General features: G+C 48.1%; 16 protein-coding genes across 47 annotated transcripts; 6 read left to right on the top strand and 10 right to left on the bottom strand.

The window, feature by feature from the left end:
- The first annotated feature begins 1458 nt into the window (after positions 1-1458).
- On the top strand, positions 1459-9871 carry SP7 (Sp7 transcription factor). Of its 2 annotated transcripts, XM_019724462.2 has the most exons (3): positions 1459-1739; positions 2227-2254; positions 6956-9871. In XM_019724462.2, the coding sequence occupies exons 2-3, from the start codon at positions 2234-2236 to the stop codon at positions 8228-8230; spliced, it is 1296 nt and encodes a 431-aa protein (XP_019580021.1). In that variant the 5' UTR covers positions 1459-1739; positions 2227-2233; the 3' UTR covers positions 8231-9871. The 2 variants fall into 2 exon arrangements, with proteins under 2 accessions (XP_019580021.1, XP_074181732.1); XM_074325631.1 differs by lacking the exon at positions 2227-2254.
- Positions 9872-13236: 3365 nt separating this feature from the next.
- AAAS (aladin WD repeat nucleoporin) lies at positions 13237-24634 on the top strand. Of its 2 annotated transcripts, none has more exons than XM_019724463.2 (16): positions 13237-13894; positions 14521-14648; positions 15779-15834; positions 16150-16241; positions 16428-16474; positions 16733-16831; positions 17133-17276; positions 22188-22308; positions 22791-22915; positions 23102-23162; positions 23294-23384; positions 23584-23677; positions 23760-23827; positions 23975-24056; positions 24170-24254; positions 24381-24634. In XM_019724463.2, the coding sequence occupies exons 1-16, from the start codon at positions 13772-13774 to the stop codon at positions 24606-24608; spliced, it is 1644 nt and encodes a 547-aa protein (XP_019580022.1). In that variant the 5' UTR covers positions 13237-13771; the 3' UTR covers positions 24609-24634. The 2 variants fall into 2 exon arrangements, with proteins under 2 accessions (XP_019580022.1, XP_019580023.1); XM_019724464.2 differs by lacking the exon at positions 13237-13894 and adding an exon at positions 13917-14004.
- MYG1 (MYG1 exonuclease) lies at positions 19778-30850 on the bottom strand. 4 transcript variants are annotated; one of them, XM_019724467.2, is made up of 8 exons: positions 30579-30850; positions 30305-30417; positions 28666-28698; positions 27798-27957; positions 25840-25992; positions 25582-25704; positions 25281-25462; positions 19778-22393 (listed from the first exon to the last, which is right to left on the bottom strand). In XM_019724467.2, exons 1-8 carry the CDS (start codon positions 30795-30797, stop codon positions 22336-22338), a joined length of 1041 nt encoding a protein of 346 aa, XP_019580026.2. In that variant the 5' UTR covers positions 30798-30850; the 3' UTR covers positions 19778-22335. The 4 variants fall into 4 exon arrangements, with proteins under 4 accessions (XP_019580026.2, XP_074181733.1, XP_019580024.2 ...); XM_019724465.2 differs by lacking the exon at positions 19778-22393 and adding an exon at positions 24933-25153; XM_074325632.1 differs by lacking the exon at positions 28666-28698 and having other exon boundaries at positions 30579-30849.
- A 216-nt stretch (positions 30851-31066) lies between these two features.
- On the bottom strand, positions 31067-34021 carry PFDN5 (prefoldin subunit 5). The gene is made up of 6 exons (XM_019724468.2): positions 33873-34021; positions 33585-33687; positions 33249-33280; positions 32245-32319; positions 32024-32129; positions 31067-31240 (listed from the first exon to the last, which is right to left on the bottom strand). The coding sequence occupies exons 1-6, from the start codon at positions 33942-33944 to the stop codon at positions 31167-31169; spliced, it is 462 nt and encodes a 153-aa protein (XP_019580027.1). The 5' UTR covers positions 33945-34021; the 3' UTR covers positions 31067-31166.
- Positions 34022-34698: 677 nt separating this feature from the next.
- ESPL1 (extra spindle pole bodies like 1, separase) lies at positions 34699-53975 on the bottom strand. 2 transcript variants are annotated; one of them, XM_019724470.2, is made up of 31 exons: positions 53845-53975; positions 53394-53486; positions 52159-53217; positions 51766-51870; positions 51478-51598; positions 49507-49643; positions 48290-48483; positions 47740-47979; positions 47425-47569; positions 47176-47314; positions 46845-46984; positions 45730-45864; positions 44327-44446; positions 43672-43843; positions 43148-43276; positions 42869-43025; positions 42252-42361; positions 40252-41246; positions 39488-39830; positions 39133-39294; positions 38534-38747; positions 38244-38434; positions 37586-37713; positions 37327-37449; positions 36688-36843; positions 36407-36577; positions 36177-36281; positions 35904-36019; positions 35665-35748; positions 35338-35502; positions 34699-35064 (listed from the first exon to the last, which is right to left on the bottom strand). In XM_019724470.2, exons 2-31 carry the CDS (start codon positions 53472-53474, stop codon positions 34863-34865), a joined length of 6339 nt encoding a protein of 2112 aa, XP_019580029.2. In that variant the 5' UTR covers positions 53475-53486; positions 53845-53975; the 3' UTR covers positions 34699-34862. The 2 variants fall into 2 exon arrangements, with proteins under 2 accessions (XP_019580029.2, XP_074181734.1); XM_074325633.1 differs by lacking the exon at positions 53845-53975 and adding an exon at positions 53709-53750.
- Positions 53976-59096: 5121 nt separating this feature from the next.
- On the bottom strand, positions 59097-62247 carry MFSD5 (major facilitator superfamily domain containing 5). 2 transcript variants are annotated; one of them, XM_019724472.2, is made up of 3 exons: positions 61915-62247; positions 61293-61669; positions 59097-60710 (listed from the first exon to the last, which is right to left on the bottom strand). In XM_019724472.2, the coding sequence occupies exon 3, from the start codon at positions 60690-60692 to the stop codon at positions 59340-59342; it is 1353 nt and encodes a 450-aa protein (XP_019580031.1). In that variant the 5' UTR covers positions 60693-60710; positions 61293-61669; positions 61915-62247; the 3' UTR covers positions 59097-59339. The 2 variants fall into 2 exon arrangements, with proteins under 2 accessions (XP_019580031.1, XP_019580032.1); XM_019724473.2 differs by lacking the exons at positions 61293-61669; positions 61915-62247 and adding an exon at positions 61079-61224.
- A 4118-nt stretch (positions 62248-66365) lies between these two features.
- Positions 66366-66971, bottom strand: LOC141568651 (uncharacterized). Its single transcript, XM_074319095.1, has one exon. The coding sequence runs from the start codon at positions 66969-66971 to the stop codon at positions 66456-66458; it is 516 nt and encodes a 171-aa protein (XP_074175196.1). The 3' UTR covers positions 66366-66455.
- A 6914-nt stretch (positions 66972-73885) lies between these two features.
- Positions 73886-94453, top strand: RARG (retinoic acid receptor gamma). 6 transcript variants are annotated; one of them, XM_019724483.2, is made up of 10 exons: positions 73886-74205; positions 74947-75014; positions 78346-78686; positions 89519-89667; positions 89893-90034; positions 90695-90855; positions 91041-91217; positions 91599-91803; positions 92260-92418; positions 93162-94453. In XM_019724483.2, the coding sequence occupies exons 3-10, from the start codon at positions 78503-78505 to the stop codon at positions 93359-93361; spliced, it is 1377 nt and encodes a 458-aa protein (XP_019580042.1). In that variant the 5' UTR covers positions 73886-74205; positions 74947-75014; positions 78346-78502; the 3' UTR covers positions 93362-94453. The 6 variants fall into 6 exon arrangements, with proteins under 6 accessions (XP_019580042.1, XP_019580043.1, XP_074181737.1 ...); XM_019724484.2 differs by having other exon boundaries at positions 73932-74205; positions 74950-75014; XM_074325635.1 differs by lacking the exons at positions 73886-74205; positions 74947-75014; positions 78346-78686 and adding an exon at positions 84981-85347.
- A 944-nt stretch (positions 94454-95397) lies between these two features.
- On the top strand, positions 95398-109222 carry ITGB7 (integrin subunit beta 7). Of its 2 annotated transcripts, XM_074325634.1 has the most exons (16): positions 95608-95625; positions 96565-96628; positions 100930-101133; positions 102740-102941; positions 103033-103203; positions 103838-104079; positions 104430-104588; positions 104876-104971; positions 105130-105219; positions 106203-106349; positions 106627-106820; positions 107151-107374; positions 107604-107823; positions 107949-108157; positions 108486-108646; positions 108908-109222. In XM_074325634.1, the coding sequence occupies exons 3-16, from the start codon at positions 100933-100935 to the stop codon at positions 108986-108988; spliced, it is 2397 nt and encodes a 798-aa protein (XP_074181735.1). In that variant the 5' UTR covers positions 95608-95625; positions 96565-96628; positions 100930-100932; the 3' UTR covers positions 108989-109222. The 2 variants fall into 2 exon arrangements, with proteins under 2 accessions (XP_019580034.1, XP_074181735.1); XM_019724475.2 differs by lacking the exons at positions 95608-95625; positions 96565-96628 and adding an exon at positions 95398-95546.
- Positions 109223-109666: 444 nt separating this feature from the next.
- ZNF740 (zinc finger protein 740) lies at positions 109667-119113 on the bottom strand. Its single transcript, XM_019724486.2, has 7 exons — positions 118976-119113; positions 117816-118128; positions 115301-115450; positions 114876-114965; positions 114309-114432; positions 113914-114032; positions 109667-112953 (listed from the first exon to the last, which is right to left on the bottom strand). Exons 2-7 carry the CDS (start codon positions 117822-117824, stop codon positions 112864-112866), a joined length of 582 nt encoding a protein of 193 aa, XP_019580045.1. The 5' UTR covers positions 117825-118128; positions 118976-119113; the 3' UTR covers positions 109667-112863.
- On the top strand, positions 118949-144119 carry CSAD (cysteine sulfinic acid decarboxylase). 6 transcript variants are annotated; one of them, XM_074325640.1, is made up of 15 exons: positions 118949-119081; positions 131494-131630; positions 131878-132004; positions 132083-132173; positions 132527-132633; positions 133074-133189; positions 133621-133700; positions 133996-134050; positions 140240-140356; positions 140433-140497; positions 140796-140877; positions 141308-141507; positions 141664-141715; positions 141858-141947; positions 143317-144119. In XM_074325640.1, exons 2-15 carry the CDS (start codon positions 131505-131507, stop codon positions 143488-143490), a joined length of 1482 nt encoding a protein of 493 aa, XP_074181741.1. In that variant the 5' UTR covers positions 118949-119081; positions 131494-131504; the 3' UTR covers positions 143491-144119. The 6 variants fall into 6 exon arrangements, with proteins under 6 accessions (XP_074181741.1, XP_074181743.1, XP_019580041.1 ...); XM_019724482.2 differs by lacking the exon at positions 118949-119081 and adding an exon at positions 131145-131382; XM_074325638.1 differs by lacking the exon at positions 118949-119081 and adding an exon at positions 131145-131360.
- Positions 144120-157551: 13432 nt separating this feature from the next.
- SOAT2 (sterol O-acyltransferase 2) lies at positions 157552-167876 on the bottom strand. Of its 2 annotated transcripts, XM_074325643.1 has the most exons (16): positions 167123-167876; positions 166683-166922; positions 166155-166210; positions 165517-165641; positions 165108-165167; positions 164667-164774; positions 162948-163224; positions 162522-162591; positions 161853-161937; positions 161331-161376; positions 160988-161117; positions 159988-160085; positions 159492-159590; positions 158845-158980; positions 158191-158336; positions 157552-157987 (listed from the first exon to the last, which is right to left on the bottom strand). In XM_074325643.1, exons 2-16 carry the CDS (start codon positions 166753-166755, stop codon positions 157937-157939), a joined length of 1560 nt encoding a protein of 519 aa, XP_074181744.1. In that variant the 5' UTR covers positions 166756-166922; positions 167123-167876; the 3' UTR covers positions 157552-157936. The 2 variants fall into 2 exon arrangements, with proteins under 2 accessions (XP_074181744.1, XP_019579930.2); XM_019724371.2 differs by lacking the exon at positions 167123-167876 and having other exon boundaries at positions 166683-167104.
- Positions 167877-168002: 126 nt separating this feature from the next.
- IGFBP6 (insulin like growth factor binding protein 6) lies at positions 168003-172399 on the bottom strand. 2 transcript variants are annotated; one of them, XM_074325644.1, is made up of 5 exons: positions 171969-172399; positions 170510-170620; positions 169181-169320; positions 168876-168995; positions 168003-168331 (listed from the first exon to the last, which is right to left on the bottom strand). In XM_074325644.1, the coding sequence occupies exons 1-5, from the start codon at positions 172297-172299 to the stop codon at positions 168209-168211; spliced, it is 825 nt and encodes a 274-aa protein (XP_074181745.1). In that variant the 5' UTR covers positions 172300-172399; the 3' UTR covers positions 168003-168208. The 2 variants fall into 2 exon arrangements, with proteins under 2 accessions (XP_074181745.1, XP_019580047.2); XM_019724488.2 differs by lacking the exon at positions 170510-170620 and having other exon boundaries at positions 171969-172387.
- A 10301-nt stretch (positions 172400-182700) lies between these two features.
- SPRYD3 (SPRY domain containing 3) lies at positions 182701-197774 on the top strand. Of its 5 annotated transcripts, XR_012493960.1 has the most exons (13): positions 182701-182836; positions 184287-184433; positions 185444-185519; positions 185980-186104; positions 186425-186560; positions 187420-187605; positions 194436-194585; positions 195029-195086; positions 195689-195808; positions 195895-196067; positions 196401-196594; positions 197082-197190; positions 197567-197774. XR_012493960.1 is itself a non-coding variant. In XM_019724491.2 (11 exons), exons 1-11 carry the CDS (start codon positions 182760-182762, stop codon positions 196533-196535), a joined length of 1383 nt encoding a protein of 460 aa, XP_019580050.1. In that variant the 5' UTR covers positions 182701-182759; the 3' UTR covers positions 196536-197774. The 5 variants fall into 5 exon arrangements, 2 of the variants coding, with proteins under 2 accessions (XP_019580050.1, XP_019580051.1); XR_012493959.1 differs by having other exon boundaries at positions 196401-197190; XR_002136739.2 differs by having other exon boundaries at positions 197082-197774.
- A 222-nt stretch (positions 197775-197996) lies between these two features.
- On the bottom strand, positions 197997-214231 carry TNS2 (tensin 2). Of its 5 annotated transcripts, none has more exons than XM_074325646.1 (29): positions 214051-214231; positions 209391-209499; positions 208889-208926; positions 207987-208025; positions 207643-207681; positions 207430-207479; positions 207027-207198; positions 206684-206734; positions 206254-206376; positions 206106-206170; positions 205188-205271; positions 204564-204676; positions 204417-204477; positions 204077-204152; positions 203702-203831; positions 203547-203612; positions 203360-203473; positions 201971-203182; positions 201682-201832; positions 200985-201574; positions 200771-200860; positions 200320-200445; positions 200034-200126; positions 199843-199920; positions 199644-199721; positions 199069-199237; positions 198911-198979; positions 198755-198784; positions 197997-198623 (listed from the first exon to the last, which is right to left on the bottom strand). In XM_074325646.1, the coding sequence occupies exons 1-29, from the start codon at positions 214123-214125 to the stop codon at positions 198485-198487; spliced, it is 4230 nt and encodes a 1409-aa protein (XP_074181747.1). In that variant the 5' UTR covers positions 214126-214231; the 3' UTR covers positions 197997-198484. The 5 variants fall into 5 exon arrangements, with proteins under 5 accessions (XP_074181747.1, XP_074181746.1, XP_019580048.1 ...); XM_074325645.1 differs by lacking the exon at positions 214051-214231 and adding an exon at positions 212197-212258; XM_019724489.2 differs by lacking the exon at positions 214051-214231 and adding an exon at positions 211205-211586.
- Positions 214232-218132: 3901 nt separating this feature from the next.
- EIF4B (eukaryotic translation initiation factor 4B) lies at positions 218133-245986 on the bottom strand. Of its 4 annotated transcripts, none has more exons than XM_019724497.2 (15): positions 245769-245986; positions 237413-237550; positions 235760-235968; positions 234271-234387; positions 232213-232267; positions 231426-231560; positions 227412-227549; positions 227133-227306; positions 224126-224354; positions 223125-223222; positions 222211-222424; positions 221649-221704; positions 220966-221071; positions 220611-220683; positions 218133-220240 (listed from the first exon to the last, which is right to left on the bottom strand). In XM_019724497.2, exons 1-15 carry the CDS (start codon positions 245779-245781, stop codon positions 220160-220162), a joined length of 1836 nt encoding a protein of 611 aa, XP_019580056.1. In that variant the 5' UTR covers positions 245782-245986; the 3' UTR covers positions 218133-220159. The 4 variants fall into 4 exon arrangements, with proteins under 4 accessions (XP_019580056.1, XP_019580054.1, XP_019580053.1 ...); XM_019724495.2 differs by having other exon boundaries at positions 220966-221074; XM_019724494.2 differs by having other exon boundaries at positions 223110-223222.
- Between the last annotated feature and the right edge of the window lie 30576 nt (positions 245987-276562).

Consider the following 276562-nt stretch of genomic DNA (forward strand, 5'->3'; position numbering starts at 1 on the left):
TCGGACCGTTTCATTTGCTCTGTGTGTCTCGGGGTCTTTCTGGCCTGTCTGTGTTTCTTCTTTTGCTTCTTTTCCTTTGTCTGCCAGTCATCCTGGTTCCCTAACCCCCTCCCCCAAAATGTGACCCACAGGTTTCCATGGGGGAAACCAAATCTTGGGGCTGGAATCCAGAACTCCTGGGTCCTGCCCTGAACTTTGATCCTGCCTGCTGGTTAAGCTTCATTAACCCTCCCTGGACTTCCATCAGCTCCTTACCCCTCCCCACTTTTTCCTTGGAGAGCTGGGAGAGCAAAAGGAGCAAGGAAGTGGGCACTCAGAAAGAGAAAGTGAGGGGACTGTGTTGGGAGTTGGGGGGGTGGGAAGGAAAGGACAGGGCTCCATTCCTTTAATGGGCAGGGCTGGCAGAGGGGAGAAGGGTGTGTTGGGGAATAACTTGTAAAACAACCCCAGCTGGCTGGGCCCCTCTGAGGGAGAGATGCTGGTTCTACCACTTGGCTGCCCAGTCCTTTCTCTCCCACAAATTTACCTTAAGACCCAGGTTTCAGTTAATAGACTTTTTGGTTTCCCTCTCCCAACCTAGTTGACCTTCCTTTTCTTCTTCCCCATTTTGATGAGAAGTCAAAGTTGGGAAGTCCTGCTCAAGCTCTAACTTCAATTCTTCCTGCTGCAGAGGGAAATTGATGCATGGCAATGAGAAAGGGGACCAGGAGCCCCCTCCCAGGAAAACACGCTCACTCATGAGAACTATCTATCAAAGGATGGAGATTTGATGAGTGGCCAAGAAAGGCCTGGGGAGGGTAATTGGCAAGAAGTGATGAAAGCTAGGGCATAGCTTTTGGGGGGCTTAATCCAAAGGGGTTGGATGAGTTGACCCAATGACCTGCCTTAAATTTTCTCAGAATCAGAAGATCCAGGTTCTGCCCCACAGAGTGAAGTAGGCCTAGGTGCCTCTTCCTAGGAGTGAAACTGAGGCATTGGGAGGAAGACTGAGGAACCCCCAAGCCTGTGCCAACCCCTCCCTCACTCTCGGTTGCTTCCTCCAGGCCTTGCTCTAGAACCTACTTCAATGACCCTAAAAGCTTGGGCAGCAGGACCCTTCACCCCAGAACACACTCTTCCTCCTGTTTTTCATGACACACATGTACACGTGCACACACACGCACATACACACTGCTCTTCTGATCAGGAGGTGGGTGACTGGAGAAGCAAGCATCTCTGGTCAACTTGGTGTGCATGTGGTCTGTGTGCCTCCAGCCATGTCACTGAGCTCATTTGTGTGTGAGTTTGTCTGCATTCATTCATGACAGTGGCTGTGTCCACAGCTCTGTGTGTGTACATGTGCATGTATCATCCTGTGTTTGTCCATGAGTATGTATGTCAGTGTGTTCCAGTCTCTCTGTGTGAGTGTCGTCCCCAATCCCCCATCCCCCCCCTGGATCTCTAATTAGTGGTTTGGGGTTTGTTCCTTTTCCCTCCTGTTCCTTCCCTCAGCGGCAGCAGCGGCGGCAGCCTCAGCAGCAGCAGGAGCTGCAGCAGCAGAAGCAGCAGCAGCCGAGCAGAAGCCAGAAGTCTGGAGTCAGTAGGATTGTAGGATCGGAGCCCGAGTGGGAACAGGAGTGCAGCTGGCCTAGGAGAAGCACCGAGCCATCCCAGGACTCTCAGGCCACCTCCTGCCTGCACTCCCACTGCCAGACCTCCAGAGAGGAGAGACCCAGGACACACAGCCCCAGATCCCCAAGGTATCTGATACTGGGGAGCTCTGGGAGGGGTGCCCACAGATGCCCATGGGATTGCTGAGGGCGGGGTGTGGGACACCTGGGCCCACCTACCCTCAGATCTTCCCCTCAGCTCCCCCCAGGATGTGCTGACAACTTGCCCATGTCCTTATCCCCCTTCTCCTTCCACCCCTTCCCTGGGAGCCCTGTTTCTCTTCTCCCGCCCAGATCCCTTCTTTGGGGAGCTCAGCAAATGGAGCAGGAAATTTGGACCCTCTGCCTCCCTCTCTCGCCCTGCTCATTGGATCCGGAGGCTTCTCCGCTGGGAAAGCTGTAATTAGAGGGTGGATCCCTACAGACAGAGAGCAGCCCCCCCCACCCCCCACCCCCCAGTCCCTTCTAACTTTAGATCTCTTCTCTCCCATTCTCCCATTCTCCCTCCCTCTCCCTCTCCCTCTCCCTACGGCTCGGCTCTCTCCATCTGCCTGGCTCCTTGGGACCTGGTCCCCAGCCTCAGGATGGCGTCCTCCCTGCTTGAGGTAACTGCCCCCTCCTCCCCCCAGGATACCAGCCGCAATCTTAATGGTTCTAATCCCTGCCTGTCCCCCACCTCCCAACTCACACAGACAGTTGCTGTGGTGCTTGTCACTTTCAGGGGACTCTCAGATGAAGAGAGAGGAGTAGGGTCACAGGAGGAGGGGAGCAAAGGGCAGGAGAAAGGGGGAGGGGATCAGAGAGCAGTCCAAGGAGTAGGATGGAAAAGGGATGGAGAAAGGAGCAAGTGGAGGGGGGAGTGGAAAGAAGTGTGGGAGATAGCTAAGCTGGTGGCACACAGGAGGAGAGAGAGAAGGTGATAGGACTAGTTGAGTGGGCACAAAGCGGAAATTGGGTACAGCTCCTAGGGGCTCTTGTCTCCTGGAACTCTTAGCCTGACCTGCATCTTGTCTGGTTTGTAGGTGGGGAGGGGGCTGGGCCTCTAGGCTGGTGTGTGCAGGAGAGGAGGTGGGCTATGAGAAAAGGGAGAAGGGCAGTCCTGTGCATGTGTGGGGGCGTTGACCAGAGGAACTGGGCCCCGGCCTGAGAGGGAACCAAGGAGGAGGGCCAGGGTCTGAGGCCGCCTGCCCGGCTCACAAATATTTAGCTTTCAGCCAAAGACAAACTCAGCTCTATTTTGGGAGTGGGAGGCTCCAGGGCGGACTAGGCCACTTCCCCTCCAGGCTCGGACCCCAGCATCCCTTGCCTCTGGCACTGGGGATGGAGGGTACTAGGGTACCATGGGGTCAGGGTTTGGGGTCTTGAGAAATCTGACTCTACCAGGTCTTCTGGGGTACTCATGGCACATAGTTGGAAGGGGGACTCACAGCTACTCAGAGCCTGTTTGAACATTCTGAATTCTCCCTGCTTCTGGGTCTCTGACTGTTTCTCTGTCACCATCTCTGTCATGCTTTCTAAGTCCGCCCATAGGAATTTGGCCAGAGAGCCCTCCCTCAGTCAACCCCCTTCAGTAGCCTTGAACCTTCCATATTCTCGGGCCCCTCAGGAGCCCCTGTCTCTGTTCCCAGTGCCTTAGCCCAGGTCCCAGGGGTGATGGGCCAAACAGGAAGTCCACACATTCAGCCTGTAGGAGAGGTGTGTGTGAGATGGAGTGGGAGCTTAATGCCTGTGTTCATTGGCCTGAGTGTAAGTGTTAGAAAGTAAACCAGTGTCTGCATGCATGGCTGGCTTTGTGAGAGCACAGGTATATGTGTGTGTACAAGCTGGGACATCTGCGTGTCTGTTAGTCCACGTGAGGATTGGTGTATATGTGTCAGGCTGGGAGATACTGAATTTGTGACTGAGTTTCAGCAAATGACATGCGAGCCAATGGGATGGACACCCTGTCCCTTGTCACTGCTCTGTTCTCAGTCAGGGGTCCCCAGGTGTTGGGCTCTACCCCTGCTGCAATGATGGCAGACTGCTCACCCTGCCATCTCCCCACTAGACTCTATATTGAGCCATCATTGAAACCCTGTGTTTGGTCTTAAGGAAGCTGGAGGACTAAGGTGCATGGAAATCCTGGGTCCACCCAAGGCAGGGGCAGTGTCAGTAGGTGTGGGCATCATGCCAAAGTTGCCAGCGTGGCATTGGTGCCTGGGGGAAGGGCTGACCCAAAGGCCTGCTGGAAAGACACAGGACTGGCATAGCACTTGGCAGGAGGAGTGTGTCGTGAAAACTGGGCCTCCATGTCCCTCATTTCCTGTGAGCTAGAGATGCCCCAACATAAAAGGCATTCCAGTCCCTCTGTCTCTTTCACCAAGTTTTGGGCACCTGGGCCCTTAACCTTCCCTCTGCCAGCCACCACCACCAGGAAGCCCTCCACCTCGTATGGGTGGGCTCTTTGGCAGTGGGAGGAACTTGGGGTTCAAGAGAGGGAAGCAGCTGCTGCTTGATGGGAGGCTCTCACCTGGGCTGAGTGAAATGCAGGGGAATAGGGAGGAGGGAGAAATGGGGGTGGGGGCGAGGTGGGGGATGAAGAATCGGAAGTTGGGAGAGAACTAAGCAACTTGGGAGGAGGCTGAAGAAGTGAAGAACTGGAAACTGGGACCTTGGGTACTCAGAACTGATGGTCAGTTGGCCCTCAGGAGTGCAGCGAGCAGTCCAGTGGGAGGTCAGCTGGGCCCAGTGAGCAACCTGGAGAGAGGGGCTCCCTTCCCGGGCTGCACATCTGGGTGACAGAGCTGGGACAGCTCCTCACATTGTTCCTTCTCCAGAGGCTTCCCCTTTGATACTTTAAGCCTGCCTTTTTGTTGTTTTTAGCAGATGGTGGGTAGAGGTAGGAGGAAAAACAACTGGAAGGTGGGACTCCTGGGTCCCCAGGAAGGTAATGCATTTAATTAGGTATGGGAGCTCATATTTAGAACCCTTCATCAGGACCCTCTCCCTAGTTCTCAAGCACAAGCAGCAAGAGAAGGAAACTGAGGCTGTGGTGAAACTTAGCCAGGGGCCCAGCTCTCTTGGCCTCTAGAACATTCTGAGAGGGCCTGGTGCTTTACTCCTTTCCTCTGCTCTCAGAGGCCCTGGGGGCCTCCGCTCCTCAGGGCTGGGGTCTCCTGTTGGCCTAGGGCTGCTTGCCTTCTTTCACCCCTCCTTTCCTCCCCACAGCTGGGTGGGGTCCCTAGGCTTGGCTGAGGCCCCTGTGGCCACAGTGTGAGGGCCGGGCGGGGGGGACGGCGTCGGCGTTTTTAAAAATAAACCGACCGCAGGGAAACCAACGGAGCCGGGCCGGGCTGGGCAGAGGGGGAGGGGGTGGTCAGGGGGAGAAGGCTGGAGGAGTGGCCTGGTCTGGGGGTTTTCTGGGGCCCAGCCCTGTGGTGGTTTTCTTAGGTAGGAAATCTGCCTTCTTCGTCGTCCTCCTCCTCCTTCCCCCACCCTTTTCTCTTCCTCCTTTCTTTTCCTCTGTTTTCCTTTGCCTTCTTAGCCTGGTCTCTTTCTATCACCTCTCTTTGTTTATACTGCTTTCCTCTCATTCGCTCCCTTTTGTTTTACCTTTCTGCTCTTTTGGGTCCCTGCCCATTTCTGCCCCCTAATGCCAGTTTCCCCTCTGTTCCCCTTCCCCCATCCTTGGAGGCTTTTATGTCAGTTCTTGACTTTGTGCTGGGTGCTTTGCTCCCGTGTCTCTGGGTCTCTGCTTCTCCCCTTCACACGCCATGTTTCTACCTCTCCTTTCTGCTGGGATTGGGCTCCTGCCCTAACAGCTACCCTGCTCTAGCCCACCCTCAGTTTGGGAAAGACCAGAGTTTTTCCCATGGCCAGATTTGAGAAAGCTTTTGGTGGCTCAGATTTGGGCGTCCATGTCCATGGGGTCAACAGGACCTCAGGACCTGAGTAATTGGGCGGGGGGATGAGGGGGCGGCGGCAGTTTGCACCTGGGGAGCAGTGCAGGCGTGGTGACTGCATACGCCCCTCACTGCAGACCTACTTGGGGACTGTTACCATACCCACATGCTAGGAGCTAGCACACAGGCCTGGGAACGCTGAGTTCTTGGGGTCTTTTACCAGGAAGGCACCAGGTATATCAGCTTTTGAGGACCCCAGTCAGGGAACTGTCCAGGGTCAGCTTTTGAGGACATCTTTTTTGGTGGGATTCTCAGTAATGGATGCATGGGATTCTGGAGCGCATCTCCTCCCGGAATGTGCCGAGGCTGACTCAGGGAGGGGTATCAGGAGCTCCCCAGTGATGGTGATCTCAATGGGTCTGGCCTGGTAGTAGCAGCAGGCTGGGCACTAAGGGCATTCTGTGTTTCTAGAAGACCTCCATGCTCTGCATTTACATATCTTCCTTCACGTGCTGTGTTGGAATGGTGAAGAGAGACCAGCTACATGGGCTACGTGTTAGGGGACATTGAGGCATGCAGGGGTGTGGCTGTGAGCCAGTATCTTAGCTACCCCAATTCCTGAGGACTTCAGGTTCTTCCAGCTCTCCAAAAGGGGTACCAGCTGGCTCCACAAAGCAGGAGGTGCCCAGTGCCCGCTTGAAAGACATTCTTGCCTCAGCCACAGTCCTGGCTTGGCTACAGCCCTGTTCCCTCTCAATGTCCCAGTGTCTCCACAGTCGCTTCCTCTTGCTCCTCAGCCCCAGAGTCCCTGCCAAGAGATTCCTTACCAGGGACATAAGGACGAGGCCTCAGGGAGACCAGGCCACTGCTTTAGCCAGGAGATGAAGCGGAGACAGGAAGTGGAATATGGGGTAACGCTGGGGAAATCTGGAATGAGGGCAACTACAGTCCCCTAATATTTCTCCTTCCCATGCTGCTCTTTGAGCCTCTGCTTTCCTCTGCAAGTCCCTCACCATGGCCTCTGCTATGAACCCACTCCCAGGAGTCAGCGTTCCTAATTCTTACCTCATCCAGGTGCTGACTCTATCCCTAGCTCTTCTCACAGTTATTTAAGAGATTTTCTCCTGTTCCTTGGAGGCCCTTGCACACCCAGCTACTCCACAGTGAACTGTACTTCCTGCCTCCTGGGTTGGGGTGCTAGGCTGTAGTCTTGGGCCTCTGCTCTCCTTTCACAATGCCATCTGAGCTTTGCCCTGGGACCGTCCTCACCGGCCCCCCTCTTACCTCTAATTCCCCGTTCTCTTCAGTTCTTTCCTGACCCTTCTGGTCTCTTCTCCATGTCTCTAGGTCGCAGTTCTAAAGTTTGCCCTTCCCTCTGCATTCTCCTCCTCTCCCCTAAGCAGTGTTCCTTCCCTCTCTTCCCAGGAGGAAGCTCACTATGGCTCCAGTCCCCTGGCCATGCTGACAGCAGCGTGCAGCAAATTTGGTGGCTCCAGCCCTCTGCGGGACTCAACGACACTGGGCAAAGCAGGCACAAAGAAGCCATACTCTGTGGGCAGTGATCTTTCATCCCCCAAAACCATGGGGGATGCCTACCCAGCCCCCTTTTCAAGCACCAATGGGCTCCTCTCACCTGCAGGCAGTCCACCAGCACCCACCTCGGGCTATGCCAATGACTACCCTCCCTTTTCTCACTCATTCCCTGGGCCCACAGGCACCCAGGATCCTGGGCTACTAGTGCCCAAGGGGCACAGCTCTTCTGACTGCCTGCCCAGTGTCTACACTTCTCTGGACATGGCACACCCCTACGGCTCCTGGTACAAGGCAGGCATCCATGCAGGCATCTCACCAGGCCCAGGCAATGCTCCTACACCTTGGTGGGACATGCACCCTGGGGGCAACTGGCTAGGTGGTGGGCAGGGCCAGGGTGATGGGCTGCAAGGGACACTGCCCACAGGCCCTGCTCAGCCTCCATTGAACCCCCAGCTACCCACCTACCCATCTGACTTTGCCCCCCTTAATCCAGCCCCCTACCCAGCTCCCCACCTCCTGCAACCAGGGCCCCAGCATGTCTTACCCCAAGATGTCTATAAACCCAAGGCAGTGGGCAATAGTGGGCAGCTGGAGGGGAGTGGTGGAGCCAAACCCCCTCGGGGTGCAGGCACAGGGGGCAGTGGTGGATATGGGGGCAGTGGAGCAGGGCGCTCTTCCTGTGACTGCCCCAACTGCCAGGAGCTAGAGCGCCTGGGGGCAGCAGCAGCTGGGCTGCGGAAGAAGCCCATCCACAGCTGCCACATCCCTGGCTGCGGCAAGGTGTATGGCAAGGCCTCACACCTGAAGGCCCACTTGCGCTGGCACACGGGTGAGAGGCCCTTCGTCTGCAACTGGCTCTTCTGCGGCAAGAGGTTCACCCGTTCTGACGAGTTGGAACGCCACGTGCGCACTCACACCCGGGAGAAAAAGTTCACCTGCCTGCTCTGCTCCAAGCGCTTTACCAGGAGTGACCACCTGAGCAAACACCAACGCACCCATGGCGAGCCAGGCCCAGGCCCCCCACCCAGTGGCCCCAAGGAGCTGGGGGAGGGTCGCAGCACTGGGGAAGAGGAGGCCAGTCAGACGCCCCGACCTTCAGCCTCTCCAGCACCCCCAGAGAAAGCTCCTGAAGGCAGCCCGGAGCAGAGCAACCTGCTGGAGATCTGAGCTGGATGGAGGGTTCCAGCCCCAGGGCTGCTTGCCAGCCTCTCCTGGCTCTGTGGACCACTGCTTGCCCCTCACTGCCTTTGCCCCATGCATGCTGCCCTTTGGGGCTCTCATTCATCTCTCCCCTGGCCACTCTGGGCCTGGGTATCTTCCTGCATGCCCCCTCAAGCTCACCGTTTCCCTTTGCCATGAGCCCATTCCGCAAACTCATCTTAGGCCCTCACCTTGTACCTGATTTCTGCACTCTGGCTTCCTAAACTCTTCCTCGTCCCTGCTCACAGCTTCTCTCTCCTCTGCTTTTACCACCACAACCCTCTTTCTTTTCATTTGGGCTCCCAACATTTTATTTCTCCATCTCACTAAGACTTTGATATGCATCTTTTCTGCTTCCCAAGCTTATTTACCACTATCCCTTAGTTTCCAGGCTTCAGTCTTCCCAACTTCTTATTCCATTGCTTTCCATGACTCAGAGCATTCTTTTTACAAACACAATGATGATGATGATGATAATTTATTGCCCCCTGGTGGCCTCTTCATTAGGGACCATATTTAGGGGGATTGGGGTTAGTGACCTGGCAGGGAGCAGGGTGCCAAAAGGGGGGCAGACCAGTGGGGATCTGATCCCAAAGATGGGGTGACCCCCAGGGTCAGGGAGGCTGCCCCCAGCCTTGTATATTTAACCCCTATGTTCCAAGAGAAATGAATAGTAATAATAATAATTCTATTTATCTAAGTTATGATGACAGGTCAGGTAGAGTGAGCTGGGGAGGGAAGGAGGTCCATTTTTGTTATGGAAATTTTAGACAAGTGCATTTCTGTATAGAAAAAGTGTTACTGGAGATCTTAACAGAATTTCTATACCAGGGTCTCAGTTAATGGGGTTTCTCTTTTAATGGAATCTCTGCTAATAGGGTTGGTTAGCTAGATCTCTGTTAGAGGGTTTATGGGGTCTCTCTCAGTTAGGGGATCCCTAATATTCCCACCCCCAGCCAGAAGCTGTGAAACCTCAAGTCCTATGGAGGGGAGGACTGGAATGTACCCCAGCTCCCTCGACCCCAGAACAGGTTCTTCCACTGCCCCCCCACACACACACCATGACCCCATCAGGCTAATCCGTTGTTGCCATGGTTATGGAGAGCTTGCCATATTAGGCTCTTTGGGGAAGCCCACCTAACAGGACAATGATTTGGAGGTGCCTCTCCTGAAGAATAGGTGGGGAAGGCTCTAGGATCAGATTCAAATAAATCAAGTATTTATTGAGTGCCTATTCTGGGCAAGGCACTGCGCAAGGCTGGTGCCTATAAGCCATGAGAAAGAATTTATAGAGCTAGGAGGACCGAGGTCCCCAAGCTGATTTGGGTGCATACACAGGCCCCCAACCTGGGACTTCCGATGCTCCCAACTCCACCTCCAGTGACTTTTAAAGCCGCTTCGTGCCTTTGAATGCCTTTCCTGTGACTTTGGATCCTCCTTTTCCGTCTCCTGCTCCCTCGAGGCCTCAAGTTAAAGGGTTAAAGCCGCTGGGGCTTGGGGAGAGGGTAATATTATGGAAGGAAAGGGATCATGCCCTCATGGAGTCTTTTTTTTTTAATTTAATAAATAAAAGTTCGATTTTAAATTCTGTCCTGGTGAGAAAATGGGAAGAGGAAGGGAGAAGGGTGAGCCACAGGGATTTTCATTGGCAAACTGGAGACTCCCCAGGAGCATGCCCGTTTGCACATTATGTCCGCGGTAGAATACTTCCTGGGCCAGGCCCTCCAGCGGAGTTCAGTTTTCGACCGCGTAGAGCTCTCTGCAGAGTTGGGAAGACAGGTTTCTTCCCTGGCTTTCTCCGATTCCGCACCAACGGACCCTAGCGGACCAGGGCGGAGCGTCGGCCCCGCGGACGCAGCGCAGACTACTCCGCGGCCCTAACCCCGGCGAGGGGCGGCCCCCCGCGGGCGGCCCCAGCCTGGCACGTAACCCGCCCCCTGCCCGGGCCTGCAATCAGTCGTGCCCGCCACGGAGTTAGCGGAGGAACAAAAGCCACTCTGTGGCGGCCATCCCCTAGCCACAATAGGGCTTTGTGCGGCCCCTGCCCCCTAGAGCTCCCCCGCTGGGCTGAGGGGGCGCACCAGCCCCCCCCGCCCACACGCACCGGCCTGGGCCCAACTGCCGGCGGCGCCTCGGCCCACGGTCCCCCTCGCGGGCTCGGGAGCGGCGCTGCGGCGCCAGAGCCGCGAAAAGGGGGCGGCGGGTCCGAGGCGGCGAGCCGCGCGGACTCGGGGAGCTAGCCCCCTCCCCACTCTGCCGCCCTTCCGCCCCCGGCCAGGTGCGAAATCTCCTGCCCTCCGGCTGGGCGCGGCTTCAAAGGAGCTTTGAAGAAATCCGCATTCCGAGGACAGCTCCACTGGGCTGAGGGCAATGGCGGGAGGCGGACTTGGGCAAGGGGGTTGGGGCGGCTGAGGGCGGGGGACGCCTGGGAGCTGGCCTGCGAGAGGAGGCGGCCCCGAGTGGACCCCAGCTTCCCGCCCCCTCGGCAGGCTCCTCAGGACCCCCCAAGGTCTGGCCCTCTCGCCTCCCGGCCTCCGCCTGTCCGGTGCCAGCTCCCGCCCGCCGCAGCTCCGCGGTCCTCCCCTTCCCGGCCCCTCGGCTCCTTTCATCTTCTCTAGACTCCGCTTGGGGTTTTGCTGGTTTCTGGGAGATAAAAACCGCCTCAAATAGCGGCGGCGCGTCGCCAGAACAAACAGGGCCCGGCGGGCAATGTGCGCCTGGTTACCGTTCTCTGCCGCCTAGTTACCGTCCCCTGCCAGGGCGCCCGGTAAGGGGCGGCGGGCCGAGCTCCAGGCACCCAAGTTCCGGTGATGGTTCCCACCTCCCAGAGTGGGGGGCGGCCCATCTTAGAAGTCTCGGGCAGCGGCTCCGGCGCTGCCTCGGTTTCCCGCCCAGGTCATAAGGAGGAGCCAGTGGAGACCGCCCGCTAAGCGCTCCGAGCACTTAGGCCGGTGGGTCACGATCGCCGTGTCGCCGGGGCCGTCGCGCCCCCTGGTGAAGTTAGTAGAGAGTGCGCTAGGCCTGGACTTCAGCCTCCCCAAAATCTGCAAATTGTGAAAACCGTTCAACGAACGTTAAATAAGCAGTATGGGGGAGGTGGTGGCAGAATGTGAATACACATAGCACTGTTCCTCCTCTCCAGTTCACGTTACAGAGTAAGAGGTAAGCACCCACCCAATAATTATAACACAACCTGTTGATGATAATCAAGCTTCATCAAATGGAGGTAGAAGCTGCAGGCGCAACCCTAGTGATTTCTTGGAAATGTCTGGAGTTGGATGGTGTCATAACTTGTGCTCTTCACCCATCTTTCAGTCACAGACTCCCTCTTTTACTTCAAACCTGTCCTGCTTCCCCCCCTTTTTAAAAATGAATTCCTTGACTTTATTTTTATTTTGCCCCCTTCTTCCACCTCCCCCCCCTCCAGTTCAAGCTGGGTTGTTTCTCAGTCTAGTTGTGTAGGACACAGCTCCCTGGCCCATGCTGGTGTTATGAGCCTTGCACTCTCCCTGGCTGAGGCAGTCGGCTGCTCATAGCAGCTCTCCCTGGCTGCCGGCCGTTCACACTGGCCGCTGGCCACTCATGCTTGCCATCGGCCTGTCATGGCAGCACACAGTAGCCCATAGCAGCCCAGCTCCAGCAAGAGCTTTTGTTCTTAGCTGTAGAGGGCGCAGATCACTGGCCCAAGTGGGAATCGAACCGGCAACCTCAGCTGAGCCACTAAGTTGGCCCCTGCTTCCCCTTCTCAAGGAGAGCTTTCACAGCCAGTTTCCCCAAAAGAGTTTTTACATTATGCTGTTTAAGCCTCCTGTGATTTCCCAAGTGACAGCAAATTAAAAGGGTGTCATACTACTATAGTCTTGCTGGTGGCTGGGTTGGAGACACAGGAAGTAGGAACCACACGACCTGAAACCTGCCATCCACTTCTCTGCCAACCAACCCCACTTGCTAGCTGCAATCCGCCCTGCTAACTGCAATCAGTGCTTGCTAGCTTAGCCACCATCTTCTTGCTAGCCCCCAACTGCTGCTAGGGTAGCCACAGCAGTTATATTAGCGGCCAATGGCTCAGTGGGTACAGCTGACGGCCAACTAGCCACAGCTGATGGCCATCCAATCACAGTTGATGACCATTTACTACCCCAGTGAACATCTTTCCACGCGAGGATGAGGACGAGAGCCTGGAAACTGCACTCCTGATTCTGTCCCCACAGGGGGCTACTTAAAGTGTGGTCTGTGCAGTATCACCTGGGGGCTTTTTGGAAATTCAGCTTCAGAGCTCCACCCAGAATCTGTTTCAGCAAGATACTCAGGTGAGTCCTATTGCAATTAACATTCTGGAGCTTCTGACCAGGGAATAACTCTCTTGGGGAGAACTTTTCATGTAGGAGAGAGGGGCAGATACAAAATCCAAGAATGCTAAACTACGATGCCCCCTAGATTCTCCCATGAGACTAGCAGCTCTTGGGAGTGGGTACTATGCCTTACATATTTCTCTGTCCAGAGGGCATGGTAAATGAATGAACCAATGCCCAAGGTCACCTAGTTTGTGGCAGTTATGGCTAATCATTTCTGATATCTGTTTAGCACTTACAATTTATTAAATGGCTTCTTTTCCATTTTGAATGGGAAACAACCACGTGAAATAATTAGGACACTGCAAATGAGGAGGCTCAAAGAATTCAATGATTTTTCCAGTCACACAGATGTAAGCAGAGGAGCACCCATTCTGCATTGAACTCCAGTTCTAGTCCCATCCCTGGGAGTTAGAATAAAATCAACTTCATTTTTACTCCTATGTCAGAATGCCTGTTTTGGTATTTTGAGGTGAAATTTCTCTGTGCTTCACTCTTATGATGATATAACATGGGGGGTTGTTGTAAAGATTATACAAGTGCTCATCATAATAAGTGCTCAGGAAATGTTAGTTTTCCAACTTCCCACTTTTCCTTCCAGGATGCCTAAACCTGTGGGCCCTAGGTTCCGGCCGTGGCAGCACTCTCGCTCCCAAGGTCTCCTCGGACTTTCCTCCTCCCGGAGGCTTTCCAGCCAGCTGCCGGTGACACAATCTCTATTTTTCTCGGGGCGATCCACAGTCCTGGGAAGGTTTAGGTACCTCCCTGAACATGGCTTTATTTTGGGCTTTCCGAGCGCTCAGAGAGTGGGAGACTGCTGGGGAATTCGGAACTGAGAAAAACATCAGTCTCACCGGAAAAAAACCCAAAAAAAACAAAAACCACTTCGACTCTTAATTAGGGGGTTGGCCCTGCGGACGTGTCCACGCCGCTCCCCCTCCAGCCGCTAGGTGGTGCGCGAGGAAGCTCCGGAAGTCTGTCCCGGGACTGCGCACGCATCCTTCTCCGTTATCGTTCCCTTCACTTCCGTTGAGCGTTGCATCCCCGCTTGTCCCAGGCGGCTACCCGTACGCATCCGAATCTAGCCCGGGAACTAAGAGTCAGAGGAGCGGGATTCGCGAGTTTGCTGATTCCGGACGTCCTGGGGACCGGCAAGATGTGCTCCCTGGGGTTGTTCCCTCCGCCGCCGCCTAGGGGTCAAGTCACCCTATACGAGCACAATAACGAGCTGGTGACAGGCAACACCTATGAGAGTCCGCCTCCTGACTTCCGGGGCCAGGTGACCTGGGCGAGAAGGGAGGGGACCCACAGGGATGGGGCGGAGTCAGGGAGAACCGGGGACCCAAGGCAGCGTGATGGGGGCGGGGTCGCGGTCCCCACACTAGACTGGTAACCGCCTGGCTCGGGCTGGAGGAGAATAGGGCTGGGATTGGAGGATGAGGGATGCTGAAGAGCTGTGGGGCAGGCCTAGAGGGTGTGGAGAGAATGAAGACGAATCTAGGCGATGTGAGGGTGTAGGAGAATTACTGAAAAGTTGGGGACCGTACCTGGAAAAACTGGGAAAGCACAACTTAGAGCGCATTTTTCCGTGGTGTTGCTGGGAAGGAAAAGGAAGGAAACTGACGTTTATTGAACTTTGCTATGTAAGGAGGCTCTGAGTCAAGTGTTCCATCAATGTTGTAAGATTAAGTAATTACAGCAACCCTATCAAATATTGTAGTTTTACAGATAAGGGAACTAAGACCTGTTTCTCAGTCTCACAAGTGTTCTATTTGTGGAAATGGGAAACAGGTCCCTGGAGCCTCTTACCCTTAGCCTAGCCATGGATTGGAGATGGCAGGGAGTTCGGCAGAGATCTGGGGAAGAGACCGACTCACTGTCATACCTCTCATTTCTGGGCTATAGTGGATCAATCTTCCTATCCTAAATCTGACGAAGGATCCCCTGAAGACCCCTGGGAGGCTGGACCATGGCACAAGAACTGCTTTCATCCATCATCGGGAGCAAGTGTGGAAGAGATGCATCAATATTTGGTGAGACATGGCAAACGGTCTCCTGGACCATGGTCTGCAGATCCTGGAGCAAATGAGATCACTACGCCTCTGCCTCAGGCTGCCAGGCTCTCTAGCTCAGAGCTGTATGTCGTTCAATATATCAAATTATCAGTTCTTATGGTGGAACTCAAGGCTACACAACACTATTGCCATTGTTAGTTGCAGGGGGCGCAGCCCACCTTCCCTTGTGGGAGTCAAGGAGTTGAACTGGCAACCTTGTGGTTGAGAGCCTACTGGGCCATGTGGGAATTGAACCGGCAGCCTTCGTAGTTAGGAGCATGGAGCTCCAACTGCCTGAGCCACCGGGCCGGCCCATATATATTAAATTATAGTTGACATACAATATTATTCAGCTTCAGCTTCAGGTGTACAGTGCAGTGGTCAAGCATCTACACCGTCCATCAAGCGGTCTCCCTAATAAGACATGTGTCCATCTGATACCCTACAAAATCTTTACATTATTGATTATATTCCCCAAACTGTCTTTTATATCCTCATGTCAATATTGTAGTTACCAATTTATGCTGTCTAATCCCTTCCCCTTCTCCCTCATCCCCACCCCCCCTCCCATCTAGCAACCATCAGTTTTTCCTCTATATCTCTGAGACTATTTCTGTTTACTTTGCTCATTTATTCAGTTCTATAGATTCCACATGTAAGTGAGATCATATGATATTTGTCTTTCTCTGACTGGCTTATTTCACTTAGCATAATGTTCTCTAAGTTCTTTTCTCTATTCTTGTACCCCTCAAATCTGCAGCCAGACTAATCTTTCTAAAATGCCAATGTGGTAAGTTTATTCTCCTGCTTAAAAACGTTCCCTGGCTTTCCATTCACTGTCTTAGGGCAAGTCTTTACTCCTTGGCCTGCTCACAAAGTTCTGAAGGACCTCTGAGCCTTAGTTGCCTCGTAGTTAAAAGAGGCAGAATGCCCATTTTAGTGTGATAATAAATGAAAGAACAATATACAAAGTTCATGGCACGTTGTTGCCACTCATTTAATGTGAGCGCTCTTATTTTTAATACATGTTTATTAACTGACTTAATGAAACTTACAGAGGGGAGACTGAAGGGATCAGAGTAATTTGAGTCACAGTTTTCTCTCATCAGGCGTGACATGGGCCTGTTTGGGGTGCTGAATGAAATTGCAAACTCGGAGGAGGAGGGTGAGTATTTTCCACTCTAGTCTTTTCTACTTTTGCAGTTGGCATCTCCCCTCCATAATCTCCCTAACTCATCCCAATCACCTGTTGGCCCAGCCCCTTTCCCTTTCGCCCTATTTTCCCTGGCCCAGTTGTCTAGTTGGTACCATTTTCACTTCTCCCCTTTACCTACCCCACATACCCTAGAGTGGGTGTCCAGAGCACTTTTTGGGTGGAAGGACTTGGGGAGTACTCGTCCTTGCTCCTCCTTCACCTAAGAGGGTGCCCAGTGAGAGCCCTGTGAATGGTTTAATCAGAGTTACTTCCTCAACCCCACAGTGTTTGAATGGGTGAAAACGGCGTCCAGCTGGGCCCTGGCACTCTGTCGATGGGCCTCCTCCCTCCATGGGTCCCTGTTCCCCCATCTGTCTGTAAGTTTGGCTTTCTCCCCTGGCCCTCTCCACTATGGCCCCCCTCTCCATTTCCTATCCTTTAAGGGCAGGGTGGAGTGGGAAGACTGTAGAGTGGGAGTGGTCCAGCTCCATTGTGGGAACACTGAGGGGATAAGCTCCCTTTGCCCCAGTGCGGTGTATCCCCTATCCACTTTGATGTTACAGCTCAGGAGTGAAGATCTGATTGCTGAATTTGCCCAAGTCACAAATTGGTGAGTGTACAAGCTCTGGGACTTTTGTGGGAAGAAGTCCTGAACCTTGAAACTTCTTTAGGTGAGAGGGCAGTCAAGACAGATACTCCTTCCACTCCTTTCCTGAGTGCTGCCACGTCCTCACTCCTACATTCCAAAAAAAGAAATGCTAGAAAAAGTGGAAAACAATAATGTTCTCACATGGGAGGGAATCTGAGCTTCTAGGCTGGGGTATGGGTAGGTGCAGGTTCAGATTCTTCATGCTTACTCCTGCCCCAGGTCCAGCTGCTGCTTGCGGGTCTTTGCGTGGCACCCCCATACCAACAAGTTTGCAGTGGCCCTGCTAGATGACTCAGTCCGTGTATATAATGCCAACAGGTATGTGGGGCCTACTGGGCAGGCTCTGACTCTTCAGTCTCCATAGGCTAGTCTCCCCTTCCCTCTCCAGCCTTGGTCCCAGGGGAGTCCTGCAGTTCCTGGGCCTGGTCCACAGGGCTCCTTCCAGAACTGGATGTGTCCTCTATCCAGATCTAACCTTTATGCTACCCTTTTGTCCCACAATACCCCTGGGCCGTGGATGATCAGCTTTCTGGTCTGTGGATTTGCTTTTCAACTGTACTTAGGTACCCTGAACCTCAGCGTCCCTGCTTTGCCTCCATCCCCTACCCTTTCTCTGTAGCACTATAGTCCCCTCTCTGAAGCACCGGCTGCAGCGAAATGTGGCAGCTCTGGCCTGGAAGCCTCTCAGCGCCTCTGTCTTGGCTGTGGCCTGCCAGAGCTGCATTCTCATCTGGACCCTGGACCCCACCTCCTTGTCTACCAGGTGAGTCCCAGCAGCCTCTGTCTTACCTGTGGCCATGCTAGGGGTGGTTAGGAGGTTTGGAAGGAGTTCTTTGTCTTCACAGCACTTCCTATGGGAGAAGCAGACCTAAGGTCAAGGTGGAGGTGCTGAGAATAATCTAGAGAAAGGAACAGACTAGGGGCTTAACGGAAGGCAGGAAGGGAATTAATATGGCTATAAGTTGAAACCAATGAAAGTGGAGAAAGAATCTTTAGGAAAACTAATTACATATAACACTGGAAACTGGTTCTTTAAATTATAAATGAAAACCTTTTAGCCAGCCTTATTAAGGTAAAAGAGAAAATCAAAGCACACTACTTTCAGAATGGGAAAAGAGAGAGAACCACAAATGTGGAAGAAAATAGAATAAATATTAGAGAATACTATATACAAGTTTAGACCAACAAATTTGAAAATCTAAAGGAAGTGTTTAATTTTCTAGCAAAATATAAGTTACCAAAGTGGGCTGTAGAAGAAATTAAAAGGGATGAGCTCTACCAGTAAAAAGGATGCCAGGCTGATAAGATTTTATGAGAGTTCTATCTAATTGTCAAAGAAAAGATAATCTTCATATTATTTGAACTAATTCAGATCATAGAAAAAATTGAAAAGCCTCCTGATTTATTTATTTCCTTTTAATACATTTTATTTTTGCATAATTTTAGATTTTTAGAAAAGTTGCAAAGGTAGTCGTTTTAGTATATAAGCCTTCATCAGTTCCCCCATTTTTAACATCTATATTACCATATTAAATTTGTCAAAACTGGGGCCGGCCTGGTGGCACAGGTGGTTGGAGCTCCATGCTCCTAACTCCGAAGGCTGCCAGTTCGGTTCCCACATGAGCCAGTGGGCTCTCAACCACAAGGTTGCCTGTTCGACTCCTCGAGTCCCACAAGGGATGGTGGACTCCGCCCCCTGCAACTAAGATTGAACAGGGCACCTTGAGCTGAGCTATCTCCCGGATGGCTCAGTTGGTTGGAGCGCGTCCTCTCAATCACAAGGTTGCCGGTTCGACTCCTGCAAGGGATGGTGGGCTGTGTCCCCTGCAGCTAACAATGGTAACTGGACCTGGAGCTGAGCTGCACCCCCCACAACTAAGACTGAAAGGACAACAACTTGACTTGGAAAAAAGGCCTGGAAGTACACACTATTCCCCAATAAAGTCCTATTCCCCTTCCCCAATAAAATCTAAAAAAAAAAAACACTTTATAAAAAAAAAAAAAAATTTTTTTTGTCAAAACTAAGAAATTGGCATTTGTACAGTGTTATTAACTGAACTCTAGACTTTGTTCAGATTCCACCATTTTTTTCATTAATGTCCAGGATCCATCCTGATTTATTATTTTAATTTTAATTTTTAAAAAATTTTATTGGGGAATATTGGGGAACAGTGTGTTTCTCCAGGGCCCATCAGCTCCAAGTCAAGTCGCTGTCCTAAAGTCGGGTTGTGGAGGGCGCTGCTAGGCTCCAAGTCCAGTCACTGTTTTCAATCTTTAGTTGCAGGGGGCGCAGCCCACCATCCCATGTGGGAATTGAACTGATAACCTTGTTAAGAACTCACGCTCTAACCAAATGAGCCATCCGGCCACCCTTCCAGCAGCTCAGAGGCAGCTTGTTGTCTTCAGTCTAGTTGTGGAGGGCGCAGCTCACTAGCCCATGTGGGAATCGAATGTTGTTCAGAGCTTGCGTTCTAACTAACTGAGCCATCTGGCCGCCCCTTGATTTATTTTTATAAAACTAATGTAACCCAAAAACCTAAACCTGACAATAGTTAGTACAAGAAAGTAAATATTTGAGCATAGATTAAAAAATCCTAAATACATTATGCTAAGTGAAATAAGTCAATCGGAGAAAGACAAATACCATTTGATCTCACTTACATGTGGAATCTATAGAACTGAATAAATGAGCAAAGTAAACAGAAATAGTCTCAGAGGAAAAACTGACGGTTGCTAAAAGGTAGGGGGGTGGAGATGAGGGAGAAGGGGAAAGGATTAGACAGCATAAATTGGTAATGACAGTATTGCCACGAGGATATAAAAGACAATTTGGGGAATATCAATAATGTTGTAAAGATTTTGTAGGGTGTCAGATGGGCACATTTCTTATTAGGGAGATGACTTCATGGGCAATGTAGATAACCTGACCACTGCACTGTACACCTGAAGCTGAAGCTGAATAATATTGTATGTCAACTATAACTTAATATATATATAGTCACAGGATATGGAGTACAGCATAGGAAATAGAGTCAATGGAATTATAATAGATATATACGATGTCAGAGGGGCAATAGATTGGGGGAGGCTAGTTATCACTTTGTGAGAGGTAATATGTCTAACTACTGCATTGTTTTGTACACCTGAAACTAATAAAAAAAAAAATCCTAAATAAAGCATTAGCAAATAGAGTCCAAAAGTATATTCAGAAATTTTAACCAAGTAGGATTTTCCAGAAATTAAAGACTATTCATCATTAGGAAATCTATTCACATGATTTATTACATTAGCAAGTTAATGGAGATAAATGCTTATATCAATAAATGTCCTTCTCAGAAAGCAGACATTCCATTTGAAAACACAAACTAAAATTGGAATACAAAGAGACAACCTAAACATAAGAGTATTGACTCAAACTCAGTGGCTACCATATTAAACTGAAATACAAAATACTAAAGGTATTTCCAGTAATCTTAAGATAAAGACAGAATTATTGTCATCATTATTAATCAACATTATTTTTGGAGGTTCTATTGAGTACAGTAAGACAAGAAAAAGAAATGTAAAGTCTTGAAAAAGAAAATTATTAATATTTGAAGATGGTATACTAGATAACACAGGAGAGTCAACAAAAAAAGGTGTTTAAAAAAAAACTTTTCTTTAAAACTTTTATTTTAAGTGTGCTTTTCCAGGAGCCATCAGTTCCAAGTCAAGTAGCTGTTTCAATCTAGTTGTGGAGGGCACAGCTCACACTGGCCCATGCAGGGATCGAACCGGCAACCCTGGTGTTAGAGCATCGCACTCTAATCAACTGAGCTAACCGGCCACCCCTAAAAAAAGCTATTTGATCTAATAAGAAATTTAAATGTACTAAGGTGACTGGATCCAAGGCACTGAAAATGTAACAGCTTTTCTTTCCTAGTAATCAGTTGAGACATTGAAATGGAAAAAATATACTATTTATAATAGATAATTACTAAATTACGGGGAGTAAATTGTTAAATTTATTTAATCTATTAAATAGCTGAAGAAAGTTGTTGAAGAGTAGTAAACAAGAATTGAATAAATGGAGACAAGCTATATCCCTGGATAGGAAAATTTAATCATAAAGATGTCAAATTAAGTGTATTTCCAGTTAGAATTCTGCTGGGTTTTGTTTTTGTGAAATGGACAAGGTTATATTTAGAGTTTTTATGAAACAATGTGGAAGAATTACCAAGACAAAAAGTTTGAAAAGGAAGAATACTGAGAGATTTGCACTACCAGGTATTAAAATATTTTATGAAGTTACAGTAATAGTAAGTTATGACAGCTATTGGCATAATAACAGACAAACATCAATGTAGCAGAATAACATTCAGGAACAGATCTAAGAATATATGGAGATTTAATACGATAATGTGGCTTTTCACTGCAATGAAGAAGTTTAGGTTTCTTTTTTTAGTGGTGTTGGGATAATTGGCGATCCATTTAGAAAATCATAGTCCTTCACACTTTATATACAAATAAATACCAAGCAGACAAAAGAATAAATGTAAAAATAAAAGGACTAGAAGAAAATATAGAATATTTTTTTGCCCATTCAGAATATTATTAAAATTAAGATATTTTATAATATCCAGTACTAGCAAGAGTAGGAAAGCGGGTGCTTTTATACACAGTTGGTGAGGGTATATTGTGGTACAAACTTCTCAGAAAATAATTTGTTGGCGTATTTATTTGTTAAAGGTGCAGCCTCTTTTACCTCCAATTCCAGTTTAACATTCTATTCTACACAAATAACATGAGTACATAATATAGAGAATATGTTTTGCAGCACTGTTTGTAATAAAAAAAATTACACACAACTGAAATGTCCATTTGTGGAGGCATTACTAAATCAATTATAGTTATCTATTCAGTGAAGCCACTGAAAAAAAGATAGGTCTCTATGAACTGACCTGAAAAGATAAGTATGATTTACTCTAAAGTTAAAGTTGTAGATTGGTGGCCTAAGACCTCATTGAAGCTAAATGTGGTTAGTTAGGTGGAAAAAGGAGAGGATGGCACTAATTCAGGCAGTAGCCTGTACCTGTCAGGCCATGTATGTAGCTTGGGAGCTGCAAAGCTAAGACACAGTGGTGCCCTCAGGTAGTTCCCAGCCTAGTGATGGAGGCCAACCCACAGGCAGCATCTTTTTGACAAGCAGAAAAGAATGAGGGAGCAGAAAAGGGAGACTAATTCTGACAAGGAAAGGCAGAAAGACAGGTTTTGGAGCACAGGCTGAGTTCTGGGGAGTGGCAGATGACTGGAAAGCGAAGAGATTAGACCCTTGAGGTGACATCATGGATTACCCCAGGCCCCAGGTACGATGGTCCCATGGGGAGAGAGCTGTCACCTAGGGCAGAGCATGACATCTCCCCAGCTCAACACCTTCTAGCTTTACTGGTCAGGAGTTTTTGTCTCCTTGAGGCCCAGTGAAAGCTTACTCCCTTTCACCCATTTTCCTCTATGAACCTACAGGTGGTGACACTGCCCTTCTTTATTTTTTAACTTCCATGATCCTTATTCATTTTCCCTAACCTGGATTTGAGCTCCAAGGGACCACTGGGATTTGGAAGTTTTAGTGGGAGGCAAGGAAATAGAATCATGGGGCTTTCTTCTTCTGACTCCATATCCTGTTTCCCCTTGGTAGACCCTCTTCTGGCTGTGCACAAGTACTGTCTCACCCTGGGCACACACCTGTCACCAGCTTGGCCTGGGCCCCCAGTGGGGGGCGGCTGCTCTCAGCTTCACCTGTGGATGCTGCTGTCCTGGTGAGTTGGTCCCCACCCTTTTTTCGGTCATTTCAGCCACCTCTCAGATTGAGGAAAGAGCATTCTTGGTCTGGTGGAAAATAACCTGTGGAAAAGAGAGGGATAATTGTCCATTCAGTCTTAAACTTACCCAGGGAAGGAGCCACTGACAGATTTAAAATTCTGCCCACTGTAATTGTAAACATACAACCTATTTCCTCCAGTTTTAACAATCCTTTTCCTACTTCCTCCCTTTCTGGTTCTTTGTATCTTAAAAAAAGAGAGTCCCCTAATATTTGGTGATGGAAAGAGAACCGACTCTGGGTGGTGAACACACAATGTGAGATATAGATACTGTATTACAGAATTGTACACCTGAAATCTATGTAACTTTACTAACAATTGTTACCCCAATAAACTTTAATTAAAAAAAGGAGACCCCTGTGACATGATAGGGGTGCTTGAGTTTCCTCCGTCTCACTCTCTTGCCCCCATTCTCCTAGGTATGGGATATCTCAACAGAGACCTGTGTTCCCCTTCCCTGGTTTCGGGGAGGTGGGGTCACCAACCTGCTCTGGTCCCCGGATGGCAGCAAAGTCCTGGCTACCACTCCCTCAGCTGTATTTCGGTGAGTGGGAGGAGGACAGAGGGAGAGCAAGAACGACCTGAGAAAGGCACTTCGCTTCTGGAATTTCCAGAAGGCAGAACCTTCTGTTCCCATTCCCATTCTTTGACCTGACATGGGCTGACAGAGGGAGGGAAATCCAGATTTTGGAAGCTGGAGGTACTAAGCTGTGATCTGCCTTTGGTGCAGAGTCTGGGAGGCCCAGCTGTGGACTTGCGAGAGGTGGCCTACGCTATCAGGGAGATGTCAGGTAACTCACAGGAGCTGGGGAGGAGGTGGTCCCCTGGCCCCCCAAGCTTGTCTTCCCACCACCTCTATTTCTTTTCCTTGTACATTCTCCTATAGACCCCCTTTTCCCTGCCTTTTGCTTCCTGACTCCAGACTGGCTGCTGGAGCCCAGATGGAAAGCGACTGCTGTTCACTGTATTGGGAGAGCCACTGATTTACTCCTTGTCATTCCCAGAACATGGTGGTAAGTTAGGGACAACACTTCAGGATGCAGAATATCGGGTAGTCAGAGGGAGGCAGGAACCCTCTGAACATGCTGCTATGAAGGATAAAGGGAAGTAAAGCAGTTTGGGAGATTTGAAAGGTGTTTATGCCTGTGATGGAGAGGAGGCAGGGGACCAGGGAGAGGCCCATTTCTTAAGAGCTGCTGCCCTGATCCACAGGTGAGGGAAAGGGGCGCGTTGGAGGTGCAAAATCAGCAACGATTGTGGCAGATCTGTCTGAGACAACAATACAGACACCACAGGGAGAGGAAAGGTGAGTGGGTGAGGGAGAGGCAGTGAAAGGAAGGTGGGAGGGGCCATGCTGAGCCCTCCCAACCTACTGTTCTGACTCCTAGACTTGGGGGAGAGGCTCACTCCATGGTTTGGGACCCCAGCGGGGAGCGGCTGGCTGTGCTCATGAAAGGTAAGAGGTGGGGAGGAAGGCCTTTGCTCAGGCCACAGCCATCTATTCCCATTCATTGTGTCCATGCTCTGGCTGAAGTTCTTCTCCGCCCTGCCCTGGGATTCGGCCTCCAGAGGTCCTTCCTGTCCCTGAATCCATTTCTTCTAGGAAATCCACGGGTCCAGGATGGTAAGCCAGTTGTCCTCCTTTTCCGCACTCGAAACAGCCCCGTGTTTGAATTACTTCCTTGGTAAGTGCTGGGCAGGCCATTGGGTCTGGGCTCCTCACCAGCCTTCGCACACCAAATCCACACCCCACTACACCTGCCTCTGGTTGCCTGCTTACCCTTTCTTCTTTCCCTAGTGGTATTATCCAGGGGGAGCCAGGAGCCCAGGCCCAGCTCATCACTTTCCATCCTTCCTTCAACAAAGGGGCTCTGCTCAGTGTGGTGAGTAGGCCAGGCTGCTGGGGTTTGGGGAGTGGGGTGGAGGAGCTCAAGTCCTCGGCTGCTAGTGCCTCTGCATTAGGGCCTTCTCTGATCCCCGTCTGATTGGCTTTTCCTTCCCCTCTGCAGTGCTGGTCCACAGGCCGAATTGCCCACATCCCTTTATACTTCGTCAACGTCCAGTTTCCACGTTTTAGCCCAGTGCTTGGCCGAACCCAAGAGCCCCTCGTTGGGGGCGTAGGTTGTATTCATGATCTGCCCCTCTTTACTGAGACATCCCCAACCTCTGCTCCTTGGGACCCTTTGCCAGGGCCACCATCTGCTCGGCCCCACTCCCCTCACTCCCACTTCCAATAATAATAAATTTCATTATTTGTCTTCCAGTTAATTATGAAAGACTGTTTTCAAGGGAGTTGCATTGGGGTGTAGTGAAGAAGAAAAAAGGCATGGGCTTTGGGTTAAGATCTTGGTTCTGTCCCTTTTTAGCCACTTTTTGTGAATTTCGCCAAGTTATTACCCTTAGGAACGGGATGGTTTTCAAATGATTAGGAAAGCAAAGCTGAGAAAATACCAACAGGCCTGAAGGTCTAGTATAGGCGCTGGCACATAATAAATGTTTTTCTCCCAAGTTTCAGCAAGTTCCAACAATGGTGCAGGGCATTAAGTGTGGCAAAGACTTGGTCAGTTTGAGATGCAAAAAGTTTTATTTGACAAGGGGATTTGTGGGAGACGTAGGTGCTGGGCGCTGGGCCAAGGTAGCACGAGCCAGGCTCAAGGCACCCTCTCGGGTGCAGTGCCCACCAATGAAGCCACTGGCATGGACAAAGACGCAGCCAGGAATCCCACTGACCCGGTCCAGCGCCTCATCCCGAAGACCCCGCCATGGCTCTGGCAGGGGCAGCCTACAAATGAGTAGAAAGAGGGAGTTGATGGGAGCAAATGCAGGCCTTGAAGTACTGCGAGAGGGAGCAGAGCAGAGGCCAAGGCCACCTGATAGGGCTGCAACAGGGCGGTCCCCCAGGGCCTCACCTGCTCTGGAATGAATGGAGCTCCTTGGGCACACACTGTACTCGCCACTGTCCAGCCTGGTCAGTGTAGATAACAAAGATGATGGTCGCCGGTGGTGACAGTCCAGATTCCAGCTGGTAGAGGTGCTCCTTCCAGGGGCATCCACCTTTTGCCAGTTCTATTATCTCCCCACTTGGGTCTACCTGAAAGCAAGGCGGGGCATGGCTGGAAGGTTTAGGGTGGAAGCAGGAGCCCCTGTTGACCAGCAGCCTGCCAGCAGTCACTAATCCCTGAGCCACAATGCCTCCTCCCAGGCCTGTACCTGGAATCGCTGGGCCAGGGCTTCTTCTACCAAAGTCCGGGCTGGTAGCCAGCTGTGCTGGTAGAAGTCTAGTCTCTGCAGAAACTCCTCTCGAACCAGATCCATTGCGCGTTTGAACCCAGCCTGGGAATCATTGGAAGCAGAACAATGGTGCTGGCCCAAACTTTTGACTTTGCTAGGATCTGAGGGGGTAACCACTCCCATTTCCTCCCGAGGTTCCTATACGCCACACGGTCTCTTCCCCTGCGGCCTCCTTACCTCTGTATCTTGGTCAGGCTGGTTCCAGGTGGGATTAAGCCGGGCAACTCGGGCACTCAGCGTAGTGGTCAGTGCATATCGAGGTTCTCCCTCCTCCCACTGGGAGATCCCATTGTCCACTGCATCCACTTCCTCCACGAAGTTCTCATACATCTGAGGCAGCAGCAGGAAAAATGCTGGAGGGTACCTACCATTTGCATAGTTTTACAGGTTTCACACACACTCTTTCATTTAATTTTCACAATAGCCCTGTGAGGATCTCAGTATCAACTGGATGAGGAAAGCAGAAATTAGTGAGTACTTAAGGTCAGAGAGCTAATACCATGTTTCCCCAAAAATACAACCTAGCTGGACAATCAGCTGTAATGCGTCTTTTGGAGCAAAAATTAATATAAGACTGGTATTATATTAATTATGTTATACTATATTATACCCAGTCTTATGTTACACCCGGTATTATGTTTATTATAGTGACCCAGTCTTATATTAAAATAAGACCAGGTCTTATATGAATTTTTGCTCCAAAAGATGCATTAGAGCTGATTGTCTGGCTAGGTCTTATTTTTCAGGGAAACACGGCAGTGAGTGGCAGGGCTGGAACTCAGATCATCTGATTTCTAATCCAGTGTTCACTCTATTACACACAAAGCCCGAGCCAAGGCCAGCATGTATGGGGTGGGGGCTGCTGACTTCTGAACAAGATTTCAAATTCCACGAGGGGCGCTGTGAGAGTGGATCCCTAGGCTGAGGGAGGGCAAATCGCCACAGGGGCTGAGTGGGCTATTCAGTGACCAGTTAATGAAGTCAAGGCGGGTCTAGCCAAGTGCACTAGTCACGTGGGAGGGAAGGGGAGCTGGTTAGAATCAAGCACGCGTGTGATCCCAGAGAAACCCACCATGTGCCATGTGGCATCGGTAGTTGCTGCGTCTCCTGAGCCTAGAGAGATGGCAGGACAATGGCTCAAGAGTTTGGGGGCAGAAATGATATAGGATATCAGTGTTTAATGCAAAATTGCCACACAAAATAGGCCTCCATATCAACACCTCTGTGGTATGTAAACAAAGTGCTACTCTCAGGGCGGCCGAGAAAGAAACTCCTGTGCTCAGCACCTCTCGGTCTGGACCCCAACGTGATACTCAGTTAAAACTTGGGTGTAATTTAGTTCAATTGCTTAGAAACCCCTCAGCAGAGGGAAAACTGACCCAGGCAGGCTACAACCTTAGAATTCCAAAAGCTCCAACTGAACCACTCACATTTCTTCACTTTTTTGGATCATGGTAATGCTGTGTCATCGGGACACAAGACAGGTAAAGCTGAGATAAAGAAGGGACCTCAACAGCCTATCTGCAAAAAATAAAGCTGACTGAATCTTAAGTGTGACTTGTGAACTTGACAGGAGGAGGGTCAAGAAGGGGTCCTCAGAGTCACTGTTTGATCCAACACGCACGCCAGGGCCACTAGCCCTGTTCCTTCTCCAACAGCAGGAGCCTGCTGTGAGTTGCTTTCAGGGGATGCTGGTGGGACCTAAAGATATTTTCACAGCCAGACCCTTCCCCACAGAGCTTCCCAACTCGTGTGTATCTGGTGAATTCTAATGGTGCCCTCCCACTTCAGGGCATCCAGAACCTCCGAACCATATGCTTCCAAACATAAGCAGCCTCCTCTATTACCAAGTTGTTGAACAATCATTTTTTAGAGTGTCAGGTCAAGAAAAATACTGGGAAGCACTGCTTTATGGTTTTCAAAGCCCTTCCCCATAAGTTATCTCATCCACTTCTCGCCACCATCCCAGGATGGAGGCAGGAGATTAATAAGGTGAGCCTGAGGAAGATGGTGGTAGGCTAGCTATGGGCCAGGAACCCTAACCTGAGGCCTAGTCCTGAGTGCGGCGTGAACACAACTCCCAGCAGGCCTGGCAGAGATGCATGTATGAGGCATCCCTGTCCTTGTGTCCCCACCTTGTCATAGAGGGTGCCCACCATGCTGTCCTCTTCATTAGTGCCCAGCAACTGGGCCAGCAGCTTGTGCCCGAAGTGCAGATAGATGAGTCCCGCACTGCTCAGCTTGGTCTGCCACGGCTTTCCAGGGGACAGGGAGCTCATGGTCTCTGTGAACGACCTGAGGAGCACAGGGAGGTGGCACTGAGTCGGGGTTGCCCTAGTTAACCCACAGCGTGCGTGCACGTGCAGGCACAAGTGTGTGTGTGTGTGGGGGAAGACGGGAATATTGCAGGAGTTGGGAAGAGAAAGCCCAGCTGGGGAGGCTTTGGCTTTTCCTCAGGGGGCAACACGGACCTCGGCTTGGAGTCTCCATGCAGTCATCTGACAATGGTTAACTCAATGCTCACTGCATGCCAGGCTTTGTGTTTAGACATTGGGGATAAAAAAACAAGTAAGATACTGTTCAAGTTCATCTACTAGAGGCAGACAGACACACAAACAACCAAGCGAATACTCTAGCTAGGTTATAAACAGAAAAGGGGTGAGGAAGGGTTCAGGAGGAGAGCTTGCAGGTCATTCCTGAAAGATGAATTAGTGGGTGAAGGGGAAACGGTATTGCAGGTAGAGGGAACAACATGTACAATGGCTAAGAGACAGGTCTCTTCATGGAATTGCAAGAAAGGCAGCTTGGGTGTAAGGGTTGAGTAGCAAAAGAAAGTGGAAGGGTAAGCAGGGGCCAAATCACGGCAGGCCTTGCATGCCATACTTTGGACTTTGGACTTCATCTGCAGGTAATGGGAGCCACTGAAAGACTTTTAAGCAGGCAAGTGAATGTTAGAAAAAGTATTATGCCAGCCAGCATGGAGAACAGATGCAAGGAGAATACCTGTAGTGGTCCAGGTAAGCGAGAAAGGCAGGACTTTGCATAGTAACGGGATAGAGAACAGGGAAAAGTTATGACAGTTGTTAGGGAAGTAGAAATTATAGCTGTAATTTCTAAATGCCAGTCCATCAGAATCATCTAGGGAGCTTATTTTTTGTTGTAATGATCTTTAGTGTTAAAGACTGAGTAAATACAAAAATAATTATAAAATATTCATAAGGTATATATAGAGAGACTCATAACAAAAACTCCCCCAGATAAGGTTCAAACAGAAGCAAAACCAAATAAATTGTTGCTGGCAACAGACGTGCTAAACTATACACAACAAGGGTATGATGAACACAAAATTCAGAATATTGCTTACTTCTGGGGGAGGCGCGCAAGGGGGTAGGATAGGGAAGAAGCACACGGACAGGTGCAGATGCAAAGGTAACGGTAATGTTATAGATCTTAGGTAGGGACATTGGTTCATCGGTGTTCATTTTATGTTTTATACTCCAGAAATGTTCGGCCAGCAACCCGAGTTTGGTTTTGAGGTCACTGGTGCCCTTTCCATGAGCATTTCCAGTGGAGAGATTGGGAGAGAACCAGCTGAATGAATGAACGAACGAATGTATAGTATGAATTGAAGGGATGTGGAGCTAGGGTCAGCTCTTCTTTTAAAGACTGACTGAGAAATCAGGGTGAGAGATTAGGTTGTAAATACCTAGAGGGTTCTCTCCCAACATCATTTATGAAAATAACATGTACACTGAAACAAGAGAGAGGGAGGAAAATACTTAGACTTCAAACAAAATAATTTATCTTCGTAATCCCTTAGAGATAACCACTGTAAACAATGAGGTATACATGAGGGAGAGTTTTGTTTTTATTTATTCCTTTGTTTTTAAGATGCGAGATGCCTGAGCGGAGTTTTAAGCTGCCAGCAAGAAGTAGAAACACTGGTGGGAGACTTGTGAAGTCCAAGAGGAGAAAGTAATAGATTGGAAAGGGGGCAAACAGAAGGGAACAGTGTTTCCTGAACTGGAAGGAGGGAGCTGAGGATGTTTGAGAGTGGCAAACAGGACACACATGTAGGAAAAACTAAATTTCCTTGGAAAAGAGGCAGGGTGACTCACTGAGGGATTTTGATGAAGTAGGGACATGAGGAGGAGAAAAGAATTGGAATGGCAGTGTGGATAATGGGCTACCCTTGGAAGAGACAGATTTCCCAAGGGAAGAGTGTAAATAAAGTAGAAGACCATACACACCAACTATCACCAACCACCACAATCACGCGGGCACAGCAGTCTGAAACGGGGCAGCAAAGGCACATGAATGGATTAATCCCAGCTGGGGTATTAATTGGCCTGATGATGGTGCTGGTGGGAGAAAAGTCTGATTGAGCCAAGGAAGGAGATGAGCCTTAAGGAGCCTAAGGACTGACTGGGAGCCAAAGGCGCCCGGGCAGATTCGGGCCTCAGGGAGGTCCAAGGACAGGTAGATGGGTGCAGAGCAGGTGGAGAGCTATAAGGATGGAAGGCTGTAGCCTCAGGGGACACAAGAGTACTTTCAAGGATGAGGCAGTCCCTTCGCTGACACGGACGGCTGAACTGGAGCACTGAGAAAACCTGACGTGAAGAAAAGGTATCTGCGAACCCACCTCTGGTGATGGTCATATCGGTGTCTCTGAGGGTCGTATTCGCCACCCACATCTACCACGATGTCGCAAGTCGCTAGTGTTTTGGGGTCCCGGGTCCGTACAATCTCTGCATCCTGCAGAGGAACACAGGAGGTGAGGGGGCTGCCAAGAGCAGCGGGGGTTAATGTTAGGTTTCCACGGGAGCCGGGGAGGGTTGAGTGCTCAGGCCGCCCGAGCTACCCCAGGGACCCGGTTAGGAAAGGCGGGCAGCCCCAGCGTTTTCGGCAGGCTGTACCCGGTACTGCGGCAGGAGACGCAGCAATGCGCACGCCAGGGCCTCGTCGCAGTGGAAGGTGCCGTTGTGCGTTCCGATTCGGGGCGGAGCCATGAAGCGGCTGCGGGGTCGCTTGGAGGGCGGCGCGGACCCCGGGTTCGGGTTCAGCATGCGAGGCCGGACCTGGTGGAGTGGCGGAGGCAGCAGCGATAGGAGACCGCGTAGAACCCGGCGGTCCATGCAGCTTCCCCCGCGCGCAGGCGGGGGCACCGACCCGGAAAGGGAAGCGGCTGAAAAGCCCCACTTCCGCTTAGCGGCCGTTCCCACAGCAATCGGCCCCGCCGGTGTGCAGGGTACGCAGCGCCGGCTTTCTCTCCCGCTCCTCCAGGGGTGCGAATGGAGCCTCCAAAATAAGCACTGCCTCGGGCTCTGGGGACAGGCACATCCCCTCGATCACTGCCCTCCCAGCTCTTCCCCAGTCCCTGGCTTAATGCAAGAAAAGACCAACATTTCTGCCCAGCTGGAACATTTATTAGCATTAAACACAAAACCCTTCTCTTCCCCCCAAAAAAGTCCCAGGTCCCTCTGCTCCATTTCTGAAACAAGCTCTCAGGCTTTGGCGGCCTGAGTCACTCCGAGGGCTGTGAGCTGCTGAATCTTCTGGCTCATCATCTCCATGACAGCTGTGGGGGAAAAAAGACCCTGGTTAGGTGCTAAAGGGGAGAATCCAGAGTTAAAGAAAAATGACAGCGAAGGTTTAAGGACAGGCAGACGACCAGCTACAGTTAATAAAACTTTGAACAGTGATCCACTGTGGGGGACACACACACACATTTAGAGTCTACAATGTGTCAGTAAATATGACAACTACTGGGATATAAAAATGAACAAAATACAGTATTAAATGAATCAGACATAACCAGAAAATAACGTGGGAAACATTTTTGCCTTTAGGACAATGGTTGTCAATCCTGACTGGAAAGAATCACCTGGGGAGTTTTTGGTGTTTTTTTTTTAAAAAAACTGAACCCTGGAAACCCTGCCTACCCACAACCCCACCACCACTACCCAGCTTGATTTAGTTGGTTTGGAGTGGGCCCAGGCTTTTTAAACTCCTTGGGTAATTCTAATGTACAGCCAGGATTGCAACTGCTAGCACTTAGGGCTATATTTATTTCTTGTGTGTTCATTTACATGGATCTCCTCCCTCATTTCATCCCCATGAAATAGGAACTCGGCAAGAACACACACATGAATTCCTTCCTCTAAGTTTCTCAAGCACCCAACCCAACAATCTACAAATAGTGGGTATGTAATGCACAGAATCTAGAGAACAACACATCAAGACACCAAAGAGAAAGACATGGTTTTAATCCAGCAAAGGGGACACCCCCATGGTTCACAATGCAATTCATGTTGTCTATCATGAAGGTAGAAAGGGTCAAGAGGTGCCCATACCAGCTTACCCTGTTTCATGGCATGCTTCTCCTGCAGAGCTGGCTGGATTTTCTCCATTTGCTTGGTGAGAAAGTCTATCTTCCTCTTGAAGAAGTCCTTGGCATCCTCAGCTGTCTAAAAGGTCAGAGGGGATGAGGGGCTAACAGGACACCCCATGCTGCATTCTAAATCTTCCCCTAAACTCCCTTTCCCTGCTTAGAGGGGCATCCACATGCTTCCTTCCACTCACCTTCTCTACATAGTAGCCAGTTCCCACATCGATGAGCACGTGTCCCACATCATGTAGCTTCCCAGGGACATACATCTGAGAAGCAAGGATTAAGGAAAAACTTGCCCAGCATGAGTCATGATTCCTTATCAGCAAGCCTGCTGGGCCTCCTAAGAACCTCTTTTTCTAAAAAGCTGCAAGGCACAGGGACTGAATAATCTGGAGGCCTTAGAACAATACCTATAAACTCCAAATGGGGAGACAGAGAAGTTGGTTCCTTATGGAGAAAACGACATACACTGAACTACTCTCTTGCCCTGATCCCATCCCCCACCCTCCAAGCAGTTTTTACAATTCTTCCCATTAGTCCCTCCAGAATGACTACAGTATTTTCCTACTGCTGTAGAGTAGTAAAAGTGAAAAGCCGGTCTCACTTCCCCTCAACACCCCCAACCATGAACTAGTTAATTCCTGATGGATTTAATGTTCATTAGTTAGCCAATCCCTACTACACTGCTATTTCTGTGTTTCTGTTTTAGCTTGTCAGTTCTCAGACTGCAGGTGCCGTACTGTCATAACTTGATCATTCAAGTAAAACAATCAACAGGTAGCCACAATTCAGGCTTCTTAGTAACAACAGTTTAGGAATTAAGAGCCACAATTAAGCTGAATTGAGGATTAATAAATACAGACAACTCCCTTGTTCCTATATTCTACACTTCTATTGCTTATGTCTTCTAAGTTATTAGTAAAAGTGTAAACTACCAGTTTTATCTTCATGTTAGATTATATCCTCAAACAGCAAAGGGAAATAATCACACCTCAATTCTACATGCTCTTTGGTGCTCACAAGGCATTAACTGCATGTTGGCCCCAGGTTATACATAAATAGGAGAGCTGGGCATATAGTAAGTGTTCTCAGAATCATGGGGCCACTCTGGAGTCATCAAAACTACCCGCCCTTTTTTGCGGAGCAGGGGTGAGGGAGAAAGGAAAGGGCAGGGTAGTTCCTGTAGAAAGGATACAGAACTCGTCAGGGGGACGAGTAATTCTTTTCCTGTGAAAACAATTAAGACAAACATCTGGGGAAGGTTGGCAGCTCCAACGTTAAGACGTTGAAGGGAGTTCCCATATGGCACAGCGCAGATAGTATGAAAAGAACAGAAACGGGCGGCAGGAGCAGAGGAATGTCCCGTACATTCCAATTCTGGGCAGGTAACATGCAAAGGGCTCACGTAGCAGTACATAATACGTAATGCATTGTTTGCTGGTCTCACATAAGGAAGACTGGATTAAGAGGCGGGACGAGAGAAGCAGGCTCACCACATCCCCCAGGTTGCCTCCGCGCGCCTACCCCATACCCTCGTTGTGCTTGTTCAGCACGTTCAGACAGTCCTTGGCTTCCACATACTTGGTCTGTACCACCTTGAGCTGGGCAATGGACGTAGACAAGAATTCCACTTCCTACAGAGTTCAGGAAAGAGGGTCAGTGCAGGGGCTGGAGGGAGGGGGGGCACCGCCAGAGAAGGGGTGGGGGTTTCGCAGGGGAAGGGAAGCCTTCCAAAGTGGGGAGGAATGGGGGGGAGGGCGTACGCGAGGACAGGAGGGATGTGAGGCGGGAAAGGAGTGTCTCTGGGGCCCGTCCCCACCTGGTCCAGCTGGTTCTTGAGCATTTCCAGCTGCGGTAGATTCAGCTCGGTGATGTTAACCGACTGCGCCATATTGGGAAGGACTCAGAAAGCGGAAGCCGGCTCCGCGAGCGACGCTCTAGCTGTCCCCCTGCGCATCTCGATGGCTGTGCCAGGAGGCTTCGCTGCGCCAAACATCTCTATGATCCTCCGTCCCGAAGGGAAGAACTGGAATCTCTGAGACTCGCCTTGGATTAGAGAAGATAGCTGCACGTTCTTTTTATAAAACATCCCAAACTCCTGCCTTTAAGGAACTTAAAAATCTTAAAAGTACTCAGGCTATAACCACAATATTGCAGAGCAATGCTTGCTACTCCACGTGGGCGGTAGGTATAAACCCAGTGACTGACAGGCAAGGAAGATGCCTGTGAAGTTCTTGGGTCAAGGGGAGTAAGTAGCATAGGGAAAGTGGTGCTTTGGGAAGATGAAGCAGGAGAGTCTGTTGAAGAGAACAATAAGGAGGCAAGTTATAAACCAAGTACAGCACGAGGTTTATTAATAAATACAATGTTTCACCGTGTGCTAGATGTGAGGGCTACATGAATGTGTCAAGTGCTTATTGTTAAGTGCTTCTGAGATTAACAATTTAATTGGGGAGCGAAAAGTCACACATAAGCAGCAGACCACAGAATCTGAGGCCAAACCAGGCCCAGCTTTGTCCTGTGGTTTCATCTTTCTTCCCAATACTCTCAGACTTGAACTGCAAACTTGAACTACCACATAGTGGGGGGAGAGGGGAGAGGCAAGTCATATTCAAATGTTTTCAGATGAACTACACAAAACAAGGTTTAAGTAATATATCTTTATTATATTAAAGTTAAATTAAAAGAGAATGTTTCATATAAAACACTGGGGGAAATCACTTAAAATATTTATCCTAAGGGTTAAATCTAAGTAGGGGAGGTAGAACAGTCATACGGCTTCTATCAGCAATAGGACAGCTCCAAGGAGTCACCGCAGGGAGACAGGCAAGCCATAGGCTACAGGTGCAGCCCCAATAAGATACTTGAGTCGGGGAGCCTGGCGAGCCTGGTTGACATAGTAGAGAAGGGGGGCTCCTGGGCCTGCTCCAAGCCAGCTCTGCAGCAGTGCCTCTGTGTAGCGGTCGATGTCACGGTCAGTCACATCCCAGAGGTTACCTAGAAAAAGGGGACTGGGAAAAAAGAAGGAAGAAGTACAAAGGGCTCTAAGACAATATATAGGAAAACACGATTGATGGTGGTGGTGGGTGAGTAGAGGACTGAGTCAATGAGGAAGTCCCGTGGCCCACAGTTGTAGGAGGAGGAGAGAAGACGGCAAAAAGGCCCAGGCATGTCAGGGAACTAGAATGGGAGGAAGGTGGGGCACATGGGGAAGGATTTAGGGTTCAGACTTGGAAAGAACCTGGGGTTGGGACCTAGGATGGGCCTTGCCCCTCGAGACTCACCAGCCAGCCATGATATACTTGAGCACGATGCCAGCGCCCTCCAGGTTTCCATGCACAGCTAGGGCTGCACTGCTGCAGCCAAACAGCAGGGCCACCGCCCGGCAGCTCAGCCTCAGGACAGCCTGCCCATCCAGAAAGCGGGCACCAGCCCCATGCCCTGCATAGCTAAGGCAGAAGAAGGTGAGATGAGTCTGACCGAGCTGTACTAGGCCTCTGCTATGTCTCCAAAGGCACCCTGAGTCAGCCAGGAGCTTTAAGCCCCAAAGCAAACCAAAGTGATACCTCTGGGACTGCCCCTACCCCCACCTCCCGGCCCTAAGCACTCACATATATAAGTCATGCTCCGTCAGGGCCGCCTGCACCTGTTCTGGGCTTGGCACCTCCCCAATCACCCCTTTCCAGCCAGCTTCACTGCAGGGAAAAAGTAGTAAGAATAAGGGTCATGTAGTAAGAAAGAGGGCGGGAGAAGGTGGGCTACAACATCTGATTCTAGAGAAAAGGACATGTTGCCCCTATACATTGTCTCTACCCTTCCCCACCCGCTTTCTTACTCTTATCCTCCTGACCTGCTAAAATTGGCTCGAAATTGCTCCTCTGTGCTTGAAAGGTTATTGTGAGGGTTTAGAACGTAGAAGGTACTGCGTGGATCCACCCCTTGGCTCAGCACTGACGAGGCCCCAGACTGAGGAGGAGACACTGGCGATCAGGATCCTGGTCCGGCCAGAGGCCCAAGCTCCAACAAACTGCAAGCCCCATCCCACGGCTCATCCATTTCTAGGACACTCTCCTGTCTTCCCCCAATCGCCAATCATCCCCAGTCCCCACTCCTTGAATCCCACCTCTTTGGTGATGGCGTAGCTGAGTAGGAAGCGAAAGGAGGGCAGCCGAGTGACAGACAGTGCCCGGAGGCTGGGCATGCTCTCCCATGGCAGCTTCTGCAGGTCCTGGGCAAAAAGCACTCAGAGGTTTCAGTCCCGAGCCAGGTATATGCAGAAGTGAGAAGGGGCATGGGGATGAGTTGGTGCCCACTGCCCACCAGACGCTGCCCCTCTGCCTCCTAGCTCCTTACCTTGTCCAGCACTAAGACAAGGTGCCTATTGCTTGGTACTTTCTGCCCCTGTAGACGTCCTATTGCCTCACTCAGGAGCTCTTGGGCTCGCTCTGGCCGGGCAGGGCACAGCCCATAGGCCAGGGCCTGAATGTCCTGAGGGGTGAGGGTGCTGGCACCACTGAGCATGACCTATAGGGGAACAGTGGTCAGTGAGTGCCATAGCTCCCCCATTGCCACTCACAATGGCAGGTGGGAAAGAATTGTCTAGCTTCTTCCCCTTCCCTGATTTCTCAACTCACTTTCAGCAGAGTGGGGTCAGGATATTTCCAGCCACATTCCTGCAGCAACTCTTGTAGGTGGGTGGCCTCCTGGGAGGGGCCAGGGTCCTCACTGGATGGCAGCAACAGCCCCCTCCAGCAGCCCAACACATGCTTCTCTAGGGAAGTGATGAGGACCTGAGTGAAGAACAGAACCTTCGGTCAGAGAGGAAGCTGAGTTTCTCTCCCCACAGACACCAACATTTTAGAGATGAGGAAATGGGTTTTCCAGTAAATAGGTTTGCCATAAAAGCCAAGAAGTGGAAACATTTTTCATTTGCTGAGACCCTGGGGGAGTGTAGGTAAGATGATTTGTTACATATCACTATGTTTTAGCAACTGTGAACAGGTGGGCAATGAAAGGTAAAGCCAGGAAGCTGATACTTGGGCTTAAATCCTTTTTCTTGTATGTACCTTGAAACATTCCATTGCCATAACTTCAAGTTTTGGGCTCTTGTTTAAAGTCCTTCCCAAGTAACAGAATTTTTTATTTAGGTCTCCACTTCCAGAAAGGACTTGAGGTAGCTCAGCACTGACCTCGCACCCTTCAGAGAAGCCCCCAGGCACGCACAGGTCATTCCTAGGGTAGGCATGACCCCACCCCACCCTGGGAGCACACACCTCCATCCGGCGGTCCAGTTCTAGCCGCCCTGTCCACCATTCTCGCTTGTCAGTACAGCTGCTGTTCTCTTTCTGTTCCTTCTGGATGGCATCAAACTCTTTGAGGGCTGAACTCAGAGGAAGCTTTGGGAGATGGGGTTGTGAGATTTCTACCTGCTCACGTGAGCCCCGTCTCTCTGTCCCGCCACCACAGAAATGTGAGCAGCTTGACCAGAGGCCTACCCTAGCCCGACTTTGCTCCCTAGACCCGGAGACCTACCTTGCTCTGGGCAGTGGGGATGTGCACAGTGACCGGGGGATTCTCTTTTTCCAGCCGGGTCAGCAGGAGGGTGTCACCCACGGTTCCAGGCTGGAGGGTGGCCAAGGCCAACACACACACAGTCACTCCTGACACACAGAACAAACCCAGAATCATTTCAGCTGTTACAAGGAATGCCCTTCCATCTTCTGTACTCAATCCCTATCTCTCACTCACGACAACTCTAAGAAGCCTTTCCTGCTCACTGGATTTCAAGGTGTTGTCACTTGCCCTAACAGCTCCCTGGGGATGCAGACCATGTCTTGTACTTCTTTGTGTCACTCACAGAAATGAACAAAGGGCGCTGCACGGAAGGAAGCACTCAAATCATGTGTCTCACGTTAGCGGAGGGAGACCCCGGGCACCTGAACTTATCCCTAAAGAAAGACATTGAATTTGCTGGTAACTCAAAGTTGAGTTTTAAAAAAAAGACTAGATTTAGGGTGTGTCGGTTTGGTGAGAATCAAAAAATGACTAATCAATGAAAAGGTAGGACATGTCTTTTCCTAAGGATCACAAATCTATGTGTGCTAACTAGTACCTTAAACACCTTCACCCAACTCTTCAGTAAGAAGATGAATAAAAGGCCAGGAGAACCAGCCAAAGCCAGCCGCCATACCCCTGGGGATCAGAGCCAGGCGCTCCCGGAAACTCTCCTTCTCGGGCTGGGGGAAATGGCCAGACCCTGATGTCCTGAAGGAAAAGAGGCGCTGGATGCGGGTCAGGGGGACATCTCCAGGCCTCGGCTGGAGGCTCAGCCCCTGGAGCTGGTCTGCTATTTCGAGCGATCCTTGGTTCTTCTGGGCCTTGCTGCAGGCAACACAAGAAGGGGTGAGTTCTCCCTCCTTCAAAGTTTGGACCCTCCATCCAGTCTGCCCAGGACAAACCTTAGGGATGGTGGGCACTCACCTTAGCTGCCTGTGGAGGTGGGTGAGCAGCTGGTGGCGACAGGTGATGGAGACAGACTCAGCGATGAGGCAGGCAGTGGCATAGGGATCCTGCTGGCCCAGACACAAGGCCAGGAAGCGGCAGAGGTGAGCATAGAGCCCGCTAGGAGGGCAGTGACTGACCCCACGGAAAGCAATGCTCAGTGAGTCATAGATGGAATCCAGGGTAGAGACACCTAGAGAAAGGTTAAGATACTTGGCTATAGATGAATCCCCCATTTTCTAGCTGACAGGAACTTGCCAAGAAGGCATCCCTATCTCATCTCCCACTTGGAAAGTAGCAGCTACCATTTACGAAGGGCAATGTGCCAAGTAGGGTGCTGTGCACCTTACATGCACCAATTTGCTGTCCTCCCCACACCCCACTTTACAGTTAAGTCAATAGAAGCTCAGAGAGAGGTTGAGTGACTTGCACATAGGTAGTAGAGTGCTGGAATTCAAACCCAGGTTCAAAGGCTGCGGATCTAGGTGGGGATCTAAAGCCAGAACCAAGACAGACCCGAAAAGCATTGGGATCAAGAGACCCAGAGGCGCAGCCCCCTCCAGGTGACCAGACCTCACCAATGGGTACCGGGGCGGAGGGGCGCTGCAGCCGAGGACGGAGACCCTGGTCTCGCTCTTTATCTGGGCGCAAGATGGGCAGCTCCTCTTTGCTGGAATCCCGTCTCAACACCTCACATTCTCCTATGGCTGCATCAGGCCCTGGAGCTGCTGTCTTCCCACCTGGGGAGAGAAGATGACTTTTCTATGGAGCAACCTCCTTCTGCCATCCCTTGTTCTCCCTGCCGTATCCAGTCCAGAGCCAGCAAGAGAACTTTCTGTACTGTCTTTGGCACCAGTTATTTCTTGTGCTTTGGTCCCAGGGCAGCCCCCTGAAAACATATATACCTTCTGCCTCCCACCCCTGCCCTTATACCTGAGGTTAACTCTTCCCCGTCAGAGCCCCTGAGGATCTCAAAGCTCATTTCCATCTGGTTGTCAGTCAGCTCCTCCTCAGGGATGGTCCTCATAATCTCGGGGCCTAGCTCCTCACGATGCCCGGACACCACCTTCTTGGGCCTCCGGCTCCTGCCGCTGAGGCCCGAGTGCCCAGGGGCACCGCCTGGGGCAGTCACTGCATCAGTCTTCAAGCTTGGGCCCTTCCTAGCCTGGCCCCGGCCTCGGCCCCGGCCCCGGGAAGCAGCGCCCCGTCTCTTGGCGCCCTCTGCCAGCCGTGCCTCAACTGGGTCTTCCAAGTCACTGTCATCACTGAAGTTCACCTGGGATGGGTGGAAAAGGGAGAAGGGCCAAGGGGCCTTCAGTGACATCATCCGACAGCAGGTGGCGCTGTGGAGGCACCAACACAGAAGCCTTTGGGGAAGATTTAAGAACCTCCCACACATACTGCCACACTCAACCAGGGGCAGTGACTCCTGAGTGCGGAAGGAGGGAGAGAAGGGACCAGAAGATAAGGAGGGATAAAAGGGGAAAGGAAGCGTAGTTAGGGAAAGTGCCTTCTGTCTGAAACAAAGGTAGACTTGGAAGCAGGTCTTGCTGTGGAAGATGCAGGGATCCTGCAGGGTAACAGGAGAGCTAAAGGTCCTGTCAGTCCCTGGGAAGCTGCTCCACAGACACCTGCTCGCGGAACTCTTCTCCAGGACCACCCAACACCAGCACCACCCAGACACAGTCCCACCTCACCTTCAGGCGGGTCTGGATCCTCTGTTGTACTTTAGGGGCCTTGGGAATCTCAGGCTTGCTCTTTGTAGGGGAGACTTCCTCAAACACGGTGAAAGTGACACAAGGGCTGGCCTGCCTAAGCCGGCCTGGGGGCTTAGGTGTACAGGGTGGTCCTCCACCTTCCAGACCTTTCAGACCTTTCAGAGAGGAATTATGGAGGGGCAGGGTAGCAGAGACCGCTTGCTGGCGCCCTCGTCCAGGTTTTTGGTTCCGAAGCTTAGAGGACTCTGAGCCTGGGCGGGGCTTTACTGATGGTGGCTGCCAGCCCCAGGAGTTTGCAAAAAGCTGCGTAGTGCAGCAGCTGAGGCCAGCTAGCTTTGCAAGGGCCTGAATCAAGAGTAGGCTGGCACGCCAGGGCTCCAGGTGGGGTATCCGTGCTGCCACAAACTTCAACCCTGACTTCAGGACTTTCTCCAGGCTCTTGTTTGATGGCTGGCTCAGCCCCTCCTGTGCCAGCTGTGTATATGCCTGAGCCAAGATCTCATCGAAGAGGCTCGGGATGGGGGAGGTGGTCGCCTTGTGATTCAGGGAAACCTGTAGAGCTTGGGTGAGGCGCTCAGTGGCTGCAGGGCAACCCTTCAGGACAACCTGCAGCAGATCCAGACTCTGGGCCTGATGACCCATGGCTAGTCTCACCCGTGCTGTGACCAACACCCAGCGTAGACAGACTGCCGAGAGGACAGGGCTAGCACAGAGCGAGCAGTCACAGGTGGGCAAATGGGTCAGGAAGCCAGGGCTGGGCTGGGGCTTTGTTTTCAGGATTGGGGAGGAGTTAGTAGCAGGTGCTATGGGACCAGGCTCCTTGGACAGAGTGGCCACCAGTTCCAGAGCAGGGCCTCTTATGAAGAGCTCCTCTTCTGGGAGTTCTGGAGGACAGGGGACCCAGGCCTGCTGCTTCCCCTTCTGCAAGTGGACCTTCTTCACAGAGTCTGGGTGCTGGGCTAGTCCAGAAAACTCTGAGGAGAGAGCAGAAGAAGAATTACAAAACTGGGGGCAGCCGGATGGCTCAGGCAGTTAGAGTGCTGTGCTCCTAATGCCGAGGTCACCAGTTCGATTCCCACATGGGCCAGAGAGCTGCGCCCTCCACAACTAGACTGAGAACAACGGCTTGAATCGGAGTTGGGGGTGGGGGTCGGGGGGGAAAAAAGGAATTACAAAACTGGGAGAAATGATACCAAGAGTTTCCTGAGCTACCCCAGGGCCCAACTCCCTAATATAAGTGTAATTTACTTACTAGTCACTCATATATATTACGGTACTAACACACTACATATTAGTGGCTTATTTTTTCAACAAAATCCCTAATGTGTTCTTCCCTTCCAACAATGGACCAACACAGCCCCCAAAGCCCCCATATCTGCAGCTCAGAAGGATGCATGCCTGGCTCAGGACAGCAGGCCAGTACCAGGAGGACCAAGTGTTAATCCTGGCTTCTGCCCGACTAGCCCTGTGATTCTGGCCCAAAACAGTGAATTTCTCAACCTTCTCATTTTACAAATGGAAAAAATAAATAAATCTACGTTCCCACTTAACTTCCCAAGGTTTTATGTGGGTCAAATGAAATACCAGAGGTAAAAATGGTTGATAAGAAAAAATGCACCATAAATAAAGTATTTTATTCTGCGCTTAAGCCTCCTGAGGACACTACATTTGTGTTGTCCAATACAAGAGCCACTAGTAGCCACATGTGGCTACTGAACATGTGAAATGTGGCGAGTGACTGAGGAACTGAATTTTAAATTTTGTTTAAATTAAATTTAAATAGCCAAAATGTATTAGCACTGAAAACTAGAACCAGGTAGGGTTAGTTCTGGACAGGCTATCTGAAGGAGACATCAATGGTCTGATTGAAGTAAAGGGAGCTTTGCCCTGGAATCAGAAGTAGAGAACCAAACCTTGCCATATAAAGTATATGTGTCACTCTCACCACTGCACATGGGCATGGGGGCACGGCTGCTCACCTGTGCAAGACTCGAGCAAGAACAGAACCTGCCGCAGGTCCGATTGACAGAGGTCAATGTCATTGCGTGCCAGCTCCAGCTCCCCCTTCAGCACCAGGAACAGGGCACACCTGGTGGGGAGAGGAGATGACAAATAATTAGTGGAATCATTTGTTTTCTTGGAGAGTCTTTTTGCCCCTTTTCCAGACAGAGCCATCTGTCTTTCCCAGCCTCCAAAAGGCTTTTACTTCCTAAAGTTGACTTCACTGCTCCCTGGAGAAAACCCTCTATACTGCTGACTCAAACCCACTCATCCTTGTGCATAAGGAAAGGATTTCCCAAACTGCGTTCCTCAAAAAAAAGGGCCCTGTGGGCAAAGAGATTTAAGGAAACAAATCTCCTTTTTACAGATTTACAATGTGTATTAACATATTGGAGGACATGAGAAGTCCTATAGGAAATAAAAATGTCTAACATTGTTTAACTCAGCACTTCCCACTTATTTAGCCATGGAATACATTCTTCCACTAACCCCTCCAAACATAACATGTTAACCTGTGGAATAATTTGGGAGCCCGTGGTCAAGGGCACAGGCACTCACATTCCAGAATCAGTACCTTCTTGGGCCCTGTACTCACTGGCGAGGTATCTGTAGCTTCGTTGTAAGTTTCAGGGCCTCCAAGCAAAAGGCCTTGGCTTCGCTCACACTACCCAGGCGGCCCAGGCGGGAGACCAGCTTCTCTGAGCAGCTCAGCACCTCTGTCAGCACCTGCCATTTTTGTACTAGATTTTCACCTGTAGCAAAGGAGAGAGAACAGACCATCATTGCTCGTAGCCTGGATCCTCTGGAGACAAAACTGCCAGCCCCACCATCTAGCCTGTTTATTCCCACAGGGTCTTCCTCTCCTCAGACTCACCATAGTCTAGAAACGGTGTCTCCACGGCTGTTTTATGAATCGAGAGCACATCGCTGCCCATGAGCAGGAGGATGATGCTTCGGAGGAGCTTATGGGAGTCGATGAGGGCTATCTCAGGTGTCTGCCAGCCTGTGCAGGTGAGGGAGGGCAGGACAAGAAGAGAGATGATGTGGCCAGAATATCCACCACCTTCAACTACTAAGATAACAAATACAAAGCTGCTGCCACTCTTTTCCTTCTGCACCTAAGGCAGACAGAACCAATCAATCACAGAACTCTTTCCCCCTGAGAACACACTGGGTCTCCAAATCCTTGTTGGGATAGTATTCCAGGCAGTCACTAGACAATCGATTAGCATCAGTGGATGAACTGAAAATCATCTGCTATCCTGGGCCTACTCTGTGCAGCTTCTAGGTAGGCTCATTCAGGCAGTTGGACAGCAGAAGGGACAAAGGCTGACAAGAGCTGATAGTGGACAAACCGCACATATCAACCCAGGAAGGCCATCCACCTTATGCTTTCACCTTGGGCACAGAGCTGCTCCCACAGGGAGGCTGAGAGGATGTCTGATGAGAGGCTGAGATAGACTGCCACCAGCTGCAGGGCCTGGACACGCAGCAAGTACCAGGCCTTGGATGACCTCTGGAGAGCAGGGTCCCGAAGCACAGACAGCAACAGAGAGGCACCCTCCGTCACCTGGAAGAGCGAGGGGGCCAGAGCAGAGCAGTGAGGTCATAGGCTATTCAGAGTGCGAGGGGCCCCTGGAGATCATCTGGCCCAATGCCCTGCTTTTAACAATGATAAAAGCTGTAGAGAAAACTAGAACAGAGAGGGCACAAGACTTGGCCAAGTCACTCAGCTATTTTGTGAGAAAACTCAGGGCTTTTGATCCCACTGGATTTCCAGTCTAAGGCTCCAGGGTTGTCCCAGTTTCTATTCAGGGAGACTTTCCCCTTTGCCCCTCAGGAAACTAGAAAACAATGAAAAGGAAAGTATCTCTACTAGAGGAACACTGGTGAACAATTCATTGGAGGGCAAGGCTAGGAAATAGCACTGCTTCTCAGAGTCAGGAATATTCTTCTTAGCTCCAAGGAAATCTCAGAAGCCAGACAAATATCTAGAAAATCCTAAAATCCTTCCAATACCTAGGATCTTTGGGTATAAGAAAGTGAGAAATACCTTGTGAAAAGCATAGTAGAGCTGACTTCTCAGTAGGTCACAGGTCAAGGAAAGGAGCAGGTATACGTCAGTAGTATGATCCAGAAACTTCAGACTTGATTCTGCCTCTTCCAGGTATAACTAAGGGAGCAATCAGGGGGGGGTGTGAGCCTGAGGTGAAGAGAGACATTAAAGCATTCACAAGTAAAATGCTGACCACATCCAATTAAATATTATTTCAAATATTATAATCTGCACAGGAGTTATTCACTCACTCACTAAAATGTTCATCGAGTACCTTTCAGTTAAACACTATGCTAGAAAGACAAAGCTGAATAAGGAGTAAGCAGGACCTTTTAACCAATATCTTGCAATGCAGTGGGGATGCAGGCATACCTGTGTAATCATGATACAATGTCATTAGTGCTATGGGGACACAGAGAAAGTGGTTGAGTCTGCCCTTGAAGAAGAGGACATAAAAAATGCTTTATGGAGGGAACCATTGATCTTGAAAAGATCACTGATCTTAGCCTTGACAGGTTTACTGAATGAAAAAAAGGGCGGGGGTGAGAAAGGGTGTATTGAGGCTGGAGGAACTAACACAACCAAAGACAGAGATGCACAATAAAAGGACTATCAAGTAACTGGGACAGATTGGCATAAGGTTCATGGTGGGGAGTGACAAGAAAAAGTGTGAACTAGAATAATATTGAAGCTATGCAGAGTAATATTGAATGTCAACTATAATTAAATATTGTGTGTACACATATATATTCACGGCATGTAAACAACGCATAGGGAATATAGTCAATGGTATAGTAACAGCTATGTACGATGTCAGAGGGGTAATAGACTTGGAGGCGGTTATCACATTGTGAGGGGTATAAATGTCTAATCATTATGTTGTTTTGTGATCTGAAATTAATATAAAAAATATTTTTTTTAAATAAAAGGATGCAATACAAAGTAAAGGGTCTGGACAGTATCCCTCAGGAAATGGAGAAGCCAATGAAATCCTTTAAGCAGGCAAAAGATAAGATTAGATCTATGCCTAAAAAGACCACGCTAAGACGAAATGGAGAAACAGGAAGGAAGGAGACCAGCTAGGAGACATCATAATAGTCCTAAAGTGAGCAAAGAAGCATCAACTAGGGCAATAGAAATGGGTGGGAAATACAGGATTAGCAGCATATGACTGGAGAAGAATCTCAGACTTCACAAACAACTGATTTTGCAATGAGAAGGAGAAAGACACTTCCTCTTCCCACACCTGCCTCTCAATCACTCCACACTTAACCCTCCAGCAGAATGTGGCAGTAGGAGGCAGAGAAGCTGCCCCTTCGGTATGCTCTTTTCAGAGAAAAGATGGGTCACTACAGCCAGGTCCCCCCTGCAGCCCCAGGCTGGACCGGCTGGGCACTCACCTGGGCATAGCTGGGACAGCCGAGTGTCAGGAGGAGCTGGGTGACATGGCAGGAGGAGCCAGCTGCCTTTGCGTGGTCCTCCAGTTTCTGGGAGACGATCCGTACAAGTAGGAGGACCTCCAGAGCCTGCAGGGGCTGGTTGGCCAGGAGGAGGAAGTTTATCCAGCACCTCTCGAGCCTCCATTTCTACCCTCTGCTCCCTAGCCCTTTGGGACTTTCGTCTGACCTCTGGGCCTGCTGGAATGTGGCTACCCAGGCAGAGTAACCAGTAGCCATCCTCAGGGAGTCTGAGATGAGAGCAATGAGGGAGCCTACAAACCACGCTACCCCGCTCTGTATGAAAGCCCAGATGTCAGTCATCATCAACAGTCAGGATGGACTGAGTGCTTACTATGTGCCAGGCACTGTGTCAAGAGGTTTACATGCATCAGCTTCTTTTATCTTCACAGCAACTCTAATCCCAGTTTTACAGATGAGGAAACTAAGAATCACATAGTGTAAGTTGCTTGTCTAAGTTCACATAATAGGTACATGGTAGCGCCAAGACTCAAATCTAGGGCTGAGGCAGCTTCCCAGGCTCCTTGTGGTAAAAATACAGCCTCATGGCCCACAGTAACAAAGATCCTTTATGTGCAACGTTCTTTCTGGTTTCTAATGTGGGGCCCAGGTTTCTAAATGTGGAGTTCAGGGAAGAGCTTCAGGGAGTCTATGAAACATCATGACATTGCATGTCAACATGGAGAACTGTGTCTATAGGCACTTTTACATTTTTCTGAGCACATAGGTCTCAAATTATCTAATAATTAATATAATTATTATGGTTTACATTTGAGTATCCTTTTTATGTACAACATTGTCCATGCATTATCTCATCAAATGCGGACAATGCTATGAGGTAGTATTTTTATTACCTTCATTTTAGATAAGGAAACTTGGCCTTAGAAGGTTAAGTAACTTGCCTAAGGCCACGTACTAATAAAATGATAGAGCTTGGATTTATACTCAGAGAGGGTGGTGATAGAGCCCACACTAGGTTACTGGGCTTCTCAGCAGGTACACAGGCCAAAGGAAAAGGTGCGGGGTTTGTGGTCTGCGACGATGCCCTGCCTCATTACCTTTGCCACCAGCTGATAGAGGGCCGCTAGGATCTGTAGCGAGGCTGCTGTCTGTTGGAGACACCTTACAGCGGGGACCTGCCCCTTTGTAAGCACTTCCTTCCACAGGGCCAAGGCTTGGTCCAGGCATTTAGACTGAGCTGTAAGTCAGATGGAAAGGACCAGCCATTTTCTCAGCATGGGCCATCTTGAAAGAATGCTGCCTTCTCCATAACAGCCTCTGCCATTTGTGCCCACCCACCTCCCAGCCTCCCTCACACCTGGGGTCCCCATTCGGCTCTTAGGAAGCCATAGAGAGACTACCCCACCATCCTATGTCCACAGCCCTCACCAGCATCTGCAGCCAGGTTGAAGGCAATGTTACTGTATAGGAAACGATCTTCCTGGAGTTTATCTTCATAGTTCAGGTCATTGACTTCAAATTCCTCCAGGTTACTAGGGGCCTGGGCTCTCCGATCCCGCTCAATTCCCTGGATGGGGAGATCAGGGTGAAAAACAGGGTTGGTGCCAGCTTACTGGGGGCCCAGGAAGAACAATCCCTGTACCTAGTGCTGCTCAGCCCCACGGCAGCCACACTCACTTCTTGCATCTTGGCCTCCAGGGTACAGATGTAGAGCCACAGCAGGGCCTGTGCTTTATCATCCAGGAGCTGATCCTCGGCCTGGGCCTCAGGTTTCACAGACTCCAAAAGCTGTAGGGCTTCCTGGATAGCATCCAGGGCAGAGCTGTAGGGAGAGGATGCACTTAAACAGGGCCTTCTGCAGGACAGCCGGTCTCACCCATGATCACAAACGGAAGGGGGTGGTCAGGGACATGGTGAGGGAAACAGGCTCTGCAAAGGGTCAGAGGACCCAGGGCAAGAAGCAAGAGTGACCTCCCCGCCTTTCCTCCTTACCAGTCGGTCTGCTGGGCAAAGTCATGGTAGCAAAGCACCTGAGCCAATTCCACCAGGTGGATAGCTCGAGCCCAGCTCCCAGCCGGTGTCCCCTCAGGGATCAGCTCCAGCAGGTCACAGATAACGTTGAACCGCTCCTGCCCCGTGTCGGCCCGCACCGCCTTGTAGGCCTGCAGCTCCTCCCTGAGCAGGTGGGCCAGGGTCTCTGCGTCCCAGCCACTCAGGCTGTCTCGAAGAGTCCTAAAAGAGGATGGACTCAGCACCAGGGGAGCCCATGAAGCACGGAGCCTCTGCCCCTCTGCCAAGGAGTCCCAGCCTTGGCTTGCTGAGAGCTCCGTAAGTTTCTAGGCAGGAAAGCAAGAACACTGCCTGTCACCACTGTTCCCCCAGTACCCAGCACAGCGGCTGGCATACAGTAGGCACTTAGTGAGTAACGATGAATGGAGGAATCAGTGACTTTCTCAGATATAAGGATGAACGTGACTATGAGTACAAAAAGCCAGCCCTCGCCATGGGGTAAACACGGTTGTCCCACCTCCTGCCGACTCACCTCAGCTGTAGCTCCTTGTCTCCAGCTCTGGCTGCATCCATCTTGACCCGGACCCAGAAGGTGACTGGCTCAGCCATGTGTTTGGGGCCACAGGGCTGCAGGGCTGCCAGCCACAAAGTCACCATCTTGCAACCCTCGGCCTGTTTACCCAGTTTCTTCAAACTCTCTACTTGCAGCCGGAAGCACCTGTGCAACTGACCAGAGAAAGGGAACAGACAAAAGTGGAAGGAGGAACCAATGAGTCTGTATAGTGGGAGAAGACGTGTGTGCACAGGTACATATACCACTTGGTGGGGGCAGGGGTCCTCCAGCCACCACCCCTGCCCCAAGGCAGGAGATACCTAACAACTAAATACCCTGGGTCCTCTCAACCTGAGGCTTGAATCCATCCTACCCACATATGCATCTTCCATACTCATGAAAACCTACTCCTCTTCCTGTCATCCTTCTCTCAACAAATCACCGGAGTCAGAAATGTGAGGCCATCCTAGACTCTTCCTTTTCCCTCCCTCATAGCCAGTCACTTACCAGGTTGATCCTTGACTTCTTGCACCCATCAGTTCTTTCTATCCCTTGGGAAGCTGCTTCAATTCAGAAACCAACCCTTTCCTGCTAGGGCAGCCTGGATGCCCACTGTTGTCCTTGCACTCTAGTCACTCGCCACAGTGATGCCAGAGAAACGCAGGATGCCAATCTGCTATCATGTCTCCATTTACATCTGTTAGAAGCTCATCAATCTCCCTCACGATGAAACCCAAAGCCCTCTACAACCCACCTTGCCTGCCAATCCAGCCAACTGCTCATTTCACAGGTATTCGTGCTTTAAGACTGTGGTTCTCACCTGGTTGTCCAAAGGACCACCTAGCGGAACACTTTAAATATCCAGATGTCCAGGCTCCAGTGCCAGAGATTCTGATGCAGGCTGATGCAATTAGCTTAGGGTAGGCATTAGAATTTTTTTTCAATCACTCAGGTGATTCTAACGTGCAGCCAGGTTGAGAACCACTGGCTTGAGAAAAGCTAAATATAAAACGTGAGTCAATCAAAAAATTAAGTAAACAACAGTACAGGTGAGATCTGGGAAAACACTGCCTCAAGTACTGTTGCCAACACGTAGCTCCTAACACCCTACTCTAAGGCAGGGTCCTGGCCAGGCCTTTTCATGCTCCTCAAGCTCTCTCCTTCCCCCAACATAACCTCCCCTCCAGCCCTCATACCTTCTCAGGAGACACCTCAGGATAGGTACCTGGCTTCGCCAAGCCCAGGTGCTGACAGAGGGGCTCGGAAATGGCACAGGCCTCGGCATAGAGCTTGTGACTATAGAAACTGTAGGCCAAGTTACTGGTGTAAGAGGCTGCAGGGGAGAGAAAGGACCATTGAGCACAGGAATGGTTCCCACTGCCCTCTCCTGTTGGAGGCAGTAAAGAGAAGCTCAACCTACAGTCAGCTCACCAGCTTCCAGATCAGACAGGGACTCCTATTGCTAGGGAATGAGAAAGGAACAGCACTCCCCTTCCTGCTGCTGGTCAGCCCAGGACCCCCATTCCATCAGGTAGACCCACCCCAACCAGCCGCTCTGCACTCGTTTCCCAAGAGCCGAGTCCTCATTCCCACGCAGGGCCCATCTCTCCGCACATGCCCATCTATCTTCATCTTGCTCTAAAGGTCAGCATCTTAGAGGAACACTTGGCCTGTCCCTTCCCTCCCTCTCCTTCCCTCATCCTGCTGAGGCCGCATAGCCTCCCTGCTATTCCTTGAACATACCAGCCCCTCTCCTACCTTGAGGCCTTGGCACTGGCTGTTTCCTCTGCCAAGGATGTCCTTTTCCAAGTGCCTACATGGCCAATTCCCTCACATCCTCCAAGTTTTGCTCATGTCACCCCTCAATGAGGTCTACCTTGACAACCCTATTGCTTTAAATGGTAACTTGCCCGCCCTCACCCATCCTGAACTCCTATTCCCCTTCTCATCCTGCTCTAATTTTCCTTTCCCCCATCTTCTTACCACTTTCTAACATGTTGGTAATTCAATTATTCTATTGTTTATTATCTTTCTCCCCCAACCAGGATGTGGTTCCAAGAGAGCAGGAATCTTTGGTTTTGTTTACTGACAAATCCAAGTACTCAGAACAGTGCTTAGCACATAGTAGTTATCCTATAAATAGTTGTTGAATAAAATTTTACTAAATTTTAGTTTACGCAGAGTCTTGGATATCAACACAGATGGTTGAGAGAAAAAAAAGTCAGTCTTCAATACTCTGTGCAAAGAATTTTCATACTAATAATTCTTATGACTTCTGGTGATATTTTCATCTCTATGACCACTGAAAATATGAATATGACAAGTTCTCCAAAACCTTCCAATGACTGAACTCATTAAGTTTATATGACGTAAACTAAAGGGCCATGCTTTTTGTAAAATGAAGGGGAAATTTATCATGAAATACAAAAATAGGCAAAACTTTGCCTGTAGGATAGTGGTTGCTGTTGGGGAGTGGTGACTAGCAGGGGTTACAAGGAGGGATTTTCCAGGGTTAAGTCATGTTCTGTTACTTGCCTAGATGTTGAATACCAAGTAGGTACACTTTGTAAAAAAATCCATCAAGCTGTACACTTATGATGTGAGTAATTTTCTGTATGTATATTTCAATAAAAAGGGTGGGGAGACGTATATGCTGTTGGTTTATAGATACATCGCCTATTTCCAGAAGGATACATAAGAAATTAAAGATATTAGTTGCCACTATAGAGGTCAACCTGGGTGACGAGGATCAGGAGGGAGAGAGGCTTTTCACAGTATCTGCCCTTTTGTGCAATTTGAATTTTGAACCCTGTGAATGTTTTACCTAGTTTTAAAAAAATGTAAGTTACAAACGTTCTTTAAAATTTAAATACATAGAAAAGTAATAAAGTTGCACATCAGACACAAATGTTTTCATGACACAAATACCAAATCAGATTTCAAAATCAATGAGAAAAAATTTGTGTCCGCTATTGTAAGTTAGCCTCATTTCTTCTCTTCTGCTGTTAAATATAGAGTAACTGATACTTATAAACTTCTTTTCCGCTGGCTCCTTAAACCATAAGGAGCCCCTCTGGAGGTCATAACCATCCAGCAAGTGCTGTTTGCCTGCCTAATGAGTGGTGATCCTCCCAAGAACCCTATTATCTGGGCCCCAGGGCACTAACCAGTCATCCCCAGGTAGTCAGTCAGCTCTTGGCCTGACAGATCTTGTAAGGTCTCTAGCATCCAGACAACAGTAGATTTGCAACTTTCCACTAGCTGGGCCAGGTCAGCCAAACCAGCTTCCTGAAGGGACAAAAAGGGCTTGAGGGTGAGAGGAGACATAATAGGTCCAAAGTGACATCCACCCCACCCCATACCCATAGCCAAAGCAACCCCAAAGCTCTACCGAAGGCAGTCAAGCAACCCCTGACCCTAGAACATGTCTAAGGTTTTTGATTCCCAGATGGTACCTGACAGCCTTGGGCAAAGTCATAAACCGCCACAGTGTAGAGGTGAAGTCCCTGGAATCGCATCTGAACAAAAGACTGCTGCTGCTTGGAGGGGTCCTCACAGATCTGAGGAGGGAAGCGGAAGGTTGGTTTGAGGGACACAGATAAAGCATGAGCTCAAAGCTAAAGACTGGCCCAGAGTCCTGGAAAGCTGACAAAGCCCGGAGAGTAGGAAGGACATCAGGAGGGGCCACTGCCCTCTCAGGATAGACTAGGCTGCTTGCTGGCTCGTCAGGCATAGTCTAGAGAGCAGCTTACCAAGGAGGGAGCCAGGGCTTCCAGGTCTTACTAAAGACCCTAGCCTGACAGTCCACAGAACCACATTCCCATACTACCTCTAGGTCCTTAACTCACACCATCCTGCAGCTGCCGAAGGAGGGAGCAGTACCCGCCAAGGAAAGCAAAGAGGCCCAGAATAGCATCAGGTCCATAGCGCCTCTTGGTGCCCCGCTCCAGGCCTGAGAGGAAGAACTGGCAGCTGTCACACAATGCCCGCAGTGGGGGGGATGGTGTCTCCATGCTGCTGTTCAGGACAGCTGATGCCTTGATCAGAAGCTTGGCCGCCACCTGAGGTCCTCCCTCCTGGACCTGCAGCAGTTTTACCCCCAGCTGGCATAGCTGGAGGCTGGGAGCCAGGCTGGTTTTCCTTAGGTAATCTTGGGCCTTCTCTACTGCCCTGGTTGCCTTGGCGTAGAGGCGGCTCCAGCAGAGGCGACGACATTGTTCCAGGGTGAGCTCCAAGAGACAGAGGGCCTTTGGTGGAGAAAGAGGACCAGGCGAGTCCCCTCCATCACCCACCAAGGCTCTGATCACATGCCTGGAGAGCAGGTCATCTAGGAAATCAGCATCTGCTTCATTCAGACCATGCCCACTGGCATCAAACAGCTGATTGGCAGCTACCACTCGACAGGCGGTTGGAGAAGCAAAGTGGGGAAGCTCACAAGGGGTACTTTCATCCTCCAAGAGTACTAGAAAGCTCAAGGCCTTCAGCCGAGCAGAGTATGCAGCTCGCCGCTCCACCAGAGCTTCTGCCCCCTTCCAAAGCAGAGAAAAACTGCCCCGAGCCACAGCCTCGTAGTCCTGGGAAGCAGCTTGGTGAGAACACTGCAGCAAGCAGGCATGGAGGGGCTGAGCAAGCCGGAGTGTGGCCTCTGGGATTCCCTGTGCAGCCACATTCCGCAGAAAGATGAAGAGAATTCGTTCTAGGTAGAGGGGTGGGCGCTGGGGGTTGGACACCAAGTAGCCATTGCAAGCCAGCTCTGCCAGCTCCAGCAGGCTTCCCAGGTGCCTGAGGCAATCCAGTTTGGCAGTCAGCTGCTGGTTGCAAGCTCTCAGGATGGCATCACAAGCTTGTCTCCTCTCAGCGTTAAATCGGCAGCTGGGAGAACCAGCTGGAACCATGGACAGGAACTCCTAAGAGAAGAGAAAGATGTGACTAGGGCTATCAAAAGAGGGAAAGAGATAGGGTAAGAAACTAGACATGAGGTTGCTTAGGAGATCTATTCATCTGGCTCTTCAAATAAGGCAAAAAAAAAACACAGCTCAACTTGGAGAGCCGGGTGCATCCAGAGGCAGACAGCACTCCCCACCTTCAAGTCAGGCAGCAACGCTTCAGCCTCCTTCGGGCTGCTCAGCAGAGTCCCAAAGTTGACTCCTTTGAAGCACCTCATGGCGCCGGAGGGCTAGGGGAAAGAAAAGAGACGGATTAGAGAGGGCAGAGAAGATTCGTAATGGGGTTAAATGAAGGCCGGGTGAAGGGCTTGAAGGACGCGGAAGAACAGGACAAAAAATCCGTCAAAAATCCTATCGGAAAAAAGCCCAGGCCAGATGCGAAGGCTCCCGTTATAAACCGACGCTTCCGCTTTTTCTTCCTCCCGGCCGATCCCCGGCCTCACTATCCATACCATCACCCCAACGCCCCACAGGGGAGGCCTCCAACGAGCTCTTCAGCGACTACCAGGATGTCCCGAGGTCTCCCGACACTCCCTTGCAGAGTCGTCCCCGACTCTTCCTCAAGTCAGCGTTTGGGACCCCATTCACCTCAATTTGTACACACGCTCACAAGTCCCTTCGGTCCTTAGCCCCAGAGTAGTCTCCACCTTCCCAGGTCTAAGACTTAGCCGCCAGACGTATTACTCCTCAAGAATCCAAAATGTAACCTTCGTTTACGCGCCAGCCCCTCCTTTCAAATATCCCCAGCGACCAATCAGCGAGAGCTTCGTAACGCCGGTGGGCCGCGCGGCGCACTGGGAGTTGTAGTTTATCTGCTGTGCTGCATCGTCACGTGACGCCGGCCTGCCCGGTGGTGGTGCTCCAGGCATTAAGGCCTCTTGCGGGCAAGAGTTTTCCCACTTTTTCCAGTCAGGGACGAGTTCCTCAGCTACCCATCGCTTAGCCGCTATCAAGAAGGCCAGCCCCATGCTTCCTCTCCCCTTCATCTTCAGAGCTCAGAAAGAGTTTAAATTTCAAGAGAAATACGCTAGACAACAAAAATAACTTATTGGGAATTCACAAGGTTTGGGTTACCAGGAAAAAAAGGGCATATCCTTTCATGGAATTCTTTTAAAATATGTATAGTTTTCTGCGGGGCGCTGACATGAGTACCGTCGGGATTTCCAGCTCTCTCTCTCTGCCTTCCAGCTTTGCTCCTTCCATCAATTGGATTATGTGAGGAAGACAGAGGATCTAGCCCTCCTTGATGGGGGATGAAGAGTGGGGGATGGCATAGGGATTGTGAGTGACAGGAAGAATTAGGAAAATTCATTTACCCGGATATTTCATAGTTTCTAATGACATGTTTGGTAAGTATTAACTACTTCCCTAAACACAGATTCTGTTGGCTCTGCTGCTCTTTCCTTCCTCCACCAAAAAATTCAATTCAGAACTCTGGTCTTCCAGTTAGCTTTTTTCTGATGAGCTCTATTGGAGAACTCATCTTTCTCTATCATCATCTTTCTTCATCATCAAGCTCTTTTGTGAGGTGACTATCTACAAGGGAAGACTGTTTAAAACAAAGACAACATCTCTAAAGAATCTCAGCGTTGGAATGGTAATGATATAGGTGCTGTGTGCTGTAGACATCACACACATCTCTCTTGCAGGGTGAGGGACCCAGCAGAGAGGAGGTATTCATAAATAATAAATATATCAATTCTCTCAGTTCCTCTTGCTTACACCTGAGCATCAGTGTTCATTTACATGTTGTATGGCAAGTGTTCTGGGACTTTTTCCTATGTGTTTATTGTATCTACTTGATTCTAAATGCCTCAAGGGCAGAGAACTTACTCTTTTTTATTCCCTTTCCATTCTTACAAGTAGGAAATTATTTAAGTATCAAAGATGAATAAAAGCCAATCAATATGAACTTGAGTCACATAATTCAATCCCTTACCTGAATCTCAAGTTTATAGAGCACAGGATGGGGGTGGCCAGTTAGCTCAGTTGGTTAGAGCGTGGTGCTAATAACACCAAGGTTGCCGGCTCACTTCCCACATGGGCACTGCGAGCTGCGCCCTCCTTAAAAATAAATAAATAAATAAATAAATAAATAAATAAATAAATAAATAATAAAAATAAAAAAGAGCACAGAATGGTGGAAAGAGCTTTGAACTTGATTCTGAACTGAGGAACTGGATTCTGATTCCAGTCAAATTTATTATTAATCTGTGAAATGGAGAAGTAACATCAAACCTCACTACCTCCCAGGGGTTCTACCAGCCTCAAATAGAATAGCCTTGAAATGCTTTCCAAAGGCCTGAACAATGTTTTGCAGTCATTAAAAAGCATGTCTTACATGTACTGACATATAAAGATGTCAGAGATACATGAATGATTGTTACAGTTTTCCTGTGGATTTTAATTGTTTTAAACAGAAAAACAAGACATAGTGTTATAGTATAAAAAACAAAGTTGCAGAATAACTTGCATGGTATGATTCAATTTTTATTAAAGAAACAAAAAACTAATATTAAATCATAGTATTTAACAGTGGTATGAAGAGTGGGATTAAGCGAGCCTGTCATTTTTGATGTCTTACATTCCTATATGTATTTATATTTGTAATATACAGCGGGTGCCAAAAAAAGTATACACATTTTAAGAAAGGAAAAAAATGTATTAAAATTGTAATATTCAACATATATCGATAACAAAAGATGGATACAAGTCATGTGTACATTTTTTTTGGCACCCCGGTATTTATGTATCAATATAAATATATGTATTTTAATATAACATTATGTAAACAGATTTACATTCACATATTCATGTCAAGTATGTAGTTCTGTATTTGCATTTGACTATTTTACAATGAGCCCATATAACTTTTGTATTGTAAACAAAACAAAACCTTAAACCAAATGTGAAGTATTTTTATAACATTAGATCTGATCCCAAGTATGACAAACTTTTGTTTGCTTTATAATTCTATTCTGTGGTTCTGTGGGGAAGTGGTGGCAAAAATAATAAAAGGGACAAGGAGAACCACAGGATTGGGGTTAGGAGAAGAGTGGGGAGTGGAACCTAGACCCATCCAAAAGGCCGTGGCCATTAGCTGGGAACAGCCCCCTCCCTTCCCTAAGCAAGGACTGAATTTCCAGGAAGAGGTCGTCCTCCAAGCCTCAGAACCCAGTACTGTCCTCATGCCCCAATCCTCCTGCCTTCTTATCCATTGGCCCCTGGTTCCTTGGGATGTTTCTGCTCTCCTCAGGATCACTTAAAAGCTCCAAATCAAATAATCATTTGTCCAGCTGGATGGAAGTTCAAAAAATCAGGAGGCTCTTAGTGAAAGATGGTGGTATGTATCAAGTCTGACACCAAATTGACCTTCCCACTTGAGGAAGAGGAAATGAGTTCAAGTGGAATATACTGACACCCTACTCAGCAGCTCACATACCCCAAAGTAGAAGGCCTGTCAGATAGCTGGATACTTCTGTTTGGACCTGCACCAAGCGTAAACATTGCTGGGACTCACCCAACCTCTGGGATGTGTTGGAAAGTTCTACACCCCATTACAGCCCCAGCCACTCATTTTCACACCCAAATCTGGATAGCCTCAGCTGGATTGAAAAGTTAAAAAATAAAATATAAAAGCAAACACTTATGCAGTGCTTACACTGTGGGCTAAGTATTAGTCTAAGCATTTAAATACAGTAATGCATTTAATCTTCACCAGAGCCCTATGGGGTAGAAATGACACTATCATCCCCATTTTACAGATGAGGAAACTGAGGCACAAATTTGAACCCAGGTGGTCGGGCTCTGGTTCCATGCTCTTAACCAGTTCCCTCTGCTGCTGCTTAGCAGAGTATCATGAGTAACATTTTGCAGGCAGTGTTTACCTGCTGAACCAATCCTTTATTTGACCTAAATAGGCAGATACCCCAAAGTGGACCAAATGGCCAAGGCTAACTGCTACCACTCTCTTGTCCTTCCCGAGGGATAGGGCTTGGGCTAGAGAGGGAAAGGCAAGTAGATGAAGGCCCAGGAGATACAGGAAATACGTGTCATAGAAGGGGCAATGGGCAGACAGCAAGAAACAAGGTTTAGCCTCGGCTTTGGCATTCACTTGCTACATGCCCTTTCTTTAAGGGGATTTTCCTTTTGGGGAAAAAAAAAGTCACCAGCACCTAGTAGTAATGCAATGCATGACATATAGTAGTTGCTTGATAAAAATATATTTAAGTCCTAATGGACAATCTCTAAGATGCCTTTAAGCTCCCAACATCCTGTGAGCCTGACAGGAAAGAATCTTCCTCATTCCATCTGCCACCAGCCCCTTTGAAGAAAGCTCATCAGGGACAAAGTTAAAGGAACTCAGTCTGTCTTCTCTACCCCCCAATTTCCTTATCACTTAGGAATGTGGGGCCCCCTCATACTTATATCAGTAAATAATTACTGTCATCCAAAACAACAAATCATTAACTAGGCTCTAGATTCTAGTCTAATAGACAGTTGCTAAATGGGCAGCTCTTGAAAAGCCAGGTGTGATCTAGTCCATCTCCTCTCCAGACATTTACCGAGCACAGCCATGGGCAAAGCGCTCACTTGTGTGCATATATAGGGGGACAAAGGCAAATAAGACCCAATTTCTTCCTGTCCTCAAGTATGGTAAAGAGAGACAGAAAGTCTACAAATAACTATAAAATATATCTAGGTCCAGCTCAACAGGGCAGAAAGAGGAAGTGGAGTTATTGTAATAGACTCTGTCTTAGCCTCAAGATAGGGAAGGCAAAGGTATCTGTTTTTCGTATTTAACCTCAACTTCTATTCCCTGCAGCCTAGGGGTGGGAGGTGGCGGGGCATGTCTTGGTTTTCTGTTCTGAGTAGGGCCCTGAGACCACCTCAGCCCCACCCTGCAGAATCCCATCCATACTGCATTCCACCAGCACCAGTTGATGGTATCTCTCTATGCAGGTAGGGGCTTGCAGGTCTGGAAACATCTTGCACCTTCCTGTCTGGGACCCAAGGAAAGGTCATCAATCCCTTTCCAGAACAGTGGTTCCCCCATGCCCATCTTAAGCACATTCCAGGACACACCCTTGAGCCTACCCTCCCTCTATCCCCACCCTTCTTAGAGCTGGCTCTGCTTCCCGGAGAAGCCCAGGTGCTGGTGGGAGGAGGAAAGGCAGATATCATCAGAGGTGAGGCAGGGAGGGGCCCACAGAACTGGTGTTCCCACTAGTACTGTTTCCTGCCCCAATGGCTCCCTCACCCTCACTCGGTCTGGGTGGGGAAGAGTCAGGTACAGACAAGATGTCCCAGTCCATCAGCCATTCACTGCTCTCTGCCCTTGGGAGCCCTTCAGTTAGCTTTCAAGCAAGGATACGGAACCTGGTAGGCCCAAGGAATTAATGCTGTACAAATGGTACATTCATAGCCACAGAGGCTGAAGGCAGGTAGCATGTATGTGCTGAGCAACAAGCTTCTTCCTATAGGAAGGCCCAAGATTTGCCCCAAAGGGTCGTCATAGAAGTAGCCCAAGCTACTGGTTTGCTCCACATGCTCCACAGATCATCTCTCCCTGGATGTGGAGCAAAGGTTTTGCTTGGCAACTGAGGAGGGTGCCTGTTCCCAGGGTAACAAGATATGGAGGACCTAGGAGCCTCAGGCATTGCCCATCCATTTCTGGTCTGAGGCAATGCCACAGCTCTCACTTTAAGTTGGAGACAGTCTTAGAAAGCCTAGAAATACAAACCTTCTGTTGGTAACCCCACCTCTACCATAAAAACATCCAGCTGCCCACACACCAGAAACTAAGGTGGGTACAGGTGAGGATGAGTAAATCAAATCAATGACGGGTTAAAAGTATTTATTTTTAAGTGGAAAGGGGAAAGGGAGTAACACAGAGGCAACTTTTGGCATCTTCTTTCCAGGCCATCACCCCATGTGCTCCCCAACACAAAGCACTGGCAAGAGGGGCCCCCAGGACAGGCTGAAGGGCCAGATAGTCACAAAGTCAGTCACAGAGAGATCTGTACAACCATGGAGAGCTGGGATTCAAGAGTCTGTCCCAGCCCTCTTGTCCTGGAACAGGGTTAGAGCTCAGGGGCATAAGGCTCCCCAGAGGGTGAGGGCACCTGCAGTTCAGCATCATGCCTTACCACGGTGAAGAGCCCCACCACTGCCAGCAGAGCCATCACCATGACAGCAGAGCAGATGCTGAACATGTTCCGAGTGCCTGTTTTGCGATCACTGTCATGGAGGACGAGGAGCCCCAGGCAGGCCAGTAAGTGCAGGGGTACCCGGAACCAGTTGAGTACACCAGCTTGCTCTGTCTCAGGGATCACCTTTCTCCGCAGGAAGCTCATGCTAGGAAAGTACAGCCCACAGGCCAATTCGATAAGTAGGAAGGCTATGAAGGACTCCACTGGACTCTCCTGGCCGGGGCTGGTGGAGAAAGTCAACATGAAGAGGGAGAAGACGACGATGAGGACAGCAAGGGAGAGTAGGTGCATAGGCTGAAGGTGGTACCTCTTGGAGGTAGCGATGCGATATAAGGAAGAGCCGAGCAGGCTGGCAGCCATGAAGCTGGAGAAGATGATGCCCAGTGGGGCCCCATGTGGGTCCAGCACAGGTGTCCAGAGGAAGACAAAGATGAAGATGACACTCTCAAACAGGGCCTGTATGGTACCAAGCAGCAGCACACGGCGGTCCGACAGGAGGCAGCGCAGGCCCCCAGCACAGGTCCTTGAGAAGGCACGCTGCCGATCGTAGTTCTCTCCCCAGTTGTGCAGGGCCAAGGCCCCGGCAAGAGCCAAGAGAGGGATAGCGGCCACAAAGGGCGCTACAGGCCCCAGCCCCATCCAGCAGGCCACAGCCTCAGCTGCCACACCTGCCACTACAGCTAGCACATGGTTCCAGAAGGCAGCTCGGGCAAAGGTAGCTGGGATCCACTCAGCAGGGAAGTCATGCCGCTCCACGTGCTCATGGATGTACCAGGCCTCGAAGGCGGAGAAGAGCAGGGCGGTGGACAACCCACCAAGTGCTCGGCCCACCAGCAACACGAAGTAGTCCACAGATAGTTTGGTTAAGCAACACAGAGAGTAAGTGAGGGAGAAGAGGACACAAGACTTCTTGCGACCCAGCCAATCCACAAGGGAGGAGGCCACCAGTCCAAAGAGGACTGTGGAGGCAAGGCCACAGACATAGAGGATGGCAATTTGACCCTCCAGGAAGTGGTAATGCTGATAGAGTTTATAGAGGTAGGGGGCCTGAAGCCAGTCAGCTGCCAGGGCCAGGAAGTAGACCTGATAGAAGTCCAGTTGAAATCGAAGGAAGGAGGGATTGCTGCAGGCCCTTCCAGGGGGCTTAGCCCGGCATCTTGACAGCTCCAACCCCAGGCAGGAGGCCAGGAGGACCACAAAAACAAGGTAGGCAGTCACCAGCATGGCGGGCCCCCGGACGACCTGGGGAAAGAAGGGGGTTTCGGAGTCACATCCATTGCCCAGGCAGCACTGTCAAGGGGCTGGGTGTCTAAGCAGACGGCAGCTCCACCCTACCCCCCTGCCAACTGCGCTTTCCCACCCCTCAACTCCACTCCCTCAGAGCTCAGACCGGAGGGACCAGTTGGGTGGGTGGGAGGAGTGGCCCGCCAGAGCGGTCTCTTAGGACACTATGGGGCAGGGAGGGGTAAGAGGAGAGCGGAGAAGACTGTGCATTCGCCCCACCCTTGCCTGGCATATCAAAGAGGGAGTCCCTTCAATAATCCCAGCCCCGCAAGTCAAGGGGCTGCTGCCCTCTTCCACAACAGCTTCTGCATACTTCCTTCTATTACCTTTCATCCTCTCTGGGGAGCTCATTTCGCCCTCAAAGTCTCGTCATCCGTCCCGGGCATTCCTCCCCCCTGCGCGGGCCTCTCAAGTTGCTTCAGGGTCACGCGCGTGCATCTAAGATTCCCCATCCTCCAGGTCACCGTCACCCCCCTGCGCCCCCTAGTCCCCGTCCAGAGCCACCACACCCGCTCGCGCCTCGCCCAGACCCTGTCTCACCTGCTGCCCCGGTCTGCGGGGACGCTCCGGACACGTCCGGCTCCAGGCCGCCCGGCCGCCCTAGCCTCTCCGGCTCCGGCTCCTGTTCCAGCAGCGCGCCCGCCCCTCACAGCCTGCTTCCGGGAACCGGGTAGGCCTCCGGCCGCCGCCATGATGGTCCTGTCACGTGACGGGGGCGCGGCACTCAAGCCCCGCCCCTCTCTGCCTTCTGGCGGGACTCCGGACGCCTGCTTGTGGAGTAGTACTAGAGGCGAGCAAGGTTTGCTGTTCTCGGTCTGGCCACGTTCGCTGCCGTCCCGTGACACCCGCTCCTGAGGCTCGGGATACCTTCGGGGCCACCCCGAAATAAAGGCCCATTTTCTCTCTCTTCCTCCGTGCTGTGGGTTAGAGAGCGCGGCTGTGCCCGGGAAGATGCCCACAGTCACGCAGAGCCCGGGGTTGGAGCTTCCCAGGGAATACCGCTGCCCTAAGCCGAGAGGGGCTCCTCTGTTCTCCCCTCTCCCACTGTAGTGCCCTCCAGGCCAGAAGTCAGTAAGGCCCTGACACCTGAGGGAGGCAGTGTGGTGTAAAGGACGTGGACTCAGCTGCAGACAATGGCTCAAATCCCAACCCTGTCACTTACCAGCTGTCTGGCCTCCGGCAAGCCACATAACTTCTCAGTGTCCCAATTTCTTCGTCTGAAGTCATAGAAGAGCAGTGCTCAAATAAAACGGCTAAAGTTCAGCGGCAGCATAGGGTTAAGAACTTCAGTCCGGGAGCTGAACGCCCACTTTCTGCCACTTACCAACTGTCTATTACCTTGGAAAAGTTATTTAACTTCTCTCCAGCCTTAATATGATTGCTTCGAAACCCTCCAATGTCTTCCCATCTCACTAAGCATAAAAGCCAAAATCTTTTTAATGGCTAACAAACCCCTCTGTGCTCTGTTCTCTGCTACTTCCCTGACCTCCTCTACCGTTCTCCCTCCTACTCCTACTCCATCTATATATACTGGTTACCACCAGGGCCTTTGCACACTGTGCCCTGTAAAGTTCTGGTTCTCCCAGACATCCACATGGTTCCCCTCCTCAGCACGTCTAGTTCTCTGTTCAAATGTCACCTTATCAGAGAGGTCTTCCTTGGCCATCCTGTTTAAAATAGCAACAACGCTACCTCTTCCACAGTAATCAACCTGCTGTCCTTCCAATTCTCTATTTTCCTTTGCTGCGTTTTCTCCATAGCATTTAACACCATCTGGCATACTATATGTTTTACTTGTTTACTTGTTTACTATCTCTTCTCCCTATAGATATTGAGGTTTTGTTCACTTGTATTTCTAGTATTTAAACAGTTACTGGTACATTAAAAAAATAAAAAAATATTTGATAAATAAATGAATGAGTAAATTAATCCTTGTAAATTACTCTAAAAAGTACTGGCCCATATTAGCTGTTAACACTTATCAAACAGTTATTATATGCCTAAGCTCTATTTTAAGAAATCCTGGGCCAACAACTATACGTGAATTATCTCATTTAACTGTCACAAAAACCCATAAGGTAGGTACTATTATTATCCCCTAGAATTGGGAAGATTAGGTAACGTGTCCAGAGTCAGAACTGGGACCCAGATCTTTCCAATTCCATGCCCATATGGTTTCTGAAAAGAATAAATGACTTCACCTGGCTGCACAGGTAATTAGTAAATGTTGTTTTTCTTTATATTAAAGTTTGGGGGGGCAGGAGTTTCTGGGATTACATCTAGAAAAATACTTTCTTATGCTAAGGGAAACAGCTGAGATTTATATCCAAACTCCAAAGTGCCTTCATCCCTAACTGGCAAACTTCTAGAGAGTAGAAAGGGGCAGTGGTTCCCATGTACTCATCTAGAAACACTAAGACTCAAAAAATCATGATTTCCCCAAGGTCATTCATTCAGTGAGTGAGGGCATTGCTGACCCAAATGCCCTCCATCCCAGTCCTGGGCTGAAGCCCCTTGAACTCATGACTCCCAGTCTCTCAGTTCTTGGTGGTTTTTTTCTTTGGGAATGGAGGTCATTCTGAATGAAAGCAGGGACTGGGACAGAATGGCCTTACATTTCTTGCCTTCTGTTTTTCAGGACGGAGGCCAATTTTCTCTCATTATTGAGTTGCACTTTGTTCAGAAGCACCTGATAGAGAGAGACTTAAAGGAAGGTTACATTATTTTGGATTATTTTTGTTTATTTTAGGACCTATTCAAAATATGTTTTCTCTTTAAGGTCCCACTGGCCCCTCAGAGCTGTAAGGCATGCTGGGAAAGTTCCTAAATGTGGGGAATGTGCCAGCAGAGGACTGGAGAAGATAAAGGAATTCTTGGCTTTCAGGGCAGGTGGGGAAGATGCTCTGGGAGTTCCTAGGAAGTATGCTTACCAAAGGAGCATTATTTAAAACTTTTATTATGAACCTGTTCAAACATACGCAAAGGTAGAGAGCATAGTTCTGTGAACCTCTATATACTTAATTCAGCAATATTGATTTTGTCACTTTGTTCCCCCTACTCCTTTTTTTTCGGTCCTTTTTTATTGCTAAAATATTTAAAATTACATATGTCACTCCACTCCATAATTCAGTATGCATCTCTAGAAAATAAGGACTTTTTTCTTATTTTTACATCTAACAAAGTCATTTTTACATCTAACAAAATCAACACTGATTCCTTGGCATCATAAATACCTACGCCATCAATAACCGTCCCCAAATGTCTGAAAATATCCTTTTTAACATTTGGGTTTTACAAATCAGGAACCAAACAAGGGCCTCCTGTTCCATGTAGTAGTTGTCTTTTTATGTCCCCTCTCACCTTTTCCCCCCAGCCATTGACTAGTTGAAGAAATGCGGTCAGATTTCCTTTAGAATGTCCCACATTCTTGATGTGTCTTCTGACTTCCTTGTTGTGTCATTGAATTTGTTCTTCCATCCCCCGGTATTGCCTAGTAAATGGAGGTTAACTTTAGAGCTTTGATCAGTATCACGTTCAGTGTTTTTGTTTGGCAAGAGTCCTTCATAGGTGGAGCTGAGCCCCACAGACTGTGATGTGAGCCCCTCACATCAAGAGGTTCATGGTGTGTGGTTGTGCCGCTTTTAGTGATGCTAAGATTCATCAGGGGTTCAGGTGGTAACAGTTCGATTCTTCCATTATAAAGTTCTCCATCAACCATCATCCTTGGTTTCATCCACTGAAGATACTTTGATCAATTATTGCATTAAAGGTTGCAAAATGGTAATTTTTCTTATTCCATATTCCTTCAATATTAGCTGGAATTCTTCTGTAAATAAGAAGTTTTCTCCACCACTTACAGCTATGTGGCTACCGTGAAATATAGTTTACATAGGAGAGGCAGAATACATGCTTAATTCATTTTTTTCTAATCGCTAATTTTCAGACTAAGAAGTTGGGAGAAGCATCATTTTTCAAAAAGTTTGGGACGAATGGCCTGGACAGTGGGTGGGTAAAGGAGGGACTATTCTTGTAGCTGTGTCCAGGCCTTGCTCACTGCAAGACATGGGGTGTGGGGGGGACAGACAGATACTAGAGGCCTTGGTGTCCTTGGACAGAAATGGGATGGTCATGAGACAGGCCTAGTATGCAGGCAGCTGCAGGGGAGAGGAAGAGAGAGAGAGAGAGAGAGAGAGAGAGAGAGAGGAAGTGAAAAAACAGCTAGACACAGATGCTAGGAAGAGAGATAAACAGAAAGGGAACAGAAATGAGAGCTCATGAATGAAATGCACCCAGAAGTAGAACAGGACAGAAAAGCATAGATATGAGATGGATTAAAAGACCAAGGAAGAAATAGACATGAAGACACCAACTGAGACAGGGAAGGAGGAAGAAAAAGACATGTATGTTTAGTAGAATTTAAATTAGAACGGGAAATAGAGGAAGGGAGAATTAGAGGGGTAGAGAGTGGGAAAAACATGTCAAGACACAACTTAGGGGAAGGCAGAATGCCCTGGTGACAGAGAAAGAAGGAAACAGAAATGGAGAGAGTGACACAGAAAGATGAAGAAAAGACAAACTGAAAGATAAAGAGATTAAAAAAAAAAAGAACACGAGGACCTACTATAATACAATAAATAAATAAATAAATAAATAAATAAATAAATAAATAAATAAATACCAAAGAAGGGTCCCAGAGAAGAAGGCTGGGAAAGAGAAGGCTGAGAAAGACTAGTGTCAGAGAACTTGAGAAATGTGGAGGGGGTGCTCAGGGACTCCCAGCTTCGGATCCAGCCCTCGGCAAATACCTGGGTCTCTCACTTCCAGCTTCCTCATGGTGGCTTCTCCAAACTCCCAGTTCTGCCTCCAGGCGCAGGGGATGTATGACTAGCTATGTGTGGATGGGATCACTGGGCAGCTGAGTCATGTTCCCAGCTTCCCTCATCCCCATGCCCGATAAGCATAGATGTCACAGATGGGATTAATCCTGGAAGACTGAGGTCATAAAGCTGGGCAAGCACTCAGAGGTTTGAAAGACAAGACATCCAGGCAGAAAGCACCAGGTTCCTAGAAGCAAAGGACCGTGTAAGATGTCATGACATCCAAGGGGAGGGAGGAACCAGAAACCCTCTGCTCTGCCTCCTTTTCTGGTACAAGAGCCACTGACCATCAGTGCCTGACTCAAGACGAGAGGTAAGGGCTCCAGAGACTCTTGGGTCAGTCAGGATATGGCCAGAGGTCCAAGGGGAAGAAATGGCCCCTGGACAAAGGATTCCCCTGCCACCTCTAGAGGAAGAGTCTATCTTATCCATGTGAATTGCAGAGGAGTAGAGCCAAGGGTCTCCAGGGGAGGCTGACTAGAGGGGGAAAATGGCCAACTTGCTCACCTTCAGGGGCCATGGAGGGGGCTCTGAGAAGAAGTTTCCATTCCAGAAGTTTCAGAAGAGGAGGTTCTGGAACCAGCAGGAACATACCCAGAAAGTAACTTCAAAGCAGATGCCAGCTCTCACCCCCAGGACTGAGGAGGAAGGGGGGTGGGTGGGAGGGGATGGTGGGGGGCTCTGAGCAGCCTGCTGCCTTTATCTCCCTGGGGGAGGGGTCCAGGTTAACCCTCTCACTCCACCCAGAGCTTCTGCCTCCTGCCTGAGGAGGCAGCACCAGAAGTGCTCCGGAATAGATGATCCCCAAGGGGGGGTGGCAGCCTACCTAGACTATCAGACAGCGTCCCTGAGAGGTGCGTTGTCCCCTGAAACAGCAGCTGCAATGGCCAGTGGAGGTTGGAGGTCCCCAGACAGGCCCTCGACCGCAGCTGCAGCTGTCACTGTAGCCCAAGCTGGAGCTCCCACAGGCAGCTCGACCCTTGGAGCAAGTGTAAATGGGGCAAGGAGAGGGGTGACAGCAGGTCAAATGTGGACCAGAGCACAGGACACAGGAGCTGTGAGGACAAGTCAAGGGAAGACAGGCAGGACAGGGAGGGCAGGAGCAGGTGCAGGGTGGGCCAGGGAAACTGGGAGAGGAGGGGCAGGTAGCTGAGAAAGAGGGATAGGCAGTGGAGGAGCAGGTGGGAGGGGGGCAGCCAGGGCAGGGGCAAGCACAGGCAGAGGGGGAACAGGACAGGCAAGGAGAGGCAGCTGGTGGGCCGTGCCCAGAGGGTGCAGGAGGCTGTTGGTGGGTGGCCTTCTTGTTCCGAGGCCCCAAACGTAGGCCCAGAGAGAAGTCCATTAAGCTGCATGAGCAGCCAGGCTGGGGGTTGGGTGAAGGGGAGGGCAAGGGGGGAGTCAGAGGGGCGGAGTGTTCGGCAGGATTAAACCTAAGACACTGCTGAGCCTTGCTGAGCCTTCAGAGAGCTCAGACCTCCCCATCCAGCCCTCCTCTTGCAGGCCTGCCCGGCAGTACTCCCTCGGCCACCCTCCTCTCCACTGAAAACCCTCCAACTGCACCAGACCAGAACACGTTCTTCAAATATGACGTGCACTTTCATGCCTTCAGTCCTTTGTTCACTCTGTTCCTTCTGTTTGGAGTGCCTTTTCTCTTTTCTCCACCTGGCGAGGTCCTGTAGTCTCTGAAGTCTTACCTTTTATTCAATCAAAAAGTATTCCTTGGGCTTCAGGCACCTAACACCTGCCTGGGTAAGGACCCCAGCCCTTCACTCTCCAGCCCTGATGACCAGAATGGCTGCTTTATGCTCCCCAGCAGCCCCCAGCTGGGACTTAGGGAAGCAGCCGCAGCAGTGCTTGGAGACTGAGCCAGGGAGACTGGTGGGAGCTGGCAGCTGAGGGAGGACGTCTGGGTTCTGGGTGTTTCCAGACAGGGCAAGTCCCAGGTGTGGGTGTGGGGATGCCCAGCTGCCTCTGGGAGACCGACAACCAGCCTGGACGAGACAGCTAAGTTTCCTCTCTTATGGAGCGCCGACAAAAGTGAGGGGTGGTGTGGATGGGGACCAAAACCAAATAGGTAAACAAACAAATACATTAGCTTATTTCAGAGCATGCAAATGGCAATAAGAAAAACAGGGCAATGTGAAAAAAAGTGCCTTAGTAAGGTTGATCCATCAAAGTCCCACTATAGTCAGGTAGGACAGCCATTAAGGGTTTTGAGGGGAGATACAGTCTGTCAAGCACTGGCAGACCAGGGGAACGTTGCTGCAAGCTGAATAGAACCCAAGTGACTGAGCTATGGAGAAAAATAAAGCTGAGAAGGGGATAAGGAGTGATGGAGGTTGAAATCTAAAATTCGGTTATCGGGAAAGTGCCACTGAGAAGTAACCTTTTGGCAAAGACCTGAAGAAAGTGAGGGGGTGAGTCATGTAGATATCTAGTGGAAGAACATTCCAGAGAGGGGGAACAGCAAGTACAAAGAGCAAAGAGGAATCATAATGGCAGAGGTAGAGAGCAAGGCAGAGGCCTTGGGAGCCACGGGAGGGACTTGGATCTTATTCCAAGAAAAAGGGAAAACCACAGAGGGTTTTAGGCAAGAAAGTGTATGGGGCTTCTTGGTTCTACGCCTGCCTCTGGTTAGAATGTTCTGCTTTCTGTGGAATTGGTACAACCATTCTGGAAAACAGTTTGGCCTTATCTGATAAAGTTGAAATCTCCTGCAGATACATTTTGACTCTTAGTGTTATAGCCTCGCAAATTTCTTGCATGTGTGTACTGGGAAACCTGTACAAGAATGTTCTTAGCCACATAATGAGAGCCCAAACTGAAAACAACTCAAACATCCACCAAGAGTAGAGTAAAAAAATAAACTGTGGTATATTCATGTAACTGAATATTATGCAACTATGAAAAAGACAGTTATATGCAACAACGTGGATAAATCTCACAAACAAAATAAGTAAGACACAAAAGAGTTGTTAATACAGTATCATTTCATGTATATAACCTCAAAAACAGGCAATGTTAAGCAATATTGTTTTGGGATGCATACCTAGGTGTTAAAACTATAAAGAAAAACCAGGAAATAATAACCACAAAAGTCAGGATGGTGGTTGCTTCCTAGGGGAGGGATGGAATTATGAAAGGGATACATGGGAGCTTCTAGGATGTAAGAAATACTTTTTCTTGACCTGGGTAGCAGTTGAATACGTATTTATTTTATTCCAATTTATTCTGTACACTTTCAGAATAGAAAAAATTAAAGTACCACTTTTTTTCTGCTCTATGCTGCCTCATTCAAAGCATTATGTTGAAGTTAGATATTCCTAGTTCATACAACTATCTTTCCTACCAGACCTTGAGGACAGAAACCTTCCCTGTATTTCTGGCACCTGTCATTGTCTGGTATTTAGTAGATGCTCAATAACTGTTTGCTGAACTGGATTGAGTTGAATTCCCTCAAGGCTCTCATCCCACAGAGAGGTGGGCAGCTACAGAAGAGGAGGAAGCCTGCTGTGATGAATAGAGCTCAGTATCACCAACACGTGGGTTCCCATCTTAGCTCTGCCACTTCCTAGCTGTGTGATATTGGTCAAGTTGCTTAACCTCTCTGGTTCTCAGCTCTCTCTTCTGTGAAATGCGGGTGATAACCGCTACTTCTCTGGACTGCTGTGGGGATTAAGTGAGTAATGTACATGCCTAACACAATGCCTGGAACATTTAGGTACTCAGCAAAGGATAGCTTCCCAACCCCCTCCCCCCAGCCCCACATCTCTTCAAAGGAGTCCGCTAGAAGGGGCAATCAGACATCAAAGACAGTCCCAGAGTGTGGGCCCACATCCTCAGGGCCCCTTGGGGCTAACTAAGGCTGAGATGTAGTCTGGTCAAGAGCTGGTAGACAGAAAGATCCAATTGAAGCTGAACAGATCCAGGCAGTTAGTGGGAGTTGGCAAGGGAGGTAAGACAGCAGGGTCTGGGAGTTTCCATCCAGGGGAAGTCCCAGGTGTGGGTACACGAGTGCCAGGGTGGCCCCACCCAATACCCTGGCCCCAGGGGATGTGGGCACAGGGAGGAAAGTGGGTCAGAGCAGGGCTGGAACTTAACCCCATTGGTCCCATGACCTCTTTGCCAGCTCCAGAGGAGGTGTAGTCACAAAGAAGTCTGCTCCCTCCTCCAAGGGGTCCTTAATTCCTTTTCTTCAGAAAGGAAGAACCTTGAAACCTTGGGACCTGGACAGGAGGACCTGGAAGCCCCCCAGCGGACAGAGGAGAGATAACCCCCTAAGTCCTGAGTGGAGGTTTTGTACAAAAAAGACTGCTGCACCCACCCACATGGTGACTAGCAGACACCTGGATCGCTCACCTCAGATACACTCTACGATTTAGTTCCAGGAGCAGGACAGGTCAGGGCTGGATCTGAGGAGGGGGGAGTGTATGGTAGAACAGCTCAGAGGAGCCTCTGGTGAGACTCCAACTGGGCAAATGCAAGCATCCCTCACTTTGAGGGCTTTGCCAAAAACATGGGGCCCTGTTTTCCGTGTATAATCTCAGGCCTAAACCTATGGATTCCTCTTCCCTATATGTGCCTCCGTTTCCCTTTCTGGAGGAGTAGATGAAGGAATGGGTGGAATCATTTCAGGGCAAGGTTCCTAGGTGTTGCACGGTCCTGCTTTGGTCAGTAGGCGGTGCTTACCATCCCTCCTTTGTAGCATATCCAAGGCTAGGTGGGGAGCAGGAATAGAGGGTCCCTCCTCTTTCTGGGGGAGCAGGGTGGCTGGGAGCCAGGACCTTGATTCCAGGGCCTTTACACATACTCTTCTGTTGCCCTCCCTTCTCTCCACTCTCCCCCTCACTCTTTCCCAGAAGCCTTTCTTGATCTCCTTGGCTGGGGGGAAATCCTGCTACTACCCATTCTTATCGTACCTTACGCTTTTCCACAGTGGTTATCACTTGCAATTTTGTGGATTATTGGTTAACATCTGACTCCTCCCCCAGACTCCAGGCCTGCAAGGACAGGAACCATACCTGGGTGTTCCCCAGGCCTAGCACAGTGCTTGGCATATAATGGATGCTTAATAAAGATTTTTTGAATTCATGAAAGGTGCATGTTTAGGGAAGAAATTCCTAGAATTGTTTATGCTAGTTCTAAAATCTTGTGTTTCAAAATCAAGGCCTTATTCTATGTTGGGATCTGGGCAACACAGGCTGGTAAGGCCCTTCCACACACAAACTCATTCACCAAGAGAGCCAGCAAACTGGCAAGCAGCAGAATAAGCCTGGTGTAAGGGGTGGAATTGAGCAAGTACCCCGGGCAGGGCAGGCACCAGCCTTGGCACAGAGCAGGCCTAAGGAAGGAGGTGGGAAAGGAGGGGAGGAAGGGAAAGGAGAAGACACGTGTTGTACAAAACATGTTTTCATCACATTCTCCCCGGGTGCCCTGGTCTCCAAGCCCCAATGGCACTTCCATGCCTTAATGATGTCCTTGGGGGTTGTAACAGAGCTCCCCTAACCTCCTACAGACATCTGCTAGCCACCTCTGAGCATGGCATAGGTCATCCCCTCCAGTTCCAGACTGAGCATGGGAAAATTACCTGTTCAGTGTCCTGATGCTGGTGTGGAGAGCGTGAGGGTGAAAATTTGGGGTGGGGCAATATAACAAAGTCAGGGTAGGTGGGACGGATTCTGGATCCTTTCCCTCTCAGGAGCTCTCCTCTGGTCTTTGTGATGAGGGGAGCAAAGGAAGTCTGGTCCTAGGGCCCCTAAGATACCATTTCTCTAAGTTGACAGGGTGACTAAGTGGAGCCATCACAAACAGAGCAAAGCCTAGAAATAGGGATGACTCGAGAAAGAGAAATGAAGGGAGCTCTCTCCACCCGTTTTCAGGGTGGGAGGCCCTCTTCCCAAGCTTCCTCCTGGAATCCCTGGATAGAAGCCTGGCTCCATTGCAAGATGGAGAGAAGAAGAATCTGAATCCCTCCGAATGTCCCTCTTCCTTGTTCCCCAGTCCTGTCTTGGCTCTTTAGTTTGACTTCGGAACTGCTGCAGCCGCCAGACAGACCCCAATCACTGGGACCTGGGGAGGCGTGGCAACCCTGAGGGGCGGGGCTGGTATAGGGCGGTTCTTCCCGGGCATCGCCCCCTGGCTGCTGTCCCTGGCTGGGGACGGAGGAGGCTACCAGAAGGGCGGAGCCACAGTTACCACGACGGGTGGATGTTCAAACACCCACCGACGACAACGACGGGGGGCAGACAGACAGACAAACCAGGACAAAGAGGAGGGCAAAGACAGATGGAATTCCAGACCTGTTCTCTCTTTCCAGTGCTCTCTACTCCAAGTGCTTTGTCCCCTGTTTTAGCTTCCCTGTCTCCATCTGCTACCCCAATTGCACAGTCTCAGAGCTCCTGGCCTAGGGACCCACCCCTGAGCCCCTCTAAGAAAAAGACGGGGAAGAGTTGAGAGAGAAGAGACCCAGCAGGGAAAGAGTCATGGGGGTGGCGCCTGGTTCTGTGTCAGGATGCCCAGCCAGGGGCCCTGGAGGGAGTGGTGCCATCGCCTGGTCCATGAGGACAGGAGCCTCATTCACTATAAACCAAGTACAGATGTGCCGGGGGTGGGGGGGACAGGGGTGTATCAGGGCCACATTCACCAACCACAGCTGGGCCCGCCCTAGAGCCGCCACTCCCAGAGCAGGAGGGGTTAACTTTGCAGCCTCCTGGCAAGATCCCTACCACAGGCGGGGTGCCATCCCACCCCAGCATGGACGCCTGGGTCCAACTCCCTGACACCTGCCCCTCCCACACTGCTGAGAGCTGCTCCCAGGGTAACCAAGCAAAGTCAACAGCAGCCAGGCCACCTGGGGACGGGACCCTGGAGTATCTATTCCCAGCTCTTCCCTGCCCCGCAGTGAAAGGGAGGGCCTTGTCTGCACCTCCATTGATGTCTCCTGTTCTCTAGAGATAGCCGCAGCGTGCCCCTTCTTTCCCCCTCTCCTTGCTCTGACTCTGGCTACCAAAAGTGGCCTTTCCCAGGAGGGATGACACCTGGCCCCCAGGGTGGCAGTGAGGACAGAGCCAAGTAATTCCAGTTTGGAAAATGTGACGTGACCAGGAGTCCCTGTCCCTATTGCTGGCCACTCAGGGATTGTTGCCGGAAAGGTCTTTTGGGTGCGTCTCTCCAGCGTAGCCAGCCCCTGCTACTGTTCTCCTTCTCCACTTTCTCACTTCCACTTCTAATCCCTGTGGGAGTGCCTGGGGTCCATGCACAGAGCTTGGTGTTCAGACCCTTTCTTTTCTCTTGCTCTGTCTTCAGTAGAATGGAGACTGATACCCTGGCTTTCCACTCTCGGACTGAGAGAGTATATGGTGGTCAGGATGAAGTCAGAGAATGTCCCTGTCAGACGCTGACACTGACTCTGGCTAAGCAAGTATGTGTGTGCGCGCGCGCGCAAACACACACACGAGTCAACCACATTCGTGGCGCATCTTCCAGGCAGGCAGGCGCTGGTTAAGGCACAGACACACACCCTCCGCTTAGGCTTTCTCCCTCACACCCAGCCCGAGGCTCCTCCCACTCCCAGCACAGTTCCTCTCGCCCTCCTCCCCAGCTTTTCCTCCTCCAGATCCAAGCCTAAAGGTGAGGATAACATTGGCAGCCAGGAACCCAGGTGCCCTAACTCCTGGAGCTTACTCAAGGCAGGGTGAAAGGGAAGAGATGTTTGAGCCCCGGTCTCAGCAACCCCCCACAATGCCCACTAGTTGAACCAGTTTGCTCCTGCGACCAAAGGACTGTCTGGAGTAGGCAAGGGGAAGTAGAGACTGCTTTGACCTGCAGGCAAAGGCTACGCAAAGGGCAAAGACTGTGGCATCTGCTCTGGCATACCCCTGCCCCATCACTCCAACACTGAGAGAGCACCGGGATAGAGCTCCTGTTGCCTATCCTGGGGAGGTACCAGAGACTGGCCTCCCAGAACCACAGCCTGGCCAGAGAACTCAACCAGTCCCCCCAGATGGCAGATGGGGGAAAGTGCCGTAGAGAAAGGGTGGCATCATGGGCCTGGGACACTGACCGCTTCTGCCAGCTTTGCCTGGCCTCCGGGGGATGGAGCCACGGAAACCCAGCAAATGGGAGGGGCAGAGACCCAAGCGTCCTGGGCCGCTCCGCCCAGTCCCCCTCCCACCCCCGCCCCCCCGCCCCCCAGCCCCAGGGCACCGAGGAGGGAGCCGGGCAGGGGCAGACGGCTGGGGAGGGAGGAGCGAGGGCGGGAGGGGGAGGAGGGAGCCGGGCTGGGAGGGAGGTGGGGGGGTGGGGAGGGAGAAAAAGAAAGAAAATATTTTCCGTGTCCCCGCCTGCAGAGTCAGTGTGCGGTTTGGGAGAAAATGTGTCGGATATTTTGGGGCGGTCACGTGGGCGGGCGGGCTCCGAGAGGCCCCGGGACAGTCCCAGCCTAGAGCCCGTGCACCCCCCTCCAAGAGCCCCCCATTACGGCGAGCCTCTGACACTGCGACGCTCCAACCTCGCGACCGCCGGACGTCGGGACCTCGGGGCTCCGCGGCCTCCCTTCCTCCTCCCTTCTCCACCAGGTGAGTCAGACTGGGAGGCAGTCTCCCCCGCCCCGATGCCTGGGTCCTTCAGTGAGGTGGGCTGGGGTGGGGGGGCCGAGGAAGACGCCAGCTCTGTCCCTTCCAGGTTGGTCAGGTTGTCAGAACGGTTTGAGGGGGGCTTCCTGCCCCAACTTGGGGATCAGCCCTGATGTGGGAAAGGATTGGGGAAGATTTGAGACAAGCTGGGCCTGGGCTGGGCTTTATCGCCCCCTCATTTCGGTGAGTAGCAGGAGACAGCGTTTAGGAAAGAGTCTTCAGCCAGGGGTCTTCTAGCCTACTTTTGTGCTTGGAGTGTGAGGGAAGACAGGATTCTTTCCTGTGGGGAAAGACCACTGGTTTCCCTTGGGGCGTCTGAGGGGTAGAGTTTTGGTCCGAGCTGGTCCAAGCTGCTCCTTCCCCAATGGAAGGGCACAGCTTGGACATCAGCCTGGTAAGGAAAGGGTCCCCACCACACTGATCCTGACCCTCTAGGTCCAGGAGTTTGGAGAGACAAGTGGATGGGATAGGAGTCTCTGAAGTGTCCTTGAACCACAGTTCAGGATTCCCTCTCTCATATCCCCAGCTGCGGGTTTAAGTCTTGGCTCCCTCCAGCTAAGGTGGGGGGTTCCTTGGGTGTATTCTTGGAGGGAGCCCAAAAGGAACAAAGGAAGAGCAGGAAGACTGAGCCAGGGACCCAGGAGTTCTAATCTGGAGCTCCATTGACGCTGCCTCTCTCTTTAGCAGTTAACAGCCGAGTCCCCTCAACCTGACCCAATATGTAGGAGGGCATCTCTGCAGGTGGCCAAAGGGTAAGAATGTGCATGGTTGGGGGGAGGGACGGGGAGCCTGAGGAGGGGTCTGCAGGGCAAGAAGCTGAGATGACTGTGCCCCTTTAGGTCCCAGGTCCAGGCAGTTGCAATCCAAGTCATCAAGTCTGAGGCTCCGGCCCTTACCGTCACTCCCCCGATGCTGAGTGGGGGTTGAGGACCATAGGCGGTGTGTCCCATATTCTTATGGCAAGAAGAGAGAAGATAGGGGCGGGGGACTGGGGTAGTGTGCCTGGAGCATGGGTATCCCAAAGACACACACACACACACACACACACACACGCATGCACACTCTGTGACACACACACTGTGGCTTAGAGCCTGCTAGGCAGCACAGGGCACACACCCCCACCGGGCACACCCCCACCCCTGGCTCAGAAAGCCACCTAACTGGCACCTCCAGTTCCCCCCTCTGCCCCACCCTGCCCGTGCCCTCCGATGCCCACACACATTCCACTGGCATTGCCTGCCTGCCTGCCTCAGGGGAACTGCCCCTCCCTGGGGCCAGTGAGGTGGAGGGAGGGCACCTGGGGATGAGAGGTGGAGACTCAAGGGTCTGGACTCCCCCAAGGGTGGCACAAAGCCAGGGAAACCCGGCCCACTGCTGCCTCCTGGGGAGTAGGCTGGGGGCCCAGGCTAGAGCAGAGGATGCCTGGGTTCTCCGCCCAGGCTGGGGATGGGGTCATGGAAAAAGGTGGTCGTGTTTATATAGAGGGGAGGGGGGCAGTGGGTGGAGAGCGCCGACAAGAGCAGCTTTGTTCCAGGCTCTGGAGCTGGTAGGGCAGTAGGGAGACGCCCCCCCCCACCTCCATCCGGCAGCCCCCTTCATCCATGCCCTCCCTTCAACTCCACCTCAGCTCTAAGAGAAGCAGCTTTGTATGGACCCCTTTCCCCTAGTGAGCCCCCCCTCAGTCTGAGGTAGCATCTTGAGAGGAGAGAAGTGTTCTCCCCCTTCCACAGGTCCCCAAAAGAACTAAGGCCTCTGGGTCCCTAGTTTAGGATTTCCTTTTACTCTCTATACCACTGTTTTCCATTCCTTGGTCCCCTCCTCCATCCAGGACTTAAACTCCCCTTCCCTTCCCAGCCAAGGCAGAGAAACCAAGGCTCAGAAAGGGGATGAATCTCTGTCCCCTTCTTGTCTTCACTCAACTCTCAAGTCTTTTCTCTGAGGCAAACTAGAAGGCAGGCCAGGGAGAGCTGTGCTGTCCTTCACTCCTTACAGCTTCATTCCTCGCTAAGGACCAGGAGGCTGAGGTCTCTCTCTGTGTGACACCCTCCCCCACCAAGTCCTCCTGCCTCCTCTTCAGGTCTCTGTTTCCCATCTATCTATGAGGCCTGGAGCCTTGAGTGGGTCCCCGGTCTAAGTCAGTCTGGGGAAGATGGGGTGGGGGGGCTCTAGTCGCTTCTCACCCTTGGCATTGGAGAGGTTAATCCACCTGGAATGTGGCCCAGCCTGTTGAGCTATGGCCCAGGGGCCTTAGGGGCCCCGGACTCCTGGCTCCACCTGGGCTTAACCAGGGATGAGGGCTTCAGGAAATAGGGAAAGGAAGATGAGAGGGACCCTGGGGGCTTGGAGCTCAGACTTTTAGGGCCTGGGGAGACACTGGACTGAAAAGTCTGAGGCTGCTAAGGATATGGGTGCTACCTAGTGAGGGGCAGGGGCTGCTTCATGCATTAAGACTGAGTGAAGGGTGGTGGTATTGGGGGTCTGAGTTCCTGTAACCTCCATGACAGTTTACCTTCAGGAACTTGAAGGCCAAGGGAGATGAGAAATAGGAGAGAGAGAGAGAGAGAGAGAGAGAGAGAGAGAGAGAGAGAGAGGAAGGAAGGAGGGAAGGAAGGAAGGAAGGAAGGAAGGAAGGAAGGAAGGAAGGAAGGAAGGAAGGAAGGAAAAGAAAGAAATCAGAGGTACAGAGACTGAAACATATTGACCCTAGAAGGAAAGAGATGCGAAAATATCCCTCAGACCTCTGGGCCTGCCTGCCCTGTGGTCTCTATGTATTTCACTCTCTTTTGATCCTTCTCCACCCTTTTTCGCTTCAGTCCAGTATGGTTCTGGCTGGTAGAGGAGGTACCCAGGCTGGTGTGGCTCTCCTTCTCCAGCCCCTAACTCCCTAGAGAGGTCGGTGGTTCTGGGACTCCTAGGAAAACCAACCTTTCCCTTGTCAGAGCATCTGGAGAGAAACCACCTGCCTAGCCCTAGGATTCCCATTTCCTGTCTCTCTCGGTTTTTTTTTCTCCCACTCCTCTGGACTCAGGTTAAAAATCGCAGGGAGCAGGCTACATTTGAGGGAGGAGAGGATGTGAGGAGGGCTTCTTTGAAGCAGAGGGCTCAGAGAAGAGAGAGAAAAAGAGATGGAGAAGCAAAGTCAGCCGAGGACAAGGAGAGCAGATCTCTGGCATGTACCTAGTTCACAGTGGGGCTCCCATCAACATCTATGGCTTTGAAGGAGAGAGTGCAAGAATGGTTAGGGAGTGAGGGATAACTAGAGACGAGAAAGAATTGGGAGGAGAAACTGGAAGAGGGAGTATTAAGGAAGACAGAAAGAGAAGGAAATGCTAATTAAAAGACAGGTGTGGAGGAAGAGAAGCTACAAAGAGAAATAACATGAAATATAACATTTAGTATGTGCCCTACATTATTCTAAACACTTTACATATGTTAAATTGTTTAACCTTCACAACAACCTTAGGAAGTGGGCCCTGTTATTATTCCCAATTGACAAATGAGGAAACTGAGGCACAGAGTGATTAAGTAACATGCCCAAGGTCCTGCAGCTAGCAAGTGGTGGGGACCAATTTCAAGTAGTCTGACTGCAAAGTCCGTGTTCTTAACCATTGCACTATACTCTCCAAAGAGGTATAGGACCCCAAAGTTACAACAGAGACATGCTTTGCTTTCTCCAGAATGGTAGTTTGAGTCTTGGCTCAAGCTGACCTTAAGCCAGTCACTTAACCTCAGCTTTCTCATCTGTGAAACGGGAATCATAATTCCTACTTCACGGGATTGATGTGAGGGTTAAATTAAGTGTCTAGCCCAGTTGTGGTGCTTAATGGTCACTTGTCAGCTTAGGAGTCCTCTCTACCAGGACTCCTAAAAACTTCATTCACCTTGGAAGCTCAGTTTACACTTGCCTGGGGAGTTTCTCTGAGGCTACCCAAGCATCTACCCTACCTCTTCCCCTGTGGGGCCTGAGCCAGGACAGTACAAACCCTAGCAGCAGAGGCAAGAGATTTCAACTGAGAGAGGGCCACGGGCTTGGAACGTCAGTAATCATTCTCTCATCCCTCCTTTTCTTCTCTTTCTTCCTAGGACTCTTGGAGATACAGCGGGCCGGCCAGAAAGGGCGGGCACGGAGCCTCCCAGGCCGGGGCATCAGTGGGCATGGGCAGGGGCTGTAGCTGAAGACCTCACCAGCCCACTGCAGACCCAGACCCCAGGGGATTCAGCCTCCCACACCGCAGCTGCCATGGCCACCAATAAGGAGCGACTCTTTGCGGCTGGTGCCCTGGGGCCTGGATCTGGCTACCCAGGGGCTGGCTTCCCCTTCGCCTTCCCAGGGGCACTCAGGGGGTCTCCACCTTTTGAGATGCTGAGCCCTAGCTTCCGAGGCCTGGGCCAGCCTGACCTCCCCAAGGAGATGGCCTCTCTGTGTGAGTCTCATGGATCTTGGGGGATGAGGGCAAGTGGAAACAGGGGGACATTTGGAGGGTGGGCGATATAGAAAATTGGCACCCTAGTTAGGAAGGCAGGCAGGGCGGAGGTTGGAGCTAATAGAGTAGCTGACAAGGGTGGCTAAGAAGGGATTTGGATATGGAGCAAATGGAAGTGTTTGCAAATGAGAATTCTCCTGCCCAAATAGGATGGGAAAATATAATAGCATGCCTAAACTTTGGGGATCTAACATTGTCTCCTGAATAAGTTAATTAGCAGGGGAGAACACCTTTGTAAAGGCAGCAAAGGGGGGTTCTGCTAAAGTCTGAGGCTGCTGCTGGCATGTAGTGGGGGGTGCAGGGAGCCAGGACCGGAAGTGGAGGAGCCTGGGAGGCCAATCAGCTGACGCTGTGATCAAGAGGTGAAATTGTTCTGAATTAGGGGAGGCTGCAAAAAGAGGAATGGAATCTGGTGCCCAAATATGTTTGGGGTCAGGAAACTCTCCTGTTGTTCTGGAAAGGGTAGAAAGTGCTGCAAAGAAGGTGCCTCTTTCACCCAAGGTAATCCAGGGAACTGGAGGGGGTGTTCCAGAAGCATCCTCTATTCTAGCTGTGTGGGTTCTGGACTCCTCCCCTCCTTCTAGGGGCTGGCATAGTGCCCACGTGCTGTGCAGATCCCTACTTGTCCCTCAGGCTTGCCCTGTTTGGGTTAAGCCTTTGTATGCTGACACCATGCAAGCCTTCGGCCTGTCTTCTTTCTTCTGGATCCCCTCTCCTCTCACTTGGTAGTTGTTCTTCCTGACCAGGTCATTAGAGGCGTGGGTGCCCATGAGCTGGAGGGCTGAGATGCTGGGCTTTGTGGGATAAAGTGTCAGTATGTGAGCTGGTATAGAGAAAGCATCACCTGGAAAGAAGGGGAGATGATGAAAGAAGAGACAGAGGGGCAGTTCCAGAGAGACTGAAACAGACACAAGAGGAAAAGACAAAAAAATAAAGACACATCCTTTACAGCTCCACAAGCTTGGAGAGAGAGAGAGAGGTGGGAGAGAAGGGGCTTGCATTTGGGAGGGGGTACTTGGAAGGTGTGTGTGTGTGTGTGTGTGTGTGTGTGTGTGTGTGTAAAAGGGTGACTAGATGGGGCTGGCAGCTCTACTGGAAAGAGTGTGCTCATCTGGCGAAGGCGCGTGTCCGTGCGCACGCGCGTGTAGACCATATGCAGTTGTGTGTGCACAGCCTGTCCCTGAGACTATGCTCGGTACAGAATTCCAGTGTGTGCAACAAAGAGTCAGTGTGAGAAGTGAGGCGGGATTTAATAGGGCTGCTGACGGTGTGTCTGGTGTTTGGTGAGCCCTGCCTGTGGCAAGTCTGTAGTCCAACAGGGCTTATTTGGGTGGTGTGCAGGTGAACAGGAGAGCACAAAGCCCCGCTTCTTGGAAACCTCAGCTGGGCTTCCCCTACCTCATTTACACCCCATGAATCTGTCCTGGGGCCTGGGGAGGTGGGAAGGAACCACCTTCCCCACATGAATGTACTTCTTACAGAGGACCATACAGCTCAATACCTTGGGACCTGATTTTCCCTGGTTCTGGGAGAGGCAACTAAAAGAGCAGGAGTAAGGAGGGAGAGAAGAAAGAGATTGGTAGTGGGGAGAATTCTGAGAGTCATAGCCAGAGAGTCATCAGTGAAGTTCTCTTTGTGCCCCTGTGCCCCCAGACACATTGAGATCAAGGTCAGGGTTCAAAGTGAGGTCAAGGTAGGGGAAAGAGTCAAACTGGGCTTTATCCCCAAAGGCTGTCCTGAAGGAGGGGGGCTGAAAGGAGAAATCCAAAGGAGGAGCCAGAACCAGGGCAGGTAGCTAGGGAGGGTGTGGCTGGTGGGGGGCACAGGCCTGGGCAGGGAGGCAGTGGTGGGGTGGGGAGGAGGGGAAGGCTTGGGTCTAGACAACGTGAATGGGAGTGGGGCATGCTGCGCCTAAGGTATTTGGTTGGTGCAAAAGTAACTGCGGTTTTTGCAATGATTTTTAACCTTTTAAACTGCAATTACTTTTGCACCAACCTAATACATGGTGGGGAGGCAGAGGGGAGGAGAAGGGATCCTGGAGTCCGGGAGACCTCTGACAGTGGGAGGTCCGCTGAAGGGTGAAAGAGGGTGGTTTCTTAGTTCTCTGACCCACTGTCTCTTTTTGGCTGGGGCCATCTAATGGAGAGGGATTGGAGGCCAGAGTCCGATGCCAAAGCCACATTCACTTTAAGTCTTTCTATCTCTGTCTGTTGTCTGTGGGAGGGAGGGGAGTCTATGAGGGAGTCTGGAACTTCTCCCTGGGGCTGGCTCCTGGATCCTATGCTGGGTCCCTAGCACCTTGCAGATATCCTGTTGGTAAGGGAAGTCTTGTTTTATCGCTTGGGATTCTCCAGGGGCGTGAAAGGGTGAGACAGGCATCTCAGAATTGTGCGGTGGAGGGGAGAGGGAAGGGGAACATGTGCTGCCGAGGCAAGCACAGGCCTGTGTGCATGGGACAGCAGAGGGGGGTGTGCATGCTCACACATGTGCATGAAACCCTGGTGTCTGTGTCCCTACTGGTGTGTTATATGTTTGCTTTATCAAGACTGCAGGGAACAGAGTGTGATGGGAGGGAAGGGAAGCTTTGCCCTCCTTCCCCTCTTGAGGTGATCTCTGTGGTCCTCAGGACCTAGCCCTTTTTGTCCTCTGAACTTGGTGACAGTGTCCCTGGGGCAAGGATCCCAGACTGTACCACACTAAATCACATGGAGAAACTGAGGGCAGGCTGGCACAGGAAGTAATAGAGTTCTACTTGAAATAAACTGAAAAAGAGAGACTCAGAGACCTAGACAAGATGAGAGAGAGCTATACAGTCGGAAAGGCACAGACACAGAGAGAACCCAGATGCTGGGAGAGGCAAGGAGAACAAGCAGGCTGGTAAGGGTGGCGAGCAGGCTGCAGCGCGGCCTCCTCCAGGAAAAAAACCCCAGCCGACTGCCTCTTTCCCCTCCCCTCCCAGTCTCTCCTGCTCAGGCTCGGGCTCCAGCTCCAGGCCGACACAAACGGGGCTTTGATTGCAACAGGAAACCTCTCTGGCGGGGGGAGCCGGGCAAGCCGCCGCCACTGGGGCCCAGGCTGCACCCCCCTCTCCTGGCCCCCTACCCAGTCCCAGCCCCCATCCTGCCATGCTCCTCACTTCCCTGCCTTGGGCCTCATCCCTCATTCACACCTCTCTATTCCCCCCATTCTTTTGCTGCCTCCTCCTCCAGAGATCCCTCCCATTGCCCTTCAGGTGGGACTCCTGGTAGGACTTACCCTTGGGCCGGGCCTTCTTTGCTTTGAAATGCCCCCTCTTCAGTTTTTTTTGAGGGAAGGTTTTGGAAGAAAAGGCGAATTTAGCATGAGGAATTTAGAGCCAGTTATCCTCAAGCCCCATCCAGAAGGTGGCAGGAAGGGGGGTGAAAGAGGGGTGCTTAGGAGTTAGCTGTCCCTCCCTCCACAGCCCCTCATTGGCCAAACTCAAGCTTGCCAGGGTGGTAAAGGCTCTGAGGGGTGACCATGCAAGACTCCAGTGCTAATGGCCGAGTTAGTGGGGGAGGTGTGTATTTCTCTTTGCCTCTGGGGCCATGCCTTTGTGGGGCTGTTGTTGGGAGGGGTGCGCAGTGGTGGTGGGGATCATAGGGAAGGGGGTGAGTCAGGCAGCAGCCCCCCCTCATACTCCCACCAGGCTGGTGGAGAACATCTGTTTCCCATGAAATGCTAGAAGGCTAATGGGTCTAATTGCTGCAATAAGGGCTGGGGAGACTTTGGGGAAAAGAGGGGGCACTAGATTCCCCCATTCTGTTACCTTCTCCTCAAGGTTGTACAAAGACTGTCTAGAATGGGGGGGTTGGGGTTGATGGGAAAGGTGGGCCTGATACCCCCATACCTGGTCCCTTATAAGGCCCCCTCTGCCTGCAGTGCCTGGGAAGCACACACAAATGGGGTTATGAGGAGTGGGGTGCATCTGGTGAAGAGAAAGGGGGGCTATTGAGGACTCATGACTTCCTGGAGCCCTCCCCCCACTCCTCTTGTGCCCAACTCTCAACCCCCCTCTCTGTGGCCTGGCCATTTCTGGTTCTAATTACCAACCAGGCAGGCCTGACTTAATTGGGACCTTTCAGATTTCAGAGGGGGAAGGGTGGGTGAGTGGGTGGGGACTGACAGCCTGGAGTTGACTAAACAGGGCTCTTTTCCTCTTGTTTTTGGGGTACTCCCCATTTTGCACTTACTTGATTTTTTTTGCTGCTGGTCAGATTCTGATTCAGAAATCTATCACCCTTTTTTCTATTTCGGTAGGGGGATGGCTGGATTAGAAGTGGGGTATCGGGGTTGGGGGCAGGAGAAGTGAGTTCTCGCTGGGTTGGAAAGAGCACTGCATTCCCTCTTTATCCCTGTTTCAAGACCCCCAGTCAGCCTTGCCACCCCGCGCCCTTCGCATCAGCAAGCCAGGCCCTCCTTCCCAGTCCTGCCCCCCCCCTCGGTCCCCGGCAGCCACGCGGGCCCCTCCTCCGAGCCTGCCATCCATCCTTTCCCTCGCCTATTCTGGCACCCCTTCCAGCTCTTTATTCTTCCAAACTGGCGCCCCACTCCTGCAGCACCCCAGTGCGCCCCCCAACCGGTACAACAGATTCTTAGAAAAGCGCGTCCCGCCCTGGCCGGGCCACGGCCGCCAGGCGGGGAAGGGGCTGGGCCGGGCGCCGCTCCCGCTTCCCCGGCGCTCCCCGTGAGAGCGGCGCTGACAGAGCCGGCTGGGCCGGCCCGCCGGGCGGCTGGGCGGGAGGCGGGCGGGGCGCGGAGGAGGGGGCGGTTTCCGGGAGTCGCCGCCGCTGGCGCTGTCCCGGAGCCAGGGTCCCCATTCGGCCCGGCCCGACGAGGGCAAACTCTTGACGTGGCCAAGTCCCCGCCCCCTCACTCCCTTCTTTGCCGGGCGAGGGCGCTCAGTGCCCGGTAGGGGCAACCGAGGGAACAGGGAGGCGGCTCTTGGAGATCTGAAGGGCACTAAGTGTGGCACTGAGAAGAGAGGGGGCGGTTATTGCCAATGGTGGGGATATTTAATGGCTATGAGAACAGTTAATGACCAGACTCGCAGTTATTGCCGAGAGGGGCACTGGCACTTTGGGGCAATTAGCATGCCAGAAGCTCTGGGGGAGGGGAGTTGGCACTCAGCAGGGCAGTTTCGTCTGAGGCGCAGCTGGCGCTGGAGGAACAGTTTGGGGTTGTGGTTTGTGCTCTAAAAGTGAAATTAGGGTCGAGAGAAGGGGCATTGAGAGAGGCAGTGGAGGCGCTTAGGGAGTGTCTGTCGCGGGATGGGGCTTGGGGTACTTGGAGGGAGGCGGCCCGGGACGCGGTGGAGGGAGGACAGCACAGGCTAGGAGGGGTAGACTGCAGGCAGCTCTGGAGGGGGCGGGGGGACTCAGCGACGGCGCTGGCGACTGCCTGGGCGGAGTGGGGCGGGGCCGGGTCAGGAGGAGGTAAGCGCGCCCGGCCACCAGCCCCGAGGGGGGTTCCCGGAGAGTTCATGGCGGGAGCGCGCTCTGGCCCTTCGACCGGGGGCGGGGAGGACGGGAAGGAAGGAGGAGGGTGCGCGCGCTGAGCCGCAGGAATGTACTGTTGAGCTCTGAAGGGCGCGCGCGCGAGGAGGGAGAGGGAGGAGCCAGGCCTGGGAACCAGAGGGTGGAGGTAGTTGAGGTTCCCTGGCTCTGGAGAACTGCCGCGCGCCGGGAACCTCCTGTTCTTCGTTCCCCAGTCATCCTTGACACCCCTGCCTGTATTGACTTGCGTGAAAAAGGGAGTGTTGGGGGAGGGGAAAAACTCGAAAGGCAATGCGTGTGCTTGGTTCCTCCACTCTTTCTCCCATCCCAGGCGCGACTAAGTGTAAATGCGTGCAAAAAGCCTCCTGGTGTGGAGAATGCTTGCAAGCATTCTTGCAAGCCAGGTGTGCTTGCACAAACGTGTTTGCATCTATGATCTTATGTGCGTGCAGATGTGCATGTACACTATTGCGTATTTGCAAATCGTGGTGCCAGCCAAGATAAATGCATGCACGGATGTGTGTCTAAGCAAGCAAGCGCGCCGCGGGACGAATGTGTATATGTGTATGTGTATGCGCTCCACTCCCAGCTCTGCTCATCTTGGTGCCCGGCCCCCTTCACTCTCCAAGCCCCACCCCCCACCCCTCCGGGCCTTGCTTTTACAAAAGGTCTCCCCAGTGCTAGCTGCGGAGGCGCCCAGAGTGAGCCGGACCTCTGCAGAAGCTGCTGCCCCAGCTTTGCGCCCCGCCCAGTCCCTTTCCCCTGCTGGGGATCCCCCTCTTCCCCGCCCACCCCATACCCTCCATGCAGCCCGGCGCCCTATGCTAGCCCTCCCCCTCCCCCCCTCCAGGAGCGGGGCGCCGCTGGGGGAGGAGGGGGAATCGGCCGCGGGTCCTTGGTGTTCCTAGCACCCAGCTTCGCTCCAAGCCGGGTCGCGATGTACGACTGCATGGAGACGTTCGCCCCGGGTCCGCGACGGCTGTACGGCGCGGTCGGGCCCGGGGCCGGCTTGCTGCGCAGAGCCACCGGCAGCTCCTGTTTCGCCGGACTTGAGTCTTTTGCCTGGCCGCAACCCGCCAGTCTGCAATGTAGGTATACGAGTCCGGGGATGGGGTGTGGGGTGCAGGAGAGGCAGTGGCTCACTCTTTCCATGTGTAAAACGTGGAACTGGGGTGCAAGTAGAAATTCTGACTTTCTATGCGAGGGGCGAGTGTGTAGGAAAGAGAGGTACTAGCCCTTTAAACGTGGGGACCTCACTGACTCCTTTGGGTGTGTGCAGTAGTGTTTGGAGTGTGTGTGTGGTTTTTATGGTGGGTGTTTAGCTAGGATCTGTGGTTGATGCTACTCCAGAATTCCTGGGGATAGGTAGAGACCGAGGTGTGTTGGTAGTTTGTGCCCGCAGGTCTGTGGCCCTGGAAGGATATGGAACCCAGGACCGTGGGTGGCGTTTGTAAAGTACATGTGGGAAGTTAGGAGTGTAAAAAATATTATTTGCGTGTGAATTCCAGGAGTGTGCAGCATCTTATCTAGGTGGTGTGGGTGTGGGTGAAGGGGTCTCTCCACTCCGTGGCGCCCTCCGACAACGTTGGCAGGTCGGCATGGCCCTGTGTGGGGATGTTTGTGGCGTGAAGCCGGGAGGGCGTGTGCCCCTGCGTGGCTGCGGGGGCGGATTTGGAAAGTGCTGTGTTTCAGCGTGCATCCTGTGTGTTCTCCGTGCAGGGTGGAAGGGGTGGTGCACACAACCAGGCGAAGGCTGGGCTCTGGCGCCCCCTCCCCCATTTTTAAAAGAAATGTTTGGAAATGTGAATAGGGTTGTGTTCAGAGAGATGACTTTTTCCTATGGCTCCAACACAACTTCAGTAGGAAGCGAAAAGTTTAAAGCAAAGTCTGTGTATGGTTGGGGTTGGCCTGGAGGTAGCAACGGCGGGGAGAGTACGGCTACTAGGTCCCCAAATACCCATCTTCCCCTCTCTGTGAAATGGGAGATGCCAGGTCTGGGGCCCTGGAACCCCTTTCCAGAGCTGTAATAAAAAGCTGGGGACTGAGAGGCAGTAAAAATGAAGTCCAGATGAGAGGCGGCTTTGAAGCCTCGGCCCAAGTGCCTGGCGGGGGTGGGGTGTGGGGAGGAGGCGGGAGGGGAGCCTGGAACCCCCACCCCCAAATTTACCGGGGACTGGGACCGCGCTCATAGACGGGTGCGGACGCTGGGGGACTAGGGGTATGGGGGTACGCTGGGAAGGGCCGGGCGGCAGGCACCAGGGGAGTGCGCCCGCGGGGTCATCGAGCCCCCGCCAACGCGCCTCGCTCCTTGGCACTCCGCAGCGCTGTTTACGAGTTCGACTTTTTTTCTTTCTTCTTTTTTTTTGTCTATTGGTTCCAGGGCAGAATTGCTTAGATTTAACAACCGGGAGACTAGAAGAGGGAGGTGGCAAACAGGAGACCATACTTTGACGTGGGGGGGGGGACACAAGAATGAAAAGTGTGGCATTTAAAGGGCAGAGAAAGCATGGAACTATTGCTTTGCACCAAATTCTTGTGAATTCTTAACCTTCCTCTCCTTGCCCAATAGGATGTAGATTTGGGGCATGTTGGGAGGGGTGTCGAGGTGGAGTGAATCTCCCAGGACGGGTTTTTGTGGGGGTTGGGCAGGGACCCCGGTTTTTCTCAGGCCCATGAAAATCCCTTGTGTTTGGCTCGCAGTATGTTTTTGCATTTCAATTTGGACCAATAATTTTGGCCTCTAGGACGTTGGTGGGCATCATGCCTGCTCCACACACTTTCAGTGAGAGTCCTCTAGTTCTGGGTGTCTAAATCAGGGAAGGCAAGAGGTCCTTTGAGGCGAGGGCCCTGTGGTGTGTGTGTGTGTGTGTGTGTGCATGTTTGGCGCTTCTCTGTGTCCTGGTGCTGCGTTGGCAGGCCAGGGTGTTTGTCTGGTAGCAGAGCGGCTGGCTTGCAAATGCGAAGTGGAGCACTATTTGTGTCTGTTTTATGACTTGTGCATCCTCCTCCACAGGGTGGTTGGAGTCAGTGCCCCATACTGCCTGTGTGTTCTGTGCCTCTGTCTGGTTGTGGTGTAGGAGCCCATTGGTGATATGTCTACTTTGGTGCCCTGTTGACATGTGAGAGTGTGTGTCTCCGAGGAGGTGTGTGGCAGATTGGGAGTCTGGGCTTCTCAACCCTGGACCTCGCAGCTGGGAGCGTTTACAGCCGGTTATAAAGAGTTTGTTTGAAGCTCCGCTTAGCCTGGCCAGGAATTTCCTCAATTTCAGCAATTTGGGCTTTAAAAGGAGAAAAACCCTGAGCCCACCCCCTCCCCAGCAGGGGCCCCAGCCTAGCCCGGGAGCTGCATCATGAAGGTGGGGGCTCTGTCTGAGAAGGGGATCTGAGCTGAGTTCACCCAATTCACCTTCTTGCTCCCTTTGCCCACTGGGCTGCACCTTAGGGTTCAGGGGGTGGGGGTGTGCAAGAGGGTGCCGAGAAGGGGTGACAGTGCCACTTAGAAGGGAAAAGCTGCCCCTGGGCCTGTTTCCCTGCAGTCCCCAGTCTTATAATTGGCTGGCACTGCCCCATGCCAGTCTGACCACACCCAGGCCCTTTCGAAAGAGAGGAAATGAAGCAGCGCTCTGCGGGCAGGGAGGGTGTCAGCAGTCAGCACCACCCAGCGCAGTGTCTTAGGGTAGCACATGTACCCTCAGAGGATACCAGGAAGGGTCTAGAAAGGCATTCCAACGCGGCCCGTGTCTCAGTCCCAGCTCCTCCAGGAGTCTCCTGCCCTCAATCAGAATTGATTCCAGGCACCCTACTTTTCTCCACTCCTCTTTCTCCTTTTTCCTTTGGGGACTCTCCCTCCAACAGGATTCTTATGTTAATTGAGTGTCTGCCTGTGTTTGGGGGGCGGGAGGGCTTCCCTCCTGTGGGGTGGGTGGAGCTAGCTGGGACAGGCTTCCTGGGCCTGCCTTCTGCCCTTCTGGGGCATGGGGCGACTTCTGACCAGGTGGGCTGCAGCGGTTAAAAAGAAGAAGATGTTCCTGAGGTGGGTGAGTGGGACACTCCTTAGGGAGGGTCTGAGGGTTTTGCATGGCTCGGGCCCTCCAGCTTGGGGGAACAGGTCCTACAGGTTGAATCATTTACAGATTTTTCCAGCCTCTGAAGATCAACCACACACCCAAAAAAACGTTTACTTAGCAGCTTGCTGAACAAAGGGTGTCCTCCTCACACACTCTGTGTGACGTGGGCTGAGACCCCTTTGGAGCTGCAAGTGGGTATTTGTGGGGAAGCTTAGGAGTGAAGACAGGCCCAGAGAAGGTCCAGCAACAGCTCCCCTCCCCCAACAGCCCTGTTTACCCAGTGTCACCTGACTTCTCGGTTTGCTATACCCCCAACAGCATCTAGACCTGAGAATCTAAGCAAATACCTCAGCCTCCTCTTTCCCAACCTCTGTGCCTCTCAGGCCACTCAGATCTAGTCAGAAGATTTGAGAGCCTTGGCTCCACTGTCAACTGGCAGTGTGGCATTGGGCTGCTTACTTCCCTCTCTTGACCTCAGTTCCTTCAGATGTAAAATAAGGCTGTTACATAGCCTCTAACCTACTTTCTTGATACCTGTGTCCCATTTGCTCCACTGTCTCAATGGTTTCTGGGGAAAAGGACGTTGGCGGTTATTTGGTAGGCAGTATGAGAGGGAAAAGAGAGGATTATCTACCCTGTACTGCTGGAGAGAAAATGAGGTCCTGTTCTACCTACTGGGTATCCCAGCAGGTTATTTAGCAAGGTGCCAGCTACAGGTGGCCTGTAAATGCCTATCACCCCCAGATCTATTGCCTCATGTGGAGGAGGATAGTAGGAGGCAGATTATCTGACAAGGATCAATCAGTGTGATAGGGTGTGATTAAAGAGTTCAGAGCCATGGGCCATAACCCCTTCACCTACCTACTTTATAACTGGGGAAACTGAGGCCCAGAGAAGTTAACTTCCAGATGGAGAATTGAACAGTGTCATGTAAGCTTTGGGCTGGCGTTATTGTTGGGGAGATGGCCAGACTAGGAGGTGCAGTAATCGTGGTTGTTTGGGGGTTTCTGGGAAATGTTTACTATGGGGCTGTCTGTGGTTTTGGGGACTTTAAATCATTGTGGTGGTGACCGTGTTGTCATTACTGAGCAGGAGGAAGAAGTGGGAATGGGTGTGTGTGTATGATGAGGTTGCCTGGAGATCTCAAGGGTCCTTCTCCCCCAACTCTCATATCACACTGCTTGCCCCCCAGCGGTGGAGACACAGAGCACTAGCTCGGAGGAGATGGTGCCCAGCTCGCCCTCGCCCCCACCACCTCCTCGGGTCTACAAGCCGTGCTTCGTGTGCAATGACAAGTCCTCTGGCTACCACTATGGGGTCAGCTCTTGTGAAGGCTGCAAGGTGTGTATGTGGTGGGGTGGATGCGTTGGGCACCTGGAGTTACCTGGTGAGATCAGAGACCAGGGGTGAGACGCTGTGTGTGAGTGGGTATCCCTCTGAGGGGGGAGGGGCCTGCTTTGCACATAGCTGGTTAATAGATTGGGTCAGGCCTGGGCAACCTGCAAGGCCCGATGTTCCCAGCATCCTGCTTCACTGACACTCCACTCCCCCCATCCCCAACTCCAGGGCTTCTTCCGACGCAGCATCCAGAAGAACATGGTGTACACATGTCATCGGGACAAAAACTGTATCATCAACAAGGTGACCCGGAACCGCTGCCAGTACTGCCGGCTACAGAAGTGCTTCGAAGTGGGCATGTCCAAGGAAGGTAGGCCTCTAGCCCTGGCCTGGGCAGGAGCTCTCCTGTCCTAGCCTGTGGTTGCCACCCTCTTCCCATAGGCTACCCCTACTTCCCTGACCTCTGAGATCTAGCTTGCTTCCTCCCTGGCCAGTCCTATTTGATTAGTGACATTCACCTAGGAAACCCCCGCCATTCTCCCATCTCAGGGCTTAATTAACCCTTCCTCTGAATGAGTGAATGGGGGTTACCATTCTCACGTTCCCATTTCTTGGAGAAGTGAGAGGAGGGCTTGCAGTCCCTTCCCTCCCCTGTTCCCAGGCCTGAGCCTGTGGTGGATCTGGGGTGCCCCCGCCCTGCACCATTGTGCTGCCAAGGCTATAAGTGGATATCCTGCTGCCTGCATATCCTGCCCCCCCTCCCCCCCAGCTCCTCCAGGGTGACAGGAAGGGCAGGATGGAGCCGAATGGCCTGGGGAGGGAGAAGGGGCTGTAGGCCCTGGGTGGGGTTAGGGAGAGCCAGCTTGGAGATGGGAGCTAATGTAGGAGATAGGGAAACTGAGGCACTGACTAGGGTCTCAGGGTGAATAGATGTTCATGATAAGGACTGAGCATTAAATTAGGGCAAGAGGAGATATCCAGAGGGAGTTTCTGAGGGTCCTGACTTACTCCTTGCACCTCCACCCCCAAGCTGTGCGGAATGACCGGAACAAGAAGAAGAAAGAGGTGAAAGAAGAAGGGTCGCTTGACAACTATGAGCTGAGCCCCCAGTTAGAAGAACTCATCACCAAGGTCAGCAAAGCCCATCAGGAGACCTTCCCTTCACTCTGCCAGCTGGGCAAATACACCACGGTGAGGAGTGGGCAGGGGACTGTTTACTTTGGGGAATGGGTCGGGGTTGTGTTGGAGCCCCTGGTCTGGTGCTGAGGATAAGGAGGGCATCAGAATGCCGAGGGGAGTGCTTTTGGGGTGTCGGCAGAAAGAAGACAGCTTGCAGGACAGGCCTTAGCTTGCATGCTCACCTGCCCTCCCTGCAGAACTCCAGTGCAGACCACCGCGTGCAGCTGGATCTGGGGCTGTGGGACAAGTTCAGTGAGCTGGCCACCAAGTGCATCATCAAGATTGTGGAGTTTGCCAAGCGGCTGCCCGGCTTTACAGGGCTCAGCATCGCTGACCAGATCACTCTGCTCAAGGCTGCCTGTCTGGACATCCTGGTAAGTTCATAACCCTCTCTCTTCTGCCACAGCCTGACCCTCCTATGGGACCAAGGAGTTGGTACACACAAAGATTTCATTCTCTCTCCTTCCCCCTCCAATCTAGGACTCCCCAGATCGCCTCTAAACTCAAGCCCTTTTTGTCTTAACCCCTGCCCCTAAAACCTGATCCTATCCTTCTGACACCCTGCCTCCTTCGGACTTCTCTTCCTTCCCCAAGCTTCAGATGCCCCTCCTCTCGCCTTCCTACCCGTGTGCGTCATGTGGCCCTCCTTTTGGACCTAACCTCTTCACTGTCATGTGCACCTCATTCCCTCTTTATCCTCACCCCATATTTGCCCCTCTCTAGAGACAGCACTAACCCTACCCCCGCACCCCCAGATGCTGCGGATCTGCACAAGGTATACCCCGGAGCAGGACACCATGACCTTCTCCGACGGGCTGACCCTGAACCGGACACAGATGCACAACGCTGGCTTCGGGCCCCTCACAGACCTTGTCTTCGCCTTTGCTGGGCAGCTCCTGCCACTGGAGATGGATGACACAGAGACCGGGCTGCTCAGTGCCATCTGCCTCATCTGCGGAGGTGCGACGGCGCCCCCTGGTGTATCCTTGGGTCCCTTTCCCACCACACCTCACACCTGACCTCTGACCAGGCTGGAGACCTTAGTCCGTCCCCTTGGGATTGTTCTGTCTGGCCTCATCCACAGACTTCTTAGATCCAATGCAGGCTCCCTGCAGCCTGGAACATAGGACAAAAAGGGGTAGAGCCAGGGGGGCCGAGGAGACCCCAGATACTGCTGCTGAGATAGGTGTCTGGGCAGGAGTGATTTACCAGAACAAATCTCTTACTGAAGGGGAGAAGGTACAGGGCTTGGACCAGGGGAGACAGCCTGGGTGGGGCTCAGGGACAATAGGCAAGGGGCTGATGGGACAAAGTTTGGGGTCTAGAGGCCCCTACAGCAGGGCCAGTTGGGGATGAGCCACTTGTCACTGGCTGCCCCACCTCTTCCTTTCTCACTCCACTGTGCTGTCCACACAGACCGCATGGACCTGGAGGAACCGGAAAAAGTGGACAAGCTGCAAGAGCCACTGCTGGAAGCCCTGAGGCTATATGCTCGGCGGCGGCGGCCCAGCCAGCCCTACATGTTTCCCAGGATGCTCATGAAGATCACTGACCTCCGGGGCATCAGCACTAAGGGTTAGTCACGAGTGAGCCTCCCCTCTCTCTGCCCAGAGGTGCTGGACAGGTAGAGACAAGAACAGAATGGGTGAGAACCAGGCAGTCTACGCTGGAATCTAGCTCTGTCACATGCTAGTGGGGAGACTTTGGGCAAATTCCTTTATTTTTTGTGCCTTGTTCTGTTTGTAAACTGAACTAGACTTCTACTTACCTCATAAATTATTGAGAGGACTAAATGAGTTAACACACAATGAGCTTAGAACTGCGCTGAATTAAAATTTCAGTTCCTCAGTTTCAGTAGCTACGTGTGGCTACGCCTACTATATTGGGTAGAGCAGATATTTCCATCGTTGCAGAAAAATTCTACAGGACAGTGCTGGTTTAGAAGGATGCCTGGCAGATAGTGTTTGATAAATAGTAGGTGGTATTACAAGTGTTATTCAGAACAGGCTTAGGGACAGCTGACAAGCTGTGGGCATTACAGGGTGGGGTGCCTGGGGAATGGTGTGATCTTTGAGAAGATAGCCTGAAAGAATGGGACGAATTGCAGCAGCTTGGCAGAGAAGACAGGTAGAGGCTCTAGGCAGAGGAGTGGACCCCAGCAACCCTAAATTAGGGAGAGGGTGACCTGGGGCAGAGAGGTGGCAGGCCTGGGCTGGGAGCCCCCAGAGGGGAGTAGCAGGGCAGTTGAGAGAAGTTAGGTAGGTGGCCTCAAGGGACATGTGCCTCTGTTGCCCTGAAACTCTGCCCCTCTGTTGCAGGAGCAGAGAGGGCCATTACCCTGAAGATGGAGATTCCAGGCCCAATGCCTCCCCTGATCCGAGAGATGCTGGAGAATCCTGAAATGTTTGAGGACGACTCCTCGCAGACTGGTCCCCACCCTAAGGCCCCGAGCGAGGATGAAGTTCCTGGGGGTCAGAGTAAAGGAGGCCGAAGCCCCCAGCCTGACCAGGGCCCCTGACTTCCCCTGATGTGGGGTTGGGGTTCCAGGCAGCAGACTGACCATCGCCCAGACACCACCAGTGACTGGGGGAGGACCTGCTCTGCCCTCTCCCCACTCCTTCCAGCGAGCTCCTTGTTTTTGCCAAAGTTTCCAGGGGTGCCTCTGTGTTCATCCCCTTCCTGCTCTAACCGACTCCCTCTCCAGTCTTGGGGGCCTGCCCTGCTCCCACTAGAGAGGGCAGAGGGGTGAGCCTGGGTTTAGACTCTAAAATCTCAGCACTGGCCCTCAGACACCAGGGTCCAGGCTCCCCCAGGCAGGAGGAAGACCCTGCCATTCCACAGCCTCTTCCTCTGCCAGGTGCTTAGGCCTCTGGGAGCAAACAGGAACACTAGAGACCAAAAGGGGGGCATAGGGGGCGGGCTGAGCCCACCCTCTTGCCCTTGCCCTTGGTGCCTCATGCTGCGTAATGCACCTGCCGGGTGCACGCTGCCCTCTGTGCCCCATCCTTGTTCCAGACTGGGGGTGGGGGGCAGGCTGTGCCCTGCATTTCTGTGGGGGGCCAGAGGGTGAAAGGGACAGACGCAGGTCCATTCTGCACCTCTTTGCTTGGGCCCAAAGTTTACCTTGTGCCCTCCGTTATAAGCCCCAGCCCTGTCATGTGCCTTGGGCTCCCTCTGCCCCCCATCTCAGCCACCGGGGCAGGGACCCTCCTACACTACAGAGGGGCCAGGGGACCCCTCTCCCCCTAGTGCCTTCCCCCCTGGCCCTCAGAGCAGCTTGGCCCAGGGAGAGGGGGGTGGGTGCTGCTTAGCTGATCCTGCCCTGACCCAGAGGAAGCCTCTATTTATTTATTAGCTTTTGTTTACACCCTGGAATTGACCCCTTCCTGTAGGGGTCTTGGGAGGGGGAGCCCAGGGCCCCTGTGACCCCTCCCTTCTTCCTTCAATCCCCAGTTTGTATTTAGTTGCCAAATAAGATTCCCACTGGCTCCCCTTTTTCTCTGGGGGGTCAGGGTGCTGTCCCTCCCCTCTGTTTACATCTCCCCTCCACCCCGCTGTATCGCATATTGCTGAGTTTTCTATTTTTGCAAAATAAAGTGATGGAAACTCATGGGATGTGGCTCCTTTGAGGAGGAGGAGACTGCATTGGGGGAAAGGACCAGCTGACCTGGACAGGGCCTGGGTGAGGAGGGGAGCTCCTAATCTACTGGATTTTGCAGCTTTCTCAGGGGAACCAAGGAAATAGAATGTAATGTGTCTGGATGAGGGGTTGGTAGGGTGGGGGGAAAGGGAGACCACAGGGCCCACCCTGAGTGTCTGGGCCTCCCACAGCTACTAGTGCATTCTTCTATCAACCCTATGGACTTCTATGTCTGGGAAGGCAGGAATGGACCTCAGAGGTCTTTAAGCTGTCCCTACCCCCCTCCCACCCCAATTTTGTATATGCGCATCTCTAGGGAGAGGGTTCATTGAAGTTTCATTCGGTTCTCATGAGGTCTCTGGCCCAGAAGAAAAGACCCACAGCCTGTATCTAAATTACAGTATTTCTGTTTTATAACAACACCTCACTCCATGAGCTTTCCCACTCTCATCGATGTGTCACTCTGTTTCTTCTGACCCTGCTCTCTTCACTCCATGACTCCACTGTTCCCTTCTGTTCGAATCTCTCTCCTTGCCCCTACATGTCCCATTGTGCCCTATACTCATCTTCCCCTTGTCCTCTGTGACGCTCCTTCAATATCACCCACCCCACCCCACCCCCACGCTGGTCCACCTTCCCTGGGACAGTGCCTAGCCTACCTTGTTCCTGGCTTTCTTCACCGATGACCTATGCATATGGGAGAGAGAGAGGCTAAGGATGTGGGAGTAGGGGAGGAGACAAGAGTGGGGAAAAGCAGAAGAAGAAAGTGAAAGAAGCTCTAAAGGAAACCACAGGGACTCTGTGGTAGGAGGGGTCATTGCCATAGTAACCTCTGCTGGTGGGGGAAGGGGAAAAAGGCCCAGAGCCTGAGGCCAACTGAAGGCCACCCAGAGAAGGAACCCCTTCGCCCGGGTTGCTCCTCGCAGGAGCTATACTCCTGTAACCCATCTGCCGTTTGATGAGCAGCTGCTGAGATTTGCTAGGTGCTCTGGCTTCGGGCAGTCCTGCCTGCAAGGAGCGCTACTTCCGGTAGAGGAGCCAGACCTCTGAACACAGAGCGCAGGTTCAGTTCCTTCTCACGGTTCCTTGTGGTCAGGTGTGGGGCAGGGGCGAATATTTCCCACAGCCCCGTCTCCCTACGGGTAGGTTTCATCCTTGCCCCAGCTCCAGCTGTCATCCCGTAGTCTCTGCTTCTCCCAGGTGGCCTCCTCCACCCCTTTCCCAGGCTCCACTACTGTCTTGGCTCCTTGGCCCCCAGTCTCATTCTTTGTGTCTCTCTCCAACTTCCCAGCTCTCTGGACCTTGAATTTCACAAAGCCTCCACTTTTCACCCCCGTTACTTCTCATCCACTGATTCTCATCAAGCCCTTAGTATGTTCCAGGTTCTCTTCTAAGCAGTTGTATGAATTATCTCATGAATTATTTAATTGTATGAATTATTTAATCCTCACAACACTCCTATGAGTTCTACTTGACAGGTAAGAAAACAGCCACAAGAAGGGTAAGTAACTTACTGAAGGTCCCACTATTAGTAAGTGATAGAGCCAGGATTTCAACTTGAGCAGTTTGGCTCCAGAGCCTATGTAGTTAAGCACCTACTATGATACTGTGGGCACTGGATTTTCAAAATGGACCATAGTCGTTAATTTCCCCCTTACAGTACTTACTGCCTCCATATTTCTTCCTATCATGTTCCTATATGAGGAAGTGGAGAGATCATGAGCTTGGGAGGCAGGCAGACCTGGATTTCAATCCCAGACGAGCCAGTTACTAGCTATGTGACCTTAGGTAACATTTTTACTTCTTACCTCTAAGCCTCAACATCTGTGAAAAACTAGGGGGCTGGGCAGATATTAACACCTATGTCATGAGGTTCTTGTGAGGATTCATTTTAACATCACGATACACCTAGCACCTATTAAGTGCTCAATAGATGAGCGTCCTTGCTTGCTTTTTGCAGATCACTGTATCATCAACTCCCTTGGCCCAGTTCCACCCCTATCTGCTCCACTTTCTAGATCAGTTACCCCCACCACCCCAAAGTCTCCCCCACACGGGGTGTGTCACTTCCTCCTCTGCAGCCTCCCAGATCAGTACACAAAGGCTGCCGCTGCCGCTGGAGGAAAGGCTGCTCTACTGGCACCTGTGAGTACCAGGGCACCAGCCCTCCTGCCTCCCCTTACTCGTCCAGGCCCCACCGGGTCCCAACCGCCAGGGAAGGGGGTTCTGACGCCCAGGTTTCTGTTGAAACTTGGGAAAGGCTCTGAACTCCTTTCTGCATTCCTAAGGTCCCCTGTCTTGTTTCACAAGCTCTTTCCTCCCCCAACCTCTCATGCATCAGTTTCCCAAGAATGGGGCTGGAGGGAGGAAAAGAAGGTGGGGGAATATATGAGAGCTATCATCTGAGTGCCTGCCATGTGCCAAGGATTATGTCAAGGTAGGGTTCTCCCAATATTACTCCCCAGCTGCCATTTCTGCTGCCTAATGCCTTGTGCTCAGTGCAGACCTCCTTCCAGTTGGCAGCTTGGCCACAGATCCCACACTCCTGGGAGACTGTGGCCCAGTGGTCCGGTTCTGTTTCCTCCTTGTGATTCCAAGTGGGCAGCAGAGGATTCTGCTTGACTTTGGGAAGGTCTGGATGGATTGGGAAGATGCTCTGTTTCACAGCTGCTGAGGGAACAGTAGGGTGTGTATTGGAGTCAGAATTGAGTCCAGGCAAATGGGACAACCATGGAGGGAGAGAAGGGAAGATGACGAAGTCCCCCAAGGAAAGAGAAAAAGGATTAGGTAGAGCCCACGCAAGCTAGTGAGGAGAGGGCACAACTTTTGATGGTGATGGTGCCTGGGTTGGAGGGGAGGAAAGGAGCAAACCAACCATGTGGCCTGACCTGTCTCAGTCCCTGTTCTGCCTCTAATAGAAGAGAAAAGCAGCACAAGGCTGTTCATCGGTCTTTGATTAGGGAGGGGAGAGTGAGTCAGATTAAGAGAAGCAAGTGGCAGGTCACATATCCCCAAGGAGGGCAAAACCAGGAAGAGAGTGGGGAATTGGGAGAAGGGGATTGGAGTGGGCTGTCCTGGAGTCCCAGAGCCCTCCTTAGGGGAAATGAGTGGGGCTTGAGTTCTCTGGGCTTGTCTTATCTGGGAAACCACTGTGGCATGGGGGCCCCACCTGTGAGAGATGAGTCAAAAGTGGGCTTTGAGGTGCAACATCCCCAGCATCCCTGACCACAGGCGTGCAGAGCAAGTAGGGCTGAGGTTACACTGAGGCGGAGCCCTGGGCTGGGCTCTCAAGAGATGGTGGAGCATCCGTTACAGATACATTCTATGCCTGAGGTCACACAGGTGGCGGGGAGCAGGATGGGGGCTGTCAACGACTTGGTACCCCACCCCTTTTCCACACTCTGTGCAGAGCATCTGGATTTGAGTCTAGGCTGAGGAGGCAGATACTTCACGACCAGGAGTTAATGGGCCTTTCTCATACACCACTGACGGGGATATAGACTGGCACAGTCTCTGAGGAGGTTATGTTGGCAATACCGGTATTACAAATGACACCTATTTGTGGACCCTACAAATCCTCTTCCAGGGATTTATCCTACAGCTTCACTTGCACACATGTGAAATGATAACTGTGAATTTTCACTGCAGCATTATTTACAACAGTGAACAATTAGAAACAATTTAAATCCCCATCATAAGAGACAAACTACACTATGATATATCCATGCAATGGAAAACTACATGGTTGTAAAAGTGAACAAGGAAATTCTTTATTTTCTTGGGTCGGAGGCTCTCCAAGAAAACTAGTCCAAAGAAAAAAAGTAAGATGCTGAACTGTGTGTATTCTACTATTTGATGCTACCATTTGAAGAGCACATTTATGGTCATATTAGTTTGTATATACATAAAACAATCTCTAGAAAGACTATAGGCAACAAAAGATACTAAATGATGATTATTTATTTGGAATGGGTAGAAACTAGGGTTGATGGGGGATAGAAATGGAAGATTTCTCACTCTCTTATTTAACTTTTTTTATTGTAGTAAAATACACATAAAATTTATCATTTTAACCATTTTTAAGTGCACAGTTCAGTGGCATTAAATACATTCGCAATGCCATGCAACCATAAACACTATCTAGTTCCAGAACTTTTTCTTCACCCCAAAAGGAAACTGCCCATTAAGCAGTCACTCCCCATCCTCCTTTCCTCCTCAACCCCTGGCAACCACTAATCTACTTTCTGTCTCTGTGAATTTGTCTAGTTGGGCTAGTTCATATAAATGGAATCATACAATATGTAGTCTTTTATGACTGGTTTCGTTCATGCAGTATAATGTTTTCGAGGTTCATTGATGTGGTAGCATGTATCAGTACCTCATTCTTTTTTATGGCCCAATAATATTTCATTGTATGGATACACCACCTTTTGTTTATCCATTCATCAGTTGATGGACATTGGGTTGTTTCTACCTTTTAGCTATTGTGAGTAGCACTGCTATGAACACTCATGTACAAGTTTTTCTTTAAACACCTGATTTCAATTCTTTTAGGAATATACCTAGGAGTGAAATTGTCAGGTCATAGGGTAATTCTATGCTTTAACTTACTGAACAATCACCAAACTGTTTTGCACAGTGGTTGTACCATTTTACGTTCCCACCAGCAACGATGAAAATTCCATAAATTCCATTTTCTCCATATCCTCATCAACACTTATTTTCCTTTTTTTTTTTTAAATTATAGCCATCCTAGTGGGTATGAAGTGGTATCTCATTGTTTTTGATTTTCATTTCCCTGATAACTAATGGTGTTGAGCATCTTTTTACGTGCTTGTTAGCCATTTATTTATCTTCATTAAAGAAATGTCTATGTAAGTCCTTTGCCCATTTTAAAATTGGGTTGTCTTTTGGTTGCTGATTTGTAGGAGTTCTTTCTATATTCTGGATACTTATCAGATATATAATTTGCAAATATTTTCTCCCATTTGATGGTCTGTCTTTTCACTCTCTTGATAGTGTCCTTTGAGGCACGAAAGTTTTACATTTTGATGAAGTCCAATTTATCTATTTTTATTTTTATTGCTTGTGCTTTTGATGTCATAGCTAAGACTCCATTGTCAAGACCAAAACTGTGAAGATTTATCCCTATATTTCCTTCTATCAGTTTATAGTTTAAGCACTTACACTAGATCTTTGATCCATTTTCAGTTAATTTTTGTGTATGTTGTGAAGTAGGAGTCCAACTTCATTCTTTTACACGTGGATAGCAAGTCATCCCAGCACCATTTGTTGAAGACTATTCTTTCCTTATTGAATGGTATGGCACATTTGTCAAATATCAATTGGCCATAAATGGATGGATTTATTCCTGCACTCTCAATTATATTCCACGGATCTATAAGCCTGTCCTTATGCCAGCATCACACTGTCTTGATGACTGTGGCCTTTGTAGTAAGTTGTGGAATTAGGAAGTGTGAGTCTTCCTATTTCATTCTTTTTCAAGATTGTTTTGGCTAGTCATGCAATTCCATATGAATTTTAGGATCAGCTTTCCAGTTCTGTAAAAAAGGCCTTTGGGATTTCACTTTTTAATTTTTGAAACGTGGTAATGGATTGACTATTTAAAAATTTAATTAGTAAGTTTTTTAAAAATCAGAAATTTACCTAGTCTTCTCCAGAAGACTATAGGAATTGGAATGACCTGCCTTTTGGCTCTTTCTCTACTCTAGATTTCCTTTGCACAAAAGCAGAGGAAGAGAAAAAATTTTACAACCTCTGGCCTTCCTTCCTCAGTTATCCCAGACTTTTAGAAAGTGCTTTTTATGGGTACAGCTAGACTTCCCTGCTTCTCACACACTCCCTCATCTGCTCCAGCTTTCTTTCTTCTCATTCCTACTCTCTGACTTTCCCCTCTTATTTAGAGCCTCTGATCCTCTTTCCTTACATAGAATCCAAGATTATAAGAGCTACAAGAGCTGTCAGATTATTCAATGCCCTCACTTTACAGATGTGGAAACTAAGGCTCAAAGAGAAATTCTGACTTACCACACAGCCAATGAGTGCCTGAGTGGTCTGTTTCCCATTTGGATCTATTTTTTCCATGACTTGGAATCTTGGTGAACAGACCTGTGTGTAGACCTTAGTGCCTCCAGGCCCAGTGCCCAGACTCTTGGTTAGGCCGTTTTGCCCACTGTGGCCTCTTGAAGTCTGCACACAGGAGGGATGGGTCTTCTCCAAGGCCCCTTCCATGGTCTGGTACTTGCCCCCTCCTGCCATTTTGAAGAAACTACTGAATCCACAGGGGAAGTGAAACTATGAGGAGATATAAAGAATTGGGGTAGAGTTTTGAGAGTAACAACCACAGGCTAAGTTTAGAGGACTGAGAAGTTGGGGGGGAAGTCCTCCCTGATGACCCATGTGTTCCCCTTTATATCCTATTATAGACCATGGTGACTTTGTCAGTAGTCCTTGTTTTCCTGCTGGTCCTGAGCAGAAGTGAGAGTGAGTTGGACACCAAGATCTCATCTCCAGGGGAGGCTACAGAATGGGGGGATCCTGATCGGTCCCTGCCGGGATCCTGCCAACCAGCCCCCTCCTGCCAGAAGTGCATCCTTTCACATCCAAGCTGTGCATGGTGCAAGCAACTGGTAAAAATGGCCTATGAGCCATGTGTAGGTGTATGTGCAGCCTGGATATATGTGTGTGATTGCATGGGCACATGTGTGATTTTTCAGGGTGTACTCTGCAGTCCTGTGCGTGACTCAGTTTGTGCACATAGGACTTCTGTGTGTGACTGTTTGCATGTGTGCATAAACATGCATGCAAGGTCCCTGTGCATGTATGTTTATGTGTATATCTGTGTATTTGTGTATATATGGACAAGACTTGTGACTGAATTTGGAGGAAGTATGTTCTTGTTGGAACACACGCTTGTGTATAGGTAGAGGGACCTATTATGCATGTATACATGTGAGAAAGTTTGTCAGTTCGGGCTGCCATAACAAAACACTATAGACTGGGTGGCTTAAGCTATAGAAATTTATTAGTTCTGGAGGCTAGGAAATCGAAGGTCAGGGTGTCAACAGATTCAGTTCCTGGTGAGAGCTCTCTTCCTGGCTTGTAGATGGGCTGCAGATAAGCTCTCTGGTGTCTGTTCTCATTAGGACACTAATCTCCTCATGAGGGTTCTACCTTTATGACCTCATCTAACCCTAACTTCTTCCCAGAGGCCCTATCTCCAAATACCATCATACTGAGGGTTAATCCATAGCAGAAAGTGTGTGTTTGGGTTTCTGAGTCTGTGCTGAGGGGTGGCAGGGGTATGTAGCAGCCTGTGACTGAGGGTAGAAGGGAGGGCATTGGAAGCCTGTGGGCTTTGGGTGAAAGGCTTGTGCTACCTTAGTGGCCCAAAAGGATACTGGGGAGCCAGTGTCTTCCTGGCTAATCAATTAAGGCTGTTCTTTGTTTATGCCTTAAAGGAGACAGAGTTCATGGAGTGGAGAGCATAGAGGTGGCCTAACTCTCTCACAGGAAGATGGAGAGTTAGATAAGGGATGAGGGCTAACTCACTAGGAGGCAGAGCTACAGAGGCTAAGCATGCCCAGGAAAAAGGCACAGTGAATCTGGGAGGACTGGAAGGGAAGACAGTCTACAGGAGGCAGAGAGCAGAGGTACCAGGTGGAGTCTGTTGGGACAGTCGGGTATACGTCTGCCTTCTCCAATCCCTAGACCATAGGCTGGCACCCAGGCCAGCTGAGAAGTCACTCTAACCATTTCCTTCCTCTGCGGTTTCCCAGCCAGTCCCAGGGGTACCAGACATATTGGGGGGAAGGAGTTTCCTTTTCTGTCCCTATTCTTTCCCTTCCCAGGAACTGTGGGTCTTAGCTTGATCCCCATTTCAGCCTGAGCATCAAGGGGTGGTTGGACGAGGCCAGCCTCCTTTTTTTTTGCGGTAGTGAAGTCCCTGAGATTCTCAATAGGAAGTCTGTGGCGCTAGGGGGAGGGTAAAGGTAGGTGGCTGGGTAACCGGGGAAGTCGAGATAAGGGAGAATAGGGGTGCTATAGGAAGTGGCTCTGACAAGGAAGGAAAGGGTCGGGGTTCAAGGGTAGCGGTGGAAGGGGAGGGGATAGAATCGAGGGGCTCAGGGAGCTGACTGAGAGGGAGAGGTTAGAAGTGGCTGGGATTGCAGACTGGGAGCAGGGCTGGGGGTCTGTAGGGTCTAGGGTTCCGATGCGCCCCCTCTTGCGACATAGAACTTCACAGCTTCCGGGGAGGCGGAGGCGCGGCGCTGCGCCCGGCGAGAGGAGCTGCTGGCTCGGGGCTGCCCCCCGGGGGACCTGGAGGAGCCCCGTGGCTGGCAGGAGGTGCTGGAGGATGAGCCGCTTAGCCAGGGCACCCGTGGTGAGGGGGCCACCCAGCTTGCGCCGCAGCGGGTGCGAGTCACGTTGCGGCCGGGTGAGTGAGGGGCGGAGGGGTCGTGGCAGAGGTCTGGGCGGGAACCGACACGCCCTGCTGACGCCCCGCTGCCCCGACCCCTGCCCCCCAGGAGAGCCCCAGCAGCTCCGGGTCCGCTTCCTCCGCGCTGAGGGATACCCTGTGGACCTGTACTACCTTATGGACCTGAGCTACTCCATGAAGGACGACCTGGAGTTCGTGCGCCAGCTTGGGCACGCCCTGCTGGTGCGACTGCAGGAGGTCACCCACTCAGTGCGCATAGGTGAGTGGAGCGCCGCCCAGACACCTACCAGCCCTCTGCCTCTAACTTCAACCACCGCCTTAGCCTCTGCCAGCACCAGGGCCCCCACCTGCCTCTGTTTTTAACAGGCCACTGGTTGCTGATCTCTCTCCCCAAAGACATCCATCTTCTAGGTCAGAGCGGGAGGGGATTTAAGAGACAGTCCAGTAGGACCACTTGTTTTACAAGGGTGGGAACTGAGGCTCAGAGTCTGAAGAGACGGCTCAGACAGCTCCCAGGGGTCAGACAGTGTCCTGGACCTACCAACCCGGGTACTGCCCTGATGCTACTGTCTCGGCCCGGTGTCTCTTGGACAAGATCTAAATGCCACTGTCCTTGGGGGCACATTCTGCACTCATCTCTTCTCGGTTCTCTGTGCCCTCCTTTGCCTCATGCTGCTACTACACGCTACACCCCACCTTCATCCTAAATCTCCTCTATCCCCCACTTCCCTGAACCGGTGGTCTCAGCCCTTTGCCCCTGCCAGGTGCTGGGTCCCCACCCTCTAGGATCACCCCCCCCATGCACTCCTCCCTTACTAGTCCTCAGCAGGGGCCCCTCCTTCCTGCTGCTGTCCAGCGACTTCTGGCACAGCTTTCATGCCTCCCCTCCCTAGGCTTTGGCTCCTTCGTGGACAAAACGGTGCTGCCCTTCGTGAGCACGGTGCCCTCCAAGCTTCGCCACCCCTGTCCCACCCGGCTGGAGCACTGCCAGCCGCCCTTCAGCTTTCACCACGTGCTGTCCCTGACGGGGGACGCCAAGGCCTTTGAGCGGGAGGTGGGGCGCCAGAATGTGTCCGGCAACCTGGACTCCCCGGAAGGTGGCTTTGATGCCATTCTGCAAGCTGCACTCTGCCAGGTGAGGGGGTGGGATGGGGATTTGAATCTGAAGGACTGTTTGGGGCCAACGCTGCCACCTCTGGCTGTGCAGCGCACAATTCTGGGGGGTGCCATTCGTATCATAATTACTGTAGTTTGCATATTTATTTTGACAATTTCCTAGTAGACTGGAGTAAAATACTTTGAGGAAGAGGCACGTTTTTTCTAATTCACAAGAAGGCCTCCACGAGCAGCAACCCTGCATTCGGGGCTAGGGAGCAGCAGGGAACTAGAGGCAGGGGTATAGATACTCCGACTCAGACCAAAGCTGGCCAAATCGTCGGCTCACAGCACTGGCTGGGGCTCAACCCACCTCCCATCCCACCCCAGAAGCAGATTGGCTGGAGAAATGTGTCCCGGCTGCTGGTGTTCACTTCAGATGACACATTCCACACAGCTGGTGATGGGAAGTTGGGTGGCATTTTCATGCCCAGCGATGGGCACTGTCACTTGGATAGCAATGGCCTCTACAGTCGCAGCCCAGAGTTTGTGAGTCTGCACCTGTCCCCCGGGCGCTCCCCTCCTGACCCCCACCCCAGCCTCATTCTCCCTACTGGTAACCACCCTGCCATCTTCCCCCATTTCTTCTCTCCACATCCCTCCACTGCTCAGTCAGAAACCTGTGTCACCCCACTCCCTAGCCCCTCCCTCACTTGCCAAGCCTCCGGAGCTCCTGTAGCTGGTGGAACCCTGGTTCCTGGATTTTCCCGGGCTGAGGGCCCCTTTCGTGTTGTGGGGGACCTGTATTGTTCACCTTGTCCCTCTCCTTGCCCCAGGACTACCCCTCTGTGGGTCAGATAGCCCAGGCTCTCTCTGCAGCAAACATCCAGCCCATCTTTGCTGTCACAGGCACCACACTGCCTGTCTACCAGGTGAGAGCTGTCTGAATGCCAGACCCTCCTACCCAGAGCCTTTCTCAAGTCCCTCAAAGACCCATTCTCCTCCCCCCCATATTCCCTTCTCCCAGACCCCCAGAAACCCGTTTCCCTAGAGCTGTGATCCACCATTTCCGAAACTCCTCATAATTCAGGAGCTGAGTAAGCTGATTCCCAAGTCTGCAGTGGGGGAGCTAAGTGAGAACTCCAGCAACGTGGTACAGCTCATCATGGACGCTTATAATGTGAGGCGCTGGGGTGGGGGAAGGACGGTGAGGGTGGGCACTGGGGCAAGGTGGAAAGGGGCCCTCCGGAGGGTGGCAGAACTAAAAGGGAATAATCGCTTTTTGGGTAACACGCCACAGCGCCTACCTGCAGTTTGCATATGGCTGTCATTAGTTCACTCACTCACTCACTCACTCTTATATTTATAAATCTTAAGTTTCTGATTTGTGCAGAGTATGGAGCCCTGCTCTGGGCAAGAAAAAACACTTAATACTCACTAGCTTTCATTACATACCAAGCACTGCCCTAAGTGCACCGAGTGTTTGCTGTCTCATGTAACCCTACTAAAACCCCTGCTGGGGAACTGTTACCGTCTCTATTTTAGAGATGGGGCTACAGATACAAGGAAGCTAAGTGACCTGCTCAAGGTCATTCAGATAACAGACGGAAGGGCTGGAATTTGTCTCCTAGTCCAAAGAATGTGACAACCGGAGTCTACTTTCATTAAGCTTATAAACAATTCAGATATTCTTCACAGGAACCATAGAATTTTACAGAAAGAATCACAAAAATTCCTAAGTGTTTTTTGGGTTTAGGTCTTATCTCTGCAACTAGACTGTAGGCTTCTTGATGATAGGACCATGTCCTAAACCCAGTGAGAAAATCTGAGATAGTATCAAATTTCCCAGGACCAAGTTTGGGAGAACTGCCCTTTAGACCGTGTATGCAAACAGGTTTGATATCCTGATTTGGGGTGTGAAAACATAGGCACTGCACGCTTACAGCGCCTAGCCAGGCCCTCACTGCAGGTCTCAGGAACCCCGTGTACTTATCTCAAGGTTCTCACGGGTCCTTCCTTCAGAAATGCCTCCTGACTAGGCAGAATGGAAGGAGCCCCAAGTGGGATGAGGGCAGGGATCTGGTAGAATTTGGACCGGCTGGAAAGGGCATGAGGTGGGGTTGGAGTCCTGCCTTCATGTTGTTACGCTCTCTCTTTCCACAGAGCCTGTCATCCACTGTGACCCTTGAACACTCTCAGCTCCCTCCTGGGGTCCACATCTCTTACGAATCTCAGTGTGGGGGTCCTGAGAAGAGGGATGGTGAGGCTGGGAACCGGGGCCAGTGCAACTATGTCCGAATCAACCAGACGGTGAGAGCCAGCCAAGATAGGCAGAAGGAAGGAAGTGGGGGTGGGAATGGGAAATTGAAGCAGGCGGAGAACAATGCAAAAGCATGGGGTAGTCCTCCATCTATCCTTTCCGAAGGGGTTTAGTGAGTGGCTCCTCAAGTGTGTTGCTAGGAGATACGTGTTAGCACGATTCCTTCATGTACTAAGGAGTGTTCTGATCAGTAGGTTTGGTTGGTGTGTGAGTGCACACCGGCCGTGTGCATGACCTTAGTCTGATTTCTGCCCATCTTGTCCTCAGGTGAATTTTCTCGTTACTCTCCAAGCTACCCACTGCCTCCAAGAGCCCCATTACCTGAAGCTGCGAGCCCTTGGCTTCTCAGAAGAGCTGACTGTGGAGTTGCATACACTGTGTGACTGTAACTGCAGTGACAGCCAGCAACAGGCTCCCCACTGCAGTGATGGCCAGGGGCACCTCCAGTGCGGGGTGTGCAGGTGTGGGCCTCCTGCTGCCCTTCAGCCACGTTTCCCCACGAGTGACCAGCCCCTGTACTCCTCCTTTGCCTTCCACCCTCCCACTGGCATCCCAACTTTCCTCTAGACACCCCTAGACTGCACCCGTGTTCACGTCCTGAAGTTTCTCACATATGCCAAGCCCTTCCCCTCCATCAGGACTCCCTCTGCTCTTCTACTCCTGGAGTTTCGCTGTACTCATACCCCCTCAGCCCCTCATCTGTCTCTGACTTTTGTGAGCTTTTGCGTGTGACGCTCCTGGGGTGGTCCCTGCCTGACCCACCTTTCCCTCCCCTGCCTCTCCGCCTCCAGCTGTGTCCCTGGCCGCCTGGGTCGGCTCTGTGAGTGCTCTGAGGCTGAGCTGTCCTCCCCGGATCTGGAATCTGGGTGCCGTGCCCCCAATGGGACAGGGCCCCTATGCAGCGGGAAGGGACGGTGCCAGTGTGGACGCTGCAGCTGCAGTGGACAGAGCTCTGGGCGTCTGTGCGAGTGTGACGATGCCAGCTGTGAGCGACACGAGGGCATCCTGTGTGGAGGTACCTGGAGACTTTTGGGTGAAGGGTGGGCTCAGAGTGGCTCTCCCAAGGGTATTTATAGTTTCGACCTGCAAGACACTGAGCGCAAGTATCAAAGATTCTGGTGTGAGTCGGGGCACGTGTCAGGCATACTTGAGGGAACCTGATGCACATGAATGGGTCAGCTCTCTGTACCATGTTGTCCACTGTGTGGGGAGTATGGTTCTCACCGTGTGTGGCTCTGTCCCAGGCTTTGGCCGCTGCCAATGTGGAGTATGTCACTGCAATGCCAACCGCACAGGCAGAGCATGTGAGTGCAGCGGGGACACAGACGGCTGTGTCGGGCCTGAGGATGAGCTTTGCAGTGGGCACGGACACTGCAAATGCAACCGCTGCCAGTGCCTGGATGGCTACTATGGTGCCCTATGTGATCAGTGCCCAGGCTGCAAGACACCATGCGAGAGACACAGGTGAGGCCTCAGGTCTGGCATTTGGGGAGGGGTGTAATGGAACTCGCTGCCACCTGCCTACCCTTTCCTGCATGTGGTGTGGTGACAACTGTCCAGCTAGTCACTTACTGGAGTCCACTGCACAGGGACTGTGCAGAGTGCGGAGCCTTTGGGACTGGTCCCCTGGCTGCCAACTGCAGTGTGGCTTGTGCCCATGCCAACGTGACTCTGGCTTTGGCCCCTACCCTGGATGACGGCTGGTGCAAAGAGAGGACCCTGGACAATCAGTTGTTCTTCTTCCTGGTGGAGGATGAAGCTGGAGGCAGGGTCGTGCTCAGAGTGAGACCCCACGAGAGTAAGTGGGCAGGGGTGCTGTGGACGTGCCAAAGCGGGCCCTGGAAGTGTAATGGGTAGGGCCTCAGAATGCAGGTGGGGAGGTACAGAGAATGGGAAAGCAGGCGAGTGGCTGAAGCAGAGCTGTGAATCCAGGCACAGCAGAGGTGCTAGAGCAGGTGGACAAGGCTGAGGCCCTGAGCGCTGCCGAGAACCGTGGCCTCTGCTGGGTTCCCTTTGATGACAGGCAGGGCTGGGGAGGCTGCGTAGGGCTGGACACACACTGTGGGCAAATGCTGATCAATCCCTATGCCCCAGCCCCCAGAAGTCCATGTGTTTCTCCCCCATAGAGGGAGCAGACCACACCCAGACCATTGTGCTAGGCTGCGTGGGGGGCATTGTGGCAGTGGGACTCGGGCTGGTCCTGGCTTATCGGCTCTCAGTGGAAATCTATGACCGCCGAGAATACAGTCGCTTTGAGAAGGAGCGGCAGAATCTCAACTGGAAGCAGGTGAGGAGACTGCCCGTTGTGCTGGGTTTTACTTGCTTTCCTTGCTTAGGTCCCCTCTGCTTTCTCATTCCACCCTCAGCCCCGCCCCCTCCGACAAAGGCCCCGCCCCCTCACCTAAGTCTGCGTCTCCTTTGTCCCAACCTTCTGCTAACTTCCACCAGCTCCTGGGGTCTGGCTCAAGTTCTAGGTTTAGCTATTAGGATCAGATAAAGAAGGGGAGTCCTGGGACTTTTCCTCATCATTTCCGACCTCTTTCCACAGGACAGCAATCCTCTCTACAAAAGTGCCATCACAACCACCATCAACCCTCACTTTCACAGGACAGAGAGTCCCCTTGGCTGAAGGGGGTAGGGATATTCACTCTGGGGCTCTTTTCACTGGCAGTACGGTGGGAACTGGGGTGTGTGTGTGTGGGGGGCTATCAGGCCGCAGCCTGAATCCACTGAAGAGTGGTCACCACCTATTTCACTCTGAGTGACACCCAAGAGGGCTCGTGCCTGCTGCAGCCTTGCTTCCCTACCTCACAAGGAGTGGGGGTCACCCCCCCACACACATACAATAAAGTCTTACTTCAGATTGCAGCTGTCATTTGTTTTACCCCAAGGCCATCACAGGCTTGTGAAAATAGGGGCACCTCCTGACACCTGAAGGCAGGGAAAGGTTCTCAAACTTGAACGTGCAGGAAAGCAAGTGGCTGCCTGGGAGCCCCTGGTTGGGATGGGCTAGTGAAGTGCCGTCCCAGGGAGTACTGAGGGAGGAATACAGGCTACACTGAGACGCACTGCATATGCTGGCGGCGCCTGGCCTGCTGTGCAGCCGTGCTCCTTACTCAGAACTGATAGCCTCTTTTTACTTCTACCTGCTGCTCCTCGTGGAGAAGGGGAGTTTTAAAGTGGCAGATTATGGGGTAGTGGAAGCTGTAGGGTGGTTATATTTGGGGAAGAGAAAAAAGGAAGACCACTTTGGCCCCCCAGGGAAAAAGCTTCCCCAAAGGATATTCTGCTCAAAGAGGAGATAGTATGTAGAAAAGCCCCACTTTCTTTTTATTTAAATATACTAAATATATCACGAAGGAACATACACTGCACTTGAATGGTAAAAAGATACAAGTTTATAACATCTTATAAAAACTACCATTTAAAAGTGATCTTGTTCATTTGATATTCCCCTCCCCCAATAGCAAAATAAGTATATTAAAAAAAAAAGAGGGTGTAGAGGAAGGGTAAGAGGAATTGTTAAGATAAAAGCCCCAGGGCTACAGCAGAGGCAAAGGGCGTCTGGGGAGAGGGTTAAAAGTTGTGGCGGGGCTCAGAGCCTTATTTAACCCTCCAATGTCAAGCCATGGGGCACAATCAGTAGCTAAGTGATGACAAGAGGCTGTTGGGAGGTGGACGGGAAAGACTTGGGGTGGTGGGAAGGGCAGGGCTGGTAGGGCCTGGTACAGCAGCTCACCCAGGAACTGGCACTACTCTCTTTCCCAGGTCCCCAAATTCCACATCCTGGTCTCTGAGAGCCGGCCCTATCCCCCTTTCCCTTCTCTCCAAACACACCTGAGGCATCTTTCCAGTGCTAGACCCCCCCCAGCAAAGGAAGGGTGGGGCTTTGGGCCCAGGAGCCTTTGCAGAGGTCTTTTGTGATTTCCATGGGGGAAGAGGGGCTCCTAGGACCTATGGGTGCTAAATCACTCCTTTCACCTCTTGGCTCCTTTCGTCTTACACATCCATGGCCCCAGCACATCAGCATCTGGACAACAAAACTAACCCCCGCTCCTGAGTTTCCCCCACACCCGATCCTTGGCAGGGGTGGGTCTGGTATGGCTCTGCACACCCACTCAGTTCCCTCTGTCCCACCCACCCAGGCAGGAAGCTGAGGCCTGCTGGGGGCCAGGGCACATTCTGACTTAAACACACATTCACACATGTAGGGGTATAGATCACTCATGTGATTCTCTCTCCACACACTGCCCTCCCGCCCCACTGCCAACCCACCCCAACCCGAAACAGATTAGCTGCAAGTGCCAGGGAGCGAGGCCTCCCATCTTCAAAAGCAGTCTTGGGAAGACAGAGCTTTCTAAATGCATCCTCCTTCCCCGAATATATTCCCAGAGGTGAATGACAGACCAATTCCAGCCTGAGCAGAGCCATCTCACAGGAGGGGTCTGGCTCACATGCAGAAGGGTGCCCTGCTTATGGGGATCCCAGGGAAGATCTGGGACTGAGGTCTATGTCCCACAAACCAACGGAAGGCCAGCATAAAGCTAGGAGAGCACGGCGGCAAATGTGTCCCCAACTCCTCCAGGATCTCAGATGCTGTCAGGAAACACCTAAAGGGTGCTATGCCTCTTTTCTTTCCCTGCAATCCTCACACCTCAGAGGTATGGAGGATGCCCCAACTCTCCCCGTTATCTCCTCTGGAATAGCTAACAGCCAGTAGCTCACTGCTGCTGTTCCCTCTATTTCCTGGGAAATGAAATCACGTTTCCTAGAGGTGGCCACCTCAGATCCCCACTGACAGCCTGGTCAGGTTCACCAAGTGTCCACGATTACTCTCCACACCGCAGGGCAGGCGACAGAACACACGCCACAAACCCAGAACCTCCCATAAGGATCTTTCCTTAGCAGGAAGAAAGAGGGTTTATTTTCACTTAAGAAAATTCATGTTCACAAGCCTCTAGCTTGGGTTAGAAACACCGTAACCCCTAGCCTGTTGAATCAATCTACAAAAATCCCTCGAAAACAAAGCCCTCCAGTCCCCTAAATTGAGTTCCTCAGCTCCTGCTGGAACCTTAAGCACCCTTCAAGTTTGGGGCGGGGGAGGCTGCTTTATGCTCATCCTCCTGAGGAGAGGGCCAGAGAAGGGTTTGGCTCAATATGCCATCTCCAAGCATACAACATGCTCACATCACATCACTCGCACGCACGCACGCACACACACACACCCTGATCACTTTTGTGAGGGTGGATAGGGTGGTGGTGTTGGAGCAGAGGAGCAGAGAATATGGTTAAGAATAAAACCTACATTAGGTTTCTTCCTCAGTCCTTTTTCTGCAGCACCCTCACCCCCAATTTGTTGGGAAGGGATGGCCATCAAGAAGGAAGCCAAGATCTTGTTCTTTGGAACCAAAGGCCAGACCCCTATCTCCTCTACCTGAATACAGTGATAGGACTTGGGCAGGGAGAACAGCTCACGCTGCTCAACAGTCATGTCAGGGGACACCAAATTCCTTTGTTTCTTGAACAGTTGTTACTCAACTTAGGACTAGTCTTGGGTAGTTCCTAAGAGGGCACAAGGAGAGAGAACCCACTTTCATATCCATGACTCCCGCTCAACGCCTCTGGCTTAGGAGTCCATGGCAGCGAGGTAGCCACAAACTATCTCCGAGACCAACGGCCCCAAGAGAGAAGGAAAGGGCTTCACGGCCACTCTCACCCAAGTTTCCTCCACAAGGCACTTGAGCTGACCCCATCAGTACCAGTGTGGTATGGGCCACTGTCACACCCAGGAGCACAACTCTTCCTCTTCCCCGGAGGAAATCAGAGGTACCTGTCCACTCTTCTTGGATCCAGCCCTCGCCTGCTCCTCCTACTGTTCTTCCTTTTGTCCCTACAGTGTATGAGGCGGCCAAAGTAAGCTCAACTGCCACCCCTGAGCCTATTCTCCTGCAAACAGGAGGTGAGGGGCAGGGCTGTGGAACACTGAGTATCAATTGCAACTAAAAACTCAATTTGGGGGAAAGGTTGGACTACCCACAGTCCCTTTGACCAAGACTCTATGCCTCCAGATTACCTGTATACACAGTGTACCTGCTGAAATTGCTTTTGGATAAACAAAAACAAGAACAGGACAAACAAACAAATCCCTCTCCCCAATCTTTTCCATTTCAGCTGCCAGCTGGAGTCCAAGGTTGTGGGAGCCACACTTCAGTCTTGGTCCTGTAACTTGAGTCCCCCATCTATGACCTCAGCCAAGGGTCCAGGGACTAGCTTCCCTACCCAGGAATGCTGTAGGAACTTCCCCGAGATACTCATAGTCTCAGATTATTTACAGAGCTGAGGCTCTGGGGCCACTGTCCCCTGATGCACTCTTCTGGTCTCCTGGGTCCACTCCTCCAGGAGGGGACAGGTACACACGGGTTGGTGGTGGGACCATCAGACCAGAGGGGGTGCGCTCTTCGGTAGATTCTTCTGATCACTCCCACCACCCAGGACCCCTTGCACCTATAGAGAAAACTGCCCGTCGGAAGTCTTGGACTGGCACCCTTGGCACATCCGTTTGTGTCTGAGTAATCGATCTGTCCGAGAAAAACACTGAGAAGAAAGGGAGGGTTAAGTGCCTGAGAGGAGAAACTTAGCTACCTGTTGGCTAGATCTGTCTTCCCGCAATAGGAAGCACACGACCCATTCTATGTCACCTCAGCACGTTCACAGATGGCACGAATGCACAGTAGTAAGAACAAGCAGGTTTGGAGTCTGAATTCTGGCTCTACCACTAAGCAGTGGTGCGATCTTGGGAAAGTTACCTAACAGTCCTGAATCTGTACAATCGTCTGTAAAACAGAGCTAAAAGTACCTACTCACAGTGTGGCTGCTTCATTCATCAAATATTTATTGAGCATCTATCTCAAGGCAGGTACAATTCTTGGGGCTGCAGAGAGCGGAGAACCAGAGGGATAAAGTCTGCCTTATGGAGCTTTCATTCTAGTGTTGGGAAGATTCAGTGTGAGAGCGTTGAGCAAAGCCTGAGCCCTAGCAAAGCATCCAGGAGATGTTAGCTGTTACCATCTCTCATCTCGTTCTTGGTCCTGGCTCTTATGTTCTCATCAGATCAGATACTGACCCCCCAGCACAAAGTTACATCTCTACCTCCAAAGTGCACCAGATCTGAAGTTCCACCGAATCCTGGCTCTGCCCTTGGGAAGTTTAACATCTCTGAACCTCAGTTTCCCCATATGTGAAATCAGAACAACACAGCCACCTTATGGAGTTAGTGTGAGAATAAAATAATCTATGTCAAGTATGCTCTCGCGGTACTTGACATAAAGTAAGACCTTAAAAGATGCTATTATTATTACAATCCTCCTAACGCTCCCTCCCCCCGCTCAGCTGCATAAGGCCAGAGCGCTCTACCTCACCCTGACGTACTAACTCGCTCGCTCGCGGCCAGGAACACTAGGTGAGCCCTTGTCAGGCAGGAAGTGAGGGCTGGCCCTGGTTCTTGGGGAAGGAAAGATCTGTGTGTGCGGGTGGACGGATGACTTGTGAGCTTACCTGATGACACCTTTCACACTGGTAGGGCTTTTCACCACTGTGCACACGCTTGTGACGCTCCAGATGATACTTCTGGATGAAGCGCATATCACATACATCACATTCAAATGGTTTCTCACCTGGCCCAGGTGGAAAGAGAAGTTCCTGTCAGGAGGTACACATGGCAGGGACCCCATTCTAGGTATTTCCCAGAAATTGCAATTTTTAGACACCTAATGGGGAAGGGTACCCAAAGCAGCTGGTCTCCATGACACTAGATACAGAGCCATGCACTCTACCTCATTTGCTGACCTTCTTACCCTATTTCTAATACTTGCCCTTTAAAATAACCCCAACAAGAACTATACACACACACACCCCTACTCTCCCGCTTTGAATATGAGCAAGAGACTTACCAGTGTGAATAAGGATGTGCCTCTTGAGGTGGTAACTGCTCCTAAAGGCTCCAAAGCAGTGCTCACAAACAAAATTTTTGGGAATCTTTACTTGAAAAGAACCATTTTGTTCCACTACCACCACCTGGGGGCAACAATCAGGCATGTCACGAGGCTATCTCTCTGCCCGCTTCTTGCCCCTATTCTACTCAGGGTCTATTTCCAGCTGCTGGACAAAGTAGCCCCTCAGATACCGTCATCTCCCATATCCCTTAAGAGTTCAGAGACCCTCTGAGGAAGGAGCTGGGGTGGGTAAGCTACCTGCCTTGTTCAACTCAACACTTTGAATGGGATCTGAGGGGGAGTCTGCCTGTCCCTTTGCCACAGGGACATGCTCCTCTAACTCTCAGCAAGGATGTTCCAGAGGGCAGAGATCAACTATTAAAGTAGTCTCTGGAGGGAATCAGGGTGATATGCTCACTGGCTGTGAGGGACCAAAACATCTAGGGAAAGCTCCAGGTTGAGCCATAGTGAAGTGGATTAACCCGTTACTAAACTGTATCAGTTTGGGATAACCCCATTACCTGCCTTTTTAACAGTCTTTTTTGAATGAGAGGCCTCAGCCAAGCTGTCATCATCTTTGCGGCTCCGGGACTTATCGCTGTCTTTTCGGTGGCCCTTTGAATACAAATCAAATCTAAACTCACAGTCCATCTCAGAACACAAGACAGGACACCAAATGCTGCTTTCAGGCAACTGATGAGAATAACCCATTTGCCTAAAGATTTAGAAAACATATTCATCCATCTCTTCTCCAAATACTCTGTCTTAAGGGGTTGTAGATACAGTAAAACCTTCCTTAGCTCTCTAATACCCATACTCACTCACTCCCCAGCTGGATCCCTTGTCCCCACTTCCCTAAACAAGCATTGAAGAATTGCAGCTTGGCACCCCCTGGCAGAGAGCTTGGGCTACCCAACCCCCAGGTGCCGCAATGGACTCAAGCGCTGTACCTGACTCGAGCACCTCAGCACATCAGGGCTACCTGCCCGCTCTCCATTCTCGGCCTGCTTGCTGGCAATCTGGCTCAGCATCATCTTCTTGCTGGCTGCAGTGGGAACCAAACTCACACCTGCTAGGCCTTCACAAGCCAGGAGACTTGCCTAAGTTGAAAGGAGATGAGGTGTCAGGTCACCTGGCAGGGCAGGGCAAAAACAGGCTGCCATCCTCTACCGAACTACCTTTTACATCCAGCTACAAACGGCTTCTCTCTAGGGAGTGTCCCTCCTCACTTTGAAACCCTGTTCCCTAACTAATCTTACTAGAAACTAATTATTTTGTTATCCATCATTTAGATACGGATTAAGTGAATAATCAAGTCTTACACGTTTATCATTAGCACTGTGCTAGGTACAATGTGTGTGTCTATATTACACTGAAGTATTTCCAGACCTTGTAAGTGGGCATGAGGGTCCGTCCTGCTGACCCACTGAAATGGGAGTTTTCTGAGGGAACTTCCGCCTTCATTTCTCAACGGCACTCAGCTTCACAGAGCCCATTTGTGATTGGCAGACCTCACTGATGCCAAATATATATTCTATCAGGTCCCACAAATATGTTTATCAGTAAAATTAGGTCATTTCTCTCTTCAGATTTTAAATTCCCTAAGTGCTGCTAATTATAACATACAAAAATTAAACCACTTGGAAGGATGTTAGAGTTGAATATACAATTTCTCTTGACCTACCAGGCCATTTATGTGTGTGCATTTCCATATTTTTTCACATTCCCTGCTCTAGACATAGTTTACAAATAGTTAACCAAGGAATTTTATGAACATTTCTTCTTTTTGCTGTTATATTCTTCAAACTGACTTTGTTTAGCCAGCACTAGAGAATATACTTTTCTTATTGAAAAAACTTTTAGGAAATAGGTGATCAGCAAACTTCCACAAGTGATTTATAAATTCCTTTTAGATGATCAGTATATCTTGGAACCCCTTCTCTCACCTTCAAGGACTTTGGACTGAAAGGTCCGGAGGTAAAAAAAACTTAACTCTGCTGTTTGCGTTATATAATCTTGGGCAAATGACTCCACCTCTTTAAAGCTAAGTTTCCTTAAATGCAAAATGTTTATCATAGTATCTGTCTTCACAGGGTTGATAAGAATTAAACTAGGATGTAAAATGCTTAGCAGTACCCAATACAAAGTTATTGACTGGTGCAAAGCAGTGTTTTCAGAACAAGCGTGAACATGATGCTGTGAAATGGGATGCAAACAGACAAAAGAAGAAGAAACTAAAGGACTCCTACTTTGCATGGAAAGGGGGAAGCTATGCATGCAGCTGGAAGAAAGCCAATTACACTCTAACCAGGTTGTCATCCTGGTGAGACTGGTAGGTGAGGGTCCCAGGAAGTAAGGTGGGAGAAGTTCTGGGGATGCGTGCACATAGCTTTCCAACCCAGAGGATGACAATAACCTATCAGGTCATCTTGTCTCTCCAATCCATCAAAGTTCTGGGGATGCGTGCACATAGCTTTCCAACCTATCAGGTCATCTTGTCTCTCCAATCCATTGTGTACACCCACAATGACAATAACCTTCGAAACACACTGATCTAACGTCACTTTGCTGCTTAACATTCTTCAGAGTTCCCATTCTCTATAAAATAAAATCTATTTCCTTAGCAAGACATAAAAGGCCCATTAAGTTACGCCACTTAATTCTCCAGGAAACAACTCCCTCACCCTAACTTTTCCATCCATCACTATCTACCCTATCCTCCTAACCATCCACTTAAATCCCTTCCTCCTTAACTAACAAACTACATGTATTACTCCTAACCTCATCCCACCCTTACTCTGCTCATGCAGTTCTCCCTGTCCGAATGTCCTGTTCTGTTTATCTAGCAAAATCCTATGCATCCTTCAACCTTCTTTTTTCAACCAGGTAGAAATATCATTATCTCCTGTGCAGTGTACATACCTCAATTATTCCTTCAACAGACTCACTGAGTGTCTACTACTAGTCAGCCACTATGCAAGGTCGTGTGACTATAAAGATAAATAAGAGACCGGCTCTCCATCTCCCCCTATCCTAACACAACTAGTCTAGAAACTTGCTGGGGACCGGGACAATCTTATTTACTTTGTATCCCTAGCACAATGTTTTATATGTAACAGGAACTCAATGAATTCCTGTTGGAAAAAAAGAAATGAAGCACCTACAAGACTGTTTACTCCCTCACGTCCCTCAGCACTTAATGTACCAAGTGTAAACTGAGTACCGGGTGCTTTGCAAATGTCTCATCAGTGCCTGATACAGCATAGCCTACCTCCTTCATCTGACTGGAAGCTCCCTGAAGGGAGGGGCTGTAGCCTGTCTCCTTTCCTTCCTCTAGACCTCCCCCTGTTGCTTAATACAGAGCTTGGCTCACTGGGCTGGTCAATATATTGACTAAGACAGCATTCAAGAGTGAAACTGCAAACACGCTTCCCAGCGATCTTGAAGGACTCTAGAGCTTTTTACCTGAGCCATGCTGATTTCTCACTCAATGCAACCCAAAAGTTCAGAAGTTTCTTGATCCACCTTTCCTTAAGACACTGCTGTTTGAAGAACTGTCACCAAATCACTGTAACAACTCTTTCATGTCCCTTCAGTCCTGCTGCCATATTGAACTCCCTTTGTCTTCGAATATAACTTAGTGTACTCCAAAGGGAAGATTGATGTTCCAAGAATCTCTGGACTCTGGCTCCTGCCTATTGTCTGAAGAAAAAGAGTCTGCCAGTCTTCGTTTTCCAACTGAATTCTCTTGATGAAGTTCACGATCTGTTGCAGAAACCTGAAACCAGAAAGGGAGATGGACTGTTAGGTGCCACATCCTCAGGCCATGCAACCTGTAGTGAGCTGAACTTTTTTTTTTTTTTGCCAGGAGCTCTCTGTGAAGCTCATAAAGAGGACATTAGTCAAGCAGAGTTATCTTTCTAGGTCAACAGAAGAAACTGTTCTCTTGGGCAGTCAACAGGAGCAAAAGTAACTGGTGGTCTCTTAGGGAGGAACTGCAACAGGCCAACTGCTTGGATTTGCCATCTTAGGAATGCAAGAAGGGAGCGGAGGCCCTTCGGGGCTTTTGTGCCCCAGTGGGCCGCCCGGGAAGCTCGCACTCTCTTAAGGTGGTCAGGACTGGGAAGGAAAAAAGCTCAGGGACTATCGCTGGGCGCTTGGATAGCAGGCAGAAACCGAACTGGCAGTGTGCGTCGGGTCGGGCCACAAATGCAGGTTCTCCGAGTCTGCCCGAAGGTACGAAAACTAGCTGCGGAGGTGGAAGGCAGGCAAGCGAAGCCCGGCGCGGCGCGTTCCCTCCCTCCCTCCCTCCAGCCAACCAGCCAGAGCCCACTCCACAAACCCTGCGGAGAGCCGGAGAGCGCCGAGAAGCGCGCAAGGTGCGTGCTCGCGTCCGCGTCCCTCCAACCAAGCCCCCCTCTCCCCGGCCGGTGACGCGGCGGGCGCGCGGGCGCGGGGCAGTGCGCGCGCGCTGCCCCTTCCCTTCCCCGGCGAGCCCCCTCCTTTCGCCACGCGCCCCTCCTCCCTTCCCCTCCCCCTTCCCGCGCGGCGTCCCATGGCCTGCGAGCTGCTGAAGCGCTGCCTTCAGCCCGGACGACGCTGCGCTCCCTGGGGCGTGCTCCTACCTGCCAGGCACGGCCTCCCGCTGTCTCCCCCGCCGAGCGACGCCTCCTCCAGGCCCCAGCACACCGTGCCAACCCCTTGGCTGCCGCTGCCCCCGCCGGGACCGAGGCAAGTTTACAAACACCAACCCGGGGTCCGCTTCCCCGGAAGCACTTCTCCCTCCCCCTCGTCCTCTCCGCCAGGCAGCTATATCCACTTCCGGGCTCGGGACGGGCGGGGGCAGCCAGAAAGTGGGTGAGGCCGAAGACACCAGAAGCGGGGTACAGCTAGTTGAGTGGGCAGTGCCGTCGCGCGGAAGGACGGGGGGAAAAAAGGAGGAGCGGCCGTATGGCGCGTGCGCCGTGGTGCAGGCGAGCCCCGGCAGCCATCTTGACTGAGGGCAGGAACGAAGGGCCAGAGATGATTGTGAGCTGAGTGCTGATTGAGAGGTTTTCGTATGTGAGCTAGTTAAGACTCTTCGAAAAAGCGCCATCACTCTCCTAATTCGTCCACGTTCTGTTCTCCCTGTCGCTTCTGAGCCTGGAGCCCCAAATAGAGCCGGAACAATTCGTACTCGGCCGAGGTTGTCTTTACCGGAGCTTTCCATCAGGCCCAGATCTTCAGATTTTGGGGTCCCCAGTCAGCTAGCTGGGAGAGGAGCTAACTTTCTTCGCACACTCTTGCCGTGTACACTCAGCCCCAATCTGAAAATGGGTGCCCTAGCGGTGGTCCACGCACTCCGAGGCCGGTCTGGTTATCTTATACCGCTTCCCCGTTTATTCTAGGCCCGCCAGCGTCTAACAGTAGCCTCGCTTGAAAAATACCGCAGGACTCCCCTCAGTAGACTAGTCTCCTTGGAGACTTGGCTTCTGCAGGATGGCCCCTGGGCCTGGCCGAATTAGGAAAATGGAAACTTGAGCCTTTTTTCAAATTCTACTCGCAACTTGAGCTGCTAACTAGGGAGTGGTCCTGCTAAAGACGTACCATGTGAAGTGCATTTTGTAGAAGGAAATGTCCATTCCATTTAGGTCCCAGCTTCTGCGGTAGGTGCTATCAGGTTGTGAATTAAGAATACCAAAAGAAAAAAATCTTTATGAAAGAAGACAAGAATTCCTAGCCACTTTTTTTACACAGGTTTCATTTTCCTGAGCTTTCCGAGTTGGGGCCACTGACAGCAAGTGCTTCTGCTCTTAGGCTCATCATAAAATTGGGATAAAATGGAAAGAGATAGAGAATCATCAGAAATGTCTTTAATTTTAAAAAATTAACTCATTTTAACAAATCCACACAACACAAAAGAATAAAAGGCAAAAATACTTGGTTTCTTTCTCTACTATCCCATGTGCCTGAAGGTAGTCATTTTTATGAGTTTGGTATATATATACCTCCAGGCCTTTTCTATGTTCATACAAAAAATTTTGTTTTCGGTCAGAACATATTTATTGAGCAACTACAGTGCACCACACAGTGTTTTTTTTTTGTGTTTTTTTTATATATATTTTTAAATTTATTGGGGTGACAACTGTTAGTAAAATTACATAGATTTCAGGTGTACAATTCTGTAATACATCATCTATAAATCTCATTGTGTGTTCACCACTCAGAGTCAGTTCTCCTTCCATCACCATATATTTGATCCCCCTTACCCTCATCTCCCACCCCTCACCCCCCACAGTGTTTTTTTTTTTTTTTTAATTTTATTGGGGAATATTGGGACAGTGTGTTTCTCCAGGGCCGGTGAGCTCCAAGTAGTTGTCCTTCAGTCTAGTTGTAGAGGGCGCAGCTCAGCTCCAAGTCCAGTATGCCATTTTCAATCTTTAGTTGCAATGGCCACAGCCCACCATCCCATGTGGGAATTGTACCAGCAACCTTGTTGTTGAGAACTTGAACTCCAATCAACTGAGATATGCTGCCGGCCCCAAACAGTGTGTTTTAGACATCTAAGTCAGTTCATATCTTAATTGTTTCATAGTATTCCAAGTTATGGTTATACTTTAATCTGTCTAGACCCATCCTGATGAACATTTAGGTGAGTTCCAGTGGTTTCTTTTTATTTTTATAAACAGTGCCATAATGAGCATCTTACATAGTTATCCTATTTGTAGATAAGGATATGTATATTTTAAATTTTAATAGATTCTGTGAAATTGGGTTTCAAAAGTTTGTAGCCATTTATACCCTCACTCAGAACCATGTGTTAATGTCCCCATTTCCTAAACTTTGGCAATACTGGATGCTGTGAATTTTTATCCAGTTGCCAATTTGATAGGTGAAAAATAGTAATTTCGTTGTTTTAATATGCATGTCATTAATAGTGAATTTGAGTATCTCTTGTTTTTTGACCATTTTAATTGTTTTTGTAAACTGCCTGTTCATATTGTTTGCCCATTAAGGAGAAAAGTAGATAATTTGTCTATTTCTTATTGACTGGTGGAAATCTTCTCTGTGTTATATTAACTTCTTATTTATCATATGCATTTAAAGTATTTTCTCATAGATTTTCATTTATCTTTCAACTTTTTTTTTTTCAGAGCAAAAGTTATGCTCTATGGGAAAATATTTGAAATATTCCTATCAAAGATAGGAACAAGACGAGAATATTTACCATCAAAATTAATATTCTACTAGAGTTCCTGGCCACCCAAAAGTCTCATTATTTTCATATGACATATTCATCTACAAAGAGAATCAATTGACAAAATAGTAAAACTAGTGGTGAGTTCAGTAGCATGGTCAGATATTAGATTAACAAAGAAAAATTATATAATAAAATATAACAATATAACCAGCCATAAAAAAATCACAGAATAAGTAATCTCATGCATGATTAAAATATTACATTTCTAGAAATTTAACAGGAAACTGCAAATTATATGGTATTAAGAAAATCAGACTATTTTAGTGAAAGACAAAAAGGGGTTGGTTACATGGAGAGTTTTACTATGTCCACTAATAGGAAGACTTAATACAGTAGAGACATAAGTTTTTGCTATATTTTAAGTTCAATTCTTATTAAAACAAGACTTTGCATGGAACTTAAGCTGATTTTTAAAGTTTACATGGAAAGGAATAATTACAAGGAGAGGAAAAACCATCTTGGAAAATATTGAGTGGGTAGAATAATGAGTGGGGAAAAATAAAGCCATGAGTTATCTTTAACCACTTTAATGGTGTCTTTCTTTACACAGAATTTTAAAAGTTTTGCGTAGTCAAATCTGCCTGTGGCTTTTGGGGTTTTGTGACATGGTAACTCAAGATTATAAAAATATTTCCCTGCATTTCCTTCTGGTATTCTTATAGTTGTATATTTTTAATTTATGTCTTTGTGTCACCTACAGTTTATTTTTGTGTATGGTAAGAGGTAGTGAGAAATGCCATACTTAAAAGGGACCAATAATGTGGTGACAAGAGGTACTAGCCTAGAAGTCAGAAATCAGCAATCCAGGCTTGCTCCCGTGTCACCTTTGTAATCTGGGACAAATGAATTCACTCTGTCTGGCCCAAGAGTCCTCATTTGACAATGAGGATGAATAAATAAATACCTTTTCAGGCTTATTTCTAGCACTACTGTGAGGAACAAATGAAGTCATAGATGAGAAGGCTTTGAGAAGAAAAACAAAACCCTTTGCAAATCTTCTAAGTTATAATTAATACAGATTTTTGGTTTATGCAAATTAAATGTAAGTAGAATAGTATTATTTTTCTGTATCTGAAAATAATTGGTTGGTTTGCTAAATGTTTATTGAATACCTTTGTGCAACACCTTGGAGGACAGGAGTGGAGAGTGGGGAAGATGAAAACTTACATTTTTTGGAGTGCCTATTTTGTATTTGATGCTTTACTTAAAGAAGGATAAGACTTAGTCCTCTCCCCCCAAGGGATTTACAATATAGAAGGGGAAAAATCACTGTGTACATAAGGAGAATTTGGTGCCTCTATAAAAGATGTGTCCATGGGACTTGGAGGAGGGGAAATTCTTGGTGATGTTGAAGGTGGAAGCTACAAAGTGTGAGAAGAGAGGAAGTAAAGACGGAGTGGAGACAACTCTTTTAAGAAGGTTGCCTGTGATGAGGAGATGGCTGGAGTGGGAACATGTGAGAGGTTTAAACAGCTTAAAATGTTGTAAGAAGTATTAGGAGGGAGAGTTGAAGAAATGAGAGGGATAATCAAAAAGGTGTCCATGAGAGAGAAGGAGAGACGCCTTTAGACCAGTGGTTCCAACTGAAATATCTACAGGGCTAAGCAGGTAATGCAAATGAGCGAGGTGGGCTGATGTGGATTGAGGTGAAACAGAGTGCAAAATTCTAATGGCGTGTGCCCAGTGATCTTGTGATGGGATTTGACGTCTTCACCCTTTGCCATACGTTTTTTAGTGCCCTCTTGTGGGAGGAACATGCATCCTCACCCCACTGCCCTCGGGCTTGCTTTGGTCAAGGGGATATGAGTAGATGTGCCATACGCCAGGTCCGAGCAGAAGTTTTAAGAATCAGTGCGTGGTTTTCTCTTCCTTTTTCTCTTTTCCTTCTGCCACAAGAACATTGTGTCCTGAATAGGAACTGTTCCTTCAGCCTGGGTCTTGGAATAAAGGCCTATGGATCAAAGCTATAGCCAACCACAAACGTAAACCATGAAAGAGAAATAAACCTCTGTTGTAAGCCAATGGGAATTTGAAGCCATTAGTTACCACAGCAAAACTGACGAGTACAGGAGTTCAACTAAAATAAAACTACTAAAATACCATTTTTTACTTCTCAAGTTAAAAAGAAGTTTCTTGAGGCTGAGAACGCAGGCACTTTTGTACACTGGTGCAACCTCTAGGATGTTGGCACTCTTGAACAAAATTATAACTGCAGATGGCTACAATGAAAAAGACAGACAATAACAAGTCTGGCAAGGATGTGGAAAAATTGGAACCCTTATACATTGCTGATGGGAATGTAAAATGGTGTAGGCACTTTGGAAAACAGTTTGGCAATTCCTCAAAAAGTTAAACGGAGTTATATGATCCCGCAGTTCCAGTACCAGGTGTACCTAAGAAAATTGAAAACATATGCCCATACAAAAACGTGTACGTTAATCTTCAGAGCAGCATTATTCACAACAGCCAAAAACTGGAAACAAAGCGAATGTCCATCATTTGGTGAAATTTAATTGGTATATCCATATGATGCAATATTATTTGGCCGGAAAAGGAAACGAAGTACTGATATATACTAGCTACAATATAGATGAACCTCGAAAATACTATGCTAAGAAAAAGAAGCCAGTCACAGAAGATCACATATTGTATGTTTACTTATGTGATATGTACAGAATAGGCAAATCCACTGAGGCAGAAAATAGATTAGTGGTTGCCAGGGGTTGGGAAGAAGGGAGAATGGGGAATGACTGCTAATGAGTTTCTTTTTGGAGTGATGAAAATATTCTGGAATTAGATAGTGGTGATGGTTGCGCAATTTTGTTACTATATGAAAAAACCACTGAACTGTACAAATTAAAGGGGTATATTTTATGATATGTAAATTATATTTAAAAAAAGCTGTTACATTAAAAAAAAGAATGAGGAAGTTCTATATGTACTGATAGAAGATTGTCCATATGTTGTTAACAAAAAAAGCAAGGTGCACAACAGTGGCTATATGCTATCTTTTGTGTGCAACGGGAGAAAATAAATATATACTTGCATTTATTAGTATTTGCATTAAAAACTCTGAAAGGCTACCCAAGAAAATAATAAAAATGGTTACCTGTGGGGATGGGATGGGAATGGGGCATATGGAATGGAGTGGGAATTAGACTTTTCACTATTAATATTTTTTATATTTTTGATTTTTGAATTACCTGAATATATTGTTTAATCAAAAATAAAAAAGTTGAGGGGCCGGCCCGGTGACTCAGGCAGTTAGAGCTCCATGCTCCTAACTCTGAAGGCTGCCGGTTCGATTCCCACGTGGGCCAGTGGGCTCTCAACCACAAGGTTGCCAGTTCGAGTCCTGCAAGGGATCGTGGGCTGTGCCCCCTGCAACTTGAAATGGGAACTGGACCTGGAGCTGAGCTGCACCCTCCACAACTAAGATTGAAAGGACAACAACTTGACTTGGAAAAAAGTCCTGGAAATACACACTGTTCCCCAATAAAGTCCTGTTCCCCTCCCCCAATAAAATCTTATAAAAAAAACGTTGAAAAGAAAATATAATGAATGTAAAACTATAATAGCAATAAAGGGGCAACTCCAACTACAGGTGATTATTGCTGTATATTAATTCAGGCCCAGTGTTGCTAGGTCTTCTGACTTTTTTCACAAGAAGCTAAGTTTCAGTATTGACAATTATTTTTAAAAGTTTTAAAATGTATTGTGTAATCCAAACAAAACTTGTCTGTGGGTGGGAGTTGGGTCACCGTCTTCCAGTTTGTGACCTGTGCTTTAGACTGTGAACTTCATGAGGGCAGGGCTGTAGTCTTCTGCTTCCCATTGTATGAGGTGTGATCAAACAATATGGTGAATGTTAAAATTAAAAAAAATTGATTACAGTCAAAGACACATTGCCATTAATCCTCCTCAAAATACTTGCCCTCGCTTCAAACACACTTATCCCATCGTACTTGCCACTTGCTGAAGCAGTTCTGGAAGTCCTCTTTCAAGAGCATCTTTAGTTGTGCTGTCGTGGCTGCCTTGATGTCCTGGATCATTTTGACTTTGGGGAAGAGCCGGAAGTTGCACGGGCCAGATCCAGTGAATAAGGTGGATAAGGACACACTGTAATGTTTTTATTTGACAGAAATTGCCTTATATCATGGCATGTGTGACACAGAGCGTTATCATGATGGTGGATGATTTACGGCACACTTTAAAACACTCCGTCTCTCAACCGTAGCTCACACCCAACTGACAGCACCGAACAGGCTGAAACTTGTCACACACTGTTACTAAGGTTTGATGTGCCACTTCCCATATTGAAGATCCCTGCCTTTCCATTGGATGGCACTGGGCAGCAGCAGTCACTGTATTGTTTGATCACAATGGATAGGATGTGTGTTACACATCGCTTCTGGTACAGCAGTTTCTGTCAAAAACATTACAGTGTGTCCTCAACTACCTTATTCACCAGATCTGGCACCGTGTGACTTCTGGCTTTTCCCCAAAGTCAAAATGACCATGAAAGGTAACGTTTTGAATTGATTCAGGTCATTGAGGCAGCCACGACAGCACAGCTAAAGACACTCTTGAAAGAGGACTTCCAGAACTGCTTCAGAAAGTGGCAAGAACGATGGGATAAGCGTGTTCGAAGTGAGGGTGAGTATTTTCAGGGCGTTTAATGGCAATGTGTCTTTAACCGCAATAATTTTTAAAAATTTAAACATGCACCGTATTTTTTTTTTTTTTTTTTTTTATCACACCTCGTACCTCTAACAGCCACCAAAGTGCTTGGCATATACTGGATACTGAATAAATATTGAAGGAAGGAAGGGAGAGGAAAGGAGGTGGGATCTAGAATGCAGGTAACAAAATGTTGAGTAAGTTTTGATGGCTTTTATTTATTTTCTCTAAGAAATTTGAAATGAGAGAAATGGAGAAGGTTGCTAGGTTAATAATTTGAGAGGTGTGGGAAATTTTTGAAATAGTTGCTACAGAGAATTGGAAAGCTGACAATAGCAAAATAGTCATGATGCCAGGCAGTACTGAGTGTCCAGTGGAGCTCAGTCACTGCTGCTTTTTTACTCTGAAGATGGTTACTACCTTCCTGGGAATTCCCTTTACCTCCGTCCTGTGATGAAGAAGTTTGATGTGGTCTGATTGTCTATCCTGTGTCTGTGACCTGGTTTTGGCTTATTTGTTTGTTTTGTCTCCAGAAGTATGTAGATCCTCCATTGTTCCAAAACAATAATCTATCTTTGTGTTGGTCATTCAGCAGATCCTTTTAATCTGTCCTTCTGTTCTGTAAAACTTTTATTTATTTCCTCTGTTTTTTCCTTCTCTTTCTGAAACTTCTATTAGTTGACTATTGGGCCTTTTGGATTGATCTTCTAAAATTCTTTTTTGTTATCCAGCTCTTTATATTTTTATCTTTTCTGTGTGATTTTCGTTTTATGTCTAATTTTTAATTTCAGTTGCCATGTTTTTAAAATCCTAGAGCTTCTTCTTTCAATATTCCTTTTTGAGAGCAACCTATTTTTTTTTTAATGGATGCAATAGCTTCTTGAAGTTTTGAGGCTTTCTTCTGCTCACTGCATTTCTCTTCTTCCACCAAATGCCTTTTTTTCAGTTTGTCTGTGTTTACCTCTGTGGTTCAGGTTAGGGGCTTTTCTCAAGTGCGTGGTGGTGTTTGGCTAGCTGGTCGCACGCATTAAAGAGCGAGGCACTGAGGCACATTGGAGGGCCCAAGTGCATGGATAGGCCTTATTGACGGGTGGGTATCACTGACTAGGTGATTGGACAAGGACTGAAATGAGAGCTTCAGTAGGTTATTTCTTCTCTGGGGCGATTGAGGTCAGTTTCTCTAGAGAGGAATCCTCCAGTCTCCTGGCCCTGGAGGGTTTACCCCTGGCCATTGGTTCTGAATGCTGACTAGGAGAAAGGAATCCATTCAATATGTAACTTCTTGACCCTCCTATCTTCAGGGCAATGCCTCATCTTTACTTCTTGCTGTGCCAGATGTTCCTAAGTCTAGGTCTCCATGTTTCAGTTTCTCTAAAAACACACCTCCTGTTTCTTTGGAAGTAGGAGGAGGGGGTTGTGGGCTGAATGGGCAGGGAGAGGAAGCTGAGGGTCTCAATGTTCCTTATATAAATTTTCATCTAATTTCCATATTTTTAGCTGTGCCCCTCCCTCTTGCCTTCCAAGAGAGCTGGTTTTTAGTTCCTGAGCCTTTCTGGGCCTGTGCCCCAAGAACCAGCTTGTTTCCCATTGGCGTTATCCTCTACACATATGCTGGTTTGGACTTGCTGCTATGTGCTAAACCAGTTACCACTTTTCATCTGCTTTCCATCTTCTACCATTATGGACACTGCTTGTCTCCTGTCTCTTCTCTTTTGCTTTATTCTTCTGGAGTTAAAATTCCACTGGTGTCATTTTAGTGAGGTGTCAGGAAGGAGTAGTGGTGAACATGGTTTTCATCTGCTGTGTTTAATTGGAATGAGCACAGAGACCATGAATTTATAGCAATGCCGATTTGAATGGTTAGGTGGTTTTCACTAGCAGAATGCAGCAGTTCTGCTGGATTTGGTAAGAGGACTGGCCAAGTGGATTAAGGTTTTGCCAGGTGGATTTCGTGGAAGGACACTAAGGCCAGAGAGTTGAGGGTTTTGGATAAAGAGTGGTTGAAACAATGGACCATCTAATCTAGGTTGTAGAAAGAAAGATATGAGGGAGTTGATAGTGAGAAGAGTTTATAGACTAGAGATCCCATGAAGTCAGAACAAATTTGTGAATTTTTGAAAAAATCCTACTTGGTCCTACCAGCATCTTCTCAGCCAGGGGCTAATGCACTGTTTCTAACGCTTCATGTTGCTTTGCTTGATCGTTCTATCTTGTGAGTTAATGTCCTTCTTGCTTTTAAAAAGAAAAACTCTCTGTGGGCAGGGGCTCTTCCCTCTCTCAGGTACCCAGGGCAGGATTCTGTGTGGGGAATGAGGGTAGTGATGCCTCACTTCCCTGTTTACCCCGGGAGGAAATGGGGGGTGTTCAGAGCCCTCACCTCCAGATTTCATTTCTGAGAGGTGACTGATGTGGGATGAATAAAGAAGGTGTCACATGGATGGAGCCATGGTCTTCCCTGCAGACCCTCTCTTCAGAACTTTGAGAAAGGTTTCCCTCCAGCCCGGGGGTCTCTCTTTCTTCATTTCCTCCTTGCAGCCTGTTTCCCCTGCTGTAAAAGTAATGTCTCCCCTGGCCTGCTTGTCATATCCAAGGGCCTGAGCGCCTATGAACCCCAGCAGATGCCTTGGAGAGTCTCTCTTTAAATCCCTTGTTTTACAGAAACTGAAGCCCTGAGGTGTCCTGGCCCAGTGGCTTTCCCACTACAGCAAACTCAGTGCCTGAGAGAGCTGCATGTGAGGCTGTTGAGTGGGATGGTTAGGAGCAGGGGCTTCAGAGCCCGACACACCTGAGTTCAAACCCAGCTTGGTCACATACTGGCTGCGTGATCTGGACAAGTTACATACATAGTGTCTCTGGCATCTCAGTGTCCTCATCTTCACATGTGGGTAATACACTCACCCTAAACGATTGTGAACATTAGAACAATGCATATTAAGTACAGAGTATGGTAAGTACTTCAACGGTACCTAGTTTTATTAGCCTCTCTCCTAAACACCCCACTGCTGCCACCTGTCAGGGAAGCTAGAGTGAACACTGATGAAGGATTGACTCATTCCTGGGCCTAGGCCAGCTCCCTTATTTTCTCCAAACCCAATCTACTGAGGAAAAGTTTAAGGATAGGGCCACCAGAGTCCCTTGGATGTGTGTTTTCAACCAGTGTGGAGTCCAGTGGCTGTGGACAGTGGCTACGTCAGAGCAGCCCACTTGGAGGAAGGTTACCCCCTTTCCACATTTTCTTGATCCTCTTGCCCCGCATTTTGAGGGTTCCCCAAGCCTTGGTGTTTGCCCCTCTCTCCATGACCATCTCTCTGAACCTTTTCTCCCAGGGGGAGTGGAACTTGTCACAAGGCTTCTGCGGCGCCCTGACTCTTGACTCTGCTTTGCTTTCCGTTCTAGCATCTCATCAGAGCTCTGAGTGTCTGTAGTCCTGGGACATTTCCACTGGGATGAGTATTTCCAAGAAATAACCATTTTACTTTCTGTCCAGCTTCCCCTTGCTGCATCCTAATTTCTTTCAGGGGCACCTTTATTTTTCAGTCACCCAGGCTTGAAAGCCAGGGTTATCTTTGACTGCCACTTCTCCTACAACATACAGTCCATAAATGTCGAATTGAGTGTAATCTGGTGAGTGGCCAAGCCTGCAGATTCCGCTATTCTTTCCTGCCAACACGATCTTTATTCAAGGGTGGATCGCCCCTCTTGTCTGGTTTATAGTAACAGCCTGTTAATTCTTCTGCGTCCTGCTGCTAACCACTGGTCTTCTGAGAGCATCAGTGTGATACATTATTCCTTGCCACAGAATCTTTCAGTGACTTCCCATTTTCTACAGGATAAAATTTAGATTCCTTGGCCTGGCTGGCACTCCAGGCTCTCCATAATCTCATGCAGCCGTGCTCCTGTATCCCCCTTGTAGACCCTCCCTCCAGCCAGCTGGGTGCCTTCACTGACCTTAGAAGGGGCCACACTCACTCCTAATGTAAATAAGCTCGTGGCGTCCTCACCTTCCCCTGTGTGCCTCTCTTCGTCCCTTTCATCAGTCTCATCTCTCCTGCCCTTTTCAAGATTCAGCTCCAGTCCTACTATAGATCTTCCTCAGTCAGTCTTCAGCCTTCATCGATCTCCTCTTTTCCTGAATAGCACTTGGGGTCAGCATCTAGCCAGGCCCTGGGCTGCACCTGTTGCAGGTGCATCTGTGTGCTCGCAGGGGGACAGGGAGGCCTTCTCAGTCCCCAGCCCCTGGCATGAGCACAGCTGGTGCTCACTTCCACCAGCCACTCCCTGTCCATTGAGTGCTCTCAGCCTGAAGGCACAGGGTTACACCTGTTTAACAAAATGCTTCCTCAGCATAACCTCCTTTCCTTCCTGCTCTGGGAGAGGGCTTTAGAAAGTAGGACAGTCCTGAAAAGACTCTGCGGGTTGGGATATAGCGATAGGCGTCTGAGGCCTGTCTGAACATTTCACCTCCACCAGCATCAGGCTTTCTTCAGCTCCAGGGTCACCTGCAGAAGTTTCTTGCACCTGCACCCCGCCCTCCCTAAGCCTGCCCCAAGGCCCCTGGCCGGGCTTCCCCCTCACCCTCAGCCCCCACCCTTGCCTCCCTGCCAAATATCCCCCATAGACCCCCCTCTGGGCCCTTTGATTCATGGTGTGAAGCCCCTCTTCCTGCTGGCTCTCTACTCCCCCCCCTTCTTAATCCTGAAGTTAATGTGGCATGTGTTTTTGCCTTTCATCTCATTTCCCCCTTCTTCATGTTAGCTAATGATTATTCAGGGGACTTATCTCAACTTCTTGTCCCTATGCCAAATCTCTGGGTGGTTTTTTTCAGGGCAAGGGCGTGAGAGTGATGTCATGGTCTCGTGACTGCTGCCCATACTTTGCTCCCTCTGCTGCCCTGGTCCTAACATTCTGAAAAGCTAATTGTGTGCCGTACCTCCAGCTCACCTTCACAGACAACTGAGCAGAAAGATAACCCTCTCGTCATTGCCTTAGGCAGGCAGTGGCCACTAGATTCCTCCTGCTCCGTGCTAACTGCCTTTTACTTTCCCACCTCTTTCTACTGGCTTTCTTCCTGGACGCTCTCACTTGCCCTTGTATGTACAGTGAAAGCTGGGGGTGAGCTGCAGGACTGGGGCCTTAGGCTCATTAAGGGGTTGGGGTTTTTAGTGGTTAGATCTAGGTAGGGTACGCAGGCTGAGTAGGGAGTAACTCCTGCTCTGCTCACAGATTTTATCCTGATGGCTGACTCTAAACCACTCCTCTCCTGTGGTGGTGACCCCATGGCTGCAGAAGCCTTGCTCCGGGATGTGTTTGGGATTGTGGTGGATGAGATCATTTGGAAAGGGACCAGTGCCTCTGAGAAGGTGGGTCCTTTCTCCCTCTTCTTCCTGCCTATCAGACCTGGCTCAGAACTTTCCCCCTCCAACAATGTTTCTCCCCAGAATTCATCACTGTCTCACTGTGTTTACTTACCCCCGTTCATGTGTTTCTGTGAAAATCTTCCTAACTTGTTGCTTTAAATGCAAGTTGGTGGTATCTGTACTGAGATGTGGTTTGGGTAGCCAGTTAATGGAGTAGCTAAGGGCCTCCAGAATCGCCCGCTTCTTCTAGGTCTGCGAGTGGAAGGAGCCGGAGGAGCTGAAGCAGCTGCTGGACTTGGAGCTGCGGCGCCAGGGGGAGCCTCGGGAGCAGATCCTGGAGCGGTGCCGGGCTGTGATCCGATACAGCGTGAAGACCTGTGGGTCCTGGCTTCTGGTGGGGAGAGTGTCTGGAATCTGTCCCCGCTCCGTTCTGAGCTCCCTGCCCCCCTCCCCAGGTCACCCACGCTTCTTCAACCAGCTCTTCTCAGGTTTGGATCCCCATGCTCTGGCTGGGCGCATCGTCACCGAGAGCCTCAACACCAGCCAGTGAGCCACGCCACAGGACCCCACCCCCACCCCAGAAAGGATATGGGTTTGTGGGAGATGTGCCCTAGGGGGAGGGGAGAGAATGGCTTTTGTCCCCCTCTCTGTTTTCTGGTGATCTCTGCTGCAGAGCCTATCCCTTTGGACCCGTTGGACCACCTTTCTCCACGCTTTCTCCTGCGTCCTGACCCCTCCTCCCTCACGCTTGCTTCCCTGGTTCTTTGTCAGCAACTCCCCCTCTCTGTGGACTCTCCCCTCACTCATTCGCACCACCTCCTTTCTCCCACTGGCCTGAGAGTCTCCCCTGGAGTCCCTCCCTGTCTCTTCCCCATTCTCATCGTTACCTCTCCTGGCAGGTACACTTATGAAATAGCTCCTGTGTTTGTGCTCATGGAGGAAGAAGTGCTGAAGACACTGCGGGCGCTGGTGGGCTGGAGCTCTGGGGATGGGGTCTTCTGTCCTGGTATGTGAGAAGGCAGGGGGACTTCTTAAGGGGTTTTCCTTCCCCACCATTCTATTGCTCTAAGCTGGCAGGCAGTGGGGGTTCCTCTTTATTTCCTGTCCATCTGGGCTGGGGCCAAACCAGAGAGAGGCCGCCCAATACCCTGTATCATCATGTTTGCCCAACAGTCCATGGGATCAGTGCTCTGATGGCTGCCCTTTCTGGGTGGGTGCTATGCTGGGGGCAGCCCAGGATGTGGAGGCGGGTAGTCAGGGCGATCTGCGGGTCCTGGGGCTGTTCTGGGTTGTCATCATGCCATTTGTCGAACCCTGGGAATTCATGGCCTGGGAGCCAATCACTTGTGCTGCTTTGATCAGTTCTGGGCAGCGAGGTCAGGGGAGGTAAGCCCCAGTTTTGACCCACTGTCCCTTTCTTTTGCCTCCATCCCCTCCCTGTGACAGGTGGCTCCATCTCCAACATGTATGCTGTGAATCTGGCCCGCTATAGGCGCTACCCAGATTGCAAGAGGAGGGGCCTCCGGGCATTGCCACCCCTAGCCCTCTTCACATCAGAGGAGGTCAGGAAGAGGCACAGACCTACCCTGGGCTCCTGATTCTAATCTCTCGCCAGCTGAGTCTGAGACCTGTCAGGTCCTCTGCCAGCCCCCAAGCGGATGTGCTTCCTTCCAATCAAGGGGGCTCCTATTCACCTTGCCTTCTGTCTGGGGGGTAGGGAGGGACATAGGCCACACCCTTTCACCTCGGAGTGTGGTCCATGGACCAGCAGCGTCAGTATCACCTGGGCATTTGTTAGAGATGCAGAATCTCAGGCCCTACCCCACACCTACTGAATCTGAGTCTGCATTTTAGTCAGACAGCCCAGTGATTCAAAGGCACACTTGAGAAGCCCTGGGCTACAGGGTCTCATCTGCTGCAGCTCGTACTTGACTTTTACTAGACTCTCTCCTCCCCATCGTCACACTAATGTGCCCTTTGCCTTCCTACACAGTGTCACTACTCCATCAAGAAGGGAGCGGCTTTTCTGGGCCTTGGCACCGACAGTGTCCGAGTGGTCAAGGCAGATGAGAGGTGAGGTCCTGTCCATGTAGCTCTGACCTGGCTTGGCGCTGCCTGCGTACCTTCCCACCGTCAGAAGCTCCGGTCACAGGCCCACGCCCCTGGCCTCTTCTCTGCCCTCGCTGTTCCTGCAGAATTGCTGCTTCTGTCTCGGTGCCCTGTCCCCTGAGATCTGTTTACCCTTCTTAGGGAGAAGTCCACATTGTAGCCTCTGCATTGCTAACCCCACATTACCCTGCTCTCAACACTTCTGCCTCCTAGCCTAGAAAGCCCATTGCTTCTGTACCCACTCAATTTTCTTTTCTAGAGGGAAAATGATCCCTGAGGATCTGGAGAGGCAGATCAGTCTGGCTGAGGTTGAGGTGAGTGAGGAAGGGGCAAGACCCTTCTGTTCCTTTCTTGGAGGGTTCTTTGGGCTCTCCCTGCTCGAGGTATCCTTCATCTCTCTCCTTGATCTCTGTTCCCGTCTCCCCTATGGGCTGAAGTGATCCCTGGGGAGTCTGAGGGGCAAGGACACGCTGGTCCCCTCAGGGTCTTTGCTGAGACCCCTAGGCAGGATTGGACTCTGAGAGGCAGGAGCAGGACCGAACCGAATCACTGAAGAGAGTCTCAAGGCAGCAATGCAGGGAGGGTATTCGGGCCTGAAGTGTAGTGTGGAGGGTTTCTGTGAGCTGGGAGGGTCTGTGCAGAGAGAAGCTCGGGCACATGTGTGGGCCAGTGGTGAGGAGCGCAGGCTGTGAGCAGTGGGCAATGTGGAGGCACAGTGGTGGGCTACATGAACTGCTGCCGCCATCTTAGACGGCGTTTTGGCAGCTTCAGTATCCATTTTAAATGTATCTATCCACTGATTCAGGTCCCACTGCTAGGATTGATTCTGTAAATCATTGTCATGGTACTTAAAATTCTGTGCACTGGAGCAAAGTGCAAAAAAAAAAAATTTTTTTTAATGTCCATCAGCATCATGGTATATCTGTGTGTCTCAGTTTCTTTGTAAAATGAGCATAATATAGAACTTATCACATAGAATTACTGTAAGCATTAAATGAATTAATGTATGTAAAGCACTTAAGAGGCATGAAACACTATATAAGTATTAGGTGCCATTATTATTGTGGTTGTTATTATTGGAGTACTATGTAGTCATTTAAAAGCATAAGGTGGAAATATATACACATATGAAAATACCCCCACCATATATTTAAGTATATATACACACATATATAAGTGTGTGTGTATATGTAGCAAGTTGCAGGGTACAAAGGACACTTTGAGCCTGTTGTTATTTAGAACAATGTATATTTATTGACATGGATGTTACCTCTGAGTAGCAGTATAAGCGGCAAGTAGAACAGTGAAGTATCACTTTCATTGTAAACTTTTTTGGGGTAATAGCTTTATTGACATATAATTCCATTCACGTCCTACAATTCACCCATCTATAATGTACAATTCAATGGTTTTTAACACATTTATGGAGTTGTGCAACTGTCACTACAATACATACTAGAATATTTTTATCACCCCAGAAAGAAACCCCATACCCTCTAGCCATCAATTCCCCAATATTTCCATACTTCCCATTAGACAACTAATCAATAAATGGTGCTAGCAAAACTGGACAGATACATGCAAAAAAATCAACTAATCTACTTGCTGTCTCTATGCATTTGCCTATTCTGGATTTTTCATACAAGTGGAATCATACTATACATCGCCTTTGTGATGAACTTCCTTCACTTAGCATAGTGTCTTCAAGGTTCGTCCATGTTGTAGCATGTACCAGGTCTTCATTCTTTCTTTTTTTGTTTTTTGAAATTTGCAATGTTGTTATAAATTACTTGCTTAAAATAAACTAAGAATTGCTAAATGAGTTCTGTAAACTGAGTGGTGCAGTGGAATGATCCCAAGATCTGGGTTCCTTCTTCCCTTCTTTCCTTTCTTATTACTTCTTCTTTTCCTTTACTTCTCCTTCCTTTCTTTTTTTTTTAATTTTTAAAAATTATTTTTCAATTACTATTGACATCCAATATTATATTAGTTTCAGGTGTACAAAACAACACGGTGATCATACATGTATATACCTCACAAAGTGATCACCCCAATGAATCTATTACCCATTTGACACTGTACATACTCGTAGTTACTACGATATTATTAACTATATTCCTTATGCTGTACTTTACATCTCTGTGACTATTTTTTTTTCAATTTTAGTTGACATTCAATATTATTTTATGTTAGTTTTAGGTGTACAGCATAGTGGTTAGACATTTATATAATTTATGAACTGATACCCCCTGGTAAGTCCTCCACCCACCTGGCACTATACATAGTCTTTACAATATTATTGACTATACTCCCCATACTGTACTTTTACATCCCTGTGACTATTTTGTAACTGCCAATTTGTACTTCTTTTTTTTTTTTTTCAATTTGTACTTCTTAATCCCTTCATCTTTTTCACTCATCCCCCCAGTCACCCTCTCATCTGGTAACCATTGGTTTGTTCTCAGTATCTCTGAGTCTGTTTCTGTTTTGTTTGGTTGTTTATTTTGTTCTTTAGATTCCACATACAAGTGACATCATATGGTATTTGTCTTTCTCAGTCTGACTTATTTCACTTACATAATACCCTGTAGGTCCATCCATGTTGTCAGAAATGGTAAGATTACATTCTTTTTAGGGCAGAGTAATATTCCATTGTACATATGTACCACCTCTTTATCTGATTGTCTTCTGATGGGCACTTGGGTTGCTTCCATATCTTGGCTATTGTAAATAGCACTGCAGTGAACACAGGGGTGCACATATCTTTTCAAATTAGTGTTTTGGGTTTCTTCAGATAAATAACCGGAAGTAGACTTGCTGGGTCATAAGGTAGTTCTATTTTTAATTTTTTGAGGAACCTCCAAACTGTTTTCCATAGTGACTACACCAATTTGCAGTCTCACCAACAGTGCATGAGGGTTCCCTTTTCTCCACATCCTCACCAACACATGTTTTTTGATTTGTTGATAGCTATTTTGACAGATGTGAGGTGATATGTCATTGCAGTTTTAATTTGCATTTCTCTGGTGATTAGCGATGTTGAGCATCTTTTCATATGTCTATTGGCCATCTGTATGCTGTCTTTGGAGAAATCTATTCAGGTCCTCTGCCCACTTTTTAATTGGATTTTTTTTTTTTTCGTGTTGAGTTGTATGAGTTCTTTATAAATTTTGGATATTAACCCCTTTAGATATATCATTGGTGCATATCTTCTCCCATTCAGTAAGATGTCTTTTAGTTTTCTTGATGGTTTCCTTTGCTGTGCAAAATCTTTTTAGTTTAATGTAATCCAATTTGTTTATATTTCTTTTGTTTCCCTTGCCTAAGAAGATGTCAGAAAAAAATATCACTAAGGGTACTGTCGGAGAATTTACTGCCTATATTTTCTACTAGGAGTTTTATGGTTTGGGGTCTTACATTTAAGTCTTTAATCCATTTTGAGTTTATTCTTGAATATGGAGTACAAAGGTGGTCCAGTTTCACTTTTTTGCATGTATCTGTCCAGTTTTCCCAGCACCATTTATTGAATACACTGTCTTTACCCCATTGTATATTCTTGCTCCTTTTGCCATAGATTAAATGACAATATAGGTGTGGGTTCTTCATTCTTTGTTATTGAAAAATAATATTCTACTGTATGGATATACCACATTTTATTTATTAATTTCTCAGTTGGACATTTGAGTTGTCTCCAGTTTGGGACTATTATGAAGAATGGTGCTCTGAACATTTGTGTACAAGTTTTTATGTGAACATGTGTTTTTCATTTTTCTTGGTTATATAGGTACCTGGTAGTGGAATTGTTGAGTCATGTGGTGACTCTATATTTAACCTTTGAGGAACCGCCAGACTATTTTTGAAAATGACTGCTCCAGTTTACAGTCCCAGCAACAGTATATAAGGGTTCCAGTTTCTCCACATCCTCACTGACACCTGTTTTTTTTATTATTATTATAGCCATCGTAGTGGGTGTGAAGTGGTTTCTTGCTGTGGTTTTGATTTGCATTTCCTTGATGACTAATGATGTTGAGCATCCTGTCATGTGCTTATTCTATTCTATTCTAGATATAAGTCCCTTATCAGATGTATGATTTGGAAATATTTTCCATTTTCTAAGTTGTCTTTTCACGTTTTTGGTGGTGTCCTCTGTAGCACAAAAGTTTTAAATTTTGATGAGTCCAACTTATTTATTTTTTTCTTTGGTTGCTTGTGCTTTTGGTGTCATATCTAGGAAGGCTTTGCCTAATCCAAGCTCATGAAGATTTAGTCCTATATTTTTATCTTAGAATTTTGTAGTTTTAGCTCTTACATTTAATTCTATGATCCATTATGAATTAATTTTTGTGTATGATATGAGAAAGGGGTTCAACTGCATTGTTTTTTGCATGTGGATATCCAGTTATCCCAGCACCATTTATGAAAAAACTGTTCTTTCCCCAATGAATTGTCTTGGCATCCTTGTTTAAAATCAATTGACTGTAAAAGTAAGGGTGTATTCCTGGATTCTCAATTCTAGTCCATTGATAATGCACGTCTATATTGTAGACCACATTGTCTTGAATAATGTAGCTTTGTAGTAAGTTTTGAAATCAGGAAGTGTTAATCCTCCAACTTTGTTCTTTTTTCAGATGGTTTTGGTTTTTGTGGGTCCCTTAAATTTCCATATGAGTTTTAGGATCAGCTTGTCAATTTCTGCAAAGAAACCAACTGGGATTTTGATAGGGATTGTGTCTAATCTGTAGATCCATGAACATGGACCATCTTTCCATTTATTTAGGTCTTTGATTTTTTTTCAACAATGCTTTTTAATTTTTAGAGTATATGTCTTACACTTCTTTTGTTAAATTTATTCTTAAGTATTTTAATTCTTTTTGATGTTCTTGTAAATGCAGTTGTTTCCTTAATTCCATTTTTGGATTGTTTATTGCTAATGTATAGAAATGCAATTGATTTTTTAATATTGATCTTGTACCCTGCAAACTTGCTGAACCCATTTATTAATTCTAATAGTTTTTTTAGTGGATTCCTTAGAATTTTCTAGATATAATATCATGTTATCTATAAATAGAGATTTTTTTTTTCCTTTTCAATCTGCATGCCTCTTATTTTCTTACCTTATTGCCCTGCTGGAACCTCAGTACAATGTTGAATAGAAGTGGAGAGAGAGGGCATCTTTGTCTTATTCCTGATTTTAGGGGGAAGGCTTTCAGTGTTTCACCATTTTGTACGATGTTAACTGGGTTTTTTTGTAGTTGCCTTGTATCAGGTTGAGGAAGTTCCCTTCAATTCCTAGTTTGTTGAATGTTTATCGTGAAGGAGTGTTGGATTTTTATCAAATGTTTTTCTGTGTCTATTGAGATAATCAATAGACCACATTGAGATTTTTTTTTTCTTCCTTTTTTTTCTATTAATAGGGTGTATTACATTAATAGATTTTTGGATATTAAACCAAGCTTGCACTCCTGGAACAAATCCCAGTTTGTCATGGTGTATAATTCTTCTCATATGTTGCCGATTTCAGTTGGCTAGTGTTTTTTAGATTTTTATATCTATTTTCATAAGAGATACTGTCTGTAGTTTTCTTGTAATGTTTTGTCTGGTTTTGGTATCAGGGTAATACTCACCTCATAGGATGAATTCAGAAGTGTTCCTTTCTCTTGTTTTTTGGAAGTTTGGAATTGGTATCAGTTCTTTTTTAAATGTTTGGTAGAATTAATCAATGAAGCCATCTGGGCCTGGGCTTTTCTTCGTCACTTTTTTTTTTTTTTTAATACTAATTCAGTGTTTCTATAAACTTTGTACTATTAGAATTTGTATTTATTTATTTATTTAATTGGGGAACAGTGTGTTTCTCCAGGGCCCATCAGCTCCAAGTCGCCATTCCTCAATCTAGTTGTGGAGGGCGCAGCTCAGTGCCAAGTCCTGTCGCTGTCCTCAATCTTAGTCGCAGGGGGCGCAGCCTACCATCCCATGCGGGAATTGAGACCTTGCGCTCCAACCACCTGAGCCATCCAGCTGCCCCTCTGGCAGCTCAGTGGCAGCTCGCCGTCCTCAATCCAGTTGTGAAGGGTGCAGCCCACTGGCCCATGCAGGAATCAAACCAGCAACCCTTCCGTTAAGAGCTCATGCTCTAACCAATTGAGCCATCCAGCCACCCCCATATACTGTTAGAATTGTTAAAATAGCATTTTGATCTTCCAGTAAGACATTAAAAATTTTTTTTGAAAGAGTATGAGCTTTAGAGATAAACCATCAGACACACCTGGGCTTGGATTCCATCAGACAGACCTGGGCTCAGGCGCTTCAGCTTGATGGCAAGTTTTTTTTTAACACCTCTGAATCTCAGTGTCCTCAGCTGCAAATTAAAGTGTACAGTAACATGTAAGGTTGGAAGGGCCCAAATCAGGTATGCAAGGAGTTTCAAGCTAGGCTCTATCACCAGGCTCTCGGTTGCTTTTGAGAAGACTTCACAGCTTCTTTCTTCCTGTGCATTTTTGCAATAGGGTGCTGTGCCGTTCCTGGTCAGTGCCACCTCTGGCACTACTGTGCTGGGGGCTTTTGACCCCTTGGAAGCAATTGCTGATGTGTGCCAGCGTCACGGGCTGTGGATGCACGTGGACGTAAGTGGGACTAGGGGTTTGAGGTGGGGACGGGCTGAGCCTCAGCTCAGCCCATGCTATTCCTTCTGCTCCACAGGCTGCCTGGGGTGGAAGTGTTTTGCTGTCACAGACACATAGACATCTCCTGGATGGGATCCAGAGGTGCATATGGCCCCTGCTTTCTAAATCCCACCCTTCAAATCCTTGATCCACAGAATATTCATGGTCTAGGGAGCTTCAGATGGGAGTGGGGAAAAGAGGTTTGTGGGAAGGGGATCGGAGAGATGATTGATTGCTGCTGGGAGGTCAGACAGTAGACATGGCAGTTCTTCCTGGCACCTCTTCTTACTGGGCTGGAGTGAGACTAAAGCCCTTTTACTGAGGTCCAGGAAGAGAGGGGGGCTTGGTTGGGTAGCTTGAGGAAGAGCCAGCTGACCCAGATTTGCTGTGTCCACCCCAGGGCAGACTCCGTGGCCTGGAATCCCCACAAACTCCTCACAGCAGGCCTGCAGTGCTCAGCTCTTCTTCTCCAGGATACCTCGGTGGGTCTGCCACAGGCCTGGCCCCGTCTCTCACCCTGGACCTCTGTCTTTTTTTCTATCCCACCTTAGTGGGGCCTGGCCTTACTGTGTTCTCCTTACCATCCCATCTTAAGCTGAATATCTGAGACCACCCTAACTCCCTGTAGTGGGCTCCCTCACTCCCCCTGTGGCCTGTCCTCATGCAAAGAAAAAACTTTACAACTTGAAGTTGTAGTTGAAGGAATCCTGGGTTGAGTTTAGGAAGAACTCTGGGTGTTGGGAGAAAATCCGGAGAAAGGGGTCTGAGTCAGCCAGCAGCCATCCTTTCAGTGCTGCCTGGTTCTTAGGAAAGGAATGGGTGGACTGAGCTAAGAAATCCTCTGATACGTACAGCGCTGGAAGAAACCTAGGTAGAGAAGGTAGAGTCTTACAGCCTCCTGCCCGCCCACAGAATCTGCTCAAGCACTGCCATGGATCCCAGGCCAGCTACCTCTTCCAGCAGGACAAGTTTTACGATGTGGCCCTGGACACGGGAGACAAAGTGGTGCAGTGTGGCCGCCATGTGGACTGTCTGAAGCTGTGGCTCATGTGGAAGGCCCAGGGCGGGCAAGGGCTGGAGTGCCGTATCGACCAGGCCTTTACCCTTACCCGGTAGGCGTAAGGAGCAGGTCCAGTTCCCCTGCCCTGGGTCCTTTGCCCGCACCCCTTTCCTCTTCTCAGTGCCTCTCCAGCTCATTCTCTGGGTCTCTTTTCTTTTGTATCTCTACCTTTCCTCCTCCACCTGTGCTTTCTCATTTCTGTTTGAAGGTACTTGGTGAACGAAATGAAGAAGCGGGAAGGATTTGAGTTGGTCATGGAGGTATGACCTACTCTGTGCTCTTTGCATCTCCCTGTACCCCTTTAGCCTATCATACATGCAAAGCCCTAATGGAAGAGGGGGAGTGAGAGGGGGACAGTCCCCCTTCCTCAGCTCATCCCCTCCCCTCCCTCATTCTTCCCAGCCTGAGTTTGTCAATGTGTGTTTCTGGTTCGTGCCTCCCAGCCTGCGGGGCAAGCAAGAGAGTCCTGATTACAGTGAAAGGCTGGCTAAGGTAGGTTTCTTCTCTTCCTGGCTCTGTTTAACCCAGTTTGGGGAACTGATGCAGCTGGTACGTTTCTGCCCCCTGCTGACTGTGAGTGGCATGGCAGGTCTCTGCTGGTCTCTTGCTCCTGAGGTGGGGATGTGAACTGGAAAACACCACCAAGTGGTCCTTATTTCTGTGGGGATGGGGTTGGGGAATATGATATGTTTCTGTAAAGTGAGAACAAGATAGAGAGGGGCGTTACAGGGGAAGTCAGCAGTGTACAGTGTATAGATCTCAGTGCTGGGAGATCTGCTGGAAACTCAGGCCCAGGACAGATGTGAGGCAGAGAGATCACGGAAGAGAGTCACTGATACTGGGGATGGAACAACCTGGTAAGGCCAGTCCACACATGCCTCCTAGAGGCAAGGAGATATGTCATAGATCCCTAAGGATAGATTGGTACTAGGTGCTGCCTGTGATCTGAAAGGACAAGAAAGTTCTTGCTGGGGCTGGCCCAGTGGCTCAGGTGGTTGTAGCGCTGTGCTCCTAATGCTAAGGTCGCCTGCTTGATTCCCACCTGGGCCAGTGAGCTGCACCCTCTACAGCTAAAATTGTGAACAATGGCTCTCCCTGGAACTGGGCTGCTGTGAGCAGCCAGAGGTTGGCGAAAACTCCTGTGGGCTGCCGTGGGCTGCTGTGGGCTGCTGTGGGCAACCGTGGCCGGCAGCCATCGTGAGCGGCCAGCAGCCAGTGAGAGCTGCCGTGAGCGGCTGACCAGTGACCGACTGCCTCAGCCAAGGGGAGCGCAAGGCTCACAATACCAGCATGGGCCAGGGAGCTGTGTCCTACACAACTAGACTGAGAAACAATGGCTTGTAGTGGGGGTGGGGGGGGAGGAGGCGAAAGAAAGGGGGTAAAAAAAAAGAATGTTCTTGCCTTTAAGGAGTAATATTTAGAAAACAAGAGTAATCTATTTGAAACCAATTGTGTTCAAGGCAATCTTGTAATATCCATGTTAGATTACAGGGTAGAGATAAAAAATATGGGAATTCTGAGAGGGGAGAAGAAGGTGTTAAGGATGACTGAGGCTTGACGTTAGACTACAGCAGTGTTGGGACTCAGGGAAAACTCAGGATGTGGCAGAACATGGCCCCTGTGACAACCTGGAGATAGGCGGGATGAGGACTAAAGCAGGTGGTAGAGAAGGCCAAGCAGGTTAGATGTGATGGGAAAGGTAAACTAGGGCCATGGTCAGGATCAGAGCAATGAGGGCTACCTCTGGGAGGTGGCTGGGTGGAAGGGAAATGCATCTTGGATAACTTGCTGGCCAGGAAGCCACCCCACCCATCTCCTGACCCCTGGCTGCAACTGGACGCTCTCTGTACCCCTTTGATAGGTGGCACCACTACTCAAGGAACGCATGGTGAAGGAGGGCTCCATGATGATTGGCTATCAGCCCCATGGGACCAAGGGCAACTTTTTCCGTATGGTCGTGGCCAACCCCGCGCTGACCCGGGCTGATATGGACTTCCTCCTCAACGAGCTGGAAAGGCTAGGGCAGGACCTCTGAGCTTCCTCCTTCTGGTTGCTGACCTTGACACCCCCCTCGCTTCACTGGCTCTGTTAATTCCCGCCCTGTGTTCTCAAGAACAGCCTTTCTAGGAAACAGTGGCTGTAACGCTTATATGCTTTGATCCACTAACTCTCCTATTAAATATTTGATATTAGGAGAATGTTTAAATGAACTATAGTATATCCTTATGATGGAATATTATTCTGCCTTTAGAATTATGTTTACAAAGAAGATTCTATTGATATGAGAAAAAATAACGTTAATATAATGTTATGTTGAAAAAGCTGGATACAATACTTTGGACAGAGGGTGCCAAAAAAATGTATACACATTTTAAGAAAAGAAAAAAGATATTAAAATTGTAATACTCAATATATACCCATAACAAAAGATAAATACATGTGTATACGTTTTTTTGGCACCCCCAGTATATAGTAATATCGTATATTAAAAAATACATAGGAAAGGATGGATGAAGTATGCCAAAATGTTAGTAGTTTTCCCTGGGATGGGATTATAGGCAGTTTAAAAATTAACTTCTTTACGCCTTTTGTGCTCCTCCTTTTATTATATAATGAATATGCATTATTTTTATAATAGAAAAATAAAGCTAAATTTCAACTGTATTATTTTGGTATGCTTTGAAGTTTATTACCTTTCAACCGAACAATGGAGAATGCAAATTAATTTTTTTTAAAGGCCAGTGGGAAAGAGGCTAAAAATAGGAACTTTTTTTTCTCAAAAAACTTTAGTGGGAGGGGAAATACCAAAAATAGAGTCACTCTAAAATTAATTGTACTTTAGTGACATTGAGTCTTATCCACTTACTCTTGAAAAATCCTTACCAAAAAAAAAAGAGAAAGAGAAAGAATTTTCGTTTCGTAATTTAAACAGAAACTAAGTTAAAAACAAACAAACAAAAAAACAAACAAACTAGTAACCAAGCCCCTGTCACGTCTTCTGTTATTGTTACTGTGTTAAATAAACACATTCATTTTACACTTACAAGCCTGGGCTGGTGTTGCTTTTCAGTCACTTTTTGGGAAAGAGGCATTTAGTTACACAGGTTATTAAGGAAAAGTGGCAAGTCTACCAGAACTTCTTGTTATTTCCAATTCCTAAAAATACCATTTATGAAAACAGTAATGTGGTCATGTAAAAGTCATTCAAAATTATTTGAAGAGGCAAATACAAACTGTCCAAACTATAGCAAAAGAACATCCAAATCTCAGACCCAATTCTCTTGACCATTTGGGGAACAAAAAAGCCTTTCTATGCATAAATTATGAATAATTCACCTATAAACTTGTTATTCTTGTTATAAATGTTATTTTAATGTCTTCCAAATAATAAAATTGTTTTGAGAATATTAATAATTTGATCTCCAACCCCTAATTGAAGAGGTTTATATATCTGAAAAAAATCTCTTTATAGTAAAAAAGGCAAACTAAAAAATCCTTATTTTCAACTCAAAGCCAGAAAGCAAAAATTAAAAAATCTTCAAATTTCTTGAATCAATTTCATTTAAAAATATTTTTAAGAGAAGGCCAGAAAGACAGGACATAAAATCAGTTAATCACCTATTTTTCTCCAGATTTATAAAACTTGTGCTTCTTTTCCTCTGTTCCCAAAATTCAACCTCAAAGTCTAGGGATGCAATATCACAGTCTCTCTCTTGCTTCTTTGTCTCCCATCAATATTTACTGAACTCCTGTTCCGTGTAATTCCTTTCCCTGCCTTTAAAGAGCTTAAAATTGAAGCAGTTGGCCCTCAACCTAGGCGCATCCCTGCTCCCGAGCCTTTACACTTTCCGTCCCCTTTTACCTCAATGTTCATTCATTTACATGGTTTGCTCCCTCATTGCCTTTAGATTATTGTTCAGGTATCACTGCCTTAGTGAAGCCTTCCTTGAATATCCTATTTAAAAATTACATTTTTACCCTCTATTTTTGCATTTGCTATTCCCTTATCTGCCCTTTTTTCTCTATGACGTGGATAAGCATCTGTCATACTCTATATGTCAATTATTTTCTGTCTTACGCTATAGTGAAAGCTCTAGGAGCAGAGATTTTTGCCTCCTAAAATGGAGTCTGGTACTTAATAGGTGGGTAACATGTGAATGGTTAATGAGCTCCAGGTACTGGTTGACTTGCTTTCTGTCACACAACTTTTAAGTGGTGGGGTCAAAGCCAAACTCAAACAATCGTCCTCCGGCTCTTAACCATTGGACCGAGCCTGCTTCTGTTGACTGGTGTATATAATTCATAGGTGTCGGTATTAGGGTGTTACTAACCACAAGCTGTGGATCTACTCGCGGGAAGGATGAAGCAGCAGCAGTCATCCATCTTGCTTTTGGCCTGGGGATATTGAATTCTCATCCAACAGGAAACAGAGATGTTGGGAACCCTGGGAGGGTTGCAATATTGGAATGGGGTTCTTCGGTTTAAAGGGGTCAGAGTGTTCAAGAGGCCAGCCTCCACGTGTCTGGGGAAGAAGGTGCCTTCGCAGGGAGGTAGGCCAGGGGCGAAGGAGCTAGAAGCTGGGTGGGGCACCTATGACATGGCAGCTAGCTGAGGTTGAGGGTAAGAGCCTTTTTAGAAAAGGAGATGAAAGGGAGCAAGCTACAGTAAAGTCAGAATTTGATTGGACACTTGGAACTGTTCTTATCTACCTTAGGTCCTCATTTGGCTATTTCTCTTCTGTTTATGTATCTTTAAAAAGTATTTATATTTTGAAATAATTTGAAACTCATAGAAAATTGCAAGAACAGTTACATAGAACATCCATATACCCTTTACCTGAACTGATAATTTTTTCACACTTTAACAAATTTTCTTTATTATATATGTACTATAATTTATTTCTTTCTGAACCATTTGAGAGTCAGTTGTATACATTATGCCCCTTTATCTCTTAATATTCTAGTTCATATTACCTAAGAACAAGAATATTATCTTAAATAACAATGGTACAATTAGCAAATTCAGGAAATTTAATATAGATACTACACTTTAAAGTCTATATTCTTAAATTGTCAATTGTCCCAGGACTGCCCTTTGTGACATTTTCCCCCTCCAGTTCAAGATTTCAGTCCAGGATCATGTATTGTATTTTGTTTTCATGTCTCTTTTAATCTAAAATAGCTTCTCAGCCTTTCTTTGTCGTTAATGATACTGATATTGTTAAAGATACTGATATTGATATTGTTACAGGCCAGTTATTTTAGAGAATGTCCATCAGTTTTTTATTTCCTGATGCTTCCTCGTGACTGGATTCAAATGATGCATTCTGAGCTGGAATATGACAAGTCATGTGTATCCTTTTCAGGGAATCACATCCCAACATCCACAATGTCCATTTGCTCCTTATTGGTGATGTAATTTTGATCAAGGTAAAAATTGGTTAAGGTGTTGTCTAGTTTCTCCACAGTATAGTTATTATGTTCCCTTTTGCAACTAATAATCTGTAAGGAGACATTCTTAGATTATGCTAATAGCTTTCTCCTCTTCATACTTTCCCAACCTAGATTTAATATTTACTCATGATTCTTGGCCAAACGAACTTTTATCACAATGGCTGCAAAACGGTGATTTTCTAACTCTAACATTCCCTCTACTTTTATCATTTAGTATTTGGCTATAAAGAATAAACTTCCTACTCCCTTATTCATTCCTCCATTTATTACCAATATGGACTCTTGTTTTATTCAATAAGTAACAATCCATTTATATCCTTACTTATATTAATGCTCAAATTGTCCCAGTTTTGACAGTAGGAAGCCCCTTTAATCTGGCTCCCATCCATTGGACACAACTTTTTTTTTCTAAGCACTGCCTTTCTTCCTGGCACAACAAAAATGTTCCAGGCATATCTTGTTCCTTCTCTGCCCCAGTCTTGGAATCAGCCATGTTTTCAAGGAGCCCTGATTCCTTTTAGTGGAGAATGGCATTTAGAAAGCACAACATCTATGCACCAGATATGTTCATTGCTATTGGATATATGCATGTACTTGTAAAATTTAAACTAACATTATTTTTGATCTCCCAACCCATCTTAACTGTGCTAAGGGAAATGAAGGGCCAGAGCTTTAAAGGGGGACGTGATGTTTCCCCGGGAGTTAGCACAGGGACCACAGAGAGAATGATGATAACCTATGGATGGTAGATGGCATGAGATACGGGTTTGAGGTGTTTGGTTGATTCATCTCTTGTTTTGGAGAGGTTTTCTTTTTTTTTTTTTAATGTTAAGTGGAGCATCTGGGTGGTTGGATTTTATATAAACATGGCAATGTTCTTACGATCCCTGGTTTAGTGTTAGTATTACAATTTTCATAGAATGATAGGTCTTGAAATAGAAAGGCCAGCACAAATATTCATCTGATACCACCTTGGCCTTTAGGCAGATTTTTTTAACCTGTATTTTACAAATAAGGCAGCAGAGGCTGGGCCAAACTAAGGTTCTTGACAAGGTCACAAAAGTGTCTGTCTCTTAAATAGAAGATGTGTTTTATTCCAAAGAGGAATGCCATTTGTTCATACAAGTCATTATCTCTTTAATTTTATGCCCCAAAATATAGTAATTCTGTGCTTTCTTTTCTAGACTCATATCAGTTTCTTGAGATCGTTTCCACATGTTAAAGGAATCCAGTAGCCGGGTGGCCCAGTTTTGAAAATGTTCATGAAGTTCATTTTTAGCAAAATCTCTGGTGCCATCATAATTAGTTTGCTCATTTCTTTAGTTTGTAGCCTGTTATTTTTAGCTTTTTCTTATAACCACATACATTTTAACATTGGCTTAGCAGTTTAAATGTTTTTAATGTCAACTAGAGGTGGTGTTGGTGCTCTTCCCTTCTTCTAGTAAATATAGACTTGAGGATTATGTACACCAGGTAGTGACACTGGGATTTCTTTTGGGAAGATTTTATAAAGTATATATTTAACTTCTTTGATAGAGGCTATTCAGGGCTATTTCTTCTTGAGTAACCTTTGGTAGTTTTTGTCTTTCAAGGAATTGTATGTTTCATCAAAGTTGTAGGTTTATTGATGTAAATCCTTTTAGTATCTGTAGAACCTGTAGTATTGTCACCTCTCCCATTTCTGATATTGATGATTTATGTCTACTCTCTTTTTCCCCTGTCAGTTTAGTTAGAGGCTTATTGCTATTGATCATCTCAAAGAAACCAGGTGTGGTTTCACTGAGTTTCTTAATTGTTTTCTACTTAATTGATTTCTCTAATTGTTACTATTTCCTTTCTTTTGCTTCCTTTGGGTATAATTTACTCTTTTTCTAGTTTCTTTAGGTGGAAGCTGAGGACATTGATTTTAGACTTTTCTTCTTTTTTAATGTAGGTGTTCAGTGCTATAAATTACTTTCTAAGTACCACTTCTGCTTCATCTCATAAATGGCGATGTGTTGTGTTTTTGTTTTCATTTGGTTCAAAATACTTTCTAGTTTCTCTTTTAATTTATTATTTGATTAATAGGTTATTTAGAAGTGTGTCCTTCAGATTCCATATAGAGTAGTCCCCCCTTATCTGCAGGACCTACATTCTAAGAGCCAATGGATGCCTGAAACCACGGTTAGTAACAAATCCTATATATATTATGTTTTGTCCTATACGTATATACCTATGATAAAGTTTAATTTATAAATTAGGCACAGTAAGAGATTAACAGCAATAACTAATAATGAAATGGAAAAATTAAAACAATATACTGTAATAAAAGTTATGTGAATGTAACCATTTAACATTGTACTTGTTAGGCAATAAAGCAAGAAAAAGACAAATATTGGAAAGGAAGAAGTAAATTTCTCTTTATTTGCAGGTGGTATGGTTATCTGTGAAGAAAAGTACAGTAAATCTACAAAAATGCTAGTAGAACTAGTTTAGCAAGGTTGCAAGATACAAGATCAATAAAAAAAATCAATTGTATTTCTATATACCGTGTTTCCCCAAAAATAAGACCTAGCTGGACAATCAGCTCTAATGCATCTTTTGGAGCAAAAATTAATATAAGACCTGGTCTTATATAAGACCCAGTATTATATTTTATTATATTATACTATATTATATAAGACCTGGTCATATAGTAAAATAAGGCTGGGTCTTATATTAATTTTTGCTCCAAAAGATGCATTAGAGCTGGTTGTCCAGCTAGGTCTTATTTTGGGGGAAACAGGGTACTAGCAATAAACTATTGGAAGTTGAAATTAAAAAACAATAGCATTTATAATATTATAAAAATACGAAATATATGGGGAGAACTCTGATGAAAGATGTGCCAAGCTTATGCACTAAAAACTATAAACATTGCTAAGAGAAATTAAACTTAAATGGAGAAATATATTTTGATCCATGTTTATGGATCAAAAGATTCGATATTGCTGAGATGTCATTTCTCCCCAAACTGATCTACAGAGTCAATGTAATCTCAAGCAAAATCCTAGCATGGCTTTTGTAGAAGTTAATAGTTGATTCTAAAATTCACATGGAAGTGCAAATGCAAATGATCTAGAATAGCCAAAACCAGAAAAACATTGGAGGATTTACACTACCTGATTTTGAGATTTAATCATAAGGCGATAGTAATCAAGACAGTGTGGTATTAGCCTGATAGACAAATAAATCAATGAAACAGAAATAGATCCACACACATATGATCAATTGATTTTTAACAAAGGTGCAAAGGCAATTTAGTGGAGAAAGGATAGTCTTATCAACAGATGATGGTGCAACAACTGGGCTATTTATGTGCAAAGTAAGTTAGACACCTCATGCTCTGAAACTGTGAGTAAAGAGGAAACCCCAAGCACTTATGGTGAAAATGTAAATGGCTCTACTTCTGGTCATTCTGGAGAACACCTGGCAGTTCTTAGTGAAATTAAATATATCATAGAAACTAGTTCTTAAGAAATTCCACAGAGAACCTCTGTCCCCTCAGGCCCATAATAAATGCCCACTAAGAGGATAGAATATATATAATGTGGTATGTGTGAGTGATGGAGTCCTACACAAGTAACAGCAGAAATTAAATTTACTTGTAGCACCATTGATACATCTTTATATGTATTTCTTTATATAAATTCCTTTATATAAATTAAAAGGGGACAGTACAACATTACATGGTTTATGAATACATATAAATTTGTCACGTATTAGAATGGATCCCTATGATGTGAAGAGAAACGACAGGAAGGGATGGGTACTGGAGCTGAAAACCCACATGAAAATATGGGGAGGCACCTTTGTAGACTCATGATTAACACAAAAGTGAGTGGAGGTGAGAAACCAGTTACAGCACAGACAACTCTTTCCAGAAGTTTGGCTATGACAAGAAGATGAGAGGTGGGACAGCTTGATGAAAATGTGGGGTGAAGAGAGGGAAAGTTAGAGGGGGACATAGAAGAGGAGCGTACCAGATGCTAATGGGAGCAATTTGGTCGAGAGGAGAAAGGAGAGGGTTGTGCCTGGAACTCATCAAAAGGACTAAGTGTTTAAGACAGTGAGAGGAGAGAATGGCCTTTGATGTGAAGAGGGCTAATTGTAATTCCTCCAGTTAGCTGGAGGGAATTGGAATAGAGGAGAGCTGAGGGGTACGTGTGTTGGGGGTGGGGGATCTGTAGACTTGGAGATGGACGATGGAGGAGAAGAATGCCATGCTCTTGTGGACAGTGGGAAGGGAGTCCTCCAGGTAATAGGATCATTGGACGTCGCTGAAAGGCCCACGTGAGGTCTGTTTTCTAGAATAGTGGAGGGGGCTCCAAACAGTAGAGCAATGAAGGAGTAACACAGGAGGGAGGAGCTCCAAAGAGTGGAGTATGAGGTGTTTGGAGGTCGCAGATCACTGGGCTGCTCAGATTAGGGAGGGGACCACAGAGAGTGGAGTGGGTGTCATGGGGGGCGGGGGCATCCCAGGACAGGCAAGGAGTTTTGGAGAGAAGACTGGACGAATACAAAGGGTGGAGGGAAGGTGTTTGAAGCAAGAGGGTGGGTGCAGAGTTTGGGGGTCACAGATGGGGCAGCAGAGAAGAGACCCCAGACAGGAAGACAAAGTGGTACCTAGCCTGGGAGGAGAACCCTGCTGGGCAGGAGGGTGACCCCAGAGCCCTCCCTGACGGCTACGCGCACTCCCGTTCTAAGCACTTCCCACCCCACATCCCCACCAACCGCGGTGTGGGGGGTTCTGGAGGGAGGGTGGGGGCAGCTCTGCTGCCACGCTCTAGGTACTAGGGTAAAACAAGGCTACCACAAGGTGAAAGCCTGTCAGACTGACTCATCTCTACTCCACTTCCGCTCAGCCTAAGAGCATCCTGCTCTGGGTGCCTTCGGCCTTCTGCTGGAGCCCCCTTCCCACACCAGGAGTGTGGGCAGTGAGGTGCCCTGGAGGGGAGGGGGCCTGGATAGAGCCCAGTCCTGCACAAGCCTCAGTATTGTGAACACGTGGAAGAACCCAATGTAAAATGAGGAGAAGATACCATCCTGACATGGGATTCGTTTCCTTACCATAAAAAGGGTATAATTTTGAAGGAGCAGAGGGAGAAGGAAGAGGAGGAGGAGGAGGAGAGGAGGACTTGGTTTGTTGTATCCTTTTTTTTCACCCCACCCACCCCATTTGTTGTATTCTGATGCAGTGGTTCTCAAAGTGTGGTTCCCAGATCACAGCATCAGCATTCCTCGGAAACTGGCTAGCAGTGCAAAGCCTCAGGCCCACCCCAGACTTAGTGAATCAGAAACTCCAGCAGTGGGGTTCACCCACCCATATTAACAAGCCCTGGATGTGATGCTAATGAACATTCAAGTTTGAGAACTTCTGTTCTAAGGGAATTTCCACTCCCATCTTCAAACACCTATCTCGCCTTAGCCATATTGCTGCTGGGCCAGCGGGCAGGGTGTGTGCAAGTAAAGTCATGAATTGGAGGTTGCTAAGGCACTTCCTCATTCTCACCACGCAGGAGCCTGGACACCCGCTTTGGAGAACCCCTGAGCAGAGGTCAGGACATGGGGATACTGGAAGAGTGTGACTCAGAGGCTTTGGCCTTATAGGGATGAAGTCATTAGTGTTGGTTTTCCTGTCTACCAGACAGCGCAGGAACCACTGAAGAGGTATATGAGCACTTAAAGAGATTCAAGTAGTGTACCAAAAAATAAATTAATTAGTGAAAAACCTTTCTGGAACTAAAACCCATTATTTTCAACAACAAAAAATCAGTATATATATTGAAAGAGAAGTCTGGTAACTCCCGAGACTCAAATTAGTGGCTTGGAAGAACAAGTGGAAAAAATATTTCAAAGCACAGAGCAAATATAATAATACAAAGAGATGGAAATGAGGAAAATATGAGACTTGGAGAACAGATCCAGTAGTCCTAACATGCAACTATATTAGTTCCAAAAGAAAGAAAAGACATAAATGGAGGTGAGGCTATATGTATATATGTATAATATATTTTGAATTTGTTTTTATTATGAACCACATAAAGAGCATGTCTAAATGTATATATCAATTTAGAGAATTATATTATAGACTGCATTTTTGAGGGTGACAAAATACTGTACTGTTAAATGTTCATGGAGATAGATAGATATCTAATTATTTCCAGAACCATAAGTACTCTATTAACTCAGCAAAACCTAGAAATTGGAAGCAAAGTGAGAGGGGTAAGTAAAAATATTCTAAAGGTCTCATTGGGGGTGAAAGTCGCAAGAAATAAAACATCTAAATGGAAGAAATAATTGATGTATTTTCTAAAATCAATAAAGAACTATGTATTTGATTTTTAGTGCTGGGAAGGAAGTTTAAATGGTTAAACTATCAAGGGAATGGAAAAATATAGTAGAATTTCCAAAATAACAAGAGAGTAGAGGACATGAAATGAATAGCAACTTGATCAAAACAGCAAAAACATGGAATGATTAAAGAACATACAATAAGATAGAAAAAATGAAATCAAATGTGCCATTCATTCCACATGTGGAATTATAATTAATTAAAAAGAAGCCATAAAAAGGAGAAAGGAACAAAAATCAGTGGGAGAAATAGAAAACAATAGAAAGATGGTAGATTTAAAATATATCAATAATCATATTAAGTGGAAATGGTCTAAACATCCCAACTAAAAGGCAAATATTATCACATGGGGTTAAAAAACAAAGACACAATTATATTTTGCTTATAAGAAACCCATTTTAAATATAAAGACATCTAGGTTAAAAATAAAACAATAAAGAAAATAGAGCATGCTATCAAAAGAAAAATGGGGTAGCTCTACTAATATCAGACAAAGTAGATTTCAAAGCAAAGTATTTCACAAGGGATGAAGAGGGCTGTTTCATAATGACAAAGAGGTCAATTCTTCAAGAGGACATAACAATCCTAAATGTTTATGTACATAAAAAAAGAGCTCTGATGACCATTTGAGATCTTGCTCCCTAGCATATGTCATCAGTTTGGCTCAAAACAGCTCTTATACAAATTCTAAAAAAAATGAAAAAGAGGGGCTGCCAGATAGCTCAGTTGGTTAGAGCGCAGTACTCTTAACAACAAGGTTGCTGGTTCGGTCCCCACATGGGCCACAGTGAACTTGAAATAACTACCTGCCTTGGAGCTGATGGATCCTGGAAAAACACACTTAAATAAATTTTTAAAAGTTTAAAGGAAAAAAAAAAGAAAAAGAGCTTTGAAAATATGCGAAACTAAAACCAAATAGAAAAACTTACAATTATTTCATCACCTCTCTTTCAATAATTGATAGAACAAGTAGAAAGAAGATTGAACAATACTATCAAACAACTTGACCTAATCAATATTTATAGAACACTCTGCCCAATAACAATAACAACAACAGAATACACATTCTTCTCAAGTACACACTAAACATTTACAAGATAGACCACATTCTGGGCAATAAAACATGTCTCAGTGAATTTGAAACAATTCAATGGTTTAAATTAGAAATTCATAACAGAAAAATATCTGGAAAATCCCCCCAAATATTTGGAAACTAAAGAACATACTTCTAAACAGCCCACAGGCCAAAGAAGAAACCAAAAGTGAAAATACAGTATTTTGAACTGAGTAAAAGATATCTAAATTTATGGGAAGCTCTTAGTAGTGCTTAGAGGGAAGTTTATAGCACTAAATACCTATATTATAAAAGAAAAGAAGTCTCAAATCAATGTCCTCAGCTTTCACTTTAAGAAACTGAAAAAAATTGCAAAGGCAATTCAGTGGAGAAAGGTTAGTCTTTTCAACAAAGCACGACAACAGTCGGATACACACACACAAATGAAACACAACATATACATCACACACAAAACTAAATTCAAAATTAATCACATATGTGAATGTAAAACCAAAATCTATAAAACTTCTAGACTATAACGTAGGAGAAAATTTCTGTGACTTCAAGGTAGGCAAAGATTTTTTTGATACCACACCAAAATTGTGATCTGTAAAAGAAAAAACCTGATAAGTTGTGTTTAATTAAAATTAGGGGCTGCCGGATGGCTCAGTTGGTTAGGGCAAGAGCTCTCAACAACAGGGTTGCTGGTTCAATTCCCAAATGGAATGTGGGCTGCACCCCCTGCAACTAAGATTGAAAACCATGACTGGACTTGGAGCTGAGCTGCACCCTCCACAACTAGATTGAAGGACAATGACTTGGAGCTGATGGGCCCTGGAGAAACACACTGTTCCCCAATATTCCCCAATAAAAGAAAATGTTTAAAAAAAAATTAGGCCAGCACGTCCTTGGGCTATGGTCTTTTAAAAAAAAAAAATTAAAACCTGCTCTGTGAAAGACACTGTTAAGGATATAAACAGACAAACACAGACTGGGAGAAAATGTTTGAAAATCAACTATCTGATAAAGGACCTGTATCCAGAATACACTCTCAAAATGCAGTAATAAGAAAACCAACAACCCAATTTATTTATTTTTAAATTTTTATAAGTTTATTTGAGCCAAATTTATAACATATGCTGGGGAGCAAGATATCAAATGCTCCCCAACAACCCAATTTAACAAGGAGTAAAAAGTTTGAATGGACACTTCACCAAAGATATACTGATGGTAAATAAACACATGAAAATATGTTTAACCTCCTTCGTCATTGTAGAAATGCAAGTGAAAACCACAATGAGATCGTACTACACAGTTATTGGAATGGCTGATGTTAAAAAGACTGACCATATCAAGTGTGCCAAGAATGTGAAACAACTGGAACTCTTCATACACTGCTGCTGGTGGGAATGTATAATGGTACAAACACCCCGGAAAACAATTTGGCAGTTTCTTCAAAAGTTAAACATACATCAACCATATGATCCAGCCATTCTATTCCTAGGTATTTACCCAAGAAAAATGAGAACATAAGTCCACACAAAGACTTGTATATAAATGCTCCCAGCAAGTAATTGCTTTATTTGTAAACAATGCAAATGTTCATAGACAAGTAAATAGATAAACTAATTGTGATATAATGGACTACTACGCAGTAATAAAAAGGAATGAATGTAATAATATAAATGAATCTGAAAATAATTATGCAGAACGAAAGAAGCCAGATAGAAAAGAGTACATACTGTATGATTCCATTCATATAAAATTCTAGAAAAGGCAAACTGATGTGACAGAAAGCAGGTCAGTACTTGCCTCGGGATGGCAGCTTGGGGATGGAGATGGACAGAAGGGAGTGATTATAAAATGGACAGGAGGAAACTTTCTGGGGTGACTGATATATTCATTATTGTGATTGCAGTGGTGATTTCACAAGTGTATACCTATTCAAAACTTACCAAAATATACACTTTAAATATATGCACTTTATATATATTAAATACATCTCAATAAAACTTAAAATTTATTATTTGATAACCAGATTATGTATAAACATACATTGCCAAATCCATTTTTTAAAGGAACAGTTATTTCCATGATCTTGCAAGGCCTGTTACGAAACAGAAATGAAAACTTACATCCCTCAAAGGGGAAACAAAAAGGAAGTTCAAGGAGCAGCAGGTTGACTCAGTGGTTAGAGCGCAGTGCTCCTAACACTCAGGTCGCCAGTTCGATTCCCACATGGGCCAGTGAGCTGCACCCTCCATGACTGGATTGAGGACAGCAAGCTACCACTGAGCTGCCAGAGGGGTGGCCGGATGGCTCAATTGGTTAGAGCGCGAGCTCTCAACAACAAGGTTGCCGGTTCAATTCCCACATGGGATGGTGGGCTGCGCCCCCTACAACTAAAGATTGAGGACCGCAGCTGGACTTGGAGCTGGGCTGCGCCCTCCACAACCAGATTGAAGGGCAACGACTTGAAGCTGATGGGCCCTGGAGAAACACATTATTCCCCAATATTCCCCAAATAAAATCTTTAAAAAAAGAGATGAAATGGATGTATATTATTGATATGAAAAGATATACTATAGATACTGTCTAAATGTTTTAAAAAGTGCCTCCTCTCTCTTAGGTTCTCTGAACTATTCCGTCTTCGGTCTCCCTAGAGGTTAATGTTCTCCTTTTCCTGATCCAGAAGTCTCCCCGGCACCAGGTTAGGCAAGGGATCTGTGTAGGGAGGACAGAGATGACCCTCTCCTTAGTGTTTCCACACAGTCTGGTTTCTGGAATGGTTCTGAATACAAATATTTTGACCTGCTGTCCCCATACAATCAGGACACTCCTGATTTTAATGTCCATTTTTTAGCTGTGGAAACAGGCTTACAAAGTCAAAAGATTTGCTCAATGTCTGTTCCTTTCCTAAGTCTGCTGAAGGAAAGGGGGCCTGCTATGTGCCCTCTCAAAATGTGACAGAGGTTGCCGGGAGCAGAAGGATTAAAGGGATGTAGAAATGTGAGCTGAAGAAGGAGTTGAGGTGAAAGAGGGGGTGAGGCCAGGTTTTGGGGAGAGGGGATGGCATAGAGAAAGTAAGGCAGGATGTGACTCAAGACCCTTAGCCCTTCCTGCCACAAAGTCTTGCCTCTGCAGACATAATTCTTCAATAGTGCATGTCAAATATGGGCCTGCAATAAATGATGAATAAATGAATAAACAAATGAATAAAAAGAGACACAGAGTTTATTATTGTGTTGGAAGTACAAAAAACAACAACAATCAAGCCCTTGGTGGCCCCAGGTCTCTCTAAGTCACCCCACATTCACCAAATCTTTAAGTCTCCCAAAGTCTGAACAGCCATGGTGTGGGAGGGGGCCGTGTGCCCAATCTATGGGGATGGAGACTCAAGAGCCACCACCATTGTGAGTCCGTGCTCATCTGCCCACAGGTCCACCGATCTGAGTCCCTAGAGTTTTCGGGTGCAGTTATGCCTGGTAGGCCCCCTGGCCTCAGAGCTGAGTCTGGGAATGCAGACAGATGAGCCCTGGTCCTAGGCTTTGGAGGCAGAGAACTTGGTGGTGTCATCTGAACCATGAGTGTGCTGTGACCTCTAGGTGTGGCAGGACCATGATTGAGGTGTCACCAGCCCCCAGAAGGTTGTCTGTGCCAGAGAAAGGTGAGTTGTGAATGAGGTTCCTTCTAGTGTCCACTCTGTGCATCCCAGACATGGGAGCCATCACCCCCAAACCAGGACCTGACCCCTGATCACAGCTGTTGAATTGGGCAACAATAGGGGGCTGGCGGTTGGGAAGGGGAAGCGTGCTCTCCTGGATAGGGAATTGAGTATGGCTCAGGGTGCCTTACCTGGGCCAGGGGACAGTGCCGCCGTGCATACCACTCCTGGCAGTACAGGCTGACCTGGATGCCTTGGCCCAGAAAGAGCATGGTCCACATCAACACGTTCCATGCTGGGCCGGTGTGCCGGTCATGCATCATGAAGTTCATGGGCCCTGAGGCAGGAGGAAAGACGGTCACCCCAGCTCCAGATACGTGTGCCTTATCTCTCTGGCTGCTCTCCTATCCCAGGGCACTGGGAAGAGATGGAACAGGAAGATCCCACTGCGAAAGATCTTGAACCCACTTCTAGAAACCCCTAGAGGTCTCCAGTGGCTCATATAAAACCAGGACTCCTCAGTTTACCCTTCAATATCCTGGATCTCATTCTGAATCTCCCAAACTCCACCAGTTTCTTCCCTTGTCTCCCTTAATGAGTGTCCTGATCAGATGCTCCCCTCTAGCCAGAAGTCTTCTCTCAAGATACCCCCTTGTTGCCTCCTGAGGCTGCTTCCCTCCCTGCTCCCAAGTCCCTCCTCACACACAGCTCTCATCCCTTCTCCAGAAGGCACGCACATTCCCTTCTGTCTTGGGTATGTGGCCCTGGATTCTCCAGGAGAGGGAGCACAGGCCTCCTCCCTCTGGGTGAATTTCCCTCCAGGGGCACATACAAACCAAGCTCACCTCCAATGACAAGGAAGAGGATCAGCATGACAGGGTAGAAGAAGCCCAGGACGAAGCAGAAGATGTACTCGTGGACGATGGCAGAGACCAGGAACACGCCCACCATGGCTGCCCGCCGGGCCTGGCCGCCCAGGAGCTGGCAGGGCCGGGAGAGGAAGGTAGAGTGAATCTCCCTAGAATCCCTCCACAAAGAGCCCTCTCATTAAAGAAGCCAGAAGGGTGTGTGGTGCAATGGAGACACTGGGATTTGGGGTCAGAAGGGCTGATGTGTCTTATTTAGGAGCATTTTATTAGCCCATTGGGCCTTAGATGCAATTTTTAAAAAGGGATATAATAGTACTTACTTCTCAGGGTTATTGTGCAGATTAAATGTATGTGACAACTCTTGGTAACTGAAAATTGATATATACATGTTCCTTAGGAGGGCAGAAAGGCCCTGTGGAGAGGCGTGGATTTCAGGACGAGGAAGGAAAGAAGTTAGATCACAAGAAGGATTTTCTGCCCATTGGGTTGGGTAGAAAGGGGGCAGATGGAAGTCAAGGTGCCCTTAGGTTGGAAAAGATGGGAGGTGCAGAAAGGGGAAAGAAGAGGATGTCCCAGAGAGGCTCCATTAACTGTGGGAGCTGAGGGGGTCTGCAGAATCGTACCCACAGCCCATCCTGATATACGTAGCTGTACAGCCAGTCGTGGACCACCACGTTCCAAGTGCGGTAGTAGTTGGAGAAGGATGTGGAATTCCACCAGTCCTGGGGAAAGGATGGGGTCAGGGTGGGGAAAGGAGGTGAGTTTCAGGGCCCTATTTCTTCCCAGGCCCCAACTTCTCACCCCTGCCTCCTGTCCCCTGTTCCAGTGTTCTCTCACAAGGGCTGGCTCCACAGAATAGAGAGCATTCTCCCAGCTCCCTCTTTAGGATCTGGGGTCCCTGCCTTCCCTCCTACTCTTCCTCCTCCAACAAAAGCAGTTAGCCTTGGCTGGTCACGAGGCAGAGGGGTGGCGTTATAACCACACTCAGGAGAGCACGTTTCTCATTGTGGGAGACAAACAGTACAGCTGATCAACACCCAGCATAGCCACCATCTTCCCTAGATCCCTCCCAAGCCCTCTCTGCCTCTAGCTCCCAAATGGCCTAAGTCCAGGACGCACCCTGTAGAACATCCTGTCTCCAAATCGTAGCATCTCCGCGAAGGCGTTGAGCCAGCAGTGGAGGAAGGCAAAGAAGATGAGCAGAAGCATGAAGATGCCTGGCAAGTGGGGACAAGAGGCTGCAGGTCAGACTGGCCCACCTGGAACCCCCAGGAAGATCTGAGGGCCCCTCACCTAACAACCAGGGCCTCAACTCCTATCCATCATTTATTAATCATTCACTAATTCATACATTCATTAATTCATCCATTTGCTCATGAACTCCATGCCAGATGTTGGCAGTATGAGATGACTCTCAAAGCTCCTGGCCATTGAGAGTTCACAGAGTGGGAGAGAGAGAGAGCAGAGAGCAGAGAGACAGAGAGATATATTCAACCATGCATCAAGGTCAAATGTACTGGGAGCTAAGCATGGGGACCATTGATGTGCTTGGGAGTGTAAAGCAAAGGGTGGGTCACAATGATCGATGGCTAAAAAAAGGAGGCTTCCTAGAGGAGGGGCATTTCACGGGGACCTCCAAAACGGAACTGGATTCCACAAGTGGAAAATAGGGAAAGCGCATTCCAAGCTGAGAGACCAGTATGGGAAAAGGCCAAAGGAATGGAAGTGCACGCCTTTAAGGGAAAGGCGGGCTTATGCTGGGTGCTGGGATGTGATACACAGGAAAGCCCTTGAACGCCAGGCCAAAGTTCAGATCTTCTCTGGAGGTGTCAGCAATGGGGAGTCACTGGAGATTTTGAAGCAAGGTCAGGAATGATTGCTCTCTAGGAGGGAAGTTCATCTGGGTAGCAATGTCTTCAGGGGCAGATGGGAGAGGAAAGATTTGGGTGGGAGGCTGATATGGAGAGGGGGAGCAGATGGCAATCTAAACTGAGACCCTCACGATGAGCAGTGATAGGAGGGAAGAGATGTGAGGGGAGATTCAGAGGGAGGAGGTGTTGAAACTGACTGCAGGTAAAGAGCGAAGGGAGGAAGGCGTTCCCTGCCTTAGTAGGCATACCTGGCAACGTGGCGTGCATGACAGAGAGCACCAGGGCACGGGTACTGAAGGGCTCCCGGCTCATGTTGGCAAAGACAGGAACACAGAGACGGCCCAGGATGAAACAGGCATAGAGGACACAGCCCAGGGCCTGGAGAGGGAGTAGTAGACATCTAACTTTGGGAGGGGGCACTGGCAGCTGCCTCCTCACTCTGGAACTGGACTCTAGCCAGTTCCTCTGCTTCCTCTTTCTTTAGCACCACCCTTCCACCTCTTCCCCAGGTTTTCCCCACCCCACTCCCAGAAATGCTCCCTTAGCCACCATGAGTCACTGGTGGTTCACCCTTCTAATCCATTTTCTGACCTGGGCAAAGTTCTTGGCCACATAATTCCACTTGACGTTGGGTGTCCTGCAGCAGCAATGGGATTATATGTTTCTTGTTCCCTGCTCAGGCTGGGGCCCAGGTTCTGTGGCCCTCTCTCCATAGACCCTCAATTGCTCAGGCCTGGGGAGATGGGATCTAGAACACTTTGCACCTTCCATAACAGAGATGGCAAATGGATTTTTAGCTTGGGTGTCAACTAAGGTGACCAACCATCAGGAGTTTGCTCCGGATTGAGGGGTTTCCCAAGACCTAGGGTTTTCCATGCTAAAATCAGAACAATCTAGGGCAAACCATGACAGATGATCACTTTTGTGTCACCATGGGCTAGGTGAGGAACAGGGATAGTCTACTTGCCACCTCTTTCCCCTCTTTGCAATGGGATGCTTCCTGACAAAGCAGCCAGTATCTGGGTGAGGCTAGGGACCTCAGAGGGAGGAGGGGAGGAGGAGGGCAAGGTCCCTGATGGGCCTGGGCATTCGGGAAAGGGTGTAGGGTCTTACCTGGGGTAAGTCTCTCTGTAGATGAGTGTGGGGCAGAAGAGGAAATAGAAGTAGCTGGAGAAACTGGGAGCCTGGACTCCCTTACCTGGGGAGGAGTGAGAGGAGTGCATCAGTGAAGGAAGAAGGGAGAGAGGGCAGAGGTGAGGCGGTTGCTGGGGAAGGGTGGTGGGACTGGGCAGTGGAGAACTGGATAGAACAGAGGTGCTGGGGGTGAGGGCTGGATACTGGGTCTGGGGGTGGGGGAGGGGAGGTGAAACTGGGCAGGAGCTGAACCTGCTCTCTAATAACCCTCTTTTGCTTCCATTCCAGGCACCCCATTTTCTGGTGCATCTGGAAGCTTTATTTGGCATTTAGAAATCTCCCCCACCCATTCTCCCTCTCTTTCTGTTTTGACTTCCCAGTAGAAGAGTCTCATACCCTGGGTCTTTCCAGGTTAAGCCTGGAAATGGGAAAGCACCAGAAATCCTGGGCAACAGGATTTCTTTCAGAGGTGGGACCTGATAATATCTAATGTCTGAGGCCCTCAGAGCCCGGATGGAGGCCAGAGCTGTGCCCAATGGGCAAGACGGGCTTAGAAAGTTAGAGCTTTAATGAGGATCCTGCCACTCTGGCTTTAGACAATCGCTAAGAGGACTGAGTTCACAGCAGGGTCAGCTGAGAAGGCCTCACCCCCTTCGGCATGAAGGATCCCAGGCGCAGCCTCTCTTAGGAAGGAGTAGCTTTTCATCAGGAACCTGACCTGAGATGGAGGGGAAGGGAGGTTAAGTTGTTGTGTGGCTTTAAGTTCATCGGAGCCCATACTTTATCTTTTTGTTGGATCGCCTTATTATTGTTGGGGTGAATCTAGGGTAAGGGTGTCAAGGAAAGACCAGGCGGAGCCTTCATCTGGCCAACCCTCTAACTCTACCGAGTAGGATTATATTTGCGTAGCCCGACCCACTTCGATCACGTTTCCTTGGAGTTTGGTGGTTCGCGTAAATACCCTCGCAACTAGCTCCGCCCCTCCGATAATACAGGGCGTCCCCTCCCTCACCTGAGCCTCCACCGCCTTTTGTGGCTCACCCACCCCACCCCGCCATTGGCCCTGTGCGTCACCTGCTCAAAGACCAGGACACTGCGGGAGGCTGGCGGGAGCTGATACTCCGAGGCCACGTGGACCGGGAGCACGCCTAGCAGCGCGATGTGGGCGACCAGCAGCGTGCAGCCCAGGCCCATCCCCAGCGTCCAGACCCCTCCGGCCTGGGACCTCGCCCACAGCCGCAGAGCCTGATAAGGCACCAGCAGAGTAGACAGGAACATGGGGACCCAGGTCATCAGAGCCAAGGGCAGCTGTCCGAAGCTGAAGATCAATAGGTCGAACTCCAACATGAGCCTGGGAGTGGGGAGGGAGAAACAGAGTAGACAAATGTGTAGCCATCTTGTCCCCTTCCTCTGCAGCCAGAGCTCTTGGAAGATAACCTGAGGCATCTTGCGAAGCTTGTGAGCTCCGTATCTCTGAAGGTGTTCAAGATGGCACCTCTCTCCATTGCCAGGGAATTCTAACACAGGGCGTTTCCGGAGCAGACGGTCGGAAATGTTTGCTTCCACATTACCAGTAGAGCCCTCTGCGGGTTTTATGGCATTGCAGGAGGGTTCTGTACTTTGGATGCCACAGGTGTTAAGATAGGATGTATGTAGAGTTTAACTTTGATTTTCGTTTGTTTTGTTCTTTTGCAGTGTCTTTAGCTGTAGACTTGAGTTAATAGAAAGCAGGTTGTTGAGTGTTTTGTTTGCTTAGATTAAGAGTGTATGGTTCTAATGGGGAAAATTGGAAACAACCTACATGTCCATTAGGAAAGGACTAAATGAGCAAAATCAGGCATCTCCAGAGTCTGCAGTCATTAAAAACAATGGACTGACATGGAAAGATGTCGAAGCTGGGTTGTTAGGGGGTGAAAACAAAACAATAGGTACCGTATCTTATTGATGTAACCCCCCACAAGATACGCTCTTTGGTTCTTAAATGCATGTGGATGGAATGCATGGAAAACGCTCTGGAGGGAAACTCTCAAAACTATTTAAAAATGGTACCTCTGGGGAGTGGTCTGGGATTGAGGGGGGTGGTGGTCCAGAAGGACTGTCATTTTATGTGTAGTTGAACTTTTGACTGAGATTTGATCCTTATAATACTCACATCATTAGCAACAATTTTCCTAAAAGAAGTGCTGTTGCTGAACTTGCAGATCTTTGGCCCCTTCCTTTTATTGCTTCCTAAGCCCTACTTTCGGGGGAGAGCGTGCAGATACAGACCCCCACGGGTGCAGAGCCCTCTGAAGCTCATCCCCGGGGGGTGCTCTGTGGGAGAAATGACCCACCAAGGCACTTGTGTGTGCGTCTGTCTTCCCCACAAGACTGGGAGTGCCCGTAGACAGGGATGAGGTCTGCCCCTCATCTCCCTGGCCCCCGGGGCTGGTACTTAGGAGGTGCTCAGAAGAGGTCACTTGAATTGAATAGCACTGACTTGGAAAAGAGTGTGTGAGAGCAATGGGGCGGGAAGTGTGCGTGTGTGCATACACACTTGTATATCTGCCTTAGGACAAGGTTCCTATTGACAAGTATTTGAGTGGCTGTTCCTAGAGTGGTTGACCCTGGGAAGACAGACCAAGGCCTATCCAAGGCTGTGGAAGGAAAAAGCTGAGCACATTTTAGGTAGGAATGTTGTTGGAAGCAACACTGATGCATTTGCAATAATCAATGGGGGACTTGTACCCTCTCAGGCCTGTGGGAGGTGGAAACCTGGGGACCCAAGGGGTCTGATCTGATCTATGTGCCTACCTGCCCTCATCAATGAAGTCGATGGCCAGGGTGCTGATGATGAAAACACACAGGCCGGCGATGAACATATGGTAGATGGTCCGGAAATGCTGCACCTCCATCAGCTCACTGGAAGGACAGGGGCCTGAATGTCAGTGCGGGAGGGTCCTCAAGGTCATGTGGACTAGCTCAGTCACTGTACACAGGTGGGGATGGGTCTAGTGATTGGCAACTTCTATCTAAGGGCGGGGATGTGGCTGGGACATCTGTCCAACGCCATTTCCAGCCCAGACACTTCTTATCCTGTTGACCTTTCTTCCAGTCACACCCGGGATAAATGGGGAAGCTAAAGCTCAGAAACCCTTTACAAGTCCTCTCCTAAACTACCTAGAGCCTGGGGATGAGAACCCCCAACCAAAGCCCTTTTTTTAATCTCTTACCCCATCTTCACCCCTGACTTACTCAAGCAGGGACTTGCGAATGACGAAAACTTTCCGTTTCTTTAGGGATGGATCCTGGGTCCTGAATTGAGACAGTTCTTCTGAGTCAGGACCCAAAGGAAGAAGGCAGGGAGAAGTGGGCAGGGTCTCGCAGAAGAGCAATACTTGGGGGCCAAGAGCAGTGGTAGGGGAAGGTCAAGGCTAGGAGCAGAGGGCAGGATAGGGCAGAAGGTCAGAACCAGGGCACAGCAAGGCCCAGAGGTGGGGGATACTACCAGGAAGGCAGAGTGATAAGAGAAAAGGGAAACTTGAAATGGGAGTCATGCCAGTGCTGGGAAAGGACATATGAGATGATGTTTAGGGCTCGTAATCCTTATGATGGAGAAACCCGCTCCAGCCATTCCCCAGCTCGTGGCGCCTCAGACTCTTACTTGCTCAAGGAATCTGAAGGAGGTCCGCCTTGTGGTGGATAAGATTGCACGGCCTCCGACATGGCCCGATCCAGGAGCTCCAGCAGCTGTCCCTGTAACTGATCCAGCAGCTCCATCTTCACAGCCTACAGGACAAAGCACAGCCCACCGTCCCTCCATCCAGTTAGCCATCCTCTCATTCACCCCACATGTACCAAGCTTCTCTCTGTGGCAGGTGGGCTGCTAAGGGCTATGCATAGAAAGCACAGTTCCTGCCCAGAGGTTCCCCAAGAATTGATCTCCCTCTGGCTTCCCAAGGCGACAATGAAGATCAAGGAATGACAACAGGAGCGACACTTCCAGCCCCTGGATCTGAATCCAACGACCTTGTTATCTCTGACTTGACTCTTCTTCCTGACTTCACCTTCCCTCTCCTGACCTCTAGTCCCACTAACAAAAAACTGTTCACTGGCTGACTTTTGGCCCCTGCTCTGACAACCTGTGTTTCAAACCTTTTTATCTTAACTCTTAGTTCTAACCTGATCTGAGGGGTTTGAACTCAAAACCAAATTGTCTTTATCACCAAACCAGTCCATACCCCTACCTCCCTTCACTCCAGGACTTGTCTGTTTTGACCTCTGACCTCTGAGGTCCCTCACCTCCATATGTCGGGTCCATTGCACCAAGTCTGGGCCTCCATGTGCCTCAGCATTTCCTAGGAGGAGGGGTTAAAGGGCACACCTAAGGGGGAGGAGTCAGGGTTCCGCCGCCTTGTGCAAACCCAGAGGCATCCCCAGTCCAGGAAATGCTTTATGTACACTTGTCAACCGCCCAGCCCCCCAGCCAGTCTATATCTAGTGCCATGGGTGGGGCAGCAAGAAGAAGTTATTTTGGCAGGGGTGAAGAGGCCATTGGCAAGCAGGGAGCCTGGTGACCTTACTGGAAACACGGTACCCAGGGAATAGGAAGCTGCTCCATTCACCCTCTGAGGTGAGAGTCGGAAAGGCAAGGCAGGGCCGCAGCTCTCAATGTCCCTTTTCTCCTCCCTCTCCCAGCTGGGCAGTTAGGGGCAGAGGCCACCCAGGACAGCAGGAAGGATTGCAGTTGGACAGCAGGAGCCCCCTCTCCACAGGGATCCCCACCTCCAATGCTTCCTGAGCTTTCTGAACTCCCAGAGGGTGGCTCACCTCCGGAGGGTGGGTCCTCTTGCTCCCCCCTCGGCCCTGCTCTCCTCCGCAATCGGGCTGCCCTTGGCTCCATACTGCGAGTGTTGACTGGGCAGCAGGCAGCGTCTGCCACGTTCCCTCCTTTGCTTCACGGCCTGCCAGACAGCTGAACTCCCATCTCACTCAGCTCAGCTGACAGCACTGAAGACTAAAGTCCTTTCCGGAGGAGGGGGCCTCCAGGAACACGATAGGTTATCTGATCTGAAGGACAGTTCTTCTCAGCTACAGGCTCTGTGGGCTGTTGCAGGGATGGCCTGGACACAACCCCCCAACAGCCCAACCACCACCCAGATGCCCAGCTCTGAGCGAACCTGCTCTCCCTTCCACAGGAATGGTGACTGTGCACCTTTGTGGGAAGGAGAACTTTGCCTCTCGGAGGCTTATCACCTAGTATGGCTCACCTTCCAATCTCTTTCCCAGCAGGCTGAAGGTTGGGGAGGAGTCAGAAACATCTTCAGGTATCAGTGCACTCAGCTCCCTCACACCATGAAATAAAGTGTGTGAAAGAACCTTGTCAGCTGGGAAGCATTGTGTGCATGTGACTAATATTCTAATGGGGTTGATACCTGTGACAACTGTGGTGCTGTGGCCTCTCCGGGAAGTGCTGGGTGCCAGGGCCTCTAAATGTCAGCTCTTCCCTACACCTGCTTGGTTTAGCCACAGGCAAACCAAGGCCAGGCATTATCACATATGGAAGAATCCGATTTAAATCCTCCCTCTGTCTCTCCCTGGTTGTGTAATTTCAGGCAAGTGACCTAAATACTTTAAGCCAGTTTCCTCTTCTGAAACACGGGGGCGAAATCCCTACCCCACAAGATTCCTGTAAGCACAAAATGAGGTAGTCTAGGTAGAAGCACCTGGTCCAGGGCCCAGCCCATGGGGGAGCTCAATAAAGAAGGATTTCCTTCACTTTTTAGTAGGAAGTAACAGTAGGTTAAGTGCGTGGAGAGTTCCTCTTTCTTGGGTTCCTGCTGGGGATTAACTATTAATTCTTCTTCTTCCTTGAGTCCAAAGATCAGTGTTAGAAACAAGATCATAACCGCAGACCAAAGCCATGGGCTCAGTGTCTCCCCACCTCCTACCCCCCATCCCCTGGTGGGTTGTTGGGTGAGGCTTCAGGACTTGAAACCTCTGCCAGTGGCTGCCTCCTCATTCCAAGTGCAGTGGAAAGGACGGAAGGTAGTCCACAGGAAAGGAAAGCTGCTATGGGGGTGACAGAAGGGAGGTAGAGAGAAGGGCCAGGGGCTCCAGAAATGTGAGAGGTGGACATGGAGACGCAGACCAGAGAACCCCAACACAGCTTTATTAACACCCCAAGCCAACACCAACAATCTTGCCATGTGTGAGGTCCCAGGGGTGAGGGGACCATGGGGCAGGGCCTACAGGTGGAGAGGGGCTCAGGGCCCTGAGTTACTCATTACTCAACAAATGACCCAAGATGACAGCCCTATGGTCCTGCCAGTGACCCTGCGGGCTCCCACCCAGCCTTAGCTGCTGCTCCCAATGGAGCAGGGGGAGCTTCCATCATTGTCCGGGGACCCCGGCAGAGGCTGGCCCATCCGATCCACACACCAGCAGGGACCTCGGCGCTGCCCTTGGGAGGAACGGCACTGGGGAGAGAAGCATATGGATCAGAGGCGAGGCCGAGGCTCCAGCAGGAGACACAGAAGGGGTCCCACGGATTGGGAAAGGGCCTGCGTCTGAGTATGCAGAAACATCAGCGTTCTCAGGACCTGGAGGCCCACTGGGCTCCCTTTCCGTGCTTCTCTTCTTCTCCACCCACAAAATTGTGCCCATTTTTCTAGGCCAGAACTATAGTTCTCAAAGTGTGGTTCCCAAACCAACAGCATCAGCATCACTAGGGAACGGAGCTAAAAATGCATTCTCAGGCTCTTCCGGTGGGACTCAGCCACCTGTGTGTTCACAGCCCTCCAGGTGGCTGATGCACTTCACATTTCTGCACCTCTGAGGTAGGTGTTCCTTAGGCAGTCTAATTCCTATGGTTGGTTATTCTGTTTGCGTGGACCCTAAAGTTGGGAGAGCCTTAAAGGTAGGGACAGTGTCTTATTTGTGCAACTATATAGGCACCCCCTATCCCTGGGAAGAGCCGTGTACTGATGGACCAAGGAGAAGAGAGGAGAGGCGTGGCCTCACCTGCCGCTTCCGGTAGAAGCCCCGATGGTCACAATTAGGCACGTAGAGGGTATGAGCCCCTCGGTAGACCTCAGTCTGGAGTTGCTGCAGCACTGAGTCCAGATGTCTGCGACATGGGCCCTGGGGGAAGGGAGATCAGGCACCTCAGAACCGCTTCAGCCGCGCTCCACTGCACAGTCCGCTGGCCCCACTAGCCAGGCTCCAAGGACCGACATGGGAGACTTCTTCAAGCCCAAGGAAGCAGTCTCAGATGGGTGTCTCTAGGGCTTCCCACCCCTCTTGCTCCCTCCCAGCCCCAAACACACCATCTCAGTGTCTTGGATACTCCCAGGATTGGGCCTGGCAGGAGTGGTAGAGATCCCTGGGTTTCTCTGTTGGTCTTTGCGGTTCACGTCCTGTGGGTGAGTGGTCCTCGCTTGGGGTTTACTCTCCTTAGGATTCTCCCCTACAGACACAAGAGGACGGGGGAAGAAGAGGCCAGAAATTTACCAGATGTGAAAGACCAGAGCCATGTGCAAAAGAGTCTTGCTCACCCCTACCTGCTGAAGTGGGAGGAGGAGAAGGGCTTTCGGAGGGGTAGAAGTGAGGAGGGTTAGAATCTGCCTCTACCCTTACCTTCTCCTGGCCACAGATTTTTTCTCTGGGAAATGGCATTACCTTTCCTGACAATATCCCCAGACTAGTTTTAAGGTTTATTAGGGAGAAGCGCTTTGGAAAGCAAAAATCGAGAACAAATACAAATACAGTAGTTGCCCCCTATCTGTGGTTTCAGTTATCCGTGGTCAAACGTGGTCTGAAAATATTAAATAGAAAATTCCAGAAATAAACAATTCATAAGTTTTAAATTGCTCGCTGTTCCTGAGTAGCATGATGAAATCTCCCACTTTCCTGCTCTGTCCTACCTGGATGTGGGTCATCCCTTTGTCCAGTGCTGCCGTTTAAGGGAAAAGGTGAAAGTTCTTGACTTAAGAAAAAAACATCCTATGCTGAGGTTGCTAAGATCTATGGTAAGAATGAATCTTCAATCCATCCATTTGTGAAGAAGGAAAAAGAAATTCATGCTGGTTCTACTGTTGCACCTCAAACGGCAAGTTTCAGCCACAGTGTGTGATAAGTGCCTAGTTAAGATGGAAAAGACATTAAATTTGTGTATAGAAGACAGGAACAGAAAATATGTTCCTATTGACAGCAGTGTGTTGTCACAGAAAGCACTGAGCCTTTATGAAAACTTCAGGGATCCCCTGAAATGACATTTACTGAAAACTAAGGAATGATTATGCAGATTCAGGAATAGGTTTGGACTGAAAAATATAAAAATTACTGGAGAGATTGCGTCTGTTAGTGAAAAAGCTGCTGTCACATTACCAGCAGAGATGAAGGAGTTGATTAGGGTTATAGGGTTAGGTACTATTCGCCGTTTCAGGCATCCACTGGACGTCTTGGAACGTATTTCCCCAGCTGTACACTGGGAGGCCTTGGGCTTGGGCCGAAAAGATCTGGCTATTACACCAAAGGCCAGAAGGGGGTGCACGAAGCCAGGGAGATGGGGCAGAAGAGCACCCATGTGGGAGGGGTCAGCAGGGACCCAACTGGAACGTGTATCCCTGCTCTAACCCTGCTGTGATTCAGCCCACCTCTCCGAGGCCTGAGTTGTGGTGACTTTTGGAGCAGTGGGGGCCTCTCCCTTCTGGTCCTCTGTGGCTCAGCCCAGCTCAACCCCAGTAGTCCCAGGAGCATGTACGATTCTGCACAGAACGGGCGGAGAGCAAGTTGCAAAGGTGTAGGGAGTAAGTTAGGGCTTCCAATATGCAGGCTGCTCCTGGCTCTGGAGAAGTTTCACACATGGTGTCTGGGGAGCCTGGGGTGAGCTCAGGACTGCATGGGGTGGGGAAATAAGTCAGGGCCTCAAGGGGAGGAAAAGGCAGGGAGGGGAGCATGCATTGCTTAGAATTGGCCCAGTTGTATAATTAGATACTATGATCCCTCCATGCCCAAAGCAAGCTCTGCTCAGGTCCCCAGCCCTCAAAACTAGCCAATGCTCCCATCTGCCTACTACTCACAACACAAGCCACTCCCTCTGCAGTGAGTCTTATCCACACTCCTCAGCACTTGCCCCTCATTCCCTCTATTTAGCACCCTACTATGACCATGCTCCCACTGCTTCCTCTGACCCACCTGGACCACCTCTTCTAGGAGGACCCCTAGCAGCCCGGATGCTTTCACTTGGGACTGAAAGAAACTTAATTAAATTTCCCATCTTCCCTTCTCTGGGAAGAAACCGGGAGCTCAGATGCCCCTGGGGTGGGGGCTGTTTGCATTTCCTGCCCTCCCCATCTCCTTGCTGCCCCCCATCTTTCAGGTTCTGACTCACTTCTGTCCCACCCACCCAATGACTCAGCCTTTTATTCTCCTTTCTGGGGTAGGGTGGGGTGGGGTGGGTGGAGGGTTTTGAGCAACTTAAATCATAGCCCTGATTTAGGAGACTTCTTCTTTTCCCACCCCCAGCCCCTTCCCCTGGGGCCCTCAGTGCCTGCCTCCTGACCCAAGTCTAATCTGAAACAACTCTGGATTTGCATCTCCTGTTCCAAATCCTATGTTCAGGTCATTTGGACACCCTGATATTAAGATGAGAGCAAGAGATATTCCTTGGTGTGTGCAGGATTTGGGAGTCTGGGGTTCCCTTCCCTCTTTCTCCAAATGGAAGCTGAGAACAACATCTGGGTCCTTTTTCCAGCTTGGGGGTCTAGGGCTGAAGGAGCTGGGCCGCTGCGGCATATGGCATGGCTCTAAACCCCTCCATCCACCCACCACCCTTATCCCCTCAAGAGAAAATAACAGAAGGGCCAAAAACGGTTGAGAGCTCAGACACCTCCCTGCGTTATCCCCAGGGCCCCTAGCCGCACCCCACCCTTCTAGCTGCCCCCAGCACTTGCCCCTTCACCTCCGTAACGTGCCCCGCCCCAGGGTTTGGGAGGAGAGGTACCAAGGGCAGGACCTAGAGGCTTTCAGGCCGCCCGCGCCCACCTCTTCGGGACCCTGCCTGCAGAGACGCGGGTCTCACGTGGGCGGGGCAGGGGCGGGGAGCGAACTCACCAGAGCGCGAGCGGGCCCGGCGGCAGCGGCCCCGACCCAGCAACAGCGCCCGCAGAGGCGCTGGCTCTTCCTCCGGCGGCTGGCACTGCAGTCCCGGGGCGCAGTTAGGAGTGTAGACCCCGCACTGCTGCCCCTCCCTCCTGAGACAGCCTCCAGCTTCCGCACAACCCTCCGCCTGCAGCCCCGCATCCTCCTCCTCCGCGCAGTCCCCTGGACAGCCCGCGTGCACCCCTTGCCCGCAGCCTGGGCAACGTGCCAAGGCGCCTCCTGGGCTGGCAGCGAGCAGCAGAGTTAGCAGTAGCAGTGGCGGCAGCAGCCTGTGAGGGGTCATGGTCAGAATTTTTGCCGCGTCCACTACTCCCAAAGCAGTCGTAGCGCAGCTGCTGCCGGCCGCGGCCCCTCTGCCTTAAGTAGCCGCGGGTCAGGGGCCGGGCCTTTTAAGAGCCAGGTGAAGGGGGGTGGGGGGAGAAGGCAGAGACATTCCCTAAACTGGGTGGGACTGGAGAGGCCCCCCTCCCACCTGGGTCCTCCCCACTCTTCTCTTCCCCCTCCTTCCCAGTTTCTGTTTACTTCCCAAATTACTCTGATTTTTCTTGCTTTCTTCCTGGGAATCTCGCCCGGAATTTGGGAGCTGGACAGCTGGAGGAACTAGAGGATGGGAAGAGGTAGAAGGAGGAGAGGACGGGAGTTGGGATGAAGGGAAAACCTGAAATCCCGTTTGTGTGTAGGTGCAGGGGGATGCAGGGGGCACGGGGACTCCCGTGGAGAGTGCGATGAGGGAGGTCTAAAAGCGGACGGAGAAGGAACGGTGTGTGGGGGTCATGAGAGGAATAGGGGTGAATGAAAAGAGAAAAAAGACCGAAATGATGGATAATGGGGTCTTGGGAGTACCGTCTGCTGATGGAAGAAAGTAGACGGAGGGCGAGGGGAGGAAGAACCATATTGAGGGAGGGGCAAGAGAAAGTCTTCCTGAGATGTAACTGGAGCAAACGGGTGTCAGAGGGGCCAGGCTGGGCTACGATGATAGAAGGGGTCGGGGGCGGGCGAGGGTTGAGGTGGGGAAGCACACCTTGAATGAACTTTCAGAAATCCTAGCATTGTGGTGGGGCCACAAGAGTCTGGAAGGATTGCAGAGGGGAGAGTGTGCAAGGGTGAGAACTGGCTGAACACCTGGGAGGTAGGGATGGGCGAGGGGGGAAGTGACCAGTTGAAATTAGGGGGGAGAGGGGCAAAAGTTAAAGGAACCCATAGTCTGGGTGCTCTTAGGAACAGTGGCCAGAAAACAGCACACCCTTCTACGCCCTTTACCCCTTTACCGTCCTTCGTTCAGGTAAACCTACACTCCATTCCTCTCCTTTTCCACAACGTGTCTCCCACCCGCTCTCCACCCAGTATCATCCAGTGGGTTATCTGGATTCTTCAGGCTGTGCATGCCCAGGGGGTGTCCAACCGTGACTGGTCTGGGTGTCTCTGTCTGCCCGCTGGAGGGCCTTCACTACATAAGTCTGTCTCCTCACCCCACCGCCGCCCTTCTGCAGGCAGTGCCCCGCCCATCCCAGCACTCCTAGCCCCGCCTTCCTTCCTAGAGGGAGGAAGAAAGACCTTTCTTTCAGCAACCCACCCCCGCCTGGCTCTGGATTAGGCAATAGCCAACTCATTCTTTCCTAAAACAACCGCTCTGGGCAGTGACTCAATTGAAATTCTGGGCCCCCAAGCAAGAATGTCAGCAAGGGCTTCCTGAACCTTTAGGTAAATACAAAATAAAAGAATCTCTCTCCCAGCATCACCCCTCACGGTTACCCTGGGAACTTAAGACCTGAATTTGGGGAGCAGGGTCTTCCAGCAGCCCTGAGACACTAATAACAGATTGGACAGGTGCGGAGGTGGGGTGGTGGTGGCAATGTGGAAGCAGGGAAGGGGGAATGTGAGAAGGGAGTATTGAAAAAGGAGTGGTAGATGTGAGAGGCTAGCAGGGGATTGGGCTTTTCTGCAATATAACCTCCACTCTGCAGAGGCTCTGTGACCTCCTGCCTCAAGCTCTGACCCCAGCGTGGAGAGAGCGCTGTCCTGTCCCCAAACCCTCATCACTATTTATTTTGCAACGGCTCTGGCTAGGGCTTTTCTCTTGGGCTCTAGCTCTTTGCTCCTGAATGAGAGAAAGGCCTGCGGAAGTTTGGGATGGGATGAAATGGCCACGCTCCCTGTAGGATCCTAGTGTGAATTTTCAAATATTTGTGCTCTTCCTTTGTAAGTTATATTGCAGAAAAGCTCAATACTCTGCTAGCCTCTCACATCTACCCCTCCTTTTCCAATACTCCCTTCACAAATTTTCCCTTGCCTCCTTCCACATTCCCCCCACCACTCCTATAGATTTCTCCTGCTCAGCTTGGTCCCTCCCGGCAGTCTAAACTGGGTTGCACAATCCAGTATCACCCACCACCCCAGCACTGCAGTTCCCTTTTCCCCATCCCTCCAGCATGGATGTCCAGAGCTGTGTGTGGTCAGTGCTGGGGTCTAACCAGGCTCTTTCCTGCAGACTGAGACTCATGAATTCTGCATCTTCTCCCTTTGGGGTGCCCTCCACCTCAGCATCTGAAGCATATAGTGGGCACTCAGGATGGAGTGTGGGCTAAGGTGCAAACCCCTGGAAATCTGGCCCATGCAGGAGAGGAGTTTGCTAAAAGCTTCTGCCTGAGCAGTGAAAAGGCTAAACAGCTTGGGCTATTACTTGGGCTTTTCCACAAATAAACTCTGCTGAGACTTACTCTTCCTCTTGCACATTACACTCTATTCTCTTGATCCCTTAAGCTCTGCATCTCTCATACCCAGACGCTCCCTCCAAATCCTCGGCACCCCCAGGTACTGATTTCCTTTTGAGAACAAGGCTGTAAAGGAGGGGGCCTGCCTGGACCCTTTTGAGCTTGAGTCTGAGAAAAGACAAGTGGTGGCATAGTCCATAGACAGAAAAACCCAGAGAAGAGGATCAATGACCTCATCATGACATGTCCTATGAGTTTATTACCTGACTCTGTTCACTGAGAGGGCCTAACAGCAATGACACCCCAACAGCAGTGAGCATTCCTAGAACCTCTAGGCCTGGGGCAGGCAAATACAACATAAGCTGATGCATTTTGTAGCACCAGAAAGTAAGGAAGCACTTAAAAAATAAAAGGAGGGAGCATATGAAACAGAAATAAGAACCAACCTGATGGAGTTCCCAATGGTCAAAGCTGAAAACAATTTGCGCAACAAATAATACAGTATTGGATTAAATAAGGTATAAAATAAACATATATGAGTGCATGCTGATTGTATTAGTTTGTTAGGGCTGTTGTAACAAAGTTTCATAAATTGGGTGGTTTAAAACAACAGAAATTTATTTTTTCACAGTTTTGGAGACTAAAAGTCCAAAATCAAGGTGCTAGCAAGGTCATGCTCCTTCTGAAACTCTGGGTAGAACCCTTTCTTGCCTTTCCCAGGCTTCTGGATGGTTATCATCAAACCTTGGCCTGGCCCTGAGGATACAGAAATAAGACATGGCCCCGCTTCCAACAAAATCACAGTCTAGTAGAGGATGGCCACATGAACTATTGATAATAATGGTAATAATAACTTATGTCATCTCTTTCTATATGCCAAGAACTGTACTAAGCATTTTACATTTAATCCTCACTATAAATTGATAAGGTGAGTGATTTTTATTATTCTCATTATTCTTCCCATAAGAGAGCACTGAGGCTTCAAAGAGTGAAGTGATGGAGCAGGGATTTGAACCCAGCTCTCACTTGAGCCCTCTATGACCTGCCTCATTGTCACCAGTCTCCTAATAATTTTTGAGAGTGTTGTTGGAGGTCTTTACTTAGAACGATCTGCTGGGCAAATCCATTTCCAAAAGGCCTCTTCATGGATTGTGGGTTGTCACTCTCAAGGTCTTTTAAATATGATCACGTAGACTGGGAAAAGGGCCATTACATATAGCATCTGTGGTTAAATTCTGAACCCTTAATATGCTGCCATGGCCAACATAGCTATCAGAATATTAGGCATCAGAAGGAAGAATATGGGAAATAACCAGAGACATTTCCAAGGGTCCTAATGGAACTTCCGCCTGCCATTATTTCAAACTCAACACATCTGAGACCATACTTATCTCTCCCTATAAACCATTCCTCAGCTTTCCTGTTTTTGCCACTGGTCTCATCACTCTCCCAACTTCCCAGTCATCTTCCACTCTTTTCTCTTCTCTCGTGCAATTACCTATTCCTGTTGGTCAGTCCCTCTTCATGGTTCCCCCATCTGGTCTTAACGTGTTTTCATTTCTACAGCTATTTGATGGTTTGGGTTCTTATTGTCTTTCATCTGGACCATGGTGATAGTTTCCTATGGACTGCTCAATTTTCAGACACAATCTACTCTGTACCCAGACTATTCTTTCTGAAATGAAAAGTAGAGCATATAATTCCTTCAGTGACTCCCTATTAACTCCAGGATCAAGTCCAAATCCTTGGTTTTAAATCCACCAGTTCTATAACCCCTTTTATTACCTGCCAGGAACCACCTATCTCTTGGCCAAATATGCTCTTTGAATTCATACATCAGAACTTTTGCTCATAATCACTCCTAACTTTCCCCTTCTTCTCTAACCATGTATTGTCTAATTTTTATTATCAAGCTCTAGTGTAATTGAGTAAGTCTGTTCACCCTGATCTCAAGGAGCTCACAGTCTCAGGAGAAAACAAATCAACAATGACACTACGTAAGGAAAAGAAGGATCAACAGCCAAGTGAAGACAGGAAGGAAAGCTTAAGTTTGCCTGGAATAGTCAGAGAAGGCTTCCCAGAGGAGGTGATGCTTTAGTTGATTCTTAGATGAGCAGAAGTCTGTGAGGCAGGGGACTGAGGGGAAGGCTTCTATGCAGAGAAAGCAGCACCTGTCTATAACATTCACATGGCTGTTTATCATGTGTTTCTTCTTACCATCTCTTAGAGTTTTCCTGTATTTCTAGCAGCTTTTCATATACTATGTCTTGTCTGCTTTTAACTGGCTTATGAACACATTTAGAATAGGAGCCATATCCTCCATTTCCCCTCTGTAAAATGGATGTTGCAATAACTACTTTACAGAATTATTCTGAGCGTTAGGAATTATTCATGTGATGTACATGGTAAGCACTCAATGATTGAATACGAAGTGTCTAACTCAGTTCCTGGCCAACACTAGGTACTCAGTATTTGTTAAATGAATGATCCTACTCTGGTCCAAAACTGTCATGTCCACAGCTGGAACTCTGTACTTTGGAAGGCCTCATTGGACTGGAAAAGATCCAGAAAATGGCAATGTTTCAGTGAGATGGGATCAGCCTGTGCGCACTAACAAAACAGATGGGGACTCTCCAGTCTGAAGAGGAGGCAGAGATATTCAGATTCAACTCAAGTTCACTGACTGCTTATTTATTTTTTTTGCGTAGTTCTCACAATGTTCTATTATGACATCCAGATAAGAAGACATATTCAGAAAGGTTAAATACCTTACCAATTCACACAGCTAGGTGGTGAGGGCCACTGGATTCCAAGATCAATGCTCTTTTCACTTCAACACAAAAACTTTAATGATCGAGAGAAACATTAAGACTTTGAGTAAGTTAATAGTGTTTTTTTTTTTTTTCTTTCTAAATTGTCTAAAAACTCAAACCACATGTAATTTCTAGAGCTAGAGAGAGGTTGTTTTAAGGCAAAGAAAAGGAAGCGTTGTGTGTTGGGGGTGGGGTGGGAATAAACACAAGAAATATATGATTATGATAAACAGCACAGACTGAAAAAGGAAAGAAGTTAGAATAGAATTAATAAAATTATAGACAGAAGATCCCTGACAAGCCATGAAAAACTACTCGTCGACCTCCTCCTCCTCCTCCTCCTCTTCTTCTTCTTCTTCTTGAGCTATGAGAATACTCCAAGCCTAGGTTTGGGCTCTTTCCAAAGGCAACCTGGGGCTGTTTGAGGTCTGGGCAGGACAGCTGTGCCCTTTCATAGCCTGTCTCTGGCAAAGCTGTTGAAGGAGGTATCCTGGGCTGTAATAAAACATTGGTTATAGTAAATATGTCTTTTTCCCCCCCTAAAATTTTGTCCTGAGAGTCTAGAATTTAATATTAGACAACCAGAGTAAGGTTAGGGAAGTAGCAACTAAATCTCACACATCAAAATCAGGTATGTGCAAAATCAATGTATAGAAATCAATTGTATTTCCATATACTAGCAATAAACAATTGGAACTTGAAATTTAAAATAACATTTACAATTGAATCAAAACATGGAATGCTTAGGGCATAAATCTGACAAAGATCTGCACACTGAGAACTACAGAACATTGCTAAGATAAATTAAAGAAGACAAACAAATGGAGAGATATACCATGTTTGTGGATTGGAAGACTCCATATTGTTAAAATGTTAATTCTCCCAAAATTGATCACTAGATTCAATGTAATCCCAATTAAAATCCTAGAGAGCTTTTTTTTTGGTAGAAATTGGCAAGCTGATTTTTCATGTGGAAGTACAAAGGATCGGATCAGAATAGCTCAAACGAACTTTTAAAAACAACAAAATTGGAGGATTTATACTATCTGACTTCAAGAATTATTCTAAAGCTAAAGTAATCAAAACATAAAGATAGAAAAACAGATCAGTGCAACACAATAGAGTCTAGAAATAGACCCAAATATACATGGTCAATTGATTTGTTTTTCTTTTCTTAAAACATTTTTTTTTTTTACTTGCTCAATTGATTTTTCAATTGTGTAAAGGCAATTCAGTAGAGAAAGAATAGTCTTTTTGACAAATGCTGCTGAAACAACTGGATATCCACAGGCAAAAAATGAACTTTGATCCATATCTCACACCATATACAAAAATTAACTCAAAATGAATCATAGATCTCAATAAAATTGTTAATGCATAACCTCAATCTAATAATGAACAAACATCAGATAAAATGAAACTGAGGGATATTATACAAAATAACTGGCACATACTCTTCAGGAAAGACTGAATTACTATCGCAGATTGAGGAAACTAAGAAGACATGACAAGTAAATGTAATGTGGGATCCTGGATTCAATCCTGTACAAGAAAAAGGACATTAGTGGAATAACTGGTGATGTTTGAATAAGGTCTGTAAATTACTCAACAGTATTGTACCAATGTTAATATCCTGGTTTCAATAATTGTATTATGATTGTAGAATGGTAACATTGGGGGATATAGGGAGAAAGGCATATATACTACTTTTGCAAATATAAAATTGTTTCAAAATAAAAATAATTTAATGGATTATGACTTAAATGCAAAACCTAAAACCTTAAAACTTCTAGAAGAAAACATCGGAGAACAGCTTTGTGACCTTGGATTAGGCAAAGACTTCTTAACTAGAACACCAAAAGCATGATTCATAAAATAAAAGCTTGATAAATTGGACATCTTCAAGATTTAGAACTTCTGCTCTTTGAAAGACACTGTTAATAGAATGAGAAGACAAGCCACAGACTGGAAGAAAATATTTGTAAACCATATATCTGATAAAGGATTTGAATCCAGAATATATAAAGAACTTTCAAAACAACTCCATTTTTAAAACGGGGAAATGGTTTGAACAGACACTTTACCAAAGAAGATACATGGATGGCAAATAAGCATGTGAAAAATGCTCAATATTATTAGTAATTATGAAAATGCAGATTGAAACCACAATGAAATATCACTACATATGTATTAGGATGACTACAATTTAAAAGAATGACAGACAATATACGACACTGCAAAAATAAAAAATAAAAGAATGACCACACCGAGTACTGGAGAGGATACAATGATACACTGCTGACAGAAATTTAAAATGATACAACCATTTTGGAAACCAGTGACTCAGCCATTCATTCCTAGGTATTTACCTAAGAGAAAATGAAGTATATGTCCATACAAACATTTATTGCATGAATGCTCATAGCAGCCTTATTTGTAATATATCCCCAAACTGGAAACAACCAAATGTCCATCAACAGGTGAATGATAAACAAGTTGTTCTATATCCACACAATAATATACTACTCCGCAATAACATAGAATGACCTATTCATACATGTAACAACATGGATGAATCTCAAAATAATTATTCTGAATAAAAGAAGCCAGACACCACCACCCGCAAGGGCATATGCTATGTGATTCTTTCCACTTACATAAAATTCTAGAAAATGCAAACTAGTGACAAAAGCAGATTAGTGGTTTCCTGAAGATGGGAGGGTGGGAAGGAGGGATTACCAAGGCCCATGAAGACACTTTTGGAAGTGATGGTATGTCATGCAGGGTGGCATGTGGGGTCTCAGCTCCCGCTCCCCACATAGGAACTCAGGACACGGTGAGGCCAAACAAGAACACCCACGGAGCCATAGATAGGGGAGTCATACCACTGTAGTCTCACTGGTGGCTGGGTTGGAGGCACAGGAAGCAGGAGCCACAGATCCGCAATCCACACTCCACCCTTGCTAGCCACCATCTGCTTGCCAGCCCCCGTTTGCTACTAGCGTAGCCGCGGCAGTTATATTAGTGGCCAATGGCTCACTGGTTACAGCTGACAGCCATCCAATCACAGTTGATGGCCATTTACTACCCGAGTGAGCACCTTTCCACGTGAGGCCGAGAGCCTGGAAACTGCACTCACTCCTGGCTCTGTCCCCACATGGTATGTTCACTCTCTTGACTGTGATGATCTTTTCATGAGTGTATACAAAGCTTATCAACTTGTACACCTTAAATATGTATGGCCTAGGTATGTCATTATTCCTCACTAAAGCTGTTTAACCAAATACATTTAGATATCAAGCACAAATTATCATTTAGGTTCTGAGAATGCCAACAGATTCAGGATTCACCAAAAAGGCCAGCCCATACCTGGAACCTGAAGATGAGGAAATCCCAAGTGGAATCATCAAGCATCAGTAACACTTTAGAAACATCTTCTGCCATCTCTCTCCATCTCAGGTACTAGCCAGCTAGCTAGTTTCTGGAAGGAGCCAGGAGACCCAGTGTGGCATGGACATGGCTCTGGGAACTGCCCTGGCAGGTCTCTCTGTAGCTGCCTTTGGGAAGAGTTGAGCTGAGACTTGGGCTGAGACTTATTGAGAGTGGAGCTCAGTAAGAGGAGGTCGAAGAGAAGAAATGAAGGAAACAGAAGGAACTGGAGATGAGTTGGGGAGAGTAACTATTCAGAACTAGGTAATCCAAGGTCTGGAAGGGAGCTAAGAGAACATATGCTCAATAATTCTTTGTGGATAAGAAAACCAAGATCTTGACCTTTCGGTCACAGAATAGGGGCTTTAATCTAGCTTTCGCAATTTCCCATCCACACCTATTTCCCATCACCTATTTTCAGTATGCCAAGTGGTCACTGTTTATGGTATACGAGATGATGGCTTCCATTTCAGTTAACATTTGTAGAATACAAATTTATAAGAATAGGATAAATTCCTCTAATATATGGTGATGGAAAGAGAACCGACTCTGGGTGGTGAACACACAATGTGAGATATAGATAATGTATTACAGAATTGTACACCTGAAATCTATGTAACTTGACATAGATAAAGTTTGTGCAGCCTTTAGGTACAGGCCAGTGCTGGGAGAGCCCTGTGCCTGGGGCAACCGCCTTGCTGAGGTTGAGTGCCCAAAACCTTGCAAGGGGGACCAGGAGTGGGTGGAGGTGGGGAGGAGGTGAGTCACTGGTTTCCAAAATAGTTGTATCATTTTGTCACCCCAATAAACTTTAAAGAAAAAAAAAAAGAATAGGATAAATTCCAGGGTCTGAAGGAGCTTAGTCTAGCAGAGACAGATCTACATACAGAGGTGACTTTAATAATAAAAGTATGATTATAATAAGTGCTATAAAGGAGGTGCAATCAACATAATATGAAAGTACAGAGGGCGAAAAACCTTCCTATCTGGAAAAGAGATTCAGTGATGGGAAGAAATTGCGGAAGTCCTCCCCAGAATGGCAATAAACAACCTTTAGTAGGTGCTTGGTAAATGTTCATATCCCTCTACTCTTCACATTATGACTCCAGCCTAACTTTCCTTGTCACACCAAACCCTTACGTTCCTGAACAGCGTGACTGTTTAATGCCACTGTGCTTTTTGCATCTGAAGTTCTGTCCTCCTAAAATGGAATGTCCTTCCCAGAATGAGCCAAAGGTGACATGAAATGGAGCTCGAGAAAATATAAAGCACATTAGATAATAATATATAGCCCGAGAGCATATAAAGCATATCGCTACATTAAGCGCACAAACTATGGAGACCAGCCTCATGCTCTTCATCTGCAAAAAGTAAGTAAGATTCATTTCATAAGGCCGTTGAGTGGATTAAAAGGACATTCTCACAAAGCTTTTAGCATGCTGTCTGGCACAGAACGAGCGCTTAGGAAACACGCGCAGTATTTGTGGGTACGCAGCAACCTTCTCCGCCTGCCCCGCCCAGCGCAGGAGCCATTCGTTGACTGCCCAGTCAGCGCCCACGCTGCCCAGCGCGGCGTCCGCGCCGCCATGCAGCCGCCTTCCACCCTCCCGACAACCGGTTTACCAGACCCGGCCCCGCTCAAGGTACCCGGTTCACCGGGCCGCGCCCGACCCTCCCTGCGCCCTCTGACTGGCTCTTGCAGGTGACTGTCATCGTAGGCCTCTTCGGATTGGTCAGCAGTGTTGGTGAGGGGGCGGGCCTCTGGGAGCGAAGGAAGGGCGGGGACCCGGATGTGTGTGGTGGCGGCGGCCGAAGAGCTAGAGGGCGAGCTGAGAGGCCTATGGATGAGGAGGACGCGGCGGCCCCGGTAGGCGGGGATCGGGGGCGGGGTCCCGGAGGTCTCGGGTCTCCTCAGAGTTTGAGGCGGGAAGCCGGGGTCCTGCCCTGGGGCTCGGCGATCATGGGCGGGGCCTTGTGCTCCGGACTCGGGGCTTACCCCCCTCTAGACCCTCAGCCCGGTGCCGGGCCTGGGGAGACTGTGCGTAGTCACACTGACGGGCAGGCCCCCTTGCTCTCGGGTCTCGTCTGAGTGACCAGGCCGTGCCCGGAGTAGAGGCGGGGCCCGGTGCGGCCGCTGCTTGCCGGTGCCATAGCTTTGGGGTTCTGGGCAAGCAGATGCTCCTAGGTCTGAGGCGCCAGCATCTACCTCGGGTCGGCAGTCCTCCGACTCCCCCGCAGGTGCCTGTCCTTCTAGGCCACGTGGTGGCTTCTAGCTACTAAACAAGGGTCCAATACTCTCAGTGGGATTGAAGTCAGCCCAGCTAAGGTTTACTAAGCACCTACTGTGTTCAAGGCGCTGTCAGGCCTTGATGGAAGCCCTGTATCAGAGTTTGTGGGATGGGAAGAGAAAAGGACCTCACCTTTTCCTCACTTTTGGCTCCCAGGAAAAAGTCATTCATTCATTCATTCATTTATTCATTCATATGTTAGCACAGTTGGTTTAAATACAGGGATCATCCTATCCCTTTCCAACTTCACTGCTACCATCTTAGTGGATGCCATCTCTCATCTCACCTGGTGCAACAGCCTAATTGTTTGCCACTCTCGCTCTGCTTATGATCAGTGCTCCAGCCACTAGTCTGAATGATCTATAAGACCTGATAAACCTTAAGATCATATCATTTCCTTGCTTAAAACCCTCCAAAGCTTTCCCATCACACTTGGAATAAAATGCAAGCTCGTCACTATGGTCTAGGGTCTTGCCTTCGTCTCACCCTCTTGTATATTGTCTCGTAATCCCTGCACACCAGCCACCTGAGCCTTTCTATTTCTCTACCATGCCAGCTCCCCTCTACCCCAGGACCTGTGTCCTGGCTGTCCCCTGTTCTTGGAGTGCTCTTTTGGGGCTTGTCACATGCCTGGCTCCTTCTCATCTCAATTCAAATGTCCCCTCCTCAGAGAGAACTTCGTTAAATAGAATTCACCCCATATTCTTTATCAATCACCTCACTCTGCTTTTTCCTCCACTGTCTAACATTCTCATGTCTGTTTACTGTCTGCCATGCCTCCTTACGTTAGACTGGAAGCCCTATTAGAACAAGAATCCCATCCATCTTTTTTACAGTGTGTCGCTAGCACCTAGAACAGTGCGCATAGTAGGAGCTCAATAAATGCTGAATGAAAGGATGGGGATCGTTGAGGTCAATCTAGGCACTTGGCTTCAAGTTCAGTGCCTTCCCCACATTCTGGATCAAATAGGCTGAGGTGCTTTGCTCGGGGCCCTGCTTCCTCGTCAATCCCCTTCTCCCCACCTGCAGGTTTGTTCTCATGAACAAGATGGATGACCTCAACTTGCACTACCGGTTTCTGAATTGGCGCCGGCGGATCCGGGAGATTCGGGAGGTTCGGGCTTTCCGGTATCAGGAGAGGTTCAAGCACATTCTTGTAGATGGAGACACTTTGAGGTGAGTTTAGGGGAGTTTTTCTGCATTTTCCTTCCTGTGCCAGACCTTAGAGATGAAAAAGGGCTTTTTCAGAGGGAGAGGACTGTCTACACTACACTGGGAGGGGAATGCTATTGAACTTGAAGTCCTTTCTGAGTGGAGCAGTATGTGCTGCTTCCCCCTGCCCTCCCTCTGCCTGTGTCTCTGGGTCACTATCCTTGTCCACAGTGGAAGCAATCGCGTGAGAGACAGGAGGCTGCTGGGGTCTCAGGAGTTGCCCAGGTGCCTTGTTGAAAGGACCCCAGTGGCTCTGTGGGCTGTTTGGCTCCCCTTCTGCCTAGGTCTCATGGGTTGCCTTAGATGAAGAGTGGCAATTTCAAAGGCAGTGGATTTCTTGTTTGGGGAAGGCCAGTTATGTAGTGCATCCTGCCCTCCACCTTCCAACCCTTCAGTTTGTACATTTGTGTTTATTTTGTCTCTCTTTTCTGGCTTGAACCCCTTCCCTGACTCCTTCAGAGCCTTACTTTCTCACAAAGTTGTCACTGAAGGTGGGAAAGAAGTAGTTCTATTTAGCCTGGAGACAAGAAAGCTGAGGAGTGGGGACTGAGTAACTCTTCCAGTATCCGAAGGGCTTTGGGACAGAGGATAGAGACCAGCCATTCTGCAGCTCCGCCGAGGGCAGAGCCAAAGGAGAAGGGCTGAAGCTGCAGCACGAGGGATTGAGGTTAGAAAGGGGTGTGAGACCCTCTAATAGGCAACTAAGGGAGGCTCTGCTTTCTTTTCCCCCTGGAAATGAAGAAGCCAGGCTTGCGTTGGTCTGGTGTGGGTTGGACCTTGACTGGAGGCAGCAGAAGGAGTGGGTGACCTCAAGTGCCATCTTGTTATGGTGTCTGCACAGAGGTCCTGCAGTGTGGCCTAGTGGGTTCTCCTCTCGGCTGGCCTTTGCAGGGTGGGGGTTGGGAATGTTGAAGCCCTCCACACAACTCCTGGGCTAAGCTGCTAATGGATTTCCCCACTCGTTCTTCCTTCAGTTACCATGGAAACTCCGGTGAAGTTGGCTGCTATGTGGCTTCTCGACCCTTGACCAAGGACAGCAATTATTTTGAGGTGGGCAGAGCAGGGGGTGAGATCCAGGGAGCTTTTTCACTAGATTCACGATCTGGGCCTTTTAATTTTCCATCAGGGCTGTCCTGTTGGCGGGGAAAAGGGTGCAGGATGGCATGGTTCCTATGTTGAAAATAGGTGCCCTGGAGTCCTAGCACCCTGTCCCTTCTGCTAAGTAGACTTTGACCCATATGCCAGATTTTGACCCATGTCCTTTCTCACCCCCTCAACCAAGGATCTACTTCATCTCCTATCTCTTTCCATCCATTGGAAATTATTTTTTCGGTAATCATGGTAAAGTAGGCCCTCGCTCTCCTAGTTCTCCCTCTTGAGTGTCCTCTGTCCTTTCTCTGATTCCCATGTCTGTTGTCTCAGCCTGCTTTGATGTCTGACTCCCCTTCCCTGCCCCCCTAGCAGTTCCTATTTCCCATCCCTGCTAACTGCCCTGCTGTCTTCCCTCCAGGTGTCTATTGTGGACAGTGGGGTCCGCGGCACCATTGCTGTGGGGCTGGTCCCTCAGTACTACAGCTTGGATCACCAGCCCGGCTGGTTGCCTGACTCTGTCGCCTACCATGCTGATGATGGCAAGTGAGTTGTCTCCTGGGGATCCTGACCCCCTTCCTGTGGATTTAGGACTCTTAGACATAACAGACTGCCTCAGGATAGCTTTTGACGTCCCTTCACCTATCTTGGGGTATTTTCATAGACTTTTCGGATCAGGACAGAAAGGTGGCCTGACGGCTACACTGGGAGACTTGCAGACTTAGAGGGAAGGGTGGTACTCGGGCCAGGACATAGGTAAGATGCTGCCGCAGAGTGGGAATGGCAAGATGAAGCCTCAGTATCGGCCCTGGGGAGAAGTTTGGGGGCGCAGCTTGGGTCCTGTGTCTGTGCTGCTCTGTCCATAGGCTGTACAATGGCCGAGCTAAGGGCCGCCAGTTTGGGTCCAAGTGCAACTCTGGAGACCGGATTGGCTGTGGCATTGAGCCTGTGTCCTTTGATGTGCAGACTGCTCAGATCTTCTTCACCAAAAATGGGAAGCGGGTAAGTGGTAATCCCAAGTGGGACTTAAGCAGCTTGAAGCTGTTTAAGCATTTGGGAGTGGTAGGAGTCTGCTGGTTGGGCTTAGTTCCCATCTCCTTTAGTCCACGGGCTTCGTCCTTATCTCCTTTGGTCCAGCGTCAGGTTCTCCTGAAGTCTCCTGTGTGTAGAAGACATTTCCCTTGCCCAGGGGAAACTGGGACGTTACCTAGATGACTGATGCAGAGGGCAGTTAGTGTGGTGGAGGATGGCCAGAAATTGCGGGGGACAAAATTGGGTGATTTGGGGGAGGGCTTTGAGCAGGAAAAAAAGAGATTATGGCCTGGCTGCATATGCTGTATGCTGGAGGTACTCTTTGGGTTTTCCACTTGAATGCTTTTGAGGATATGTCCTTCCTGTGTTTCATTTTCCTTGTTTCACTTCTCTTTCCCTCTTCAGAGAGAGACTAATAGTGATGAAGAGATGGGATAAGAGCACATAGCAGAGAGAGCCCCCCAGTTTCTTTCTTTTCCTACCCAGCTCCATCTCCCACCCTGGGAAAATTGCTTCCTCAGGCCTTGGCTGAGATGTCCTGCTCCCTCAGCATCTAGGCCTCAGCACTTTCCTGCTCCAATGCACACTCACTCGTACAAAAAGTATTTGGCAGCAAGTTGAGAGACTTGTGTTTGCCTTCTAGCTATGTGGATACCTTGCTTGGCCATGAGTACTTAGCAGTTTTTTAAATTTTTCTGTACCTCCATTTTTCTGTCTGTCAGTGTGTGTGATAATTATTTGTTGCATCATCTCAAAAGTACTATTATGAGAATTAGAGGAGTTCTAGAAAAGTGAGCCAGAGGCAGCTCCTTCCCTCCTTACACTGCAGGTGGGCTCCACCATCATGCCCATGTCCCCGGACGGGCTGTTCCCAGCAGTGGGCATGCACTCCCTGGGTGAGGAGGTGCGGCTGCACCTCAACGCGGAGCTGGGCCGGGAGGACGACAGTGTCATGATGGTGGACAGTTACGAGGATGAATGGGGCCGCCTCCATGATGTCAGAGTCTGTGGAACCGTAAGTAAGAGTCGGGGGCAGTAGGGGGTTGGATGGGGAGGGCCGGGCAGCACACCTGCGGGCCACGTAAGTATGTCTGAATTACTTAGAATTGGGGGTGAAGACAATTCTGTGCCTTTTGTTGGGTTTTGGGAAATGGTAATTTTAGCAGGGTAGCCTGGGACCTTGACATGATTCTGTGAGTCCAGATCTGTTTTCCCTTTTGTGTTGATTCTCTTCCCTTCTTCATTTGAGAGCTTTACTCTCAGAACAAGCAGTAGTTCTCCTTTTCTTTCTTTGCTTCCTTCAGCACCTGCTGCCCTTTGCTGCCCTGCACACCTGACTTTGAGAGGTTGGGGCTGATTGGGAGGCAGGACGCCTGGATTCCCCTTTGGGCTTAATCTCGACTCAGGCTTCCCATTCACCATGCAGTGGGGCACGTGTGGTCACAAATTCCATTCATGTGGGGGAAGACTCTTTGAGATCTTTTTTAATCGAGTGTCAATGTCAATCTCTTCTGTCTTCCCCCCACATTTTATAGAGGAGGAGAATAGAGGCACATGAAGATTCAGTGAGAAACGTTGACGCTCAAAGCTTGCTTTTTTATACATCTTATTGTCATACCTGCTTTAGTGTTTCCCTTGAGAGAGGGAAATTCTTCATATCTACCCTCTACACCTCGTGCTGGATTGGGAGTGAATGGATGCTGAGTCGGGTCTGGCCTGACCTCCAGTGGGCTGCTCAGGCCTCCCACTTTGAATTGTCCCTCTGCTGCCCTCTTGCACCCGGCTCAACCTTTTCTCCACCCTCTGGCCTTCTCACCCCAACCCAGGCTGTTTTCAACTCAGCCTTTGATAGCAAACAGAAGCAGTGGGGGGTGGGAGTGGATTATGAGCAAGGCCCCCCTTCTGGAGTTCAAGGTGAGTCCAACTCAAGGTGTGCCCCCTTGCTGCTTCTGACACTGCACCCCCTTCTGACACTGGGGCCCAAGGACTACAGTGGCTATGAGCCAGGAGGCCTCCCATGCCCACTCCTTGACCCTCATCTCTTCCCTTTCCACCATCATTTTGACAACATCTACAGAGTTGAACTTGGGACTGAGCCAGGGCGATGTTCCAGCTCTCATCCCTGACCTCTCCTCAGCAGTGTTTTCCTGGCATCCTTCCGTGCCTGGACCTGTCCCCACTCTGCTCCCAGCTCCTCCCAGGCAATCTTTTCTAATTGATGCAGAATCCTGTAGACATTTATAAATAGCCTTCCTTCCTCTCTGCCTTCCCCCTAATGCCCTCAGGCCGCGTGTTGAATACTTTTTTCTTTCTTAGACATAACCCGTTGAGTTTGGCTCTTCTCTCAGACCCTCACCCCAGCTTGTGACAGCTGGCAGGGTGGGCACACGACTCCCTGAGCACTTGCTCCTCTGGGGCAGACTTGGGCATGTGCCCCCTGAGGGACATACGCCTCTCTTCTAGTCTCAACTACCCCACCTTTCAAATGATAGTGACTCACGCCATTTCTTCCATCCCTTTGGTCCCCCCTCCCTACGTGTCTCTCGGCCTCCTCCATTTTGTCCCTCTGACCGTGCACTGTACTCCTGATCCAGCGATCAGACTGTGTCAGCCTGAAGGAGCCTGGGAGAGGTCATTTGGGCCAGGCCTGTGCCTCTGAGTTCTATGCTTAGCACAGCTCTTGATCCTCTTTGTCCTTCCTGGTTTTTCCATTCCTCTCTGTGGGGAGCCCTCACCTGGGACCTCAGACTCCTGCTGTTGTTGAAACCTATTTCTCCCGCCCTGAGCCTGAGCGATGTTCCCAGGAGAGCAACTTTCAGAACCACAAGGGTGGGGAGAGGCTTCGGGGCATCCAGTCCAGGGTTTGTCAGTGCGATGGCTGTGATGGGCAGGATGTTTAGCATCTCAGCTCCCAGACACAGGATGCTAGTGTCCCCGCCCCCAGTCATTGTGACAGCCGCACATTCCTAAACATCCTCTTGTTGTGCTGTTGATGAAAACACAGCCCCAGAGGAAAGTGAAGAGACTTGTTAAAATGTCAAAAAGTGAATTACCGTGTTTCCCCGAGAATAAGACCGGGTCTTACATTAATTTTTGCTCCAAAAGACGCATTAGGACCTATTTTCAGGGGATGTCTTATTTTTTCATGTACAACAATCTACATTTATTCAAATACAGTCATGTCATCTTCTGGAACATTGTCATAACATACTACTAAATGTGTCCATCTGGCTGACGATCTTAACTGGAGCTTTATTTTCAGGGTAGGTCTTATTTTCGGGGAAACACGGTAGTAGCAAAACTAAGCCCATACTCATTCTTTGCCCCCTCCCCCTCTGTCTAATGTGTGCTGTTACCTTCTACCCAAGCCTGCTCTCCCGTAGCCGGTCATCTCCCCTCCTCCTGTCCCCTTCTCCTAAGATGAATCCGGACTTCTTGGGCTTCAATTCCCACTTCCCTGGGATTCTCCTGTCTAATTTCTTCAGCCAGAGTCCTTCCAGGTGAGTTTATTTGGCTGCCTTGGAATTCTTTTACTCCTAGCCCTTTCTCTCAGTTCTAGAGTCTCAATTATCCTCTCTTCTCCCTTCTTACTGGTTCCTTCCATAAAGAAGAGCACATTCAATTCCTGACCTCTTCTTTTCTCTCCAACATTTCATTATAAAAAATTTCAAACATAAAATTGGAAAGAACAGTACAGTGAGCACCCATATACCCACTACCTAGATTGAACAGTTGTTAATTTTCAGTCAGGTTTGTTTAATCTTTCTTGAGTGGAATTCTTCTCCTGTTTCCTGTGGCCTCAGTTTCCCCTCCTAAAGAGTCCCCCCCTCCCAGAGCTCTGAGGGTGGTGAAGCATTGCTGCTGCATTGCTCAAGGATGGGGTGTCCCGTCTCAAGCCTTGCAAAGTGAGGTAATGAGTGGAGGGTGGGGGACAGCCGGTAAAGCTAAGAGATTAGACTCCTTCTGTCTTTGTTTCCTTTTCATAGCTCCTCTGACATCTCCTTAGTGACCAGGCAACAGCTTTGGTATACAAACGGGGGTGACTGAGGCCTCACCCTCCCAGGGGTCCTTCATGGACCCAACCCAGGAGGAGACCGTGTTGGGGCCTGAGCCCACGGTGGGAGGCATGCTCTTCATTCTTATTGCAGCTGCTTCTAGGCCCTCAGGGCACTGAGCCCTCCCTTGCTCCTGTCAAGAGGGATTAGGGTCTTTGCTGGTGAGAGAGACGAGGGAGGGCGGATCCCAGCAGGAGAGCAGAGGCTGAGAAGGTGCTACCGGTACTGGGAGGGGGTGGGGTACAGTAGGAGCTCTGCACTCTGGTCTGCCGCCTCCTCTCTGTGGCCTGGAGTCTACCTGTTTGGCCTCGCAAGGCTTTGGTTGTGTGTGGAAGGAGGCCTGGGACGCAGGGGGCTTGAGAGCCTCAAGGAGAGGGTTACTCTCCCCCCACCAAAGATGTAGAGGAACATTCCTGCTGACTGGGCATTGTTTTCAGAGAAACACGCGAGGAGGACAGTTGGTCAGTTGGGGTAGAGTCATCCGGGCAGTGGTCCTCTGTCCTGGGGAGACTGTGCTCAGTTCTGGGAGCCGAGGACCCATTCTCGTGGGAGGCAAAGGCTAAGATGAAAGATCATTTCTTTCTTTGTGACTGGCCCTTCCAGTCTATTATAGCTTTGGGGTGACTTAATGTTTAGGCAGCACTAATATGTTGGCATGTTCCAGTATAACCTCTATTTACTGGTTTAGGGAAAGGCAGAAATGTGGGTGTCAGACTCTGTGCTAAGCACTTGACACTCACTTCACTTAGTCTTCTCACCTATTTTTGGAGATGCAGGTAGTAGTATCCCGATTTTACTAATGAAGAAACTGAGGCTTAAAGAAGTGCAAGTCACTTGCTCGGGGGTTAGTGGCTAGTAAGTAATTGGAGTGAAGGTTTGAACTCAGGTCTGTTTGATTCTCTTTCAAACTAAGAGGAGTCTGAGGCACAGATTAAGGGACCAGCATCAAGCTTCTAGCAACTAGACCCAAGGGGCTAAACCTTCCATCTCCTCTAGGTTCCTGGCAGTCCTAGTCTGAGGGGGGAGGAGTGGACTCAAGCAAGGACCTCAGAGAGGCCAAACTTCCTTCTACCCCACCCTTCTAGGTGCTCTGAGAAGGCTCTAGAGGGCTTGAGGGGACTTTGCCCATGAGCAGGAGAGTGGATCCAAGAGGTCCGATGAATTAGGGTGGCTGCCACCCTGGGAGGTGGGTGATTCCTCTCTTGCAGAGGGCAGATTGTGCAGGGATCTAGTCTTGCAGGCCGTCAGCAGTCTGTCTGAACTGCTCTACAGAGAGGGGAGTGGGTTTTAGAGTCCCGTGTTAGTGTTTCATTTTCCTCGCCCTTTAGCTTAAGGAAGTATCCCCAGCCTATCCATAGACAAAACTTCAGCTCTGCCTCTTCAGGGCCAAGGCAGAGGGCGCGGTAGGACGGGTTTTCCCAAGGATCAGGCTCTGGATCTACTACTGTCTCTTGGCTCTGCAAGTGGAGAGCACTATGTTTCCTACACCGAGGCCAGCTGGATGGAGTGGGTCAAGGGCAGCTGTGGGATCCCCCACCCAGTTCTGCAATGCTGGGTGGGGAGGGTGGGCTGGGGGCTGCTCGGACTGGGTGGAGTGGACGCTCATTCATGTGCAGCGAGCCGCACCCCTCCCCGCTTGTGGGAAGATGCATTGGAGGAACCCAGACTGAGCAGAGAACAGGCAGAGGACCATAAACAGAACTCAAAAAGTAGGGGCCTTAATTAGTGCCCAGACATTCAGAAGGTGATGCAGGGGACTGCTTGCTGATGAAAGCAAGCAGTGTGTACACTGGAGCAGCCTGGGCTAGGAGTGTAAGTAGGAAAGAGCCAGTGTAACCCAGGATGGGTGAGGCTCTAGCTGTAGGACAGAGCAGAGCCAGCCTGGCTGTGGAGTTAGATGGTCTCCATACATCTCTGGCTTTCCCCCTGACCACCACCCCCACCTCTACCTCCAGTTCTCTTTGGTGAGGAGGGGAGGATGGACTGGAGGTGGCAGGGCTTTGGGGATCCAGAGCTGAGAAGTGGACGAAGTTCCTTTGTTTCCTCTCTCAAGGAGGTGGTGAGGACACAGCCCTGTCTCTGCTGAAGACACAGGCTTGCTTCCATGCTAGTGCGGGCGAGCATAATTCCTTTCCTGTTCAGGCAGGAGCTCTTTGAGGAGTGAGAGGCCTGCATCCCAGGGCTTGCCAGGGATAAGTGGAGAAGGTCCCCAGGGAGTACGTTTTCTTCAGTGCTGGAGGGGTGGGAAGGTAGAAGAAAGTCTTGAGGGGCAGTTTGGCTCATTAAAAAGGGATTAAGGAATCCCAGGTGATGCTGAGGGTGGGGGAAAGAGGGAAGGGGGTGAGTCATAGGCCCACTGTTACCATGACAACTGATAAATAGATCCTCCTAGATTGGGGGTTGCCGCCCCATCATGCCCAGGCAGGACCACTGTGGGACTGAAGAGCCCCAAGAGCCCATCAGTCATCTCCCCTCTCCTCCCACCTCCACACCTCTGCTCCAGGTTGAAAGAGCCAGAGAGGCTGGGAACAGGGAAGCCTGTCTTCCCGGCTTCGTGCTGCCTGCTCCCCTCCCTCACGTTAAATGAAGGAGTAGAGCTGGCCTGTCTGGGGTCCCTGACTCCCCTCGGCACCTCCCTGACCCCAGCTCTGAACAGCTCTGTTCAAAGCCAAGTAAAACAAAGACCTGAGAAATTATGTCAGTCCCATCCCAGGCCAAATTGGCTTTTGAACTTGTCTCCCTTCCCCCAAACATCTCGAGTTGGCACCTAACCTGTCCCCATGAGGCCCCCTGAGAAAGTCGTCTGGTTTCTCCTCAGCCTAGTCTTCCCTTCTCCTGTTCTCTGTGTTTAGGGGCCCTGGACGGCCCTTTCCCAGCAGGGTTATTCAGGGAAGTGATGACACAGCCTAGAGACCCCGAGTGTGGTTCCCAGCTGTCGTGCAGGGGACCCTCCTCGCTGCACCATTTGTCACGCAGGAGACCCTGCTCGCTGCGCCATTTGTCACGTGGGGTGTCATGCGGGGTCTCTGCTCCTGCTCCCTGCACAAGAACACAGGTGTTGTGCGGGGCAGCCTGCAGGGTCTCAGCTCCCGCTCCCCGCTTAAGAACATAGGACACGGTGAGGCCAAAGGGGAACACCCACAGAGCCATAGGTAGGGGAGTCATACTACTATATTCTCGCTGGCGGCTGGGTTGGAGACACAGGAAGCAGGAGCCACACTATTCGCAACCCTCACTGCACCGCTTGCAGCTCAGCCACCATCTTCTTCCCAGCCCCCATTTTGCTGCTAGCGTAGCCACGGCAGTTATATTAGTGGCCAATGGCTCACTGGTTACAGCTGACGGCCAACTAGCCACAGCTGACGGCCATCCAATCACAGTTGATGGCCATTTACTACCTGAGCCAACACCTTTCTATGTGAGGCTGAGAGCCTGGAAACTGCTTTCAGGGGCTCTGTCCCCACACCAGCACTTTGCCATCTGGTTGTGGTGCTGGCTCTCCCTGTCGCCCAAAGCAAGGAGAAGGGCTTTGGCTCAGCAGGCAGGTGGGAGCAGCATTCAGCAAAGGGCTCAGCCCTCTTGCTTACGCTACCACCTTCGCTCCCCCCCCCACCCCAGTTCTCCAAAGGCTGCCAAGAACATTGAGGCCACACTGTATACCTCTAGGACCATTTCCCTTTGCGCCGGGGTGTTTTGTGAGCCACAGGAAAGTGGTCCCTGGGCTGCCTTGGGCCCAGGTTTCCAGGGCAGGTCTCAGCCCTCCTCCTGCTCCCCTGCGCTCTCCCCACAGCTGCTGGAGTACTTGGGCAAGGGCAAGAGCATCGTTGACGTGGGGCTGGCTCAGGCCCGGCACCCACTCAGCACCCGCAGCCACTACTTCGAGGTGGAGATTGTGGACCCTGGAGAGAAATGCTACATCGCCTTGGGGCTGGCCCGGAAGGTGGGCACCAGTGCTGCTTTTTGCCTGTGGAGCTGCTCAGCCCAGGGGCTGTTGGGATGGGGCTGGGAGCTCTTGGGAAAATCCAGGGGCCAGGCTGCAGAGGGAGGGTCTTAACCTGAGGCAGAACACGGCTGTGTGTGTCTGCTGTGTAAGGGTGCAGACCCCCGTGGCCTAGGAGCTGAGAGAGTGTTGCGACTGCACCACACACTGAGCTCTGGACGTGGGCTTGGGGTCAGCCTGCGGCCCCGGCTGGGAAAGCCCAGAGCCCTTCTCACCTTCTCTGCTGCCCCTGCAATCTCAAGTACCTGAAGGAGAGGAGGCTGCAGGGGTGGGGAGCAGCCGTGCGGGTTGTGGCCTGTGTCAGAAGATCAGAGGTGCAGACACTCTCTCCCGGTCTGCTTTGTGTGTGGTACCATAGAGTTTCACTTTTCTTCTTGATGCAGGATTATCCCAAGAACAGGCACCCTGGCTGGAGCAGAGGGTCTGTAGCTTATCATGCAGGTGAGCAGGGGCTGCCCTGGGGAAGCGGGGGTTGTAGAGGACGTAGGGGTACAGGGACATCCGTTTCCGACCCCTCACAAGTGGCTTCCCTCCAGCATCTGGCTGGAGAGACTTTCCCCTGCTGCCATCTACTTGCCTCCCCAAGCTTCTAGTGCTTTCTCCTTATCTGTGTTTTCCCTGCCAGCCCTAAAAGCCAGGGGAGCAGAGCAGGGACGGGTTCTGGGCCCTAACTGGACATTCCAGGCCTCTGAGTTGGTGCCTCTGTGCCCTTCCTGCAGATTCTCCTTTTCTTTTTCGGTCGGCTTCATTTCCTTTGGGGTTTCTTTAGAAAGGACCAGCCATGAGTCGCTGGTCCCAGCTCTCCCTCCACTCCCCAAACCCTTTCCCCTCTCTAACCAGCTACCTCCTTAGCCCGAGGAATGGACAGACTTTGTGTTTTTTTTAGAAAAAATCTTGTGCTCTCTTCCCCCTCTGTCTTTGTTTCACCTCATCTCCCTTCCTTCGGGCCAGAGAGGGAGGTAGGGAAGTGTCAGCTTTAAGCCTGGGCTGCTCTGGGGAGCGTCAGCCGCCCTTCACTGTGTGTCCTCCCCTCTCTCCAACAGATGATGGGAAGATCTTCCATGGCAGTGGCGTGGGGGACCCCTTTGGGCCACGTTGTTACAAAGGGGACATTATGGGCTGTGGAATCATGTTCCCCCGGGACTACATTCTGGACAGTGAGGGTGAGTGGGGTGTGGGTGGCCAGCCAGGCTGGTCGGGTAAAGGGTGGAGGCAGAACCACAGGAGCTCAGGTTGCCGGGCCTTCTAGGTGACAGTGATGACAGCTGTGACACAGTGATCCTGTCCCCAACTGCTCGAGCTGTCCGGAATGTCCGGAATGTCATGTACCTGCACCAGGAAGGGGAAGAGGAAGAGGAGGAAGAGGAAGACGAAGAAGATGGGGAAGAGATAGAGCAGGAGCATGAGGGCAAGAAGGTGGTGGTGAGTGTGGAGGGTTTGGGGTTGGACCAGGGTTCTTGGGCCCGGGCGAGGACTTGTGTGAGTGGGAATAGGAAGTGGGGCCGGGGAGGGAAGAGGCGGAGGGCTGGGGATGCGGTGGGCGCGGTCCTGTTCTGAGGTGACGAGCGCTGAGCTGCAGAGACTGGTTTCCAGCCTCAGCACGCCCTCTCGTGGTAACTTCGTGCATCGCCCCAAGTCTCTGCAAGTGATGCTGGGAGTTGGGACTGAGTGGTGTTCAAGTGTGCGGAGCTCCAGCATCCTCAGAGCAGAGGCCAGAGCCGCCTGCTCCACTCTTCTCCCCGCCTCCATCCCCAGGTTTTCTTCACTCGGAACGGCAAGATCATCGGGAAGAAGGATGCTGTTGTGCCCTCTGGGGGCTTCTTTCCCACCATCGGAATGCTGAGCTGTGGGGAGAAAGTCAAAGTGGACCTGCACCCCTTGAGTGGCTAGGGACCTCTCCCATACACCTGCCCCTTTACAGGACCCTTCCTCCCCCTTTACAGGACCAGGTACCCAGTTTATGACTTCCCTGAAGATTTGTTTACCTGGCAGGCCCCAGGGGTGGATAGTCACTCTGCCCCAACCAGATCTGGCCCCTGCCAAGCCCTTCTGTGCCGGTGCCACCCCTATGACCAATCCTGAGCCTGAGTCCCTGGTTGGACAGGAATAGGCCCAGGCCAAAGAATGATGTTGTTCTATCAGTGGGTCCCACTTGCTTGGGTCGGTGGGCTCCACATCCCCCTTCGCCACTGGCCCTGTGAGTGGAGAGGAGCGAGCGCCCTGTCTCAGCTGCTATTTGGGCCTGAGGGTTTATAGAGGGCGGAGCAGAGACGGCCTCTGCCTTGCTCACCACAGTATTTCTTGCATTTTCTCTGTTTTGTTCCGTCCTCATAGTGTAAACCAGTTGCTGCTGTCATCCCCCCTGGCTGGGCTAGGGGGCTGTCTTAGGCCCTCTCTTTACTTCCATTGACTGCTGTCCCTAAAAAACTGTTCTAGGGTCTCTGTTCTTTCTCCTGAGAGCTGGCTTTCTCCCTCACCACCTGCTCAGGCACCCTAGTTCCACAAAGAATCTGAGTCTCCGGCTCCCCAGGCGGGACACACATAAGTGAGTGCCCACTGTGTGTTTAATGGCGTGAGAGAGGGGCTGTCAGGTGCGGGGGGGGGGGGGGCCCTTTGCTTCTATCTCGCCTTTGCCATTCTTCGCCTACCCATGGCACCCTTGTCCCTCGTTTCCTGGGATGCAGGCTGAGACTCCAGAGCGTGTCTCTCCTGCTGTGGAGGGGGCAAGATCCCAGAGCCCTCCCTGTGTCCCAGAGGGCAGCTCGGCCCCTCACTCCCCTTCCTCCCTCCCCCCACCCCCAGCTTACTGCCTGTGCCAGTTGCCTGTTTTGCTTCAGTGTTTGATTCTAGCACTTACCTGTCTTCCCCCAGCAAGCCCTCCTGTCTCCTACCCCTTTGACCCCTGACCCCTCCCCATACAGTGACTTCTCCTGGGAGGAAGAGGGAGCAGGAGCTGTTGGCCTTGGTTTGCACAGAGCGCGTAGGGCTTTGGGGAAAGGGGGAGCTGTCGTGCTGCTGGGGCCTCCCCCTTGGGCGCTCCCTTCAGGCCCTGCACCATGATGTTTGAAATGTATGTACAGACAGATGTTTATACCGCCAATAAAGATGGAGTTTCCGTATTTATCAGCACAGCCGAGACATGGGAGTCCTTTGCCAGTACGTAGGGCTGGGGACAGGGCTGGAGGTGGGGGCAGCTTGCTCACGGGACGTGCACTAATGTGAGGCCAAGGAGGGGGGCTGTGTATGTTGCATGGACCTGGCTCCGGGCCTGGGATGTCCCCAAGAAACGGGCACACCCCAGGGAGACACGAGGCGTTGCCTCCTGTGTGTGATCACGACTCCAACTCCGACTAAACGTTATAGAAATTCTTTATTATTAGACAAAAATAGACTCTTTCCCCCCCTTTTCATGTGATTCCCACTCTGATCTCTCTGCTCAGAGGGCAAGGCAGAGGTGGGAGTACGCAGCTCCCCATGTCTCCTCTGCCCGCCACGCTGGGGCCACCCCAGCCGGGTGGAGCTGGCTCCTCGCCAGGGCTGATGGGCTCCTGCAGGTGCGGCTGTTCTGATGCCCTCAGCTCCACTGTGATGCCTCCTCACCCTTCACACACCCATCTCTGCCGTCTGCTCACGTGCGAGGTCATCTCATGGCCCGTCCACTTAGCTTAGCAGGCTGGGGGTGGGGAAGGACAGCAGTGGCCCAGGCTGATAGCCACTCCCCGTTCCTAAGGGAGGGGGCTGGCGCCTGGGTGTCCTGGGGCCAGGCCAGGAGAGGTGAGGGCTGTGGGGTGCTGGGAGGGGCGCAGTGTTGATGTGGGCTCTGAGCGTGTGGCCTTCCTTCATTTTCTCTGGCCCAGGAGAACTTTGGTTATGAAGGTGACAATGGCGCCTGCAGGCTGATCTGGGTCCAGCTCTGCAAAGAGGTGACACACATTCTCCCAGGGGCTTCCCGGCTTCTTGGCCACGAAACCAAAGATCCTAGGGGTACAAAGGCAGGGAGGGGTGGGCGCTCAGCACCCCTCCCACTAAGGACTACAGGGCTAGAGTGGGGGAGGCAGGAGGCGCCTCCATTCTGTGGAGGAGAGAGATTGCATCGCGGGGAGGCTTACTTGGAGGTGGTCCCATCGGGGTTGGTCCATCTGCAGAAGGAAAACAACTGTGAAGGAAAGCACCCCAGAGAATGGCTACTGAAGGAGGAGCTGGGGCAGGGGACTGGTCTGGGGGGCCAAATGGGACCATGGGGGGGTGTAAGGGAGGAAGGTCACCTCCGGTCCTGAGGGTCAGTGCTGGAGAAGGTGATGGTGTTCACGGGGTAATGGCGGCGAAAGAAGAGCCTGCGAAGAGGAGTGGGGGGGTCACACCTGAAACTGGAGCCCCCAAGACTAAGCTTGGGGGTCCCTGGGGGCTGAGCATAAATACTTACTTTCTTTGGTTGTCGGTCAGTGTAATGCCCTGGGCTGAGACCTTGAAATGGACAATGGCTGGTGTGGGGCGGGGGCTGCAACTCAGAGCTGCAGAGCTGGCCCGAGCCACCGCCTGGGGGCCCGTCAGGGACTCGGTCTCCACTGAGGTCAGGTAGAGCACACTGCAGGCTGTGGGCAAGAGGGGTATTGGGATCATCAGCTCTGCCAGCCTCCGCGTCTGTCTCCCCGTTCCCCCGCCCCAGCAGCTCTTGCAATTTATCTGGCTAGTGCTGCCCAAAATGCATTAGAATTATGTAGGTAGTCTGTTAAATGCAGATTCTATGACCCCAGATCTATAGTCAGAAATGCTAGGGAAAGGCCTGAGAATCTGCATTCTAACAAGTCCCCTCTCCAGGATCCTCATGTGCATTAGACAGAACCTGGGCTGAGGGCTCATTTCCCACACTACAAACATCAGGCTCCCCCGCCTCTGTCAGGGCCCACCCACCTCAAGGCCTTTCAGTGCCCCATGCCTGTATGTGCAGTGCCCCCCTTAGTGCCCAGGGAGAGCGAGGGGTGGTGGGAGAGGCCCTACCGGCACCCTGACGCAGGAGGTCTGCTGCTGTGCTCATGTTGGCGGGCACTGGGGCCTCCGGGGTCTCCTCCAGAGGATCTGAGGGAAATGAGGGCCGTCAGCGCAGGTCAGCAGGGAGCGGCCCTCCCTAAGGGAAGGCAGGCTGGGAGACAGGATCCCAGATTCTGCCTTTGGCTGCAGCGGATGACGAAACGCCTACCTTTGCTTGGGATGCGCAGGCAGCAGGGCAGGGACAGAGGGGAGATGGAGTGCTGGGAGACCAGGGCGGAGAGGCTGCCTGCAGTGGAAAGTGAGACGTCCTGAGGGGCCCACAGAACGCTCCATCCTTCCCTTCACTCTTCGCCTCCCTAAACCAACCTCGTGTAGCCTCCCCGGCCCCCTGCTGCTCACCAAAGTAGGGCTCACTGGGACAGCCCTTGATTTTCACCCCTTTGGGCCCAGTCTCAATGAGAAAATGGCGAACCAGCTGTTCCAAAGGGTCTCCTAAGAGGCCAGGAGAGGAGAGAAAGGCTTTATCAGATTCCAGGTTCCCATCTTCTCCCCTGCTGGGATTCTTTCCGGAGCAGGAGAGTCACTTCCGTGGCTCCCCACCAAGGGGCATGGCCAACCTCCTTGTCTTGCCTGTGAAGCTGCCCCACTCCACGTCCCCTCTCCCTTAGGTTTGGGCATTCAGTACCTTTCCAGGGCTGGGCACTGGGTGGGGGCGTAGCCACCTTGAGGGCCAGCCCGTAGGCTCCTTGGAATGAATGACTGTCCCTGATCAGGAAGGCCCCAGGGTCCTTGTCCTTCAGCAGGGCAATGGCTGGGGGAGCAGAAGGAGACGTTTTCAGTGGCTGCCCGAGCCCCACGTAGCCCACTGCCCTGCGAGCCAGCCCCCAGGCCTCTTGCCCTAACACCTGTGGCAGTGTCGGGCATCTGAGTACAGAACTTTAGAGTTAAAGGGCATTGACAACATCGAGTCAAACCGCCACGGGCCCAAAGGCCAGGATCCCCTGCTCGGGAGAGGCTCAGCCCAGAGTAACGCTGAGATGGGGAGGAGGCAGCAAGGGTGTCACCTGGATGGCTGGACTGGGTCCAAGGCCCAGAGCCCTAGAGAGCGAGAGGTGTGGGGTGGGCTGGCTCCTCACCTTGCTCACGGGACAGGTTTGGCTTGTACCAGAACTTAGACGTATCCTGGACAAACTTGACGTTGCTCTGGCTCTCTTGCATGGGGGGCTCTAGGACAGCAAAGGACTGAGCTCAGCCCTGGGGCTCCTCGGTTCCCAGGCCACGCCCTTCCCTGGGAAAAAGGGTTCTTCCAAGGTGGCCCCACCTCCCCTCACTCCCCTAAGGCCTTTATACCTGAAGACTGGGGGTTGTTATCCAGGAGCTGAGGTGCAAAGGTGACATGGTGACTGGTGCCTCTGGCTGGTGGTGATGCCTGCTCTGGGCCCCAGTGGCCTGGCTGTTGCCCAGGCCCCGGCAGGTGGCGTTTCTCAGGAAGTGGGGGCTGGGTGGGGCCATTGATGTCATAGGATGCCGCCAGGGGGAAGGCAGGAGTGGGTGAGCTCTGAGGCGGCTCTGGGCTGGCCATAAGCCAGGGCATCTGGGAAGGCACAGGGGTGAGGGGGGACCCATCCGGGCTATCTGGGGGGTCTCGAAGGCCCTGCCAAGGGGCATGGCGGAGGCCAGGCAGCGTGGTGGGCACAGGGCCCCTTGGACTGGCACTGTCTGTGCGGCCCCCTGGGTTCCTCTCCTGAGGCCAGTCGTTGGGCGAACTGCGGGGGGAGGTCGGGGAGAAAGGACTAGAAGCTGGAGGCTCAAGCCCACTTCTTGCTGGCAGCTCAGGAGACTTTTCAGCGCCTCCCTGGGATACAGGTAACAAGGCTTCACCAGGACTCAATCTCTGAGTGGGCACCAAGGTGGGGGACCTGGTGTCCTGCTGCCGGGTACTGTGGGGAGAGAGGGCAGGTCGTCAGCAGGGCCTCTGAGCCCCTGTTGGAAGCTGCCCCCACCCCCAGCCTTTAGTGTCTGTTTGGACAAGGAGACACCTGCCTACCTTTCCTTGGCCTGGACTGGACTGCTGGTGTGCAGGGGTGTGGAGGGAGCAGACAACTCTGAGGAGGCACTGCACTGGGCATCTCGGGGAGACCGTGGCAGGGTACTGTGCCCGCTGGGGCCCTCCCTCCAGGACCCTGGCTCAGGTGACTCTGCAGGGAAGGGGAGAGGAGAGGCTGAGCCAGGAACAGGCCTTCTGTCTGGCTTAGCTCTTTCTCACTCTGTGCCTTCCCCACCGTCTTCCAGAACCCTCCTCTGCCCTGGGCACTGCCCATTCCAAGGCCCCTCACCTGCAGATGTCAAGGGTCCTGCTGGAGCCAGGTGCCCAGGCAGTGGATACCTGTCCCCTCCATCCTCTGCAGGAATCTCGTAGCTCAGCTTTCTGGATGATGGGTAGGGCGGGCTGCCCGGGGAAATGGAGCCAGCCCGTGGGGAGTGGGCACCAGGGCTGGGATACCCTCTGCCCTCGCTTGGAGACCCACAGCTGTGAGGCACCCGGCCATATGCTGGGCAATAACTGGGAACTGCTCCTCCATAGCCGTATGTCACCAGGGCAGGGTAGCCTGGATGCCCATACCTGCCTTCAGGGCACAAGGCGTAAGAGCAGCCCTCATGCCCTTCCTCGCCTGCCTTGGGTGGCTTCAGGCAGCTGTAGTCAGGCATTGGGGCATGGTGATGCCCGCAGGCAGGCACCAGCAGGGGCAATGGGTGCCCAGGCCGCACTGGGTGCAGGAGAGACTTGCTGGCCTCGCTTGCCCACCCCTCTCCAGCCTCCCTCTCCAGTCGAAGCCCATACAGGGCTGTTGTGGGCAGCGCCAGCTTATCCTCGCAGGCAGGGCAGGGGCATAGGGCGGGCAGCCCAGGGTCCTCCAGGATCACCACCTCCCGGTAGCCTGGGGAGCGATAGCCGAAGTCCCCACTGGCCGGTTTCCCTGGCTCGGGGGGATAGGGGTACGGGCCCTCCGACAGCGATCGGCAGAGGCGCCTCTTCTCCACGGAGGCCTCGGCGTAGACCTGGGCAGGCCCCTCGTAGCCCCCATAGGCCAGCCGCCGCCTCTCCAGGGTTCCCTCAGGCCGGTAGTATCCCCCATTGGGGACCCCGAAGGGTTCGCGGTAGCCCTGGCGGCAGGAGCAGTGGCGGCTGAGGGCAGGTTTGTGGCCTGAATACGTTCCGAGATGGGCGCCTCCTCCCACAGGGGGCTGCTCTTCGTCATCCAGGATGGCCGTCTCACGCCCAGCGCCCCGGCCCCCGCTGCCCACTCCACAGCCTCCCAGGAGGCGATCTAGCTCCTGCCGCTCAGCAGCCGTTGGGGGTGGCCGGCCAGGGGACTCTGCAGCTGGCTCCGTGGTCAGCGTGGATGAATGGCCAGAGTCGCTGCTGATGGACAGCAGCGGGGGTGGGGGTGGCTCTGGAGAAGGTGCTGGTGGGGTCTGGCGGGGGGCCCGCTGCACCTGGGCATAAGGACTGCCATCTACGGGGCCACGAGTGTGGGTCAAGGAGCCTGCAGGGAGAGAGGACCAGGGAGGGCAGGCAGGCAGGTTTGAAAAGAGAGTGAGAGTTAATGAGAGGGGACAGTGCTGGAGAGTCCAGCTCGGGGCTTGTGTCTTGGGAGGGGCTGTGACTAGGGAGGGAGGATTGTGCCCCCAAACCTCCCCCTCCCCCCACCACTGCCACACACCGTCCACACTGTCCTCGTGCTGCTGGTTGAAGTTCTCGTAGGAGTCCCAGCGCACAGCCGGCTCTGCCGTGTTGTAGTCAACAGTGACGGAGGGGTCGTTCCGCGGGGTGTTTCCTGTGGAAGGCACGGTGGTAAGGAGCAGAAAGGCAGCCTTCAGCACCAAGCCCAGGCCCAGGCCGGCTCTTACCTTTGATCTTCTCAGGGCTCGAGGAGAAGATGAATTCCACCGAGGCTTGGAAAGGGAACCTCTCATCTGTGAGGAGTGGGCAGTGAGGAGCCAGGTACCCCTCCTGCCTGCCCTCACCTGGGGTCCAGCCCCCACACCCCTTGTCTCTAACTCACCAGTCCAGGCTTCATCCAGCTGGTCTTTGGGAAAGGTGAGCCGTGATCCGTGGATGGTGCACGTGTGGAACTGGACTCGGAATACAAGGGTCCGGTCTGTCCCCCGACCACCCTTGTGATAGCATGTCACCTGGGTGAGGGAGACGGGGGTCAGGCCCTCACGTCTGCTTATACCTCCTCTGTACTTCCACCCTGATCACTGCCTGGTCAGAGCTCTACTGCCTCAACCTCAAGGTGACCCCTATCGAGGGGTCTCCTTTCTCACCCTCAATCTGGATTGAATTCATGATTCACCAGAGATTGTGCTGCTGGCAGGAGATACCACCACCCCTTGGCCCATCCCCCAGACTCCCCTTGTTGCCAAGGCCCCCTCACCATGACGTCGCCTTTGAGGAGGAGGGCTGGCTCCAGGCTGATGTAAAGCTGCTGGGGACCCGGGCCTGCAATGTGACTGTGGAAGAGAGGAGAAGGCAGAGCTGAATCAGAGGTCCTCGGGCTCAGGGGTGGCTGTGACGAGTCAGGAGGGAGTTGGGAGATGGGAGTCTGAGCCCAGAGTGGGAGACCTTTAGCTGAGCCTCAGCTTCCCCATCTGTAAAATGGATTCTGTGGTGGTGTTAGTTTTCAGGTACAGTGGCTGGAGCTGGAGGCCCAGGTGTCTGGGGAGGCTGGAGAAATAAGACTCCAGGGAGTGGTGGCCTGGGAACACAGCACTCACTAGATTCCAGATGTGTAGACGAGCTGCATGGACTGATAGATCTTAAGGAAGGGCTGGAAGCCTGGAGGAGAAAGAAGGTACATGAGGGATGCAGAGTGGAGGGGGTGAGGGACAGAACCCCACTGACTACCTCCCCAGTGGACTCACCTGTGCCAGGTTCAAAGGCTGGCAGCATAGGCACGAGCACATAGTGTAGGAAGAGAGGGCTGCTGTTCATTCTGATGGAGCCAGACAGCAGACCACTGAAGTAGCTGATGTATCTGGTGGCGAAGGTCGAGCACAACATAAGCCCCTTCCTCTGGAGGTCCCCTTGCATCATCTCAACTATGCACCCTTGGGAAGCCTGCACGTCTCAGTACTTCCTTCCGTTCCAGCCACCAGAAAGCTCTTCCTTGCATCTAAGCTCAATCCTTCTTGCTGCCTCAAAGGTTTTCTACTTGCTGCCCCCTTTGCCTAGAACGATCTTCCCCCAGACCTTTGCCTCATGTCATAGAGGCAGGTCCTGACTGTCTTTCTTTATCATAAGATTCAGCTTTATTTTATTCATAGCACTTATCACCATCCGAAATGGTCTTGTCTATTTATGGCCTTATAGTCCACTAGAATGGAAACTCCACGAGAGCAGGGACCTCGTTTGTCCTGAATTCTCAGCACTTGGCCTGGCACATTGAACGTGCACCATTAAGGCGTGCTATGTGAATGAGAAAAACTTGGCCTTGGTGGCCATGGAGGGAGCTGCTCTTCTGGTGCATCCCCACCCAGGCTGCTCACCGGCGCTGGGAGGGCTGCAGCTCTGCGCCCACCTTGTCCTCGCAGAACTTCCGCATGGTAAGAGTAGCCAGTGCCTGGTCTGCCCTGGGGAGAGCAGCATTAGTGTGGGGGATGATGAGCTGGTCTCCTTCCTGCTCTCCCACTCCTACACCCCAGGGGAGGGGAGAGAGGGGTGACCCCCCCCCAAGTCTACAGGAAGCCTAGAGTGGTGGTAAAGAGAACTAGAAACCCCATGTACAGTTACTTTACTAGTTGTTGGACCTCAGGCAATTGTTCCCTGAGCTTTAGTTTCCTCATCTGTAAAACGGGGCAATAAGACCACGTTATGGGTTGAATTGTGTCCCCCCAAAAATAGATGTACCTCAGAATGTGACCTTATTTGGAAATAGGGTCGTTGCAGATGTAATTAGTTAAGATGTCATACTGGAGTAGGGTGAGCCCTTAATCCAATATGATCGGTGTCCTTAGAAGAAGAGAAGAGACACAGACACACAGACAGGAAGAAAGCCATGTGATGACGGAGGTAGAGATTGGAGTGACGCAGCTGCAAGCCAAAGAGCACCACCAGAAGCTAGGAAGAGGCAAGGAAGGCTTCTACCCAGAGTCTCAGAGGGAGTGTGGCCTGCTGATACGTCAATTTTAGATTTCTAGCCTCCAGAACGGAGACAATACATTTCTGTTGTCTTAAGCCACTTTAGTTTGTGGCACTTTGTTACAGCAGCCCCAGGAAACTACTATAGAGCATCTACTACAGAACTATGGTGAAATACTAGTGAGGAAAAGGAGGTGGCAATGTCAAGTTTCTAGTAGATGGCTCTCTGAACACAGAGGTGGGCTTCATGGGAGATGGGCTTCTCAAAGACCAGCTGGAGGAAAGGCCACTGGGGAAGGGGACACTCGGGCGCGAGAGAGCCTCACCCTGCAGAGATCTTGCTGTAGTGCATGTACGCAGAGACGATGACCCCGAGCTTACTCTTGCTCCCCTGAGGATAGAGACAGGGATTGAGGTCTGCTGGGGCCTTACGGGGAGGGCATCCCAGCCTGCAAACCCCACAGCCCAGCCCACCTTGCAGTACAGTACAACCACGTGCTGGGGGTCAGCACTGAGCCAGGTCTCCATGGCTTTGCAGATGGAGCACAGCTTGTCCAGGGGAGGCGCATGCAGTTCAGGCCAGCCAAAGTCCTGGACCTGGGGGAGGGGAGTGCAGGGGTGGAACGGGGTGGGTGGGGGAGGTGGAGGCCACGAGCGAAGAGAAATGGGTGTAGGGGTCTGGGGCAAGGTCAGCTTGTTGGCTGTCCACCACAGCCTCAACACCTTTCTCACTTGTACAGTGTGTTGATAGCTGCTGCACCATGCTTTGGGGTGTCTCAAGTATATGCCACATGGGAAAGTGCTTAAGAGTGAAGTAGATGCCAATTGCTACTATTAATAAAAAGGAGGCTGGGGGCTTCTGGGGTGGGGGTGATTTCGTTTAATGGCTTTAATCCCCTCCTACCTTGGGGTTTAGGCGGGTCAGGTCATGTCTTTTCTCCGAAAGGTTGAAGAGCTGTAAGAAAAACGGGTGCTTTAGACGGAAGTAATCTCAGGCAGCAAGTCTGATGATGCGTGGAGGTGGTGTCACCCGCTGTAATCCTGAGTCTTTTTCCAAAACGAGGAGGTTGCTAAGGCCCTGCCCAGCGGTGAAAACCGGATTGTCTAGGCTCCAGGTCGGTTCCAGTGATGCCTCGGAGCCCCGCCCCCAGCCCCGCCCCCGAGAGTCTAACGTCAGGGTGCAGCCTGGCTCATCTGGACCTCCCAGCCCTCTTATTGGCTGACTGCAGCAGACCCCCGCCCCTCACCAGGTACTTGTCGCGGTGCTTGGATTGCAGCACGTGAGCCAGCTCGCGCAGGTGGCCCCGGTGTCGCTGCTCTTCGGGCCGCGCAGGGAAGGCGGCAGCCAGGATCCGCTCAGTCACGTAGGTGAGGTCCAGGTCCCAGCGGCGCTCCATGAGCGGGTCCAAACTGAAGCTCCTGGAAAAGGGCGAAGCCCACGTAAGGAACGGAGGGGCGGGGTCCCGGAGGGGGCTCTTGTGATGGAAGGGTGTCTGGTCGACAGCAGGTGATGGAAGGGTGGGTGGGATCGCTGGGGCGGGGGGTGGGGGGACTGTCCCGGAGAACTTTGTTGGAGGGCACTGTTCTGGGTTGAGGTGTGGGGACAGCAGAAAGGGCTCATGAGGGACCACCCCCGGCGCCCTCACTTACCTGGGCAGAGTGCTGCGCTGCTTTGAGTGGTTCAGAGACTTGGTGGATCCCTGGTGGGTGAGACGATGTGAAGCGCATCTCTTTGGATGCCCCCTCCCTCTCTAGGATCCCTACTCCAGAGTTCCATGCACTTCTGTCCTCAGAAGAAACCTGGGTCCTTAATTCCAGAGCTACCCGCTGCCGCCCCCCGCCCCCCCTCCAGCATCACCTTACCAGGTGCTCTATGCGCCTCACAGGGGCCGTGTTTCTCCGCTAGAGGGAGATGGGGGAGGAAAAGGGAGTGGTTAGGGAGGGCAGGGGCAAGGGCCAGTCTGAGCCTGGGGATAGTGGCCTGCCAGTGTCTCTGAGGGATGTACTGGGCAAGGAAAGAAGAATCCTAGCCCCCAGCTAGCCCAGAGGACAAGGAAAGCAAAGGTCTCAGACCTTTTTTCCCTCCTTCCGGATGACCAATATGACTGCAGTCCATTCCAGGGAACCTCCTGGGGATCCCCTCCCAGACCTTTGGACACCTAGGCCAGGTTCCCTGCCTCCCTCACCCCATCCCAGAGCACACTCACCAGCTCTGCAGGAGGCAAGGCCTGACAGGATGAAGTCACCTGGAAGGAGACCCGAGTGAGGGGCTAAGCTCCTGGTGAAATGGGCTCTCCTGGGCTTAAGGATGGGGCCACCCCTTAGCTTCAGCAAGAAGGTGGAGGGGTTGTCAGGAGATGGGCACAGGCTCCAGCTGAGGTTCCTCTATTTAAGGGAGCCACCCCTCTGGCCTCTCGGTCCCCCACCCCCCCATGCCCCCCATTTGTTGCTCTTGGCTCCCAGCCCTGTGCCCACACAGACCCCCATTCATCCAGCTACAGGGCAGGAGTTATATATAGAGCCATGCAGGCAGGCTATGGCCAGGGACGGACACTGGCCTCTTTCACCGGGAGACCCCGCCCCTGGGCACACAGCTCCCCAAAGCCAGCTCCAAGGCCCTGGGAACCCCCACATTGCAGGAGGAGGACCAGGGGACCTCTTCAGAGATGGGGCTGTCTCAGGTGCCCCGTGGACAGTGGGTGCTATCTATAGCTTGTACCTTCTGCCCAGACTCTCCAGGGCCCAGGATAAGACCCACCCAAGCATCCTGAGGCCCCTTCCCCAGAGGGAAGGCACAGCCCATCCGGCTGCCCAGTCTCTGAAATCCTGCTCCCCCATCTACCCACCCCACCCTTCCTCCTCCTCATTCTCCTCCTCTTCCCCACCCCCCACCCTCTCTCGCCAGCTGCAGCCTGGGCACAGCACCAAGACAAACGCTGTCGCTGTCTCGCTGTCCACACGCCTGGGCCAACCCTCCAGGGGGTGGAGTAGGGTGGTTCTTAAAGGGCCCAGTACAGCACCCTCTCCATCCCAGCAGGGGTTCCCAGGGGTTCCCTGGGTTTCAGAGGAGGAAGGGACCCCAGTCCACCTCCCCCCACCAGGTACCCACCTTTGCTTCACATTTTCTGTGCGTGGCCACCTTGCAGACTAGAGAGGGATAGGGGGAGGAGTGGTTAGCAGGGGCCTACTGGGGCAGTGGAAGGGTGGCCCTCTCCCATCTCCCAGGCCCTGGAACCAGACCCTGGGACTTCTAGGACTCTGGCTGTATTGAGATGGGGTGGGGGAGCAGGGTCAGAGAATGGCTGTGGGGTACTACTACCCAGGCCAGGACAGGAGGGAGGCAGGGAAATGTTCTAGAGTGGGTGGGGGTGAGGACGAAGGAAGGGAGGGAGGGAGGGAAGGCACTGGAAAGTACTGGATCTCCTGGGTTGCTGGGGCGTTTGTCAGGGGGAGCAAGGGCTGTTTGGAGGGAAGGCAGCTGCCTCTTGGCTCCCACATTGCCCAGTCCAGGGGCAGCATGCACATTACGGTTTCTGTTCTGTGCGTCTGGAGTTGTGCAACACTGTGGTGCTGGGCAGAGGCTCTCGGAGTCCCAGAACAGGGTGCCTCACCTCTGCACGAGACGCCTGTCCCATCGATGGTCACCTTACACACTGCACAGACTGGTGGTTTCTTCCGGAAAACCTTCTCCCGGAAGCTATGTGGCTCGGCTTTCCTAGGCTAGGTAGGGGTGGAGGGGCAGAGACTCAGACAGGGGCATCTGTTCCCAGCGGGCCCATCTGGAGACTGGGCCAGCGCCTTAGCACCGCACTGGTTCCTTTCTTCCTCCATCCTGATTAGAGTCCCCAAATGATTAATGTCCCCAAACCCGTGGGACACTTGGCCACTGCTGTTTCCGGCCAGTTGTGGGGGCTGTCCTCGACAGTGCACGGAATCTGGCCTCTTGCGTCACCATCACTGGGTCAGCTCCTCCCCAAGGGATCAGTTAGGCCCCTCACGTGGCTCTGGTGTGTGATACCCTTGTGGTCACTGCCACCCCAAACACAAGAGCTTTCCTCCTGGTGTGTGGGGGGGTACTCTCTGATTCTCCTCTATGAGGGCCCCTGTTTCTCCTTCAATTTTGCCCTCCCCAGATGGCAGCCCCTGTGCAGAGTGAACAGCAGGGGGTCCAGACAAGAGTCGGCTGTCAGTCACAGCACCCAGACTGACTGATGGGAGTGGCCTCAGTCAGTCCTGATCCCCTGGCTCCTGCTGTCCTGCTCTAGGCAGCTGACATGCCTTCCTCCCCCCCACCCCCACCCCCAAGAACAACATGTTTACTCATTGTGCACTGAGGCGGCAGGCAGCAGTTGTGTAAGGAGGTGGGTGGTAATGCTGGAGGGAGAGGCAGACAGAGGCATGACATTGGAGAAAATATTTAGCTGTCTTGCTACTTCTGGATGTAGCGAGCACCCTGTCACTTGAGGACATTCAAGTGGGGATTCCAGCATTGAATGGAGTAGCGGGGTGGACCAGATGTTGGGCTGGGCCCCTCCCCACCCAGAGGTGCAGTGAGGCAGGAGGCTGGGATGCCCCCTGAAGGCCCAGGCCTACCTCACGCAGTCCCATGCCTCCCACTGTGATTCACTCCTTCCATCCTGTCTGGGGACCATTTTTGCTTCCTTGCCTCCTCTTTTCTACCCATTTTTCTCCACCTCTGAAGTTCAAGTTCCTGCCCCATCCCCCTTTTATAGTATTGTCTCACGTTGCCCTAAGCGCTGCTTTTGGGGTAAGCCTGAGCAAGTAAAGAAAGGGAGTGATGGGGCCTCCAGGCCCCCCAGCCTGGGGACCTAGGCAGCACCTCTGGTCTCTTGGCTGTGTCCCTGACGCAGCTAGATTAAGCCAGCAACTGAACTTTCCTGTGCTGGACCAACCGTGCTGGACCCACTAGGAAACTTGGGTACATCTAGCATAAATGGCATACACAGATGATGTCAGTGAAAGCAACCCCCCAGTGTCGAAGGCACTCCTGAGACCTGGCCACCTCCCTCCCTTTCTTCACCACCCCCAGCCCCACATTTTCCCCAAACATCTTGGCTCAGGGAAGATGCCTGATCTCTTAGCCCTGCTCTGGGGTTCCCAGGATGGTACCCAGAAAGGTCCTACAATGAAATATACCTGGACGTAGGTGTAGGGGACCAGGACCCCCAGGGTTGGTATGGGCTAGGGCGGGGAGGTGATAGAAGAGCCAAAACAGACCCCAGGTTCTGCTCAAACCTAAACTTCTGCGGTGCATACCACAGCCCCGGCCACCCCAAAGAGGCAGAGTAATGAGGGGATGTAGGGCAAAGGGAGAAGGCTGAGGCGGAGGGTCTGGCCTGTGTCCTGGCCCCCTTCCCCACCTCCACCCCTGCCCCGCCTCTGCCCAGCTGGTGGGCACTCCTACCCTGCTGGTGGCCCGGCTGCTGTCCCTCCTCCCCAGGGCTCTGAGCAGCCTCTCCACGGGGCCGCTGGACTTCATGGTGTCTGGCTGGCTGGGGTGCCGGCCGCGGGGCCCGAACAATGCTGGGGCCTGGCCCGGGGCTTCCTGGAAGCGGCCTGGCGGAGTCAGCCGCTTCCCCTGGGTGGAGGGTAGGCTGTCTGGCTGGTGTGAGGAGAAGCCCAGCCCTGGAAGCGGAGGGGAGTACAGGCGGGAAGGGGGCAGGTCGCTGCTCCAGGAAGTGGGGGGAGGATGTGGCGGAGGCCAGGAGATCAGATTCCCAGGATCTACCCTGCTGGGAGTGTCAGCCCAGGATCCTCTGACCCCGCAGCCCTGCTCGGGCTGCCCCAGACCCCAGGAGCCACCCCATCCAGGATCTGCTGGGATCCTGAGATCCAGCCCCCGGTGGGGCGGGACAGCGTGGGGGCAGGGTGGGAACTGAGGTCTCAGGGCAGGGCTCAGGGACCAGTGGGGAACACCGTGTCCTGGCCAGGCCAGCCTCCCAGTCTGAACCCGTAGGCTCTCTGGGGACTTCTAGTGGGGAGGGAGGGGAGCTGGGACTCACTACGCCAGCCAGCCCAGGACTGGGAGTGCATCCTGAGGGTCAGGGAAAATGGGACCGAGGGCCAGTGTCCTGCCTCAGTTTCACTGGTTGTGAAAGTAAGGAAAGGAAAACATGCACATCTCCCTCCTCTCCCCATTCACACTGGAAAGCAAATTGCAGCCAGAAAACTGCTTTGCCCACAGGAGTGATCCATTCTCCTGCCACAGCCCAAGGCATTTGAGGCCCTTCTCCTGAGAGCCTGCAGCTGCTCTGCTCCTGACACATTCCCCTCCTCATTCCCTGGGCTTGTTTCTGCTTGACCTCTTAGACCCCTAGCCCCTCTTTGGAGCCGGCCACTTAGGCCCTCCACCTCAGGCCCTAGGGCCGCCCTCCTCCCCCAAAGCCTGAGTACTACCTTCATGGCTCTCCTGTCTCTGCTCTCCTTCCTCAGCAGCTGTCCCAGGACCTGAGGACTGGACAGGAGGCCCCCCTCCCAACACATACTCCACCCCCCTCCATGGGCCTCCTGCCTCTCTCCTGGGAACATGGCCAACTTCCTGTCCCGGGAGTCAAGGGAAGGAGGAGGTGGATTGGGGCCTTGGAAAGGGGGGTAGGAATCTTCCGAAAATTTAAGGGGTTAATGGCCTGGGGGTCCTCAGCCCTAAGCCTTGGACAGCAGCCCCTTGGACCAGCAAGAGCTGTCACTTGAAACAATGTGCAAATATGCCTCTCTCATTTGCATGGTATTTACTGAATGTCCCAGAGCTCAGGCAACTCCCCCAGCTCTGGCATCTCCCACCAGGTCCTTAGACTTCCCTCTCCCTCCTTCGTGCTCTGCCTTCTCTGGGATGAGCCATCTTATGGGAGCTCACTCAGGACACTTCCCTGGACCTGCCTGGGCTTCACCCTTGACCGTCTAATTCTCCTACCAGGTCAGGAAGTCTGTTCCCAAGGTACCTTGGCCAGAGGGAGGCATCTGTGTGAAAAAGCTTGGGCCCCTCGCCTGTAACTGGAGAGGGGCACTGGCTCTGCAACCCACTCCCAACCCACCAGCTCTGGCTGGGTCCCAGGACATTCCAGGCCCTTGGCCAGTGTGGGCAACTGGGCCTGGTGTCCAGTCCCCAGCCCGGCTGGGGGAGGAGGGGCACTGTGGTAGGTTGGGTGGCGTTTCTCTGTTCCTATTGCACATACCCTGACCTGGACCCCTCCAGATGCTTCTTTCTACTCCTGCTGCCTCCAGAGGGGCTGAAAGTTCCCTCACCTAGCAGTCGCCCTCATCCTCTGACCCTCACTCTTCTGGGAGGCTCACTAACCCTGGTGCTGGGTGGCCAGGGAAGCATGGCTTTGAGACCCTCCCCACCCTTTGGGACACCTCTTAGGGAAGATGGAGACAAGAGTGCTGATCCCTCCAGCGGTGCTGGAAGGAAAACGAGCTCACTGGGGCAGGGCTGGGAAGGCATGGCCAGACCCCCAAGGACCCTCGCCCTTCTCCTGCCTGGAACATTCCAGAGCCTGTCAGCCTCTCCCCCAGGCTGGCCCCCTCACACTCCGAAGCCTTGGGTTTGTTTGGAGAAACCCCTCCACCCACACTCCCCCTTCCTGGAAATAGCTGTGGTTGGATGAGAGGCTGGGAGCCCGGCCGCCACGGAGGAGGGGTGAGGCCCAGCGAAGGAGAGAGGGAGGAAGGCGGGGTACATGGGTGTGCCCAGAGGGAGCTGGAGAATTGAGAGTAGCAACATAAGGGGGCTGACGAGTGGGCTGGAAAGTCAAATCAGCCTCATCTGTTCCCGCTTTCTGCCTCAGTTTCCCCAGATGTGAAGTAGAAAAGGAAAATACTCAGACGCACTCCCAGGCCAGTGCCCGCGCGCGGCCGCCAGTTCCCGCCTGGCTACAGGGCCTGCATGTGGAAGAACGTGCCCCGCTGTACTCGAAGAGCGGCGTCTGGTGCGGGGCGCGCGCGGGTGTGTGGCGGGAAGGAGCAGCATCGTGCCTAGGCGGCGTGTGCGCACCAGGGCGGGCGAAGGCGTGACGGCCCCAACTAGAGTGTGACCGCGGCCTGCGCCCCGCCCCCTGGTCACCTTCCCGGCAGCCAGCCGTCTCAGTTCGCCGCGGCCCGCCAGATCTCCGATCACCGACCCCAGCCCGGCGCCCGCCCGCTTCCCCTGGAGCCCCGGCGGCCCCGCGCCCCCTGGCGACCGCCCCCGGCACTGCTCCCCGGCCGTGACGCACAAGCCGCCGCCCTCCCGCTCCGCGCGGCGCGGCCACTCACCTGCGGGGGGCGCCCGGCGGGGCGGGGGCGCGGCGGGGCGGGGCAGCAGCAGGGGGAGCCCCCGAGCCAGCCCATCCTAGCCGGGCCCGCGCCGAGCGGTCGCGCGGGAGGCGCTGGAGGCGGGAGCGGGCGCCGCGCTCCTGGGCTCCCTCCCGCCCCGCCGCTCCCGCGCCGCACTCTCCTCCCTCCGGCGCTGTTCCCCTCCCTCCTGCCCCGCTCCAATCCCCACCTTCCGCCCGCTCCCGCCCCTCGCCCTCCTCCTCTCTCTCTTCTCTCCCCACCTTCTTCTGCGAACCCCGCTCGTAAAGAGCTGAGAGGAAGAAGGAGCGCTGAGACGCCGAGACTCGGAGACAGAAAGAGACAGATGGGGAGAGATTTTGAGGAAGGTGGACACCAAGGACACAGGGACAGGAAAATTTCAGAGATGGGGAGTGACCCAGCGGGACACAGGCCAAAAGAGCCACGCGAGCCAGACAGACTCAGAAGAAAAGGTGGACATAGGTCCAGAAGGCACTGGAAACAGAGTGCAGAGAACTGCCTTGCCTTCTCTTAGCCGGGCCCCTCCACAGGAGTGTATTTGAGATTGGGCCCTGTGGGGCTACTGCCACCTACCCACGGGGGCACTAGCTTCAGATGAAGATACTTGGTGTGACTTGTGTTCCAAGTCTCTGGACACTTTCCCTGGTCCTCTGCCTCATGGGAGACTTCTCAGGTGTCACCTATTCTCCCCAAAGGACTTATACCTGAGGACCCCCCCACCAATCACCACCACCAAGCGGGTCGTCAGCCCATCCATCGCCCTGCTTTGGAGCTGGACAGTCACTCCCACTACCTAGGAGATTTCCGTTAAAAAGTCTTCCTCACAACTTTAGTCCCAGGCTTTCCAATGAACGTGGAAGTTCATTCTGTGATCTAAACTTATTCCCTTCTTTTGCAGTGTCTGGACTTAGCACTGGAATAGGAACTTCCTGGAATTCAGCTAATGGGCCATGGGTCTGGTTTGAGTTTGTGCCACCCTGGAGGGGAAGGTAGAGGGAACGGATGTCTTTCTAGAAGTTCTGAATCTTTTCCCATTCCCAGCTTCCCCAGTGTTCTTTATCAGTGAGCACTTCCGGAAACTTTCTCCCTCCCTTCCCCTCCCCACTAGATTTTCCATGATGAAAACCGGGGGTGGGGGGTGGGGGGGAGGAGGGGGTGTTTGAGGAGCCAGTGCCCAGGGCTCAATGCCCAATGCCTGCTCAACGCAGCCAGTACCCTCAGCTCTTCGGGCCCTCCATCCTTTCTGTGCTCATCTCTTGCCTTTGGCAAAGGCTGGGAAGTCTGGTTCTGATTATGAGGGGTGGATCCCCGATTTCAATAAGGCAGTAGGGAAAAGGTTATGAAACAGCGCATGGTGACAGTGTGGGACTGTCATTTGGGAGGGGTAGATGTGGCTGGGACTGGGGAGCCTTGATCTTACTGCTCGTCTGAGTTCGTGTCCAGTAGGCAGCCTCAGAAGTTGCAGCAGTCACTGGAATCTGGAGGAGGGGCTGGGAGGTTGGAGTAGAGCTGGGGAGGGAAGAGGTTGGGAGGAGAGGAAAGGCTGGAGTTAGGAGAGCAACAGGGATCAAAGGCTACTGGGGTAGGGGCAGGGCTGAAGGTCATTTTATGGATTTTGATAAAATTTGATTATACTATAATCAAGATACACATGAAAATTTGTTCATTTCTTTGGAGTGTATGCTAGTTCTTTTAACACTTTGCCCTTCTCAGAGTTCATTATGTCTTTGGCTGGGCCCTGGGATACATACTACGTGGGTAGGTTCTAATCTCTCAAGGTACCAAGGGAGAGACTGGGGGGGACTCAGAGAAGAGGCACTTGATTGGATCCCAAGACAGTGGCAGGGCTAGAGTCTCACACAAGCTGGCGTTGCTGCCGCTAAAGAACACCTTTTGAGGTTCCAAGGAATTGAGAGGGTCACAAGATGGGTAACTGAACTTCCAGCTCAGACTTGATGCCTATTCTCAAGTGAGGACCAAGGCAGGAAGGAGACTGATGAGAAGTTGAGAGTGAAAAATTATACAGGAGGCGGCTTGGTGGGAGTGAAATAAAAATGGGTGGCACACGGAGCCAGCCAGGCACCCTGAGGACAGGCAGGTTCCGAGAGGAAGTGGAAAGGGAGAGAAGCCAGGGGAATGTTAGTAAAGGTCAAAAAGAATTGTAGGAACACCCTCTGAGTCTCCATGCAGGTTTTCTTACCTTGACTATGCAGAGGGCAGCCCATTTTGGCACTGAAGGCTGAACCCCCTTTCTCACGGTGTGGGGTGATCCCATGCCTGTGACCGAATGCGCTGAGATTCTTGGGTTGGGGGACTATAGGAGGGCATTGAGGGTCGGAAGAGCACTGGGTCAGGGGAATTTCAGTAGAGGGTTGGGCGCTGGGAACCAGGAAGAGCAGGGGAAGGGGCCAAGCTGATTCGAGGCGGATCTCCTGGCTGAGGACTGTGTATTGTCCAACTGGGAGGGTGCTGCAGCTGGGCAGGGAGCAGCTCAGCTAGCCTCTTCCAAACTCCTTTTTGGTGAGGTGGGAGGGTGAGGGTAGACGAGTCCTCCCTTCATTTGTGGCCCTAAGGGCTTCGATGGTTGCTGAGAAACAAGGTTTTTTATTTGAGAAATAATGCTTCCCAAGAGCAGATGTGTAGCTCTCCCACTTCCTGAGAAACCAGCTGCTGTGAGCTCACTTAGCACTTGAGGTGGTGCCCTCAGCACAAACTGGGACCCTTGCTGTCTTGGGATCCAGAGCCGAGTGCATGATTCTGTTTAGGAGAAACTAGGCTATGTGGCCTGTTATACAGATGGGACGCAACTAAGCTTAAGTTCACCCTTGTGAAGTAGGATGCCATACCCACAACCTTCTGGTCGCTCAAGATTTACAGCAGGTTGTGTCAAGGCTGACTGACTGCTCACCAGTGCTGGGATCGTTCCTGCCACAGGGCTTCTGAGGGGGGTCCACACATCCTTGTAATGACGAAGGATGGGCGGCATACCAGCACCTACCTTTCCCTTGACTTTACCCTCATGGGACATAGGAGTCCCTTTGTCCCTACACTTCCTGTGCCTAACCAACATGAACCTCCAAGTTAGCCTTTCCCAATTTAATTCTCCACTTTCCCTCATCATTCATCCAGATCTCAGTACTGCACAGCGAGGGGTGGCTGGAAACAAAGGCTTGTAGAATGTGACTGAGATTGATTCCTGAAGCGGAGCAGCTGCAGTTAAGCAAGCACTGCCTTGAACGTTCCCCAGGCAGCCTGGGCAGGGCTTTTCCTCCCTCCCTAAACTCACATGCATAGATTGCACACTGAATCTCTTATCCCTTGAAGGGATCAATGCATGGGCAAGAAACTACAAGGACAGTTGCAATTGGCCCAGGAAAGCCACTTGTGTAACTATGCTCCCATGTCACTTCATATTTCCCCAACCCCCTTTCCCTTTGGCTTGGAGTCCCCAAAATTGTTGACTGAGGTTTCCTTGGTTTTCTATGCTCCACCCCCTTGTGACCTTAAGGATTCTCTGCCACTGTCCTAACCTCTTTCCTGCCTTGCAACAATGAACAGTTTGTTCCTGATGTTGGAAAATTCCCACCAAGTTTGAGCAACGATTAAGAGAAAAGTGGCCTGTTTTAACCCAGACCAGCTTGTCAACCAGAATCCCGTTCTGCCTGTGCAGTGTAACCTGGGAAAGCAGAGGTACCTCCCCAGACTGCTGAAGGGTGGTTTATGGAGGCACTGCCTCAAGGACATGAGGATTTATCCCAAGCTCCTACTTCATTTTAGTAAATCAACAGCGTAGGAAATGGACTGCAGACATGCTCAAAAGACAAAGGTTAGCGCTAGGCAAAAATGCTGGAGGGGAGCTGATGTGAAATTTGTAGTTCTTAGGTGTCAATAACAGGTTCCCCTGGCAACCCTGCCCTCTGCATAACATGGTACCCAATGCTGAGAACCTCAGATAGGAGGGTGGGGTAGCAGACTGTCCGTGGGGAGTCCAATAAAAAGCACAGGATCATGGAGTACAGTGTCAAAGAATTCCAGCATTAAAATGAACTTTAAAGATCAGATTTATTTGGAGAAAACAAAAAAACCCCACAACCCAAAGGATGGGATTCACATCTCAAGACATCTCCCAGGTATTAAGTCTACAGATTACAAATCATTTTCATAGAAGATATTTTTGTACAAATTTTACATGTATCGAGTGGGACATAAATCCCTGTTTCTGTTTTAATGGGGGACAGGGTAGGGGAGTGGGGGAAAAAAACCATTTTTTGGATACAACTATTAGGAAGTAGACATGAAGAGGGCAATCCCTACCTTTTCATCATCTACAAATGGTAAAAAAAAGAAAAAAAAAAACAAATAAAAAAAAACCTTTACAACCATGGGCATCTCTCTAAAAGCCACTTCCTAGCTACTAGCCATCCAAGCCAGTTATTTAGTTACTTCACTTGGTACGTCTTTTGTGTCCACTGGGTCAATGATTCATTATGCCCATTGCTGCAGCACTCATAAACCAACACCCCTGCATGGCTGGACAGGGTCTAACCTAGGACCGTTGGGAAAAGGGCTTGCAAACAAGAAACCAAGGTGTTATTTCTCTGCGGAGACCAATATTACCCATAAGGATACCATCTACTGAGCTGACGGTACAAAGGTGCACATAAAAGCAGGCAGGTTAAGCTATTGTGTTGCAAGAGAAACCAGGACCTTGTTAAATAGTTCTCTCCATTACCATTTATTCTCTCAAGGGAAGCTAAAACACCAAAACAAAACCACACATTGGTCTAGGCCACATTATAAATCCAAACATTGGTGTGGGATTTCAGTGAAGAAAAGGAAACTTAAAAAAACAAACAAAAAAACCCCCGTTAAAATCATAAGGCTCCCAATTTAACTGTCATTTATCCACCCTCACTCATCACCTAAGACCATTAATTCTAGAGTTTTCTGAAATGTAAAAGGGGTCAAAAAAGCAGGAGCAGGAGAATAGGAGTCAAAAGACATGAAGGAGCCAAGATTTGCTTGAGAAAAGCAGTGGTTCCTCATTTGACAGCTCCCACAGGCTGATACAGAATGTCTACATTGAGTATGTGGCTTAAACGGAAGCTGCTTTTAGGGAGGTAACAGGAAAGAGTAGCGTGAGGAACATAAGACGACAACTAGAGTTTAAATTTTTAAAGCTTCAAGATTTCAACAGAATACGGATATATTTGAACTTTCAAAAAGGTCAGTGTTTAAGAAAGGGTGAAACCAGGACACATAAGAGACTTGGGAATTCCCACAACCCCTAAAATGCTTCCTGCTCCAGGAAGTAACCATTCATGTGTTTATTGGAGATCATACCATTTCCCCCTATTACTGGTGCAAAATAATTCATCACCTCCCCAACGCTCCCTTTCAAACCACGATTTTCCCACTTATTTTGGTCACCAAGCAGTCCTATTCTTGAGTGGCCTGTAGACTCATTCCTAGCTACCCCCCTGGGGGGTAAAAATGAAGGAATTCCCCCTAGGCTGGCCCCTGTAACTCAGAACTAAATAAGAAGGGCTGGCAGCCTCCTGGAGACTAAAACAACTTCAGAGACTAAACCTACCTTTCCAAGGATGGAGAATTTATTCAGATAACGTTTGAGGATTCATGTATGCTACGTTAGGACAATAAGAATTAAAGGTAGAAATCTCACTCTTCCTCATATTTGCCCTACTGCCCAACCAGATTCCAGTCATTGCGTCACTGTCACTGCCATTTTGCTAAATGGAGGCCCCTAGGCACTAATCACACAGGCAATCCCATGTGTCATAAAAATGCACAACTTTTCCGTTAAAATAGGTGTCTTTCTCTCTCTGGCTACATTGGCGATTCTCCAGTTAGTTCAATACTTTAAAGGCTGCAGCAGCATGCAAAAGAATTTCATTTCATTTCATTTCAGTTTGTTTGTTTTTTTTAAAAAAAAGTTAAGAAAGGTCTCCAGGAGATGGTGAGTTTTATTTTGTCTTGTCTGGATAGAGGTTTCATTTGCTCTCAAATGTTCCAGGGTGGAGAGAGACTTGGAGAAAGCACAGGATGTAGTCTATTGGGTGCAATCTTCTCCCTCGTTTTCATCTTCACCATCAACGGAGAGAGCAGCATACTTGCTTGCAGAACTGAACTTCTATAACAGACAAGAGTGACAGAATGACCAAGACCTTGAATTCTCACATCAAAATCCAAGAAAGAGGATACTGCTACTTTGGTAAATGGGGGGGTGATAGTCCAGACCACACCCACGTGCTTGCTCATTAGCATTTTCCACTAGAGAGCGGCTAGGGAGCACTGTCAGTGTTCTGACTGAGGTCACACACCACCTTTTATCTTGAAGAGGGGATGATAGTAAAAGGTAGAAACAGAAAAACTCGAATCTCAGCTTCTTTCACTATTTAGAACAAGAAGTAGTGCCTTATTTCCAACCACTCTGTTTGCAGCCCTAAGTTCAACAGCAAGGGTAAGCTGAGGGAAGTTGTGAACACGCCTTTGACACTTACGGAAGCTGGATTTTCTTCAGGTTTCTTTGGCTCAGGTGCAGATCGGGAGTCTTGATCCTTTTTGCCATCTTTCCTGCAGAGATGTGAGCATAAAACCACGTCTTAGGAGAGGACCCTCCCAACACCCACAAGTAGTTCTGAGGCACTCAAGAGGCCTCCAGTCAACAGTCTTTGCTACCTGGACATTTTCTTATTTCTAGATTCTCCGAATTGTAACTGTCTACATGTTGGTTGACTTTAGTTTGTCCACAGTAGGAGATATGGCAATGCTTGGAGAACAAAGACCTTAATTACAAAGACACGTTTGTCTAACATCAGATGAAAGGGAACAAATGACAGGAGAGAACACGCATACCTATCTGACTCCTTCCAGTGGTCTTTGTTCCCTCCATCTCCTGGCCCACGGCTGGAGTTCCCACTTTGGCCTTTTGGAACACTCACCCCATCCACTTTACTTTCATCTGCTTGAGTGGAGATACAAAAATAAATTGAAGGCAAGTAAAATAACTACTCTCCCTCTCCTAGGCTTCCCTTCAGTTGGAGAAAAATGTGCTCATATATACCGGGGGAAATTAAGCCTCACTTCAACCCAGACTGCCTTCCTAAGTGCTTCTCCCTTGCTCTCTCTCACCCCCTCCCCACTCCCCACCCCCCACCCTGCCGCCAACAAGATCCACTAAAAAGTTCCACTGTAGGGTTACACCATCATGAAAAGCAAACTGGCAATAAGGAATATGACGCTGTGTAGTGACCTTCGTCTTACAGACGGTGACATTTCTAATCTGGACTGAGCATGTTAATTTCCTTCCGATCCTTTTTTTTCCCCTTCTAAAGAAATGCTCTACCAGGAAAGGGCAGGGCTCCAGGCTTTCTCCAAAGAGACCACTCCTGCCCTCTACTGGCAAGAAAAGAGATAACCTAAGAACCTTGAAAACAAAAATGGGTGCAAAATACACTGAAGTTCATTATCTCCTGACTCCTTTATGGGCTTTTTATTTAGCTCTCTAGGTGAAAAAACTATTCCCCTTTTGGCTTTACCTTTCCTTGCTGGTCCTTCCTCTGATGGTTGAGCTGGAACTGCTTTCCCACCACCACTAGAAGGAAAACATGGAATCACATTCATCAGCTGTCTTAGGGAAGAAACAGATAAGCAACTTACAAAATCATTCTCTAAGTGCAGTAAGCTTTACAGAGAACCAAAAAATACATACATAATGATATGAAACATTAAAATATGGGAAAGACAACAAAAGCAATTCGAACACCGAGTGCCAAGTCCTTTAGAATCATCACAAGGAACCTAAGACTCAGGGAAGTGATTTCCAAGGCTGCACTGCCAACATGTGGCAGCGGCACGTTCTGATTTACAGTATTTGCAGACTGAGTTACCAAAGTGATGCCAACCAGCTATCAAAACTCCAGAAAATGGGACTACTAGCTCTTACAAGCCAGCTCCAGTACACCACCGAGTCTGAACTAAGAGAGCAAAGACAGTGTAAGGTGCTATCTAAGGCCAACTCCCCACAGGGCATTTTCCCTCACAATATCACAATCTTTAAGATCCTACAGCTCATCATCTGCCATTTCCAAGGTGACTCACCTTGTAGGGGACTGCTGCTCTGTGTCTGAGCTCTGAGATCGAGCAGGAGGGTTAGAACTTCGCTTCACCCAAGCATTCTCCTTTGGTGGAGGGGCTGGCATTACCTTTAGAGGCTGTTCAGGTTTGGGAGGCTTAGAAGTTGGAGAGTGACAGTCTTCCTCCTTATTGAATGTTTCATTTTCTAGAGACTTCTCACTCTCTCTCCTTCGTGCATCTGTGAAATCAGAGTAGGAAGGTCAAATGATCAGAAAAGACTTACTGTATAACCATCCATTAGGATCTGAACAGAATGGGAAATGGTCCACATTCAAGTTTACTGCTTTCCATCATTGTTCTTAAATGCAGACCCTAATCTGGCTCCCAACAGATGAAATTATCCCTAAACCAAGGGTTTCCAAATGTTTTGAGAAAATGTTTTACTGATGCAAGAGAAATAGGTTAAATGACTCTCCAAGGAAGGATAGCCATCTGACCTTTCCTAGGAATGAGCAAGTATTCTTTATTTTGGGATTATAGACTTTCTACACTCTCTGTGCTAAAATAATATCACTTGAGACACTGCTCTCATCATATATGACATAAAAAGGCTGGCCCTGAGAGGAGCTCATAGACAGCTACAGGACTTGACTCCTCTGAATAAAGAAAACTCTGAGAGACATCAAGACATAAAATGGAGAGACAAATGTAAGAGTTAAATATACTCTTCAGTGGAAAACTATTAAACAGATCATCTAAGTCTCCTCTAGTGCCCATTTCTCAGATTTTTCAAAGCAGGAGATGTGAAACTCAGATTAATCCAGGCTAACCCAAATAGAGTCCATGACTTAATTGAACACTCCCAAGTCTACATAATTTTGTTCTGGGTAGGTTATGGAGAAGGGCAATAACATGATACCCACCCTGATCTGACTTACTTCTTCCAGAGGTGGCTGAGGTCCCAGACTGTGACGACTCACTTCCTGTCCTTGACCGTTCCCGTTCCTGAGTTTCTTCACTTCGCCAGCTTGGGTGTCTGTACAAGAAATTTAACAAAACAGATTATGTCATGCTCAGTGAAGGCCACCTTGGACCCACGCTGACTCTTCAAGAACCATCACTTATTAATATTTTATCACACTTGCTTTATTTACAGGCAGGTGTGTGCATCGCTGTCTTCCTCACACTATTTGAAAGCTGCAGACGTTAAGACACTGGCTCTAAATACGTCAGCAAGCATCAGCTAGGGTTAAGGACATTCTCCTATACAATCTGCAATGCTCTTCTTTTTCTGGTAACACAACTTTGCAAGTCATTCAAAACTAGACCTAGTTTTTCAGAACATTGTTATAAGGAGGTTTCTACCCTATTAGCCAATGCCACCTTTCATAATAAATATTTTGTAATGACTTGGTATTCTGAAGTAATACTCAGATAGTATAACCAACACACACACAAGTAAAAGTAAATGAGAAATAATCTACATTCTACATGTACGTAAGTGAAAACATTTTCTCTACTTTATCCCCAGTAACTTGAAAAGAGGTAAATCCACTCACCTTACCATGTGGGGAATTTATTCTATACACTTAAAGCAGGGTTTGCAAAATTTTCTTAAAAGGCCCAGATAACTTTATAAAAACAGGCCCGGTCATAATTTGCTGACTCCTGTATTAAAGTATCACCAATTTATATTTGTTGCAGGTTAAGTCCAATAGGCCTTTAGAAAATTGTAAGGAACAGGCAACAACTCTTCACTGGATAAACTGTCCATCTACTGTGGACCACTTGGCAGCTCCAGCCCATGTACACTAACTGCTGACAAATGACACCCAATGACATGCACTCAGATTTCCCAAGTGCCCCCTAGGAAGGTAATGTTCCCATTAAGAACCACTGAATTCAAAGATGGGAAATCCGTAACTGAAGATCACCTCACCTCTCCCGAGGCCGTCGTTCTAGTTTTGGCTCATCCAGCTGACGCTGTAATTTCTCCTGTTCCTTCTGTAGCCGCTCCTCTACTTCCCGTTCTCTAGCAGCTGTGTCTACAGGCTTCGCCCCTCCGAAGATTGAGGCTGCCCGACTTGACTGAGAGGTGCTAGCAGAGGAATCGTCTTCCTTAGGAGTGCTCCGAGGCTTTAGATTCAGTTTGGGTCTTTGGGGTGGACCTAAGTTAAATAAAACTCTAAGTAATGGTTTTCAAAATCATCAGAAGCTGATGGCTGAAAGCCAGACTCCCAAACATAGCTTATAGAATGCTATATGGATTCAGATTTGTGGCCCAGCCAAGCCAACAGAGAAGAAAGGGAGATTAGAAAATGGGTGGTTTAAATAACAAGTCCAATCAATCTTTCCACTACCACATCTATGATGTAGTACCAGACTAAGGGAAAAGACTCAAAATGGTAAAAATTTACATGGTTAAGCCAATTATTTAATGATTACTATTAATCTGGGAAGAACTTCTCAACTACAGTAGACTACTGGATGTAAGTATCTTGTTCAAAAACGTGGTCTGGAAGATGGATTACTTCAGTAGGTCGAGCTTGTAACAATGTGCTAGGGAAGACCCCATCCAGTCTTATACTCCTGACTCTGTATATAATATAAACTTGATGGTGATTCATAGGGTAAAGCATGCAACACTGAACATAAACTCTAAGAGAGTTTGATTTCTTCCGATCCAAGTTGCTGGCATATTTTATTTTAAGATAAATTTTACGTTTGGAGGAAACTGTATTTCTCAAAACCAGTGTTTATCCTACATATTTCAGACATACAAAAGCTACAGAAGACAAAGCTTCCTTGATGTCCCTCTAATGACATGCCTAGCTGCCCTGTCTTCTATAACCACTAGGCGGAACTGGGTATTTACCATCCCCATGCATGTCTTTATACTTTCACTATATACATATGTATCTGCAAATAGGGTAGGGTACAGTTTAGCAAGATTTAAGTTCGCAGTTTATATAACTTCTGAGATACAGTTTTAATCTCTGTAACTTTGTGAAGAGGTCATTACCTTCACTTTTATAGGGTAAAACTGGTCAGAAAGAGTAACTCATTTGAGTCATACAGCCAATATTTGGTGGACCAAAAGGTTACAAATCTATTATTACTGAAGCAACTCTATTGCTCTTCCCCCTTTCTTCTTCCTCTGATAATATCCATTTATTTACCTGCTAAATAAATAACTGGTGTACCTCTATTTCAGACACTGTGCTAAGAATATAACGGTTGGGGAGTTTTGAGCTCCTGTCTGCAAGGAGCCCAATTTAGTGGGAGGATCAGAATAAAAAGAATACAGTATGCTAAGTTCTACAAAAGAGATTTATCCATTATGAAAGTTTTAAGACTGAGATGGTGTTTAGGGAAGGCTGTAAAGGCTTTGAAGTGCCAATACCCCAGATTCTTGAAAACTGAACATGTGTCTAACAGGGCAGATGTGGAAGGAAGGGATGGGAAACAACTCTGAAGAGGCAAACTAAACTGGAGGAAGAACAGTGAAGGCCCTTGTATGTCGGAAGTACAAAGGTATCTTTCAGACCATGGAGAGACTAGGAACGTTTTTAAAAGGAGAATAATCTAAATAGATCTTGTTCCAGAAAGACAATTTGGGCCAGGATGAAGAATGATGCGAGGCAGGGAAATTGGTTAGAAATGTGGGTATAGCAATAAAGTCTAAACAAGGATAGTGGCAGTGACTTGGGAGACAAGAGCAGATCTTAGAGGGAGTAGGACGTAAAATCAGGGGGAAAAAAATCAGGTGTGCAGCTATTAGGGGAGGGAAGGAATGGCATGAGAAGGCCAGGCAGGAGTCATCAGGAAGACTTGAGGCACACACCTGAGCCTGCACTTTTCTCACTAGTAAAGTGGAGATGGTAACTGTACCTATACCAGACGGAATTCTGAGGATTATACACTACTTGTGTGAGAACTCAGCTCATTGTTGGTGCAGAGTAAATGCTCAATGTCAGCTATTATTTCTAGACTTCTTGCATGTAAACAGCAATGCTTTTAAAAATAAATTAAAAGTTTTGTAGAAAAAACAAGAAGCTTTTTTAGTGTTTTTGTTTGAGGGAGGAGGAAGGACTACCGCAGTGGAATTTCAATATGGCTCTGATGACGTCTGTCACCCACTGTGTTTTATTAGTTGTCCAGGTCCACCGTCCTTACTCGGGGGATTATAGGTTATGATGTATAAAAAATGTTTGGCACAAAGTCAGAACTGACTAAGGGACGTTCAAGACTAGGTTTGCTGTCTAAAAATAATTAAAAAGAAAAATTCTGTGCTGGACCCTTTACTTTTTCAATGATATCACTACAGTCAGAACACAAATGGAGGCCATTTATTGATACTTTTCGAGAAGTCAGATATACAACACAATGTTACATAAATGTTTATATAAATGTTATATAAACATAACATTTATATAAATGTTGTAACATGAGGGGCATAATTTTAGAATAGGTGCACTGACATCCCAGCATTAATTACTGAATATTAATTACTACAGTAAACTGATACCGGCATTGAAATCAGCAATACTTGCTTTTTAACCCCCCAGTGCCAACTACTGGCTATGAGACTGTTTGAGTGTTACTGCCTTCACTTGAAAGATAGAGCTACCACCACCTAATTGAAGTGTAGTTTATTAAATGAGATCACACCATAAAAATATTTGACAAACTTTTTTCCTTTCCTACTTTGTATCCTCAATCAATTTTAACTGAAAAATCTATATGCTAAGAAAGGTTAGAATCAGACTTTGCTTTCTTTCCATTATGTCATCCTTATCCAGTGCTCTTTCTATTACACTCTGCTACATCCTTTCCAATGTGTAAATTGTTTGTGCCCTCTTAAAGGGTCTGAAACATAACCTAAAAGTTTCCAATCAGTTTCCACAGCGGTCTGTCCCATTAAGCAAGCAGAAGAAAATGACTACCTCTGTCATCACGCCTATAATCATCCCGAGAGTAATCATCTCTGGAGCTCCAGGACCGATCATCGCGCCGTTCGTATCTGTCTTCATAGCGGTCCCCGCCTCCTCTGTAGTCATCATCCCTCCGGTACCCACTACCAAATGCTCTTCTGCCACTGCCTATCCTGGAATCAAAGCCTGTAAATACATCCCAAATTGTAATGATCACACTGGAGGGAAGAGAAGGCAAGAAAGGAGTTCTTAAAAGAAAGCAATTGAACTGAATGGTATTTTGGTAACAACCTCTATCATAGTCTCTGCTGCCTCTGTCGTCATAGCGATCGCGGCCCCCATATCGATCCATATCGCGGCGCGGACCATCACGGTAACTATCCCGATACCCATCGCGGTATCGGTCTGAATCATAACGATCTCGAAACTCTAGAGGAAAGAGAAACAGGTAACATGATTCCTTTTTTGGGGGGACACTATTAATAGAAAGAAACAGGATAGCCCATTAGGTCATTTATTTGATTTTAAAAATTTTCTCTGGTGATTCAATACACATTTCTGGGTTAACAATTCAGGAGGAAGTTAGGGAAGAGAAAAATCTCCATAATGGATTTCCAGGATTAAAGATTTAAATATTAAAAAAATGTAAGCACAAAACCCCAGAAGAAAATATAGTTGGAATCTTCTATGCTTGATGCCAAGGAACCAATCAAAGACCACTTAAAAAGTTTAGCACAGAAAAACAACACACACATCACAAATCTGAGAGGCAAAGAAAATGAGAATATATGCAATATACAACAAATGGATTACCTATTATGTAAATAACAGAAATTGAAATTAATAGGATGTCGTATTCCACTACCAAAATGGCAAAGATTAAAATAAATAATACATCTTGTGTTAGCAAAGCTTAGAGGACTATGTGAATTATGCAGTTAATTCCTACACTGCTGATGAATTCAAAACAGTGCAAACACTCTGAACGTTGTTTCAGAAATGTATTAAAAGGTTTTAAATTATGTATACTCTCTGGGCCAACAAATCAATTTCTAGGAATTTATCTTGAGCAAAAAATGGGAAATATTACAAAGACACGTACAAGGAGGTTCACTGCAATGCTTTTTTATATTAAAACTGATGGGAGCGCAAGCTATAGATGAAATAAATTAGGGGGCACATATACAAAGCAACCATTAAAAACTGAATCAGAAATGTATTTACTGAATGTGTTCACAACATACAGACGGTGCCAAAAAAATGTACACACATTTTCAAAAAGGAAAAAACTATTAAAATTGTCACACTCAATATATACTGATAACAAAAGATGAACACAAGTCATGTGTATGCATTTTTTTGGCATCCCTGGTATTATTTGAAAAGTGTTATAAACTGTATTTTATAACACATTCATGAATATCAATGACAGAGGCCTCTAAATGCCAGAAATTTATATAAAGGAGGCAAACTAAACAGTGTAAGTCATTCATAAAAGGTGGGTAGTGGCTATTTAGCTTCAGCTGACGTGCTAGATCTTCCAAATTTTCTGAGAGAAGCTGGGAACCCAGATTTTTATATGAAAAAAAAAAATCTCAATTTCTAAATACGAACTATTATAAAAAACTGAAAACATTTTGAGTTAATAATTTATGTGAGCAGGCCAACGAGGGATCTTATTTTTATGACTGCTTCCTTTTAAACAATTTCATTTTGCGAAGATCATCTTGTCTATGTCAACATTCATTTATTCCGTGGTACTTTATACATCAAAGGACACGCTAATGTTAGTCAAACAATTATATATAGGAGAGCAGATAAAACAATTAAAAAAAAAATACAAAAACTGCGTTTATTTTAAAATTTAATTTCTGGAGAGGCAGTGACTATACTCAATTTTATTTAGATAATATTAAAACGACTGTAAATTTGCACTCATTAACAGGGATCCATAGTGAAGAAAAGCAGCACATGAATACACTGCTACTAAGATAACCAGGAAACATGTAAGTGTTTGGTGAGATTGTACAATATTGTTTAGTGTAATACTCCCCCTTGCCCTCAAAGTGTCTTTTATGGGCCCAATGCTTGGCATAGGAGTCTCTGACCTCTTGGTACCGATAGTCTGGGATCTCTAATGTTGGTAAAGCAGACTTTGGGCCACAACCGAGTCTTACAAACTTGGCAGCTTTGGATAACAACAGCACACTCACTCTTTTCGGTATCCATCCTGTTTGCTCTAAATTCAAGGTTGGAAGTGAGAAAATAGTCACCTCCCTTGATTCAAAACAGGACCCCTGGTCTGACTGCTTTTTCTTTCCAAGAGCCATTTCGTCCTGTTAATAGAACTTTTTGCACAAATGCTGAAGTGCAGTATCTCAGGTAATTCTCTTCAAGGGTCTGTTGGGTCACGAAGACTTGATCGTAAAATTAGATATAAATTTTATTTCCTTCTTCCTTTTGCATGTTATTAAGTTAAGGAGGACTCTCTTCAAATAGGAATGTGTCTCTTACTGCCTCCTCAGTTATATTTGGTAAAGCTCATACTAGGTATCGCACAAAATTAAAATCTCTGTGAATTGAAATTTTTCTTTCAATTTCTTTTTACTTACAACATACTTCAAACATACGGGAAGTACAGAAGTGATTGTAGCAGACTTATGAGCCTATTATTTAAGTTTAGTTGATGTCAATATTTTTGCCATGTTTGTTTTAGCCTTTAAATTTAAAAGCAGTATGTTATAGATGTAGCTAAAGGACCCCCTCCACCCTCCCTTCATAATCAGAAGGGTGGTTACACTACACGCATACATTTTTACAACTTAGATATTAACACTACGTGACACTGTTTTCCAATTTCTAGCTTCGCTTTCTCCCCTCAATAAAATAGGTTCTGAATTTTATCCCTGTTGTTACATGTACGTTATGCTATAAAGTATTCCATTACATGGACAAACCACTAATCATTTCTTTACCTAACAGTAGGTTCTTTCCATTTTAAAAATAACTGGTGTTGAGTATTTCTTCATGTATTTCAATAAAGTTGAATAATTTCCTCCATGAAAGTACTTTACAAAGCTTTTGTTTTTAGGTGGTGTGTATGAAAGTTGTAATTTACCCCAACTCTGACCCCATGACATTCTCTATTCCCCTTCTTTAAATTATCTTTTATTTATTTGCAGATTGTTTCTCTTCCCCAGTATAAACAACATACAATGAGGACAGGATTTTTGTCTGGTTTGGTCACTGCTATATCCTGAGCTTAGAACATTATCTGGCACATGGCAGACATTCAGCATTTCTGAAGAAAATGAATTTTGTTATTTTAAAAGGTATCTTAAAAAATTACATTTGGACTGTTTGCTGCTAGTAATGCAACCAATTTTTGAATAGCAGGCCTCCCTCAAATATCATAGTTCTGCTCTACGTTGTTTTGTTATGTGATGATACACCATAGGCACTTAACTATTATTTGTATCAATTAGCATATAGTAAAACTGCTTTCATTATACGCTGTTTTACTTAAAAGTCGCAGAACCTACTGATGACATTAAAGAGGACTAACTCTATTCTGCTCTTAACCCAGCAATTTTGCTGAACTCTTTTTTTTTTAAAAGAGTTTTTTTATTGGGGAAGGGGAAAAGGACTTTATTGGGGAACAGTGTGTACTTCTAGGACTTTTTTCGAAGTCAAGCTGTTGTCCTTTCAGTTTAGTTGTGGAGGGCGCAGCTCAGCTCCAGGTCCAGTGGCCGTTGTTAGTTGCAGGGGGTGCAGCCCACCATCCCTTGGGGAACTCGAACTGGCAACTTTGTGGTTGAGAGGACATGCTCCAACCAACTGAGCCATCTGGGAGCTCAGCGGCAGCTCACCTCAAGATGCCGTGTTCAATCTTAATTGTAGGGGATGCTGCCCACCATCCCTTGCGGGAGTCGAGGAATCGAACTGGCAACCTTGTGGTTGAGAGGACACGCTCCAACCAACTGAGCCATCCGAGAGGCAGCTCAGCTCAAGGTGCCATGTTCAATCTTAGTTGCAGGGGGGCGGAGACCACCATCCTTTGCAGGACTCGAGTTGAACTGGCAACCTTGTGGTTGAGAGCCCACTGGCCCATGTGGGAATCAAACCGGCAGCCTTCGGAGTTAGGAGCACGGAGTTGCAACGGCCTGAGCCACCGGGCCGGCCCCTGAACTCCTGTTAATTCCACTACTTTACTTGTAGAATCTATTGAGTTTCTTTATAAACAATTGTCTCCAAAAGAGAGCAAAATGAACCCAGTAGAAACTGACTTGATAAAAATGAACTTACTGTCTCCAAAGCTGTCATCACCTCTTCTAGGCGGGTAGTCATCAAAGCTGTCTGTGGTAGGACGGGCCCTCCAGTCTGTATCTGTTTTGTCAGAATCCCGATTTCTATCTCGGCCAAAAGAACGATCATCCCTGTCTACAGATATATAAAATAAAGAACCCCCATGTGAGCTCACAGAAACTTTTGCCCAGTATTTCTTGCATGCATAGAAACCCCCCCTCAATTTACTCTATTTCTTGCTCATGATGAAGTTGCCCCAGATTCTGTTAAGTTCACTGTCCAACTCAACTGAGTGATTTATTTCCTCACATTTATTCCTACTGGCTTAATGCGTATCTGTCTCATCTCCTGTGTAGGAACCCTGATATATACATGAATTAGGCCCCTCCTGTGCCCAATATACTGCTGGGTACCTCATCTGTTTATTATATATTGCATGTTCACCTATGTCAATCAGGGTTTCTCACTCTCAATACCACTAACATTCTGGGCTGAATAATTCTTTGCTGTGAGGAGCTGTCCTATGCATTACAGGATTAGTTCCTGGATTCTATCTATAGATAGATAGATGTCAGCAGCACTCCCAACAGTTGTGACACCCTAAAATGTCTCCAAACATTGACAAACGCCCCCTAAGGGGCACAGCTGTCCTTAGTTAAGAACTACTGCTCTACATTAACGTAAGCCTACCACTCTCTACTTCCATAAAATTTTCCGGGAAGGGGCAGCCCTCCTTTGTCATCTTAGGACCATAACAAAACAGGAAAATTCCTATAAGCTTTCTTACCTTTATCCTGTGCTTGATCAGCAACGTCCACTCGAATTCTCCTGTTACCTAGAGACTGAGAGCATAGGACCATATTAACCAACCTTTTGCCCCATTATGCACAAATCCCATGAGTGACCTTGAACATCTGGGCATAGCAGAAGCACTGGGGGAAGGAAGATAAAGGAAAAACACTGTAATGTAGCCAACAGTCCAATTGGTTGGCTAAAGAATCCTTTATAAAAGACTTGAAAACTGAAATAACACCTTAGAATTAATAAATTTAAATTGGGCTTAAATGATATCAGGTCAATTATCTTAAAACCAAATTTCGCAGGATAGAGTTAACTTTTTAACCACCAAAGGCAATTTAATGTAGTAACAGTGCAATAAATAAAAATAATTCCCAACTAGCTAAATAAAAGGCATTATTTGGGTCCAGAGTAATTAATCAGTCATTCAAGCATTTATAGAAATCCTACTATGTATCACGAAGTTGCATAAAGCATGGTCTCCATCTATATTCTCAAGTTCTTTTACTTCATATTACCTTTGGATAAATCAGTTCCTCCAGGATACCCTCTGATTTCCCTTTCCCACATCATTATTTATATACTTTGAACCCAATTAACTCTACTGCTGATTTTTCCTCATTTCATAGTAGAATCTACAGTTGAAGAAGGATAACAGTGAATTTTAGTTAAAAACACTTGGCATTATATTAAATACCACTATAATAAAATCTCTAAATACACAGTAACTCCTAAGTCTGGACCATGAGAACATTTTACATTAACAGTTAGTTAATTCATCAAACTTCAGATAATTCTATGCTATTTTTTAAAAAAAATCCAGACTGAGAAGTTAAAAATTAGGAATGTTATTAAAATCTAAAAATGATCTGAGAATACTCTGTAACAACCTTAGATTCTCATATACTTAACTAAATATGTGAATTTGTATTCCTATCTAACATTTACTTCAGCTAATCATGGTGGTACCCAATTATAAGATAGGAAAAATATTTTACAAGAGTTTGAGCAGGATTGGTATTAGATCCTCTTTGAAGGTTTGGTATAATACACTAGTGAAGCCATCTGGTCCCGGACTTTTGCTTTTGGGAAGGTTTTGGATGACAGGAAAAATATTTTAAAAGATGTTGATTGCAATCATGTCAAATGGCAGATTTGGACCATAGAATCATGTATGGCACAAATGGCATTGGAAATTGCCTTCAACAATGAGAGGTTTCTAGAATTAAAAGGGAAAAAAAAGAGCCTTTTTTCTTCCCAGATATAATTAGTTTGATATCTAAAGTCACTAGAGGTAAAAAAGCAGTTCCTAGCTTAGAAACTTCCATCATTAACAGGTAAATAAAGGTTTTAATATCCTGCTTGGGCCAGCCTAAGAATCACTACATGGCCTCAATCACACAAATAACTGCATTACAATTAGATTTAATCTCCATTTCCCCCTCATGTATTAACAGCCGAATTGCCTCTCCTTACTGAACCTCTAGTGTGTCTGGATAGAAAAACATCAACAGGCAATGTTAAAAAGCAGGACTGAATGTGTACTGCCTTTCTTCTGTGAAAGATTCCTAGGCGCATGTATTTACCACAAATGATATGCAAGAATGTTTCTAAACCCTCTTAAAATTATATATATAAAAAACACCATTACTTCCCTAAAAATGAGACAATGCTATTTAATATTCAACTAATTAACATGATTTTTCTATTTGGATTGATCTGGTCAGACTATTTTTTTAAAAGCAAAGCCACGAGAGCTGAGGCAAAGCTGTGAGTGAACCAATATGGGATTCTATTAAAGACTTAGTGTGGTGGATTTCTTCCATAATTTTCCACCTAAGTACCTCCCTGAATTACTGGGGCTTGCTGAACTTGCTGACGTGAGGTGTGACTTTTAAGTGCTATTGTTAAATAATCCAGGCTTTTCTTTGTAGAGATTATAGCAATCACTGAAATGGGTACTGACTCAATTTAAAAAATATCAGTTTGATAAACATGAGATTTGATAGCTCCCACCCCTCAAGCTCCCCACCATTATTTTCTTTACCTCTTCATTGAGGCTCAGGGCATTGAACAAGGAATCCAGGTCCTCAAACTCAGCATAACCAAAACCTTTCAACCTCTCTGGATTGCTGGGTTCACGTGGTAAACGCACTGCACTGATCTGAAGGAGTAAAAAAAACAGAATGTGTTTCCCAATTCAATGCTCTTGTTCATTTGTCTCCTTTTTTGGACCATTGTAGATGCAGTAGATTTCTCTGAATACACAAGAACCTGGTTGTCTCTAGGCAGAAAACTGGTGCAAAGGAATAGAAGACAGATTTCACTGCATGCCACATTAAACCATTTCAATTTGAATACAAATTTAACGCTTATATTATTTCCAATTTTTATATTTCAGAAAGTCAACTCAATTTTTGCCAAGAAGTTTTCTGGCAGTGTATTTTCTGAAACCTTCCTTATCTGAGAAATGTTCTGGTCTTCATATATTAACAATAGTTAATTGTTAACCCCCTCACCCTTACCCCATCCGCTGAATTCTGGCAAAACCACTGAATTTTTACTATTTTAGGTAAAGATGTGTGCCCTATACACACTGTCATCAAACTGTGCCAAGTAGTTGACTAGGATAGAAAAGTGGACACAGGAAAAAATTCATACTAACTTGGTTCTAATTTGAACTTGTGTTTTCTAATTTGAAGTTTGCAGGATGTTTTCCTTTAAAGTTTCACAAAACGTTCCCTGGCACCAATTCTTATTAATTATTTACAAGAGGGTATGCACTCTCCATTTCCAATTTTAAGACCAGTTTCAAATACTCGCACAATGAATGTGAAAAGCCCGAATAGATCAGAGATTTTATTCAACATTCTACAGAAATTGGTCACTAGAAATTAAAAACAGGTCAGCCTTCTAGTTGTGCTATATAATTAAACAGAGGGGAAATTTCTAGGTGGCAGTCAAAAAAATAATCACATCAGAAAAGCCAACTACAGAAGTTGGCAGACCACTGCAGACAACAGGCTCTATGAAGGGAGCCAAAAAACAAAGAAGGAAGGCCGGAACTGATTCTTAGAAGAAACATACATTTAATCTTTTCTAATTGGCAAAGACTCTGGGAAAAAAACCTCACAGAACTGAAAACTGTTACTCATGATTTCATTTTTAAAGTCCCAACTATTTTTAATTAAAGTTTCAAAAACAGAATGGCTGAGTTCAAAGAAACTTTCTTTCCATCTTTTAAAATTTAACTGGATACATCACCTTTAAGTTTCTTAATGAGAAGGAATACAGGTTTTTGAGAGACTCTCATCTGTATCAATAAGGTATTGTTAATTTTGCTGGTAACTGTCCGACTGGTGCTGAATGAGAACATTCTCAAAGAGCCTAAACACTACTTCATCTATTATGTATCCATTTCTTCCAAGTCTAGACACAACCTCAGAATCTTTCTCAATATAGGAAATCAGAGACAGTCACTACCAATATGTTATCCCCCGTATCTAGTTCATTGCCTAAAACCTTTGTAGACTTACATTTAATCCTCTAAAGAATTCCTTAATGGAGTCTTCTGTCACATCATAGGGCAGGTTCCCCAGAAAAGCAGTGTATGGTGGTGATTTGGGAAGACGGCTCCTGTCAATATTGGGTTCCCGAGCAGCCCGTGGAGCAGTGGGCAGGATGGAACGGTCAATTGGAGGTGCCCTATACACATCGTCATCATTACTGTGCCAAGTAGTTGAAACTAGGATAGAAAAGTGGGCATATGAAATTAGAAGAAACTTCCCTTACTGCTGTTGTAGAATAAGAGGACCAATGCTAAGCGCCAAGTATTATATAAGCTATATCAGGAAACAAACAGGTAAAAAGGGTAGGTGTTACAAAGAAAAAATGCTTCTGAAATGTTAGAATCAGAATAGCAATGCAAAAAGACTTAGTATCCACCGTCTCTGTTTCTAAGTATTTCAAGCCCTTTCAAGGCCCAGGTTTTTTGTTAACACGTTGTGTACGGGGTGGGGTGGGGTGGGGTGGGGGGGTGTTTAAATCCCTCGTGAAGATTCTCGTGATCTGTATGCAACGTGTTAACAGAATCATGGTAACTCTTATTTCTTATGTAGCAAAGGAATGAGAGAATATCAACTATTTATGTAATGTTACCATGTGCCAGCTACTTCCTATTCATCATATCCCATCATGTCTTTTTATCAATCCTGTGAGGTTGTTCCCCATTCTACAGAAAAGAAACTCAGATTTCAGGAAGGCTCTGTAACGCGACCCAGGTCACACAGACTGCAGAGCAGTAAACAGTAATCCCAATAGAGCTACGATTCCAACATGGGTCCCTCACTAGAAATGTATTTAACTATATGGACAACTCACATATTCCTACCTTTCAGCTGGAGAAAAAGTGTTTTGTTCATGGTTTAGCCTCCCTTTACTGAAAATAAAAATCAATTCAGTCCCTATAGCACTGTCCATGAACTTGCACTTCAGGCATCAACACTTATGGAAAGTATAATCTGTATGAAATTTGTTACTATGAAAAGAGGTCACAAAAGAAAAAAGTATTCTTTAGTCTACAATGAAAGCTTTTAGAAAAAAAATGATAGGTGATCAGATTTATGCTATACCCAGTGGTTATATATAGCTCCTGTCTGTTCCTGGATACTCCTTGAAAGCACAGAGCTTATCCAAATAATACCCCAGTGATTCTTTTGTATTTTCCCACCATAATTACTGTTCCTACACCTTTTCTTCAGACCATTTTCGTTTACCCAAGGACACTGTGACTTCTTATTAACAGCTCCTAGAACGAATTATCCTTGACTCCGAGTATAAACAGCTTACAGATTGTACTGCAGTATTACTTTATGAGGACATCATAGAATTTTAGACCCAAAAGGAAATAATCTAGTTCTTACTTTTCAAATGAAGAAAACTGACGCTTAAAAGGATAGTACCTTGAGAAGTCTGCTAATGCAAAAGCCAGAACTCGCTCTTGAGTCACCACTTTAGTTCCTATCACAAACTCTTAAAGCCTAAATCTAAAATTCCATAAAATACATAAGATTTCAGGTTCTACAAAATGAGTAAGTTCCTTTCAAATTAAAAGTGTGAACCACTATAATAGAATAGGTTTTATTTAGAAGATAATGAAAATTCCAAGCATGAGGGAAAATAAAAATTACCATCTCCTTCCAGATCGTCTGTCTCATCAGCCCAGCTGACTGGTTTGGGGACATAGGTGCTTCCTCCACCAGTCCCTCCATCCTCAGCCAGAAAGTCTGTTAGGGAGATAGTCTTCCCCTTCTTATTCTTCTTTTTTGCTGTTTTAAAAAGAGAAAGATAATTCCTCAGTACTTGGGTGCTTACAGGGTTGTACGATGTACTATTGTTAAATATATTTACAACAAAAACAACATAAAAGCCCATCAAAGGATTGGATGATGGCACATTTACATGAAGGACTACCATGCAGATATAAACAAGGAGAAAGCACAATATACAGGCATGGCAAGGCCAATGAGAAGTCACAGAATACATATTATGAGTCCCTTTTGTCTAATGCATATTATGGAAAAGGGTCTAGAAGGATTTTCAACAGTGTCCTTCTGTGGATCAAGGCCGGGGTGGGGGCAACCTTTTATTTCTTACTACATTCACTCATATGTCATTTGAGATTTTTAATTTAGCAATTACTTGTGTGTAAGACAGGTTACTACATTTGTTGCTCCTGGGATACAAAGAAATAAAACAAAATCCCTACTCTTAATAATGTATTCTGTATGACACTTTTGAAGATGGTTTGATACTTGTAAAATAACCACAGGAGCTGGGAATCATTGCTATCAATCTACAGAAAAGGAAACTAAGTCTCAGAGAGGTTAAATGACTCCTCTAAAGTTACAGAACTATTAGCTGGAAGAGCTACAACGAAACCCAGCATTTTGCATACCAAGTCTAAGGTTCTTCCCACAGGAGTCCCAATCTCTAAGAAGCTTGTTATCAGTTCTATGGCAGGTTATAATAACCATGGTAAAATGTTGTACTTACTGTCATTTGAAAATGCTCAAATGGTAAGATTCATATAACAGCCGGATCTCTCTTTGCCCTCTAGAAAAAAATTACCCCCTTCCCTACCTTAACGCCACTCATGAAGAACAGATATCATATTAAAGGGAATAAACAAGAAATCCCTAAGAACCAACACATTTAAATGTTTCCTGCAGTTATAAAATCTTTAGGAATCTCCAAATGACTCCATTTAGTGGATTGACCTTGGCTCCTTGTCTAGTTCTCAGAATTTCTGAGATGGGCACCAATCAACAGCTAATGCAAAGCGCTGAAAGGACTAACTGAAGTTCTAGAACTGGCCACTGAAGAGCAGTCACTAAATGGTCAGAAAAAAAGTAAGCAGCTCTGTTGTAACAAAGATCAGTTTCATGGTTTTTATAATCCTAAATTCCTCTGTGTTCCAATTCTCATCTAATTTTCAATCCAAGAGGACTAAGAATCTGTAACATGATGCACCATCTGCTAAACTGAACGGTGTTTTCACTTGGTACCTGCTTTTCTTTTAAAATCCAACTTACAGGAAATAAAGACCTGCTTGCTATAAACATTATGAACAATCTTCTGGACACAATAAGAATTTGAAGTATTATGGTCTCAATGTGCAAACCAAATGAACTTGGCTGCAATAACACAGGGAAAAGATGGCCTTGAATATAACATTTCCACGTCTCTCTCAAGCGAATGGTAACCCTGATTCAAAAGTATCCTTTATGATCAACGAGGTAGTATTTTGGATCTAGTCTATGCTTTGAAAGAAAGCAGTTAGGCAAAGGTTGAGTACTATGGCAGCGATGTTGCTTCTGGCACATATGCAAAGGCCTAGGGGAAATTTTAATAAATTATTTTACACAAGACATAAAGCCTACTTCTGAGGTAGAACACTTCTAGTGTCTAGGCTTATTTTAGTCTTTTCCATATCCTCTAGATCAAAAATAGTGTCTGGAACTAGTAAGATGCTAGCTAGAGATCCTTACCCTTACGGGACTTAACCTAGTATTATCAGTTATACCCAATTATTAACCAATCTGGTCACTGGGAAAATAGAAATGGAACTAGTGGTTAGTCCATACAATGAGGCCAAGTTCAACATAATAATAAGAATTTGATTAAGGTATCCCTTTCCCCTTTATTCTATATACATAACTACTACCAAAACAGCAGAATCTGGAATTAACTTGCCCTTTGGTCTGATTTCTGCTTACATCAACTTTCTCGATCAGGGTTTCTCAATTTTCACCCCTTGACTCTTGACAAACAAGTCTCACGCTCTCCTTTAATGTTATTTCAAATTTCAAAAATAATAAACTAAATAGTATGACTAAAAAAATTAAAGCACTATTTTAGAATGCCTTTTCAAATCATATATCCCCATTTCTCCTGATTCTGTCACTGACCACTTCCCAAAAATTTCTGGTTGAGAAAAATCCGTTGGATGATGATAGATTGCATTTAAACAGAGAATTCTTTCACAAGACCCTTAAGTTATGTTTCATTAAATCTAGCAGCAGCATTGACTCAGTCACAATATAAGCAGCAGATTTAAAGGAACTAGCCTTTAAAAAGCAAAATCAATAAACCTAAGTAGGTGCCAATGTTCGCTCCACTCCATTTTTTCCAATAACTGGGAAACAATATTATCTAAATCCTTTATGCCCTTTGCTCCTCCAGTATCCAGGCCCACATAATGTTTAGGATTTTAACAACGTTCTCCACTTCTTTTTAAGTAAAATATTGTTTAATACTCCAGGTGTATTAATCCCTTGCCACAATGATGGAACTGGTCCAACTCTTAGTTTTTTATTTAAAACCACATGGACTAAAGAGGAAAAAACACACATCCTAGAAATGTTATTAAATCCTCTGCCTGCTGCCTCAATTACAATTTTAATTTAGCAAACAAGCACTGGGTACAGTCATCCCACGGAGGATTGGTTCCAGGACATCCCCACCAGCCGCAGGGACACCACCGTCCTCCAATGTCCAAGTCCCTGATATAAGAGGGAGAATTTTAAATCCTCCTTCTGTATACTTTGAATCATTTCTATGTTACTTATAATACCAAATACAATGTAAATGCTATGTAAATAGTTGTTATACTGTATTGTTTAGGGAATAATAATCAAGAAAAAAGTCTGTACATGTTCAGTACAGATGCAACCATAGCAGGCTTAACCACTCAGTACATGTCAGCAACAACGTAACCTTTCCCCCATTATTTTTGACCTGTGATTGGTGGAACCAACAGATGCGAAACCCATGGATATAAAGGGCCATGGATATAAAGGGCCGACTGTACTTCACATAAATAAACTAATAAATAAATAACAAATGAAAAAACTTGGAAGTATTTTCAAAACTTTTAGTCCACAACTCCTTAAACAACAGAATAGCCTTCTTAATAAACAGGGTTTGTTATGCTATATACAAAAATAAATACAACTAATCAACTCCTAGTCAGTTCCTCAGTTTCTGACATTTTAGGTAATTCTTTGTCGTGGAGGGCTGCCATGTGCCTCTGTAGGATGTTACCACCATCTCCAGCCTCTACTCATTACATTCCAGTAGGAAAGTCCCTACCCCATTGTGACAACCAAAAATGCCTCCAGACATTGCTAAATGTCCCGAGTGGGTGACAAAAATTGCCCCCTGGTTGAGAACCACTGTTTTCTAAGTGTTATTTTCACATCAACAAATAAAAGGTCAGAGCAGACGGGTGGCTCAATTGGTTAATGCGTGAGCTCTGAGCAATGGGGCTGCCAGTTCGATTCCCACATGGGCCAGAGAGCTGTGCCCTCCACAACTAGAATGAAGTCAATGAGCTGCTGCTCAGCACCCGGGTGCCCAGATGGCTCAGTTGGTTGGAGCGCGTCCTCTCAACAAGGTTGCCGGTTCGACTCCCGCAAGTGATGGTGGGCTGTGCCCCCTGCAACTAGCAAAGGCAACTGGACCTGGAGCTGAGCTGCGCCATCCACAACTAAGACTGAAAGGACAACAACTTGAAGCTGAACAGCACCCTCCACAACTAAGATTGAAAGGACAACAACTTGACTTGGAAAAAAGGCCTGGAAGTACATACCGTTCCCCAATAAAGTCCTGTTCCCCCTCCCCAATAAAAATCTTAAAAATAAATAAATAAAAGGACAAATAAAAGGAAATGTCAGCCCTATATAAAGTACACTAGCAGAAAAGTGACTGCAATAAACCAGGTCTTCAGGGTTATCAGGCTACAGCATGTAAAAAAAATTGCTTCCTTCATTTTCCTCAGAACATTTTTCTGTTATTACTCCATTGTATTAGTAATAAAAGCACCAACTGGCAAATATTAGAGTTATAAAATCTATAGACTGGCTGCTAGTTCTTTATTTCAAACAGAGGACACCTTAAAGTACAACAAGCAATCAAGTTTATTTGTTGCACAATGCCACCCCACTTCTGCATCTTTCTTAAACTAATATTTATTTAGGAAGGGAAATTCCCCTAGCTCTTCTTAACATTCACATGGGGCTTTGTCAAAAATTAAGTTTCTTAATTTTAGATCTTGTCAGACTAAGTCCCACTTATTTTATAGGGTTATCAACTCTTCTAAATGTTTTAGTAACTATAGGCTAAGAAAGTCAGAAAGCGTCATAAAAAACTGTGTAAGATCATGGCAGCATTATTCATAATAGGAAAAAAAAACACCCACAATCTAAATGTCCATCAACTAACAAATGGATAAATATAATGCAGATGTCCATACAATGAATTTGGCTATAAGGACTAAGTTTCCACACATGCTACAGTACAGGTGCACCCTGAAAACATGAACCCTAAGTGAAAGAAGCTAGTAACAAAAGTCCACATATTGTATAATTCCATTTATATGAAATGTTTAGAACAGGTAAATACAAAAAACCCAGGAGATTAATATTGCGGGGAAGAGCTGAGGATACATGACTACTAATGGGTGCTTCTTTTTGGGAAGTGAATCTTGCCAAATCCTCCTCTAGAATTAAAAACTAATTAATGATTAACAAATGTTTCCTTAAAGAAATATTGTATAAATGCAAATCAATGCACCCAAATGCCAGAGTGCCTACAATTGCTGTTGTAACTATACTGCTGTTTAGAGCTCAGACATGAAAAGATGTTTCATACAATGCAATATATGTTGAGGCCTCACCTTAACTGCATTATAGTTCAGCATAAAAGAGAATAACGACTAAGTCAGAACTTAATAAGCTCCATTACTTCAACCAGTGTTCAGTTAGTTATATGACCCCTCTTCTCTGCCCTATTTCTTGATCTTGACACAATCTGAGAATGTCATACTGTCTTTTCCTCCCCCTCTCAAGACACTCAACTGGATCATTTACATAAAAAAATTACAAAATAAGCACCTAATACACGCCATGCTAACCACTACACAAAGTACCTGGAGCTTCTCTCTAAGAGGAGTTATAAAAATTAACTTCTTGCTTCAGGCATTTTCCTACCATTAGAACTACAGAAATAACTATTACAAATCTAAGAAACTGACTTTGGTGTGTGCACTTATAAATGTACACACACATACTGAATTACAAGTAAGCACTTGGTTTTTAAAAAAGTCACCCTAAAGTTCATTCTTTCCCCATCATGAAAAGAGAATTCTAGGATGTTTTCAGACATACATATATGGTACGTGAATTATATCTCAAAGCTGTTTAAAAGTATATACTTAAATGACTTTACTTCGAAATAGTCTTTTACTTTGACACTGCTCCCTGTATTTGGGAGTTTTAGTCTTGGCATTCTGATTCTGGTTATCTTACTCCCAGAATAACATATGGTAAAGGATGGGATTTGAAAATAGGTTAGTATGTAAACGGCATAAATGGCAACCAATGAAACTATTTTTAACTATAAGGGTCAGCACTGCATGAAAACTACCATTGGACACAATCCTCTCCATAAAAAAATCAATGAAACAAGATCCCACATATAATGGCATTTTGAAGTGTTATACAAACAAAAGACCTTCTATAGGCATACATACAACTATTTCCAATTTCAAAGCATTTTAGTCTCAAAAATTAACCTGTATCGAACAAATTTGACATCAAAAAGTATACTGAAAACACACACTGAGTTTTATAGTTTTAGTACAGCCATACTGGTTGAATGCCCAGTATATGGGAATACTGGTCACTCATCAAAGTCAATGCAATTGACTGGAAAAGATTCCAACTAGGGAAAGAATTTTGCTAATCCCAGATTTCTCAAGGACAGACTGTCAGATGTAACCTTGTGCTCAGACACTAGCATAGTGTCTCTTATACATACTACACAATCTAAAGATTTATGGGATTAAGGAGACGAGGGTTTCCAAGTGGGTAAATATGGAAGAACACGAGGAGACATCACTAAGTAAATCCCTTTAACCAGTCTGGATTTCATGCAACTCTGTAAAGCTAAGTCGGATTGCTAACGTTTCTTCCACTTCTAAAAATTCCACAAAAGTTACGGAGAAAGGGGAGTATAGGCTTTTCACTAAATTATGACACTAAGTCATTAAGATGGTAAATCCAGGCCGAATAAGCTTCAGATGAAGCTTTAGGGCAGCACCCCAAACTTATGATATGGAAGCCAACCTTGTTATTTCCAAGTTGATAATGAAGTCAGGAGTCTCAAAGACTTTGACCTTGCTCTGCCATGTGCATACAGTGTGACCTTGAACAAATAATTTCATTTTCCTCATCTGGTAGATATCACCTGCCTACATTTATCTCACAGAGCATCAAATGAGACAATAGACACAAAAGTGCTTGGTCAATTGTCCAGTTCTACACCAATGAAAGGTATTATGCTCAAATACACCTCAATTCCCTCAACATTTTCCAAAGACATACATAATCCTTAGTCTCCTATGTAATAACAGAGAAGATAATTCTTGGTGGGAAGTAAACGTCCAGAGATAGCAAGGGTTCGATAAAGGTTTCATAGAATGCACGGTCATGCCAGGGAAAAGAAATTAGTTGTTCTGCCAAACCGTAGGGGGATTGGTTCCAGGACCTCCCTGAATATTAAAATCCTCAGATACTCAAGTCCTTTATATATTAATAGAATGACATAGTATTTGCACACACCCCACACAATCCTCCCATATACTTTAAATCATCTCTATATTACTTATACCTAATACAATGTAAATGTTATGTAAATAGTTGTTATATACTGTATTTAGGGAATAACGACAAAAGTCTATCCATGTTCAGTATAGGCTAACTACACAGCACACATCAGGAACAACTTAACATTCCCCCCAATATTTTCTATCCCCATGGTTCAATACGCTGATAAGGAGTGTCGATTATAAATCCCCCAAACTAAAATTAATACTACAAAATGTTACATAGCTCATTGCTAAGTCCATCAGAAATGCAAGTGGACTTTTATGAGTGATATTCCCTATCCCTAAGAGGTCTAAATCAGGAACCAACTCCAGGCACTAGTATTATTTTAAAACCACCTCCTAACCGTTGTTCAATTATCTTAAAAAAAAAAAAAAAAAAAAGGGGCTGAACACCACCACTGGAACTATAAAAATTCAATCAAAATGGAAGCTGTCAAGGGATCGGATCTTGTTCACCATTGTATCTCCAACACCTAGAACCGCTCCTGGCATAGTCTGCGCTCAGTAAAAATGTGTTGATTGAATTAAGGAAAAAAAGCCTAGAAGAAAGCTGTCTACCCTTGCTTCCTCCCCAACACGTGGGCGCACCAATGGGTTCCCCACCCCCACTTAACTCTAGTAGCTTCAACCCCCAAACCTAACACATCTATCCCTTGGGAGAATACAGGGGCCGGGCCCATTCTAAAAGATGAAGAATAGAAAGTGAAAGGCTATAAAAGAAACCAACAGAGACGCGTAAAACCTTGCCATCTGCGCTCTCGCGCGTGCTTTTAAGGCGCGCCCGTCTCCACTACCCTCGGTTCGCCTACCGCGCACGCGCACCGCTGCCTTCCTCCGCCCCTCCACCGACTCGCGATCGTGTTGTAACTGCCCCCCCTTTTTTCCCCTGCCCCCACTCCCGTCCGCAACGGCCTCGCGCCTCGGGGACCTAGTCTAGTGTGCACCCGTCCGCGCGCCAACCGCCTCCTTCCTTCCTCCACGCGGGCACAGTGCTTCACATCTATGAGAAGGCCTCACGCCCCCTGTAGATCTTTCTGCGCCTCCTCCTCATTCCAACTCAAGCCAGAGTCCATCATTACTCCCCGCTCCAACCTCGCGCAGACGGGGTGAAAAGAGTGCGAGGGGGAGGGTGTCCTTCCCCTCCCCCCAAACATCCCGAGGCGAAAACCTAACACGGCCAAGCCGCCAGCCTGCCGCAGCTCCCAGATCCAAAGAGAAGTGGTGCCGCCCACTCCCCGACTCCAGGGGATCAGTGGAGCAGGCTCGGAGAGTGGCTTGGGAGCCCGGTCCTTGGCCGAGCTCAGCCGCTCACTCACCTGAGGCCGCCATGTTGGGAGAGGGAGAGAGAACGCAAAGGACCCGGATGAGGCAATCACGTGATTATAGCGGGCGCGTCAGGCAAGGAGACGCAAAACTGGGAGGGGGTGGGGAGGTGAGGAAGGAGAACAGAGAGGCGGGGCGGCGCTGCTCTAGGTTCGTAAAGCAGCGCGAGGAGGTGGCGCCGCGTCCGACCGGAAGACCTGCGCGACATGTGGCCAAAGGGGTGGGGCCTGGGCTGTCGCGAAACCTGTAATGCTTTACGTAGGGCTACGCGCGAACCCGGGGCAGGGTCTGAGTACGGGGCGGGGTCTCCTGCTTCTCTGACTTCCGGCCGGTGGGGGTAAACGGAAGGGGAGGGGCCGCGCTGGCTAGGACAGTTCCCTGGACCGAATGGAGGCGGTGTGGAACCTGGAATCGGTGTGCTTCAATTGATTTTATGAAAGCGAAGATTCCGAATTTCTTTTTATATCACTTTTTGTTGAAGCAAAACAAGCCCATTATCCTGGGTAAGGATGGTTTTAATTGGGCATATTTAGAAGGAATAAGAAAGTAACAAATACAGAACACTTAATTGCCATAGGTTTTTACTTCTTTTAATCCTGCATTTTATTGTCTGGTTTTAGTCAAACTCAGGCCCTATAATTTCACAGAGGAGTGCTACCTATGATTTCTCTAGCTAATGCTACATTTTATCATATATTAGCATTTCATGCAATGAAAAATTTTATTGGGCATCTACTATGTGTCAGGCACTATTACTGGCTTTATTGAGTGCAAGAGAACGAAATTGCCCCAAAGGAAGTTATAGTTCGGTGAGGAAAACGCAGACAATAAGCAGTGAAGAAAAAAATATTAGAAACGATAAGCACTCTAGGTAATTAAGGTGATTTGATAAAAGATGATTGGGTGTAATTCTAGATTGCCTAATTGGGGAAGGCCTCTGAGGAAGTGGCATTTAAACTGAGATCTGAATTACAAATAGCCCACCCTGTGAACAACTTTAGCTCTTCCGAGCTTTAGGTGAAAGCTGAGGGTGCATAGCTAGATCAAAAGCTCCAAGGTAGGAACATCTTGGCAACTTGAGGAATTTTTTTTTTAATTTTTTAAAGCTTTTTATTGGGGATTATTGGGGAACCATGTGTTTTTCCAGGACCCATCAGCTCCATGTCAAATCGTTGTTTCTTCAATTTAGTTGTGGAGGGCGCAGCTCACTGGCCCATGTGGGAATCAAACTGGTGACCTTGATGCCATGAGCATCAGGCTCCAACCACTATGCCAACCAGCCACCCCGCAAATTGAGGAATTTAAAGGCAGTGGAGTATGTTAAGGGAGTGGGGAGAGTAGTACAAGATGAAGTTCCAGATATATGTATGGGTTGGATAATGCGAAGTTTAGGAGTTTGGATTTTATTCCAAGTGGGTTGGGAAAGCATGGAGGGATTTTATACAAGAGAATGTCATGACTTGAAGTAAAATTTTGAAAAAGATTAGTATCTTGATGTGGGTGGTGGTTACATGAGTGTATATTTATGTAAAAATTCATCCCATAGTACACTTAAGATTTATGCACTTACAGAAGTTATACTTCAATGTAAAACAACAACAGCAAACACCCACAGGAAGAATACTCAGGGCTACTGAATGGAGAATGGATTATACAGATGCAGTAATGGAAGAGAAAGACCAGGCAAAAGATTGTTGCTGACAGGACACCATTATAACTTTTCATGGACTCTAGGCACTTTTTCCTTCACAGGCACCTTTCTACTCAAAAACAATATTAAAAATTATGTTTTATGATTATGTTGGTTTAAAGACAAATATATTAATATTATACACTAAAACATTTTCTTTGACTTGAATATTTGTTTTACGTACAATTTTAAGAGAAATCAAAATGTTTTTTAAAAGATTTTTATTAAAAATATAGCTAACATACAATATTATATTATTTCAAGGGCACATCATAGTCATTCAACATTTATATACCTAAAGAAGTGATCACCATGATAAGTCCAGCAACCATCTGACACTGTACAGTGCTATCACAATATTATTGACTATATTTCCTATGCTGTACATTACATCGCCATGACTTATTTTATACCTGGAAATCTGGACCTCTTGTTTCCCTTCCCCTTTTCTCCTTTTTAAAATTTTTTTCAATTACAGTTGACATTCAGTATTATTTTATATTAATTTCAGGTGTACAGAATAGTGGTTAGACATTTATATAATTTAAGAAGTGATCCCCCTGGCTAGTCTAGTACCCACTGGGCACTATGCATAGTTATTACCATATTATTGACTATATTCCCTATGCTTTACTTTACATCCCCATGACTATTTTGTAACTGCCGATTTGTACTTCTTAATCCCTTCACTTTGTTCACCCTGCCCCCAAACCCCCTCCCATCTATCACCCCAACAAATCTGGTACCCATCTGACACTATACATAGTTATTGCAATATTATTGACTATATTCCTTATGCTATACCCTACATCCCCATGACTTTGTAACAACCAATTTGTACTTCGTAATCCCTTCCCCCTTTTCACTCACATCTCCAATTCCCTCTCATCTGGCAACCATCAAAATGTTCTGTGTATCTAGGAGTTTATTTCTGTTTTATTTGTTTACTTTGTTCTTTAGATTCCACACATAAGTGAAATCTCATTGCATCTATCTTTCTCTGTCTGACACTCCACTCAGCACAATATCTTCCAGGTCCATCCATGCCACTGCAAATGGTAAGAATCCATTCCCTTCCATGGCCAAGCAATATTTCATTGTATACCGGTGGTGCCAAAAAAATGTATACACATGACTTGTATTCATTTTTGTTATCAGTACATATTGAGTATTACAATGTTAATACAGTTTTTTTTTCCTTTCTTAAAATGTGTATACATTTCTTTGGCACCCTCTGTATATGTACCACCTCCTCTTTATCCATTCTTCCATTGGCAGACACCCAGGCTACCTCCACATCTTGGCCATTGTAAACAATGCTGCAGTGAACATATGGATGCACAGGTACCCTTGAAGTAGTGTTTTGGGTTTCTTCAGATAAATACTCAGAAGTGGGATTATTGGGTCCTTCTTTGTCTTGTTACAGCCTTTGTCTTAAAGTCTATTTTTTTTCTGGTGTAAGTATACCCCAGCTTTTTGTTGTTTTCTGTCTGTTTCCATTTTCACGAAATATCTTTTTCCATCCCTTTGCCTTCCATCGGTGTGTGTCTTTCAATCTGAAGTGATTCTCTTGTAGGCAGCATATGTAAGGGTTTTGTTTTCTTATCCATTCAGCACTCTTATGTCTTTTGATTGAAGCATTTAATCCATTTCCATTGAAAGTAATTGTTGATAGATATATAGTTATTGTCATTTTATTATTCATAATTTTGATCTTTTTTCCCCCGTCTTAAAGAAGTCCCTTTAACATTCCTTTTAATACTGGTTTGGTGATGATGAACTCCTTTAGCTTTTTCTTATCTGGGATTCTTTTTATTATCTGTTCTTTGATTCTAAATGATGGTCTTGCTGGGTACAGTACTTTGGTTGTAGGTCCTTGCTTTTCATCATATTGAATATTTTGTGCCAATTCTTTCTGGCCTTCAAAATTTCTGTTGAGAGATCAGCTGACAATCTTATGGGAGCTCCCTTATAAGTTACTAGTCTCCTTTCTCTTGCTGCTTTTAGGATTATCTCTTTATCTTTAACCTTTGCCATTTTAAGTATTATGTGTCTTGGTGTGGGCCTGTTTGGGTTAATTTTGTTTTGGACTCTGTGCTTCCTGGGCTTGTATGTCTATTTCCTTTGCCAGGTTAGGAAAGTTTTCAGTCATTATTTCTTCAAACATGTTCTCAATCCCTTGCTTTCTCTCTTCTCCTGGTCCTCCTATGATGTGAATGTTGTTATGCTTGATGTTGTCCCAGAGGTCTCTTAAGCTCTCCTCATTTTTAAAATTCTTTTTTCTTTTTGCTGTTCTGATTTGGTGTTTTCTGCTACCTTGTCTGTCTTCCATATCATTGATTTGATCCTCTGCTTCATCCAGTTTGCTGATGATTCTTTCTAGTGCATTCTTCATTTCAGTTTTGTATTGTTCACTTCTGACTTATTCTTTTTTATGGTTTCTATGTCCTTTTTTATGCTTGCTGTCTCTTTGTTGAAGTTCTAAGTTCCTTGAGCATCCTTATAACTATTGTTTTGAACTGTATTTTTGGTAGGATGCTTACCACCATTTTGTTTAGTTCTTTTCCTGACTGTTCTCCTGTTCTTTCATTTGGGACACAATTTTTTTGTTTCCTTATTTTGGCTATGTCTCTGTGTTTGTTTCTATGTATTAGGTATATCTGCTATGTCTCCTATGTCTCTTGGCCTGGTGGCCTTATGTAGTAGGTGCCCTGTGGGGCCCTGGCACAGTCTCCCTGGTCACCTGCTCTGGGTGCTTCAGAAGTGTCCCTTGTGTGGTTTGTGTGTGCCCTCCTGCTGTAGTTGAACCTTGATTGCTATTGGCATATCACTGGATGGGATTGACCCTCAAGCTGATTGGCTGTGGGGTTTGGCCATGTCCACAGCTTACAGGCTGCTGTGCAGTGGGCTTACCCCACTGAATGGGTTCATCCTAGTGGGCTCTGGTGCCTATTGAGACCACCCTTTGGGTGTGCCATTTGTGGGGCTAATTGGGTGGTGCTCTGCTATGGTCTGAAGCCAACCTCCAAGTATGTTGATTCTGGGGCCCCTTGCAAGGGGCTCTGGTGCAGGCCTAGGTCAGCCACTGCCTGTGACCAGCTGGGGACTAGCTGGTAGGAGCTACAAAGTGGTCCTACCACTTTGGAGTGGTTGCTCGCTGCCTGTGCTAAACCTGGCGGCGCATGAGAGAGGGCATGCTGTAAACTGAGGGTGGCTGCCATCAATGCCGGGCCTGGGGTAGCTCTGCAGAAAGCCAGGACACCTTGAGACCTACTACCACCTGCTGGCTCCCTTAAGGTTCGGCCACTGATAAAGCCTCGTGTGGTATGCAAGTTGGGTGAGGCAGGGTCTCAGGGAGTCACTAGAGTGGGAAGAGTTGTGGTCACCAAGTTTAATGTAGATTCTGGTTTGGTGCTAGTGCTGAGCCTGGAGCTACTCAGCAAAAGTCTCAGAGCACACCGAGGCCAATTGCTGCCTTCCTGGGGACTGTGAACTCTGATAGTTTTCCAAGAAGGAGTGAAATGCTTGTGGGGCTGGCTGCTCATGGGGAAAGTGCCTCCTGCATTGGGAGAGTTGGGTGGGCTGATGTCCCACTGAGTCAGAAAGCCATCACGGGCATAGCGAGTAGAGCTCATCAAACCAATCAGATTCAGATTTCACTGTAAGCGTAGTGAGGGGGCTCAACACAGGAAAGATGGCACCCGCCTGCTGGCTGCATGGTTGGAGTCCTCCTCACAGGGAAAATGGCAACTGTCCTTTAGCCCTTGATCCGGAGCCACACACCTCAGTCTGCTACTCGCCATATGCCACTGACACTCCCTGAGTCACTGTCCTACTCTGGAGCCCAGTTTGAGTGAGTCTGTGTTCAGGCCCTTTAAGAGGACATCCCAGTTGGTTGGAATCCCCACTGTTTTTCAAAGCCAGCTGTTGGGGCTCCTCTTCCTGACACCAGTACTCTGGGCTGGGGAGCCTGGTGAGAGGCTGGGGTCCTTTGTTCCTCTATGGGGGGAGACCTCCATGGCTGAGAAATCCCTCTTGATTCTCAACCACCACACACAAGTGTGGGGCCAGCCCGTTTCACGTCTCTGGCCCTCCTACCAGTCTCAATGTGGCTTCTTCTTTATATCCTTAGTTTATATCCTGTTCATCTAGACTTCAGAGGTTTTCTCCAGGTTGATTGTTCTATAATTTAGTTGTAATGTTAATGTATTCATGGAAGGAAGCAGGCACATTTATCTACTCTACCATCTTGGATCTGAAACTAAAATATTTTTATGGGCCCCTGAAAATGTGGTGGTGCCTAGAAACTGTGCCTGTTGTGCCTACTGGGTAAGTCAGCCGTAGCTGCTGTAATCCTGGTGAGAGAAGATGGCGGTTTAAATGTGGGTGTAGAGATGGAAAGGGATAGATGTAGATATATTTGGAAGTAGATTTGCTGATTGATTAGACGTAAGGTCACAGGAGAGTGAGCTATCAAAGATGAATACCAAGTTTTTGGCATAAACAACTGGGTGATGCCATTTATTTGGATGGCAAACCCTGGAGTGGAGCAGGTTTGGAAAGAGTATGAAGGCTCTGTTTTGGCCATATTAAGTTTGGAATAGCTACTAGTTCAGTGCTTCTCATATTTTAATGTGCTTACATATCATCTGGGAAATTTGTTAAAAGCCAGATTTCAATTAGCAGGACTGGAGTGACCCCTAGAGTTTGTATTTCTTCTGGTCCAGATCATTAAAATGGAATGATATCTGACAATTAAGAAAAAAAGCATTGACCCAGTTAAGGTTGGGGACAGTAGATTTCAGAAAGTTCTATGAAAAACCAAATACTATAGGGACATACATAGGGGGTAGGGAGAGACTTTCAGTTTCTAAGTATCTAATATATCCCAGGGTTATACCAAGCACTTAAAACACTAGTTTGTGTAGTCCTCACAATGGCCTTCTAAGGTTAATATTATTAATCCTGTTTTAAAATAATGACTCTGAGGCTCAGAAACAAGGAGAACCTTACCCAAGTGCACACAGCCAGCACGTGGCAGAGCTGTGAACCCAGAGCTATTTATCAGATCCATGTTCTTTCCAGTTTCCCAGAGACTTCTTAAAAAATAAAGAAAACTGTTAAAATCACAAAATAAGTCTGCAACAACCATTTTGTAGCATTTGTTCTGAAATCCAGAAGAAATAAACTATGGTAGTTATCTAATGCTGTATAACAAATTTCCCTAAAACTTATTGGCGTAAAACAACAAACATTTATTATCTTAGTTTCTGTTGGTAAGAAATTGGTTATTGAAAGTTGTCGCATCCAGCGCAACATGGGCAGTGAGAGAACGAGAAGGGGCGGCGAAGGGTTAAGAAAGAAACAGAAATCAAGAAAGTTATGAAACAGGGGGCCAAGGGTCTCCCAGCCTCAAAGGACTGAGAGCCCAGAATCGGGCCACCTTCTGGCTTTTATTGATGAACACACAAGGAAGTAGCATTGTTTTCTCCACGGTCTGAGTCTCATACATCATACCAGAAAACTGATTCAAATCAATCACCCTCGCCTGCAAACAACTGAAATAGAAAGTCCCATGATGTCTTAACAATTATGACATGTGCCTCCCCAGGAACAAATCCTTTATGCTAAAACTTATTGATAAGAATGGAAGGAGAACTGATGTTATCACATCATTGACTCACTTCCCACGCAGGTTGTGGGAAGGAATACAGCCACAGAGGCAAAAGCTCTCCTTAGCCAGGGGAAGGTGGGGGGCTGTGCCCACCTCTATCGACCCCGTGAGTTCTCCTGGTGGTCCCCACATGGTTCCGCCTGGCTTGGGTTATTCCTCCCGTGAGGAATCTTACCCGTCATTGACTAACCAGCCATTCTTTGGGGCCAAACAGGGAGACATAAGGTGTAAGCACAAAGGTGAAGCAAAGTCCCTGAAAGGATCAGTCTCACAGACTCTTCTTTCTTTAGGGACATGCACGAGGGGACAGACGGGCAGGCTGCCGCATGACAACAGAAAGTCACTTGCCAAGTCCTGATATTTGCAATGTCTCTTATATTCACATCCTCTTCTCCATTTTCCTGTTATTTCCCTCATCATTTCTCATCCTGACCACTGCCTTAGACTTCCTGCTTACAGTCTTTCCCTGCTTCGGTTCATGTAATGTGTAGCTACCAGATTTATTTTCCTAAAGCATAGGTCTGCACACATTCCCCTGCTGACGAACTTTCCATGACTCTGCATGGCCTCAGCAGTCATTCAAGACTGTGTATACTCTAGTCCCAAATTACTGATCCACACTTATTTCCTACTGTCCTCCCTTGTCTGCTATGTCCCAACCATTTACACCTTGTGCTTTCCTATCTTTGAGTCTTTTTTTGCCCTTTGCTCTTTCCTCTGCCTAGAAAACTCTTTCCTCCTTCACTACCACGTGGGTCAACAATACAATCTACCCTTCAAGCGCTCTTCAAACGTTACCTTTTCTAGAAAGCTTTTTCTAAGCTTCTTTCCCTGAACTCCATCAGGACTATGTCTGCACCTTCTTTTGGCATTTGTCACTTTTCTCCTTGAATAGCCTTCCCTCCTAGTCTATTGTTGATTACCTTTGTGTTTTCCATGCATTAGCGTCTGGAACGCTGGTGCTCAATATATATTTGTTGGTGCTAAAGTCAGACTTTCAAGGAATTTACATTCATTGAGGAGGTTTTCAAGAAGTTATAATGTATATTAACTTATATGCCTAGATTCATTTAGTGTTCATCGAATTGGAAAACACAGCCTTTAAAAATAATGGCTTCATTCACAGGAAGAAAGCAAAATGATTTCCTCCTTTAGACTATTTCAAACTGAAAAATGCTTGGAAACTAAGTTAAAATAAAGCAAACAAGTAAATGCATATAAGTTTATATTTGTTTTCCAGAGTCTGAATTTACTAAGCTAATTGGCTTAATTTAGTATTTGAGGTTCTCACAATAATTTGGTTGAAATTGTCCAAATTTTCTTTTGAAAACAATCCTCTGTGTGCGTGTGTATGTACTATGTAATAGATATATTATATAATATATATTACATATGTTATATATAATATATATTATATATATATATATATCACAAATCAAATAATTATACCTGGAAGTTTAAAGAATTTAAATCTCAACTATATTAACAATAAATTTTGGTTAAATAAAACATTCCCTTGTCCCTTTCTGAGCCTTAGAATTCTAGTCTGTAAAAGGAGGGCATTTAACTAGATGATTTCAAAGGTCTTTTTTTGTCATTTTATGAATCTGTGATGCAAATTGTGGATATAATGATCTTCCTCCTGGTAAAGCTGGCCAAGATAGTCTTCAGATAACCAAGACTAAGTTAATTCATTCATAAAAGAATATGGTTTGAATGTTAGTTGCTTCTATTTTGTTCAGCTTGGGTAACTGAAATAATCAAATTATCACTGTTTTCTGCTTTATGTCTGCCCAATCCATGCAAAATGTATCACTACTTTAAAGATGTGTCTTTCTCTAAAGTTTTTTTTTTATCACTGAGTTTTGAATGTGTAAGGTTAATTTTAAATATATATCAAGATTATATAGGGAATCTATTTTTGGTATAGTAAATAATTTCCCAGTGGATTGACCAATAAACTCTGGACATAAGTTAAAAAACAAAACAAGGGCTGGCCCGGTAGCTCAGGCGCTTGGAGCTCCGTGCTCCTAACTCCGAAGGCTGCCGGTTCAATTCCCACTTGGGCCAGTGGGCTCTCAACCACAAGGTTGCCGGTTTGACTCCCGCAAGGGATGGTGGGCTGCGCCCCCTGCAACTAGCAACAGCAACTGGACCGGGAGCTGAGCTGCACCCTCCACAGCTAAGACTGAAAGGACAACAACTTGACTTTGAAAAAACAGTCCTGGAAGTACACACTGTTCCCCAATAAAGTCCTGTTCCCCTTCTCCAATAATAAAATCTTTAAAAAATAATAATAAAAAAAACAAGACCCACAACTATCCAAAAGCTGTGGAGAGATGCAAGCAGAATTTTGAGGGGAGCCGAAACTTGGAAGAATGTACTGATGTGGCACAGCCCGGTGTGGTTCAGGGCGGCTGAAGCTTCCCTAGAAAACTTCTGCCCCATTTCTGCCATTAGGAAGGCATTGCCTAGGGCAGTCTGTGCTCTCAGAAAGTGTGTGTGTGTGTGTGTGTGTGTGTGTGTGTGTGTGTGTGTGTGTGTGTGTGGAGGGGGGGAGGTACTAGAGGAGGGGGGAAGGGTCCTATAAAGAAGAGAGCCGGCGTTCTGCTGCGAACAGTTTAGCTGAGAAGCAAAAAAAAAAAAAAAAAAAGAGAGAGAGAGAGAATCGAACTGAGATATGAGTTGCCTCAGGTGAGAGTTTGCAGTTTGGGTCTAACCAATTTAATTGCTTGCTAAAAACACAAGCAGCTTTGGAAGATGTGTTAGTTTCCGGTTCCTACTGTAGCAAATTACCACACACTTAGTAGCTTAAAATAACACAAGTTTATTCTCTTACAGCTCTTGAGGTCAGAAGTCTGAAATGGGTTTCAATGAGCTAAGATCAAGGTGTAGGCAGGACTGCATTCCTTCTGGAGGCTCTAGGGGAGACTCTGTTTCCTTGCCTTTTCCAGCTTCGATATACTGCAATACATTCCTTGGCTCATGGTCCCCGTCCTCCATTTTCAAAGCCAGGAAGATCAGGTTGAATCCTTCTTATATATTGATCACTCCGACTCTCACTTTTCTTTTTTTTTAAATAATAATTGCTATATTATTTAGATCTTTTTTTTTTTTAACAGGACTTTATTGGGGAACAGTGTGTACTTCCAGGACTTTTTTCCAAGTCAAGTTGTTGTCCTTTCAGTCTTAGCTGTGGAGGGCGCAGCTCAGCTCCAGGTCCAGTTGCTGTTGTTAGTTGCAGGGGGCGCAGCCCACCATCCCTTGCGGGAGTCGAGGAATCGAACTGGCAACCCCGTGGTTGAGAGCCCACTGGCCCATGTGGGAATCGAACCGGCAGCCTTCGGAGTTAGGAGCACGGAGCTCCAACCGCCTGAGCCACCGGCCCGGCCCCTCTCACTTTTCCTTTGCCTCCTGCTTTCACACTGGGAACACCTGGGTAATCCAGTAACTTCCAGTTTTAAGGTCATCGGGTTCCATCTGTAGCTTCAATTCCCCTTTGCCATGTAACAGTATATTCACAGGTTCCAGGGATTTGGACATAGACATCGTTGAGGGGGCCATTATTCCGCCTACCACAGAGGGACATAACGGAATCAAGAGTTTTCACAACACAACATTTGCAATTTATAGGATGAAACTAATATTATCCAACATATGAAGAACATGGAACATGTGAACCATTCTTGAGGAAAAAGACAATTAACAGAGGCCACCCCAGATGTTGAAATGATCAGACACGGAGTTTAATACAGCTGTTGTAACTGCTCTCATTGAGATAAGGTAAAGTGGGCTTGTAATGAATGAAAAGGTAGGAAATCTCAGCAGAGAAATAGGAAGTATAAAAAGAACCAAATGGAAATTTTAGAATTAAAGTATGAAATAAATTTCATGAGATGGGATTAAGAGCAAAATACAGATGATGGGAAAGAGTCTCTATACTTGAAGGTTGATCAATAGAAATTATCAACTCTGAAGAAGAGAGGGAAAAAAAGTGAACAGAGCCTCAGGGACCTACGGACAATATCAAAAGATACAAGATGTTACTGAAGTCTCAGAAGGAGAGAAGAGATAGATAGATGAAGCGAGAGATGAGGTAGAATTATATTAAAAGAAATAATGCCCCCAAACTGCCCACATTTGGTTAAGAATCAAGAAGCTCAGCAAACCCTAAACAGCATAAACATGAAGAAAACTGTATTGGCTTGTCATAATCAAAATGCTGAAAACCAATGACAATAAGAAAATCTTGAAAGCATTTAGAAAAAAGTAACATCACATAAAGGGGAATAATAATTTGAATGGCCATGGGCTTACCATAAACTATGGAGGCCAGAAGACAGAGAAACAAGATTTTTAAAGTGCCGGAAGAAAAAAAATTGCCATAAGGTGTAAGCACCCTGGAATTCTATATCATTTGGCAATTAAAGAGAATGAAGTACTGATACATGATACAATATGGATAAACTTTGAAAACATTATGCTAAGTGAGAGAAGCCAGTCAAAAAAGACCACTTATTCCATAATTCCATTTATAGGAAATGATCAGAATAGATAAATCTATAGAGACAGAAGGTATTTTAGTGGCTGCATAAGGCAGGAGGGATGGAAGGAATAGGGGATAAAGGGTTTCTTTTGGGGGTGATGAAAATTGTAATGATGATTGCAGAACTCTGAGTTGTGTACTTTAAATGGGTAAATTGTTTGGTATGTGAATTATATCTCAAAGCTGAAAAAAAATGAAAGCAAAATAAAGACATTTTCAGATTCAAGAAAACTAAGAGTTCATTGTCAGTAGAACTACTTTACTATGAAAGCGAAGGGAAAGTCTTCAAGCTGAGGGGAAATGATGCAAGAGGGAAATTCAGATCTTCAGGAAAGAATGGAGAATATCAGAAAGAGTAAATTGCAGGGTAAATACAAAAATTTTCCCTTTTAAATTTCTTTAAAATACATCTGACTGTTAAAGCAAACATTAGAGCATTGTCTTGTTGGATTTATAATTTATTTAGATGTAATGCATATATTACAACTATAGCATAAAGGATAATGGTTCTTCTAGCTGAAGAGATGCAATATTAACTCTAGGCTGGGAGAAGTTAAGGCTGTATATTCTAAGCCTTATAGCAAGTATTAAAAAAACAATGCAAAGAAATATAGCTAAAAATACAATAAATAAATTTATGTGGAATTCTAACATTTAAATAATCCAAAGAAGGCAGAAAAGGAGAAACAGATAACAATAATTTATACAGAGGGCAAAAGCAGGATATATAAAACAAGCATTTTTAAAGGACAACACATATATTGAGTCTTCTGAAATAACATGTTCCACTGGCATCCGTATTGTTCAGAGCTTAGTAATGCACGTTCTCGTTGCAACTCTCTTCCTAGTTAGCTCTGCAAAACAAGGGTAAACAGAGGAAACACAATGCAGGGGGAAGTAAAGTGGATGGAGTATAGGAGTCTTCTTGACTAGGAGGAATTTGAAATATGCAAATGGTTATAATACAAAAACATTTTGAATCTTTACCTCTGGAGAAGAAGCAGGTATCACCTCAGTGGTGTGCCCAGGAGAGTGGGAAAGGTATGGCTAGGTCACCACCCTGGTTCTGTCGCTTATGTCGTGTTTCCCTGAAAATAAGATCTAGCTGGACCATCAACTCTAGCGCGTCTTTTGGAGCAAATACTAATATACTATATTATATTATACTGGGTCTTATATTATGTTAAAATAAGACCGGGTCTTATATTAATTTTTGTTCCAAAAGACGCATTAGAGTTGATGGTCCGGCTAGGTCTTACTTTCAGGGAAACATGGTAGCAGCTACCTTAGGGAGGAGAAGAAAGGCAGGGACACACAGACACCTGACCAGTGTGGGGCTCTCTTGTGATTACTACTCCCTGAAGACTTCCACAGGGTTTTCCCCCCAGCCTTCCCCTCTTTTTGCCCCCAAGATTGTAAATGCAAAGTGATGATGTGAATGATTTAAGCAGCCTGGGAGACACCGTGGCAAACTGCATGCGGCACTTGTGGTCCCTGTGGCAGACTTTTACTGCTCACCCAGTATCCACGAGCTTCCCATCCCTCAGTCCCCTGCTGGGGAGCATATGACTAGTTCCGGTAAATAGACTGTCAGTGGAGGTAACATGTGTCCTATCAGGTTGGTCAAAGCATTACGTGGTTTTGCGCCCGGCCGATGTGACTATGGAGAACACAAATTGAAACAGTAGAACCATAAAGTGTAAGCAGCCTGGATCCCTGAGTCATTGCTAGGAGGAAAGCTGCAAAAGAGTTGTCTCATTCACCCTGGACTTTGTTTGAACAAGAAACAAATCTTCATTGTGTTGTGTTAAAATCCTTCTATTTATATATTGTAGACTAGCCTTCCCTGTACACTTTCTCGGAGGGCAGCCATCGCCACTCAGCCCAGACTCTTATTATCAAGTGAAATGTGGGCCCAGCATTGCCAGATCTTCCAGTTTTTAAAAGATTAACCAGAAATAAGGATTCTTTTGGTGAAAACTCCAACACTTCTCCCACCCTTCCATTCTGCACCAGCCCCACTGCCTCTGCTCTATGACTCTTCTTTCCTCCCCGAACCACTTCAGGAGTTGTTCCACTTCACTTCATTTCTACCCAGCCTTCAGTGCCTGGGTCAATTTTCCTAAAACAGGGCTCTGTGATGGTTAACTTTATTTGTCCACTTGACTAGGAAGGGATGCCCAGATAGCTGGTAAAATACGATTTCTGTAAGGTTATCTCTGGAAGGGATTAGCATTTGAATTGGTAGACTGAGTTAGGAGTCACAGTGCCGGTGGGCATCATTCATTCCAATGAAGGCTTGAATATAACAAAACAAGGCAGAGGAAGTGCAAATTCACTTTCTCTGCTTGTGCTGAGACATCTGGCTTCTCCTGACCTTGGACATCAGTGCTTCTGGTTCTCGTGCCTTTGGACTTGGCCTGAATTATACCGCCAGCTTTCTTAGTTCTCCAGCTTGCAGATGGCAGGTCATGGGACTTCTCAGCCTCCATAATTGTGTGAGCCAATTCCCATAATAAATCTCTTCTTATATATCTCTCTATACATCCTATTGTTTCTGTTTCTCTCCCGTCTTTTTCCAAAGAACTCCCGTCTTTTTTCAAGGCCCTACTCCCTTGCATCAAAAGCACTTCATAATCTGCCTTGTTTTTCCAACCTTATCTGTTGCTCCCAACTTCTGCCTAGTCCAGAGCAGACGCTGGGCTTTTCTACTGTTACTTACTATTCTCTTTACTTAGAATAACTGTACCTTCTTAGTTTGGCCAAATGGTTTGTCGGGGAAGCCCTACCTACTCTGACACAACATCCCAAGGCATCTTCTTGGCCTGGTCTCCTATTTAGTTGTGTACCTGATTTATTTTATCCTCCTAATTAGATTATAGACTCCAGGAGACATTTTATAAATGTTTGTTTTTCCTCTCCTTCAAGGACTTCTACCCCATCAATGTTCTTTTTCATGAGGATTTCTGCTTGAGGAGTGCCTTTTCTTACCCAAATCCAACCTCCACAACCAAAGATGCCACAATTCCCACTTCCTGGGTTGAAGATTGTTGGTTAAAGGAGGGTTAGAGAGGTCTTTGACTAGAGATTTGCCACATGGTGTTTCAAACTTGAACCCAACTCTGGACCCAGGTGGCACAGGCTTGTTTGACCGTAGCAAGCTCAAGTTTCCCCTCTTTCCCTTCTCACTTACTGGTTCAGACTCTTTAATGCTGAAGTATGTTTGAGAAACAGCTAAAGGCCCGACTCCTGCCCCTCAGGAGTTTACAAATCTATAATTAATTGTATGTTCTTGGCAAGTATTGATGAGAAAATAATTCACCTGCTTAATGTTTTTATTGTATGTCTGTGGATAAAAGAGAAGTGAATAGTGAGGTACTCTTTAATAGACAAATCAAAGGTAAATGCAATAGGGGAGGGAGCTAGGGTTAAACTCATGACAGAGCCTAGTCAAGTTATACTCCTTCTCATCTTGACCTTGCCTTGCCTGAGACAATCTCTTCCCTCTTCTCTTTCCTTATCCAAATCCTGTTCATCCTTCAAGGATCAGCTAAGACCATTCCTCTTCCAGGAAGCTGTCCTGGATGACTCCAGACTCCATTAACCTGTTTTGAATGCCAGAATTAATAACATTTGCCACAGTTTAGAGCTTAATCATGTACTTAAACTCTTTGCTGCTGTTTTATGTGATTTCACAACTAAGTTCTAAGTCCTTTGAATAATAATAATATCAAGAATAAAGCAGATAATATTTACTAAGCATTTGTTATGAGCTTAGTACTATGATAATATATCTCTATATTTTATCTAATTTCATCCATCCAACAAGTTCCCCCTTGGTGAGGTACTGTTATTATTACCATTTTATAGCTGAGGCAACTGTGTTATAATTTTCAAAATGGTAAAATAATGACTTTCATGTAAATGTGAAGCAAACACACATCAAATATTTTCTTTAACTCACTAATGAAGGAGGAAATCTGCAATTTGTTAAAACCAATTTAAAGAATCATCTGAAGAGCAGACATTCATAGGCAATCAGGAATGCTGAAATGAATTTGCTAATAGATATGAAAACTGGTTACTATCCTACAGGTATGAAAATTTAATATTTGGAATAATCATTTCTACCTAGCAGACACCAATTTTATCTCACTCGACAAAGTTCATTTGCATTTCTATGGACAAAAATTATTTGCATTACTGTCAGTTTTTCCAACTTACACAGCTATACGTGAGTCCAGTCAAAAACAATCAAAGGTTATACTGAACATATGATTATCCTCTTCGTGCATCTGAAAATAGGATGTTCAAGTCCTATTGAGAGTCTTTAAAATAAGCAATTTTTATGAACGTTTTTTAAAAGTCAAGGTGCAGACCCTTACAGATTTACATAACAGTGAAGGATCCCTGGGTAAAGCCAGAATTCCACTGAAAAAGCAGCCAATGATGCTCAGCTCATTTCAAAACCTTCCTGCATAGACTGGGTCTTGGAGCTCTTTTATCTTCAGCCTTCTAGCGCAGTATCTAGCACACATTAGGTGTTCAACAAGTGCAGGCTGGTTGATTGATGACAATTATTGACTGATGGATATAAAGACTGTGGTAGATTGAAAACTATGACCAAAATAGTTTGTATCGTCTTCGTTGAGAACTAGACTCTATTTTCCTACTCCTTGAATTTGGAATTGCCTTGTGACTTGCTTTGGCTAACAAACATGTCAGAAGTGACGATGTGTGACTTCTGGATCCTAGACTTCCAGAGACCTTGCAGCTTCTGCTTTCACTCCTTTGGGACCTGCCATTACCAGGTAAGAAACCTAGGTTATTCTGCTGGAGAGCCACATGGAGGAGAACTGAGGCACCCTGGCTGACAGCCCCAACTAACTGCCTTGTATGTGAGTGGGGCCACTTAGTCCAGCTGACTGCAGCCACATAAACAACTTAATGTAAGACCTGCATGGAAACTGCCGAGCTGAGCCCAACTAAAATTGCAGAGTTGCGAGTAAATAAATGGTTATTGTTTTAAGCCTCTAAGTTTTGAGGTGCTTTATTATGCAGTAATGGGTAAACTGATACAGTACTAGCTGGGCAGTCACAGAATGTCAGCTGGAGGCAACGGACAAGTGTTTCTTCTTTGGAGATATAGGCTGCTCCTCATGACTGAATTTCCTGGCTCATCTATCTTGCACCTCAGCTGGTCGGGTCACCGGTGCTACTCCTTGAAGAAAGTGTCACTACCTGGGTATGTGGTTTGGCCCCAAACTGAGGTGCTACACAGCCCCTTTGACAGGCTTATTATCTGCATTGGGCTGGACACTTGTAGAGAAGTGGATGAAAGTCAACCCTCTTCACAAGAAGAGAAGCAGTGAAAAAGCAACATGCTTCTCGGAACTTTATATCTGAACATGGACACACGTGCTCAAATGAAAGTATGAAGTTAATCCTGTCATCGACTCTACTCCCTTCTTTCCTTGAATCTGTATGACACTGTTACTTCCCAAACATCTTTCTACTTAGATGTTTTGTGTCTCAACCTAGCCCAGTGAGTAAGAAGGACAGATGGGGAAATCAGGAGATTTGCCCAGTACCATGCATCAGCTTAATCTGGCCAGATCCCAGACCTCCTGCTGTAGTGCCCAGTGGCCCAGTGCTGGGTACTGCCCCGAGCAGGTGCCATGTGCAGCCCTTTCCCTCCATGGATCTTCGATCCAGGATGTACACCCAGCACTCAGGATGATGTCAGAATGGCAGGTATCAAGGAAAGATCTAGTTCGGTTCTATTAGCTCCATCAGCTGAGTGATCTCAGGTAGCCATTTAACCTACGTCTCAGTTTCTTTATTTGTAAAACGAGATTAAAATGATATCTACCCATACCTTCATAAACCTGTAAACAATGGTTGCATTTGGAGTGAGGTATAGGTCTGGGCATTTAGGCTAAGAGGAAGACTTACTTTTCATTGTATATCTTTGTACTATTCAGTTTTATAATTGTGATGATTAATTTTACATGTCAACTTGACTGGGCTAGGAGATGCGAGATAGTTGGTACACCGCTATTTCTGAGTGTGTCTCTAAGGGTGTTTCTGGAAGAGGTTGGCATCTGAATCAGTGGACGGATTGAAGAAGAGCATCTTCACCAGTGCAGGTGGGCATTCTCCATTCTTTTTGGAGCTTGTGTGTCACAGAAAGACAGCAGAAGGGCAAATTCACTGTCTCTTCATGAGCTGAAACATCCACCTTCTCCTGCCTTTGGACATTGGTGCTCCTCATTCTTGGGCTTTTGGATTCAGGCCAGGATTTACACTATTAGGTCTTGATTCTCGGGCCTTTGGATTTGGACTGAATTATACCGGCTTTCCTGGTCCTCCAGCTTGCAGACGCCAGATCATGAGACTTCTCAGCTTCCCTAATTGTGTGAGCCAATTCTCGTAGTAAATCTCCTTTTATATATTAATAATTCTATTGGTTCTGTTTTTCTGGAGTACCCTAACTGATAGAGCAATCATAGGGCAAACGTTATTCATTAACAATACTAAGGAACCAGCAAGTAAATGATTAATTCATAATAATTTTGATTATCCAATAAATAAATCCCATATCTAAAAAAAATAAAATTACATCTTTCTCCAGTGATATACCTAGAGTATTTGACACTGCTTTCTCTAGAGAACAAAATTATTTTTAGAAAGAATCATTATTTTCTTGATTCACTTTTCAAGTTCAGCTCTTTTTAAAAATATTATTTAACTTAGAAGATATTCAAATCCAGTAAAACATTTCATGTATGAAATAAAGTTTGCACTTACCAAGAAAAAATATTATTCCTTGCAGTTTGCTCTCTCATTATTTTAAATGTCAAACACAAATGAAAATTCTAACCCTCCACATAGAATGGCAGAATTGGAGTAACTCAAGTGTTGTTTCTCTGCGTATGTGTGTTTGTGTATTTCTCATCCATGGATTAAACCCAGAAATATGTATTACCACAAAGGCTGGCTGGGCGAGTGCTTGGACAACTCTGAACTGTTATGAGCTTTTCTCAAAATGAACGGGTGTAATGGAAAACATTGGGTGTTCACTTCATATAGAACACTGTTTATTAAAAGATAAGTAATTAAAAAGTGTGTTAACTTGAAGCTTATCCATTTCTTATTAAAACTCAATAGTGATCACAGCAATTGTTTAGAACTTAGACTAATGAAAGTTTTTCTGAGAGTATTTTATCTCTGACCTTGTTTAGAACGGCCCACACATGAAGATAATGAAAACAGTTAGACTTTTAATCAATTTTATTGTTGTTTTTAAATTCCCTACTGACAATTCGCCCCCTATTGCCTAACGCAGGGTGAACTACTCCCACACCCTGCCTTCCTTACAAGGTCCTCATTAAAGATCAAATGGGATAATATTTTCGGGGGTCTCCAATTCAAGTTTCAGAGAGACAAATATGTGAAGCGTGTAAGTCACAGAGAGTGGTGCAGACTGAAGAGCAAGGAATGGCTAAAGGCGTTCGCATTCAATGGTCATGTCTGAGGCACATCCGTGAGGTGGGCTGACAGTTTGTGATGCTTGATCAATAAACAATTCAAACGTAGGTCTGGGCTGACGTCAAAACTCTTTCTTTTCACTATACCGTTTCACCTCACCCTAAACCCCAGTTTCATCTTCCATAACATGCCCCCCTTATCTTACTTATCTTGGGAAGCTTAGGGACAATTTATTTTAAATTCTAAGCACAGTACCTGGCACACAGTAAGCACTCAAAGAGTGGTAGCTCTGTATAAAACATCTGATAAATTGCAAAGCATTATACAAATATTAGGTATTATTATAAAGGACCTAAACACCAAGGTAAAAATACCACCTTACTTTGAAACTAATTTATAGACAGAAACTGATTTACGAGTGTATCCAAGGTAAGAACAAAGTAAGCAACACGGGAGTCCTGGAGAGCTGAGGCAGGTGGGAGTTGGATAAGAAGGGAGTCTATTTGTCCCAGTGCTTATAGGGCGGAGAGAAGTGATGGATTGGGACTGCTGGACTGGAAGTATGGCTCTGCACCAGGGAAGGAGGTGTGGGTAGGTCGGTCTATCTTGAGGGTCCTCACAGTTTAATAGGGTAATATGCCACCCAAGGCACATTTACAATGCAAAAATACTTTTAAAATGGCCACACAGATGTTTGTTTATTGCAGTTCAGTTTATGATGGCAGAAAACGAAAAGCAATGTAAATGTCCAAAATGAGGGAACTGGTTAAATAAATTATGCTGCATCCATTCATTGAAGGAATGTTATTCAAATCCTTAAAAAAAATATTCGAATCTATGTAGATGAATATATACTGACAAGGAAAGAAATTCCCACTGTATGTGTTATGTGTAAAGAGGAGATTATAAAACGGTGGGTACCATTCCATCTCACTTCGGTGAAACAGAAACAAGTGTATGTTAAAAGATCTTGCAGGATACAATTGTGGAGGTTTTAAACATTTTCTTATTTTTGTTCATCTGTGGTGTCTAATTTTCAACGATGAACACGTTCTGCTTTTGGAATAAGGAAAAACAACAACATTTTTTTTTAAAGTGTGGTGAGAGTCAGATGGGCAAAGATCCAAGATTGTGTTAATAGGACTGAGCTAATCTGGAAAAGCACCCTGACTTTCCATGAAGCGTGAAGGACGATGAGAGGTGTGCGTGGCAGGGGAGAAGCAGATGGGGGCAGGACCAATAAAACTAGGACGGCTTGGGTACAAAGCAGAGGTCGGGGTTGGGGGCCCAAAGCCTGATATTCACATTGCCAGCTCCTTGACTGTTGGACTATGGTCATTTGTCACTCTATCCACACCTCTATCATGGCCCTCCAGGATAAATTTCAAGCAAGGGGTGAAGCTCTGAATGGGACTTCAGTCCATTGATGTCACTTGTACTCCAAGAGGCCATAATTTTATGAACTTGGCCCACTGGGAACGTTGAAAAGAAATTGGAGGTGAATGCAGGTGGAGAAGCCAACTATTAGCAACTTTGGTCAGATGGTGGTGCTATAAGGCAGAAAATCCCAGGTTAGGCTGGACTAGCTGTCTGCACCTGGAAGGCCACCAGGGAGCAGAGGCAGGCTAAGAGGTGTGTGTCCCTTCCACAGGGCCAGCTGGAGTCACCAGTCTACACCGCCTTCAACTGCCATTCAACACAATGGAACATTATAACAATGAAGTGCCAGGGACAAAACAGAATAACTCAAACAGGTGCAGATCTTTTTTTTTTTTTTTTTAAATAAGTTTTATTGGGGAACAGTGTGTTTGTCCAGGGCCCATCAGCTCCAAGTCGTTGTCCTTCAGTCTAGTTGTGGAGGGGCAGCTCAGCCCCAAGTCCAGGCACCATTTTCAATCTTTAGTTGCAGGGGGCACAGGCTACCCTCCCATGTGGGAATTGAACCAGCAACCCTGTTGTTCAGAACCCTGTTGTTCAGCTGTAACCAACTGAGCCATCTGGCCGTCCAAAGAGGTGCAGATCTTGAAACTAAATGCTTAGAGGGACAGTTCAAGGTACCTTACCTTTCTAGGCTCATCTCTCAGCCCTCCCCTGCACCCTCACACCATGCCTTTTCCCCCTCCTTCTGTCCTCCCTTCCTTCTTGTATATCCACTGAACAACACCTTCCGTGTGCCACAGTAGTTAGCCAGAGACTGGGAAGGTAAAGGAAAGATCCCCGAGAAGGGAGCTCAGTGAGGGGCACTGTGTGTGCATGGAGCGGATGTGTCAAGTGTGCCTGGCAAAGAGGACCACACTCACAAATCCTGAGGCTGGAACAATGTGGCTGGTTAGAAGACCCAGGTGAAGCCCAGTGGGGCTGAAGATTGGTCAACAAGGGGGATACTGGAAAGGCTGGGGCTGGAGAGAGTCAGGGGACTGACCATGTAGTTTGGGCATTTCTGAGACCATGGAAGGATTCTAAGTAGGTGCAGGGCATAATGAAGCTAATTTTTAAAGAAAACCGTGCTGGGTGGTGTGTGGAAGATGGCTAAGGGGTCACTAGTGGCTACGAGAAGACCTGCTAGGAAGGTGTTATAATACAGAGGAAAGATGGCTTCAGCCTGGATAAGGTATAAGGTGTGTAGATGGGGAAAAGGGAATCGTTTTGGATATATTTTGGAGGAAGACTTCCATTTCATAATTCATTAAATATAGGGGTAAGAAAAAAGGAGGGGTCAAATATGATTCCCAGGTTTTGGGCATGAGCAATTGGACGGCTGATATGTCATTTACTAAGATGAGCAATAATTAAGAAGAAGCTGGTTAGGGGGCTAAGATCAGTAACTCAGTTTTTTTTTTTTTTTTTAAGATTTTATTGGGGAAGGGGAACAGGACTTTATTGGGGAACAGTGTGTACTTCCAGGACTTTTTTCCAAGTCAAGTTGTTGTCCTTTCAGTCTTAGTTGTGGAGGGCGCAGCTCAGCTCCAGGTCCAGTTGCCGTTGCTAGTTGCAGGGGGCGCAGCCCACCATCCCTTGCGGGAGTTGAACCGGCAACCTTGTGGTTGAGAGCCCACTGGCCCATGTGGGAATCGAACCGGCAGCCTTCGGAGTTAGGAGCACAGAGCTCTAACCCCCTGAGCCACCGGGCCGGCCCAGTAATTCAGTTTTGAACAGGTTAAATTTGAGATGCCTAAAACACCCAAAAGGCGGCATCAGGTAGAAAGTTCCATAGACTGTTCAGGAGCTCAGAAGAAAGGTCTGGGTTGGACATCTAAATTGGGAAATCTTTGGTATACAGAAGATGTAATTAAAGCCATGGCAACGGATGAGATTACTTAAGGAAACGGTACACAGTACTAAGAGGGCCTAACTCTTAGGAACATCAACGTTTACAGATCAGATAAAGGAAGGGAGCTGGGGAAGAGACTGAGAAGGTATGCCTGGAGGAAAACCTGAAGTAAGGCGTGGAGGAGGCCAGGGAAATTGTTTCAAGGAGGGAGCATTCAGCTGCTGAAAGCTAAGAGGTCCAAGAATACTTGTATAAGAAATGTCAAGTGTCCAGTGATTTTAACAATGTGGAGTCTCTGGGAACCTTAGCTATTGCAGCTTCCCAGGGTGATGGGAGCCCAGGCCAATGTAGAGTGGGCTGATTGAACAGAGGTCAGGAAGGGAGATCCTGTCAAAAGGAAATGATTGCTAGGGAAGGAGCTCCTGGGGAAGGTGGTCCAGAGAGCTTGTTTTAAGGTGGGTAACAGTAGAACAGGTTTGAATGCTAATGGGAAGAACCCAGCAGAGTTAGAGAGAAATCTGATGGAGGAGAAAGGGGAAGGTCAACGGATGGTGTGTGGGAGGGGATGGGCCCCAGGCGTTTGTTCCTGCTTTCCCCTCTGCCTGGGATGCTTACTTTGTATGAATCCTTCAAGCAACAGCTCACATATCACCACTTCTGGGACATCCATGAGACAAAACTCGGTCTTTACCCACTTACAGCCTGTTTATAGTTGGATTCTAGCTTTTAGCATTTATTATTGAGAACAGAGACTCCCAGAGAAGTGTCTGCCTCCAGCACGGGATCTGACACATATATAGCAGACCCTGCTAAGTGATTTTGAACGGACAACTGGATGGGTGAATGGATGAAGTGTCAGCACAGTGGACATCGCGTGGTATGGTAAGGGTGATGGGGGGTGGCCAACTGAATGAGAGTTTCTCTTAGGGGCTATTTCTGATTTTTTTTTTTTCCAATTTCTGCAGAAAGGGAGCCCCAGATAGCTCCCAGGCCCTCTCACATTATCTCCCAATGAAACTTGCTTAAAGGATCAACACAATGGAGACAAAGAAACAGAAATACAGACCCCTACTCCCATCCTCCACCCACCCAGCAAGCCCAGAGGTCAGAGGTGAGGGGAGCAGGACTGGGGGTGGCGGTCGGGTGAGGTGGCTGAATTCCTTTCCCCCAGCACATAGTAGCTAGGATCCTCAGGTATTTTCTAATTAAGATGAGAAGAAGCAGCAGGGGCCCTCTGGAATGTCAATATCAGATAAGATCAGGACCCCTCCTTTCCAGGAAGCTTCTATTTTCTTCTAGGATGAATATCACATTCTTTCCCAGGAACTAGTTTTTATCCCCTTAAGTCCCTGAAGTTTATCCTCTTCTCCGGGGTGGTGTGGGGGTGGGGTTGGGGGTGGGACATGATGACTTCTCTCCCATATTCTTTCTGTCTCCTTCCTCAGCTCTCATCTCCATCTTTGGGTCTCTGTTAGCATCCCTTTTGGTTCCCTCATCTTGAGCCTGTGAATCTGGAGGGGAATCTCTCATTTTAATCACTACATGGACATCTCTTGGGTCCGGGCTGGGGGTTAGTGGCCCGTGCTATGGGCTTCTCTACCCTGTCTCTTCTAGGATGATAGAGCAGACACTATGATCGAACCAATACAAGGTCCATTCGATCAGTGTGAGCCAACATATGGGGCCAGGCACGCCAAGTACTAAAAGAACAACCTCAGTGTGTGGTGTGCTAATCAGAGGTGTCCAGAGAAGCATAGGGCACCAGCAGTGGGTGCCAGAATTATGGGGAAGGCTTCAGGGAGGAGGTGTCATTTGTCCTGAGCCTTGAGGGAAGCGTGGGAGGTAGGAAATAGAGGAGCAGGGGTCCATAGAGGAATGGGCAGGAGGCAGTTTAGGACACATAGTTGGGGTCAGTTCAGAGGGGGCAGAGGGTTTAGAAAAGGAGGAGATTAGAGAGTTAAGCAGGGAGATGAATATGGGGGTGGTGGGAGAGATGGGATGCAAGGACAAGGAGATCAGATTTTATACTTTCAACAATGGGAAGTCATCAGAGGTGTTTACACGGAGGGGCAAGTGGTGTTAGAGGGACAGATATGGATTTAAAGTTAACTTTGGGAGGAAAGTGTGGGCTGTTGTTTGGGTAGAGACATGAAGGTCCCATGTTCCCATCTCCACACTCGTCATCCTCAGCTGCTGTCACTGTCCCAGAGAGCCAGGAAGTACCTTGAGTAAAGATCCAGGATGGGTGGGACTGAGGGAGCCAGGAGAGACAATGTCCCCCTCTCCCAATCGGGACATTCTTAGACCTGGTGTCTATACCTGGCTAGGGGTTTTGTCCACAGTAGAGCTTGGACTTCAAAGCCTTCCCTGCCTCCCAGGACAGGATGAACTATTGTGGGCCAGAGGACCTGGCACCATCTCTGGAAGAGCTCAGGTCACTGCGTGCCACCTGGCTTCTTCACGCTCTTACCTCAGCCCAGCTGAAGAAAATGGGACTAGGGAATGGAGAAACAGAGGACATAAATTCAAGAGCAAAGGGGATGGTTTGGAATGAGCTCACTGCATCCATGGGGATATCCCAGAGACTCAGTCCATTCACAGAAGTCTTCCCAGAGTGTCTCCTTTCTCTCCTGATGGTCCCCCGACCCAGACCTCCCTTACCTCCACCCCTCTCCTCCTCCCCCAGAAGTCAGGTCCTGCCCTCCTTCTCTGTAACCCTCCGTGTACCTCTCCTCTCTGGTGACAAAGCAGAGCAGACTCTACTGGACCTTGGTCCCTCATGATTTCCTGTGGATGAGTCAGCCTGATGTTTGCCCAGCCACACTTTACAAACTCCTCAAGGGCAGTGGCTGCATTTCCTCTTGGGCAGGGGGTGGGGTGGGGAGAGGCAGGTGTGAGGCATCAGAGGGAGGAAAGACAGATGTGAGAGAGACAGAGACACAGAGAGACAGAGACACAGAACAGGGGGCAGAAATGCCCCACTCAAGAGGGGAATGAGGGCACAGACTCCTCCCCTAACCCCTGCCAGCCCTTGTCACCACGAACCCCCCCACTGATTATACTCTGCTCTTTGTTATGTAAGTTGCATTTTGTGTTTTATGTGCACAGATGACAATAAGTTTCCCTCCCTTAACATCCAGGTGCCCAGGAAGATATTTCTGCTCCCCACCCAGAGTCCCGGGCCTCAATGCCTCTTTGAGGACTGGAACTTGAGTTCTTGCCTCGTCATCTTCTAGATGTGTCATGAAGATAGAATTAGATGGAATTGTTACTTGGTAAATGGGCACATACTCTGCAAACACCAAGCCTCTCTTGAGGTTCAGCTTATGGAATCCCAGACCCTTTGGTTGGGCGAGGACCACATGGTCATCTGCTCTGACTCCCTGCCTGATGCCCAAACCCCAGAATGCCTCTCTGGGATGAGGATGAGGCCGACAGCCCCTCTGGCTGTAGGGACAGTGTCTTAGGAAGTCCTGCATTTGAGCAGAAATCTGCCTCCTGCAGCTTCTACACTTTGGTCTGGTTATACCCCCGGGAGTCATGAAGACCAGATTCTAATTTCTCTTCTCCTAAATGACAGTCCTTCAAATATTTGGCATCACAGAAAGTGGAAGAGAACTTAGAGGAGACTGAAGGCTAAATCTACATTTTGTGAATGATGAAAACTGGGCCCAGAGAGGAAAGAATGGCGTTACGGTTACGCAGTTAGTCAGCCTGACCCAATCTAGATCTTCTGACGCTGGCCAGGGCACATTTCTTACCTCCCAAGTGTCGTCCTTTGCTCCAGGCCAAACTCTTCCCTCCTCTAAATCTTACTTTAATCTGCTCAGACTCATTTTTCTTCTAAGTGTACGTGCATGTTCTGTCACTCCTTGAGTTCACCCTGTAATTTAAGCATTGTCTTGCCTCCAGGGGCCTAGCATGGTACAGGATGGTCAAGAAATACTTACTGGATGAAGGAACAAAGTACCCACTGAGTTCTTCAGGTGTGCTACACGCTTCAGTTCCCTTCATTCCCACCCAGAGCTTCATTTAAATGTTGAAGAAAACCAGGTGAGGATATGAGTGTATTGTCTGGCCTCTGGAAGAGGTGAAATCACAGCTCCTGGGCAGCAGGTATACCCACTACTCTTGTTAAAGCTTTGAAACAGGCACTTGTGTCTCAGTGGTAAATAGTCTCTGCCTGAGCTGTCCAAGTCCCGCCACCCCATCTGGTCTTCCTGGGAGCCCTCAGCTCTAAGGAGTACGCCCCAGACTCTTTAGCTGTAAACTTAAGCCTGGGCCAATGCCGCAAGTCCATTTCACCCAACTCTTGGGGCCAGGGACTCTTGGGATTCAGAATCTTTCAGATGTTTAGAAAAGACATGTAGGTCATATAATGTATAAGGAAAACCACAGTGGGGTTTGAAGTGGCACCTGGAATCATGGAATCAGACACATTAATATTTCTGCAGTGAAAGGTATCCAGGTTCATGCTAAGTGGGATATATAAAAACTATAAATAGCCTCATGTCAGGTTTTGCATGTTAGTGAATTACAAAGAACTTTGGGTCTTCAGAGCTTTCTGGAGTTCGGAATTGTTTGATAAAAGACTGAACAATATACTACTGCCTTTTAAAGAGGATTTGTTTGTTACTTAGTGGGAGCATGAACAAGTAGGAGAACTTGCTGGAAGGGGCTGGAAGAGGCCTGGAAATAGCACGTGAGAGACAGCTCCAGGGGACCCCAGGAAGGCTTTGATTTGACCAGGGCTGTGACCATCCAGCCACCCTTACCCTGCCAACACAGAAATCTGATAGCTCTGGGGAACAGCGTGGCCAGGGCTGGTGCCAAACAGGGCTCAAGGCAGTGCAGAGGTGGGCAGCAGGCCTTTGAGACCCATGTTCTGCAGGCCCTTGTTACCTCCTTATTTAGGTCCAGGGACTCGGGGCGGCTGGAGGGTTGGCACCTGGATCGTAATTACAGGGCCAGTTCATTTAGTTGGTGCTTTTGGCTCAGCTCAGCCCCATCGATGTCCCTGCTACTCCTGCCAGCTCAAGGTTATCTCCCTGGTGATGTACTGCCTGCGGCTGGGCATTTGCCCACCCATGCTCTCTTGCCACTGTTGCAGCCAAGAGAAGACTCAGATTCTCTGGGGCCCTATTCACTCAATGAACATGTATTTATTGAGTACCTACTATGTGCTAGGTCCACAGTTGAGCCTTGGGGACTTTGTTCTCATTTTCTTCTCCTCTGGAATGCATACCTCTCTCACTGCACAAGTCCTAGCATCCCTCAGGTTCCCCTTCTGCCCTGAATCATGATCATTATCCTTTCTCTGAACACCTGTAGCATTTACTACTGTGCCCTTCCTTGGCTTTAAATTCACCTTGTGACTTTTCTTGTATCCTTGTCTGTGTTTTGTTGCTTGAATTTTTATTTGAAAGTTCTGTGTTTTGAATCAGTCTGGGCTAAAACCAAGGGTCCAACGTTTCCCCAAAGCAGCACCTGCCCCTCCCTCCTAGAACATGTGTGGAATGCACGGGTAACCCCAGGGGAGGGCTGTAAAGCCCATTAAAGGGGAAGTGAAAATGGTGCCTGGGAGCTTTAAATATTTGCACTGAGCATTCCTAAATGACAGCAAGATTTACAGTTTAGCACCTTCCCATTACAAAGGCTATTTAAGTGACTGAGGGAGGCTGTGTAATTTCTGCACCTCCGAAAATATTTAAAAATGTATCAACTACCTTACAAGAGCTTAGTATCCATTCCACATGTTTTAATATTCATTCAGTCGCGTTTGTAACATACAGGATTTTCCTGTGGCTAGAATGATTTCGGTTGGAGGCTGCTGGAAAACCCCTGAAGTTTCTTAAAGTTGCATGGGGTGTGAAGTGTGGCCATAGACTAAAGTTCAGCCATTCTCCCACTAGGTTCTAATTCTTTGTACAAAGAGGAGCTACAACGGGAGAAAGATGCCTGCTGATAGCTTAAAAGATCCCTCTGCTCTCCTCTTCCTCCTTCCCTTGGGTGTTGGGCATATGGAGACCTATCTGGTAGGTTATTTACTCATTTATTTGTTTATTCATTAACTCAAAAGCTAGTAAGAACTGATGGTTCAATTCAGAAATTTTTCTTGACAGATTTAACCATTAGTATCTTGATATTGACCACGGTGGGAGTATTTACACCATGGAAATTGGCAAATGCTACAGGTCAGGCCTCCTTAATTTTTTTTTTTTAATTTATTGGGGTGACAATTGTTAGTAAAATTACATAGATTTCAGGTGTACACTTCTGTTTTACATCATCTATAAATCCCATTGTGTGTTCACCACCCAGAGTCAGTTCTCCTTCCATCACCATATATTTGATCCCCCTTACCCTCATCTCCCACCCCCCACCCCCCCTTACCCTCTGGTAACCACTAAACTATTGTCTGTGTCTATGAGTTTTTGTTTCTCATTTGTTTGTCTTGTTCTTTTGTTGTTTTTGGTTTATATACCACATATCAGTGAAATCATATGGTTCTCTGCTTTTTCTGTCTGACTTATTTCGCTTAGCATTATACTCTCAAGATCCATCCATGTTGTCACAAATGTTCCTATATCATCTTTTCTTACCGCTGAATAGTATTCCATGGTGTATATATGCCACAACTTCTTTATCCATTCATCTATCGAAGGACATTTTGGTTGTTTCCATGTCTTGGCCACCGTAAACAAAGCTGCAATGAACATTGGAGCACACTTGTCTGTATGTATAAATGTTTTCAGATTTTTTGGGTAGATACCCAGGAGAGGGATTGCTGGGTCATATGGTAATTCTATTCGTAATTTTTTGAGGAACCTCCACACTGTCTTCCATAGCGTCTGCGCCAGTCTGCATTCCCACCAACAGTGTATGAGGGTTCCTTTTTCTCCACAGCCTCTCCAACACTTGTTACTATTTGTCTTGTTGATGATAGCCATTCAGACTGGGGTGAGGTGATATCTCATTGTGGTTTTTATTTGCATTTCTCTGATGATTAGTGATGTTGAGCATTTTTTCATATGTCTATTTGCCATTTGTATGTCCTCTTTGGAGAAATGTCTCTTCAGGTCCTCTGCCCATTTTTCAATTAGGTTGTTTGCTTTTTGTTGTTGAGTTGCATGAGTTCCTTGTATATTTTTGATATTAGCCCCTTATCGAAGATTGTTTGCAAAAATCTTCTCCCATTCAGTTGGTTGACTCTTTATTTTGTCAATGGTTTATTTTGCTGTGCAGAAGCTTTTAAGTTTCATATAGTCCCATTCGTTTATTTTAGCTTTTACTTCCATTGCCTTTGGAATCAAATTCATACAATGCTCTTTGAATCCAAGGTCCATAAGTTTAGTACCTATGTTTTCTTCTATGCAGTTTATTGTGTCAGGTCTTATGCTTAAGGCTTTGATCCATTTTGAATTAATTTTGGTACATGGTGACAGATAGCAGTCCAGTTTCATTCTTTTGCACGTGGCTATCCAATTCTCCCAGCACCATTTATTGAAGAGGCTGTCTTTCCTCCATGGTATGTTTTTAGCTTCTTCGTCAAAAATTATCTGTCCATATTTATGTGGTTTTATTTCTGGGTTCTCAATTCTATTCCATTGGTCTGTGTGTCTGTTTTTCTGCCAATACCATGCTGTTTTGATTACTGCAGCCCTGTAGTACAAGCTAAAGTCAGGAAGTGTGATACCGCCAGTATTGTTCTTTTTCCTTAAGATTGCTTTGGCTATTCGGGGTCTTTTGTGGTTCCAAACAAATCTGATGATTTTTTTGTTCTATTTCTTTAAAAAATGCCATTGGGAGGCCTCCTTAATTTTGTCTCGAAAACAAAAGCAAAAACAAACTCCCCTACTGTTTATTGGTGACTTAACCTGTGCTGGAACTGTGCTAAGCCACAGAGGTACAACAGTGAGCAAGACAGCCTGGTCTCGGCTCACAGAGAGCTTGCAGTCTAGTCCCGCATTGTCCAATACGGTAACCATGAGCCGCTCATCACTACTGCGGCTATTGAAATCAATTGAAATTAAATACAGCCAGAAAACCACTTCCTCAGTCACACTAGCCATATTTCAAGTGCTCAATAGCCACCTCTGGTTAGTGGCTACCCTA

The sequence above is a fragment of the Rhinolophus sinicus genome, linkage group LG02 (genome assembly GCF_036562045.2).
Source record: "Rhinolophus sinicus isolate RSC01 linkage group LG02, ASM3656204v1, whole genome shotgun sequence".
Classification (NCBI taxonomy): Eukaryota; Metazoa; Chordata; class Mammalia; order Chiroptera; family Rhinolophidae; genus Rhinolophus; species Rhinolophus sinicus.

Coding starts and splice junctions, on each gene's coding strand:
- SP7 (XM_019724462.2), top strand. CDS start 2,234: ATGGCGTCCTCCCTGCTTGAG. Junction 2,255..6,955: donor TGGCGTCCTCCCTGCTTGAG/GTAACTGCCCCC, acceptor CTCTCTTCCCAG/GAGGAAGCTCACTATGGCTC.
- AAAS (XM_019724463.2), top strand. CDS start 13,772: ATGTGCTCCCTGGGGTTGTTCCCTCCGCCGCCGCCTAGGGGTCAAGTC. Junction 13,895..14,520: donor CTCCTGACTTCCGGGGCCAG/GTGACCTGGGCG, acceptor TCTGGGCTATAG/TGGATCAATCTTCCTATCCT. Junction 22,916..23,101: donor ACTCCCTCAGCTGTATTTCG/GTGAGTGGGAGG, acceptor CCTTTGGTGCAG/AGTCTGGGAGGCCCAGCTGT.
- MYG1 (XM_019724465.2), bottom strand. CDS start 30,797: ATGGACCGCCGGGTTCTACGCGGTCTCCTATCGCTGCTGCCTCCGCCA. Junction 25,993..27,797: donor TGGGCACCCTCTATGACAAG/GTGGGGACACAA, acceptor CTGCTGCCTCAG/ATGTATGAGAACTTCGTGGA. Junction 25,154..25,280: donor CTCCATTCATTCCAGAGCAG/GTGAGGCCCTGG, acceptor ACTCATTTGTAG/GCTGCCCCTGCCAGAGCCAT.
- PFDN5 (XM_019724468.2), bottom strand. CDS start 33,944: ATGGCGCAGTCGGTTAACATCACCGAGCTGAATCTACCGCAGCTGGAA. Junction 33,281..33,584: donor GCTGAACAAGCACAACGAGG/GTATGGGGTAGG, acceptor TTGTTTTCACAG/GAAAAGAATTACTCGTCCCC. Junction 31,241..32,023: donor GAAGCATGCCATGAAACAGG/GTAAGCTGGTAT, acceptor TTTCCCCCACAG/CTGTCATGGAGATGATGAGC.
- ESPL1 (XM_074325633.1), bottom strand. Junction 48,484..49,506: donor CTGAGGTGTCTCCTGAGAAG/GTATGAGGGCTG, acceptor TTCTCTGGTCAG/TTGCACAGGTGCTTCCGGCT. Junction 43,277..43,671: donor GGAGCAGCTCTGTGCCCAAG/GTGAAAGCATAA, acceptor TCACCTGCACAG/GCTGGCAGACACCTGAGATA.
- MFSD5 (XM_019724472.2), bottom strand. CDS start 60,692: ATGCTGGTGACTGCCTACCTTGTTTTTGTGGTCCTCCTGGCCTCCTGC.
- LOC141568651 (XM_074319095.1), bottom strand. CDS start 66,971: ATGGACTTCTCTCTGGGCCTACGTTTGGGGCCTCGGAACAAGAAGGCC.
- RARG (XM_019724483.2), top strand. CDS start 78,503: ATGGCCACCAATAAGGAGCGACTCTTTGCGGCTGGTGCCCTGGGGCCT. Junction 89,668..89,892: donor GCTCTTGTGAAGGCTGCAAG/GTGTGTATGTGG, acceptor CCCCAACTCCAG/GGCTTCTTCCGACGCAGCAT. Junction 91,218..91,598: donor CTGCCTGTCTGGACATCCTG/GTAAGTTCATAA, acceptor CCGCACCCCCAG/ATGCTGCGGATCTGCACAAG.
- ITGB7 (XM_019724475.2), top strand. CDS start 100,933: ATGGTGACTTTGTCAGTAGTCCTTGTTTTCCTGCTGGTCCTGAGCAGA. Junction 104,972..105,129: donor CCACACTGCCTGTCTACCAG/GTGAGAGCTGTC, acceptor CTCATAATTCAG/GAGCTGAGTAAGCTGATTCC. Junction 107,375..107,603: donor CGAGGGCATCCTGTGTGGAG/GTACCTGGAGAC, acceptor GCTCTGTCCCAG/GCTTTGGCCGCTGCCAATGT.
- ZNF740 (XM_019724486.2), bottom strand. Junction 114,433..114,875: donor CAAAAAAGACTGTTAAAAAG/GCAGGTAATGGG, acceptor TGTTGCCCCCAG/GTGGTGGTAGTGGAACAAAA. Junction 114,033..114,308: donor GCACATCCTTATTCACACTG/GTAAGTCTCTTG, acceptor CACCTGGGCCAG/GTGAGAAACCATTTGAATGT.
- CSAD (XM_074325640.1), top strand. CDS start 131,505: ATGGCTGACTCTAAACCACTCCTCTCCTGTGGTGGTGACCCCATGGCT. Junction 133,701..133,995: donor GTGGTCAAGGCAGATGAGAG/GTGAGGTCCTGT, acceptor TTTCTTTTCTAG/AGGGAAAATGATCCCTGAGG. Junction 140,878..141,307: donor TTCTTCTCCAGGATACCTCG/GTGGGTCTGCCA, acceptor GCCCGCCCACAG/AATCTGCTCAAGCACTGCCA.
- SOAT2 (XM_074325643.1), bottom strand. CDS start 166,755: ATGGAGCCAAGGGCAGCCCGATTGCGGAGGAGAGCAGGGCCGAGGGGG. Junction 161,938..162,521: donor GATCCTTCATGCCGAAGGGG/GTGAGGCCTTCT, acceptor ACTCCTCCCCAG/GTAAGGGAGTCCAGGCTCCC. Junction 161,118..161,330: donor TGGCCAAGAACTTTGCCCAG/GTCAGAAAATGG, acceptor CTCCCTCTCCAG/GCCCTGGGCTGTGTCCTCTA.
- IGFBP6 (XM_074325644.1), bottom strand. CDS start 172,299: ATGACCCCTCACAGGCTGCTGCCGCCACTGCTACTGCTAACTCTGCTG. Junction 170,621..171,968: donor CCGGGCCCGCTCGCGCTCTG/GTGAGTTCGCTC, acceptor CGTTCTGTGCAG/AATCGTACATGCTCCTGGGA. Junction 168,332..168,875: donor GCTTCTACCGGAAGCGGCAG/GTGAGGCCACGC, acceptor TTCTCTCCCCAG/TGCCGTTCCTCCCAAGGGCA.
- SPRYD3 (XM_019724491.2), top strand. CDS start 182,760: ATGTGTGTGGTGGCGGCGGCCGAAGAGCTAGAGGGCGAGCTGAGAGGC. Junction 186,105..186,424: donor TACCATGCTGATGATGGCAA/GTGAGTTGTCTC, acceptor CTCTGTCCATAG/GCTGTACAATGGCCGAGCTA. Junction 186,561..187,419: donor TCACCAAAAATGGGAAGCGG/GTAAGTGGTAAT, acceptor CTTACACTGCAG/GTGGGCTCCACCATCATGCC.
- TNS2 (XM_074325646.1), bottom strand. CDS start 214,125: ATGGGCTGGCTCGGGGGCTCCCCCTGCTGCTGCCCCGCCCCGCCGCGC. Junction 205,272..206,105: donor TACAGCAAGATCTCTGCAGG/GTGAGGCTCTCT, acceptor TGCTCTCCCCAG/GGCAGACCAGGCACTGGCTA. Junction 201,833..201,970: donor AGGACCCTTGACATCTGCAG/GTGAGGGGCCTT, acceptor CCTTCCCTGCAG/AGTCACCTGAGCCAGGGTCC.
- EIF4B (XM_019724493.2), bottom strand. Junction 235,969..237,412: donor AGACGATCTGGAAGGAGATG/GTAATTTTTATT, acceptor TTTCTATCCTAG/TTTCAACTACTTGGCACAGT. Junction 227,550..231,425: donor TGATGACAGCTTTGGAGACA/GTAAGTTCATTT, acceptor TCTTTCCTCTAG/AGTTTCGAGATCGTTATGAT.